Source organism: Periplaneta americana, chromosome 10 (genome assembly GCF_040183065.1).
Source record: "Periplaneta americana isolate PAMFEO1 chromosome 10, P.americana_PAMFEO1_priV1, whole genome shotgun sequence".
Classification (NCBI taxonomy): Eukaryota; Metazoa; Arthropoda; class Insecta; order Blattodea; family Blattidae; genus Periplaneta; species Periplaneta americana.
In genome coordinates this window covers 129,920,366-130,208,723 of record NC_091126.1, presented here as the reverse complement: position 1 = coordinate 130,208,723, position 288,358 = coordinate 129,920,366, and the positions used below count along the sequence as shown (strand labels likewise).

The following is a 288,358-nucleotide window of genomic DNA, read 5'->3' as shown; positions in this document are numbered from 1 at the left end:
GGTAAACATCATTTTCTTCTTAGAAATATTTAGCCTTGAGGTGAACACTAATGGAATGTTGCGGCAAAACTTTTATCGTAACTGGAATATCGTTTCCCCATTTCCTTCTTTTTAAGCACACTTGTGACTAATGGATTCATCATCTTGAACAATTTAATTTAAATCGGTATTTGAACTTTGCTGTGTTCAGAGCTGTCATTTCCGCTTGAGCCAGTTTTTATCTTTTAGGATTTATTGCATCGTAAAAAATGACCTTAATTTAAGAAAATTATTTGACCTGAATCACTTATTATGAAAAAAAAATGACTCCACTTTCTTCACAAAATAAATAATTCAAATTTTTACGTTACGCATCCCAAGACACACTATTTGGATTAAAAAAAGTAAAGACTTTCAATTTTTATACGGAGAAACTATAAAGAAATAATTGTGTTTTACATGAACAATGTAAAGTAGAGTTATGCAGTTTAGCAACTGTTTCAGTTAACGTAGGGAATATGTCATTGCTAATGCACTATCTAATTACACGATGAAGGAGTATCGTCTGTCGTTTCTATCTGATATCAGAAAACTCGCAGCTTCCTCGATGCAAGATCTAATATGTTTATTTGGGACATTCGCGGTTCTTTCATTGTGCTTTGATTTTGACTAATATTTTCGGAAGAAAGAGCTGTGAAATTCAGTGAAGGGATAACTGTTATCTTCAGTCTGTTACTAAACAGAGTATTAAAAATTAACAGTCCTACGACTGATTTGAAACTTTGGTACTCTTTTCCAATTCATTACAACCTATTTTTACTTACCCCTAATGTTTCGATTTATGGATATTGAAGTCCCATAAATAATCCAAAGTGATCTGAGTGTCTACAAAATTGAAGGTTTCCTAAAAATAGACGATCAAAAATTTGAGAAAGTAAATAGATTTGTATACTTAGGATCCTCAATGATTAATACTGATGATAGTAAAGAAAAAATAAATAGATGCCAATAGATGTTACTTTACACTACTAAAGTATTTCAAATCCAAAATATTCACAAAGAAACGAAGGTAAGACTCTATGGGCCGTATTCATATACATTTTTAGCGCGGGCTTCCGGTGGATGATCAGCGTTTTTCGTATTCATAAACCAGTGTTGGCGATAGGATATGATTTGAATTCTGTACTATAGTCCCGATGCTGTTATTTCCGGCGTGACTCCGCCTGTTTGCTTACATCTTAGAAAGTGAAGGCTCTATAAAGTCTAGGTAGGTAGTATCGTTTGCCATTTTCGTTCTTACGTTGCCGAGCTACCATACGAGGAATCTATTTGCCACACCGTTAAACATTATGTCGTAGCTCCTATGATAATAAATCAAACGCAATGTAATTCAGCAAATAATTGAGCGGCAAATAACGTCTTCGTGTGCTTTCTGCGAACGCCAACGAAAGAGCTGAAATGGCGCGCGATTATATTATGTATTTATCGAGCCTTAAGGAATGAATCAGCGAATCACAATACGCACACGTTTATTTGTCCCCTACCAGTAACGCGATTGGCTGCCGGAAATTAGAGCGACGGGACTATAGTAACCAGTGGATAGCCGGGGCTAGCTTAGTACGCTCGTAGCGCGTGCTGCGAAATGTCTATGAATAGCACCCTTAAAGACATTAATAAAACCTGTACTAACATATGGAGCAGAGACATGGGTATTATCTGTGAGAGATATGGCTAGACTTCGGGTGTTTTTGAAAGCAAGATTCTGAGGAAGATCTATGGGCCGACCAATGAAAACTGAGAGTGGCGAATAATATACAACAGAGAACTCTACCAACTATATGATTTCTCAGACATTATCACGGATATTAGAATGGCAAGTCTAAGATGGGCTGGACATGTTCAGAGGAAGGAGAGAGGGGATATGGTGAGGAAGATAATGGAAAGCAGAGTGGAACAGTGGCGATTCCTCCATGAGTGATATTAGGATGATCCTACGGTTTAATTTCGTGCCTCTGAGGTTAGAAAACATTTTAATTACAGATTTTGATTTTCAATGCGTCCCGACGTATTAATTTCCTTTTCACTTTCTGTCGTGAGTTGTCGCCATTGCACAGCTCAGAAATATTTTCCGAGGAACGATCCAATTATCCTACAGCAAACGGTATTTCTGGCAGTGAAGTTAGTGGACAGGGGAGGGTGCAGAGGATGGAGTATTTATTTGTCTATGGGATGGAGTATGGCTTGAGTTTAACCGTGTTTGAGGATGTGTCCATGCATCCTAATACTACGACCCTTCTTTCTGTGTGGTGGAGACCCTGTCAGAAACTACAATAAGATTATTTTTCAAGTACCCTTATAGCCTCCTTAAATGCAGTTCATTGGTCATTTTAAAAGAATAGAATAAACGAAATAATAAATAATTTAAAATGATATAATAAAATGAACAAAAACAAGATTACATACAAATAAATAAAACATGCTATAATAAATACAAGAATTAACAGGACTTTTAGATGAGAGGACAGCCGAAAGAATATCTGAAATTGTATTGGATCATTTAGAAGAATTTAACTGTAGCAAGAAATTAAGTGCGCAAACGTACGACGGAAGATCGGTAAATATCGGGCAGTATAAAGACTTAGGAGCCATATTCCCATATATTATTATTATAATGTACCGAAGTACATATGATATTTCCATGCAGATATTTTTCTCCGTTCCATTACTCTTTCACCATATTCGCAACTAAAAAGGGGAGGAGAATCGAACTTCACTACTAATAAATTGCCAATTCCAGAATGGTGAGCCAAAGACTAACATAGGCCTACTTGTATTTATTTTTCATGCTCTATTATTATTATTATTATTATTATTATTATTATTATTATTATTATTATTATTATTATTATTATTTTCTGTCTTGGTCATCAGTCGTCAATCTCATATTCTACATACAAAAAATATCATTAGTCGCCAATGGAGTGGAGAATAGAAGAAATGTTGGGAGAACGAGACTGAGATAGATGGATTGGGTCGAGGAAGATATGAAACGGTTGGGGATCAGGAATTGGTGGCAGGTCGCCAGAGATAGGGACGCCTGGAAATCAGTTTTGAGGGAGGCTGTGGCCCGCTTTGGGCTGTTGAGCCAATGATGATTATGATGATCTGAATGCCTTCTGTGATTTTTGTACAGATATTCTTTCCCTCTAATTTTAAACGTTTCGTCTATACCCGTTAACAGCGTTTTTAGTTAGTGCTCGCATTTTGCTTATGATATTGTTTATGTTTTATTTCTTAAATAATTTTAGATAAGGACGCAAATAGCGATAGCAGCTGACGCGCCCTATTAAACCTCACTAACTAACGCCTGTCTGCGTTTATTTACCTATATGAGCACGGTACACCTAAAAGACAAAGCAAATAAATGTAGTACCGGTAGTAGTAGTAGTAGTAGTAGTAGTAGTAGTAGTAGTAGTAGTAGTAGTAGCAGTAGTAGTAGTAGTAGTAGTAGTAGTAGTAGTAGTAGTAGTAGTAGTGGTAATCGTCATCAGCATCATCTTGTAACAGAAATGTAATATTCTGCTGGTGTTTACGTGACTACTCCCAATTTCTATCTTTTGGAAATCTGAAGAGAGATCTAGCATATTTTTCTAGGCGTAGATTTCACAAAACACAGAACAAATATTTCCACAGTTAACTGACATTGTGTACAATTATAATGAGAATAATCCTTACGACATCATGCGTTTGTGGAAGAATAAAGCTCATATCACAGTTCATCGCGCTATTCGTCACGTCATTCTCGCTGCCTACAATCCCTGCCGCTAGATAGCACTGGCGAGTCATTCGCCAATTTTGCCGTGAACTTTCCGGTATTATCATTGTATAGTATTTGTTGTGACTGTGTTACTTAAACTATTATACAGTAATAATGTCTAAGTATTTCCTATAGCAGGACATAGCCATCTTCCCTCTAATAGGGTATTTGGGCAAAACGGAAAAAAAATTGTAAGGAAATGATAAACGATTAATAGTCCACGAGTAGGCTTATAAAGATATTGTGGCACCCGTCTGGAACAGTCTAGTCGTGGATGGTTGCCTCGGGAATCTACGCTCGCGTCCGGCGGAGAGGGAGGCGCGGGAAGCGAGACTCGGGCTCGGCAGGCGCTGAAGCGCGGCGAGGGGCGAGAAAAAAAGGCTATGAGCCAGCACGGCGGAGAGAGCAGAGGAAACGTCTGGAAGTAGTATGTTGTGGAAACTCAGAAAGTTCGCGACACAGAAGATTTGAGGACGTGTGATTTAATAAATAAAAGCGCGAGGAGTCTTCGGCGTCAGTCAGTTGAATGAGGGAGCGAGTTAGTCAGCTGCGAGAGAGCTAGTTACCGGAGGCGTATCCAGTGGATCTGAGTTCGAGGTGCAGTAACTGTGGCAGCGTCCAGGCGAAGGCAACGCATCCGGAAGTCTTGGGTTCGAAGTGCAGTGAACTTCATCTGAAAGGTTTGAGGTTCGATGTACCGTGAACTTGAGTGAGTGAGCTAGAAGAACTAGCCAAGGCGAACGAACTGTGATCTGAGAACTGACAGTTTTGCTTTGTACATAGTCCTTTGTAAACATTAGTTGAGATTAGGAGCACATTGTTGTTCTTCTCAGTAATTCACGTAAATTGTTATTGTCGTCTGTGGAGTGTAATAATGACTATTGTGTTGCTGTGTTGAGTGGAATACCTATTGTTAACGGGTAAATAAAAGTCGCATTATTGTTGTAGTTTAAAAGTTACAATATATTCCAGCAATTTGGTACAATAACATAACGTGGTAGAGACTCAGTATTACGACTGGGAAAACATATGCTAAACTTATGAAAATTCCTAGACAGTGATATTTCAAATTCAACGAGGATAAAAGGATGATTCTGACTCGTGAAAATTGGATTCTGAAAATCAGAGGTGAACCATTCTGTAGATCTAGTGAATGATTTGCAAATTCTATTAAAAAAATTATAACATTGACAAGGTCAAACTTAAAATTTTGTCCTTAGGTGTGCCAGTTAAAAAAGAAAAATGTTCTGTTATTGATTCATTACTAAAGCGTCATTTCAGAGATGAATGGAAGGAACAAAGTGACCATGAGTTCTACAGGCGAGGGGTTGATAATGCAGCATTACTAACGGAAGAAGAATGCCTCTGTGAAGCGCAGAATGAAGCGGAGTTATTGAGGATTTGAACTGTGTGCAGTGGCAATTATAAGCATATTTTTTCTAAATAAATATGTTTATAATACTGTATATAAAATATAAACTAACTATGGATATTTTCAAATAAGTTTAAAACATTTTTTCCAAAGAAAAAGTATAAAAAGTAGTGGTAATTATCCGCCACTGAATTAATGTTTTACTTTTGTTTTTCAATAATATTGTATTATTATAAATTAATTTAGTGTCAGATTCATGCAGTTTTGTTAGTAGCAATAATAATGCTATAAATGACATTATAAGAAATTAAGATAATCATTAAAAAGCAAACTCAGGCATTTCCATATTATATTGTCATATTTATAGAAAACAACTAACATTTCTTGCCATTTAAAAGAATAATTATGGTGTTAGAGCTGTCTTTAAACGGTTATTACAGTTTAGACATTTTATGTAACAAAATTTGTTACTAAATAATTTTCTCCATTTCCTGAAAAATTAACATAGATAGAAATGCCTGTGTTTGCAACGAGCACAGAATACATAGAGTAGACACTAGCATCTTAATACCATTGGACAGAGTGAAGCCGGTTTGATGGGCCTGACGCCATCTCGTTGCTACCAAAACATTGCAAAATAGCTATTACGTTATAGAAGATCTTATGATAATAGGAATTCCATATGTCCCTAATTTCCTGGAGGACTCACACTTCCTTGTTTGTTTCGTAATACAGAATCCCTAGGCACGTATTTTTAGCAAAAATTGCAAAACTGTAATCGATAAATCACATGTATACATATTTAAATTGACAGCTCTTCAAATTGCAGTATGGTATTTGATAGGTACTCTGGAAAGTTAAACAAACAATAATGATAAAAAAGGAAGATAACAGTTTGACCTTATTTTGCTACTAGTCCAATAAAAATGCTAGCCTATAATAAGTACTTTCATAGATTGATCCATTTGCTTCGATTTAATAATGCAACTTGCTTCTTAACGCAAATTATCATTCTCTTCCTTTTGCCAGTATTTGGTATAGATGTCCCGATTTTTGTTTAGAGAAAAAGTGGAATGCTCTTAACCATATAATATTTGATAGACTCTTCGTTTATAGTATATAATTAGATTATAACTGCGAACAAAAGTGAAGTTTTATTACCAAGTGGGTCAAGTTAGATCACGATGGAGTTAATGCAGCTACTAAATCTGCAAAGCATAAGTCTGATTTCGTGATTATAAAAATTAATTAACTTATAATAATATTAATACACTATTTCTTTTTCTTCATAAAACGAATACGTGCATTCTGTTGAAGAGAAACCTCGGTACACCTTTTCTATAGCACGCGACACAAACTTCCAACACAGGTTGTTAGGTTAGCTTCGCTCGTAGATGCTAAGTCTGCAAAGCATGTATGATTTCGTGATTATAAAAATTAATTACAATAATATTAATGCAATATTTCTTTTACATCAAACGAATACGTGCATTCGGTTGAAGAGAAATCTTGGTACACCCATTTTCTATAGCACGCGACACAAACTTCCAACTTGGGTTGTTAGGTTAGCTTCGCTCGTAAATGCTAAGTGTACAAAGCGTAAGTCTGATTTAGTGATTATAAAAATTAATTACAATAATATCAATACACTAATCCTTTATCTTAATCAAACTAATACGTAAACAATACGAATCTAACTGACTAACGTAGGCTAAATCATTCATTACCGTAATAAGTACATTTCACACATGCATATTTACCTGTGAAAAGTTATTCCAGGAATTTTTTTTAAAACCTGTTTGTGCAGCCATACGCAGAACATGTAGGCATATTGAAATTAGTTAATTTATTAATTAAAACAACGATGCAACATCACAATCAACTGCCCATGTGCTAACCGGGAGCCCAATATTTTGGTAGCATCATAATGGCGACTGTCCACAAACGCGGCTTCACCTCCAAGCTGTTTATATCTACTCTATGCATTCTGTGCTCGTTGGGTGTTTGCATCTATACGACTCATTTGTTGGTGTAAATCACAGTCTAATAGATACAGTCACGGAACTCATACGTATAAAATATGCGAACATTTGACAGCTGGCGCGACATAACCCTCTAGCGGCAGGCAAGTTAAAAGTGTGCACACGACATGATAGCACATCAGAAAACGGGTTTTGCGTAATTTATTTTATATTTTTATGCTGTACAATAAGTGTATATGGTTCTTATTAATTCTACTTTAGAATCCTAGAAGAATTTCACACGCAGTTAATCTACAAGTTTCAGAAGCTGGGAATAAACGTAATTCTTTTTGCTCCTTACAACTGAATCATGGCCCTGATCACGTATCATGGTTTGAAATAATGTAATTGTTCGTGCGTGGTCGGTTAATTCAATTCATTCCTAAATATATTTATGAATCATTGGAACTTTGTATTTAATGTGAGAAGAGTAAAAATTGGTAGCTTCAAAATTGTAGGGCATATCTCGTAGGGTACATCGTGTGGTGAATTCTTCTCCCTATTTCCTGAGAAATTAACTATTTTCCATACCGCAAATTGGGGTAAACTCGGCCGCTGAGGTAAACTTGAAAATAAAGAAAAGGGGAGGATTTAAACATTAATATGAAGTTCATTATTTTTCCAATTCTTAAGAACCGGTATTTCCTTTATTATTTTGAGTCGCAAATAGTGCTAATGTATGGTTTAAATTTTTATGGAAAGGTTACCGCATTTTACATTACATTTCCAGTTTTCACACATAATGCCTAATTTTAACTTATCATACCTATATAATACGTAATTTACATGCATTTACTGTTAATGACACGTAGGTGAGAACAAATAAATGAACACACAATTTTGTTGAAAAAATTGTAACTTCAATTAACTCGGAAAGTGTAGGCCTAATTTTATTTTCAGAGCAGAAGTGGTGTAAGTCAAAAATGGGCAATGAGGGGTTAAAGTAAACATTCTGTAAAATACAGCGCAAAGTGGCAGTTAATATTGAATGTATTTAAACTATTAATAGTCAGTGAATAGCACGAAGGATATATTAATTGCTACTTTGCGCTGTGTTTTACAGCATTTTTACTTTAAACCTCATTACCTGAGTTTGACTTACACCACTTCTGCACTGAACGGCTCAAATAATCACTGGGAATGTAAAATCAACACCAATAACAGTCATGCAAATTATTACAGAAAATATTGCTTTTTATATTAAATTTAAAAAGGCTCTTTTATTTCTTGAGAACTTAATACGTCTGCCACATGAATCTACACCAACACATCAGAAATGTATCGACACAATCTGGATTTATTCTAGAAGTGAATATTTTACAAAAGGATTACTATACTCCATGAATTCTTTCAAAATTAACACCATAATACCTACTTGAATGCTATATAACATTCAACTTTTGAAAAATATAAAGAAAAAAACACGAATACAAAAATTATGGAATTACTTTCATTAAAAACTGTAGATATATTATCCAAAATCGGAATCGTTACACATTTACACATATTATGATCTCTGCAAAAAATAATATACTGTAACAGGTATTTACTTTGTTTTTATTTAAACTCTCCTTCCTGACATACAAATAGGTAACTGATAAGTAATAAATGTTTTATAGAACACAATAGGTAGGCTACCTACAACGTGGATTATTGGTTATGACTGAGTTATGATTTTCTCTTGGTCTTTAGGGAATCTGAAGAACGACAAATTCGGAGATTTAAACTTGTTGTTACTGCAATTTTTGTCATTGCACACATTGTCTTCCTACGCATGATTAAAACGTTTTTATAACATCTCGCATCCCTTTAAAGCACGTGCTGGCTGTATCAAACCTATGACCAGTGCCTTGCCTGCCGCTTGGGCGCTAGTGTCGCGAATGTTGGCAAAAAAAGTTTTGAAGTTGCGCGACTGTATATATTAGACTGTGGTGTAAATGTAGATTCTTTAGTTATTGCTTCTATGAATAGATGGCGAAGATAATAGTCACTGTTGCCAATTGTAGATAAATATTCCCGCATTGTGGAATTCAATTTTTCATACGTCTAAACTGATTGTAAAACAAGACTGGGTTTAGCTGGAAACCGCTGATATTGTCAATTGTGATAATAATTAATGCTTAATCTACATAATCATTTTTTCTGACATTTTTTTAACTGTTTTGGTCGATCATGATGGCGACTGTCCGCAAGCGCGGCTTCACCTCCGCTGTTTTTGTCTACTCAATGTCTTCTGAGTTCGAATTCGTTGGCTGGGCCACTCTATTCTATTCAGTACTCTTTGCTAGCGACCAATCGAACTGGTGCGAATACTCTGTGTGTGAATTCTGAACTGTGAAGACCGCGAGCGGAAATCATTGTTTTATTCAGCTGACTGTGATGCTTACAAAAGTCAGAAATGTGTAGTGAGTGGCGAGCTCCGTCGATGAGAAATTATTTGTAGTCTCGCTTATCGATGATGTTAAAAATATAATCTTCTATATACATGCCATTCTCTTACTCGTTTTCTTTACAGTAATGATTTCGCATTATTCTGTATGTTTCTTAGCAAAATTTTATAGTAAACAAAGAACAGCTGACTGTCGCAAAAGGTGTAAGAAACAAGCCAGGAAAAAGTAAAATTGCACTCTTTGTGGATTGCGGAGTTCCAAAGGGAGGAAGTGTACCAAGTAAGGAATAAGGATAATATATACTCTTCCTCGAAAAAGTCATGAGTTACCAATCGAGAGGGGCGTCCGAAAACCTAAAACATGAACGCGAGGTCACAGACTTTTGAATTGGTAAGTTTATGGCACGTGAACTAAGGATGACAACTGAGTGACCACTTACACGAATCTTAGAACAAAAATAGATCAGCTCTACTTTCTTTGTGTTTGGATAATCTCACAGAAAGGAAGCAATTGACACGAATTTGCTCCACTTATGGAAACTATGATTATGTTGCTATACTTATTTAGATGCACATTACACACATAATATAAATTCAATCATATTTGTGAAATATTATTTCAACTTCAATACACAGTACTGTACAGATCCGATATAGACTCATCTTATCTGCAATATTTGTTCCGAAAACTTAATTTCTGATTTAGGTTTCGGTTAACTTATTGTTGTTCTATGTAAGTAGATCTTGTCCACTGGTAAATTGTTAAAATTAGATACTTTATATATGTCATAAAAAGTTGTTTATTTTTCTGTACAAGTAGAATGTCATTGCTTGATATGTTGCAACGCTTCTAATATTTGAAAGAAAAAATTAATTAAATGAGAATTATATATATTTACATTAATGCAAACATTTAAATAAAAGCTGCAAGTTGTTGTTCCATATTAATTTGTTTATAATGGCTTGCAGAATTCGCAATATGGGATTCGTGAAAGTTTGAAAACAATTTTATTCACTGCAGCGTAACGTAGTTTGAAGATTTCAGTTTCATTATATCAAGGTAATAAGTTATTTGTGATTTTCATAATAGGTTTTCCATAAATTTTTCCTGTGATATTGAATAGTCGAATTATTGAAAATGGTATAGGACAGGTAACCTTCACAACATTTTCCTGTATGGTATATATTATTTCAACAAAATTTAATATTTACCTAGAATTTGATCTAAAGATTATTGTTGAACAGAATATAAACAGTATATATCCAAGTAGAAAATCTGTGATCATTTGTCAGAGATAAGGTGACCATAATTGCATCAGACAAAAGAATATAAATATATAATAAGCAAGGAGAGAATGATAGAGGATAAGGGAGGGAGGATAAAGAAGAATGGGTGAATAAATGAAACAATAAAAAATAGGTGTAAGTTAAAGATAGAGTGGTCACTAGGAGAAGTATCTACTATAGTAAAATGAGTAGCCGATATAGTTACTGAGTAAGAATGATACGAGGTGGGAGGTAAAATTGTAGTAGAATAGACAATAGAATAGTATATAATATTCTTATTGAATTTGGTATTCCCAAGAAACTAGTTTAATTAAAATGTGCCTCAGTGAAACTTACAGCAGAGTACGTATAGCCCAGTTTCTATCTGATGCTTTTCCAATTCACTGCAGACTAAAGCAAGGAGATGCACTATAACCTTTACTTTTTAACTTTGCTCTAGAATATGCCACTAGGAAAAGCCAAGATAACAGAGAGGGTTTAGAATTGAACGGGTTACATCAGCTTCTTGTCTATGTGGATGACGTGAATATGTTGAGAGAAAATCCACAAACGATTAGGGAAAACACGGAAATTTTACTTGAAGCAAGTAAAGCAATAGGTTTGGAGTAAATTCCGAAAAGACAAAGTATATGATTATGTCTCGTGACCAGAATATTGTACGAAATGGAAACATAAAAATTGGAGATTCATCCTTTGAAGAGATGGAAAAATTCAAATGTCTTGGATCTACAGTAACAAATATAAATGACACTCGGGAGGAAATTAAATGCAGAATAAATATGGGAAATGCCTGTTATTTGGTTGAGAAGCGCTTGTCATCTAGACTGCTGTCAAAAAATGTGAAAGTTCGAATTCATAAAACAGTTATATTACTGGTTGTTCTGTATGGTTGTGAAACTTGGATTCTCACTTTGAGAGAGGAACAGAGATTAAGTGTGTTTGAGAATAAGGTTCTTAGGAAAATATTTGAGGCTAAGAGGGACAAAGTTACAGGAGAATGGAGAAAGTTACACAACGCAGAACTGCATGCATTGTATTCTTCACCTGACATAAATAGGAACATTAAATTCAGACGTTTGAGGTGGGCAGGGCATTTAGCACGTATGGGCGAATCCAGAAATGCGTATAGAGTGTTAGTTGGGAGACCGAAGGGAAAAATACCTTTGGGGAGGCCGAGACGTAGATGGGAACATAATATATAAATTGATTTGAGGGAGGTGGGATATGATGATAGAGAATGGGTTAATCTTGCATAGGGTAGGGACTGATGGCGGACTTATGTGAGGGCGGTAATGAACCTGTGGGTTCCTCAAAAGCCATTTGTAAGTAAGTAAATATTAGGCCAAGAACTAAAATAGAGAATAGAATGTACTGGTAGATAAGAGTATAACTGAGTAATTAGGAAGAAAATAGTAAGGAATATTAGTAAATAAAAATACTAAATTGAAATGGGGGTAAAGGTGAGAACTATTAGGGAAAAGGGTTTAAATGTAGTATGAGTATTACATTAGAAAGTATTAAAATGAAACTAATGTATATGTAATTAATGTTGTGGTGGCACCATATGCAGAAATGTGAGGGTCAGCACTATATGAAGCAGCTATGAATAATAATTATTCATATACATATCTTCATCTGGTAACCATTTAACAGTTTTCAACTGCTGACCAATTTGGCAGTCCTTTTAGCAACATCCATGAAAATATGGAAAAGTTAGTTTGTCATACCAGTAATTTAAACATATCCAATTTCAGCATTATAAAATGAATTATTTTTCAACTTAAATTCATCATTGCAGTGCTATAGTAAAATTATAGAAGTTGACAAATTTTTGTGCCCTCAAAATGGTACAGTTGTGATTAATCAGGATGTATAGTCGTCCTAATCAGAGAATCTTTGAACTTAGAAATATTGTAAGGTAATTGGTCTTGCATGTATCTCTTATATAATCTAACAAGAATACTTACATTTTGGTGTTTGTTGGACATTAAACTGAAAACTTTTGAATGTTTACATCTTATGTAGTTTCATAGAGTATTTCATCATTTGTATGGTTTATATATTGTAACTTGGATATTAATCATTTTCTCAGTTTCGCAAAAATTCTGAACCATAATATTTAATACTGGGTACAATGTCGCCCTGGATAGCATAGTCGGTATAGTGCTGGCAATCTGTGCTTGAGGTTGCGGGTTCGATTGCGACCCAGGTCGATGGGATTTTAGTGTGCTTAAATGCGACAGGCTGATGTCAGTAGATTTACTGGTATGTAAAAGAACTCCTGCAGGACAAAATTCTGGCACAGCGGTGACTCTGATATAACCTCGGCAGTTGCAAGCATCATTAAGTAAACTAGAATTTAATTTTTTGAATTTAATGAGGTACATGCTTCATTCGTGAAAAACACATAAAATATGAGGTAGAACTGTAGACCATCATGACAGTCTTTTTTTTTTTTTAATTTTCTTTTAAAATGATCATATTTCATACTTTTTAAAAAAAGATTGCTGAAAAATGCCGGAACACTTTATTTACATTTCTAAAACCAAAATAATTCACTTCTCACAAATGTAGCACAATTCTACTCTCTTCTTCAAATTTTCACACAAAAAATGTTTACACAAGGCTTTGCAAAAACCTGAAAAAATCGAACCTAAATTGTTATTGATCTTAGGCCTTACGAAAATTCACCTTTTATCTATCAACCTTTCTATTAAAAAGTGTATACGCAAAGCATAACAAAACCCGGTAATATCCAAGATTCAGTCGCTGTTTTTTCAGACCAATAGGAGACCTATGGCGTGATATATGACATCACACACGATGGCAATATTTAAAAATACGAATGTAATCAAGGGCAGTGGGCTACTGCCTCCGACACCCCCGGTTTTCTTTCTCCCATCCTACATCACTCCACTATACTGCATTTTCTCATATTGTTCCTCCACTTCTTTTTTTCTCCCTCTATAATTTATTCTCTTAACTAATTTATATTAAATTGGAATACATGACTTAGGCTACCCTTGTATACTTTGAATGTGCCAGGATTCGATTCTAGGGCTTTCCGTTTAGTGAATTACTTTCATAGCCATTACTCTATGAATTCGTTGATAATCAAACCCTTAAAAATTATATTTATGCACAATTAACATCAAATAACTTCCAAAGAACTGAATTAATAGTACTTCACTATTAACCTTATTACATTTAATATGGAAAATAAATCACTAATTAATTAACTTATATTGTACAAGAAACTAGTCCACACCTGTGGAGTAATGGTTAGGTGGCCCAGGTTCGATTCCCAGTCGGAGCAATTTACCTGGTTGAAGTTTTTTCCGGGGTTTTCCCTCAACCCAATATAAGCAAATGCTGGGTAACTTTCGGTGCTGGACCCCGGATTCATTTCACCGATATTATCACCTTCATCTCATTCAGACCCTAAATAACCTAAGTTGTTGATAAAGCATTGTAAAATAACCTACTAAAAAAAACAGGAAACTATTGTGATACATATCTGAATGATGGCATTAAGGTGCAGCTACATGGTTCAACTCTTCTTTCAACTTTACGCATTCAATCAATGCATGCAAGATTCATATTTAATATTAATTAATATATATGTAGGAAAGATGACATTCAAAACGGCGCACCATGTAGATACAAAATTTTCATGCATCTTAATTGAACGTGCATTTTAAACTTTATTCTTTAAATATTCTTCCCAGATTGCATGTGTAAGCGCATGGAAAAAGGAACCATGTAGATGTACCTTTACTGCACTTATCCAGTATCAATTGGCTTACTGGTACTACACATATATTAAATCAATTCACTACACTTCTCCCTTTAGTATTTTATTAATCTTATTGAGATAAGTTGAATTGCCACATTTTTATTAAAACCGTTTTCGTACTTGCAATGTAATTGCGGACATACATGACGTCATATATGCCTATTACGTCATCCAACTTCAGCGGGAAAACAGCGACTCTTCCTTGTATACTACCCAAAAAAAACTGAACAAACCAAATCTAACTTGTTACTAATCCTCGATTTTACAAAAACTCGCTTATTTCACAATTTCACAATTTGCACAAAGACATTTATTGCATAATATACCGTGTCTTAACAAAAAAAAATCGCACAAGCCCATGATTGTTAACCAAAAGACTTAATGATCTAACTTCGCGAAATATAATCAAATCTACAGAATACTAAAAGTGGAAATCCATACACTAACACACATTATGGGGGGGGGGGAACATTAACACAGTAAATTCACAATCTTAGAAGCATACAGAGAGCCATATTCTGCCATGGAACAGGTAAAGAGACAAAAACCAAATAAATACAGAACAAAGTTTTCATTGCTTGAGTGGTGCCACTTAACTATAAAGAAGTGTGCTCAAACCGATATTAACTTAAAAAATATGACCTTTATATTTTATTAGCACTGTCATGCCGGGTAATAGAATTACCAAATATGAATTTACTCATTTTGTATTAGCTGTGTGTTGTATGAGTGGCGGTTCTGATGTTTCATATGGAAAGTGATTTTCTGCTTTTATTTTATACTGAACAAGCAAGTACGTTTTTATTTATGATATGTTTGAAACAGTCATAGAAATTTAATTTGCATTGTATATAAAGTGAACTAGGACTGCTTTCATTTTCTGGAAAGTGTGTTCTTATTGTGCTAGACTATGTTTTCACATTATAGGAAAAAAAAAATGGAAATGCTTTGAGATGTTTTCCAATCCTTCTATTTACGAAACAGGAAGTCATTGTAGTATTACAAAAGTTACGAAATTGAACACCATGATAACAGCTACGTAAAGATTAATTTTTTGGTCATACAGAATTTATCTGTTAATGGTAACAGTTGTTATTAGAGGAGAAAAATTCGCTTCTGCACTGGGGATCGAACCTGGGTTCTTGGTTCTATGCACCAAGTGCTCTAACCACTGAGCTATGCCAAAGTTCAATCCACAGCACCGGATCGAATCCCTCTCTAGTGTTTTTCCCTTTGTAGCCTTACTCAATGTTCGACATATGTACTATATTAAGTCAATTGCCATTATTGCTGTGGATTGAACTTTGGCGTAACTCAGTGGTTAGAGTGCTTGGTGTGTAGAACCAAGGATCCGGGTTCGATCCCCAGCGCCAGAGTGAATTTTTCTCCTCTAATAGCATTGTTCCCATAACCATAAAAAAAAAGTCAAACCACCACATAGACATTAATATAATTTCTTTTAGTGTAACATTTATGCAGACTTGAACAGTATGAACATAAATTATTAAATTGTATTAAGTTTTTGAAATTATTTTCTTGTTTCGCCAACTTTAAAAAAGGGATTTTTATATTTCGATACAGTACTATGAATATCTGATTCCCTTTTCGTCTCACCTCCACTTGATTAATCATATTATAATATGGTAATGAAAATTGTAGAATAAATGTTGTCAAATGATTGTATTTACATTCAGTTGATCATAAGGCCAAAATTATTTTTATGTTTCAGTCATTGGAAAAGTCATTGGTAGCCTATATATTTCTTTAGGATTTAGTAGCAGAGTTGACTTTGTTTTCATATAAATACATAGCATAAAGGATAAATTACTATTTCTAAGAAACATCATATTTGTTGTCTTGAGCACCTCTGATTTAAAATACTGAAATCTGCATTCAGTAGAGAGACATTGGTAAAGATAAAGTAATCCAATAATGTTTGTAGTCCGTTTTGACTTTACTTAAGATAAACTGGATTTTGAATCAGTATTAAAATTGTCTTATTTTTTTTTTATACTTTATACTTTGTATGTCTCATTTATTTTGACCTGCTGTTCACATTTTATTATGCTTTTTTTCTTTCTTTCTGTATGCTATATATTATGTCTGATTTCTACTTACTTGTTGTTTACTTTTTATTATTATTATCTTATTCAGTTTCGTGTGTAAAATTGTAGTGTACTTTGTAAAATTGTAGTGTTTTTTGTAATGCAGTTTTACTCCTGGTTGAGTGTTAGAGAAGGCCGTATGGCCTTAACTCTGCCAGGTTAAATAAATCATTATTATTATTATTATTATTATTATTATTAAAATTTGTGATAAAATTTATGTCAAGTTATGTACTGGTATCTGTAAATTTTAAGATTTTCTTTTCTAGATGTATGTAAGAAAAAGAACATGTAATTTATAAGATATAATTTTTACAGACTGTTGAAGGCCGTCAAGTTGATGAAGCTGTTGCCAGTATATTTCACACTGTTCTTTTCCATCGTTCCCTTGGAAAATTCAGGTACAAACAAGAAGGTAGCTACTCTGTTGGGACCGTTGGATATGAAGACGTTGACTGTGACTTCATCGATTTTACATATGTAAGAGTTTGACTAAATATCTAATTTCTTTAACACTAATGAAAATGAAGCTTAGAAAATAACCTTGTCTGTATGTGTAAAACTTTGCATGAAAATCTGAAAAATAATTATTCCAATTTGCAACAGCATTATTCAGTAACTATTGTATTTAAGAATGGCGATGGTTGAAAATTATAATTTCTACAATTTTTAAAGTGGAGACTTGATATTTTGTACACCTCATTCCCTTTCTATAAAAATTCTCGCGTGTTATGTTTCATTACGGTCAGATGAATGGCTTTTAAGTTATTCATAATTTTTAAATTAAGATTTGTGTATTTTCAAAATCTATCTCCTCTTGCAAAATGCAAGTTTCATGCATTTTTTACATCAGTGATATGTTTAGAAAAGAACTGAATAGCTGGAAATTTAAAATTAAACATAAAAATATAGTGAAATGTAAAATATATATATATATATATATATATATATATATACAGGGTGAATACTAAATACCGTATTTGCAGACCAGGACATAATAACACACATCAATAAATTCATAAATAAGATAGGAACCAATACTCTATCTTGCAATTTTTCCCAAATGTTTAATGGGGTGTTATTTCCATGGGAAATACTTCTGCATGCACGGGTTTAAGCTCAGACTGTACTTCCACATTTTCTCGTTGAACATCCCTCACTTTTAAATTGCACTTTTGTTACTCCAAGCATCGTGCCTACAGGTTTACTAGGATTTAGTTCAATGTCAGAAAACGAGTGGTTCGCACAGGATGCTTTGAAAACCGGCACCTGTTTGACGTACACAATGTAAACATCACCTGCTTACCTTACTTCACAATGCGAAACAGATACGTATTGTAACATCAGTTTGAACTAGGACATTGCACAGAGAACTCACAGTACAGTACCGGAAAACAAACCAGCTACAGTTATTTTTTTTTGCAGTTCTCTCGCTGAAGCCAAGAAATTCCGACCATTTCAGAGACAGGTATATGTCGTACAGATCACATTATTGTTGCGTTCTTGATATTTAACTCCAATTGTCCACACCTATGGAGTAACAGCACATCTGGTTGCAAAACCAGGTGGCCTGGGTTCGAATCCCGGTCGGGGCAAGTTACCTGGTTGAGGTTTTTTCCGGGGTTTTCCCTCAACCTAATAGGAGCAAATGCTGGGTAACTTTCGGTGCTGGACCCCGGATTCATTTCACCGGCATTATCACCTTCATTTCATTCAGATGCTAAATAACCTGAGATGTTGATACAGCGTAGTAAAATAACCCAACAAAATAAATAAAATAACTCCAATTACTATGCGCTATGGATGAAAAGTAACAATTAGCCCATTTAACTTCTGGGTATTGCCTCTAATATCTCCATAACTAATTATCATACCATGACAGTTCCTATCTCGAATTTCATAGCTACACTATCCTCTATCACGCTTCAGTCTTTGAAGACTGTATTTAATATTCACCCTATATATATATATATATATATATATATATATATATATATATATATATATATATATATAAATTCTGTGGTTCAGTGCAAGAACCTGGTAACTGGCATTTAATAAAAAATGAGAAAAGATGCTTTCAAGTTTTGAATATTTGCTGTGTAGTATTGTAGTAAAATATGTTGTGTATGATTGAACATTTAGTAACAAAGTAGGCCTACATAACAATGGCTTCCCATAGACCAGAATTGTCACTGTCGAATAAATATACTTTTTTAAATTTTGAAAATAGTAGTTACGTGGTTCTTGCATGCTAGGTCAGGATTTTGCAATAACAAGGTATAAGAGCTGTTCACTCATTTATTGAAAGACATTAGTTGATAGTGAATGTAAATCATCACGTTTGCATCTTATGGCAAGGACATTGTGAGAAATATCTATCCTGGGTGTGCAAAATTTGTAAAAGAACTATACAATGAAAGTATTTAAAGAAGTTTGAAGAAAACATCCTTTGTAAATGATAGGGTCATACATAACAGAAACTTAATCTACATCAGAGTCACTGTACTACTCAATGTATCTCTCTACAATCCTGTTAGACTTAGCGACTTTACCATCTCTTAGTTTTTTGACTATGTAGCAGCAGCTTGTAGATTAATATAGAATTCCCGGTAACATTCAAGTAAGAATCTCAACAAAGATCTTAAATGAACAAGTTTAGCTAATTGAGATTCGTTGATCCTTGTCAGCAGGGATCAGGTGACCTACACTCACAACTTCACCACGACATTTCAAGGACACTTTTTGCCACTCTTCAGAGGGATCATGGGTATAGGCTACAAAATAACTACCAGGAGTGCCTTCATAGATTCTAAATCTTGCAGACTTTTGGAACTTCACCTTTTTCCCTTCAGTGTTTACATTGTGAAACGCAAGTTTTTGCTGTACTTCAGCCACAGAAACAAACCCAATTTCTTTAATACGTAGTACAGTGAAAGGTGTTTTGACAGTTTCAATCAGTTTGGACCAGCCGTCTGGATCATAAACACAGGATATTTCCTCTTTTGTTCAATGATACAGAAGTCTGTCATTGTCTAGGAATTAATGAAGAGGAACAGGGAATTTATGTACTATATCTGAAAACATATTTTTCTTGTGAACTGGATGGTACTAGTAAGATAACATTCCTAGATTCTTGTTCTGCCCACCACATGAGTCAAGACTACACGAGCAATTTTTTGTTCTTAGTTTTCACATGTTCGAAATAGGCATTTAAACAGGATATTATCTCAGAAGAACCCCAACTTCATCCTCGGACCACACTATCTTTAGTGTTTCGGATTCCGAAATTATAGGTCCATTAACTAGGGTTGCCAACTCTCCCATATTTCCTGGGATCTCCCATATTTGCCCCTAATTTTTAACAGTCTCCCAGCTCCCTATTTTTCTTCTCTACGAGCATTTTTCTCCCCTGTTTTTGCAATGTAAAAATCATTATTCTAAACATTTGATTTTGCCTTGAATGATGACTGTTTATATGACGAATTTTGTTGTTCAAGAAATGCATTGAAATGTGCAGTCTTTTTGGAAGGTAATACTTGCTGGAAATGGATTTTAGTGCTTACCTGTTTAAAATCATCATCATCAGTGATACAGATTGTATGTATAGTCGACCTGGTTGGTGCAGTTGGTATAGCGCAGAACTTCTATGCCCAAGGTTGCAGAATGGCATTTAAGTGTGCTTAAATACAACAGCTCATGTCAGTAGATTTACTGGCATGTAAAAGAACTCCTGCGGGACGAAATTCCGGCACACCGGCGATGTTGATAAAACCTCAGCAATTGCGAGCATCATTAAATAAAACATAACATTTAACATTTACAAGTTACAGTCCCAAAAGGACCATTATGGTCCACAAAAGTTTTCAGCCCATCTCTTCATTGGACGTCCAGTTGATCTCCTGCCTCTAGGTTGGTAATGCAGGATTGTACTAGGGATTCTAGTCCTAGACATACGCCTCACATGCTGACGCTAGTTATCTTGATAGTGACATATGTCTGCTAGTATAGAGTTCATTTCAAGTTCCTTAAAGGTGTCTTCATTTCTTTTATGGCCCCACTTAGTATAGCCAGCTGTTCGGCGCATGAATCTCATTTCACTAGCAGTAATTCTACTTGCGTCACATTTCCTTAGAGTCCATGCTTCACTTCCATAGTGCAGGACTGGTCGTGCTAAGGTTTTATACAGACGAGTGCGGATATGTTGCTGAAGTAGAGATGGTTTCATGATTCTATTTATGATACCCATTGGTTTATTATAGTGTAAAATTTTGTCATGAATGTCTAAATCTGCTAAGAAAGATAATTTGTAGCCAAGATATTTAGACGAGATTTAAATTCTTTAACTCTCTCCAAAATACTTCCATTTATATAAATCTTGCTAGGAATAGGCTCTTTGCCACAAAAACCCATAATTTTAGTTTAGTCGGTATAAATTTCTGCTATGAGTTTCATATTGTATTTGGACCTTTGTAAATAGTCCTCTGAACAAGCTAACAAAGCTAAATCATCTGCAAATAACAATACGTCCAAATTTAAATTGCGGTTTATTGATATGTGACCATGCCTTGTTTTCCTAAATTCACGTATCATGGCATATATATATATATATATATATATATCTGTGTGTGTGTGTGTTAAATAGAAGGGGGGAGAGTAGGCATCCTTGTCAGACAGTCTCCCTTGGTAGCGTAATTGGTATAGTGCTGGCCTTCTATGCTCGAGGTTGCTGGTTCGGTCCCGGCCGAGGCCGATGGCACTTAAGTGTGTTTAAATGCGACAGGCTCATGTCAATAGATTTACTGGCATGTAAAAGAACTCCTGTGGAACAAAATTCCGGCACACCTGTGATGCTGATATAACCTCAGGAGTTGCGAGCGTCATTAAATAAACCATTATTTTTTTATTTTCCTTGTCAGACAACAGAAGAAACCATCTTCCAGGCTGACAATTTATCTGCAATTTTCATTGAGATTGAAGTACCTTTATATATATTATAAATATTCTGAATAATTTATTGTGGAATCCAATCTTCTACTAATACAGTATATTCAATAAGATGTTACGATTTACATGATCAAAAGCTTTTAATATTAATATTATAATTTTGAAAAACTGGCTAGTTTTGTTCTATGCATACCAAGTAGTAATGCTCATATAAAGAGTATGTTTTATCTCATGAACAATAATTGGACAGATGTTCAAAACAGGAGTACAACACATTTAATCAAATCAGAGCTGCAAACTGCAATTGACTTCAACTGTTACGTGAGACAACATCTGTTTCAAAATACTCTTAATTTAAGCCTAGTTGTCGATGTGTAGAATAAAGTTGCCTTTTAGTAACTGAACTGAATAATTTGCCAATTTTGAAATGTTGTCGATTTCTTAATCTCCCGTATTTGCTTAAAAAATAGTTGGCAACCCTATCCATAACTGCCTATTGTAAAATACTACATTTGTATTGAGGTGCGGCATAGGCAAAGTTTGTTGAAGATCGAAACTCATACATAAAGTTTGCATTGGACTCATTTTTATCATTTTGCGTTTGTTTTCTTGCTAACTCAGGTGGCAATAGATTCATATCTTTTTCTCCTTCAGCTTTCATTTTCTGATCACCAGTCTTGTCTTGAATATAACTATTTCCAGTCTGTCACATACATTACACGTATCTAAAGAGGTGTGACCAAAATTAAGATTGAAACATGTAACATATATATGTCTAAACATTTTAGGCTAAACAGGTACCAATGCACTGCATATCACTTTATCAGTGTGCACCTGATACAGTTTCTCTATTGAGAGCATGGGCGAGAGATTTTATGGGGATTGTACCGCCATGTGTAATGGTATTTCGGAATTGATACAGTAAAAGCTTTTATTTCATTTATGTTTTCTTTGGAAATGCGGTTTGGTCGATTCTTGTGCTTTTCATGTTGATCTGGAGGTGCGGTGCTGTGCTGAGAAATTTTACTGCAAAGATATTCAAGTCTATTGGCTGATACACTAAAAATGTTCATTAAAGTTTGTTTACAGGTCACAATATTGTTTGCTCTTTCAAAAGGTACAGCATACCTGAATTTTTTTTTTTCCTTCAGCTGGAAACAGTAGTCTTTGAGAGCCGCTTTGTGCCAGACTTGGAGATGAAATTGCCTAGGAACATTCGCTGTGTACTGTAATCTTTTAGGCCATGGAAATCAGATCTAAGCTTCTCTCTGACAGCTGAAGGAATTACATCGAAACACTTTGTGCAGCAATTGTATCATGGCCCCTCAGTGACAGCTGGATGAATAGTTTTGTTAGTTCATTTACATTCCCTACCTTGTAGAGTTGTTGTTTCCTTACATTCCTAACCTACATCCTTCTTTGTTTTACTGTCCCTTTCTTGTCCTTCATCTCCTTCCATACGTACAATATCATCTGCTTGGCTGGTAGTAGGTTGTAGATCTTGCAGTATGGTCTTGTCAGGAACACACCATTGTTAAAAATAATAACTGTATTAGTTTTAGGTTATGTTCATTTGTAAGACAAGCATTACCAGTATTGGATCATAAATAGGCTTATCATTAGACTGATGTTCGAAGTACTGTGTTTGTGCTCTCATTACTGCTTGAGGTAGAAAAAAAATTGCTATTTTCAACAGTGATTTTAGCTCATCACCTTTGTTCTCATCTATAAACAATGTGTATTGTGGAATAATTACTCTTAAAATAATGAAGTAAATCCCATGACAGGCCAAATCGGCCCAGAGGGTGGCGAGAGGTTAAGGCTCCCACCTTTGCAGACAATCGGCATTTAACTGCAGTAGGGATGTCAGTTCTACATGTCCGGCATCTTTTACCCCCAAGGATATGCCCTTTGTACTAATTTCTGTTAGAGGCTGAGTAGACCCAGGGCCATAGTGTGTCTGGGAGGATTAGATCAATGGAAAAATCTATTACCCCATCGGGAATCGAACTTGCGACCCTCTGGCTTGCAGCGTTACATCTTAACCATGTTGCTGCCGCATGCCCCTTCTTAAAATAATATGGTATTATTATCGAATTACTGCAATATACAGAATAGAAACAATCACATATACCTTCTATAGTATTTTTATCGTCTGCAAGCAGCAAGTTTCTTACAACTCGTCTGCTTTCGTTTGCTGTCTTCACCATGTTGCTACAATATGGAGTTACAGTATTCTTGCACAACTTTCTTGATATGTTGCAAGAAATATATATCTACTCTTCTATCTCTTGAGGGAATATGGTACCTCTACACTCAGCATGTATGTTCAGGCTAAATAGGTGGTGCCACGTGCTATCATATAAACTTACGTCAACACCTGTGGCGTAATGGTTAGCACGTCTAGCTGCGAAACCAGGTGGCCTGGGTTCGATTCCCGGTCGGGGAAAATTACCTGGTTGAGGTTTTTTCCGGGGTTTTCCCTCAACCCAATATGAGCAAATGCTGGGTAACTTTCAGTGTTGGACCTTGGACTCATTTCACCGGCATTATCACCTTCATTTCATTCAGACGCTAAATAACCCAAGATGTTGATAAAGTGTCGTAAAATAACCTAATAAAATATATATATAAACTTACTATCTCGATTTTTTTAATTTTGTTGGTTACGAGGTTCTTGTACCGAACAACAAAATTGTAAATTTAGATTTTCAGTGCAGACTCATTGTGTTTTATTTTTTAATTTCGGAAGTATTTAGTTTATGAAAGAAATGCTATTGTGGTTTTTAACCACAGTTTATAGAAAGTGCAGTAAAATTTTCAACTTCCTAACATCAGCCTCTTTTCATTTTGTACATGAGGAAATATGCAGAATAAAAGTGTGAGAAAACGACTTTCAAAATTTGCAAGAGTGCCGCTGTTAAATATGACGTAATTTTGTATTTTTCCAAGCGCCCCAAAGCACTGAAATTTCAGCATATAAATAAGAAATTGCTGATTCATTTTTTACAAAAAAAAAAGAAGAAGAAGAAGAGATTTTGTGATTGAAAATTACCAAAATTCATACCTCTGTATTTCAGGGAAATAATTATATGCAGAATTATTTCAACTTTTGGTTGTGAATATTCCAAGTCCAAACATCTTCAAGACTAAGTGAATTAGCAACTGTCATTAGTGAAGTGGGACCCATTGTACGTCAGATAGTAGTATGTTAAGTTGGGTCGAGGTTGGATCCTACAATTTGGTGACTGGGCAAGTGCAGTTTTGACTCTCATGCTTTTGCATTTCCTCACATTTCTCATGCTTTCATCTACCATTCTTTCGCTTTCTTTCCTTTGCCATCTCTTTTTCTCACAACCGACGCCATTGCATGTGGAACACCCACCATATTATCAGTCACAATCACTATCCCCACTGTTAGTTCTTGTCATGCGTGTTTTAAAATTCTGTCTATTTTTAAACTGGCCTTATAGGAGGCATTTACGTATCTCTTCCTCTTCTAGTTCTTTATTATCATTATTAGGTTAAGTTGCTAGTTTTATTAAATCCCATATCACTGGATCTTTCCTGTCTCTGTGGTCCTATACCATGATTTCGAGCATGGCTTCTGAATTGCGTATTCCTTTTTGGATGCCCAGCAATGAAGCAATAGTGGATAATTCTTACTGTTCTGTATGCAAATTGAGGTGCAGAACCCAGACTAGTTATCATGTACACTCATGTAGCACCTCGTACAGGACTTGGCTTGACTTTTCGAAGGCTGGACCCATAATGAGTCTTCGCACTTATGCTTGCTTTAGCAATTGTGCACCCTGTTTATACTATAATTGTCAAAGTACAACAGGTGGTCTGGATGGCAGTCCTGAATTCATCTTTTCTCGGCCCTAACATAGCTATGTCCCATCCTTGGATGAGAAAGTAGTCTGATCAGTAAGGCTAGGATTTTTATATGCCAAAAGTGATGGAAATTTTTATGTTTTTATACGCTATAAATTCGAAAATATGTGCTAAAATCAGTGCTGTAGTGGGCAGGAACACAGTTCCAGTAAAAATAATATTAGGGTGTCAAGTTTCAGTATAAATGAGCCGTTCAGAGCAGAAGTGGTGTAAGTCAAAAATGGGTAATGAGGGTTAAAATAAACATTCTGTAAAATACAGCGCAAAGTATCAATTAATATTCAATTTATTTAAACTATTACTAGTCAGTGGATAGCAAGAAGGACATATTAATTGCTACTTTGCAGAATTTTTACTTTAAACCTCATTACCCAATTTTGACTTACACCTCTTTAGCTCTGAATGGCTCAAATAATACAGGAAATGACTGATAAAACACAATTATTGATTTCTAAAATAACAGAGTTCCAGTAAAAAAAATTTTCAACTACAGCACTGGCTAAAATCATTACATAATTTTTACTTTAAATCTCCTTACCCAATTTTGACTTACACCACTTTTGCTTTGAATGGCTCAATTAATACAGGAAATGACTGATAAAACACAATTATTGATTTCTAAAATAACAGAGTTCCAGTAAAAAAAAAATTTCAACTACTGCACTGGCTAAAATCATTAATAAATGGGAAAATTAGTTCTGTAATGTCAATTTGCGTATGTTACCTTTATATCTGGACATTTCAGTGCATTACAAGAACCATTGTCAAATATTGAAGCTTTGGGCCGAATAATGGTCTGTGTTACAATCTGCTAACTGTGCAGGAAGAACAAAAATGTTACATCGTAATTGTGCTCGTAAATTTACTATTGGACGGGCAACATAGACTGTTATTCCATCAATATGTAGCAAAGTATATAATTATTATTGAAAGTCATATTACACATCATAGAAGTTCGTAACATTTTTAACTCCACAGAAATACTACTGGGGAATACAGGTTTTGTACAATCAGAATATTACGAAATATACAAAATCAATAAAAAGGTTAAATTATGAACAAAATGATGATGACATTTATTTTTAAATGCTATACACTGGTGGCCATAATTCTGGAAACTTTTTGTTTTTGTAATGAATTATTATAACATCTCTATTTATTCACAGATTTATACATTTTAAAATATTACTCATGACTGATTCGTCAATTATGGAGTTTTAATAAAGGTATTTTATTAAATTCTTAATATTTTAGCAATAATTAGTCATTTTGTGGAGAATTATATTCTTGTCGTTTAAGATCTAAATATTAATTTCACATTTCATTATAATTTACGATTATTTACTGTAATAAAAATTTGTCCACTGTTGATTTGAAGATTATTTTTGATCATTATGAGCATTTTCAGCACTGTTAGCATAAAATATGGACATTATTAGTGTGTTTCTATCATTAGTCTGACAAAATTTCGTCCGGTTATCACCTGATTGCTTTACCACAAACTTTATTGATAATAATTTTATCACAATGGCTCCACGAAAGAACTTAACACCTTCTAATCGAAGTAGGGTAGTTACACTTCGAGAAGAAGGCTACACATTCAAGGAAATTGCAAGGAAGCTTGGTAATGGTGCTACAGTGTCAGGTATACAGAAAGTATGAGAGGCTGAGATTCACAAAATCTTGTAAAAAACCACCTAGAACTGGTAGAAAACCTAAAGTAAATCCATGAGATGTGAGGCAGGTTTGTCAATTGGCATTGAAAGATGGAAAGAAATATTCTAAAGAGGTATAGGAAGTTCTACACAGCAGTGGATGTAATATTTCTGCGAGAACTCTTCAAAGGAAGTTATTCCACAATGAACTGAAAGCAAGAGCACTCAGAAAAAGCCATTTCTCAGCAAAAGACAACGAGAAAATCGTGTAAAATGGTGCAAAAATCATCAATCATGGAGCAGTGATGACTGTGCGAGAGTGATATGGAGCGATGAAACAAGGATTTCTATATTTGGAAGTGAAGGAACGAAATACATTCGTCGACGAAATGGAGAAGCTTTGAATCCTGAGTGCCTCATCGCAACCATGAAACATCCTGTTGCTGTCATGATCTGGGGATGCATGTCCAGGAATGGAGTAGGAAGACTTTAGACTTTTCAAGGGAACTTGAACACGTAAAAATGCAGAAAAGATATGCTGGAAGTGAAATTGATATCATCCATTGCTGTCTTACACCCAAATTGTGAGGACTTTGTATTTCAACAAGATGGTGATCCATGCCATACTGCCAAGAGTGTTATGCAATAGTTTCAACAGAAAAACATCAAGGTTTTAAATTGGCCTGGGAATAGTCCTTACCTTAATCCAATTGAAAACTTGTGGTCAAGGTAAAAAATTTTTGTGTCTAAAAAAAATTCTAGCAGCAAAACTCAATTACTTGATGCCACTATCCACAGCTGATTTCGGATCATCAGCAAGGAAGAACTGAAATGTCTTGTGGGCTCAATGTCCCGCAGAATTGTTGCTGTCACTAAAAATAAAGGTTATCCCACAAAGTACCAACTGTTTACAGAGTGAATGAAAAAAATAACACGAAAGTGTTTCTAACTGTTAATGTATAAATATATGTTTTCTCATACATATTGTGATGTAAAGTCACGTATTTTCTATAAAAATAGATTAGACAATGTTTGTTTGATGGTTTCAGTTACGAGTAACATTTTAAATTGTATTAATGTATGAATAAAAACAGATGTAATAACAATTCAATACAAATACAAAAAGTTTCCAGAATTATGGCCACCAGTGTATATTAATATTAATTAACACCATGTAATTTATTAAAGTTACACTCAGTGTCATATTATGAATATACATACAATATTGATCAAATAATAACACTATTATTAGAAAATAACTGCAGTATTGAGATGTAGGGACACCATTAAATTAGTGAAAGTTGCAACAATAATAAATGAATAAAGAAAATTAAATATTACAGTTGAGAAATTGTTGGGGGATGGAATTTTAACCCCTGTCCCCATCATTCAGTACCTATCCATCCCAACAGATGGTTTATCTGTTAAGTATAAATTTTATTAATAATGAAGACAATAACAATCACAGTTTTTAAATGCTGACTGTAAGAGAGTAATACATTTTAAACACCTTCTTTCTGACATCAAAAGCAAGCTGTGAACACATCTCCTTGCAAGAATTTTCACAAATCTCTTCCTGAAACGAAATACCTTGATAAAATTCTAAGATAAACTGTAGTGGCAAAACACAACATAAACCAACTAACACTAGGTAAAGTGTAAATTTATTTATTTAATTTAATGCCCCGACACTTGACACAAAGTCGTTTGTCTAATTCGTCTAAGTGTAAATTAAAATACAACTAATAAAATATTGCAAAAATAACTGACAGGAACTTACATTACTTGTGGGATCTTTTGCACTAACTTGCGACTTCTCTTCCTTATTGTATACTCGAGACCACTCTCTCTCAGTGACTTCTGTTGCCCTGGGTGTCACAGGTGGTATAGCGCTGGCCTCCTGTGCCCGAGGTTGCGGGTTCGATCCTGGCCCAGGTCGATGGCAATTAAGTGTGCTCAAATGTGACAGGCTCATGTCACTAGATTTAGTGGCATGTAAAAGAACTCCTGCGGCACACTGGCAACACTGATATAACCTCGGTAGTTGCGAGCATCATTAAATAAAACATAATTTAAATTTAAATTTCACTAGTTTTAGTGCATAAAAATGCACCCTCTAGTAATAACCAATGATGAGGGAAGTGTTTCTTGGGATCATGTCATGGAGAAGTCCCCATGAGTAGTATAGATTATGAAGACTCTCCAGGTGTCTTTCTCTTCCTCAAGAAAATTTTCAGTTTCATGTTGTGAAGAGGAAGGATTGAAGCACAAGGACATAATAAAACTGTGTCAGCTGGAAGAGTGAGGAAATTCGCTTATGCTTAGACCTTGAAGAAACGCAAACTCTTTTCCTTCCTGTGAATAATGTACTGATTAGAAAAATAATACGAAGATTTTAGTGCATGCATGATTAGATGTCCACTGAGAATCCATCTAGAACAGTTGACTACCAGTACCCAAAGTTATTGTTTAGTTCGGCTTCGTATTTCATAATGGCATTTGTTTCATCTCTTCTCTGTCATAGACACAGAGCTTTGATTATTTGTTTTACCTGGGAGACTGGAATTACTCTTTCTCAAGCTCCTACTGAAGTGATAATCTCTTGAAGCTGTTCCTGACCCTTGTGGTCCTTGGCCTCTGCTTTATCTGCTAGTCTGGCGACAGTAGCAAAACAAATAAGTTTAAGTAGTTCATTTTATTTGTACGCTTATTATTTTTATTCTGTACTAATCTTTTTTAGCTAATCTCGGGTTTCAGATTGGGCTTGGGTGACAATTACAGTATAAGCTAATCTTGGGTTTGGGTCTGGTTCAGTTCTGGCCAGGTCAGGCCAGGCCTAAGAATTTTGGCCCATGCAAACCTCTTAACTGGTAATACCATTTGTATAATTGAATAACTTTTATAAATGGTCACAACTGTGGAATACTGGGTGTTCATTTCAAAGTGTGTCATGATGTCACTGTTGTGAGTCAGCGATTTGAAGCGAGTTTCAGCTTTTATGTCAGAGACGTTGCCTATTAATCAAGGCGTTCAATCTGAACTTGAGAATGTGTACGGTCTAACTTGAACGTCTGTGTGCTACCATAACCTCTTTCGAACTGTGTTTTGCGCGGGCAAGTCGTACACAGGGTATTTGTTATCATCGGTTGCGTACAGCAACATTCCACAATACAAATCAAATGCTCCGTGTCCATGTTTATCGTCGAAGTTAATGTCAACACATACATAAGTAATCGTCTTAATCCTCTCCACATATCCCGACAGTAAGAAAAAAACTCACCTCAGTACATGTTGCCAAACAGTTCACATTCCTGCCACTACAGGTGTTACCGTACATATCAGTAAGTACTCTTCAGAATGAACGCCGTACTTGCTAGGCAACTTCTCTGGCACATAAGTAATATGCCTCTGTGGAAGTGTAGGAAGATTGAATTCTCTAGGCTCAATGACTAGCCACCTGACGGCATACAGCAAGCCATGACACACTTTGAACTGAACACACAGTAGTCAACATTAAACTTGCACTTGAGAAAGTAAATTGAAGGGAATTAAAAGCTTGATTATTAAAAGAACTTTAAAATAGTAATTTATTTTAAGAGGCAAAAAATAGGCATTTTTTTCTTAAAATAGGCAGCATGAGCTTAAACAGATAAAATAGAAATTCTAAACACCTAGAAACGCATAATATATATATATATATATATATATTAATTTGGTAAGTAATTTTACATAAAGGAAGAATAAGAGGACGAGGACAGCCTATGATTTTTTTTTTCTGGAACTTGAAGCCAGGCTAGAAAGGGTGAACATGTAGCCTAACTTCATGAAAAATCATGACTACATCAGTGGGACCTATTGTGTCTGCCGCTTTAATGTTGTAGTTAAGTATTACCAGTTTCTGTTCCTGCATGTCCAGAATTTTGCAAAATTGATAGGAACTGATTTTTCTCTCTTTCTGACTCCAACATTAGAGACCACTGCAATGTCACAAGGTCTGCAGTAATATCTTTCCAATAAGAACTAAACATGTATTATAATGTTACCTGTGCTCCTCTCAATTTAGGGACAGGTTTCTTTTATGTGCAATAAATGTAAGACATGGGACCCTGAGCTTCACTTCACCTATGATGGAAATATTCCCTCCAAGCTTCTAAGAGATCTACAGAGACATATATGTAGATTCAATAAGGAATGCTTGGTCTTCGAAGCTGAAATTCTGGGTGTTAGCGTGGCTGTAGACTGGATACAACACCAGCGGGTGGGAAATATCCTATGCAATAAACATTGCTTCGTAAGCTGCTCTTCTTGCCCTTGTGAAAAGAAGAACAATCGAACTGTTAGCAGCTCAAATCAGAAAGAAGTGATTATACTTACGAAGTAAATTCAGATCATTCTCCATTGAGTTAGAGGTCACACAGAACTCTAACGCAGTGAAAGATGTGACAATCTTGCCAAGATCGCGACATGCTATGAAATCTTCTTATAGCCACGAAGAAGATGGAGACATATGAACTAAGTCGCGTAAAAAGCGTTATAATGCTATGCTACCGCATAGCGTTCATGAAAAATATAAACTTTGAAATGAATTAAAAGTGAGGCACTCTGAAGCCAAACCTGCTAATTCCACTTCCTATCATGACAGATTGAAGTGGATTCATACTCTCAAAAGGGCCCTATATCAGAATAAATACTCATTTCACTACTAACTCAATTTTTCATCGAATGGAGGTTGAACTAATTTATTTCTCTCAATTAAATTCACAAACAAATATCTCAAAAGCATATTATTTTCCATGCCCATAATTAGATTCACTGTAAATAACTAACACTTTTTCTAGATTTTATAATAAGAAACTGCACTACTTGTCTGTTAATGCCAGTTTGTAAGCCGGAAATGAGCATTTCACATCAACTGATGTCACTGGAGCATATTTAAATCTTGGTAATAGATGTGGGGGATTGTAAATTATGTTCTGCCACAGCATGAAGAGTTGATAATCCTGGATTTTTGCGAAGAACTGTATCAAGTTTTTCCCGAATTTTATCCCCAACAGCACCAGGTGTCAGGTTGATTTTTTCTTTCACCTCTCCTATCAAATCCAGTTGCTTTTAGACAGGTTCTCCTGAAGACTCAAGAGCAGTAATAATGGGGATAAGAAATGTGTAATGAATTTGATGTAGACAATGTCATGGGAAATTGCTGAATCCTTTAGTAGAAGTAATGCATGAAGCATTCTCGTCTAGGTTCAGAACAATGTTTTTAATTTCCTCCAATTGCTCATTATACGAGGATTTTCATAAAGTAACTTCCGTTTTTGTACAGAGTGCAGAGTAATCAGCATAGCGACACCGTCTTGACAATGAATGTTGTGTGATTCATTTCGCTTTGAGCAGTGGTGTAGAGAGGATCGTGCAGCTGTTACTCGCAGTGCTATGTTCAAATTGTTTGTTCTAACTGAGAATTCTGTCAGCTGTGAGATATGCTTGGTGATACGATTTCTTGTGACAGAAACTGTAAAGTGACTGAAATCCATCATTTTATGCTCTGGGGTGTTTTTTTGCACAAGCCTGCCTGCATACTGTGCAGCGTACTGTGTCCAGACTGCAACATTTTAGCTGGGAAGTGTTTGGTCATATAGTCCTGATCTGAAACCTAGTAATTGCCATCTTTTCATGCATATGAAGAATTGGCTTGGATTGCAGTGCTTTGACAATGACGAAAAGTTGCAGTCCAGAGTCATAGGTTGGCTTCAGTCACAAGTGGGAGACTTTTATGACTGCAGTATTGAAAATCTCGTTAAACACTTCGATAAGTGTATGGAGTTAGCCGGAGATTATGTAGAAAAATAAATCAAATTTTTTTAGTTTCAGAATGTAAGCAATTAATACTGGTATTCACATTGTCATTTTTGTTACATTGAAATGCAAGTTAAGCCCTCATAATATTCAACATCTTCCCCAGCCAAGTTTACTAGTGGCTAAGAATAGATTCCGGTTAATTTTCGTGAAGACGAAGTAAAATGTGTAAAAATAATTTCTCGCATCAACTTAGGTAATTTTAGGTGCTATAGGGCCACGAATTTTGATAATATATTTCCATAAATCGTGTATATGCAAATTTATTTTTATGGGAACAACTGGATAATAAGCACTGTGGACCAATGTCGATAGTCGACGTTGCTCGCTGACCACTAGTCACTGGGCCGTACCGAGCCGTGTCAAACAAAAGACAATCAAAATGGTGGTAGTAAAATTCGCGACTATATTCTTAAATAATTCACTCCATTAGTCAAGCGTAAGGTTTATGCAGTAGAACGGTGGTGTTTTGAATGCACCAAAAGAAAATGTAGACGTAGTAAGATCTTAAAATAGGTTATTAGCTTATCACAATGAAATGGGGCAGGAGTGGAAGGTATATTTCAGGGAATATTATTCAAATGAAGGAAAGTAAATTTCCGGTTAAAGTTCGCCAAAGCGTCAAGTACGTAATTATGACCGCGTTGCCATTTTATTTGTGGTGTAGAGAAAATACCTCGTCTTTTATGAAGAAAACATTTAGTGACCATGAAATTATTAATCACTTTCATCATATTATCGTTTATCAATATTATGAAACAAAAACTGTCATAAGGGCCATGACCGACAGGATCATCTTGACTGTGCATGCACGGAGTTGGTTAATAAAAACCTAAACTAACCAAACCTAACCTTCGTATAATATGCAAGATGTGTAACCAGAGCGAGAGGGCTCTTCTTGATTTGATCTGGAATATACACATGAAAATAAATTCAAGTAAGGATCTCGCTGCCACTGCATGAAAGGTCTGCGCATATGCCACAGCAAAACTGTTCCTGTAGCGAGGCCCTCATCTAAGCTACGTAATCTACTCGCAATATTACGCAAATGCATCTTGTCGTTAACATTGGTGCTGTCTCTCATTAATGTTTAAAAGTAGGTGATAGAGAGAAAAAAAATTTCTTCTTCTAATGTTGTCATAGATCAAATGTTATGTCCTTATGTTGGCGACATTGTGTATTTAATTCAATTTAGTCGTAACCATAATGGCAAGCTACCGTAGCAAATCCTCCAGTTTAGCGTTTTTATGTATAACATGAGGAACAAAGTAGGTGTTTAAACTTTAGACTCATATAACTATAACACTGAATTCCCACTTTACTTTCTTTCTGAAGGAAAACAGGCTTAGAATTTGTATTAGCCTTAGAAATTCAATGCCCTAGGCCAGGTTTCAGTTAACAAATTTCTCATCTAATAGAACACATAGTAATTATCAAGCCAACAATGCAGACTTGCTGTGTGATTTATTTTATCAGTTTTAACTTGTTTTACAGGTTTGTTGCTCGTCAGAAAACCTGGACAAAGATTTGAAGAAGGAAATATCTGATTTCTCTGAAGCATTACGAGGGAATGATGGGCCTGGATCTGGTCAGATTTCACTTGAGTTCTTCCAGAAGAAAAAAACTAGGTGGCCATTTCAGCCAGAATGTATTCCATGGGAGGTTTGGACTGTTCGACTCGAACTTATAAAACTTAATAATGAGCATGGTAAGGAAAATGTAAAGACATAAGGTACAGTTTCTCATACAAAGAAAATCAATAATGAGAAATAACACATGTGTATGCACACTTGCATGAACACTTATACATAAGTTGTCATGTACAGATGTTTTATTATATCTCTGACCATTGAGTTTCAAGTGACTTATATTGGCTATGGGCATCAGGGTACTAAAAACCAAACAATAGATGTCTGGTTGCCTTCATTCCAGTGTTCTGGTCATGAATTGCCTGAATGTAAGATGAGAGTTTAGATATACTTTTTCTCACAGATTAGTGCGACCTTTCATTGTCTCTCTTCCCCCTCACCACAAACTGTGACATTGCACAGAGGCAGAGTTATAATAAAAAATCAGTAAAATCTGCTTCGTCTCAGAAAATTTAACAATTATGGTAAGCACTGAATCAGTTTGATCAGAATTTAAGACATCATTTCAGATCCATGTGTCTATGCAGTTGTCTTTTAAAGAGGTGTGATAATGACATGGTATTTATTAACAGTTGTATGGTTTGTTTGTAACACAGTATATGGTTGAGTAGAACCTTTATGGTTTCTGCTGGCCTAGTTGTGTGAATTGTTTATTTCGTTATATCGATGAACGAGGTATTCATTAAGGTGATGTTTTGTTCAAAGCACCTTCTTATTTTTTATTACTGGAAGTAGAAAGTGATGTTGATATTTGTTCTACAGTCGCGCTCAAACCTCCTGACATTTGCAGGTGTGTTTGTAGTTATAATGGGGAACACAACTATTAATTACTAAAATCTTCCGAGAAAATAATTCATATACGAGATTTAAAACAGACAAATCGTTCAGAGTGTTTAAACAGTGAATATTGCAACACAAACTCTATATACTGTGTAGCAGGTTCTCAAGTGGAGTATGACCATTGCTCGTTACAATGCCATTCTGACTGCAGTGAAACTCTTAGCGTAGTTTGTAGAGCGATAGCTAACAGTTCGTGAGGTCGCGAGTTCAAATCTTCATGGAGTTACTAAACTTTTTTTTTTGTTGCATTTTAAATGCATCAGTGAAAATATAGTAGGTTTTCGTCATTTTTTTTTATCCTTATAACACTTTTCGCTTTATTTATTTTTTTCGTGTTAATAGAAACTTTTGACGCTAGATAGAAGTAACACTAAAGATGAGAATTAGGGGCTTTCATATTAAAATGCTGCCTTAATTAGTATTAATCCCTGCTGCTTTGCATTCTGTTGCCTAAGTAACATTCAATAAATATGTTAACGGTTAAATAATTGGCAATAATTAATTTGCAAGTTGTGCTACAGGGATTATGATTATTATATTAATCTAAATCCATGATCATCAGGGTCTAAACGTAGTAATTGTAAACAAGAAGAAAAACCATAATTCTGATGACTAAATATATTGTGTTTTCCTGGAATTATAACCACAAATTTTCACCAATTTTGTAATTATCTGTAAGTAACATGAATTAACATAAGCAAAATTATTTGACTATATTACACCAAAAGGAGTTGTAAATAATAAAAGAAAGGACAAAACAAAAAATTCACTATGGAGATTCGAAGCATGGAGTTAACTAAAGCGGCGCACGGAGGTTTATGATAGTGAACTGCGTGCTCACCTGAAGGGACTTAGAAAATTTTCGCTGCTCAAGAGACCGGTCATTTTCATTTTGACCAAGTGTACACTTGGACTTTCATCCACCACTGAAGAAAAAAAAATCGACAGAAATAAGGTCTGGGAACCATAGTGACCAATGCACATGATCACCTCAGCTGATCCATCATTCAGGGAATGTGAGACTTAGATAATGTGTTGCTTGACAGCTAAAATATACAGGAGATCCATCATGATGCAAGAACCTGCCCAACCTTGTAGCTGTGCAAACTACAAACAGTTGTTTCTCTACAACATTATGAACACTGCAGCTCTCAGATGATTTCAGAAGAGTGACACAGACTATTCCTCTGTATGTAGTCAGTACAAAGTCATTTGTCACTTAGGAGAAATACATTTTTTCGGGCTATCAGGCCATGGTCTGTTGGTTACACAACCAACAGACCACGGCCTGATAGACCGAAAAACTTTTCTCCTATTGACGCTGGCCGTGAAAGCCTGCACTCGAACATTTGTCATTTCTTCACATAATTTTTAAGGCTTGTTATGCGAACTTTTTTTTATTTAGAATTGTCTGTACTACTGCCCCCTAAAATATTCACTATTCCTCCTGAATCACTCTATATACAGAGGGTTCCTATGAAAACCAGTCCCAAGTAGTAATGCTCCGCTGGCTTAATGACCATAGTGAGGAGCAAGGGAAGATGAGTGAATTTATTTTTATTTTAGTTGGTTATTTAACGACACTGTATCAACTACTACGTTATTTAGCGTTGATGAGATATAGCGAGATGAGGCCGAGGATTCGCCATAGATTACCTTGCATTCACATTACGGTTGGGGAAAACCTCGGAAAAAACCCAACCAGGTAATCAGCCCAAGTGGGGACTGAACATGTGCCCGAACACAACTTCAGACCGGCAGGCATGCGCCTTAACCGACTGAGCCACACCGGTGGTGAAGATGAGTGAAGGCCGAAATTACTTCCTTCAGAAATCTCCAGTGACACGTGAAACCTGAGGCTTCGATTTGTAATGCATAAATCTGGAAAATTCTACAATATATTATAGTAAAATTATTTGGGTCCATGGCCTAATTCTTGTAGGGTTTATCCCAACATTTTTCTTAGCGTATTAGCAAAACCTCAGAAGACCACAGGCAGGATAAGTTTTCACAATTTAGGAGACACGACATTTGGCTGTATGGCGACTCTAATAAAATATGGGCTGATTGACCCTGAGCGCTTATTGGGAAGGGGGTGGAATGATATTCTAACCAGGGTGGTGTGGAGGTGCATAGAGCGTGAAGGGTGGAACATGTTTGCTGTCCTCAGTCTGAATATACATGATCCAGTCATTAAGAGCAACATCCATCATATTTGATGTCAGACCAGCTAGGTAGCCAATTTCAGTCCTGTAAGCCAGTCTCAGAGTTGAGAGATGGGTACAGATGTATAGTAGGCGAGATATGACGACCATGGCTTTTGGATGCCCTGTAGCAAACTGCACTTGTGTTTAAGTGGGGGTCCCAGCTGTCAAGTGGAAGTTGCTATGAAGTGCACTTTACTAGTTTTCGTATGTTTTAGAAACATCAATATCAATCTGAACATGAAAAAGATAGGAGGAAGGAAGATTTTGCATAGCTAGAGCAGAGAAATTGTTCACAGTGTGTTCAAGTTCATGAAGGGAGAAGCCGAACGTGGTATACCATTGAATTAAAATCAAATTCAAGCACGTATATGTCAAGCAACTCTTATCATATGTGTCGTCAGCAAATATTAGGCAAAATACATTAAAATACTAAAACTTTTCAGAGAAATTTTATTAACCTAAGGTCAATTTTCAATTGCAAGTGTCGTAAATATGATTAATGCTACAAAGACACAAGTTCAACTTGAATAGGGTGACCAGACGTCCTCTTATGTCCGGATGCCCTCCTTTTTAGGCCTTTGTCTGGGTCCAGGTGGATTTAAAAAAAAAAAGCAAGAAATGTCCTCCTTTTCGTAAATTGTATGCCTGATATTTTGAAATTATCTGATTTGACGCCCTTTTCAAGTAATTTGCCTGTAGGTGGTAGCAGCATCGATGGAATATGCTCTTTGCCAATGATCATAAGTCTCTTTGCTCCTCCTTGTTATGGTCGTTGCTCAGAGGTAGCTAGTAAATCGAGAGATTGAGGTGCGAATGTAAATCTAGATATTTTCTGTCCTCTTTAATAATTATTGTTCCCTCGACTTTCATAATATATAGCTAATAATTATTTTGTAATAATAGATCTTAACATACTTTTAAGTATGATATAAACCTAAATCTATACTGTAAATAAGTTTTAATAAAATAAATATTGACGTGATTTAAATTATAATATAGGCCTATGCCTATATCTAAGTACATATTTTCTGTCCTCTTTTTTTCGAACAGTGTCCTCCTTGAAGCTTTGTGTCCTCTTTTTTATCGATGTGAATCTGGTCACCCTAAACTTGAGTATAAATGTGATTATCTTTATTACCTACTGTACAACTTATACATGAATTAATGAGTTACAAGTGGAATGTGGGACAAACCTACGTACATTTTGACCATCCTTATGGCCACTGATAAACTGTTGTTATTTGAATAAATCCTTGTGGGCTATGTACACAGTGTTTCCTATATAATTGAATTTAAATGTAGACGAGATATGACAAGTAAATTTTCCCTGGAGTATTCGAAAGTACATAGGAGATTGATAGGCCTATTTGATCCGGTTTTAATTTATGAGTTCAAATCAGCATAAATAATTTCTTGAAGTTCCGAAGATAAAATCACAAATCATTTGTGGTAGGGTGCTTCATCAATCATGATGACTGATTAGGGGGAAGATTTGGGATTAGTTTCGTTCTCAGCCATTTGTCGTAGTGTAATTTTTATTTTTATGATAATCCACCAATTTCGTGCCAGATTTGGACATCAATAAGGCATTTGGTATGAAACATCCTTACCTCCGGCATGCGCAATTATTGCATGTAGCTGTTCGAAACAGGACCACAGAGACCTTTGTTATCACACCACCATCACTCCATGCATAAAACTTCGTGTGTGACAAGTGAATATAACTCTCATTAGTGTAAACCAAAGGCCATCCTTGCTTCCTGTACGTAGCACTGCTTGAGAGATAGTTCATTCTCTGAAGACGAATGTCACATTTTTCAGTTAATGCACTTAATAAAGAATGCATTTTCAATTGTTCTCCAATTGTTAAATGTTATTCGTTTATTGTACACTTATAGAATTCGCCAATATTTGTTTTTGTTTACTTCTTTGGATATTCTTTCTGGGAGTTGAGAACGAAGTCCCCACAGTGACGTTATGTTGTCCCACTTTCACTATTTGCTTCAAACTGCTGCTCGACATTCCTGTAGCTTCATATCGTACCAATGTATTTCAAATAACTGTTGTCTTGAAATACCCTTAAAATCAGATTACTGTTAGTGAATGTTTTCATGCTAGATAATAGCATAAAAATTGCTCCCGCCTGTCACTACACCTTTCCTCACCCCTAGTGGCTTTCACTCATCTCAGGGTTCTTGTCATACCTGTTCCACTGTAGGGTAGGATTCCTGGTGCGTAATTATTAGCCCGAAATAGAGTTCATCATAGGGTAGGAAAGCAGGGTGATTCTGTTCCAAGATATGCTTGAGGATGGGACCTGATGGAGACACTTGGACAATCCATAGGTACTTGCCGCTACCAAATTCATTCCCGATACTGCATTCTGGGTCATTAGAGACCAAGTTTAACTCGTGTCAGCTAAAATGGAGTGAAGGAAGGTAGTCTGGCTTAGGATGAGTTGGGAGTGAGTCAAGTTTGGAGGTCTCATGCATGTTACTGCCCTCGCCATTCTCATTGCTGTATTCTGGGCTGCTAGAAATTAATTCAGCCATGTCAACTCAAACTGGTAGGGTAGGAATTCAGGGAGGAAGATTCTGCCTTAAGACTATTTAACTACTGTATATATAGATGGCATGGAACAGGCATATGATAAGAGATATTCGTCAAAGACGATCAATATCTGTGATTGAAATTTTGACAGGGTTGCTATATGACTTCTGCAGACACACAGAATCACCTTGGAAAGGTGATGGAGAGTCTGTTAGTGAGAGAAAAATAACAAGAAAACTGGAGAGGCAGATCTCATCTATATAAAATCATTCAAATATCTCTTTCTGACATCAACATAGGGAATTGTGCCTTGCATGTAAACATCAGGTCAGAACAGAAGAGATTTGGTGGACTATTCTCTTCACTGATGAGTTAAGATTCAGTCTAACATGATCTGATGAAAAGGAAAGGGAATGGAGGACTGGAGACAGAATTTAACTTGGTTATAGCATCATCAAAGAGACTAAAGAAATGATTTCAGAATAAACGAGTTTTTTTACTGGGTGCAGCAAAGGAAACGCATGTTTTTTGATTGACTAGTGCTCGGCAAAGAGGAGGGCTTGGAGTTTCGACAGCTTCGATTATGCAGTTTTAGTAGCCATGGCGCCGTGGATCTTGGATCATCGAGTGCTTGTCTTTGAAATTTATATTGAAACAAAGTCCGTAATTGCCTTTCTGTTTTTCGTGATACTCATTGGCCGCCTAACTCACTTGACTTGGCCATATGCGATTATTTTTTTTGGAGTTACCTCAAATCAAAGGCCTACAGAAACAAATCCCGCAACATCCAGAGACTGAAAGATTTAATTCATATGGAAATCGCTATGTGGCAGGAGAAATGTTGGGAAGAGCAATGCAGAATTTCGAAGTGAGATTGCGAGAGTGCATACAGAAGGAAGGACGTTGCTTAACGGATGTTATTTTTCGGAGGTAATTCTGAATTATCAACCAAACTTCATTGTACAAGCTTTATTTCCGTTTAATTAAATTTTGTTTAACTTGCAAATCTACTGAGTTATTGTTATTTGAAAAACATGCATTTCCTGTGCACCTTTTATAAATAAATAAAAATAAAACAAATAAATAAATCATTATAATAAATATAATATAATTAAAAGAAGGAAATACATTCACAATATTATGCAATTTGTACATTACCTTAATTTAATTTCTGATTTTATATAGGTCTACAATACTTACTTACTGTCTTAAGGAACCTGGAGGTTCATTGCCGCCCTCACATAAGCCCGCCATCGGGCAAGATTAATCCAGTCTCTATCATCATATCCCACCTCCCTCAAATCTATTTTAATATTAAATTCCCATCTACGTCTCTGCCTCCCCTAAGGTCTTTTTCTCCTCCAGCCTCCCAACTAACACACTATATGCAGTTCTGGATTTGCCCATACGTGCTACATTCCCTGCCCATCTCAAACGTCTGGATTTAATGTTCCTAATTATGTCAGGTGAAGAACACAATACTAGAACTTTTAAAATACTTTACACTGCTCTTGTTTTTGTTTATTATTTTGAAAAATGAAAATATTCTACTGGGTTATAGAAAAGAGCGAAATGCGAAATAAAACACTACAATATACAGTAATTAAAGTACATATATTACTCAAAATTAAGAACGTGGTTTGAAGAAATCTTCAATTTTTTTCTGCTGTCATGTTGCAAAATACTGCATCTGTAAATCATTCTCAATTCTTTTTAAACAACCAAAAGTCACGGCACATATCAGCTTTCTTTTTACCACTCTCGATTTGTTGTATAACATTCACTTTATCTTCCACACTTAAAACTTTTTTTCATTGCACCTTGTTCCGTTGTACTGCATGTAATGTCCGTTTGCAAACTGAATGTGTAAATTTACAGTCTGAACTGAATGCCTGGATTACAGTATGGTACACAACTTGTTTGTAAAGGGTTGTTGGCATGGCAGAAGAAAGAATTTGATCTATCCCACACTCCACCATTTTTTCTTAGAATTTCAGTCCTCGGCCTGTAAAATTCTATTGTCACAACTGAAAACTGTATTGGATATTATGACATTACTGTTTACCTGCAAATTCCTCTCCAGAACAATCCCTATTTAATGTACAGATACTGAATTAAAATTTGGAGCACGTCTTAATGGGAGTCTGCCTGTATATAGGAAACAATTTCGCAAGATTGTCCACAAGTAGCATATATACAGGGGCTCTTGTTTACTGCACATACGCAGTGTGTTGTAAGTGAAACTTACAATAAGGGAGCTCCAATTTTATTTTCGTATCTGTACATAGAACATGAATTTTTAAAGAATTTACTCTTTTGCTAAATGTCACTATAAACTAGTTGCTTTTTAATTCTGTGCCATTATAAAAATAATGCATATTATTACTGTCTTCGACAGGCTCATGTTAGTAGATTTACTGGCATGTAAGAACTTCTGCAGGACAAAATTCTGGCACACCGGTGATGCTGATATAACCTCAGCAGTTGTGAGCATCGTAAAATAAAACATAATTTAATTTTAATGACTCTCATTGTAGCCGAGGTGTTGCACTATCTGTAATCGCTATAATCAATTTCAACTTTATTCCCCTTGTGCGAACAAATTACACTGATGAAGTTCCTTTCTTCATATGTGATGTTGATTGGACATACTGTTGATCAAAGTGTTGATATATCAATAAGGGATCCTTGTATGGTCTTTGAGAGATGAGATCTGCCTCCTCTACTCATTTTTTCATTTCTTTACATTTTACTATTATAAAATGGCGGCCGGGTAGTTCAGTTGGTAGAGCAGCTGGCTACAGACTGGAAGGTCCGGGGTTCGATCCCAGGTGGTGACAGGATTTTTTCTCGTTGCCAAACTTTCAGAACGGCCCCAAGGTTCATTCAGCCTCCTATAAAATTGAGTACCGGGTCCTTCCCGGGGGTAAAAGGCAGTCAGAGCATGGTGCCGACCACACCACCTCATTCTAGTGCCGAGGTCATGGAAAGCATGGAGCTTTACCTCCATGCCCTCCAAGTGCCTTCATGGCATGTTACGGGGATATCTTTACCTTTTTTTACTATTATAAAATAATATATTACAAAATAACAATGATGATATACGAATGACACAGTTTATACCACAGTAGAGTCTCCATTATCCGATTTTCAATCATAGCATAAAATAATGCATTGTTGATATTATAGAAGAGCTTATTTTGAAATCTGGAAATGTGTAACATGAGTGACGATAGCTTTAGTTGCATACATGTAACGTTAGTTACGACGATATTTAGATGACATTTTCCTTAAATATTGCACTTAATGGGATGTTAAAATTCTTGAAATTAGAAAGCAAAAAACAAAATTACTTCGAATGTGTGTCAGCCGCAAAGTTTTTAGATTTGGCTTAACATTTGCCTTATGTTTGATTGCTTCACTGCAGACACAATTTAAGTACATTGTTTAGAGAAGTACCACAACCACAAAAGGGATATGTCTAACACAAGTGTACTAGATTAAATCTACCATATAAGATGGAAAAGTTATCTTCTTTTTAAACAAGGAGGCCAGATATGATTATCAGATAAGTATCAGCCCTTCGACTGTTTCTAAGAATTCTTTGGTGCATGGTACAGACACTGGTAAGTCAGCAGATAGAGTTTCTTTCAATGAAGGGGGTGAATGTCTACGGATATTGAAGTAGGAACTTTTATATTATTAGTCAAATATGATGATACTACAGTATAACCGAAGATCCAAACATGTTGCAAAGTTCTGTAGATGAAGATAATGTTAAAATAATGTCTCTCATGGTCCCACGCTGTGGTGTCGTGGTCTAAGGCATGCTGCCTAGGACTCGCTTTACAGAATGTGCGCTGGTTCGAGTCCACATGGGGGAAGAAATTTTCTCATGAAATTTCGGCCAGGGTATGGACTGGTGCACACTCAGCATTGTGATGCACTTGAGGAGCTACGATAGGTAGTGAAAATCCGGTTTCGTAAACCAGCTATAATGGCTGGGGGATCATCTTGCTAACCACAAGATATCTCCAGTCTAGTTGGATGATCGCCCACCTCTGCTTCGGCATGTTGATGTGAGGCCAGCAGCCGGCTGGTAGGTCTTGGTCCTTCATGGGCTGTAGCGCCACGGATTTAATTTTTTTTTTTTATGTGTCTCAAGAGTGCTGGCAGTTGTGGATTGCTTTTTAAAATCAATGAAGAAGACATATCATTACGTGAAACTGAACCAAGTTTTATGCAAGTTATCTACACCAGTTGTTGAAATGAAAGGGGACAGAAGGTCTTACAAAATTGATACGAAACTTGATATGAAAGAAGTGTGACTGGGTATATATTATATGTAACACCTTTGAATTTGAAGTTCTTTTGAAATAAGACGTTTATTTGTCATTGTGTATATGCAGTGAAAATTTAAAATGATAGGGTTATCATGCACCATGTAATGAAGTAAGGAAATCAGCAAGGGTGACTACCGTATTTGCTCGCGTAATTTGCGCACTTTGTAATTTATTTTGGCTGTTTGAAAAATTGGGGTGTGTAAAAAATGAGAATTTTGTAAATTAGACTTCTTGATCTGGGTTTTATTCAAGTATAGAGTAATTAAGAATACAGTACTTTGGTCACCTAAGACTGCTGGGAATCTTGAATTATAAATAATAATTAAATTAGGTATGAATCCAAAGTACATAGCAGACGTAGCATTCTCAATAGGTAGTCTTTAATTGAGAACATTGTACGAGATTATAGCCCTATAGGTGTACACAGATCGATGGATTCTTCATGTTGCGGTGACAAACGATACCTGTTAAACAGTAAAACTTGTCACAGTCACTGCCCTTAGGGGTAATTTACAGGGACAAGCATCAGTGTTGAAGTAACGTTATTTAGGGTTTCTTTGTGAAGCAGGTAGTTGAGTTAGATACTGGTCAATGAACAATGCCATGGAATGCAAGTATTGGCAATGGAATTTAGGGAAGGAAAATTCATACTACACTGAAAAAAAATTGTACATAAAATGTGTGCGGAAAATACACGGAGCAAAATTAAAATTTAAAATAATCCTTTAAAAATTAGAGTGCGTAAAATATGCGGTGGCGCAAAGTACACGAGTAAATATGGTATATTATAAAGGACAAGTTTAGGAAAAAGTTTATTTTTCTATATTTTCCACTAAGATTTATGAACCACTGTGTAACAAAACATTATGGTCACAAATTTACACTTATGGACAACATGTAGCTCGAGATACTTATGACTTTTATAGACCCCGGAGGTTCATTGCCGCCCTCACATAAGCCCACCATCGGTCCCTATCCTGAGCAAGATTAATCCAGTCTCTACCATCATATCCCACTCCCTCAAATCCATTTTAATATTATCCTCTCATCTACGTCTCAGTCTCCCCAAAGGTCTTTTTCCCTCTGGCCTCCCAACTAACACTCTATATGCATTTACTAGCACTTTCTAATAAAATTATTTTCTTTTATTCCTCTTTTTGTTATCCATGATTGAAGAAAGTGTTGGCAGTTATGGATTGCCTGGAGCCTGGAAGCTTAACTATCCATGGTTGTATGTTTTAAATATATTAAACAGTAATGCTGATAAAACTAGAAATATCTAAGGCTTTTACTTTCAGAGAGATTTGAAGGAACATTATTGTCTTTGCTAGGAATGTCTTTTTTGTGTAACGTGAGTTACAACAACGATTTCATCAATAAATCACAAATAATTAATTATATTGCCGATTACTGGTTACTGCCATGAAGCATGTTCCTAAATGCAATAAATAAGCCAAAAATAATTTCTTTATTTTTTGTTTTAGTGTAATAAGTTCATAAATGTGTCTGTCTGTAACGTGAGATACTGTGGAATAACCCATCTGCCTTTATTAAAGTAGTTACTTAATTCAGTGTTGAACTTCATTATAAAATCACAACATATATTCAAATACCCATTATTCACTTATAAGCAATTGTTTGAGCGCACTGATAGAAATGGTGTAACTAAAAACACATCAACAATTTCAAGGGAAAAATTGTTCCGGGGCCGGGTATCGATGCTGGAACCTTTCACCCGGGTTAAGTTCCTGAATAGCTTAGTTGGTTAGAGCATTGGTGCATTCAGCCAACGGTCTCAGGATCGATACCCAGATCCGGAACAATTTTTCCCTTGAAATTGTTCAAGTCTGCTTCACAGGGAACTTTACCTGAAAGCTAGATTTGCATAAAAACACATGATTAGTCACCCTTGACTGGTTCCATATTTTTCCCATTACCAGTATCTAAATTTTCTTAAAATTTTATACGTAAAATAACTTCAAAATTGCAATTAAAGGAGAGAAGCATTTATGCTGAATAGATGTTATAAAAGTTCCGTTGATAGATGTTTCACGTGTATCTGCTCTACTTTCAAATTCTGAAAACACACTCATATATAATAAGCATTTCTCTGAACCTTCAATGTTTACTGATGTCAGAGTCAGCCTGGAAGCTTAACTAATCGAATATTTATGAAAGTAATCATCAACTTACATCCTAAAACTTTATTTGCTCATAACCCACTACAGTGATCATATAACTGAAATTAGGGGCGCAAATAGCCAGAGTAGCTGACGTGCCCTTTTTAATCCCCACTAACTACAACTGAAAGAAAGAAAATAACTGATGACATGATTGTGATTGTCATGATTTGGTGATGACTTTGAGCTTTAATTATGCTTTCTTTTCTTCTAGAACGGCAAGTGTGCAGAGAGAAAGTAGGCGATATGTTGACTGAAAAGATCCTTTACATTGCCGAAGTTATGAACAGGCATGATTACGTCCCAAAAATGCCCAATCAGTCGGAGTTAGACCTAATTTTCGACACATCATATCCAGATGTGCAGCCGTATTTATTTAAGGTAACTATATAATAAATTGAAATATATTGGGAATGAGTTTTTGTACTGTCAAAACCAAAAATCTCGTCATTACCATGGAATATATGAGGAGTAAACTGAAAGTTCAAAAGAAAGTTATAGAGAAGGTTATGAACTTCAACTACAGAGTGAGTGAAACATAAGTTATTGGCATTCTTATTGAGCCATGAGGTTGCTTTTTGACTAGGAGTGCATGTTGGGTTTTCCCTGTTATTTGTTTCCTCTAAGCTTGGCATGGCATGAGAGATAATGCGTGAGTTTTACTTGTTAGTCAGCACAAAGTCGACGATACTGTTCTGCTGGCACCTTTTTATTGACGATCTCCGTTTGTGAGTTGTCCGAACTGCATTGAGAAATAGTGCTCTGAACCATAGTTGCATACACAGTACAACAATAAATTTTCCTACTTGAAACATATCTACTGAAGAAGACCATGTGGGTTGAGTTTACACAATTCTTGTTATCGAAAATGGAATCTATTTCTGGTCACTTATTTAATAATTTAAAACACCATCTCATTGGAAGTATAGCCTCTGAAAAACTCTGCCAAAGCTTACGTAAACACAACTCATATGATTTATTATTCAGTACACAAATTTCAATGAGGAAAATGTGTTATACTATGTATTTGACTGTGGTTGAAAATAAGTCTTTCTCAAGATAGTTCAGACAACTCACTAATGGAGATTGGCGATGCAAGATGCCAGCAGAATTGCTTTGCTAGATTAGTGCAAACAGTTGATAAGGAAAATTCATACCTTCTGTCTTCTGTCAGACTTGGAGGACACAAATAATCGGGAAAACTCAAAATGTTGGCTATCAAAAAGTGATCTCATGGCTTAGTAAGAATGGTGATAACTTTGGTTTGACTTGTTCTGTATTTAGGTGTAATGATTTAAATAGTGGACTTCTGACAGAAGAGGTCAATCAACTGGCGATTAAGATGACAAGAATATCAGGGTGCTTTAAACTATTGTATATGGAATAGGGAATACTTAAGGAAAGAAACCATGGTAAGAATATATTATAAAACTGTAATTTGACCAATTAACATATTCAATTAATTAAAACAAGAGCTGATATTGTAAAATCGAAGAAAAAACTTAAAACGTTAAGTGAATATTTTGAGAATGATAGTTAACAAGACAGGACGAGACAGTATGAGAAGTCAACCTGTAAGAGACTTAAGTGAAATACAACCAATAGGAGATTAGATATTTAGAGAACAACTGGATGTAATGTACATGTATCAAAGATATTGGACAAGAGAATCACTCTGTATTTATATACTGTACTACACATCTATATATATATATATATATATATATATATATATATATATAGCCTATAACAATACCTGTGGAGTGAACACAGGTTCTTGCCCAATTTAAAAATGGTGGCTCCTGCTTCACTTCCTACTGCAATGTAACCAACCTAGTTTGCTGTTTCTTTGTTTCGTTTGCGTGGACGTCGATAATATTGGCATCTAAAGGTGATAAGCTTTAGACATCTCATTAAAAAATATAGGTTGCTACTTAACTTTGTAACTTACTTGCAGACTCTACCTCGTATTTTCATTTTTATTCTTTTTATTCAAAAGTGCTGTTGTTTTGAAATTCCTAGTTGTTTGGGTGACAGATACAAGGAATTCCACATGTACATCTAAATTTAAAATTGTTTTACTAATTACACTGGTCATCAATTTTAACTATTTGTGACATTATTGAGCCCCATCTTTATTTATGCATTATATTATAGGTTGCTGAACACGACTATGGCAATGAAAATATTAGTTTGGCTCTAGTTTACACATAATTACAATAGTTATTTTTTTTTACGAAAATGTACATATTTACGTGTATTTTGTTACATATATATAGGCCTAGTTACTTATCTTGGCTATATCTGTATTATCTTTCCTCCCTTCTTGTATTCCAGCTCAGGAGCATCCGTGGTGACCACCCATGACCACCCAACAGTAGTCCACAAGCATGTTTGCAATCCACCTTCTTGGTGACGTTTTTGTAAAGTTGAGATTTTTTGGTGAGAATGCTTGACAAGTTCATCACTCGCCACTACTTAAATTTTCAGGGAAGAAACAAGATTTGTAATTTAGGAGGCATGTTACGACCCATTTCGTAGGAGGATGATAGCAAATCCCTCCAAGGTGCTAATATAGATTTCTTCTTGTTTGTTTCCTAAGAAAATGTAGGTAACTTCTAAGAATGTTTTCCATATCACCTTCTCAACATCAGATGAAATATGTTCAGAGACAATGTTTCGGAATATTTCATGAATCTGTGCACTGACAGAAACTCCCTCCTTGATCTTTGTGTCACTTATTGTAGAGAAATTTGTATGTGGGCTTTTTAATGCCAGTCTACTGTACAGGAGTGGTAACTGTGTCCACGGTCTTGTTGGTGAGGAAAAGTTTTTCTGAGGGAAACAAAGAGGAAGGGAGAGTTGAGCTAATTGGCCAGCATACTATTATGTACGCAAGAAACATTTCCTCTTACCTTGTCTTCGCATAGGGTTTGTGTTACAGTGGGATGCATATGGAGGTGCATCTCACACAGAATCTTCAGATGATGAACTGCCATTTTCACGATTGCTGCCTTCAGCATCACTGTCACTATCACTATTCAAGTTGATTGATATTTGGTCAATTACATCTGGAACTACTCCGTCCTTTTTCCAGTATTCTGCTTCTAAAGTGTCGATGTGGCGGCAGAAATCTGCCCAATCTTGCCATGTTACCTCTTGTATTGCATTCATCATAGTTTCACGTAGTTTTGTTAAAGACAAATCTACTGTAAAATTCGTGTCCCTTACAATTCTCTTGATTTTAGACTATGCAAGTTTGATAGTATTTAAGCCACATGTATATGGAGGAAGACGTATCACAACATGTCCACTACCTGACAACAAATTATCTGTCCTATAAGTCTTCTCTTTTGGTTTTAGTGGAAGAATCAGTTTATAGAGGTCGTTTTTACGCATTGTCTCATTGCACTCGACTTCTTTCTCACCCACTCTTTGGGGTCATAGGGTAATGGCACTCTATCAACCTGAATACAATGTTATGGTTCATTGTTTAAAACGACAACAGAATTTGGTTGAAAATTTGGCATAAGTTGATTAACTATCCACTTTTGAAAATTGACCCTATTCATTTTCCCATTGTAGTCTCCTGTTGTGGAGCCGGCTTTGTATATTAGTTCTGCACTAGCAAGAAAACCATTTGCGCCCCCGGCATGTAGTATTATCAGTCTGCTCCCTGAATTATTATCAGTCTGTTCCCCAAATTCATATTGTCCTGAACTCCCATTATGTCATCACTTCGCCAAAATCTTCGGTGAATTAGATTGCTGTCGAACCATGTCTCATCTACGTATACAATTTCATGTCCCTCTTCTCAATACTTTTTCATTTTACGCAGATAGTTTGCCCTCCAATCAATAATATCTGGTCTTTGTACTAAGATTTTTTGTTTTGACTGGCATTTCCTCCATCTAAACCGCATGCTTTTCACAACTCTGTTCAGTGGTTTTCTGCCCCAAGAAAAATTTATTTTTTCATTAATTACCATCAAAAGTTTAGGTATTGTCGACACACTCTTTTCTTGAATATAGAAATCTTTTATTGCATTTCTTATAACACACTTGTCGAAGTCGTCTACATGCAGTATCTTACTAGACATTATTTGTCTCTTTTCTCCTGATGATTTCAGAAGTCTATCCAGACTGTTTTTTTTCTTATCTTATCTTATGTTCCTTTCTAATCTTTTTAATCCTACTATACTCTACTCCAGTATATTCGGAGTCCACACATGTGGAGTAATGGTTAGCACGTTTGACCGTAAAACTAGGTTCGAATCCTGGTCGGGACAAGTTACCTGGTTGAGGTTTTTTCTGGGATTTTCCCTTAACTCAATATGAGCAAATCTTGGGTAATTATCGGTGCTGGGCTCCAGACTCATTTCACTGGCATTATCACCTTCATTCCATTCAGATGCTAACTAACCTGACATGTTGATACAGCGTCGTAAAATAACTCACTAAAAAAAAGTATATTCGGCTACTCTTTCAGTTGATTTATTTAAGGGAATCCTCAAATGTTTTTGTACTCTTTCCTCATTGCACTTTTCTGTGACGTTAGCTATTATTTCTCTTGCCTCACTATGAATAGTTGTGTTTGCCTTTATATTGGCTATATTAATCGAAAGTGTTGAAAACAATCATTCTTGCTAATATCACTGCTCTATCACTTCGTACTCTTACTCCTATACTATAGCTACACACATCTTACACTATTTTATCACTACACTACACTACTCTATACTATACTTACTATTCTAATCCACACCAAATATATGCACTACACGGAATTGTACAGATATAATTACTGCATAAGAAAGCTCTGAATTGAACAACATAAAGAATAAACTCAAGTTGACTGCACTCTCGCAATATGTATTCAGAATTAGTAGTTGCCTGTCAGTGTCATACCAAGGCCATCCCCCATTCTGAACCATTAGTACCTACTCTCTTCCCTGCGGTTGTGGCACACCACTCAAACACGAACACAGTTACAAGTCCTTCACAGTATTTCACTGCAAAGTCTTCACAAAGTTTCAAACAATACAATGCTTTATATGAAGAAAATAAGAATTTTCTTATATTTTACTAGAGGCTGTCTTTGAATATTTATTTTTCCGCCTTTCATACACTGTTATAAAGACAATGTCTTTTCCTTGAAGTGATAACTTCTATCTCTAATCCCATTTGCAGAGGAAAGAGTAATATTAATGGCTGATTTCATCAATCTTCGTTATCATTATAACATCTCGTTAAATAACTTAATGATACATTAGTCAGTGTTTGTGTTTCACCAAGCATCATTATTGCTAACGCATCTTTAAACTCAGCGTTAATTTATTAGAACCTAATTTGTTGCGTTAAAACAGTAATGATGCGTTAAGAAGTCAACAACATGGCAGATTTATTCCATGCTGAATTTCTTTATTTAGAATTTAAACATTATAGCGAACTTATATGTTGTAATAACACTCGCAATAATGATTTTGAAGTTTTAAGTGATAAACAATTTCACAAAAGCTACACATAAAGGAAATAATTAGTAAGAATGATTTTAGAATAAAATGAATATAGGTTAGAATATGACAGGCAGAAATCATCTACTTAACGCCTCTTCAACAGGTTCTTCTCGCTTTAACATTTTATCTTACGGGAAGTTTTGAAATAGTAATTGGTGATATGAACGGGGTGTCAAAAGGTGTATTGTCTAGATATGTGAATAAGGTATCAGATGTACTATCAACATTACGACCACAATACATTCATTATTTTTATAATAGTCCCATAGCTAAATTTCCTGTCATTGACACGATAGGTTGTGTATGTACATGTTCCAATTGTATCTTCTGACAGTAGTATTGCCGAAAGATTCCATAATAGAAGATATTTTTCATTCAATATTCAAACAATTTCCTATGCAAAGCTCCGCATAGAGAAATTGTGGCAAAATGCACTGAGGTAGTTTCCTCTGTACCATACTCTGCTTAGACACCTTGCACTTACGAATCTGTGACAGGTTGGGTTTGGTTAGTTAAGGTTTTTGTTATGCTTTGTATATACGATCAACTACATTTCCACAAAAAATCCCTTATAAACTCAACGATTCTCACTTCCAAAATCACCAGAACTTCCTCAACGCTAGTTTTACCGGAATTGTAAATAGCTGGCCAGGATCAGTACACAATAGCACAACATTGCAAAGATGTAAGAGGAGAATGCCTTTTGAAATGGGAAGGGTGCAAATAAGTTTATTTTAGGAGACAATGGGTACTCCTTAAAATCCAATTTAATGACACCTCTCCAGGATCCTGCCACAATAGCAAGGCAAAATTGTTACAGGGTACATAAATCTGCATGAAATACAGTGGAAAAGTAGTATGCAATTTATGAAAGAGGCAATTTCCCGTCCTAAATTTAGGCCTAAGAACAACTGCTGAGAATGCAAGAATGTATATAATTGTGGCATCAGTTCTGAAGCTGTCCATCTTATCATCTGCAAAATTCTTCTTAGATTTCTTTTTTAAAGTTACCATTTCACTGCTCAACATTCCTCCTATTTACATTTGAAAAACTGTTTAATTCATTTTCATATCTTACCCAAATCTCTTCTTTCTTTAACGTTATTCCATATGTATTTTTGTTTTTAATTACGGTATAACAACATACTGTATTTAGGAAAAATATCAAGAACTAAGAACTTTGAGATGTTCTTAAAATTACTGCCTCTTATCCGTTTGCCTATCATTGTTTCCTCATGCCAAACAAAACAAAGTCGGCCATGGTCATATGTAACTAATGAAAATCGTGATTTCGAAGCCTTGATCGTATGAGAAATATAACATGCAAGATACAAGTACGAAATCCCCACGTTAGTAAACACATGTAAATTTTGAAGAAACAAGGCTTGGTGAAACAGTCAACTTTTAAAGATCTCGTTAAAATTAAATGACCCGTTTGTTGACAAGCCATTTGTGCTGATTTAAAGAAGCTTGGTGAAACCGGCCATTAGAGTACCTTTGTTGGAGTTCAGTTAATATTGCAGTTACTTTCTGTGTGCTCAGATTTGCTATTTTGAACTAGTGACATGTTTCTTTTTATTATAATATGATTCCTTTATATGCACTCCATAACCATCAGGGATTGCTGATAACTGATTTCTTATGAGGTAACATAACTTTGAGGCTTAACTTTGATGCGTCTATGAAGAGCTTCCACTGCTCAGAGGTATGCTTAATGTTTAGAGCCTCCATTAGATCATGCATATCATTGCAGAATACAAGAAGATTTTCCATAGAGAAATATTTCTCTAAAAATTTTTGACAGTCACAAAAAGTGAACTTTACATTTTCAGAAAATAATTCCCACTGCTGAAACCTGGAAGGTAATAGTTTATAGCTTTCCTTTGGATTTTGGATGCTTCAGATCTCTCACATGATCATTTAATTCATTGTGCGTATCCTTTTCTGGTTCAGAGGATTTAGGTATGAAGTCAGGTGTCTGCAGACGTGGAAGGTTCAGAAATGTTCTGTAGGATTCCTGTACAACAAGATCTCAAGGTTCTTCTTCTGATTTTATGTAATATGACAGGGGATATGGAAGCAGCAAGTTCATCACTATGGGTCACCAGAGGATGAATAGCATTAAATACATTGGGATAGGCAACAGTCTTGTATTTCTTATTCGACATATATTGGATTGTGAACCATACAAAAATAACAATCGTCAAAAGTGCTTCGATGTTCTCCTATGGTTCAGCCAATCCAGAAGACCAGTGTAGCAAATTTTGCAGAGATGTGCAGAGTCTGTCTTGTCTTGTTCCCCTAATTTGCATCAAAGTGAAGCTTGTATGCTCTTCTTATACGTAGTAAATAGCGGTGATATTTCTACTTCAGGACCACAAATCTGACCACAAATATAACAGAAAATTTTATGACTGTTTACATACTTATGTGGCATTAACAGCAACAGATGATTCTGGACAGTTAGTTCTAAGAACTTTACACCATATCGGAAACATATTTAGTAATTCAAGGAGAAAAATTGACAAAAATTGAACTACTGTACTATGAAAATCACGTTTGCTTCTGATACCCACTTCAAGTACAACTAAGTAAATAGACCTTGATATTCGATTGATAATGAAAATAAGACACGCAGTGTTTAGTCAGGATTTGAACAAACCATTTTTCATTACATTTTCAGGACATAAGTTCTTATTATTCATCATCATCATCATCATCATCATCATCATCATCATCATCATCATCCTAACAAGTATTGGGCCTAGTGGCCCATTACGGTTTCAAGCCATCTTTTTAAAGGTCTTCCTAGTGTTTTCTTCCCTCTTGGACAGTACGTAGAAATATGACGAGAAATGTCATTTTATCAAAAGAAGCATGGCATTGATTGTTTCCTCACCACATATATAGTTTTCAAGTTACTGTACTTTGGAAATTTCTTCATCGATAAAATGTAGTTCTTTTCTCTGTTCCATAAACTTTCTCGTCTTTGATGAAGGATTTGCTATTATTCAGCAGCTCTTTTCCCGCATTTTCCTTTTTTTGAGCATTTTGCCATTTTGAAGAGAGACTTCTTATGTCAGAGATCACCAATTTTGTGATGGAGACGTTTCTTAGGTTTCCAGAAGTTGAAACAGCTCCATGTACAAACTGCATGGTGGTTAAAGACTCTTCGTTTAGATTCTCAATGAGACACTATTTACAGAGAATCCCATTTCCACAGCAGCATTGCCGTGGAATAAAATCAATATAATACGACAAAATTTCATAAATTCATAGTCAGGTCTACACCTGTGGAATAACAGCGCATCTGGCCGCGAAACCAGATGGCTTGGGTTCGATTCTTGGTCGGGGCAAGTTACCTGGTTGAGGTTTTTTCCGGGGTTTTCCTTCAACCTAATTTGAGCAAATGCTGGGTAACTTTCGGTGTTGGACCCCGGGCTCATTTCACCGGCATTATCACCTTCACCTCATTCAGACGCTAAATAACCTTAGATGTTGATAAAGCATCGTAAAATAACCTACTAAAATAAAAATTCAGAGATTCATCATCCAGTGTCAAAACCATCAACGAAAATGTATCAAGTTTCTCTTTACGCATATTATATGTTTTTAACTTCTCTTTGGCAGCTAAGTTTTCTTTCAGTTTAAGGTAGTTTTTTTTACCATGTCTGCTTCAAATGGTGGCAATCCTTCTCTCAAGACGAGTTCAAGTGCAATTGTTATATGACCATCTCATAGAGAGCCCGATGCAACTTCAGGGGACTTCCTTTTACAATCTTCTTACACAAGAGTGATTTTAATTTCAGATTTGTGTAGAGTGTAATCAAAAACTCTCTGCAGTCTTTTCTGAAACTAGGCCATCTATTTCCTCGATTCCTTTGCAAGACCTTGCAGCACTAAAGTTGATATCAACTGTCTTGACAGACTGAATGTTTTCCTTCTTTTGGACATCCATTAAACTTACATTATGCACATTCTTCAGAACCTCTTTCTTAACAAATGAAGATGCAATGCTACGCATCATTGAATATAATTCCAAATAGAGAAATAGAAGCAATGGGTTATTTGACTAAAATTTGATTAGGAATATTTCCAGCTCAAATGCTGGGGAATCCAAGAATAAAAACTTTGCATGAAGTAAATTGTCGGAGATGAACTTTGCCACAATGCTATATCGTTTTTAAATTTGGCAGCATTGTCAGAGCCCTTTCAATTACGTACTTTAGAGTTCTCAACCCACATAATAGAGCAAAATTTCAGTAGAAACACGATAAATTTTGTGTGATGCATGTAGTCAGCTCATTGCAGAAGGAAAGAGCATGTAAAAAGTCATTTGGATTCCATTCACAAGCTTTGTGTGCAGCTTCATAGCTACCATGTACAGTTTGTAATGAACACATGCCAACATCAATTAAACGGTGATTGCCAAATCAGAACCCTCCAGCTTTCAAAATCCAAACTCTAGATTTACATTTGGTCCATCACACTGAATCTGGGATATCTTTGCAACTGACACTCCAAGTTGAGATAATGAGCACGTAAATTTATTCAGTAAATCTACAGTGATAGCATATCATACAAATATTGAGGTCAAGTAATTTGTTGATACTTGATTTAAGAATGAGTCCCAGTACCAAACCACTCTATCCATCTGTCCTTTTTGCGCAATTTTGTTGAAGCTTTCGTTCAAACGACATACAAAAAATTCACTCTTGCTTATTTCTTAAGCAAGACTGTTTTGAAAGTGAGACCCTAACCTAAAAGTTATTGTGTAACCCAACTTATCTTTATTCGTTTTAAACTTTTGGCTAAAATGCTGTCTGGAAACATTAACAGAAACAATTAACTAGTATTGCTATAACTGTACTTCTGCTGGAAGAATTGGTCATTACTCTGTTCAGAGCCTAAAGGATTTCAACCAGTAATTTCATCTGGTACGAGATAGCCTGTTAATTTTCCATCACTATGCTGGAGAGAAAAACACGTCTCTTCTAGAAAACAGAATTTTGATGGTGACATTGAAGATCCATGATGTGTGAAAACAATATCAGTACTGCATAATATAATTGCACTTGTAGTTGCAGTTGGAACATTATTTCCAAACTGAGAGTTTGCTCGTATGTAATGCAACACTTCTTAGAAGTTCTTCATGCTTTTTCCCTTTTTCATGTTTTTGCACTGATCCATAACCATTATTGCTAACATCAAACTTAAAGTTACATAGTTAGCAAAACACTTTGCATTTGTCATTAAGTACTGGTATTAACCATACTGCATTTCATTTTTTGTCCAATCAATTTTCCTGAAAGGAACACTTTCCTCACATCTTGCAGAAGATCAGAGTTTCTTCACAAAACTTGAAAAAGAATTGACATGTAAAAGATATGACGGATTTTCCACAAAGCCAAAAATAGAAAATTAAAAATTAAACAGGAAAAAATCATAATTCTTAAGTGACGAAAAAAATATATCCCCTCAGAAGTAGCTTTCCACTAAGTACTCTGTAGTGATTATCATCAATGGGGAACACCTACAGTACATTTACACAACTTAAAATGAAAGTGTATAAAAAAGTGAATAAATTACTCACTGGCGCACCCAGAAATTTTTCTTGGAGGTGGTCCATTAAAAGGATGTTAAGTTACATACACACACCAGTGGCAGCTGATTGACTGAGGCAAGTGAGACAAGGCCTCAGTCACTTGGCTTAACTGAAATCAAATTTTGTATTTTCATATAATGTATTAGTTATTGGAATGAAGCATATATCCCTGTAGAAGCATTTGAAAACTTTGTGATGTATATAGAACTGTTTTGCAGTAAAATTTGTTCCTGAGGCCGGGATCACTCATGCCGGGTCTGGCTTCTGCATTTCATATGTTTCCGCGGACTTTGAGGTTGAGCTTGAAACATTGTAGCTGAGGCACAATTCGTCTGGCCTCGTGGCCTGTTCAGCTTTTACGCCTTCCATCCATGGACTGGTCTCAAGGATAGAGTGGGGTGGGAATAGCAGTGGTGACTTGTCTTCCTAAATAGGCCATAAATAACAAAAATTCCAGCTCTTTGGCAGGCAGAGAAACACACTATTCTCTCCCCTTATGTTTTAGTTCATGATTTAAGCGAGGGTGTTGTACTATTGTACTTCATAGTACAGTAGTGAATCTGGGCCAATGTTGTTATGTATTTCGGGAAAATATAAACAGAAACAAGTGCGAGAAATAATGCTGGTGTAGTTAATTCATTGTTAGAGTGCCCTTTTTGGAGAAGAAATAATATTGAAAGAAAAGACGTTTTAAATAAGGAGAGAGCCTACCGAGATACCTACTAGATCGCTGACAATTTTTCTGTCAGATAATCTTAAAACGCGAGTTTCTATTGTATCCTGGTATGCGCAACATAAATGGTTAAATGGTAATGTGGTGCAAAAGAAACTTTTCTGTTGGCCTTGTTTGTTGCTGTCAAAGGAAAAAAATAAAAAGAAAAGAAAGAAATGGGAATTTCAACACACAATATGGGTTGCTTCATCACACTGAAACAATCACTGAAACTCGCATAACAGCTTATTTGGTGAGTGAAATTATTATTACAATAGGCCATAATAATAATAATAATAATAATAATAATAATAATAGTAATAATACAGTAATAATGATATTAATAATATAATAACAATAATAATTAATATCATGAATAAACATTTCCTATTGGAGGCACTTCAGCTAGTTGCATCTGGCCTCACCGAGGATTTCGATCACTGGCCGCTACTGACACACACACACACTCACACACACACACACACACACACAAGCCCAGATACAAACATACCTTCTTATATATATATTTTTTTTAATACAAAACAAAGTCCAGTCTTCATAGCTTTTTCTTTGGTTTGTGAACAAAATCTTGTGGAGAAACTATGATATCATGATGAATGTCAAATAAAAAGTGTTATGTACATGTACTTGAATTATTTCGGTGAAATTATAGATAACAGAATTATATTAACCTGTAGACACCCTGTTAGTCATGTTTATACCCCTCTCTTACAACTCTGTGCAAAATACTATTGAAAAGAGCTAGTTTAACCATGCTATACTCTCGGAACAAGAACTAAGTGACAATGTTTAACATAATTTTCGTGTTCAGGGGCTTGAAATGAACGAAACATTTTACAATCCACTCGCAAGTTTGTTGTTGATCAGTGTTGTTTTTGTAATAGTATAAACAATTTAACCATACACGTTATTTTCGTTGCCCTTGTTATTCTAATGTTGTTTCCTTTTTATATATATAGATGTCATGTGATTTCATTGAATGCTTCAATGTGACAGAAGTAAAACATTTGATAGAACCATGTTTGCCATGGGCGTATGAATTATATTTTGATATGTTTTGTTGATGGACTTGAGTGAAATCACTATTTTCTCTTAACTTTTCCTGTCGACAGAAATAATATAACGTATTTTTTCTATATCCACAGACCTTAAAGTGTGCAGACAACCGTCAAGCAACCAACATTGAGTGCACACTTACTCTGTGTGACTTAAATTGTGGTTTTCTGTTAATGAACAGTGATGTGTATTATGCAAATCAAGCTTTCAGGTATAACTCCCTGTAAAGTTGATTTGAATAATTTCAAGGGAGAAATTGTTCTGGGGCCGGGTATAGTTTTAGTTGCTATATAGTTTCTGTTTTGCCACAGGATATACATCTGTCATTTTATATATTACCCCTAAAACCTCTCAATTTCCACACTCCCAACCTAATCCATGCAAAACCAATTCTAACATTTCTATCACATATTGTTATGTATGGTTTTTGACTCCATATAGTTTTATCTTAACTGTAATTTTGTAGTGAAGTTTTGTCATTCGTGGAACTAAACATTTGTGGGTTTTCTATATTGTTACACCTTTGTCTTATAATATTCAAAACATTTTCACTTTCATGATTTTCTCTCCATAGTTGTCCCAGTCTAGTCTTGTCAAGTTCATTTTTGTAAAGTGCTAGACCAATTTATTTTATTGCCATTTGTTACCAAATATTTGTAACAACTATTAACATTCTCGTTTTCTTCCATTTTTTTAAATTCTAAACAAAAATTTTGCTGTTACCATAATTTCTCTCATACTGCTACACCTACCACAATCCAACATTGCTGTTCTCCTGGGAGCCAAATTGGGAAGTTGTAAGAGTCGTTTACAATATTTATCTTTTATTATATCAATTTTCTCCTCACTATTATTATAGTGCCCCCATATCTAAAAGGAGTCCACGCCTGTGGAGTAACGGTTAGCACATCTAGCCGTGAAACCAGGTGGCCCGGGTTCGATTCCCAGTTGGGATAAGTTATCTGGTTGAGGTTTTTTCCAGGGTTTTCCCTCAACCCAATACGAGCAAATGCTGGGTAACTTACGGTGTTGGACCCCAGACTCATTTCACCGGCATTATCACCTTCATCTCATTCAGATGCTAAATAACCAAAGCTGTTGATAAAGCGTCGTAAAATAACCTACTAAAATAAAAAAAAAAGTCTAAAAGTCACAAGGACATTATGAGCTATGTTGGTTTGACGCCTGGTGTCTATATTTTTATTGCCCAAATAATACTCTAAAGATGTGGAGAATTTAACACTTTGTCTAGAATGACTGAAATAGGCATCGGTAGAGACAAATATTGATCAGGAATGATGATATGTTTGACTGAAATTTTGATGTAACCACAGTATGACTACTGTAAAAGAACAAGATCACTTTGGAAAAGATGAGGGTCTATGTTAGAGAGGGAACAGTGAGAAGAAGATTGAAGGAGGCAGGTGTGATTTCTAAAATACAGTAGAATTTCTCGTATCTGTCAACCGTGAGACAAAGCCAGTGCCGGATAACTGATTTTGCTGGGTAATTGGAAAATACGTTTATAGGTTATGTAAAGACATACTGTACTGCACAAACATTTTTTTTCCGTGTTGAAATTTAGTAATTTTCGTATAGATATTTAAAAATAAAGTTTTTAAACACGTACAATGTTTATTTTTAGTACTGAATATGGTAATGTACATTCATCAGTTGATATTATTGTAATACATAATAGCGTAAAAAATACTAAACATCTTCGTAACCTTATGACAATTTTAAATAGAGGCCATGTGATGTGAAGAGCAGTGTAGCCACCGTTGCAGTTATGAAGATGAAGTAGCGCTCAGTGATTTGAACCTCTTTAGCATATCTCTAATATCTTCTTGTTTATATATACTATCCATCACTCAAATGAAACTTTTACACGCTGTAGGAACAGAGAATTTCACACTTTCCTATTTAGACTCGTCCAACACCCCTTCGAAATGGTCGAGTTCAAGTGGTAAATTTAAAGATATCGTCTCTGCGCATTGTTTTCAAGGCCCAAGTGACACCTTACTAATGCTACCCAATCTATTCCAGGGACATAACGGGGTTTTCTGTCTATATTTTCATGTGTGAACAATGTAAAGATTAAACAATATGTGGCATGTGCGATTTACGAAAGTCACTCACATCTTTGTCCGACTCTTCCCTTTTGTATGAATGACTTTTCTTTTGGACTAGCCAAAAATGCCGTTGTTTTGGTATTGCCGGTTATTTGGGTGATGGATACGAGGGATTTTACTGTACCAGATAATCCCTTGCTGACATAATCAACATTGGAAGTCTCTTCTCTTCCCACAAAAGAATTACCTGTCTCCAATCCTCTTTTATATCCATTCTTTTCCATCAGTAGATATTAGATTGATTCTCAACATGTTAGCCAAGACAACAGTTCACATGCATTCCTGTGTTGTGAACCAATGTTGACGAGTTTAGCAACTGCCCAATGTTGTTATATGAGCAAGAGAGTCTTGTCATTTCCTCTTACTGACACAGAACCTCCATCTCCTTTCCGAGATTCTTCTGTGATACTACAGCAGTGATATGGTGATCCTGTCAAATTGTCAGTCTCAGATAGTGAGTGTTACTGATGAATATAGTTATTTTGATGCCTGTTCCAGGCCTTCTAGAGAAAATATGAAGTTCTGTGGCCCATTGGAATATTTTCTGGGCAATAAAATCTTTGACATTTTCAAATCTGGAGAGGGGAAGCAGAGTGCTGTTAGTCTAGTGGCTTCCACTAATTGCAGAGGCGATAAATGAGGGACAGTGACTGTACAGTTCTTCAATAAATACAGTTACTATCAGTGGCGTAGCCAGACTAATTATTTTGGGTGCACCAAATATGCGGGGTTTAGAAAGTACTTGACCCATCTCCTGACAATGCCGCTGCCGTCAACTCTCTTGAAACTCGTTCTCGAAAGTCTTATTTAATAACATGCACAATTATGATAAACAATCATGCAAGACGTTCTTGTACAAACACTTCATAAGGTGAATTGAAGCTGTGGAGATTTCCTAGAAACGAATCTCTCGATCACTGGTGATGGGTCCTTCAACAACTCCCAACTTTTCTCCCTCTCAGTGGATAAAATTGCTAGATTACAAAGCCTTATGCTTGACATGGTTGTCCTGGTGAAAGTTTTTATTCGTCATAATGCAGAAGAAGACCTTTTTGCGGTTGCAGTTGTGATGAGACAGACGAGTATAATTTGTAAAACTTGGAGTACAGTATGTCCTGGAATGCCAAGCCCATGCTCATATTCTGTAGTTTAGAATATAAGTCACACATGTTTTGATTGAATATTAATTAATTTCACTAGGGAACACAGTTTTTCTGGAAGTTCCTGTTTTATGTTTAACACACAATTTGAAGATCCATATAAGTCAGCCAGTTCTCGCAGCGTCTTGAAGTTCCTGAAATCAGGAGACTTTGGGTCACAATCGGATACTGCTTCACAGAAAACAGAATTTTCTTCAAACCGTCTTTTCATTTCAGATATGACATTATCAAGTATATTATATAAATTTTCTCTCACCAAAACCTTGTCATGTTGCTCGGAATCAGAACTCTTCAGCATAGCACCACCGTCATCAGTAACGAAATAGTCTGTTACCAGAGATTGAGGGTTCGATGATCTTTTTTCTTGTGCAGAGATTCCGAAAACTTCTGCCATACAGACAACACTGGAATAAAATTCTTCGAATTTTTCTTCATTTCGAAGCTTTTGAAAAGTTTTATATCATTGATTTAATGAGGGACGAACATTTACTAATGAATTTGCAAGAGTAAGAAAATCTTCTAAACATACCAATAATATAAGGTATCCATTTTTTCTAGCTGATGTAACAATCCAGTAGCCTCCACAGCTTCCTTCTTTTTTATTGTTGCAAGACAATATTTTTAGGCTTAACCTAACACATTTAAATCGACTCTTGAAGAAATTAATGCATTTTTTACTTTTTATCTTAAGTCTATCGATTGTAACTATTGCTCTGGATCCATGGTTTATTTTTAATGTTGAGTGTTTTTCCTAAAAAAAACGAAAATAATCGCAAATTTTTTGGGTGGGCCTGGGCCCACCTGGCCCACCCGCTGGCTACATCACTGGTTACTATCCCATCCCAAGGCAGCAAACCATCATACTCATGAGAAAGTAATATAATTAGACAATTAGTTAAAATGTTCTTATGAAACACACTACAGGTGAAATCTCTCTTTATGAGCATCTCTTTAAGGCAGACTCCTTTTATAACGAACAAATTTATAAAGTCCTCAGGTAAAGGGATAGGGAATTCCATACTGAACTACCTCTTTAAAATGAACATTCTGCAAGACAAACATGGACAATATTTTTATTTCTTCTGGACATATTTTCCTTCTGAGTTACTGATATTTTGTTAATATCAATGTAATATCAGAAGTTGAATGGCTAATAATAAAATTCGTGTTATTCTCTTTGCATTTTAACTCCTCAAAAAAAAAAAAAAAAAAAAGAGAACATTCTAACTCTTTCACTCACACACAAGGTTGTTTAAGGCTTCTTAACTTAAAGATAGTCTTGTATTCTGTTTAGACGACCTTAAAGGTACGGTCACACGTCGCTACTTTTGCTGCACAACTTTTGTACTGCAGCTGCAAAAGTTGCGTGTCATGTTCACACGTAAGCCAAAAGTAGCGTGCTGCACACTACTTTTTGTGCTGCGCAACCCGAGTGCTGCAAAAGTTGCAATTGAAGGTTGCGAGTCTGTTCACACACAAGGCGCTACTTTTGCTGCTACAGTCTAGCTGCAGGTTTCCAGCTCCATGTTGACTTCTCAATATACATTTTGTGGTTATGTTCGCATTGTTATGAAATTCTTGTGATAGCTTACTTATCTATTATTTGCTTTTCTGTCCTACCTAGTATTCAGAAATTGGCATTATTTTTACTATAAAGCTCTTAAAAACGCCTATATACTTAAATGATAACAGCATATTCACGTAATCAATGTTGGCAACCCTCTTGTTTCAAACTACGCTACGGAAAATTAAAGAAATGAATTATATCGTCAGCAAATATATTCTGACTATGTTGTGCATTCAGTAACTGTTACAAATAATTTATTTTCATCACATCTAACATTAAAATATTATCCAATCAATAAAAGTATCATTGGCACATTTGCGTGGCAACACTGGTCGCAACTGCAGCAAAAGTTTCAACAAAACCGATATCAAAAATGCTGCGGCTGCAACCCTGAGAACCCTGTTCACATGTCGCTACTTTTAAGCTGTGCACAGCATGAAAAAGTAGCGAGCAGCAGGTTCGGCAGCCGCTACTTTTCGGGTTGCACTGTTGTTCACACTTCGCAGTACGAGAGTTGCGCATTTTTTTGTACTGCAGCGCTACAAAAGTAGCGACGTGTGACCGTACCTTAAGATATATGGATCATATACAGAGATTAAGAGGAAGGCAGAAAATAGGAAAGATTGGAGAAAGCTGGGTTTACAGTGAAAGACCTGATCTTGGGCAGAACACTATGAATGAATGAATGTATTCTGTTTCAGTAGAGGCACAGCTATTGTCCAAGTCATACCTACAAATTTAAAGGAAAAGTCCTTGGTTTTTAGATGTTTTCATGTTTCCTTTTCAATTTGCACATTTTTTTTTAATGTACCGGTATGCCATAATAATAATTTGAATAATTCTGCCGAATTACACACTCTGTAAGTTCAATTCAAGGACAATAGTTTTCTTAGAGCTCGTTTTCTTGGGGACGTAAGCTCTTTTATCATAAATATTTGCTAATCTCGACTCTTTTCTTACTTTACAAATCGTGGATTTAGACTTTCAGTAGAGTGGCGTGTTTTTATAGCATGGCCAATGGGATACTTCAGTTTCCCAGTTGATTTTTCTTCATGAATATATTTTATTGTATTTTTTATTACCGTATTTGCTCGCGTAATTTGCGCACTTGTTAATCTATTTTGGCTGTTTGAAAAATTCTGCTGCATAAAATATGCGAATTTTTAAAATTAGACTTCTTGATCTGGGTTTTATTCAGGTATAGAGTAATTAAGAATACAGTACTTTTGTCACCTAAGACTACTGGTAATCTTGAATTATAAATAATAATTAAATGGGTATATGACAATCATAATGAATGCAAAGTACATAGCAGACGTAGCATTCTCAATAGGTAGTCTTTAATTGAGCAAATTGTACGAGTTTAGGCCTATAGGTGGTTGATCGATGGATTCTTCATGTTGCAGTGACAACTGCACGATACCTGTTAAACAGTAAAACTTGTCACAGTCACTCCCCTTAGGGGTAATTTACAAGGACAAGCATCAGTACTGATGTAACATTATTTGGGTTTCTTTGTGAACCAGGTAGTTGAGTTGGATACTGGTCAATGAACAATGCCATGGAATGCAAGTATTGGCAATGGAATTTAGGGAAGGAAAATTCATACTACATTGAAAAAAAAAAATTGTACATAAAATTTGTGCGGAAAACACACAAAGCAAAATTAAAGTTCAAAATAATCCTCTAAAAATTAGGGTGCGTAAAATACGCAGTGGCACAAAGTATGCGAGCAAATATGCTATTTCACGGCCCTCACTGTCAATTATAGTAGGTCTGATCGTTTATATCACATTCTCTTTTGAAGTTCTCAAAAACTAACAAGCATAAATCACATGCTAGGAGGAAGAATATGTATGCACACTGTATACCATAGCCCAACCCATGCAAGAGACAAGTGTCCAATTCTCAATCTCACCCACGCACCTTGTTGACTGCGGTAGCTAGTTCGCATATTTTCTGCATGTTTTGTTAATATGATCACACAGTAAATTGATTGAAGAGTCTAAATAATTGCAATTCCACAAAACAATGATAATGGACATAGGGTTAAGAAAGAAATTATTATTAAATCATTATCCTTATTGCTGGAAAGACAACATTTATTACAAAGAACAGTTAGGTATGAATACTGCAGGGAAACGAGATCATGACCTATTCTTTGACAAAGTAGTCCCTCAAGAAAGAGAAGAAAACAGTGCTCTCGCCAGAAAAATGTATGGAAACAATGAGAAATTATAATACATTAAATTTTTTATATAATGTTTCACATAATATTGCGTGTTTTTTTAAGAAGGCAAAGTGATATTTCTTGCATGCTCAACTATAATTTGACTTTTAACTTGCTACCTATATAATATATAACATGTGTTTATTTTTCAGGTATCATTTACAACATCTGGTCCCACAAATACATCTGTAGGCACAACAATGAAGAAATTAATCAAAGAAACTTTATCTCTCTGAATAAGAATGTGTGTTTGAGGAAGCAGTTCATAGGTGGAATTTTTCCTAATTCAATTGGGGCCCAGAAAATAATAGTGAACACTAACAGTGTTTTGTGCACAATTTATAATGTGATTCGGGCGTGTTGAGGAATTGTCTGTTATGAAGAATGAGACAGATTTTTTAATTATTTTATTTTATTGTTTCCTAGAATTGTAAATATTGTATGATGAATTTTGTTAGACATATATGTGAGTGTTTTGAAGACAGTTGTAAAATATTGTAGTTAAGGGTGAAAATGGGTGATAGAAGCGTTAGAATTAGTCCAACTATCAAGTTTCTAACACACCTCGATGTGCTTTTTAATATTATGTCCCTAAATGAGGTAACAACTTCTAGTCTGAAAAATAATATTTTATATTGCAGCTTTTTAAATCGTTGTGACCACAGTGATTTTAAGTAGCTATTCTATTTCTTCTACTTTCTTAATACTGTTTAGTATCTTTTGATTTATATTTTAACAATTTGACTTCGGCATATTTGTTTATGTCATTGATCAAAACATATTTTATATGATTTTTATGCACTATCTTTAAAATACAAAATAATAGTTTTAATGCTTCTAAACCACTTTCAGAAATGAACATGGGAAATACACCAATAATTAATAACCACGCAAGAACATTATAGTAAGGAGTGTTACTGTGAGATATACTGAAAGTATAGTGATATAAATTATTTATTTAAATTTAGAAGATTAGCTTTTATTGCATCGATCAAATCTTTGAACATACAGTATATATTAATGTGGAAAAACTTCTATCTTAAAATACTTGTTTGGCCACCAAGGAATGAGTGAAAAGAATATGTATACAGTTCCTGTGATGAGATGATTTCCTTGCAGAATCATATCAAAAATAAGAAAAGCAGTGTATTTCTATAGACTAACGATTAACACTTGGTGAACTAAATGATATCTTACAATTCAACCAACCAAAATGGTTATGCTCATAGGGTGACGCTTTTCCAGTATGTTATATTGGCATTACCAGTGGTTCATAAAGAGATGGGTATTTCTTGCTGTGAGATAGGAGAAGCTAATTTTTGGGGTGTACTATAAAAGTAATAAAAGTGCTGTCATGAATATTTTAATTCTGTTATCTAACAATGGTTCATCAACTACTATGTTATTCAGCGTCAGTGAAATTGGTGATAGTGAGGTGGTATTTGGCGAGATGGGTGAAGGATTCGCAGTTGGGTAAAATCTCGAAAAAAATAAACCCAAGCAGGAATCGAGCCCACGCCTGAATACAACTCTGGAACAGCAGACAAACATGTTACTGCCTGAGCTGTGGCAGTGGCCTGCTGTCATATAATACATTCGAAATATGTATATTCATTTTCTTTAATGGCACATAGTCTGAAACACTGCCAATTGGAGTAGCTTATTTCCAAAACCTGCAATTTTTTTTAAATACTCGATTTTACACTGTATAAGTAACTCTATAGATTTTCACGTCCTGAATACACTGGTGAGGTTATTTTGTGCCAGAATCTACCATGTTATGTTGAAAAATACTGCTAGAAATTCGTTTTGTTTCCGAAATCTACTGTTCTCAATGGTATGAAGTGTAATTTTATTTCCATATCATGCTATTCATTTTTTGTTGCAAAACCTCCTTTATTTCCAAAATCTACTATCGAAGTTAATGAAAAAAAAAAATAATAAATCTGATTTTTATGATAAGCGTTCTCTTTAGTCACATTTGGTATAGTAATAAATACACAAGAAAAATCATTGAACAAGGATACTGTATTCTTCTACAGATGGTTAGAGACAGAGCACAGTAGAGGTTGCAATGAAGTAACTTCCTGTTTGAATCACTTCCTCAACAATATAAAAAGTAAGAAATACTTGAAAAATGTGATGAGACTTAGATTTTTTTCTGATTCCTGTGTTGGCCAAAATAAGAACTACACCGTGTTCACTTCCTTGATTCAGTTCTGCCAACAGAAGAAACTGCAGTTTGAATGGTTCTTCCCTATGTGCGGACATTCCTACATGCCTGCCAATCGTGCATAGGAAGTGGATTGGAAGATAAAGAAGGAAGAAACTATTCTGTATCCATACCAGTATGATGATATACTTTCAAAAGTGGGAACTGTGTTCACAACAGCCGACACTAATTTTGTTGTTTGAAAGAGAGGGTGTGAGAAGCATTTAAAGACAGATAAAGGTTTCATAATCACTGACGTAAAAGTTTTGGGACTTCCAGACTCTTTATCCAGCAGAATAACATTTAGGAGTATATACTGTTCTGATGTTAGAACTACCCATAAGATTGTGAAGCATACATTTCCTCTGAGGAACAGTTTTTATTTATTTATTTTTTTTCTTGAGGACCATCAATTCTTCAAACAAAGCAAGTTTGCCTAAGATATCAGACGTCAAAAAGCTGCTTCAGGCCATGGAACATCAATGGGATCAAATAGATTTCTACAAAGAAGATTTGGGAGTCCAGCCTGCAAAACAAGAAGGTGATGGAATGCCAGGCAACATTGAATTTCTAAATGAAGATTTGATATAACTTTGTATCTAGATATTTGAACTGTCTGATTATTATTTATGTTCCTTTCAGTATACAGTATTTGTGATATGTTTCTTGGTGTTATAAATAAATTATTCTACATTTCAATTTTTACAAATTTCTCAAACATGAGCACATTATTGTTACCAAAGTGTGCCATTTTCAATTTTATTTCCAAAACCATCTATTTCATTTTTTTTACAATGTAAAATTTAGGAAATTAATATTTCGTTTTGGAAATAATTTTGAATGAAAAAAGTAGAGAAATTTTAAAAGATTCAATTTTAAAAAATTAATAAAATCGACTGTCACAAAACAGAATGACCGATTTCCGTCTTTCCTGTAAAATTTGTGAAAAGTGAAGTATTAGGTTTGGAAATAAGCTACTCGATTGAGGAAACCCTGGAGCACTGTTGTGTATGGTTTTATTTATTTAACCATTTGGTTTGGTTGAATTATTCTCTGTAATTAGATAATATGGCAAATAGATCTAGAAATTTGCATAGATATAACAGTGACACATTAAATTTGTTGAGATGGAATTTTTTATTCCAAATGCTGCATTAATGTGAAGCATATTTTGAAAAAAAAAAAATCCAGTCTTTTTTTCATTTACATAGGATAGAACAGGGTAGAGCCATTGTAGTTGTAATAGTTAAGACTTTTTACCCTGTCTGTAGGGAAGTTCATCTCAATGTAGACAATACATCTGAAATATAGGAAAGAAAGCTGTCCATTCAATAAAAATCTCATGTATGATACAATTATACTCACTAACTTAGCAATTTTGTCCAATGATTCTTGGCATGAAGTACCACAATTACACTGGTGTCCAGACAAGTACATTTGTTTAATATTCTCTAAGTTTCTGGTGCTTCTGTTACTGAAGTGGTTAATTTACATTCGTGTAAAATATGTTTTGTCAGATGCCTTCATATATATGATTAATAATGGTTTATGTGAGAAATAGAAGAACATGTACTTTATAGGACAAGTAATAACTGATGCGCCCAGTCTTATGCAATTTTTCTAGCCAGGAAAGACATGTTACTTAGAATTTGCATACATCGAAATAATAAATAAGCAGAGCTGGTCTTAATCATTTCAGCACCGTGAGTAAAATTGATTAGACTCCCTTATAATCAATTTGGATCATTTTTTAACAAGCTTTGTATATCGTGAACATTAAAACCTCAGTAATATGGGACTTTGAACTGAAGCAGTGTCACATTTCGTGGAAATGTGATGAGGAAGTTATAGTTGTTTTCAACCTGCATATTTTCCTATCCACGAAGAAACAATGTCTTAATATGCATTACTCCACGAGACATTCTTTCATAAATGTTTAGCTACAAAACTGGGTCATATGTGTTTATCAGAGCTCTTTGATCAATCAGATTATCATTGGCAACTTGCGAAAAATAAGACTGTTCAGTTCCGCTTTAACATCTATGTGATAATCAAAAATATATTCGCTCAATAAATAAGTTGGAGTTTGTGTGTTGCTCTCAAAACCGTTATCACCATCACCATCACCATCATCAGTGGCACAACAGCCCTCTTTTGAAGTTCCTGCTGTTAGGCGTCTAATCAGTGCTAATGCTCGCCGATTTGTTATCCTTGAATTTAGCCTCCAAAACAAACCTCATTCTCAATATTTCTTAACTAAATATTTTCGTAGAATCGTGGATGTCTTTCACTATTCCGAATTAAGTTCTTCTGCACTTCTTTTTATATTCATCACCCAACGATTCTGAAGTCCGATTAGTGTAATATGTAGCTAATCAGCGATGTATGCAATGGAGGGGGGAAAGGAAATGGCCACCCTACTCCATTATCTCCTGGCCTAGTTGTCTCATGTGGTGCCATGTTGGTGTCACTTGTTAGGTTCAGACCTGTCTTCGGACATTTGACTAAACAACAACCCAACAGTTGCTGTGACTAAATTCTTTAAAAAATAAATGATGGTCTCAATAAATGGAGACACCCGAATTTATGCTGTGTTATCTGAAAGTTAAAAATTGAAAGGTCATATCATTGAACTAACTAATTCTGTGGCCAGGAGGAAAAAGGTCTTAAGTCAATTTTTTGTGAAAATGAGATTTTTATATATTCTGAAAGCAGAAACAATTCTCTACAATCAAGTCAAATAAGACTCCTGACTGGATTTATAGAGCGTTGCCAAATGTCCTAAGTACTTTTTGAATCGAGCATACACAGAATAAAGGACTTGAGAATATTTAATACTTTATTGCTTACAAACCATCACATGTTTACTTTCCATGCTTCCCTATTAAAAATGTCTAACTTGTATTTTAGCCATTTTATCACATACCCTTTCCTTTTAAACGTTTACATAATCCCTTCTACTCAGTTTGAGTTCTAGTCTTAAAAGGGCTTAAGTGTGGCTATTTTTGGAAATAATCAAGAAAATTGTTAAATGAGCAACATTACCTATTTTAGAAGAAATATAAACAAATAATTTCCAGGAAAAACCTCTTGATTAAAAAACTCTATAATTGACACCAATTTCAATCTTTCTACTGCTCTCCTGAAAAGTATAAAATTTTTACTTAAGACCTTTTTTCTCCTGGCCATAGGATTAACTGTTATGTAAAGTCATCTGCTGCACAAACTGTTACGTTCTCTGTCAGTTAATGTTAAGACACACATTAGAGAAGTAAATACCAAATACTGATCTTTCACGACAACTTGGAAAAATCCAGACTTTTACATCTAACAAGCTTTAAATGTTGTAGACTGCATTATTGTGGCAATGTTACTCATGCTATGTGAACTCAGAAGTTGAAATCAGGCTGACAGTGACAGTAACAACATAAACGTCTATTTGACGCAAAAATGCAGAAAGCAAATATCTATAAACAATTTACCAAAATTAATTGTTGACAAAAAAATTTAAATGTTAATAATAACACCAATGAGAGGTGCTCACAAAGGATATCAAATAGAATGTATTTGTTTACCGTTATTTAATTATACTATCTCGGAACTTCCAAGTGTTTGATAACCCTGTCCATTTACTCTGCTTGATCATCCCCAACAAGCCCGACTCTGTAAATGAATATGTAAAACATTTGTGTTGAGAATGACCATCAAAGAACAGGCAGCAGAAAAGTCTGGTGGTTTTAGAAGGCATTTATTTCTTCATTACTTATGATTAAACAATATAATTATTTTCCTTTGTTTTTAAATATTTTCATTCACTGCCAATATTCACTCGTTCCATTGCTTTATCTGAAGAAATTGTGATGAACTAGAATTCATTATCTCAGATTTCGTTTCTGTTGAAAATTCCAGAAATCTGTCTTGTTTATAATATTTTGTACCCTGTAATTCCTGAATGCTATTGTTTGTTAAACCCTACGAATATTCTGTTGTGTAAGCGATATATTTAATTACTCTTGTTCCTAAAGCACTGAAGCTGTATGCAGATATGAAGTGTAACATATTTTTCTGTCATCCCTCTCGTCATGTTCTCATGTCCATCAAATAAATATTTTCATTAACTGCCAATATTCAGTCTTTCCATCACTTTATCTGAAGGAGTCTTTATGAAGCAGGTTTCATCCTCCAGTTTTCGTTTTTGTTGAGTATGATTCCAGAAATTTGTTTTCTTTTATCATATTTTGTACTCTAATTCCTGAATGCTTTCGTTTGTTAAACCATACAAGTGTCCTGTTGTGCAGGTTTATATTTCATTGATCTTGTTCCTAAAGCTCCGAAGCTGTATGCAGATATGAAATATAAAATATTTTTCTGTCATACATCACTCAGCATGTTCTCGTATCCATCAAAGAAATGTTGTTCACATTTCAGAAACACATTCTCCCCTCCCCTATTGAGAATTGTACACCTGAATTTACGTATTTAGATTGTGTTTTTGTGTTCAGTTACAAGTATCAGAATTTACTTCAATGATTGTAATTCTGTACTAGTCTTTGGCATTAGTACCCAACTTTGTAAATCTTGCGGTAATTTGTTTGTCTTAAGAAGTCACTCTTTCTCGTGTTTGGAATGGAGAAATGACATATGCAAAAACTGCTCTGTATTGTTCTATGAAAATACACGCATTGCTGTCTATAGGTTGAATCGGTCATTTTGTAGTCCACAAACTTAACACATTGAGCTTCTTCTCAGTCTCTTGTTGCGTCCACCTAACTGGACGTACTACTCTCTCTCTCTATTTTCATATGATTATAAGTCATAAATAGAGACAGGATTTTCATGCATTATCAAATCGTAAATTATGCATGCATCCATGCACTATCAAATGACCAAATATGCACAATGAAGGAAAAAAACACTGAAAATATGCACTATCAAAATTGTAACTTACGTTGTATTTTCGAATGGCACAATGTACTACTAACAGTCTTTCCAAATTTCTAAGATATTCTTTCCCCTTGATCCACTGTGCCACAAGATCTCTTGTCGAACATTTAATCGGGGGCATTACAACACTTCACAGATCACCACAGAACACACAGTAGCTAATTCACAAAACCCCTGTACATGTAGCCTACTACAGACCTTCTACCTATCTACCTTTCCAAATTAAAGGCATGTTAGGGAAAGTATGTTAGTGCTATTGTTGCCAAACTACGAAGTATGGGAGGGAGCAGAAGAGGCATCCTTCTAATAATAATTTTAGTCTCAGGATAAGACTTGTATAGAACAGGAGTGTGGAATTCCAGTGTGACAATACAACGAGAGGATTAGCTGGTAAGATTCAAAGTCCTCAGGTAGAAACCCTGCAAACCTTTAGCATTTCACTTATATTTTTCAGCACATATACTCAAATATTGTAAGCTCAGAAATACCAAACTCTACAAGGCAACATTTATAAAATGCAGTATCATTCGATTTAATATAAAATATGCAATGAAACTATAAAAATGGACGTAATGTGCAACATAAACCTCAAAATATGCATTATTAAACTTAAAATCTAAAAAACATGCATTATGCATGAATTTACCACTAAAAAGACCAAAACATGCAAATATGCACGGAAAAAGTATATGTATTTCGAATCACTAAGCCATGAAACGGATATTTACAAAGTTTGAGAACTGTAGCAAGCTTACATAAAAACATGCATTTGCATGGAAATCCTGTCTCTACTTATAAACTTTATCTTCCAAATTACAATACATTATTCCCTCTCTTTTATTCTTGATTTCATTCTTTCTTGATCTTTCATATTTCTTAGGCCTGAACTTAGACATTGGCGGAATTTGTTAATAGCCAGTACTTATGTAAAGGAAGAATGACTATATAAGCCTGGTCATTTCTGTGTCATTATGTTCACCTCTCACTTCATTACTTCTCGTAGTTAGACGTGAACAATCCAGCAAAATGTGAGGAGGTGACTCAATCTCCATCCCACATTTCCTACAAGTTGGGTCATCATTAAGGCCCAATATATCGTTTGCTTACTCCTAAAACCCCGTAAGTCCAATTTTTCCCGAATCTAGAAATCTGTGTATATTTTGAAATTGCGTCTGCTGATAAAACCTCGCAAGTCTGCAAATGTTTCTGAATTTTTAAAATAAATACATAGCTGTTGCTAGTTGGAGTATAACAGAAATAAGTTATTTTGCTGTCTTTTACAATTTTCTCAAATGCAGTTAAGAGCTTTTAAAAGTAAGCCAACAATATGTAGGTGCTTATTGAGATAGCAGTGTCCATCAGAAGTCTGGTTACGCATCTTAAAAGTCTTCTTTCCAAAGCCAGGAGTTGTTTAGTTGAATCAGATTTTGGTTCTCCAATATGGAGTTTAGCCTGTCTCATGGCTGGTGTACATTTCCAGGCTCCTAGTAAACATTTCATCATGTTCTCTTTAGAGCCTCATAACCCCACTAAACTTAATACTTTCTACATACATCGTGATTACACAACTTTTAAACACTATATCACTATGGAAAACGTATTATATAAGTTTCACGTGTTAAATTTTGTTACCTTGTTAACATGTTTCGGCCTGCTGTTGGCCATCATCAGAACTGGTTGTTGCTGGTCTTGGCGCCTTTTGTTTCGTTTCCTGTGGGGGTGTTTGTGTAGTGTAATGTGGAGTCAAAGAGAGTGTGTGTTCTGAAATTGAGTTGTGTGTTGAGAATTTCATTTGGATGTGTTTTTGTGTGTTTGTATATTTCGTATTGTTCTAGTGTGTTTAGTTTCTGGCTTTTTGGTTGGATGTGTAGAATTTCCATGTCTGTGTTGATGTTTCTGTATATGTGGTTAGCATTTGTGATGTGTTCTGCATATGTGGAAGTGTTTTGTATGTTTTGTTATGGCTGTGATGTGTTCTTTGTAACGTGTTTGAAATGATCTGCCTGTCTGTCCTATGTAGAAGTTGTTGCAGGTGTTACATTTGTGTGTTTGTATACGCCTGTGTGGTTGTAACATACAAAAACACACACAAAATTGGAACCTCATTCAAGAAATTAAATTACATCGCATACAGAACAAATAATATTCTACAAAAACATCTCAACACACATACAACACAAACAAACAAATACAACCACACAGGCATATACAAACTCAAATGTAACACCTGCAACAACTTTTACATAGGACAGACAGGCAGATCATTTCAAACACGTTACAAAGAACACATCACAAATGCTAACCACACATACAGAGACATCAACACAGATATGGAAATTCTACACATCCAACCAAAAAGCCAAGAAACTAAACACACTAGAACAATACGAAATATACAAACACACAACTCGATTTCAGAACGCACACACTCTTTGACTCCACATTACGCTACACAAACATACCCCCACATAAAACGAAACAAAAGGCGCCAAGACCAGCACCAATCAGTTCTGATGATGGCAAACAGCAGGCCGAAACATGTTAACAAGAAAACATAAAATTTAACATGTGAAAGTTATATAATACGTTTTCCAAACTAATACTTTCCTTTCATGTGAACCTAGTGCCTACTCAAGACTAACAGATATAAGAGCAGTACTTGTTTATTCTTTTTCCAAAGGTAAAGATTCATTTCGTACACTATGGAGATAGAGCTCTATGCTTTCATGCCTCGGCACTAGAATGAGGTAGTGTGGTCAGCACCACCTCTGACCAACTTTTACCCTTGGGAAAAACCTGGTATTCAATTTGACAGGATATTGAGTGGACCCCAGGCTGCTCTGGAAGTTCTGGCAATGGGAAAATTCTCGCCACCATCTGAGATTGAACTCAGGACCTTCACTCTGTAGCTAATTGCTCTACCAACTGAACTCTCTGCCATTCTTCTTCAAAACTAACTAAAAAGTTTTGAATTTATTTTTGTTTACCCATATTCTCACATTGACCAGTATGAAACTCAGAGCAGAGTTATGATGTTTTTAAAGAAGAAATGCCTCCTGTAGCACTATAATAATTAAAAGCAAAACAAATTTCAGAATGTTGTAGTATGTGCTCAAACCTTTACCTTAAGAAGTAGCATTAAAGAGTTTCTGTACTATATTCTTTTGGTCTGTACCTTCAATAAGTACCAAAAAATTACATATGGGAAAAGTAAATCAAAATTTCATGTTATGTGAAGTTAGTTTATTATTAATTAGCCAGTTTTACAATGTTTATTACATCTTTCTGCATCCAGTTAAAATTCTGTTGCTCTTCTCCAACATTATCTGTTATTCCAATCGCCATCTTCCAGTCCTTTTTTCTGCATGCTGCTTAAAATGCCATCCATCCATGTAATTTTAGGTCGTCCATATTTTTTTTTTCCTACCAATTGGAATCCATTTTAGTATTTTCTTAAAATCTATCTTCTATCATTCTTTACACACACACGCGCGTGTACGCACACACACATTTATATTCCATTTTAACGGTTGGTTTTTTTTTTTAATTCATTAATCACATTGTTCCTTACTTTACCTCTTCTAGAAATTTTTGCAGAATACTGCAAGAAATTCATTTCTATCGAAAGTAATTTTGATTTTGCTCTTGAGTTCAACAGCCATGTTTCTGTCCTGTATGTTATTTACTTTTTATAATTGTATTAAAAATCATTTGATTTCTAATAAATTTTCCTCTGATAACATTATATTCAAAATGTCGGACACAGAACTTTGAACAGATATGATGGTAGACATGTTAACTAAATATTTGTAATTGTCTTCATTTTAAAATTAATTCTTGAAGAAATAGGGAAAGTGATATTAAAATGAATTGTAAAATATTAGGGGGATTCTGAAGAATAATTTCGAATTACCAGCTGTGTCCGAATTTTGGAACTATTTACGGGTTTCTAGTTGTATGGGCTAGCCAGTGACAATGTCATTAGCTTTTGCTATAATGACAGCTAATAAATACTATACTACTATACTATACTATACTACTATACTACTATACTATACAGATATAATGGACTCGAGGTTAGACAGTAGAGTTGTGCAAAACAATAGCTAGACTCGGTAAAGATTCACCTATTCTTGGAAATATTCTAATCCTTCAACTGAATCTGAATTCTCTTGCTTGAACTGTAGTATACCTCATTTGACGAGCATGCTGGGTTTGTAGACTTTCCTCACTCAAGCAGCATCTGTTGTGACGACATTTCTCCTATCGCAAACCCAAGCAAGGCCTTCATGAATGACTTAACTATATCGAGTCCATCGCTGTGGAGTAACAGCATGCCTGACTATGAAATGAGTGGGCCTGGGTTGGAACAAGTTTCTGGTTGAGGTTTTTTTCCGAGGTTTTCCCTCAACCCAATAAGACCAAATGCTGGGTAACTTTCGGCATTGGACTCTGGACTCATTTTGCTGACATTATCACCTTCATCTCATTCAGATGCTAGATAGCCATAGCCGTTGATAAAGCATCGTAAAATAACCAATTAAAAAAACTATACCGAAAAGAAAGGTATTTTACAAATATTAAATAATTATTTATTGAATGTTCATCAATATTTTAAGCATCTGTAACTTTTACTTTAGGAGAATTAAATATATTTTCTTTCTTCCCTTTTTGTTGTTTAGTAGACAATGTTAATTCAGAAATATTTAAATGCTTACTTGCTTTATAACCTTAGTTGGAAATGTCGCAAATAATTGTATTTTAACTTATCACTAGGTAACTATACCAATCTTCCATACATACATCTATGGCGAAAGTATAAAAAGATAATTAATTAAATAAATGATAGTGATAATGTTCTAATAACTTGATTCAGTATAATCATCAAACAGAAAGGTCAAAGATGGAAATAAACTTTTCGAATAAATTTAGTGGCTAAAACATGAGCACAACTCTTCACTGCTTTGAAACTGATATAGTTGTACAGATATTGTTGAGCATTAGTAGATTACTAATGTGGTCTGAGTCTAGCTGGCTGCGGCAGTTTATTAATATCATACCAACTTCACTAAAGCATATTCACAAGGTGCACTAGTTGCCTGAATACACAATGTCTTGTAACTTTCAATAACATTGACAAATCTTTCTCATGTTTCTTCCATAATTTTAGGAGATTATTAAAATACAAATACATATTTCATCTACTATAATGGATTTGTTACTGGTAGGGCCACTTAACTTGGCAGGCGAGTTCTCATGCACTGAAGATTCAGTATGGGTTAATCAGCAGAGAGTTCAATGGAACAGTCAAGTAGAGTACATTGCTCCCTCTTAGTTGTTATTCTGGAATTGTAGGTTGCAGAATTGTAATATACAAAATTATAACATGAATTAAATTGTTTTTATGGACTACAGAGATATATGAATAGCCTATTCTATTAATCTATATTCTACATCATACATTTAGTTATAGGTACTTTTTTTTACATACCTGAAAGACTAACAATACAATTGCATTAAATTTCAAGGAAAGAAATGTCGCTTCCAATGTTGCTGTTGTTCTCTTTCCCATCACTTGCTTACATCAACAGATAGTTCATTATTTTCATCTCCAATCTTTGTTATAAATTCATCTGTAACATTCCCCATTATGGAATCTTTCTCCCTGTATCTTTGTTCTAATTCTTCTACATTATTTGGAGTATCCTTTCTTGTCTGTTACCTCTGTTTATTCCTTGTTTGTTTCAAGCAAAACCTACATATGAAGTCATACTCCACCGCTAGTAAATTTTCTGTGTAAATCCCAAATAAGTTTACTCGCTGTTGATACAATTTTTTTCTTCACCTCAATGCATGCCCTTACTTTTCTGTCGAAATAGACTGCAACTTTCCCCGTTTTTCTCCTTCCGTAAAAATAAAAAATATAAATAATAATAAATAAATAAATAAATAAAGCATAAAACAAATCTACATGCTTCCACAGAGGTGAATGTTCATTTAACCTGAGCGCAGGTACGATGTGGTTAGTACAAAGATCCCCCCAGCCGTTATAGCTGGTTGTTGTAACTGAATTTTGCTATCATAACTTCTGAAATCACAATGCTGGATGGGCACAGGTCCCATACACTGACTGAAATTTCATGAGAAAATTTCTTTCCCCATGATGATTTGAACCTGTGTGCTTTCTGTATACAAGTCCTAGGCATGATTCCTTAGACCATGATGCTACGGTACAGGACTAATAATAATAATAATAATAATAATAATAATAATGCGTACATACATTTTATGAAGTTACGTAAGTTGTTATTTTTCGCCTTTCAAAATAACTATTATGGAATGAAATCATCTAATGTGCAAGAATATGTACAAGTAAATATTAATATAAATAAAAACCCTTTTCTTTCTTTTCTGATATCCTTAGTGGTTGTTCGGCTTCTCCTTGATAACTTTCCTAATTCTTGAGATGAATTTGTTCGCTCACAGCCATGTAATGTGTGGTCTTTTTCTGTTGCTTTTGTAGAAGTGCTTTGCAAGTACGCGTTAACTGCTTCTTGATCACAAATATTTATCCCTTTTGGAATAATTTCTCCTGTGCTCTGAATCACTTTGTTAGACTTTTAACACGACCACATTACTCTACTCTATTAAATAAACTGACACTCACAGTAGTCCTCAAAACAGCAACACCTTTGAAATGGATTTTAAACTGTTGAGATGGTCCCCTCTTTCTCTTCTACACTACTCAGAAACTACCAAGTTATTTGGCCCTCACAATACTGTTCCATTTTTTGAAATGATTTCTCTTCCTTAGTGGGGAAAACAGTGTCACTGAAATTTCTATATTAAAGACAAGAACCAAATGATATAAGAAATGAATTTTAGAAAGAAGGTATTATAAAGCAGCTGACTAACTCTTAACAATGGATTCAGACATGAGATTTACACTTGGTCACATTCTACTTTGGAGAGAACAGTTTGTATTGTCCATCCAACCCAAGAGTGAAACCTGATGTCAACAATTGCACGTGCTATGCTGCCTCATGATTGGCCATCTACCATAGTACACTTCTCAGTGTAAAAGAGTAAAATTTGTTAGATTTTAAATTTTACTTACATACTCCACAGTGCTACAACCCTTGAAGAATCTTGGCCTCCTTGACAATTTTGGACCATGCCAGCCTTTCCTCCTCCATCCTCTTACACCAAGCTTTTTAATATTTTCTACATTGCCCAGCTGTCTTGTCCGTGGACGACCCCTAATTCTCCGGCCTCCCGGATGTCCTTCCAATCTCCTAACACGTCTCCTATTGTCCATTCTAAGCACATCACCAACCATTTGAGCCTTTTTGCTTTTATTACTCAGACCAGCTCAGGTTTTTGGTACAGCATCATTAATTTTTTATTAGATCTTGTTCTCCAAAACCCTTGATCGTTTGTAACTCCAACTATTCTCCTTAATATTTTCCTTTCCCATACATTTAGTACATTAATGTCATCACTTATTAGCATCCACATTTCAGAACCATACAAGACAACTGGTTTTATCACAGTTTCATAAATTAATATCTTGGACTTTCTTGATAAGAATGAAGATTTAAAAAGAGGAAGAAGTGCATAGAAACATGTTACCCACAGTCACTCTCTGTTTAATCTTCATATGCAGGGTGATTCAAAACCTCTGCGACAAACTCTGAGGAGTGATAGATATAACAATAAGGAACCCTTTTTGTTAAACAACCTATGTCTTTTGATGTGTCGTTTCGAAGTTATCATTGAAAATGTTCTTGCACGGGTGTACGTCAATGTATGTGAATGTGTGCACCCCCGTTTATTTGTTGAGATGTTTGTAAGAGACGAGAAGGGTTGTTGTTGTTTGTTTACATTTAATGTTCAATACCTCTTCCTTTCAGTTCAGTGTAATCATCAATTAAGAATGGATGTCTATGCGGTCTTCCACCAATGTGCCAGGGATGAAGAGACCCATTGTCTCGAAGGCGGTGTTAAAAGTCGAGCAAACATTGTGTGGTGAGGGTGATTTCTGTTTTGAAACTGTTATTGTTACGTGTGGAGAGCTCTTCTTCCGTTTCCGCAAGCTTCTCCATAACACATTACCATGTCTGCTAACTCGGAAAAGTAGACATCCATTCTCAATTGATGATTAGACTGAACTGATAGGAAAAGGTATTGAACATTAAACGTAAATAAACAACAACAACAACAACCCTTCTCGTCTCTTACAAACATCCCAACAAACAGACAGGGGTGCACATATTCGCATACATTGACGTACGCCTGCGCAAAAACATTTTCAACTGTAACTTCGAAATGACGCGTCAAAAGACATAGGTTGTTTAACAAAAAGGGTTCCTTATTGTTAGATCTATCACCCCTTAGAGTTTGTCACAGAGGTTTTGTATATTTCGTTCCTTTCAGTTAGTTGGAACTCCAAATATTTAAATTGACTCACTTTCTCAAAACTTTCATTTCCAATCCTTAACTTCCTTACCTCTTTAAATCTAGCCTTTCTATTAGTAACCATATATTATTTCAGATTTCAACTTTTTTTCCCCCTGAGTTATAAAATAATGAAATCTATGTTAAATAAATCATTATACTTCAATTTCAAATATATTTATTGTAAGATTACATCATTCATAAGTCACTACTCTTTAACAGATACAATCAATGGCCACCTCTAGAATGACGACATTCAGAAGGGAAGGTAACAAAGCCTGCCCCACAATTGTGACACTATGGCAGAGTGTAAATCAGGTCGAAGTGTTGTAGTTGAGTTTAAGTAATGCAATAGAGAATTCTGTTTTCCAAACCCTCAGTTCACTTTTTTGTGTTTCTTGCTGCCAGCTGGAATACATTGATCTTATCAAGTGAAAATTATTCTTTGTTTACGTATTACGTACTTTCTGTTCCCTTCTTTACCAAATACCCCAAGAACTGTGGAATCTGTTACTACTGAATGAGAGGTGATAACTTGTTCCACGTGTGTTCGCTGTTTGAACAATTGTTGGTGCACTATCAACCATTGATTATGCAAAAAAAAAAAAAAAAAAAAAAAACAGGTTTCCCAAAACAGCCCCTTTAGTTCAGATAACGGGGTTCTAATTTAATATATTTTGACTTAGAATACAGCATTTGTCTAACACCCTGTGATACTCAGAACACATGCTGAGGAAAAGTCACTATGTAGATAGAGAGATGCCGCAAACCAATCAGACTCCTTGAGCACGAATTGATACAAACTGCATTCTGTATATGAGGTTTCTTTCTTGAACTGGATGGATTATAGCCTATTAGCTGGGCTGGACTCTGGTTATCTCTTAATTTGTGCTTTTATACTCAGCCCTGCAGGACTCTTGGTAGACAACCTTTCAGGTCTTGGGTAGTAAAGCCCTAATGATGGAACCTGAAAGTATTTCTGAAACACGAGAGACAGTAAATCTCAAGACAGTTAATAATACCAAACCATTCTTCATAACTATTTCACCATGAAATTCAAATATATTGGGAGGATATTGGAAACGTCACTGTGTTGAGTCATTGCTTTCAATAATGTGATCCAATTATACCGAGTAAGCGCATGCACCATGTCATGGATGAGGAATATTTTTTCTTATGCTGGAAGTTCTTTCATGCTTTGCGAAGTAGAGCTCCACCAAGAGCTTTGCACTGCATGATATGAGCATTAAGTTGAATTATTATGAAAAGTTGTCTCAAGACTTATTATGAAAGTGCTTTTGGTTGAGCCTAAGTAATTTTAATTCCTGCACAAGCTGGAGGTGCACTTAGGACTCTGTTATACCTTATCTCACTGGATGAGAAGAAAATGTTATTTCTATTTATTTATTATTCTGCTGTATCAGCAGAATGTGCTGTTTATCACTGAAATTGTACCGGTAATAAAGTTGGGATTTGGAATGAAATAGGAATGAGACGTGGATATTCTTGATAACTTCATACCACTGACACTCATCTCTGTTCGGTATTAACAATAAAACTGAAATTATATTATATATTATATGTGAACTGAAACAGAGAATGCCTTTATTCTTATAATATTGGACGTAATGGTTGAACTTAGTTTTGTTATTTTTTTCGCATTAACTGCAATAAACATGATTTTTTAGGGGAGATGTAGGTCCAAATTGACCAAAAATCACATTTTCTGAAAACTACTGTAAAAAATATTACATAGTGTTGGGAATCTCTCCACAAAATTTTATGGCCCAAATGTTAGTCTTTTAAAATTTAAAGAGCCATGGCTTGATAAGTGCCACACACCTTCTTTATGTACTAATTAGGCCTACTCAGCTTCTTTGATTTTTTTTAATGATATTTCTTCAGAATTTAGAATAATTGATTTATCTTACGTGTGCTATAACCAGTGCCTGTTGTTGTTCTTGTGGATCACAAGAAGTAAAAAAAAATTAATCATGTGGCATGCATATTCAAACTTAACGACTTGTTATCTGCAATACCTAATTTTCAATAAATAACGAACATTTTCTCAGAAACTATTTGAGATAATGTAATGAAATTTTGCACACACTGTTATTGTTGCATAATGCAAATTTCCCCATAGAAATTTTGTTTTAGGTGAATATTTAAAGAACTTTAATTTGGGAAAGCAAAGATTTTTTTTTTTTTTTCAAAAATACTACTACGTTTTTGAAAATTTATTTAAGAAAAACCAATTGAAGTTTTAAATTTCTGTCTGCAGGTATTTGTTACGTAATTATAATGTAGAGTAAATGTATACAAAATTTCAGAACTATATCTTTAATAGATCATGAGAGAAAATGTGTCTTATATTTTGTGATATCAGGTTAGGTTAGGTGACTTCGTAATTAGGCTTCCTGACATGGTAAGGTATTGTAATTAAGTATCATAATAGAGTCAGTCATTGTAAATACCTGTACCAAATTTCAGATTGATAGCTAAAAAATTGTGGGCTTAGTGATTCATTACATTTAACAGTGTAATTGAGCCTATGTCGCTCCTTAAATTAATGAACCAACCATATTCAAACTGCACGTTGTTAAAGACCATATTTCTGAGAGAGTAGGAATTATTTTATTTTGTATACAACATTCAATTAAAGAGGACAGTTATTTTTTAATTCAGTGAGTTGAGATTATTATAAAGTGTCAAATAATGAATACTGGAGATTAGGGTTTGGTATGAAGTATCGAGAAATTTTGATGTCATCCTAGTTTTAATTTTAAGTTACTTTTAGAGTACCTATTCGTATTAAGGAACTGAATTATTATCCTTTGTTAAGGTTTAGTTTGAAATTGAGTCAAAGTTTATTTTGAAGGAAATATGATAGTGTTAACCAGTCAAGTCATTTACTATGTAAAGAGCTACTAACAGATGAATTTGTCTTCTGCTTCATAAAGTGTTCATAATTGTATTACGTTACATTATGTCAGAACTGATTAAAGTACCAGGTAAAAAAACAGCGTAATATGATTGTAAGCCACATCGCTGTTTAATAATCTCCTTCAAGAAAAGAATATTAGAATATGACCTGAATACAATGCAGAATTGTTGTATAGTTGCGTGAGCAAATGAAATAATAATGCTTGGATTCTAATGTAATAATGATAACTCAGGTGGAATATTTTTGTAGAGTAACTCACAGATACTTCAATAATAAGAGAAGGATCTTTATTGTATGAATCGGTGGTGATTATATCATTCGTCAGCTTACTTTTGAGGTGACCTTTTCCTATCGTTCCCCAAGACTGCAAGAGGCTTCTATCTGTAAAATATAATGGTCAGTTCCTGTAAGTTCATAATTTTATTGCTACATAAACACAAGGTAATTAACCTACGACATTATAAAAGTATTGTGTTTATGCATAACTTACTTGTACAAAATAGATTTGAAATTGAAATACGTAACAGATTTCTCAGAAGTCATTTGTTCCATATATGTGAACTAATAAATGCAGAAATTAAATTTATTTATGTATGTACAGGAATGTGCAGTGTGCAAGTAATAAACTGTGCAGATTTTACCATCTTATTCCTGGGATAGAATGCAACAAAATGTTATGATACCATATTAGTCCCAAATATCCGCCGAGTTAGCTCTGTGGTAGCGTGTCTGCCTCCAGACTAGCCAGCCCGGGTTCGATTCCCGGTGGTGTCAGAAATTTTCATGTAAAATTTCTACCTCGGGACTAGGAGAGATGGCGGTGCACAACTTCTAATCGCTAGATTGTGCACCAATATGCCTGGGTTAAATTCCAAATCTCTCTGCAGTGCATATGAAGAGAAGGCATATGTCACTGTTGATAGTGATTCGTCCGTCAGATGGGGATGTTAAGCCTGGCGGCCCTCTTGGTGCTATTCGACATGAGTAGGCTATGTGCCGGCACCAGGTTTCCCCTTCTCCCTTCCTCATCTTCATCATCATCACTCTTTCCAGACACTACACTTACACGAACACTTACACATACACTCACCCTAGTACACGACATAACTCTCAACAGATACTACACATGTACAGTGTGACCCGCTGAAGTGGTGTACAACTAGAAAATGGATCACAGTTCTGCCATCTATCCGCAATTTGTGGAACCCGAATCACGCAAGTGAAGTGGGTGGGCATTGGATATGCACATGCATACACACATATTAGTCCCAAATGAATACTTTTTTCAGAAAAAAATAATTTTCCCTTAATGTTAACACTGTATTCTGACTTTCTACTCTTATCATTAAGAAATACCTTTGATTGAGGTTCTTGCTGATATGTACATTTATTATAGGCACATAGGCGGAGTTATGGGGGGCATGGGGAGGCACTGCCTCCCTAAACTTGGCCGAACTCTTTTTTTTTTTCTATTAATGTTAAAAAATAATGAATTCAAAAGATTTTTCTTGCTTTTGTTTATCAGTAAGTTTCTGTGCTTAAAATTACGAAATGTCTTCAGACCATGTGTCTGGACTATAATATTTATTTTAAATTTCTAAATGTATAAGAATTTCTATACCTCTTTTGAGGAATGGAAGCACTGTAATGTTTTTTGTAACAGCCTGTACTGATGTATTAGAACTCTGAAAGTGTTCAAGCAGCCACTTGGAGAAATATGAATAACATACTGCACAAGAATGCAGTAAAAAGAAAAGTGATCCCTGTATAATGTGTAAACTTAAAGACGAGATTAAATATAATAATTAGAATTTACATTTCATATGATATCTTGCTTTTTTAAATAAACAGATAAAGTAAATGTAAAATTGGTCCACCACTGTGGAGTAATGATTAGCACGTTTGTCCATGAAATGAGCAGGCTCAGATTCAAATCCTTGTTGAGACAAGTTACTTGGTTGGGGGTTTTCCTCAACCAATTGAAGTATAATTGCTGGGTAATTTTCAGTGTTGGACCTCAGACTCATTTTGTCATCATTAATTCACATATCATCCATACAATAGCCTGGGTTAAGTTCACGGTGCAGCATGATGTACTTGTATAAGGGCACAGCCATTCGGCTACCGAATCATTCACAAAGTAGGAGTGGTAAGCACAATAAGCTTCAGGCTGTAGTGCAAGCCTCCGGATCCCTCAATTCTGTACAAGAGGAAAAAAAAGTAAAATTGTCTGTATACTCGTATTTTGTTACAGTTTTATAATACCTTTATTAAATGATCAATTTCCGATATACTATACCAAGGTCAAGCTATAACGGGTAATCTCGTTATATCGAGATTCTATAGTTTTCGTTTGCTCCCCCCCCCCCCCAAGGAAACGGTTCTCTCCGCTTATGTATGGGCAGTACACCTCAATTAACGGCATGTGTCAGAGGAAAAACAATTGTTTGTATCCATCTGAAGTCTGATTAGTGTAATATGTAGCTTGTCGGCGATGTATGCAATGGAGGGGGAAAGGAAATGACCATCTTACTCCATTATATCTTGGCTTAGTTGTCTCATGAGTGGTTCTTGTTGGTATCACTTGTGAGGTTCAGATCTGTCTTCGGACAGTTGACTAAACAACATTAGAGAAACCGATAAGGAATGATTTATCCTTTTGCAATTTTTCAATAAAATGGACGGATTTCTTGCAAATTTAATAAAAAGATTAACATGTATCGTTATTTCTTGCCATTAGAAAGTCTAGCAACCCTATTAGGGTGACAAGGGACAGAATTTTGCTGTTCAGACCAAGTGCATTTGTGCTTTCATATGTGAGCTGGCAACACATTGTTGCCAAACTACACAGAATATAAGCCTCTAATTAGCATGCACTTTATTATAAATGCCATATCCCCTTCAATCTGCACAGTTATATCACTTGCATCCTTTATTATGTAGGGGAGACTGTTGTACCTTTAACATAGTGTACCTTTGAACATTTTTTGTATTCTAATTTTTGATGCTACCTAGAGGACTCAAAGTGAAGTAGATTGTAGAGAAAGCCGCTAAGTAGCTCTGGTCGTAGTTTCGGTTTGATTTATTGCACACTGTGAGTTCTGTGAACAAAACAATTTTTTTTAGTACAAAAAGTAAACATTTCGTTCATTGATATATGTTTTCTAACAAAAACCAAATTGTATTTGTTACTATCAATCAAGTACAGTGTGTTCCCTATCATCTGGTGAGTAATATATTTTAATTTCCATGATTTATACGAATCTCTAGTTTTGGAAGCCATATTTGTTTAAACGTGCACCCTCTTGTACCTTTGAACACAAAACATCTTGTACCATGGAACATGTTCCAAAGTACACGATACTATTGGTTTTCGTTTTTCTTTTATTTTAAGATCTTGTCACGAAGTAAGTCTGGAAATAAGAGGCCTCCAATTGATCCAGATGCTTTGAAGAATGCTGTTGAAGCAGTTATTGCTCCTCCAGGAAATAAAATCTAAATCAGAGAAGCCTGCTTTGGTTTATGATGGCAAATACAGTTTAAATATGATTGTCAGTTTTTACAGCTATATTCCCACCTATATTCCATGTGTTCCAACTTACAAGAGGGTATGTTCCAAGGTACATGAACCTGTTGTATCTTCGAACACATTACATATCCCTTCATTTTATTTTTTCCATCCTTAATAGATCTTTAAACAAGAAAATACATACAGGAAATTATAGAAGAATCTTCACAATAATTATTTCAAACAGTTTTTCATTTTTCAAAATTAAAAAAAAAAAAATAATCAAATGTTAAAAGCATTTCAAGGTGCAACAGCATCCTCTACTATTGAAAAAGGCCTATTAATAAAAGGTACATAACAGCTTACGCCACATATTTATCCATTTTGTGACAAATTATAGAAGGATATATATGAAATATGAAGTTTACTTGATAAACAAAGATTATTAAATCTGTATTTTATGTTCTCTGGAATAACATATTTTTAACCTTGTTATACCTAAAATTCAAGAACACTAACTTTGAGGTAGGAGTGAAAGTTATGTCACATCTACACGTGACAGCTTTTGGCATTATTTGTGTTAAATAAAATTATTTCTGCAGTACACAGAGACTGTATTCCTTTAATTCCCACATTCCATTAAATGCAGAATATAATAAACTCCTTGCTGAGCATAGTTCTAAATGCTCATATATTCAGATTGCCTAGTTATTTGTGTAGGGCTCGTAGTGAGATTTAGAATGAAATGAAGATATATCAGACAATCTTTTCGTCTTCTACAGTAAAATATTAATAGTGGGAGTCCTGATATGAATATATCAACTTCAACAACACAGGCAAATATTGTTTTCACAGTTGTTACAAGTCATTCCTGCAACTACAGTCTTCTTCCGACTTTCTCGTACATAGTAAAAAGGGGAAATTTCGTGACAAACTAAGAATTTTAAGAGGAGAGATACATTGTGTATTGGACTATGTCTGCAGTTGAAGCTTAAAACTATTTCTACTTCCCTTATATGAATTTTCTGGTAACAAATAAGGATTGTATTTGAGGAAATTAAACTTAGAATGGACTGAATATAAAGTAAAGTTTACTCAACATTCATTTCTGTGATTTTCTTCACATTTCACTGATTAGTTTTGTGTTTCACACATTTTTTGACTGTATTTGAATGAGAACTTTGTTCCGTATAGTGGCATAGCATTTCAGATCAAACAGACCTATCTATGTAAGTTGTTACTCAATAACAGTTTTGATGGAGGTTATATACACTGGTGGACAAAAAATTTGGGATACGAATTTTGCTTTGTATTTAATATAGTGCTGTAGTTGGGCCGGTATGCCATACCGTCTAAAATGAAACTTGCTGTTAGCATACCGGAAAATAATATAGACTCGAAAATATATTATGTTTAAATAAACTTTAACATACTTTGAAATGGAGGATGTTAGCTATTTGAAAAACATTTTGATTTTGATATCTCGCATAAAAGTAACAGCTGGCATCTCGTATCCTTTGCTTAAATGCTAGTCCATTCGTTGTTTTATCGAAAACCATGGTCTGGCACTTCAAGAGTAGTTGTGATTTGTTAATTTCAAGCTTGCATAACACCATGGTATTTCTATAAGTAATTAACACTACCTTTATGGCATGGCATCTCAAGAAATCTGCTGCACTGATCCACTAATATCAAAACTTGTGTAGATGTCTTCGCATAACACTAATTTTATGATATGGCACCTCAAGAATTTTGCTCCAGTGATTCGCTAATTTTAAAACTTGCTCGGGCGTAATACTAGCAGTTTGCTAGAGGAGGGAAATATTGTTACTTTTTGTTCATGCATGAATCTTGAGTCCAGTTACATATTATAGATTCTATTCAAATTTCAACTAAAGAATGTGAATAAGCATTACTGTACTAAGAAAAGAAATACTCTTCTAGACTTTTGTTCCTAAAAAGTGTTGGCCAACAATGCCAGCATTTAATTTCTTATCTTATATGCAATTTTATTGTGGCTGTGATCTCTAAGGAGATCTGCAGATGTGGATATATGACGAAGAAGTAACTTTGGAAAAGAAGTGCAGTACGAGTCCACATAAAGTCTAGTCTGACCAAGGAGATTTCAACAGTACCCCCTAAAATTTGTTTTCAACTACAGCACTGATTTAATATGTCATCAATATGTTTTAAATGGTGATTAATTTAATTATACGATTATAAACGTAACATAGTATGAAAACGAAAATGAGTATGACTTCATACCACCAGCAATTACCAACAATAACATCACAATCTAGATTTGAACAAAATTTTGCTTATGCCGAGTGTGACAACAATGGGTATTATTGTTGGTGTTATGAAGTCATGCTCATTTTCTTTTTTTGTATAGTAAGATTATAATTTTATTAATCACTATTTAAAATGTATTGGTGACCTATTAAATATATTTACAAAGTAAAATTCAAGTGTCCCAAATTTTTTGTCCATCAGTGTATATTTGAGTTAAACATATTTTTCAGATAGATAAATTCTTAAATATCGTGCTTAGATAAAACATGTTCCTAACAGTGTTCGAACATATACACGAGCAAATACTTGCTATGTGGTTGCATTGTTTAACTAGCAGGTCTGCCCAAACACAGATACAAGCCTTGAATTACAGTTTCTTTCATCCTAAAAACTCCTAACTCCCTATCATATATGGACATGTTCCTTTTATCTTTATGTTGGGTAAATTTCTGTAGGTCTCCAGGTATTCCTAAAAGTTTATTATGGAGACCAGGACTGTGACAAGTTTTAAATAGGCTGATCGGCCTTATGCCACATGGCCTTACCTATACACCTTGTTATTATATTTGGATGAATGTTATTTCTGTCTTCTATTCCATTATTTTGTCTTATTTGGTATATGTTCCTTCTATTTCACCTATATCTTGTATATTATCTTAACAGGTTTTTCTTTGATCCGTACTTGACTGCAGAATGCAGGGAGAATCTTGGGTAGGACCAGAACTGTTAATGGCAGCTGCAAATTTGATCATATTTTTGCATTTGGAAATATTGATAAAAGTATGAAAAACTTAACAGCCTAAATACATGACACGAAATCTTACCTAAGATCCTCCTTGTAAAATGCTAAATAGAGGTTAACACGATAATAAGTTGTAAATGAATTTTGTTATGTGATCTATAATGTAGAGAAAATGACTTTTATATGTTTTAATTTTCTATTGCCAATTAGGTGATTATATTTTACTGTGTTACTAAACGTTGTTCCACAGCTTTTCTTTGTTTTAATTTTGAAACTTCTTGATTCTCTGTACCAAGTATGTAACAATTTTTCCTAATTTAATGTCGAGGCTTTTTTATGTGCTTGCATACTTAAGTTATTTTTGTCGAGTCAATTATGTTTGCTTGCAAGCAACAATCGTATGTTTTATAATTTATGTCATTCTTGTATTGTACAGAGTTATGTAGGATAATCAAACTCACGAAACTTTGTAAATAATGAAGCTGTTTGTAAATATATTTCAATGACCTGTCCAATCCATTCTTGCTTGTGTGTTCTTGAAACATTCCCTTCAGTTAAGATAGAGCTGCAGCAACATTGAATTTTATTGTCCTTTGGCAGACACATCGTTCCTTATTGATTAAAAAAAAAAAAAAGAAGTAATAGTTTGTGGCATTTATTATGCAACATAAATATGCATCCATCTTGAATCTTGCGTATACTATTTTTAACACTTAAATATAAATGATTGATTAAATGGCAAACTTACTAGTGTTATCATATAAGCTCGTGTAGCTTACAGCTTGAAAACAACAACTCCATAAATTTTCTAGACATCACCATAACAAAAGTTGACAACAAACACACTTTCAAAATATACAGAAAACCAACCACCACCACCACACACATACACAACACATCTAACCACCCCATACAACACAAACATGCTGCATTCAGGACAATGGTACACAGATTACTCAACATACCCATCAGCCAACAACACTACAATGAAGAAATGAACACAATCAAATACATAGCACAAGAAAATGGTTAAAATCCAAACATAATAGACAATATCATAAGGAAGACAAATCAAAAACTTAACAAACACAAAAAAACAACACAAACACAAGAAATACATCACACTAACATACAAAAAAAAGGCACACATAAGATCGCATCTTCATTCAGAAAGCAGAAATACAACATAGCATACGGAACAGAAAACACACTACAAAGACATCTCAACACACAACACAAACAAATAAATACAACCACACAGGCGTATACAAACTCACATGTAATAGTTGTGACAAGTTCTACATTGGACAGACAGGCAGATCATTCCAAACACGCTACAAAGAAAACATTAAAGCAATAACCAGAGGACACAATACATCTACATATGCCGAACACATAACTAATGCTAACCATACATACAATAACATAAATACAGACATGGAAATCCTACACATAAAACCCAAAAACCAAAAACTCAACACACTAGAACAATATGAAATATACAGAAACACTAAAACACACCCTAATCAAATTCTCAACACACAGATCAATTTCAGAACACACACACTATTTGACTCCACTTTTCAACACGCAAACGCATCACTACAACAGGCAGCGATGTTGAGATGACGCCGAGATCTAATAGGCTCTGATGATGGTGTACAGTATACACCGAAACAGCTGTAAGCCACACGAGCTTATATAATTAACACTAGTAAGTTTGCCATTTAATCAATCATTTATAACGCAGTTCCTTTCCTTTCTGAGGAGAATCTGAAGGCTTATACCACAGCTTGAGGCTTATTATGCCAACTTCCTTATTGTGGAATGATTATGGAAGCCCTGTGAGTATGTGATTCACTGTTTGGTGCCATCTTACTAATTCAGCTATGGCATCAAGGTCTGATGGAGTCTCCCTGTTGATATTCTGAAGCTTCCTCAGATTGATGGTATCTGTTAGCAAATCGCGTATTATGCCCTGCTGCGTCCTATGTTGATCTGAAGATCACAGCACCGTACATATCACGATTCGCCATGGTGCCATCTGTCCGAGGATGCTACACAGAATGGTGGCTCCCTGGTCTGCTGTGAAAGCCCCTATGCCTCATTGGGAGCTATGCAGCTCCCCAGACAGATGACATTTGTAGACGAATCACAACACCATGCCTGCTGCATCTCCTGGTTGACCTGAAGCTATTGAAGATGATGCAGTCATTTCCAATTGTAGCATGGAAGTTCTAAACGAGCTAAGTGCCATTTTTATCAATTTGTAATTCTGTATGTCAAAATATTCTATATGCCAAGGCTAATGCATTGCAAGACCCGCTAAGCTCTAGGTCGTCTATAAGCCATTCCTATGGCTGTTTACAGATAATGTACCACATATAACACAATTACAAAATTAAACAGTTTTTCTTGAATAACTCGAAAACATGATTTTGGCACTTAGCTGGTTTAGAACTTCCATGCTACAATTAATGAAGGCGAAATGAGTCAGAGGCCCAACACCAAAAGTTTCCCAGCAATTCTGCTTAAGTAGTTGAGGGGGGAAAACCTCTGAAAAAACCCAACCAGGTAACTTGTCCCAACCACAATTTGAATATGGACCCACTCATTTCACAGTCAGGCATGTTAACCGTTACTCCACAGCAGTGGACCACATACGCAGTTTGATTTTGATTTCTATTGATTGAGAATATTATATTCTCCCTTCAGAAACGTTTCATGTACAATGTTTCTTAATGTGATTTTAAAATTTTTTATGTTGTCTTGTAAATACGGTATTACATTTAAATTCCTTTTGTTCTATTTCTGATAGTTACTAATGAGAATTATCCATTTATTTTCTAGTTACTTCATTTCCTTATAGGCCATTATTTTAGGGCTGCAACTAGGATCTATGCCACCTGGGGATACGGCACTCCCCTCTTCCACTCTTTCCAATGGGTTGGTGAGGGAGGTGTTAAGACATTATTCTGCTATAAATGAAATTAATAAAACTGATATTAAATCAGTTTGTAACTTTCTTAAATTTAACAACTTTATCTACAGTAATGATTGACTTAAATAGGTCCACACCTGTGGAGTAACAGTGCGTCTTGCCGCGAAACCAGGTGGCCCGGGTTCGATTCCCGGTTGGGGCAAGTTACCTGGTTGAGGTTTTTTCCGAGGTTTTCCCTCAATCCGTTACGAGTAAATGCTGGGTAACTATCGGTGCTGGAACCCGGACTCATTTCACCTGCATTATCACCTTCATCTAATTCAGACGCTAAATAACCTAAGATGTTGATAAAGTGTCGTAAAATAACCTACTAAAATTGACTTAAATGTTTTCAATCTACAATTTCTAATGTTAGTTAAAATTAATTTAATTTAACTTTGTGTATGAATATCCGCCATGGCGGTCTAATGGTTAGAGTGCTGGACTTATAATCCTGTGGACCTGTAGACCTGGATCTGATGTCTGGCATACCCCCAATTTATAACTTGTGTTGTTGCCCGTGGTATAGGTAACACGAGTTTTCTCCAGGAGCTCCGGTTTCCCTGTGGCATCCCAAAGAATCTATTATCTCATCTCATCACAGATGTAGTGTATACGAGCCTCCTATGGCGCACCCTGGGCATTGACCAGAGTTGCTAGATCCTCTCATCAGGAATCCAGAACAGGTGATAATACTGTGTTCTACCTTAACATTGACTACACATTTGATCAATTCAATTTGCAGTACAACTGATTTTATTCGTTTAATGCATTTCAGCTGATTATATAGGGCCTAAACTTTTAATTTTGTTACATTTTTCCTATATTATGAAATTTCCTTTGAATTATTTATAAAGTCTGGAAAAATAATGTCATATTACACCCTGTACTATTCAGAAGAAATGCACGATACAGTGTTAAAATCCTATCTATAATAATTCTACTTCTAAAGAGACTAAAGAATAAAGATACTCTACAGTACCTAATACATATTATAGTACAGTATGTGGCGAAACAACACTGAAATTATCGCCCATCTGCTGTCTATGTTTTCCCAGCAATCAAGTATTTATTTATTTTATACGATAGTTTATATTTAGGATCAGTGGTCACTAGCGATAATAACATGTCCAAAGAAATCTCTAATCGATTAATGAAAGCAAACAGAGCATATTTCGGCTTGAAATATCACTTTAGTTCGCATGCTCTAACCAGGAAAGTAAAAGTTATTCTTTACAAAACATTAGTGAGACCAGTTTTGACATACGCGGCAGAAACGTGGTCAATCTCCAAAAATGATGAAAAAAGACTGGAGATTTTCGAAAGAAAGATTCTTCGAAGGATCTATGGCCCAACATTTGAGGAAGGTCTCTGGAGGAGGAGATGCAACTATGAATTATATAGACTTCTAGGAGAGCCAAATATAATCAATACAGTTAAAACTAGCAGATTGAGGTGGGCAGGACATGTAATACGCATGGACCCAAGTGAACCTTGCAAAAAAATTGTAATAACAAATCCGGGAGGTCAGAGAAGACAAGGTCGACCGCACTTGCGATGGATTGATGGAGTGGAAGAGGATGCCAGAAAGTTGGGGTGCAAGAATTGGAAGGCTGCTACACAAGATAGAGACGGATGGCGACAATTACTAAGGGAGGCCCAGGCCCACCAAGGGCTGTAGCGCCGATGATGATGATGATGATGATGATGATGATATGATAGTTTGACATATTTTATATTCTGTGTTGGGGTTAGTGCTGCAATTATGATTCTCACAACAAAGGAGAAAATGTTTATTGTCGAGCATTATTTCCAGTCATACGGAGTACTAAAATTATAAACATACTCTGAAAATCAAGATAAGTCATAACATGCAAGGTGACATAAGACATCCTGTAGGATGGAACTTATCGATGATAGCTAACATTGTTGTATTATTTGGTGCCACATTGTTAAATCACTCCTGGTACTGCTCTTAAATGTGTGTGCAAACTTGGTCCATTCTGACACACCACTCTATATGACCGGAAATGATGCTCGATAAGAAACACCTCCTCTGTTGTGAGAATCATAATTGTAGCACTAAGCCCAACACAGAATATGTAATATGTCAAACTATCATATAAAATAAATAAATGCTTGGTTGCTCGGTAATTATGGACAGCAGACGATAGATAATTTCAGTGTTGTTTGTTTTGCCACATACTGTATTACCATCATTTCCCATAACTATGGTCCATTCAGATTTTGTACTCCATAACATAGTACCTCGTTTATCTATATTTTTGCTTTAGTGAAGTTGCTGCAGCTGTCTATGAATGGTCAATGTTATTTCTACAATGTTCTTTGAATAGTTGTATCGTGGACCATAGTTGTGTTCCAGGACCATAGTTATGGTAAATGACAGTATCGTTTTTATTTCAGTACAACTGGACAGAAAACGCGAGATGGCATTGATGACAACAATGAACATAGGTTGGACAGGGCCTTGAAAAAAATGAAGAAATTTTAAAAACAATTTATAGAAATGAGCAAACATTTTCAATTTTTTTTTTTTTTTTTACTTTCCGGGACAAATATAACTCAATCCAGGACACAGAACACGCCATTAAAATCCACAATTATTCTGGAGAATTCAGGATGTCTGGCAACCCTGGCAACGACTGTCAGTAAATTGGTCTACACAACTGGCTTCATATGGGTGAATGATGAATAGTTATGTACCCGCCATTAGTAAAAAGAAAATTGTGTATGACAGATTTTTAGGTTTACGAAATGATTGACAAAATAAAAAACATTAGCAATATTTATTAGCAATTAGTAAATTATCTTCCCATTAATATATATATCACAGGGAATATATTTTAACTGTCCCAGAGAGTTGGAATTTCCCTGTTGAGGTTGCAGAGCGCTGTCTCCCACTATGCATGCACCTGCTGTACCCCTGCCGGGCAAGCAGTGTACAGTAATTTGTACTTACCCAGCTCATATTGTATGCTCAAAATACAACCTGTTGACTGCTAAACATTGCTGACACCTTCATATAAAATTATTATTAACTTTCACAAGTTCAGCAGCAATGATTGACTCCATTTCAGCTTTTATGTAGTCTAGTCGATTTCTCCAGAATGTACCCTCTGTAAAATCCAATTACAAAACTGCAATCTTTTATTGCGGTCTTGCTCCCTTAATTGTTGGACTACTGGAATTTTGTAAGGCTTTAATTTAAGTAATTTTACTGCTCTATGAGCAGATGGTTTACTTATCTAACTTCACACAAATAATTAAGCACAGCTCAGAAACTAAAGAGCATTGAAGTATGCATCCACCACCTATGGCAACCAGTCTAGCACTGAGAACGCCAACCGAGAACTGTGTCATCAGCGTGTTAGTCACAAAGTCGCCTGGGAGTGGGAAGCAACAACTCTCCAGGTCAGTTAAAAGATTGTCATATACAGAGTGATTCACGAGGAAAGGTAAAAAATTTAGGATACGATATCTTAGGCCATTTTGAGTGAAAAAGTTCATATGAACATAGGTCTGTTTTCGAACGAACGAACGAGCTAGATGCATTTTTTTGGTAAAATGTCTCGCCCCAATGTGAATCAGACGTTACCATATGCTGCTGACGTGAGACAAGGTCACCGGTCGCAATGAATGACGTAACATTGGAATCTGCATTGTGATCGATGTAGATAAGAGAAAGAAACCAGGTGGTGGGTCATTACAAATGTCCATCACCTGCCCTTGTCTGAGGTACTGACACAGAACCTGCAGATAACACAAATAGCCTACACTATCGCTTATCAATTCACAGCAGTTCAGTCAGCTATTCAGCTACTTAAGTACAGTAGTTATACAGGTACAGTTATCGGAAGTGTTGTGTTTTTCAAGATGCCTTATAAATTATCGACTACAGAATACGCCGATATTGTGTATGTTTATGGTTTGTGTCATATATGAATGACGCTTTCCGAACAGAAGGGTACCATATTGAAGAGTACTTACTGTCTATGGGATTGGATGAAAAACTTGGTATAGCAAAGGAAAGGGGAAACGAGAGAGGCGCTAATCGACCGTATTTTGGATGCAGCATAAAGAACAGCCACTTGCAACTCTCCCGAGCGATGAGCGCGATTCACGCCTGAGAGCAACAGTGCATTGGAGCAACAGTACCTTTTAAAATGTGCGAAAACATCGACCCCGACGTCTAGAATATTAGGTATGTATGCATACGTGAATATAAACTTTAAATTTGCCCGTTGTCTGTCTCTAAATGCGAGTTAGTACAATGGAATCTCAGAAGTTTTTGTGAAATCAAAGAGCCATATCTCAATAACCGTTCAAAAACGGAGCTATATTCATATGAACTTTTTCACTCAGAATGACTTGAGAATTCACATCCTAAATGTATTACCTTTCCTCGTGAATCACCCTGTATATAGTATATAGATATATTTTTTTTCACCCATATATGAACAACAAATTTTTACGTTTTGTCTTGCTCCGAAATAAAAATAGTGATTATTACTAATATGTGTGCACTAAATCTGAATGTAAAATTCAAATTGCCTCACCTTTTATGAAAAACTTTTTTTTTCACTGCTACTGATAAAATTACAACACAGTAGGGATTCAAAATGCTTCATAATACTTGAAGAATGTGCACTGGATACAAAAATGATGTTATATAGTTTAAAAAACAGCAAGAATAAAAATATTACATGTGTATAATGAGAAAAATCTCGGAATTTGAATTTATCATTTAAAATGATTTTCTGGATTACATCCGATTATAACTAGATCCGGAACTGTCTTTTAAAAGGAACCAACAATAGTCTGCAAGTATACTGGATGATGATCTTCCTTTATATTGCCTTTCCATTTTAGATACTTTCCCATGCTTGTTGTTCACTGCTTCAAGGTTAGGAGGAAAGAAATCTAAATGAGAATATAAAAAGTGTACTTTGAGAGATATATTACACCCCATTTTCTCTTATGCACTTAACATGGTTTCCACAAGTTCGATGTAGTTGTCTTCCCTAGAATTTCCAAGGAAATTTGAGCAAACATCTTTAAAAGCGCGCCATGCCATTTTTTCTGTAATGGTAAGTTTTTCCTCAAACAAAGAGTCAGCCATAACTTAGCGAATTTGTGGACCGATGAAAATACCCTCTTTTAATTTACATTCACTCAAACTGGTAATTTTTTTTCTTTTTAAATACTGAAAACCACACCCTTGTTTGTTCATTGCTGTGACAAAGCTTTTCATTCTGATATGGAGTGGTGGTAGGAGAATTTTATTCGATTCTTTGTCCAAGATCAATTTTTCAGGTAGTTTAGGTATCGGAAGAGAATCATCATGCTTAATAGATCTTATGGCTGAGGACAAATTTGGATATACAGTGGAGTGTTTATTTTTTTAGGTAAAGTCTGAAACTTTTGTTAAACAAAAATAACAATCTGTGACATGGTCTTTTTGCTGTCTCCATACCATCGGAATAGAAAATGACATCGAAGGATGAGAGCCATTTAAGCATCCTGTCAATTATCGAGAACATTTACTACCACAATGTTGGGGTGCAAAATTTTTGTCCTGATCACCTAATTTGCATTTAAAATACAGTTCGTATGCTTTCTTAATCACAAGTGAAATAGATTTTCTTTGAGATTTAGTCGTATATTCACCACATACATAACAGAACACGTTCAAAGAATTTATACACTGCTGGCGCGATATTATGGCTATGTTGGAACAGAGACTGATGCTTTAAATTGAAATCTCTGTTATTAATTAATCATTTAAACACTACCACTCTTTATACAGTCTATTTACGCTCGTACATGTAACAGCAACTAACTACACATATCAAAAAAAAGTTTTGTATCACCTGTAGAAGTGGTATTTACACTCCACTTCAAGCAATGTCCATAAAAACATTTTAAAGTTATCTTTAAGTGTCTGAAAAACGTAAACAATGTTGAGAAACAGTAGAAATCTACCCTATAAACAGACTGAAAAAGTAAACAAATGTAAACAAAAGTGCAAGAAATCTCATCTCTCAGCAAATAGCTCAGGGTGAAAGAGTTTTATTTCATTCTAAAGAGGTTGAACAATGGCAAGGCGGTCACTTACGAACTTCAACCGTGTGAGGATTGTTTCTCTATGTTAGGAAGGACTGTCTTCAAGGCAAGTAGCAAGGCGCTTAGGATTGAACCAGAGTAATGTGGTACGAACCTGGAATCGCTTCTGAAACACCGGTAATGCCGACAACATGCCTCGTAGTGGTCGTCCACAGGCAACAACAGAATGTGATGACTGTATCTGTGAATTATTGCCATGAGAAACGCTGAGAATACTGCTGGCATGATTAACAATGACTTTCAAACTGCAACAAGGAGACACATATCCAATCAGACGGTATGCAACCGATTACATGATAGCAGAATGCACTCCAGACGTCCATGGCGAGGCCCAACTCTTACACCTAGGCACCATGGACAACGTTACACCTGGGTAAATAATCATCACCAATGGACTGTATAAAATTGGCACAAAGTTCTATTCACGGACGAATGCCGAATATGCCTTGTGCCAGATAATCATCGACAATGTGTGTGGAGAGAATCAGATAATGCTGCATGATTCAGACACCTCTACAATCGAATGCAGCAAGGTGGTGGATCAGTGATGTTTTGGGGTGGCATTATGTGGGGTCGCCGGACATAATTGGTGTCGATCCAAAGAATGCTGAGGGTTCCACAGTATAGGGATAACATTCTTCAAGCCATAGTAGCACTGTTTAATCAGCACTTCGGAGAAGGATTCATGTTTATGGACAATAACTCCAGAGTCCATCGTGTGGCTGTCATCAATGACTTCCATAATCGTGAAGGAATTATCAGGCTTGAATGGCCGGCATGTTCTCCAGACATGAATACAATTGAGCATGTCTGAGATCAACTAAAGAGAGCCATTCGTGTTTGCACGCAATCTCGAAGACTATGCAGAGTTGCTGTTGAAGAATGGGACAGAATGGATCAACAGTTGATGAAGTGCTAGTAGACAGTATGCCATGAAGAGTCCAAGCATTAATCAATGCAAGAGGAAGCACTACACTCTATTGAAGTTGCTAGGATAGAGATTTGGTACTCCAGCCAATACTCAATTTTCATTTGGCCATCCACACCATTGTTATAATTTTGTCAACAACTGTTACTTTTTGGTCAACAACTGTTAAAAATAAATATATTTTCATTCCTTACCTTTCCTTGGTCTTGTCTTTTATTGAAGGTTTGGTTGACAGGTGATGCAAAACTTTTTTTGATGTTTGTAGTTTACCACAACAGCACTTTGAACTGTTATGAAATTTACTGAATAGAAGGGACCAATATGGTATCTGTTTATTTATTAGAAGTACAAAAGGACATGCCAACAGCCATAAGAAATCGGAAATAGGTAAAAAACTCATAAAATGCATTAGCTTTTGTTTTGGTTTACAACCCCCCAACCAGCGCGAGATGCTTCCTGGGGGGGAGCATTTATCGAAAAGTGAAATCATAGTATATTTAAAAACCTTACATGATACGAAGAAAGAGATACATATTCGGATTCAGCGCACACCAAACCATAAGGGTCACATTGTTTTAAGTCATAGCAAAATACTTGTTCAGTATTATTTATAGCAAATCCATTTTTTTCGCACCTTTTCAAGTTTTTTTTTCAGAACAGGTTATGACAACACTTGAAATAGAACGAATTTCAATAACTCCATTAGTGATAGCTTGTGCATCTATGCTCTAGGTCTCTGAGCATACACAGTGTCTTGTATCTGGGACTTAGAATTTTCGAATGGTCCAGTACATTTTTCTGGTACTGTAGAAGTCCTTTTCCTTTGTCAAAGCTATAGTAAATGTTTTCATATGTATTAGTGTGATTTGTTGACAGCATTTTTTCATACACAGAGTGTTATTTTTAAAAAGAGGGTATGACATGTCATGCAATTAGAGTTACAGTTTACCTGAGTAATTAATTTTCTGCAATATGGATAGTATTTAATGATTTCGAAACCTGAGAGATATGTTCACCAGATGTGACCTACTCACAGTTTCTTTTTGGGGTGAGGGCAAGAAAGCATTTCTAAAGAGTTATCCATATTACGTATCCAGCCTTGATGTGATTAATAGGGGGTGGAGTTTAGCATATTTTCATGTCTTATTTCTTTTTTTTTTTTTTCTTGTTAGGAGGGAGGGAACATTCCACGCACTACGACCTGAGGTCTATTGTACACCCCCCTATATGGGATGAGCTGTGTGTCCACCAATCCTCTATGCGCACCAACCTAACCACTTGACCCCCTTAATGACCAGTCCCTACAGCCAACAGAGTCCATGTACCACTCCTGCTTCGGCAACCCCCGCCCTCCCCAAGGCTCCCTTAACAGTCAGAGGCAGAAATCCTCCCCCGAGAAGGTCTGCCCCGGGATCCGTTACAGAAGCTATCCATCATCACATGAATACAATCCACAGAAGCCGGTCGAGAGAGTCAGCAGCTTCGGAGGGCCGCCTGTAGAGTGATCTGAAAACCAGAAGAAGTAACAGGATGATGAATGAAAGGATGATAGAGGAGGAAATGAAGTGGCGAAGATGAATGGGGTTCCAATCGTCTGATAAAGTTACCTGATATTCACCCATAGGAGTGAGGGAAAAACCCCAAGAAAACCTCACCCAGGCAACTCATCCCGACCAGGAATCGAACCCAGGCCTGCTGGGTTCAGGTAGACTCGCTAACTCCTCAGCTACAACGGTGGACGTTTTATTTCTTAGTTGCAAATCATATGTTACCATTATACAAATGTATTTAAAGTTATATGTAAACAAACGTCAAGATTTTATAGTGCAAATATGTGCATGCTTAAGGGATTAATGCATATTTCCGCTTTTAGCTCGTATAAAAGCATATATTTCTTATTTTTTTAGCAATCAGGTGCTTAAACCAAGATTAAGAGTATGGAATACAGAAGAAATACAGACATTGAAACACATTATATTAATACCGGTACATTACAGTAATTATATTTTATTGATTGCAATCTGACAATATGCACAGTGCACTGTTAGTGAATAATTGTGGACAATTCTGCGGTAATGAACAAAACACTCCGTAATTGAATGCATTGCTGACAGTGCAAATGTATAATATTGGGATGTTATGTTGGATGAAAGTTGAGATTAAAAGAACACATAATCAAAACAAGAAGCCCCCTTATTCTTACATTCACGTGCATAAAATTTTGACTGTTATCATGACAGTGCTGCAATATGATCACCTCTGAATTTACAGGAAGTTTTGATAACTTCTTTGCACTCACTAAATGCGAATTTCGCCATCTGTCAACAATATAATATAGGCACGATAATGCAATTTTCTGTTTTATACTTGCCGATGTGGCATATTACAACATTTCATTTTATTATGGTGACAAGTCAGAGAAATTTCGACAGTGTGCACAGTGCACTGTATTTTAGAACAGCTTAGCAGCAAGAAAATTATTACATATGGATTAGTTTTTTTCTCAACGATGCATAACAAAAATCATGCCAGAAGTATACTGCTTAAGCAATGGGTTGAACACACGCAACTTTAATAACTGATGGTGTCTCAATATGTATAACAGAAAAACCGTCAATAATAGTAAATAGCTTAAATTAAAGCAAGTTTTTTTAACAGTGCATATTTTGTTACTGTTATTTTTAGCGCATGTATCTGGTTTTTAAGTGCATGTATTCCAGTCTTCAGTGCACTGCCTAATTATCTTAAAGCTTTGAAGGATCATGAGAAAAGGTTTAGTAAAGAATTAACCAAATTTCTACATACTCGTAATTTCTGCACAACTGATGAATAATACAATTATTGTTTATGCTTGTAAATTGAATTATTGTACTTAATATGAAATGTACAATTTTGTATGGCTCAACTAAAATATGCATGTAAATTGAATTAATCTGTTTACTATGTACCGGTATTGTATATATTTGTATAGCTTAGCTGATGAATTGTATATGCTGTAAATTAAATAGTAATCTGTATAGCTCAACTGATGAATTGTTTATGCTTGTAAATTGAAGTAATTTGCATGATATGTATCATCAGTTTTTGTATATTTTAACTGATTGATTTGTTTAAGCTTTTAAATTGAATTAACTTACTTACTGTGTATTATATTTTATAGCTCAACTGATGAATAATTTTAAAAAGTCATGTTGAGGTTCAGATAAGTTGAATAATATGTGATCAGAAAAATTATTATATTACAATTTCAGTCAAGTCAACAACTTATCAGATTGGTACAAAAACAAGTTTTGTTACAATGGTCACATTATAATTCTTGGTAATATACACCAAGATATTACCAAGAATTATAATGTGACCATTGTAACAAAACTTGTTTTTGTAATAATCTGATAAGTTGTTGACTGAAATTGTAATATAATAATTTTCCTTATCACATATGATGAATAATTGTTTAGTTGTAAATTGAATCATCTGATTGCTATGTACGGTATATTTTTTGTAGAGCCACCAATGTAGCTTAGTTGGCAGATTCGCTAGCCTGCTGATTCAGAACTGCGCTCAGGCTTGGGTTAGATTCCCGTTCGGTCTGATTACCTGGTTGGTTTTTTTTCGAGGTTTTCCCCAATCGTAAGGCAAATGCTAGGTAATCTATGACGAATCCTCGTTCTCACTTCACTTCATCTCGAAAAAAAATTGTAATCTTGTAAAATTTTGACGTGTTCCACATCTTAAATACCTTCAATGCTAATGTAAGGTCTGTGGAATGCAATAAATGAAATGAAAATATATATATATATATTGTGGATGTATATTTTACCGTTTTTTAGTGCATATGAATCCGCCCCATAGTGATTAGTAAAAATGAGAGAATTAAAAACACAGAAGTTTGTTAGTTGGAAATATCCCAGAGTAGATAGGAAAGCATGAAAAACTCGGACGAGATAGTAGACCTACCTTCTACGTTTTATGGTCGCCATGCTTGTGAGTTCAAAGCCTTAGACATAAAAAAAAACATGAATATGTATTTGCTCAAAGGGCAAGGAAAGTTGTGGATCCCATTTCGTAAGTTTATGGCACATACATACAAGAACCCTATCTCAGAATGAAAGGTCTTGAAGGAAAATTTACCAGTTATTTCTCGTCCAAAATAAATTTCAGTCCTGCTAGTCTTTGTAGTCATTTTTTGTAGGCCTACTATATCTTGTAGAAGTAATGAATTCCACCTTTCAGATATGCTCATCTCAAAATTGGAAACTAAAATTAACAGAACTATGCACATGTCCTATATGGTGATCATATCTGCGATCATTTGAAAAAACCGACATTTTACTTGCATAGTCAACATTTTTGCCCTCAAATTTTGATTTGTATTTATCCTACATTTTAAAACAATTTTTCGGCATTCCTTTGTTGAGAAACACCAAAAATTTCGCGAATTAGAAGCCATTGTACTCATAGCCACTATCCTCATTGGTAGGAATGACAGAATGGAAAACACTGAAAAACTGAAGTATTCGAAATAAAATTGTTATATAGTTTTTATTACAAATACAACCGAATGGTTTGTATCACATTCTAATAAACTAGGATGAACATACAACCCAGTTAATCAGGATTCTTCTATTTTGAGGACACAAAAATTTGTCCGAAGCTATTATTATTATTATTATTATTATTATTATTATTATTATTATTATTATTATTATTATTATTAGCATCATTTATTTTATTTTTATATTTTTTGAAATTGTCTTTAGTCCCGATTTTTTACGGCAAAAAAAATCTGAGAATGTGATTTCTTTTGATGTTAAAATGATAAATACTCGTAGTTGTGACAGTCAATCAGTGAAGAGATTTCAGATAACTGTGTCTGCCTTTATGATGCTGCAGTTGAATATTTAACTTTTTGTTATGTTAGATTACTTAACTAATCCAAATTTTCATGGATGTTGCTAAAAGAACCACACCAAATTAGTCAGTACTGTAGTTCAAAACTCTGTTAAATGGTTGAAAGATATTGTTGTCAATGCTAGTGCATTATATAATGAAATAATTCATATCAATTATTTATGAAAAATAGAATTGAAATTGATAGAGAGCTCTGGATTGAGCTAATGGCTCATGAAAAATTATTATTTTTTTAAATTCTTGTCATATTGAGGAATAATTTAGTGACTCCCTGAACATAACACAATATTTGTTCTCATTTGTAGCACAAAATGTCAATATAGAGTTTTTAGTTTTATGTTTTACAGTGGACGAATGAGAGAAACAGGTTCAGTACCAGGAGCATTAATTGTGTTTTCTTCCCTTCTTTCTGTCAAGAAGTCTCTTTACAGTGATTTTTATATTATAGTTAAACCTGACTTGGCTACTGAATGCAATAGGGACTTCAGACATACTATTTATATGAATTACGTAATAAACGTAAGTAGACCCATTCATGGCATTGGTATAACCTATGTTTTGTCAGAATTTTTTTTCTCATTGTATGATACTGTATATGTAGCCTATTATTAATGTATATTGTACAATAATTATTTGTTTATTACATAATACTGTTTTATTGAAAAATTATTTAATTTCATAATATTGTTCATGTGTTCTAAAATAAACTTCTGCAAGATTTTGTGAAGAGGGTTATGACAGGTGTCCCACTTTTAACTGATGCAATTATGGTCACTCTAATTAAAACACAGCTGGATCTTTGCTGAAAAATTGAAACTGGAAAGTGAAAAATTATCTATCTTTTTCTTTCTGCCTTATACATTCTAACTTTCAGATTTTTTGACAGCAGACTGGATGATAAAAGCTTCTCAACCAAATAATAACAGGCATTTCATAAAACCATAAATGTACGGTTTAATTAACCCATTTATTTTAACGACCCAGTTATTATAATTTGTATAAAATATCCCAGTAGTGTTATATTGTGACTTCTATAAATTAGGTTGCTAACAGTGTGTGTTGTCTTGAATTATAAATATCTGTGTTTGATTAGTGCTGCACCCTTCAAATTTAATTTGAAACTATCTCTCAGCTTGCATAACTGACTAGGATTCTGCAGCACACAGCTAATAATTTCTGTTTGTTGGCATGGAGTGTGAAACATTGTCGAGCTTCTGAATACGAAACTAAAACATCAAAATGTAAGTAAATCAATATATCCTGATAGCATTGCAACAGTAATAATAACATGGCAACAATGACGATAGCTTTTTAGAGTGGGTCGTTAATGACCCAGTGGGAAAATGAGAGGTACCATATTGTCCCTTAGTAATATTTCTGTTTATATGATTCCTTTTCGTTAGTTATGGTTCTTTTTTATATTACTAGGAAGGGACTGAAAACTCGTGAAATACTGTCTGAACTTGAAGCAACAGACACGAGGAGCATACCTGGAGAAATTGATGTTTATATTGCACCACCTGTACATGGAGAAAGCGATGGGGATTCTGGAGATGAGGAGTATAATAATACAGACCGCTTGACGAGGACATTGTTGGAAGCAGAAGCTGAGGTAAGGTTTTCAAATGAAACAAGAGATGATGAAAATGATTCCCCTGAGTCTACATTGGAGGCTACAGTATTGTTAGAAACAGAAGCTGAGGTAGAGACTACAACTAAAACAAGAGGGGATAAAAACTATAATCCAAGATCTGTACTGAATACAAAATATATTCCTCAGTGGAAGAAGGGTCAGATCCCCCCTAAGGTGCCACCAATTTATAATCCTGTCTAGTCGAGTCATCCATTATCACTTTCTGAAGACAGTCATCCAGCTGAATATTTTGAAGTATTTATGAAACACGATATTATGACTCACATTATTAAATCCATGGTAATGTTTGATATTCAGAAAAATGACCCAACATTTCAACTATCTGTCGATGAAATGTATGCATTTGTCTCTATTTTGTTTCTAAGTGGATATGTACCAGTACCACAGCGACGTATGTTATGGGAACAAAGTGAGGATACACACAACATCATGGTTTCAAAAACCATGAGAAGAAATAAGTTCGAGGATATTTTAAAAAATTTGCATATCGTTGACAATCAGAATCTGCCAAAAGGGTGACAAGTATGGAAAATTACGACCAGATATCTGTAGATGAATCCATGATTCCGTATTTCGGTAGGCATGGCTGCAAACAGTTTATACGAGGGAAACCCATTCATTTTGGCTTCAAAGCATGGGTTGCTTGCACTAAGGACGGCTACTGTATGTAGTTTGATTTGTATTAGGGTCGATTGGACGAAGATAGAGATGGTTTGAATTTGGGGGAGAGTGTTGTTATGAATCTAATGAAACCAATTCAAAAGGAATATTCGAATACCAACTTCTTATATTTGACAACTTTTTCTCTTCTGCTAGACTATTAGTACTTTTGTCACAAAATCAAATGAAAGGAACGGGAACGGTAAGAGAAAATCGTCTACCAAACTGTACATTGTCAAGTACAAAGAGTATGAAGAAAGATTGCAGAGGCACATATAACTCTGTTGTTGACGAGAAGAATAACATCATTGCTGTGCGATGGAATGATAATAACACAGTGACAGTTGTTTCAAATGAATTTGGCGTGCATTCTATAGGAACAGTGGATCGGTACTCAGCCAAAGAAAAGAAGAGCATGTTCATTCCACATTCCCACCTCATTAAGAAATACAACAATTTTATGGGAGGTGTTGATCTGATGGATCAAAACATAGCAGCATACAGAATTGGAATAAGAAGGAAAAAATTGTATATTCCAATTCTTTTGTGGATGTTTGATGACGTCATGAATAATGCATGATTAACAGCAAGGTCAAAAGGAATTCCCTTGGATAATTTGTCCTTCAGACGGACAACTGTAATCGCTATGATGCAGAAATATGGAACACCAGTATCTTCACCAGGGCCCAGAAAGCATCTGAATGTGGGAAATATGGTCGCAGGTCCAGCTCGTCGCAATGCTGGACACTTGCTGGTGGTTGGTCAGCCACGTCGCCAATGTGCTGTCTGCAAAAACAAGACTAATAAAGGCTGTTCCAAACCTTCCTGCCTGGCTCCCCTTCATGACAAGTGCTTCAGAGTGTTTCATACATAAGATGGTAATTATGTGTTTGGATAATATTGAGTCATTTAGATTTTACTATAGGCCTACGTATTTTTATGACTGAACTTTATGTGAATATTTACTTGTGCACTGTAAATTTATAAATATTACGTGTAAAATATCAATAATATGTTGATTCAATAACACAAAGAAACAATATTCACAATTACTGTCGCTACATGTAGTAATTTAGATATAAATAAAAAGAGAGAAAAAAAATGTATATCAGATTTTCCCACTGGGTCGTAAAAGACCCACTCTGAAAAAGGGGCCTAAATGTAAAGCTTCATCTGTGTTCGCTCATTTACAATTAAAAATGAATAAAAACGAAAACTATGTGTGACATTCACAACATTTGGACAAAAATAAAGTTGCGGGCATAAATGGGTTAATTAATAGGAGAAATGCGCACGAACATGTATAAAGTTTTGCGATTTAAACCGTAGAGTTGGCAACACAGATCACACACAGAGGGGGTTGGCAACACTAATTATTCAAATGTCATGTCAATGCACGTGCGTACTCTGGTGGTAGAAAATATAACCAAAGCTTCGCTCGTAAAACAGTTTATTATACACTTATCTTAGTTTACGATAACTCGTAATGTTATTTATCTGAATTACTTTCTGATTCATTCTTCTACACTCATGGTTATTGTTACAGCTGAAAGGAAGGGTGCGGTGAAGCGCGAGTGATTTTAAAGATTCAGAATGGCGAGGCAATTAGTTCCTAGTCAACAAAAACTAGCAGAAAAGTTGTCGCTTATCAATGACAGGGGCATTGGCATGCTGACAAGGATTTACAATATTAAGAAGGTAATTTGTCTTCCTTTAATACATTTTAATTGCAATTTTGTTGAAGGAAAATACTGTTTGCTAATACGTCATTCGTTATTTTATTGTATGTAGATGTGAATCATAACCATGAAGTCACAGAGTTGATCAATAAAAAACGAGGTTTTGACTATGTGATGTGTTTTTTCAAAAGTATTTCCTTTACAAAACTGTGGCGTCATTGCAGTAGAGGATAATTTCTACCGGCATTTACACATTTAATGTAACTTAAGAAAAACCGATACTAATAGTCACATTGCAGATCATGGTTACTCGAGCTTTGCTGTGATACTGTTGACATAGGCCTATTAATGTAAAACATCAACAAGCAATTCCCTTTTACGTCAAGAACGTTATTGGAGCTGATGCACATTATAAAATAATTAACTTATAATTTGGGCATCGTTCATCACAGAAAAATATTCATGGTTCTTTCGAAAGAAGGTTAGATCTACCTAAAATTCACTCAAGACTTTCTTGGCTGTGTTGTTTGTTCAGAGTAACCACTGTATTAAACATATATTAGCTATTAATTGCAGAAAGCTGTATTATATGGCTCTGTCTCATATTTGTTAGTATTTATGAAAACTGGAACTAATATTGAATAGGATATGGAATAAGAAAGTCACTTAGCATACAGTAGTAGTATGAGTTACAGCTTGTCAACAAAACACAGCTTTTTATGAAGTAACTGTTTCATAAAAGCCTAGCAAGTCCTAGAGAGCAATAAAAAACCTGTTTCGTGTACATCACAAAATAAATGATCGTTTTTAATTCCAAGCAGCGATTTTGGAGTGAATATCTTGTAATTGCAGTAGGAGGATAACTTATTACATTCTATGATGACAGAAAGGGGCGTAAAAGAATGTGGAATAGTTTTACACTAGATTATCAGATTTTCCTTATTTCTTCCTAAGTCTGCAGGTATATCTTGACATGGATAATCATTCTGAAGTGTAGACTAGCGACAACGGACGTGTCTTGAGTCATAAAAAGCAAAACACGTCATATTGCATTACATATGTATTCATAGCTCAGAGAGAGCTGTGATGTACTTCAATATGACGTTTAACATTACTAAGCCTACGAAGAATTTATTGTATCTTTGATTATAGACCTGCGCAGGAGTACATCTGTTAATGTATTTCAAAATTTGTGGACTTCAGGTTAAAGTTCGCCAAACTGGTACAGATCTTTTATTATGTTCCTGCCAGTGAATGACCGGTATATTTCAAGAGGCTTATCTTCTTTGTGGGCATCAGAGCATAAAAAAAACACAGAACAAGATAATAGAAATGCACGCCGCATATTGCTACAGGAAAGCAGAGAACAATTGATGCGAGCCTCTGGCATAGCTTAGTTGGCTAAGGCACTTGTCTGCCGATCTGGAGTTGCGCTTGGACGTGGATTCGATTTCCGCTCCTCGGCCTCATCTCGTCAAATAACATTTCGCTATTACCAATCCCATAGACGTTAAATAACCTCGTAATTGATACAGCGTTGTTAAATAACCAAGTAAGAACAACTGATGCGCTCCTAGTGCACTAGCTGTGAGGCTTAATATTTGAACATTTGAGCGTGAAGAGCGCAAAATTGGGTTTTATTTATATACTTGATTTCACGAGAAGTTGCAAACTCGTAAAATACCTGCGAGATTAGAATAACAACAATCTTAATAACAATAAACAAATATATTAAAAAATATCAATCTGGTAATATTGATAAAAAAAATTCTTACGTCGTTAATGTACGATACAATTTCATTCTAATTACCAATAAGTTTTATGCTCTGTCATCACTCTCAACTAAACTAGACCTAACTTTTATTATCTTATGTTTCTCCCTTAATGTACAGATGTCATTCTTTATGCCGTTTAATTTTCTTAATTATTTTACTCCCTACTGACGATAAACATATATAACAGTTCCCCTAAATCACACATAGTTAAAGGAATAGGCTAAATTCACTGGTACGAAAGGAGGTAACACAAGTTAAAAAAAAAAAAAGAACCGCTGAATTTAATGATCTCGTGTATCACATTGGGTTTCAGAGAAACAACCTTTAAGTTACTACCCAGTTAAGTCTTACTACAGAGCTGTTCCATGCTTGCGGGTGTGACATTTGAACGACATTTTCAATGCAGTAACAATGTTTAACATGCTAAAATATAACAATTTTTATTCACGTACATGTGTATAAACACTGCTGACATGGACTAGCTTGTTGTACTTTTATTCTGACAAAAATATAAATATACTGTATTTTATAGACCTTTGAAAATATGTTACGGTGTGACAAATTTTGTACATACTAATACACAATTAGCTGCTTATGTTGAATTCTCTGCGAAGTCTTAAAGAAATTCTGCAAAATAAAATGGTGGATGGTGAGTGGAAGGAATGCTTATCTCTTTGCTGGGTGTATATTTTAATGAAGACGTTTCTTTCCTTCACAATAAATTGTTGTGTGTCGTTACGGGTGTGACAGCATAGGCCTATGTTATGGGTGTGACTGCATACAAACTCAAGGCTTAGGAACATATTTTTAAACATATTTATTTAAATTATACTCATAAGCTATGTTAACTTATTAGCCTATAAAAAAAATGCGGGTCACTCTGGGTGGCGCAGTTGGTATAGCACTGGATTTCTGTGCCCGAGGTTGCGGGTTCGAGCCCGGCCCAGGTCGATGGCATTTAAATGTGTTTAAATGCGATAAACTCATGTCACTAGATTTAGTGGCATGTAAAAGAACTCCTGCAGGACAAAATTCTAGCACACCGGCGATGCTGATACAACCTCGGCAGTTGCGAGCTTCGTTAAATAAAACATAATTCAAAATTTAACAAATGCAGTAATAATAAAAACAATAACTTTACAATAATCAATCTAAATACTTCTGGGCAATTCCATGCAAAACAGTATGACGAAAAACATTCATATCTCCAAATTTGTTAAAAATTGTACATTCAACTCTTTATGTCGTATATATTAATCATGTACAAAATTATATTTGTGACAGCTACCGTTTAAATGTAACGGGCAGTCAAAATATTTTTATTTGAGCACACAGCTCTATTTTAAATTTATTTTCTGACCATAAGAATAATTACAGAACTTTTTTTAAAGATATCGTTAGATAGCTTACAAAATAGGTTATTAAGATACTATAATTCAGTGCAGCTCTGAAAATTGTGTTTAAAGAAATTCAAAAATATACTTTAAAAAACGCCATTACTTAAAATCGAATATTTCAATTCACATAAAAAAATATATGACAATTTACTGAGCATTTCCATTAGGCTGTCAAATTTTCATAATGGGGTCTTCAAAAATAAGGAAGTTATAAATTAAAACAACTCTCCATGTAAAGGGTGATCTATCCACTGCGCCATGCGCTATCACTGCTGCTGGTCACTGCGAGAAGCATTTCCGCGTTGACGACCGGTGCTCGTCACACGTCTGATTTCAACTAGTTTCGGTACTAATGATGAAGCAGAATAGGGTTTTATTGCTAACTTTCCATTAACTGGAACAACACAGTGAACACTTCTTGTTCCGGGAACAGTCTTGAGGCCGGAAAATCTTTGAGGATTTAGATTTTGTAACTACTTCTTCATGTTTTTCAATGGATGTGAATGACACAATGATATCCTATATATTGAATTTTAACCAATCATACAGTCCTTTATGAGATGAAGTTAGAGTTCCTGGCTTTTCAGCGAGTCGCTTCATTGTACCCCTTACACTGTCACTGGGCCCTTTACCGTGACTAGTTCCAAAGAAATGCCACTCCGCAGGTATTTGAAAATCATGTTCATGAATGAGTAGATTAACGGAGTTTTTTCGTTCTTGTATTCGCTAGCTGTGCCATCACTGAAATCATATATTTGAGATATTTCGGTATGTATTTGTTTCAGATGTCCTATCATTTTCCTTAAAAAACATGAACTGTTACACTATCGTGAACTAAGCATTCCGAAATTACTGAAAACCAAAGGTTCTCTAAATTACCACCAACTGAATTTCTGTAATATACTGTGAATGGGTGTATTGTTGCTTGAGAAGTACTCCAGTGATGTCCTTGTGTAGCATGCTGAATAATGAAACTGTAATTCTCTGAAAAATCACCAATGATAATGAACTCACTGGGCTTTATTTCATTTTTCAGCTACTTTCAATAATTTCCTTGGGACTTTGCAATGAAGTTGTGTACAGTATCTTGAATTTTTTAAGCCAACCAATGAAGTTATTAATGAAATTTACAGTCACTTTTCACTAAAATCGTATTGGCCCTGTCAGTTGTCGTCCATTCCTTGTACTAAACTTCTCTGTAACAATGACGTCAATATTTCTGATAGATACATTTATAGTTCCTTACATTCAGGAGCATATGCTTCTTCACTTGTTGAATTTCCCGCCTCTGTTTGTAAACCTTCTTCGCTTGTTGATTTGTCGACCTTACTTTGCCCCAGCAACTTCACTAATTATTTCAATTTTTGAAATCTTATGGCAAAAGCATTCTCAAATAGCATCACCTACCACTAAATGCGGGACCTTTTTACACATGCTACTTGTGACTTTTCTTTTACAGACTTGTGACGAATGTTTTTAAAGTCCGAAAGTGTTGCAACACCACAGATGACTCCAACTTTTCGTCTTTAATTTAGGCATATTGAACACTTACAACTTACAATGACAGAACAGATCAAACTCGCCGTCTAAACTGAAGGGAAAAAGTTACAATGATAGAACAGAACAGAATCACCCTCTAAACTGAAGGGAAAAAGTTGCGCTGAGATTATAACAGGAAAAAAACACTCACGTGAAATCTATTAGCGTACCGTTGAGTGGATGTCGCAACATCTGGCATTTGTCATATCGATCACTAAACACACGTGTGGGTGTCTGGTATGAGCGTGTGACGTAATACACTGCACGCGACTTTGATCCTTAATGACAACATTTGCAATTCTGGTTTATTTAATATTTCCCAAAGTATTAGAGTCCCCATCATAAAATTTTTGTAATAGATTAAGAAATTGTTTATCTCACCGTAAAAAATAGAGCATGGTAAAAAAATATTCGATTTGAAAATATTAACATTTCTTTATTTTACTGTAAGTTTTAATACACGCTCGAAGTAAAAATCCATAATAACTCAGAAGTAAGTTTAAATATATAGAGTCATCATTGTATTGGCACAATTTTTACTTTGATACAATGAAGCATGTCATTTTAATAATATTTTTAACAACAGTCTACATATCAACTCCCCGAATATTTCACCCTTCATTACTTTTCAACCATTGGAGATATGAAGTTCATATTAAGCCATTTAACTATTTATTATTATGACATTCATTTACTAGAATATTGAAAAAATCCAGAACTTGACGTTACAAATTTTAAAATTTTGTATTCAATGACCCTTCTTCATTTACTTTAGTGCTGTCTGGTAAACAACTTTTAATTCACAGGGCCTATGAAAACACGTTGAGTAATTACATTACCTGACAATTGTCCAATCCTCAAGCAAACAATTTTGCAGACATTTAAATTTGGATTCAACTAAGTTATGTTATGGCTCCAAGATTTTTAACATTCTTCTGAAATTCATATTACACTCTCTTATCAAGTACCTTCATTGATAGTTCTGGAAGATAGGCCTATTTCAAAATTTGCTTAATAAAGACAAAGCATGTGTCATTTTCATTCATCCTAAATAGTCGTTTATTGTTCTTATCATTAAGTTCCAAAAACATCATCTCATTTTCTTCACCGTCAGGCTTGCTACGTACTTGTACTTGTTTTTCCCCCCTTCATATTCTACTAGTACGCATTGTCCTGGTTTGAGATCATCCTTAGAAACTGAAAGGATGGTTTCGTCATCAATACCCTCACTTGATTGTTTCTGAATAAGTGGTGTTGTGCAATACTTTTGTCTTTGACATGCTGTATTTCTCAAACTTGGAAAAGAAGTGTGGCCTATTAAGAGACAGAATTTGTTACTGTATTTGATGGTTTAAAGCAGTGTTTTGATTGAAGTCCAGAAACAGCCTGTACATTGTTCCACCGTTCTTTGCTATTTTGCTATTGTCTATGTTCATCTGTTAAAAAGTAGTAAATCGTCATTGTTCCTGCAATAACTTCTATGTGCAAAATATAACATTTTTCAGTAGGAAGAAAAACACATTTATTCATTCTATTGCACTGGTTCATAGGAGATTGTAAATTCTTACATTTTCGAAAGAAAGAAATATAATTACATATAGGAGATTTTATTATTTGCTGCATCACTATTTAAGTTATTTAATAGAGCAAAAATCTGAAAATCGATAAATACGTCACATAGGAGTTATTGCAGGAACAATGACGAAATGAAACTTTAAAATCACAGCTAACATACTTGGCTAAAAAATTGTTTTCTATACATATGTTTTAAAAGTATTTTTACTTCTCAAACTATGCTTTACTCTAAGAAACAAGGAATGTGTATATATTGGTGTTACGGATGTGACATAGTTTAATGCAAATTATTGTCTTATAAACCAAATTGTAGCCTATTAAGTTATGGTCACATTGAATGTATGTCAGACTTAATCTTACCGGTACATTCATATGTGCAAATCATGTTAAATTTATTATTTAATTAAGTGAGTAAACTTTTGTCTATTTTTTGTTATGGGTGTGACAGATATGTACATAGTCACAAAATAGCTACATATAGAGAAAACTAAATTACCTGGAGACAAAATTTGTTGAGTTTCCTTTAGTGTAAAGCTTGGTGCTGTGAACACTGCCCTGTAGATGATAAACATCTTTTTAGAGGGAAAGTATAAGTATGTCAACCAAGTACATCCCAACAGAAAACTTTCCTGCTATGTGCATGGTTTCCTTTACCATAGGATCCATCAAACTTAACATATAGAATAGTACATTATCATATAAAAAATGTTAAATTCAATGTTTGAGCAATTTGAAAAAAAGGCAAATAATTGAAGCGTCGGCTGGAACAATGTAAGTTACAAAATTTTCATTCGGCGTGTTTCCATGTAATAATGTTGTATGTCATGTTACTTTGCTATACTCCTTGGCTTGCAACTGTCCATCAATGCAGTATGTGAAATTTGTCCACTCAAAAGTTTGCTACCCTCATAAGAACAACGTTGTATGCGTACACATTTTTGCAGCTCCTGTAAATTTTACCAAATGTAACTTATAACGTTGTTCCAGCCGACGCTTCAATTATATACAACATTTTAAAAAATTTGGACCAAATGTTCACTTCTGCATGAAATGGCCCTACAGCAGAAAATGTTACATCTCTTGTACTACATTATTTTGAATTTCTCGACTTTGTTATCATGGCCTGCACTGAATTTTCTTTCGCACAATTCTTTTCTTTCTCTCACATATTTGTATATGAGGAGTGGAATGGCTTTAGGCCCATGTAAAAGTAAATCGTCTATGGAGTGTTCATCAACAATAAAATGTCTGGCTTACATAATAAACTTTTAAAATTATTATTCATATGGGTGTCTCCAGCTTCCAAGCTGGGGGAGGGGGGAGTTTAAAATTTTATAGAGCTTGCAGGGAAAGAAGCAGATGTAATAAACTAGAAACATCTGTATTGATAAATAAATAATTTATATTTAATGAATTTCTATTTTATAAATAGAATAGAATAGCAAATACAGAGCTATTATTATCATACATCCCAGAAAAGAGCGGGTCGGCCGGTTGGCCGTGCCCTGCGTGGTTTCCGGCGAGCGCATAACCATTTCTCCGGTGCTTCTCTCTAATATATAACAGTACTAACAATAAATGTTCAATAATTTGGACTTACCATGCTCACAATCGTTGCTGAAAATGGCCCCTGTTTGCCGCCACACACAACTGACATCTTCTGATAAACGAATGAACAACACTCTGAAGTTCCACATCATTGATAGCTTGGATTTCTTCTCATATATAGTCTTTTAGTTCATCTATACAATGAGGATTTTTCCTATAAACCCTACCTTTTTGTGTTCCCCATAAATAAAAGTCACAGGGTGTTATATCTGGGTTTAGTGGAGGCCTCAAATTATTACTGATTAGTCTCGTACCGAAAATACTCCTCAATTCCGTCCTTGACACGGCAGCTGTATGAGCAGTGGCGGAATCTTGTTAGAAATAAACTGACAATCATTCCACATAAGGACACTATGTTTTCTGCTTGATTTTCGATTCTTCACTGAGCCTGTTTCTTTAAATCTTTTAGCAAGTCGTCTAATTGTTTTGGCAGATGGCACAGGTCTGTTTGGAAACTTTATTCGAAATTTTAGTTTTGTTTTCGCACACGACCTTCTGCCTTTTATGTATGTATTGTACATATACACGGGTTCACACAGTGAGAATTTGTTGCTAGGCATTACCTAAATACACATAATCACTAAACCTTATATACTAATGTACACTTGAAGAATCGAGAGTTTCATTACATGACTTCTAAGCACACTGAATGTCATATGACTACTGGAGCTCGATTGCGCGAGACAAATGGTTAGCGTGTGGTGGAAACCATGCAGGGGCAGTTGGCTGCTCTTTTCTGGGACATATGATGATAATAGCTCTGTATAATGCAATACAACATGAAACAATGAAAAATTCACAATATGGCAGAGTTGCAAATAATTCATAATTATTGGAAAAGTAATTTTCTTGAGTTCATGGCAAATTTTTCAACTACTGTTTGAATAAAGTAATCATAGTTGTCAAACACAAATTTTCTATGTACACTCATCGTAGCCATTCGTTTAACCAGTCCTCTCCCATAGTGCTAAGTAACTATGTCTTGATCCTTCGCAGACTGCTGAAAGAGCGCACTACTCTATTGGTGGTGCATGGCTGGATGAGCAGTATCAGCAGAGCCTTTTCCGTCACCAGAAAGAAAGGGTCAGTTTCATTTAAGGCTTGGGAGATGACAAAGTGTTTTAGTTACTCACTACTCAATTTCTTGTCCTTTATTTTGTACCAAAGTTCTAACTCTGCTTCTAGGCCCTCCAAATTGTAAACACTATAGAATGATGCTGCCTTTTCCTTTAATTCATCAATTGTCATGAGTAACATATGTGAGGGATGTAGATATATTGATGCAAAGGCAGGTGTATTGTCAGTAGAAAACTGTATTTCTAAATGAGAAATAATAGAATCTGGGTACGGAATTATTAAAGATCTTTTCAGAAATCGAGGTATTTGTTGCTGTGGTGCTGCTGCCTATGAACAATTCGTGGTACGGTGTATTCAGATCCGGTCCCAGTTGCTTGGCGATTTGATTACCTTCTTTTAACACTCCATCGGTGATTTTTTCTTCATCCCTGCAATGGTGCCTAACCATTTCCACAATACGTCGAATGTGTTGCAAGGCTTTGACGATATTCAAGGTCTTTGATTGGAGAGCATTCACTACTTGTTCTAACACTGCAGAGTATTTCGTGATCAAAATGTCAGCCATGATAAATGATGACTTACAAGCCAATGAATGCAACTGAATGGTGTTTTTTCTTGTGGTGGCATTTCCTTCAATGGAAAGGGTTTCTAACGCCTGCATTATTTGTACGAAGTGCTTCTTAAACACTCTGATGCACTTGTGTTTTTCAGATCATATGGTCTCGCATAGGCGTGGGATGTTTGGTGTCAATTTTCTTCTCAAGACCGACTTGCAGAAAAAACGTAATAATGTCCTTTTTGGTTTCTACAGTATTGCGGATTTAGTTATTGTGTTCAAATCGTTTATGACCAGATATAGTTTTGTGTGAAGAGCAATGAAAGAACAATGCATTTTGATACTTTTCCCGCAATATTGCTTGAACCCCACCTTATTTGCCAGACATCGTAGGACAGCCATCAAAACCCAAAGCCACGCATTTCTCGGGATTCAGTTCTTCACTTCCGTCAAAATCGTCAATGACTTTTGCAATGGTTTTTGTGTCGAGAGCTTCCAGTTCAACAAAGCCAACAAATTCCTCTTTGATTTCATCGACCTCTTTGTCGAAATACCGCAACTCTATGGATAACTGCTCCTTTCCCGAAATATCGGCGGTTTCATCTGCTAGTAAGCTATACGTGCACACTTTATTGACTATGCTCTCCTTCATAGTAGTCAGTGGCAATTCCTCCATGAAGGATATGAGGATGATCCTACAGTTTAATTTCGTGTCTCTGAGGAGAGAAAATATGTGTTTACTCCTGAGAAAACATTTTAATTACAGATTTTGGTTTTCACTGCATCCCGACATATTAATTTCCTTTAAGCTTCCACTTTCTGCCGTGAGTTGTCGCCACTGCACAGCTCAGAAATAATTTCTGAGGAACCATCCAAATATCTTACAGCAAATGGTATTTCTAACAGTGAAGTTAGTGGACAGGGGAGGGTGTGGAAGGCGGGATATGGCTTGAGTTTAACCGCGTTTGAGGATATGACCGCTTATCCTAATACTACGACCCTTCATACCACACAGAGGTATGCTTTCATTCTGAATCTGAACTGATTGGTATGTGGTATTTTTCTTCCCATGTTCAACATGTTTTTTCAATGATTGGTCTCCCACATCTTTCAGCACTCCCTGTCATGGTTCTTACTCTGAAGCGGTAAATCGTGCATACCCAAAAATGTCACACATGAAATTATTGAAGATTTTACCCTTATATTTTCTTCTATGATTTTCTTAGAAAACTGGTTAATTTGGAGATTACTGGCACGTCCTGCAGGAACAATCTTGCACTTACAACAACAGTATTATGCCACTGTATGTTTGTATGTTATTTACAAACCTCATGCACATTTTTATATTTCGTGAAAGGTCCAGTGGCAGCCGCTCCATATGGTAGCAGGTTTGCGCTACCACCAAAATTTTCCTCGTGAAATGTTTTAATTTTTGTTTGAGTGTGCTGTTATTTTTAAATCTACATTTTATTAGATAGCCTAAGTTTTAATCCAAATGGCATCTATGGGCTTTCAATTGAATTAGTTATTTGGAAAAGGCCATATAGGCCTAATCCAGATATTCAAATTTTTGTAGGTGACATTGAAAACTGAATAACATAAAACCTGTGAGCTCTACTAGTCTCCTTCTTTCATTATTACTTCTATCTATTTAATGCTCATTTTATTACAAACTTTCCATAAAACAGTGTTAATATTAGTGGGGGAAAAAAAACACCTTTTTAATAAGTGGGGATATTGTCTTTTCCAATTAGACGAAGACAATTAAAAATATTATGTTGTAAAAAATCATATTTGATGCTGAGAAAACATGTTTAAATTAAAGTCAACAATAACGAATCAACAGAGGAGGGGAAATGTCTGTATTCTTCAGAAAATGACAATTATAGCTTAGAAACCCTCTTCTACTGTATCACCGGTCTGGCATAGGCCATTGACACAGATTATTGTAGGTAAAGGTAAAAGTAGCACCTTAGCATGTCATAAAGGCACTTTGGTGGCATGGGGGTAGTACACCATGCTTTCTAGACGTCTGCACTAGAATGAGGTAATGTGGTCGGCTCCACGCTCCTAGACCCAGTACTCAATTTTATAGGAAGCTGAGTGAACCCTGGGGCTATTCTAGTAGTTTGGAATGAATCATGCCAGGTGTGATGGAAGACTGATTTTCTGTGGGGCAATTCCAGTCTGCCTCGCCCGTGGAATATTTGGCGCTTGCATAGTAGCAAATTCTCATGTTGTCCCTGCAGTGACTGAGTGGTCAGAATTTCAGCCTGTCTTGCAGGAGATCCGGGTTCAAATCCCAGCTGAACTCTTGTGGCAGACAATGTCGCAGTTGGAGTTTTTCTCGAGGTTCTCCCATTTCCCCATGTTAGGCATCTACATCAGTTATTCATAGATTTCAAAAAGGCATATGACTCTGTTAAGAGAGGAGTTTTATATATAATATTCTTATTGAATTTGGTGTTCCCAAGAAACTAGTTCAATTAATTAAAATGTTTCTCAGTAAAACTTACAACAGAGTCCGTATAGGCCAATTTCTATCTGACGCTTTTCCATTTCACTGTGGGCTAAAACAAGGAGATGCACTATCACCTTTACTTTTTAACTTCGCTCTAGAATATGCCATTAAGAATGTTCAAGATAACAGACAGGGTTTGGAATTGAATGGGTTACATCAGCTATGTGGATAACGTGAATATGTTAGGAGAAAATCCACAAACGATTAGGGAAAACACGGGAATTTTACTTGAATCAAGTAAAACGATAGGTTTGGAATTAAATCCCGAAAAGACAAAGTGTTTGTCTCATGACCAGAATTTTGTACGAAATGGAAACATAAAAATTGGAGATTTATCCTTCAAAGAGGTTGAAAAATTCAAATATTTTGGAACAACAGTAACAAATATAAATGACATTCGGGAGGAAATTAAACACAGAGTAAATATGGGAAATGCCTGTTATTCAGTTGAGAAGCTTTTTATCATCTAGTCTGCTGTCAAAAAATCTGAAAGTTAGAATTTATAAATTATTTTTATTACCGGTTGTTCTGTATGGTTGTGTAACATGGACTCTCACTTTGAGAGAGGAACATAGATTAAGGGTGTTTGAGAATAAGTTTTCTTAGGAAAATATTTGGGGCTAAGAGGGATGAAGTTACAAGAGAATGGAGAAAGTTATACAACACAGAACCGCACGCATTGTATTCTTCACCTGCAATAATTAGTAACATTAAATCCACATGTTTGAGATGGGCAGGGCATGTAGCATGTGTGGGCGAATCTAAAAATGCATATAGAGCATTAGTTGGGAGACCAGAGGGAAAAAGACGTTTGGGGAGGCCAAGACATAGATTGGAGGATAATATTAAAATGGATTTGAGAGAGGTGGGATATGATGATAGAGACTGGATTAACCTTGCACAGGATAGGGACCAATGTCGGGCTTATGTGAGGGTGGCAATGAACCTTCGGGTTCCTTAAAAGCCATTTGTAAGTAATAAATAACAACATTCCATAAACATCCCTCCATTCTCTCATCATTCCATAGGATTTCGTGAATGCTGACTGGTGATGTATGGAGGGGACTGGCCTATGGGTGAGTGGGGTTTCCTGATAGGAACATGGGTACACAGCGAACCTTAGTGTAGTCAGCTGTTGTGTGTTTGGAAATGGACCTAAGTTGAGGGTTAGCAAAATAGATCTTGAAAGTTCACAAGGCTGGGTCCTAGTGCCCCTTCCCTAAAATTCAATTAAATTCAGTCTCTTTCCACAACACATTCGTGTCGTCTTACGTCTATTCTTTTGTTCAGGGCATAATGGTGAAGTCAGCAACGAAAAAAAATTGTACTCGGCCGAGTTTATTACGTACTTTATAGAGTTATACAAACAACATCTATGTTTATGAAATGTGAAGATTGAGAACTACTGCAACAAATTTAAAAAAGAAGCAGCCTATGAGAAAGTGCTTAAGCTCACCAATACTGTTTACAACTAGGCTGATGTTAATATGTACAATGTAAAATTAACAGTATCAGAGGTGCCTTTCCTTATGTGAGTGGCTTTGGCTATTGCCAGATCAACCAATGCAAAAGCCTTTGGAATAAATCTGAGTTAATACAGGGTTGTTTCCAATCTCTGATAACGAATTTGAATGACATCAAGTGCGTCAGGAGTCACACGACAACTGAACTATGGCGCGAGGTGACAGATCAGTAGTAAGTGATCTCATAGTCAGAGTGCAAAGGGACTCACAGCAGAAATTCCCAAGAAAACGAAGCCTTTTTGGGAAGGGTACATTACGACCCTTTCCAGTGCCAAGTACAGTTAAGGGGACACTCAACTTAAAAATTGGAGAAAAAGTGTCATAGAAATGAAAAATTAAATTTATACACTAATTTACGTGACAGAACTAAATCAATATGCAGAATTCTTCCCCTATTCATTGAGAAGTCACAGTCAAATGCACAAAGCCAAAAAATAAAAAATGATAATTAAAAGTGATATTTCAATTAATGATTGATTAAAAATTGAAATATTTTTTTTATTTTGAAAAGTATTGGATCTAATGAGCTGAGATTTTGCATGTTACTTTCCTTGTGTATATTAAACTTTTTCTCCAAATTTGAAAAAGATTGGCTAAATAGGAAAAAAGTTCCAAAATATAGTTGAGTGTCCCCTTAAGTGAAAATAAAAGAAGCCTGCAATAAACGAGGTTTCGTCATTTCCACGAAAGGCATCTTCTGTGTACTTAATAAGATTGGTGAAGCTCGAATGGAATTAATTTGTATCATCTCGTGGGGTGCGGTAACTTGTGACGGAGCTGGATTTGCTTGCGTTTTCCACTCTGGAATTAATCCCATCCGAGTTTTGCCAGTCTTATTGGGTACACACAAGATGCCTTTCCTGGAAATAACGAAATCATGTTTTTTGCAGGCTCCTATGATTTTCACATAACTGTACTTGGGATCGGAAAGGGTTGTTATGTACCTCTCCCAAAAAGGCTCGATTTTCTTGGGCATTGCTACTGTGATACACCGTGCACTCTGATTATGAAATCACTCACTACTAGTCTGTCACATCTCACTGCAATTCAACTGTCGGTGTGATTCCTGACGCACATGACGTCATTCAAATTCGTTATGAGAGATCGGAAACAACCCTGTATAGACATGCTGTAATTATTTTTTAAGTCATTCTTGGCTGTGACTTCAATCTTACTCACCAGATTGAGGTGGGAAAATTCATCCCTCTTTTGCAACCAATCTTTACTCCATATTCGTCATTTTGTTGGACGATGTTGATCTTGGTCTTTCTCTGCCACAACCACAATAGCAGCATCAACTGCAAGCATTCTCGACACCATAATGAATCACTGTCAACAACCAGATTCATTTCGGTATGACAGTGGAATTACAGTTCTTGATTGAATCTGTGTGTTTAAATCACTTCCTTCCACTGGCAGTCTGGGATTGATGCTCCAGGACTGACGTGTGCTGGAATGTTGCAAAACCAAATGTCTATAGGGGGCCTTAACATAGTACACTAGCGCATTTAAGAGGAAAGCAGTTGTATTATTCTAAGTAAAAAGTTCATATGAACATGTGTCCAATTTTCAATGGAGTTGGATATACATCTGTTTGAATGTTATGCATATGTATTATAAGTAACAAGAAGGAAAGACAAATGACTTAATGAATACACTTATTGTGTAGCTACATGGTATCAATATTTTTTAGCAGTTCAATTCACTTTTCCACTCTATTAACAACAGTAAATGTTTCTCTTCAGAGGTTGTTTTGTTGTTCTTTTAGGCTATGAGGGCACCACTATTCATAATGCGATCAACCAATTCGTTAATTTTTATTTAATTTGTTTATGTACACTTCGTCTTTCTTCCATCCTGGAGACAAATTGACATTAAGGTCTGGGGACCATGGTGGCCAATCCTTAGTTTGGGGAATGTGAGATTTAGATGATGCCACATCTGACGGCTAAAATGTATAAGGACTCCATTATGATGGAAGAATATGTCCATCCTTGTAGCCAAGCAAAATGCAGTAAGTTGTCTACACTCATTTCCATTATAAATGTCGCTGCCTTTAGACGATCTCAGAGAAGTGACAAGTATTTATTTCTCTATAAGTAGTCAGTAGTATAGCCATTTGTCATTCCTTCGCATCATTTGTAGCGATTTTTATGTGTAAAATTCCTACAGCTGTATCTCCACACCCATTACATTTTTTTTTACTTGGTTGTTTAACGACGCTATATCAAGTACGAGGTTATTTAGTGTCGGTGTAATTGGTGATAGCGAGATGATATTTGACGAGGTGAGGCCGGGGATTCGCCATAGATTAACTGACATTTGCCTTATGGTTGGGGAAAACCTCGGAAAAAATCCAACCAGGTAATCATCCCAAGCGGGAAACAAACCCACGCCCAAACGCAACTCCAAGTACCTTAGATGACTGAGCTATGCTGGTGGCTCACAACCATTAAAAATTGGACACATGTTTATAGGATTTTTTTTTACTCAGAATAGTCCTTACAACCACATCCTGAAATATTTACTGTTTCTCCTGATTCACCCTAGAGTTTTTCTATTATAATTATAATCTTGTCCATATTGGACTGATTCACATTGTAGGGAAGTTCATATAGTTCAGGAAGTGGAAGGATGATAAGTTATGGGGCATAGAAGAAAGGGAAAGGAAAACAGCATTGCTCATTATCAGTAGTGGTGAGTGCAAATTGTGATAGGGAATTGTAGTAATCACTTGGATGAATTTAAATTTTAAGTTTTCATTAAGAGCTGTATGTGTATTAATTATGAATGAAAAATGACATAGAAATAGGACTTCAAGTTTATTCTTGTTGTAATGTGTGTATGTCTGGAAGCAGATTTTGCTTAGTACAGCACTGTTCGAGAAGTAAAATGGGCAAGTAACAGTACATTTAGCAGTGTTTCAGCATGTCAGCTTTCGGCAATAAAATCTTGCAGCTTATACATAATACTACAGATGTAGTTTTTTGTATTACTTTATAATATTGTTAATCTTAACTAATATTTACAAAGCACTATTTACAAATCAGAACTACCAGTTCTCAGTTCACAGTTCTTCTATCTCAGTCACTCGAGTTCACAGTATCTCGAACCACAGACCTTCAGAGACAGTTCACTGTACTCGAACTCGGGTCCCTCCAACTGCGGTCCACTGCACTCGAACTCAGGTCCCTCCAACTGCGGTCCACTGCACTCGAACTCAGGCCTTCAGCTGCTGACGCAGTTGCGGACGCACACTCGAGTCGAACTCCGGTACACAAGACTGGCTTCCTTGCTCTGGCTTTCTCACTGACTGGCTGACTAATCAACTGAAAACTGCCCGAATAACTGAAAAACTAATCATGAATGACAGGCCGAGTTCACTGCCGCTTCTTCTTTTATAGCAAAATCATAGTTGCGAGAATTTTCTACAGGTGTGTAGAGAATTATCTGGATATCTCCACTTCGACGCACTTCTGGAAGAGTCGGGAAGTTCCGTTCCCCATTCACTGCGTTAAGTAGCAGCTGCGCGCACAGCCTCCCCTCGCGTATAGGCCCCTTTCCCCACTACTCCGCCGCGCGCCGTCCCTACGTGCTCCGCGCGATCTGCTTTCTTGCGGGACGCTGGTCGTGAGTTCGAATCTCACGTCACTGTCACAATATTGTAATGGGACATCAACGACTTTTAAGTAAATTAAACACAGGTGACTTATCTCCTGTTAAAATGAATGAAACTATTATCCCTTATAGTGATAGTAAAAAATCTAGGAATTTATACGGACAAAAACTTAAGTTAGAATACTCAAATCACGCACATATGTGGAATAATTTTTATGCAAATTCACACACTAAAAAGAATTCGAAATTTCTTTCGTTGATTCTCAAGAAGAATTTAGTGCAGTTGCTCTTGATGCTGCATTTTGATTACTGTGACACTCTCTACACTGACCTTAACATGAGACTGACAGACAGACTACAGCGTGTTCATAATGCATGTGTTCGATTTATTTGCAACATCTGTAGATCTGTCCTGGGTCCGTCTCAAAGAGTGAAGAACTATTCACTCTCTCACTTACTTACTGGCTTTTAAGGAACCCTGAGATTCATTGCCGCCCTTACATAAGCCCGCCATCAGTCCCTATCCTGAGCAAGATTAATCCAGTCTCTACCATCATATCCCACCTCCCTCAAATCCATTTTAATATTATCTTCCCATCTATGTCTCGGCCTCCCCAAAGGTCTTTTTCCCTCTGGCCTCCCAACTAACACTATATATGCATTTCTGGATTCGCCCATACATGCTACATGCCCTGCCCATCTCAAACGTCTGGATTTAATGTTTCTAATTTTGTCAGGTGAAGAATACAATGCATGCAGTTCTGTGTTGTGTAACTGTCTCCATTCTCCTGTAACTTCATCCCTCTTAGCCCCAAATATTTTCCTAAGCACCTTATTCCCAAACACCCTTAACCTATGTTTCTCTCTTAAAGTGAGAGTCCAAGTTTCCAAGTACCAAATCTCATAACCTTATTCCTTTGCTGTGGTTGTGCCAGAGAATCAGTCCCATTCCGAGGCTTATTTTGAGGTTTTGTAACAAGCTGTTTTTTACGGTGATGGGTTGTTAGCCCTTTGCCCAACCCCCAAGCTGGAGGACCACCCCTCATTGGCTGTCCACGATTGCTTATTCAATATATTCACAGCTACCCTCCATATCTGGAGGCCGTCTCCTCAATCCGCAACCTGAGGACGCAGCATGCCGTGGTGATAGGGACCCACAATACATGGACTCTCTCTCTCTCTCACTTTACTCTTCACTATTCTTCAGAACTCTAAACCTAGCTACTTAGCGTCTCGTTTTCAACATTTGTACTCATATCACGAAATAGATACTCACTCATAACACCATATCACACTCTCCATTCCTAAACACAGAACATCTTTTTTACTCTTCATCTTTCACCGTTTATGAGCATATGCTGGGTAACTTACGGTGTTGGACCCCGGACTCATTTCACCGGCATTATCACCTTCATCTCATTCAGACGCTAAATAACCAAAGCTGTTGATAAAGCGTTGTAAAATAACCTACCAAAATTTAAAAAAAAATCTTTCATCATCTCTGCAGCTTATCTCTTTAACTCTCTACCACAACATGTCAGAGACTGTCAGACATTGTCTAGTTTCAAAAATAAACTAAAATTTCACTTTTTCAATTCAGATTCCTTTCAATTATAAGCCCTTTTCTCTGCGATACTTTTGTAAAAAAAAATGAATAGTTCTTTTTTTTTTTCCTTTCTCCTTTTTTGTTTTCTTGATCACCAGATGAATTTATTATCATACCTTTTTATTGTGGATTTTATTTAATTTTCGTATTTCTTTGCTTCTTTTCTATTATTATTTTATTACATTTCATTTTGTTATATTCTTCCTCACGTTTTCCATATAAAATATTTGTATTAAATGAGTTGCTTTTATTATATTCCAATGTATTTTACATTCTTTTTTCTAGTATGGTATTATTTTCATGTTGTTTAGTGTCGATTTTGTTATGCTGTTATTATTATTATTATTATTATTATTATTATTATTATTATTATTATTATTATTTTTGTAATATGTTAGTATTCTGTTCTTTAACTTTTTGTTAAATTTTCACTGCTTGTATACTTTGTGACCTGGTAGAGTGTAAGAGAAGGCCCTATGGTCTTAACTTTACCAGTATAAATAAATTATCAATAATAAATTGGAGACATTTTAGGCTATAGTCTATATTTTGGAGGTTTTCTTCAGCTAGAACCCGATTTATGCACCTTCTCTTATATTTACAAATGAGGCAGTTTCTCATATTCATTAAATTCTGGACTGTTGAATCAGATGGTTTTTGAATGCCAGGGTGTTCCCATAGAAATATAGCAATGACACTTTTATTACGATTTCTTAATAATATATCATAAAAGAAGATTTTATGCTCTAATTTTTACTGCATTGCCATAAACTAAATTGAACTGCACTAAATCGTTGTCAGCAGTATACTAATGCTCTAACCTTGACGTCCCTTTAGCCTGTGTTGTCTGTCCACACTACGAAACATTAAATCTTCCCATGTTTGATCCAGGGGAAATGTGTATTATTTCCTCGAAAGTCATGTTCCATCTGTAACAGTAAAAGGTCGAGAGCATTTACCCTAGCAAAAGTGTTTCCTGGCAAATACTCTACATAATTCTATGCTGCTTTTATAGTGAATTTATGTTGTTAGTTACTATTCTTATCACATGATTGATTTTTTTTGGGGAAAAGAAATATGAATATATGTTGTTAGTGTTAGGGAAGAGAATTTTGTCAACAACATTAATCACTTGCAATTTTTTAAGTTTCTTGTGCTACCAACATTATACCTGGTGTTAAAAAAAAGTATCCAATATTTTAAGAGGTGCTAGTATGCATCAAAATAAGAAAAAAAGTCTAATAAACATGGATCCTACAACACATACTTTCTGAGATCTGAACACTTGTTCATAGGAGGTGCTCAATGTGATGTCCATTCATGGCAATGCATTCTGCCCTTCAGCATAAGGAATCACGCACTCTTTGAAATTGACCTGGTTGTTCTTGATAACCAAAAATGTAGGGGATTTAGATTTGAGGAACGAGCAGGCTAAGGTGTGGGGCCTCCCCAACCAATCCAGCGGTCCTGAAATATCAGCGTCAGGTGTTCACGCTCATTGCAGAAAAAATGTGCTGGTGTGCCATCCTGCATGAACCACATTTCTAGTCTTTGCTGACATGAAACATACTCCAGCAAGGTAGGCAATACGTTAATAAGAAAGTCCTGATAACGAGTCCCAGTTAATCTCTGTGGTAGCACGTATGGCCCTTAATCTATTGCCAAGAATGTCTGCCCATACGTTGATTGAGAATCGGTGTTGATGCCTTGTTTCTTCAACTGCATGGGAATTTTCAGCCCACACATGCTGATTACGAAAATTCACAACACCATCTCTGCTGAACCGTGCTCATATCCGCAACCAAACATTTCTTTTCAGTATTCCTTGGGACATATCAGTATTTCATGCCAGGGGTGTCAACTACAGTATGATTATCTGGTAGCCTGCTGTATTGTAAGGCAGAAAAATGCATTTCCATAAATGGACGTCATATTGAGCACCTTCTATGAACAAGTGTTCAGATCTCAGAAAGTATGTGTTGTAGGACCCATATTTATTAGACATTTTTTTTCTTGTTTTGATGCATACTATCACTGTCTAAAGTAATGGATACTTTTTTTAACACTCTGTATATTGCATAATACTATCATCATTACTGCAGTCTTTGTAGACAAAATGCTCTAGTCTTTGTGTAATCAACATACATCTTGTATTTTCATATACTCATGGCTCTGTTGGCTAAACCCCAAATGTGTCCTGTAGTATCTAATAATAGTAATAATTACCAGCTTACTTTGCTCTATGAAATTTCATTATGTTACATTCAAAATTTAAAATTAAGAGTTTATTAAAGCAACTTGGTAATATTTGTCTTGTATTTTTTCTTTCAGGCATGTGGCGATGCAAAATCAAAACCAGGATTTTTGTCCGACAAGACACTAGAATCATCAATTAAATATATTGTTAGAAGATTTCCTAACATAGACATAAAGGGAGTAAGTTCAACAATATCATGGTAAAAATATTTCTTTGACATATCAGTATACTACTTTCATACAGTGGGCCATTTGACTTCATATCCTACTCTTATGGATTCACTCTGTGGAAATTGATGGTCTCTGGTACTACACTGACAACTAGCTTGCTGAGTTTGGATTTAAATGATCCATCCTATATTTATTATATTGAGACATCTAGTCTTTTATTCAATTTGACTATAGCAAAGAGAAATGTTTTGGAAAAATGATTGTAGCTGTTTGTTTACTTTATGTGAACTTGTAAGAGTTGATACTGTAACACATGCACTGAAATATGGGAGGTGTGGAAGAGAATTCAAGTTGACTGTAGGCATGAACTGTTCACATTCATTGTACAAATATTTATTATAGGATAGTGAAATTTGACAAGTGTATTTCCTGGAAAGACACTAGGGGTGCTATTCATAGACATTTCGCTACCCCGGGCTACGAGCATGCTAAATAGGATTCATATTATATCATATCATATTGCTGACACTGGTTTATGAATACGAAAAACGTTAGTTCGCTGATAATCCACCGAAAGCCCACGCTAAGAATGTCTATGAATACGGCCCTAGAGGTCTGCATGGTCATGAGCCAAGACTATAGACTTAAGCTCAGCCTGGCCTGAGGGTCTGTTTCGGAATTAAATCTTCTGTGAGGGCTTCTTGAATAGAGTAGGACAATAATGTGTATGAGGACTAAAACTCTTCATGGGCCCTTTCATGGACAATGATATCATTTTTTTTCTTAATATACCGTCAACTGGGGTGACTTTGAACTCGAGGGGTGACTTTGATACATGTTAAAAAAAAAAACATTCAGGTGGCTATGGTAAAGTTTTGAAGTGTGCTGAGAAATTTTCAAATGCATGGTTAGGATCACTGATTCTGCTAGTTTTAAATTATATACTTTGTTGCAGTGTAATATGTATTGGTATGTCACAAATCCATTGTTATTGTGAAAGGTGCGTTATTATTTAAAAAAATAGTATAGAAACTTTTGGAACTCCAGCTTCTAATATTAATAATAAAGCTGATTACTTTTTGACACTTCTTTCTGATCATTTTCACTTAAATTACCACATATTTCGAAAGAAATTGGACCATTTATTGATTTTTATTTTATGTGGAGTCACTTTGATTCCATTGCTGGGGTGACTTTGATACAACTGCAGGTAATTAATTTTCATGTTGTATTTGTTTCTTGAGTGACAGAATTGGACGTTTAATGCATGGTTCTGCTTGTTACGATGTTATTAGTCTGTTAAGTTAATAAAGTGAATTCTTGTGATAAGATATGTCATGTACATATGCACCAAAGCCAGGTTCTCGTAGCTATAGAAACTACAGTAAGTTAGTGATGATCTGGAGGATGCTATTAAAAAAATAAGTGAAAATAAATTATCTCTCAAACAAGCATCTAAAAGATACAAAGTACCATATAGCACACTCCATAACAAATTTCATGGCAAGCATATTTGTAAGCCAGGAGGCCAAACAGTACTGTCTGAGACAGAAGAAAAGTGTCTAGTCAGGGCAATACAGTTGTCAAGTGTGGCGATTGGGGTTTCCCTTTGTCGATGGTTGAAGTACAGATGTTCACAAAATCTTACCTGGATAAGAAGGGAGTAAATATATCAAAATTCAGTAAGAATGTACTAGGCTGAACTCGATGCTTCATCAAATGCCACAAGACTCTGATTGCTCAAAGAATTTCATAGAATATTTCGCATGCTAGGGCAGATGTTTTCGAAGATCCTATCAAGGAATATTTCGCCAAATTGACGGAAACACTTGAAAATGTGCTGCCGACACATATTTTTAACTACAGTGAGAGTAACTTAAATGATGATTCTGGAAAGAAGTTAACTCTATAGGAGAGGAATAAAGTACCCAGAGAAAGTGACGAACCACAGCAAATCTTCAAACATCATCATGGTATGTGATTCATTTTGCCGGAACCAAAAGCCGAACAAAGTTGTGATAGATTTAGATGCATATTTGAAAAGAAAATTGATGTGAGAGAAAATTAAATTTCAATCTAAGACTTGGCAGCCTAGACTGAATTTCAAGTGTTAAAATTTATGTTATTGTTAAGGTTCAGAGTGCTAATTCTCCATAAAAAATTCTGTTTATATAAACTTGTTTATATTCACATACAAGTGGCTATCAAATTCATCCCAAAGATCTAATAATTTTAACATGCTATAGTATGAGAATGGCTTGGCATATTTTACTGTGGGGCGAGATTGATATATTGACTATCTCTTCCTTCAATTCTATGCATTTTAAAGTGGGATATCAAAGTCACCCCATAAGGTGGGATGAATTTGATCTACCATAAATTATTTTTTTCTAAGATTTTGTTAAATTTTATTGAAATTTCAATAGGTTATAGAGAATCTAGATAGTCACCTGGTTGTGTAGGAATTTTTATCATTTTTATAACACAATTTTCTTGGAAACTGCATCACATTAAAGAAAAAAAACATATCAAAGTGACCCCAGTTTACGGTGTAAGTTAATATGCTGCTAATTTTTTAACCACAAAAATAAGAAACGTAAAATCTTTGTTGTGTTCTTGCTACCAACATTTACGGATGTTTTATTTCTCTTTGTACTATATATCCAAGTCGCATTTTTTATAATATACCCAAAGCAAGAGTACGTCACAATATCGGATCATAAGTTCGTTAGTAAGACCCAGAAACAAAATAATATATTAAACATAATAATGAAAGGCAACATGAAACAGTGGATACTCATTTTCACAATTCAAAAATTGATTTACTTATTATTTTGTCGATGTTCTTGTTTCTCTGCTTAATCTTACCTTTACATTACTATAACCCGAATAATTTGGGTAAACATGATTCATCTCTTAATTTTAGCCTCCATGGGATTCCTTCGGATGCTCTGAAGTTCTGGGCGGGTTTGGGATAATATATTTAAAAACAATCTTGAGTTTGCATCAAGTTGAGGTTCAGAGGGAAATGAGCTGGACTGGGCCAGGCTTCAAAATTGTAGTCTGTGCAGACCTCTAAAAGACAGTGACAGCAACTCAATAAATATCAGGAGAAAGTTTATGAAAGGTTTACTTTATGCCTTTAGTCATGATATATTGAAAGATAAAAAAGTCATGGCACTCGAAGTTCATTTGTACTAAAAATGTATTAATTATTACATTATTTTCTATTTTTTCTTTTCATTAGAATAATTGAAAATTAGCAACCTTCATAACAAATTAAACTTTTAGTGTACTTGTGAAAAATATAATGTGAAACATTTAAACTTTTATGATAATTTAAGGAGTGTTAGAGTCCTCGAACTCTGATGTATTCGTAATTACTTATATTCATATGATTTTGAATTTAATAAGTATTGCACATGTTGTTTGTTACAGTTGCAGGCAATCACCCAAATCCGCAATGAAATTATAAAGTCACTTTCACTTTATTATTACACGTTTGTTGATCTTCTCGACTTCAAAGACAATGTTTGTGAACTTCTAACTACAATGGATGCGTGTCAAGTTCACCTTGATATTGTAAGTTTCTTTCTTTGCAGTTTTTTTTTTTCACTTTGATAATTATGTACACTGTTTATCCTGTCCAAAATTTGAGGCTTGTAGTTCCTATTGTTTGCGACAAGAGATAAATTTTACATTTCTCAAGAAGAACTTTAAATAAACCAATATCCGGTTTATAGGTATTCTGTAGACCAGAGGTTCTCAACTTTTTTTATTGGTGTACCACTATTTTTAGCTTAGGAAATTTGCTGTGCCACTAAACCAAATTTATTATAGGAAAAGTCATGTGTCGCTCCCAGGGCACAGAATAAACGTTTCTGTTCTTCAATACCAAAAACTGATTACTTCATTTAGAAGTGTTTAATTAAGAAACAGTTACTCTTTGAATTTATTTGATGGAGTGTCCCATAAAATATACAGAAAAAAGCTATATATTTGTATATTTATGATAATTAATTTTTTTTTCAAACTTTAAGTACCATTCAGCAATGGCTTGTGTACCACTAATGGTATGCGTACCATAGGTTGAGAATCGCTGGTGTAGACTGTTCCACTGACAATTTTCCCTGCTGTGTTCAGGTGAAAATCATTAACAATAACAGTTAAGCTTCTGGTAAGAAATTTAGTCATTAAACAGACTAGTTATGCAAAGAATTCTAATTTAATTACAGTGTATAGTTACCATTATTAATGCCATTGGAAATGTCTGTAAACTTGTTACATGTATATCTAATATGACTTAATATATTTTTAGATAGGTACTTGCTAGAGCTCATACATGAAATCAGTCTGTTTGCGAAATATTGCTTTCCAAATTCGAGTATACAAGGGATTATTTCATAGATTATGTCATTAAGATACCTGGACAGGTAAGAGTTACAAGATGTGGAATCCCATTGGCCAAAAATTACGGCTTATTATCCAATCTTTGAATACAGATTGGGTCATACATAGAATAACTGGCAGTGTTGTATTGTTCTGCATAAGATACGTATAGAACTAAAGCCAAAGTGCATAAGATGAGCACAGTGAATAGATGATTCAGTAAGTATTCTGTGATCAAACCTGCTCTACCTTGTGTATTAAGATCATTGCACCTGTCACTCTGTTGACACATCAACAAGAATTAAATTTCTGCCGTGAAGGTAAATACTAGAGTCATTTCTGCATTTCGTCACATATTGAAAGCATGTCTATCTGAGACTGCGGAAATATGTTTCAATCCAGACTAAATCCAACAATACGATAGGAACGAAAATCAACTGTAAAGATCTAATATGCCATGAAATAGGGATATTTTGATGCATGTGCAAATTATTTCGGGACGCAGGATGCAATGATCGAAATCAGGACTGTCCCGGGAAATATGGGACAGTTGGCAAACCTATTTGTGTGTTACTGTCTTAAGATAAAATATGTTCTGCTGCTGTAAGACTGTGTCCAACTGCAGTGAAGACAGACAAAAATTGGAATATGTACTGTTGTTGCAATCAACCTGTTCTGATGTTACTGCAATTTCTGTTTAGTAAACAGAGAGACTGCATTTACAGAGCCTAGTTTAAGGATTGTGATAACCTTGTGGCTTTTGGAAATATGGCTCTCAAAGTAGCAAATTCTGCATTTTACTATGTTGACATACAAGCACTTTTTCTGATTTTGCACAGGTTTATATAAGAAGATTACATTTTGTTTCTAAAGAATGAACTTAAACTTTGTGCAAATAGCTAAGCTGTAGAATTGAAGTTAAAAAATATGGTGCTTTATTTTGAAGTGATTGGTGTAGTAATCAATTAGTTAATTTTGGCATTAGCTTTCATCTGTAAACAGTCTCTGTAAGAGCAACATCATTTATTTCGTAAAGAATAGGTTTAGATGTAAATTTTAAAACCACAAAGCTACAGTAGAATTGAAATGAGTATATCATGCAGTATAAATGAAGATTTTAAATTAATAGGGATCTTCTTGTAAATGACATTTTCAAAGTTCCGAGGAAAATGAGTCATAATAAACATAGAAGGTATTCGAACATGTCCTGTCATCTATGAACACCTAATAAAATGATAAAGAACGAATCAGGACTTTTATTCTTATTTATATTGCAGAAGTAGGTACAAAAATTATTCCAGTAAAAATAAATTTTTCACGAAAATGGCACATAGATTATTATTTACTTCAAGTCTTCAAATATAAATTAGTAGTTGCGTTACTTTTAAATGCTTGTGTTGGAGAATTTTTTTTAACTTCGTTATTTATGTTGAAATTAAATATTTAAAATTAATTAAACAATGGAGATTGTTGAAGCGTTTTGTCTGATGTTTTCTTTTTGTTTGCAGACGTTAAATTTTGAATTAACAAAGGCATATTTGGAATTGGTTGTCACATATGTTACTTTAATGGTACTGCTATCAAGAGTTGAAGATAGAAAAGCTGTACTGGGTTTATTTAATGCTGCTCATGAAATGGTGCATAATCAGAGGTAAAATTAAGATTAAAACTAATTTTGAGATTTGGTAACCTGTTCAGACAAATTGGCTTAATAGCACCATTAAAAATACGCAGTGTGTCTATGCTTAATAGAAATATATCTGAATCTATAATAAAACAGCATCAGTCATAATTTTTGCGAGTTTCAATTTTCCGTTATTTCGCAATATTTATAGTTGGACTTATTGTTTGGTGTTAAAATGACGTGATTTTATATATCCTTAATGGATCGACGAAGAACTAAAATACATGAATTTTGTTTAACCCTCTCAATACCAAGCAAGGTATTCAGGCTACCCCAGCTATAAAATTAGTGAATAAAATATACGTGCGCTACAACACACCTTTGTGGTTTTGTTAAATAAGATTCTCACATTACAACAATGCATTGTATACTTATAGTTTCCTATTTTGGTAGTAATATTGTTTAAAAACCGCCTGGGTAGTCAGATTACCCTGCTTGGTATGGTATGTTTTCTTCTTTTTCTCTAAAATTTGTCTTATTCGTTCATTTTTATGTTGTACTGACAGACGGATGGTCTGTTGGACAGATGGACAGACAGAGGGATGGATGGACAGACAGATGAGCGAACAGACGGATAGACAGAAGGACAGATGGACAGAGGGTGGGTGAATGGACGGACAGATAGACAGAGGGACAGACGTACAGATGGATGGGTGAACAGAAGGACAGACAGAAGGAAACACAGAAGGATGGATAGACAGACAGAGGGACTGAGGGAAAGATGGCCAGGCAAACAGATAAACAGGTAAATATGTAGGTAGACAGCCGGCCATCTAGGCAAGACACAGACAGACATATATACCCAGTAGATAAAGGTACTATTATATCATCACTAAATAATAAAAAATTGCTTTACACATCTGAAAATATCTAAAATGTACTGGAGTATTTCAAGTACCCACTTGGTTTAAAGGAAGGTACTGAAAAGCTTGGAGTCCACACCTGTGGAGTAACGGTCAGCACATCTGGCTGCGAAACCAGGTGGCCCGGGTTCGATTCCCGGTCGGGGCAAGTTACCTGGTTGAGGTTTTTTCTGGGGTTTTCCCTCAACCCAAGATGAGCAAATGCTGGGTAACTTTCGGTGCTGGACCCCGGACTCATTTCACCGGCATTATCACCTTCATCTCATTCAGACGCTAAATAACCTAAGCTGTTGATAAAGTGACGTAAAATAACCTACTAAAAAAAAGTTTGGAACCACGTAGGTTAAGTAACCGTATTTTTAAAGTTTCCCACAAGTTTGGTGTTCATGTCTAACTTGTTTTAACAAATATCAACTCATTTAATCTGTAAATGTTTCTCGAGTTAACTGTATTCTTCATACGGTTGACTTAATTAAAAAGTGCATTATTTACAGTAACATTTAAATTATGTGATTATTAATTTTGTGGCAGTGATCAGAGCTTTCCACGACTGGGGCAGATGATCATGGATTATGATCCACCAATCAAGAAGTTGTCAGAAGAGTTTGTGCCTCATGCAAAACTGCTGGTGACAGCACTTATTTCTTTATGGCCAATTTATGGCAGTAGAAATCTGTCAGCAGAGAAATGGAGGTAAGAATGAATCACTGAAATAACAAATATGAGACTGCACAAAACAAGCAGCATTATAAAATATCTGTACAGCAAATATAATGCCTCATTAAAATATTTTCCCATGTTATACACATACAAGTATGTCTAAAATTTAATGAGACTGATAGTATAAATTTTATTCTGAATTTACGTAGAAATGAACACTATCCCCTTCAAAGTATTTTCCCTGGGAAGCTGCACACCACCAGAGATGTTCCCATTTCCGGTACCTGAACCACAGCAGATGCTTCAAGTATCATGAATAAATGTGTTAATCTTATATCATTTTGTAAACAAGGCCTTTGATATGCCCCAAGAGAAGTAATCAGAAGGCATAACATCAGGAATTTGGGCTGGCCATTCAATTGGACCTCAAATTGCAGTCCAGTGTCTGAGATATCCTAGATGTCTTGTACAGACTCAGAAAACAATTTGGGCCAACTGAATTTTCCTAGTTCCAATTAGCTATAACATACTGCACATGCTCAGTGGGTCTGTACAGAAAGACTAAAGTGTACTGGTGCTCCATCCTGATTCAAACACATCCATTGGCACACAGTAATATGTAGCACGTTTTCTAACAGGTCTGGAAGAGCTTGTTGGAAATGTCGTAAATCTCCCCATTCAAACATGGTTGCAGGACATGTGCAAAGCATAATTACATCTGCAATGTCGATTCTGACATGAGGGGTGGTTTGTACTGACTAAGGAATATTTTGGATACCACAGATTCCTATTCGAAAAATGTTATATTTCGACATCTCTATAACCTCTTCAGTTTGAGCACAACCTTTCAAAACACCCATTAGATATAGTGACACTGTTTTGTTTAGTCGTGCAGTTTTCATTTTCCCATCGCCCACTGCTAGGAGCTTATCTGCGGCCAAGCTGCCACCAGGTCTGCCGGCACTGAAACATTTAGTATAAGAATTTGTACTTACCCAGCTCAAAGTAGGTGTTGAAAATGTCCCCCCACCAACTGCTACACACTGTTGACACCTTCTTATGAAATTGTGAATTACTTTAAGAAGTTCTGCTTCACTGATTGACTCGATTTCAGCTCTTATATAGTATTTAAGCTCATTTATTGTATGTGGATCTTTCGCATAAACCTTATTTTAAGTGCCCCCCATAGATAGAAATCGCATGGTGTTAAATCTAGACTTAGTGGGGCCCACAAATTTTTACTGATGATTCTTCTTCCGAAAATTCGACGCAATTCTCTCGTGGATTCTTCAGTAGTATGAGCAGTGGTGGAATCTTGTTGGAAATATACTGAGGAACGTTCTCCATAAGTCAGTTCATCTAAAAATGGGTCAAGGATCTCATTCACATAACACTTGCTGGTAATTGTGCCCTGAGTGAAAATAGGCCCAATAATTCTGTGTCCGTTCATTGCATACCACATACCTTATTTTTCATAAAGGTGTCTCGAGTACAATATTGGGTATCTCCTGACTGTAATACCGATGATTTTGTGAGGATACATGTCCATTTAAATGAAAATAGGCCTCATCGGAAAAATAAATTAATGTTGGATCAATTTTCTAAGAATTTACTTTCTCTAAAATCCAATTACAAAAATGCGACCTCTTATTGGGATCTTGTTGATTTAACTTTTGAAATACCGGAATTCTGTATGGTTTTAATTTAAGTAATTTTGTTGCTTGACGAGCGGACTCGTAACTTCTCTTTCCTGCACCAAATGCTTAAGAGATATTTTGTGGGATGTGCTCTAGTTTCTGTCCTATCTCGTCGAATTTTTCTTCTGTAATAACATGTCTCCTCCTTTGTATTTTACGATCATTTACTGAACCTGAATAATTTCAAGGAAAAATTGTTCCCGTGCCAGTTATCAATCCTGGGACCCATCGCTTAGCGCGCGAATGCTCTACCGTCTGAGCTACCCCAGGAACCATACACGACACAGTCACCGTATTCAAACCTGTTTACAGGGAGCTATTACCTGAAAGCCAGATTTGCATAATACATTCGTTACTGTGATATGTTAACAGAAAGCCACAATTTAAGTCACGCAAAGTATTGTGTGCACTCATAGTTGAGTTCTGACGTCTTATCAGCTCACTTGTGTTGTGTGGATACAAAGGAAAAATTGTGACGGTGTTGTGTATGGTTCCTGGGGTAGCTCAGTCGGTAGAGCGTTTGCGCGCTAAGCGAAGGGTCCTGGGATCAATATCCAGCTCCAGAACAATTTTTCCATGAAATTATTCAAACCTGCTTTACAGGGAGCTATTACCTGAAAGCCAGATTTGCATTTACTGAACCTGTCTGTCTGAATTTTTTGGCTAACCACCTTATTGTAGTGGCATTAGGCATGGGTCTATTTGGAAATTTGTTACACAAGCTCTGTCGTGTTCTGGCACAAGATTTTCTGTATTTTTTGTAAGTAGTAAGCATATACACACGTTCACATAATGAAAACACTCATTGCAACAGCGCCGAACACACACACAACACAACACTACTAATTCAACCTTCACACACGAGTGCAGATGATAAACTAACACGCAACTGTCACTACTGTATGGCACTGCGTTTGTTAGTGAAAGCAGGTGGAAAACACAGTAGCTGTATGGGCAACGTGGCAAATGAAAACACCACAGCATAACAAAACAGTGTTGCTATAGTAACTAAATTTTATGTTGTGCACATGTCTTAGGCGAGGGTTTGGAGGAATTCAAATTACAGAAGATTTCTCATCAAATTATATGTACTATAAATAAACTTGCCACAGATATGTTTCATATACCTAAATGCAATTACTGCTTATACTGAAAAAGACTACTAAAGAAAATGGTGAAAAGTCAGAGGTTAATTTCATACTGTTTTGAATTTAATTGTATCTGCCTATTTGAGTTTCATGTATGGGCTGTACTGCTTATTGCATTTCTGCAAAGATCATAATTACGAAAAAATGTATTGTGTTACAGGTCAGATCAAAAGCTTAGTCTTGTTGGAAACCCAGGACAATTACTGAAACCTTCACAAACAGCCACGATGTCGTGTGAATACCTCTCCCTCGACACCATGGAAAGATGGATCATATGTGAGTTTTTCCACCCTTTATTTATTTAAAAAAATTGTCTTGTTTCTTATTGTAACAATATTTGCGATTTTGTGATTGTGTTAAGAGATCGAGAATTGGCACAGGAGTCGGATTTAGGTACAGGTTTCAGGAATTATATTATCAAGGTAGAGGAGGAATTGTCTCTGCAGTTGTGAAACATAATTTTGGGTCCACATTCAGGAAAGGAAAGCTTTTCAGAGGGTTAATTGTGATATACACAAATGTGCGAAGAAGTCGCCCTCGGTAGCGTAGTCAATATAGCATTGGCCTTGCCAAGAAAAAATGAAGGGGTGTTAAATCTGGAGACGTGGCCGGCCATTCTACTGGTCCACGTCGACCAATCCAATGTCCAGGGAACTGTTCGTCCAGTCCGCTGCAACATTTCTGTGGCTTAACATACCAAAATGAAGAATGATATCAATTCTTTCCTCTTTCGATAATGTCATCACGAAAATCACGAAATTTTGTTATAGGAAAGCTTCAAATAATCACAACAATACACTGAAACTGTCACAGGTTAACCAAACAGTAAAGCAGGAAAATTTAATTACCAGAATTGCATAAAAACACCTTTTCCAAAGCCTCCTTAGTACCGTAGCATGTTACAAAATATCTGTAGATGCAGTAACTAATGTTTGTGTCATTATTACAATGATCTTTAAATAACTTGAAAACTATTAGAGATATCTCAAAACGGATTGCACCATTGTTTTTCTCAAAAAATTTCACGTGATTTTGAGTACCTACATGACCCCCTTTCCATTTCAAATTTCAAATTTGCATTGAAAATGGTGGCTTTTGAGATAGCTGAGGGCTAGAATCGAATATGTCTCTGGTAAAGCATTTGGTGTTACAAATACTGGTAACACCTACAGTAATCGAAAATCAAGCGTATGGAAGATATTTATATGATTCCAGACTTTTGATTCACTCTGTATTTTGAATACCATTGTTTTTTCAATTTTCTGTTCACATTATCATCCTTCTTACTTATACAGGGTGTCCGGGACAAAATTTACCAATAAGAAAGTTTAATAACTCACCAAATAATTGATGGATGAAAATGCAGTTTGCGGGAATTGACAAAGGGACTTCCAAAGTTTCGAATGACCACTAATAAACTTCTATGTGTGCACCTCTTGTAGCACGACAGATGTCCAGGCGATATTCAAGTTCTTGCCATGTGTTTCGTAACATCTCTGGAGTGACAGTTGCACAAGCAGCGACAATTCTCCGATGTAGATCCTCCAAATCTGCCACTACAGTCTTGTACACAATGTCTTTTATGTATCCCCAAAAAAAGAAGTCCAGTGGGGTTAGGTCTGGGGATCTGGGATGCCATGCTGTAGATCCACCTCGACCAATCCATCGCTGAGGAAAGCATTCATTCAAGTGATCTGTAACATGTAATGCATAATGAGGTGGAGCTCCGTCTTGTTGGAAAACATATCCCTGTGGAATTTGAGGAATGGCGTAATTTTGCAGTATATCAAGATACACATTTCCATTGATAGTGTTTTCCACAAAAAAGAACGGTCCAATCACAATTTCATGTGTAAGTCAGCACCAAACATTAATCTTAGGGCTGTCTCTTTCCAATTCCCTCACTACATGCGGATTTTCTGATCCCCAGATGCGACAATTATGCCTGTTGACGATCCCACTGACGTGGAAGGTGGACTCATCACTAAATACGACCTTCTGCAGATATCCATTTTCAATATCAATTTTCAACAGCATGTCACTAGCGAAATCATATCGTGCAGGCAAGTTGTTTGGTTTCAACTTTTGAACCAATTGAATCTTGTATGCATGCAGACGTAACCTCATGTGCAGAACATCGTGGATAGTTGACTTTGGAATTGCAAGTTCCCTGCTGGCACGGCGAACAGACTTACATGGGCTCCTTTGGAAAGCTTGCTGAATTCTGTCGACTTGCGTTTCTGTCACTTTCTTCCTGCGTAGTGTTTTCTGTACAAGAGAACCGGTCTCAAGAAGCTTTCTATGCCAAGTTGTTATTGTGTGCCTTTCTGATGGTTGCTTCTCAGGCCACTGTTGTCTAAATATTCTCTCCACTATCTTCGGAAACTTGAATTCGGCAAGCCAATAGCAGCATTGAACTTTTTGTTGCACTGTGAACGCCATTTTAATTACAGCTATGTCAACAACACTGACCAAATGTTGCCAACATCACACATAAAACTTAAAATGTCCCTCTTTCATTTGCTGCAAATTTCATTTTCCTATCTCCATTATTACGCGAGTTATTAAACTTTCTTATTGGTAAATTTTGTCCCGGACACAGTGTATTTAAATCGGGAGTATGTTTTCGATTTTTCGTGTCGCAATTTTGTTCATAAGTTGAGGACGAGAAACCTGTATTTAATAAAAAGTAAATTGAATCAGAATTGCTTTGATCACATATTTTATAACATAACTGATAACTAATAATCCACCATAACATTAACACTCAGCGCACTAGAAATTAAGTTTTCATTGGTACACTGTTACCTACCAGTCATGCTAGATATGAGAGAACTGAGACAATATTGGGAATGTCTCACAGCATTTGGAATAGGTTTGATGGCGAGATGTGCTATGCATGTGCCTGTAGAGTCGACCATGGCAGAACCGAAGATCTGAAGAGACAGTGTCAAGTTGTATCTCCTCTCCTTACAACAGCCCAGGCAACACGTCTGATGTTGTGTAAGAGCACGGCACCAGCAAGCAAGCTGGCTTACAATAATGAAGTCATGTTGACTGATCGATGTAACCTGTAATGTCGTTACTCCAAATATTAATGTAGGTTAGAATTTTAATTATTATAAACACAGATAAAGTTGGGTAGACACTGTCTTAAAATCTCGTAGCACGTTTCACCCCTACTCTAAACCATCCTTCCAGATATTAGAAGGTCCACTTATATGTTCTTCGTTTGCAGTCATTCAGTGGAATTTCACTCTGTTATAATTTTGTCCTTCAATTTTAAAATTGAATTTTTAAATTTTTACGCAAATTTTCTTTCAAATAAACTACATTCACTTTCGCGAATCGCTTAGACGTGAATCTCCAATGATAATATTCTTCTCATTTTACTGAACACGTTTCTGCTCGTAGCAACTTTACACAACAACACAAGAAGTGAAACTATTAAACAAGGTAGCAAATACCATACAGGTAACACTGCGTAACAAATTTTAACTTTATTTTTGTGCTGGGCATGTGTTACATGTTTTATATATAATTCGAACCTCCTGAATACGAGTATGACAATAAAAAAAAAAAGTTCGTTACGGTTTTTGAGAAATTTTCGAATTTATATCTATTCAAAATACTGCTTCATATAATAACAGTAAGGTTAAATACTCACTTTTCAAAGGATTACAGCTTTCTTTTTCTTCATTTTCTTTTATACTGGGCATCAGGTACAACACGAGCTAGAGTCCAACAATAGTCTGCTAGCATATTGGTACTCCACTGTCATTGGTATCTCTTTTCCATAGTTGAAATTTCTTTATGAAAGCGTCCACCATGCTCATCACTGAAATCGCCACAATTCTCGGGGAGTGAAGAAATTGAATTTTCAGGGACATGTTACAACCCATAGTTTCATACGCCAACAGTAAATTTTGTACTACTTCTTCATAGTTCTCACTTTTATAGTTACCCAGGGAATTTAATACAATCTCCTTGAATGCAATTCAGGCGGCTCTCTCTTTTCCTTCCAACAAAGATTCGAAGTGATTGTCCTTCATTATTTCCCTAATTTGTGGTCCATTGAAAACTCCCTCTTTTATTTTTGAGTCACTAATAGCAGGAAATTGTTCCTGTATATGTTTAAATGCTTCAGTTTAATGATTCATCCCTTTAACAAAATTCTTCATTAACCCTAACTTAATGTGTAAAGGGAGTAAAATTACTTTACTTTGAGGTACAAGAGGTTGTTGTATAATATTTTTCTTCCCTGGCTCTAGTGATTGTCGTATTGGCCATTCTTTTATTTTATAATGCTTATCTCGAACGTGACTCTCCCATTCGCACAGAAAGCAGCAACATTTTGTATAGCCTAATTGCATTCCAAGAAACAGTGCTACAATCTTCATATCCGCACATATAATATCTTGAATATCATATTAAATCACGCCTTAAAGGAATACACATCTTACACAGAATACTAACACCACGGAAATCTCCTGGTAAACTGAAGCAATTTCAAATGGCGAACCTGTTTCTCACTCTCCAATTGGAACCGAAAAGAGCAATAAAACAATTTCCGCTTCTAGAGGTAGTTTTGATAGGGTAGTCTATTGCAAAATATAAACTACAGTAATGTCATTAAAGCTCACAGTGAAAGAAATACTCATCTCAAGTAAAATCATGTAAACTCAAGTGAATTCATACTGCGAATCTGTTTCACCTTCTCCAAATAGATTCGTAAAAGGGGCAATAAAATAATTTCCATTTCTACAAGTGCTTATATCGTGGAGACCACAGTTAGCGCATCTAGCCGTGAAACCAGGTGGCCCGGGTTCGATTCCCGGTCGGGGCAAGTTACATGATTGAGGTTTTTCCTGGATTTTCCCCTCAACCCAATATGAACAAATGCTGGATAACTTTCGGTGTTGGACCCCGGACTCATTTCACCGGCATTATCATCTTCATCTCATTCAGATGCTAAATAACTTAAGATGTTGATAAAGTGTCGTAAAATAACCTACTAAAATAAATAATAAACCTGGAGACCTATATATCCTAATATTGTTTTCACATAATGGGCTGTCACATTTGTAAAACAAGATAATTACACAAGGAATACGGTGATTTTTAAATAAAATGCGTAGAAAATGAATTACATTATGCAACTCGAAAACCCGAACTGATGGAACATTTTCTTGTTATTTTTTTTAATTCAGGAGGTCGAAATTAGTAAGAATTTGTTAGTTTTATATCTGGCGCAAAATGACCAGTGCAATCCGTGGTTCGAGCCTGAAGGCCATGTGCAGCAGTCGCATTCCTCAAGAACGTTTTCTTTCTCACTAGAAATTTCCACATTCCTTAGAGGATTAAAGGATGGGACATTCAGCATGAATAGTTAAGAAAGTTGCCAAATTTCATTTTAAACTTGCAAAGTACAGTAAAGTACCCTTATCAAGTTCCTAGATTTTTTTTAATGCATTAAACTACTGAATTTTAAAATTATAATACTATACTTTGATGTTGAAATCTGGTCTCTTTAAAGTGGTAAATTTAAAAAAAAAAACTGCTATTCACTATCTGGTTGGTGATCAGGAGGAGGGGTGGTCCTTAAATGAAAGTGAAAATACAAGTGTTTTATACGTTTGTACATTGGTTCTAAAAAAAATCAATCTCTAAGGTGGGTGGTCTCTTAATAGGAGTGGTTTTACAGAGATGTTTCACAGCAGTATCACTTTTCTTTAGTTTATATTTCGTTTTCTTGGATATTAAAATTACTGTGAAGGTAGAATGTAGATTGTTTTGTTTTTGCTGGTCTCCTCAACCAGCCCTAATCAATACAGTATTGACATGTCAAATAATACATATTTAAATTATAAATATTCACACTACATTAACGGTCTTACTAATAAAAACTCTGTATACAGACGTTTAACTGTCGTATACTTATACAATGAGTAGCTCGTTTATAAGTCGCGTGTAAATTCCTTACTAATAATCACTACATACGTCGTGTATAACAGTATAACTGTTACACAGCTATGGCATACGCAAATCAAGCTTTCAGGTATAATTCCCTGTAAAGTTGATTTTGTTGTATTATAATATATACAAATATAGAAACTACAAAAGTACATGTGTATTAAACTTCAATTGATAGTGGCAGAAATATAATGACTTCAGCTGTGATGCTCAAGCGATTTTTCTTAAATTATTATTGTGTACATACGTAATGCATAATCTCGTATTGTTTATTTTAAAATTTCTTCAGCTAATTTTTTTTAATTTTCACGGACTTTACATATCAATTATTGTATTGTGTAACAGAATTTACAAGAATTTTATCTTTTACTTGTGATTTTTAAATAGTTCATTTGTAATTTAACATTGTGAAATGTGTCCCCCCCCCTTCTCTCTCTCTCTTTGTATGTCTGTCTTTCTCCTTTTTGGAGAAAGAAAGAGAGATTATCTTCAACTGTAAAATAAATAAATTATATCACTGACACCACAAATCAGTATTGGATATATTAAACTACAGGAACTTTTTTTTAGTAGGTTATTTTACGACTCTTTATCAACTTCTTAGGTTCTTTATCGTCTGAGTGAGATGAAGGTGATAATCCTGGTGAAATGAGTCCGGGGTCCAGAACCTAAAGTTACCCAGCATTTGCTCATATTGGGTTGAGAGAAAACCCAGAAAAAACCTCAACCAGATAACTTTCCCTGACCGGGAATTGAACCCGGGCCACCTGGTTTCATGGTCAGACATGCTAACTGTTACTCCACAGGTACAGGAACTTAAGTCATTATAATAAAATAAAGTGAATGTTGGGTAAGTCATTGCCAATTCAGTTTATTCTAGATAACTGTGGAATGCATATATCATCAAATTGTTTCCTCTTGTATGGACGAGGGACCTGAAGGCTTACATTGCAGCCTGAGGCTTATTATGCTCACCACTCCTGTTCTGTGAATAATTGGGTAGCCAAACAGCCATGCTCTCGTATAAGTACAGCACGCCACACTGTGAACTTAACCTGAACTGTGGTATAGATGATATATGAATTAATAATGACGAAATGAGTCAGAGGTCCAACACAGAAAGTTACCCAGCAATTCTGCTTTAATTCGTTGAGTGAAAACTTCGGAAAAACCCCAACCAGGATTTGAACCTGGGTCTATCAAAAGCCTTTTCTAGATCCACAAATACTATATTCACTTCTTTATTCTTCTCTAGGTATCTTTCGCCGATTGTCCATAGCAGTCCAATTGCATCTCTCATACCTTTTCCCTTTCTGAAGCCAAACTGCTCTTCTTCCAACTGTTCTTCCAGCTTAGAATATAAACGTTGATTCAGTATTCGCAAGAGAATCTTCGCCAAGTGCGATAGATACATATATATATATATAGTCGGCCTTGGTAGCGTACTTGGTATAGCGCTGGCCTTGTATGCTCGAGGATGTGGGTTCGATCCCGGCCCAGGTCGATAGCATTTAAGTGTGTTTAAATGTGACAGGCTCATGTCATTAGATTTACTGGCATGTAAAAGAACTCCTGTGGGACAAAAATCCCGCACACCGGCGACGCTGATATAACCTCTGCAGTTGTGAGCGTCGTTAAATAAACCATAATTTAAAATTTATATATATAAATATGTATATTAATTGTTAGATTGGAGAACCATATGGAAAAGATACTGATTTTTAAGAATACTATTGAAATTCGGACTAAATTGCAGTGCATACTTGACAAGTTGCAAAAATAAAGTGGGAATGTTTCTAAATGTCACAGAACAACTGTTTTGATTATATAGCTGCAAAAGGGAACTACAGTATGTACACCCTTTGACATGAAAATTGGTCGCTGTTCAGAAATGAGGTCCCAAACATGGAATGGTTCGGGAATCATTGTGTAGGCAATGTTTACATGCATGCTTTTTACATATAGAGATTTGAACACTTGTCTTTGGAACGAGAAGAAAGAGCTCTATCACTAAGCCCCAAGGGCTTCTTTGGGAATTGTCGTTTCGTGGCATACAAATATTTCCCTGCTACTACGACTTCATCCTTGATAGTTAATTTTTTGCCATGTGAATTGTGCATTTGCTTGAACAACGGACAAATTTACGCTACAGGAGAGGACCATTTTCCATGTCAAAGGGTGTACTTTGAAGGAGGCTGGAAGAAATGAACTTTCAATTTCTCATTCTGCTAAAAACTTCTGATTGCTTTTTAATCTTTTAGTGAGATGTAGTCCATTTTGTGGCTGCTAATAACATCTTATGTATAAAATAATAATAAAAAAACTAGGTTAATTACCCTTAGTTTCTGTTCTTGAAATAAAATAAAAAGTAGTAATGCTTTTAACTGCAGTTAAGCAGAGCAGTTCATGTGCCTGTAATTAGAGCATAGCTTTGGAACACACTTTGTGTTGATTGTTTTGTTGTGTATGTTTTCAGTTGGATTCATGCTGTGCCACCAAGTCATAGGTCAGGACAAACCACAGGACTGGCCCAGTAAATTGTGGCTCAGTGCATTAGAATCAAGTTGGGTCGTTGCTCTCTTCCGTGATGAAGTGTTATACGTACATGCATACATACAAAGCTTCTTTGATGGAATCAAAGGATATGGGAAAAGAATATCCGAAGTAAAAGATTGCTACACTCAAGCCATACAGAAAGCGTAAGAGTTGGTGGTGATTTTTTATTACATTAAATTTAAATGTATTTAGCTTATCAGTTCTTTTTCTTTTTAATGATTTATTTCTGTAACAATGCTAACAATTTATGATTCATATTAATTCATGATGTAATTGTATTTAATTAATTTACTTTTAACTGTTGTCATCATGTGTTACTAGCAGCGCTAGTAGTAGTAGTTACGATAGTATTGTTCTGAGCCATTATGTAGGTAGGCTTTATTTTCGGAACAAATAGTAACTGTAACCTGGGTTTAAATGATTAGTTGAGCATTGTTTCGAAAACTGTCTCAGTTTTATAGAATAAGTTAATAATGATAATCAAAACCCCACTGTATTATAACAGAAGGTCAAAGTATACATACAATACTATCCTCAACACTGCCACCTCTGAGACATGAAAGTGTTTTGCTTCTGAATTCTCAATATGATTCCATGCCAGTCGGTCTTGACAAATTATATATACTTTGCACGAAAACATGACGACCTTCCCTCATCCCCTTCACCAATTAACTGCAGGCACGCGCAAGGGATAAACCCTTAGCCGCGTTGCCAATTCTTGAAGTCATTGTGATTTGCGAACGTTTTTCAAACTGTGTTCCGTGAAACCGCGATTTTCAGAAAGACTATATTATCTTTGTAAATATACCTTAATTTATAATTACTAAAACAAAATTGGTATAAAAATGAACAAACTTATTTTAAAAACACTTTATATTTATATTTTCACTAACATGTTTTGCCTAAATAAACAAAAAAAAAATGCAGACTTCTATAATAAGTGTTAAATTCTCATGTTATTGAAGTTCCAGAATTTTAAACTTAATTAAGAATGTTGTGCTGGTAAAATTTTCTGAAACTGTGATCATTGAATAGTTATAGAATTTATAGCACAAAAGAGTAAAGTTAGATTTTATCAGCTTCACCTTGGGTGATAATTTCCACTGACGCGTAAAATCTGTTTACTCTAGTATGCTATACAATATTTTATTCATTACTGGTATGTAAATTTAATTTTAAATTGTAGGGCTTTCCTTTGTACTGTGTTGTTGGCGAAGAAGTTCATATATATTCATTTTACTATTGCTAATATGTTGGTTGTCATGTAGAGTGATTTAAAAACATTTAATTCACTGCTGTAAGTTAGAAAACTTTTAAGCACTGCTGTGAATAATGTCATTATGTAGGTTGCTAAGGACGGTGTTGCTGTTGGCGATATCTCTTTCGCGTACTGTTCACATACTGTTCGGCGAAGTAAATCACTTATAAAATCGTCTATCTTACCGAATTCTGTTTTAATTTGTTTATTTTCTCTTTAGTTGGTGAACCGTAATTCTTAATTTCTATGCCCATATATCCAACTCCGCCGGTTGCGTCCGATGTTAAGTGATTAAGATTTATACTTATTAAACTGCTTGAACTTTCGATTACTTTATGGATAGAATTTCTAACGTTAGACACAATTTTAACACTTTGTTTTCTTAGCTACACTCCTCTGCAAATAAGATATTCTGTTTTCTTCGACGGTGTTATTTGTTGTTCTTGTTGTGATGGTCCTGAATCTTCAGGTGTATCAGGAGGCCTGGCTGCGGATCATCTACTCCAACACTCATTAATCATGGCCGGAATAAATTAGACATATTGAAGCGCACAACGGTATAAAACAACACATCGACAAAGACACTGAGAATGGGTGAAACCCAACAGGTAGAGGCAATGACTACTAGATTTGGCAATGCTGGGATCTATTGTATTTCTGCCACGCGGCTAGGGGTTGAGTAGAGGATGGGGGTTTATGAGAGATTACCAATTCCAAGAAGAGAGGCCGTCATGTTTCCGAGCCAAGTATAACAGGATTTTGGTTATTTTTAAACAGTTATCTTAATTGACTGTACAAATATGTATTTATATAATTGTAATAATGTATGACTCGACATTTGCAATGGCTGACAATGGTCATTTTTGTCATTTTTTAAAATTTGATGTCATTTTGTACTTATGCTTTTAGATTTGTTTCATGTAAATCTGATAATTAGTTATCGAGAAATAAACATTTAGTAAAATTCTGCAGATTTAAAGAGCCCAGGTAGACTAAAACTTTTTCCCATATTTCTTGGAGTATTGATTTTACAATACATTGCTTAATTTAAACAGTGATAGCTCTAAAACTGTTTAACTTATTTGATGGTGATTTGTTTTTTAATTAAACTATTTATCAGACTAGAGCTTGAACTTCTCAGGACATAATTTTAACTTTCTATAAAGTTAATAAGTGAGTATTAATAAAATGCACAACTTTTTTTAAAATTAGTATAATTATAATATATTTATTTTTACGCTAGAAACACTAGTCACAGCAGATATTTTACTACAGACCCTGCTGTAACTTAAATCCAGCAATTTAGAAAAAGAATCATGAATATATCATGGATGCAACAGAAATTAGAGCAGTTTATGTTTAATAGACTTTCAATTGTTACAGGATACATCGTTAACGGAACTGATTTCACTGTAATTAACTTAGTTTTTATGAATGTTCTCTGTGGTAAAATCAAGAAAAATATACAGGTGAAACTTCTAATGCTACCTCCACACTCTCGCCGAGTCGACCCGATTGCCACTCGGCGAGCGTAAACCGTGTTGATGCGAGCAATGTACCCGTCCACACTCTCGCCGAGCCGAGGCGAGGCATTCAGTTGTGACGTGTACACGATGGAAGCTACCGAAATTGCAGCTGCATCAGCTCTGTGTGCTCTTAGTTATTACAACTATTGGTAATATATCACACAAAAAAAGTCGGAAGCCTCGGAAAAAAAAAAGATGGTGGATGAAGCTATACACAAAAATCGGACGAGATGAATTTGCTGATATAACATTATTTCTCATTTAATATATGTAACTTGTCTATGAACATTTCCAACGTGGGAACGATTTTATTATTTCACAATATATCGACTCTAATGTTATTACAATATCTTAATAGGAATTTATAAATGATTAATAAAAATATGACTATTCATTTGTTTGCCAAGTTAATTAAAGCCATTTAAAACTAAATATTAATTTCTATTGCAGAGATATGATAGAAAATATCTTTAACGAGGAATTTTTGTGAACCATCAGGAGAATTTGATAACTTCTGTATCGTCAGTTATTTCGAAGAAAGACACAACTGAGAAAAGCGATACCAGACAAATTGCGGCTCGCCATATTGGCAGCTAGAATAACTGAAATATATTGAACAGACAGTCGCGGAAATTTGATAAGTGGTGGTCCTCCAGCTTGGGGTTTGGGCGAAGGACTAACAACCCATTACCGTAAAAAAGAGCTTGTTACAAAACCTCAATATAAAATTGATCTTTTGAAAAAGTAGAAAAATTCAAGTACATTGGAGCAACAGTAACAAATATAAGTGACACTCGAGGGGAAATTATATGCAGAATAAATATGGGAAATTCCTGTTATTATTCGGTTGAGAAACTTTTGTCATCCAGTTTGCTCCCAAAAATGCTGAAAGTTAGATTAAAAAAAACAGTTACTATATTACCGATTGTTCTGTATGGTTGTGAAACTTGGACTCTCACTTTGAGAAACAGAGGTTAAGGGTCTTCGAGAATAAGGTGCTTAGTAAAATATTTGGGGCTAAGAGGGATGAAGTTACAGGAGAATGGAGAAAGTTAAACAACACAGAATTGCACGCATTGTATTCTTCACCTAACATAATTAGGAATACTAAATCCAGACGTTTGAGATGGGCAGGACATGTAGCAAGTATGGATGAATCCAGAAAAGCATATAGAGTGTTAGTTGGAAGACCTGAGGGGAAAAGATCTTTGGGGAGGCCAAGGTGTAGATAGGAGGATAATATTAAAATGGATTTGACGGAGATGGATATTATGCTAAGGACTGGATTAATTTTGCTCAGGATAGGGACCAATGGCAGGCTTATGTGAGGGCGGCAATGAACTTCCGGATTCCCTAAAAGTAATTTGTAAGTAAGTAAGTAATTGAGTACAAGAGTCTACACCAATGGTATTACTAGAAATTAAAGGAGAGCCGAAAGTGGAAAATAGGAACTTGCCGAGAGCCACAATGCATTTTACAGTATTGAAGCTTAACAAAGTGCGCGGATTTTTAATTATATAATTTGGTCTATTAGTATTATTGCTATTATTATCATCAGCATCATCGTGATCATTATCTAATATGTATACTGTATATTACTGGTATTTTGAAGTTAAAGGGCGGACTCTGCTATCTTCATGCAACTCATACGATACGAGCAGGTTGATTTGACGTTTTATTTCACCTGTAATGTGTTTTGAATGAGTTTCGAAATTTAGAATATAAAGTGTCACATACAGCTAGAAAACACTCCTTAACAATCACCGAATCTATAAATAGCTTAATGTTTGCTACGTGGCACGATCCTTTAGTTGTCAATTAATTTTTATGTACAGGGAATAAATTACTTTCTGTACAGATATTACGGAATTTTTAACATCTTCAGTTTCTCTATCTTTGATTGAGAATCTTTCGAGTACCTGTTACAAAAATTTGAATGCACGCTATGTCTATTAAGATAAAAACATTTATAATCCAGTATTATATGAAGACATAATAACACATGAGACATGACACTGCTGTACCTTTTTAAAATGAAAACAAATACGCGTCGTTGTTGAACACCTTCACTGGCAGTAAGGATGCAGGGTAACCAAAGTTATCTCCAGTTGCATATTATTACAGAAATTAAAAAGAAAAGGTAAAAAATAGTAATAGCAGGCCTAATATTAGTTCAATAGTCGCAATAAATCACATTAAGAGTCGCATGCGACCCGCGGACCGCGTAGTGAGAACCACTGGTCTACACTTTTTGTTATTGTATCTTGGGACGTGGTGACGCTCGGGTTCCTTTGACTCGGACACCAAAAACCGACACGGAGCGGAGCGCAGGCGAGTGCGAGTCTTGGCGAGCGTGAGTCTAGGCGAGACATGGCGAGGCGAGGCGAGCTCACCGTCCACACTCTCGCGCTCGCCTTGGCTCGCCTAGACTCGGCGAGAGTGTGGAGCTAGCATAAGAGTCATTCTTAAGCATGAAGTCATACCTTAATATTCATTTTGTGTCAGTTTATTTCATAAATGTAATTCAGGAAATGCATACAAATAAATTAGTTACACAGTTATTAATATAATTGCTCATTATGAAGTTGATGTTTTAATAGTTCCTTTATTTTTGTCCTTGAATATAGTGCACACCGGCATCGAGAGAGGAGAAAATTTTTAAGGACAACTCTGAAAGAACTAGGCTTAATTCTGACTGATCAACCAGGACTTCTAGGACCGAAAGTATGTTGATATTAGTTATCATATATTGTAAAAATAAAAATACAGTCAAGTTTGTTAGATGTTACTGTTCTTTAGTTCCATCAAACTTGTTACATAAATCTAGTCTATTATGTTATCTCATGTGTAAAATTCTGCCTTGAGAGAATCTAGAGTATAATCCAAAAAGGTTTGAATAGGTGAGCTAAATTTATGTTTGTCTGCTTCTTTCTCTTTCCTTTCTTACAAAGTCTAGATTAAGGACATCTTTTGTTTTTCACATCCTTTGCACTTTAAAGTTCCTTTCCATATTATTTTCATTGATGTAAAACTTCTGCAGTTGAGAATAATAATTTTATTAATGTGTTTATATTTACTGCATATCGTCCAAGATCCGCTATGTGTTTTTAAAAACATTTTGCAGGAGGAAGAAAAAAGCATTGTCATTTTCAATTTCCAAGCTATTTTCGGTATAATTTCAATCATTACATGATAAATGATGAAATTATACCGAAAGTAGCTTTGAAATTCAAGGGAATTGAAAATGACTATGCTTTTTTCTTTCTTCTGGAAAACCTTTTTAAAAACACATAGCGGATTTTGAAGGAGCAGCGACGATATACAATTCTCAAAATACTTATAAATTGCCCTCTATGATTTTGTGAATAAAATTGAAGTTGGGACATAAAAAAGCTGTAAATGCCAATATCTTTCAAAATTTTTTTTTTTTTCCAGAAAAGAGTCTCACTGGCTCAATCGAATAAGAAAAGAGGATAAGTTTCATTGCAGTTTTATTTAGAAGCTCTCCTATAAATATGCAGAATGTATTATATTATATTATTAGTTGGTTTTCAAACAACTATTACAACAAAAAAATCAAATTTAGATAAAATTGAGAGAGTAAAAAATCAACCATTATACATTATTACAGATGCTGTTTCATCCACTCCTGTATCAGTTCTGCAGGCTGTTACAGATAACACTCCATTGCAATCACACAAAAATCAACATCGCCTAATTTTATATTAAAAACTGAAGGGAAACTCTAATGAAGACTACTGGGGAACCTACTCAGATATTCCTAGAATCTTAGAGACCAAACAAGGTCTCACACAGAAAGTTAAATATCTTCAAAACCAATATAGTTTACCATTAGATGAATACAGTATGAAAAAGTTACATCCTCCATCTTATCCTGTCAATTGATTAAAAATACATTATAATATAAATTTGATACTACAAAATAAAAACTGGATGTAAACCCTATTTGTTTGAACAAATTACAGTAAAAACTATCAACACGAGATTCCCAGAAACTGAGTGGGTACACATCTACACCGATTGCTCTAAAATTGGCAGTAACTTTAATAATACAACTGATGCTGGAATATACAGTAAATTATTTAGTTCTTATATAAAGAGTGGCCCAAATTAATGTATATACTGTTTAATTGCCCATAACTTTCAAATTAATTGACGTAAACGTCTCATTTTTGGTAGTTTAATGATCTGTTAGATAGCGGGCACCACATAAGCGTTGTTTTGTTTTGTTGTAGGTTAGATAGCAACTGTCGCCATTGTTGGTTACGTGAGTAAACATGGATGGTGCAAGGGTGACATTTGATGAAATGAAGGCAGTTTTGAAGTGATACATTAAGTATGAAAGCATTAATGAGGTTCAATGCCAATGACAAAATGAGTTTCCAACACAGCCACTGACATGTGTAGCAATTGCGTGTTCTTCTTCTTCTTCTTCTTCTTCTTTCTTGGTGCTACAGTTCATTGTGAACCTTGGCCTCTTCCACGATTTTCTGCCAGTTGTCTCGATCCTGCGAAATTGCTTTCCAATTCCTGTATCCCATCTCACATATGTCTTCCTCAACTCCATCCAACCATCTTATTCTTGGTCGTCCACGGCTTCTTTGGCCCCCAGGATTTCCATTTAATATCCTTTTAGGAATTTCTACGTCATTCATCCGTGCCACGTGCCCAGCCCACCATAATCTTGCTGCTTTTACTATTCTTCTAATAGGTGAATCTTTATAGATGGAATAAAACTCATTATTATATCGCCTCCTCCATCTTCCTCTCTCGAATACTGGACCATTTATTTTACGGAGTATCTTCCTCTCAAAGGCATCCAAATTTCCAGCGTCCTTTTTTGTTAGGGACCACGTCTCAGCAGCATATGCTAGTACAGGTCTTATAAGTGTTTTATAGATAGTTATCTTTGTGGTACGAGATAAAATTCTTGAACAAAGTAATTTTCTTAAGGCGAAGTAAGCTCTATTGGCAGCCATTAACCTCTGCTTTATTTCATATGAAATATAATTAGAATGAGTAACTATTGATCCCAGGTATTTAAATTCTTCCACTCTCTCGAAGTCATATCTGCCTATTGTTATTGAGGATGGCATATTCTTGAGGTTTGCCTTTCCACAAGCCATGTATTTAGTTTTCGACTGATTAATGGTCAATCCCATATTCCTTCCTGCCTTTTCTATATTCAAGAATGCATCTTCCATTGCCCTTCTAGATCTTGCTACTATATCTATATCATCTGCGTATGCGAGTATCTGCACTGATTTATAAAATATGGTCCCTCTGCTAAGTAGGTTTGCATCTCTTACTACCTTTTCCAATGCAACATTAAAAAGGAGACACGCCAGCGTATCTCCTTTTCACACACCATTCTTAATATCTAATGGATCTGATAACATTTCTCTGACCCTTATACTGCTTCGGACATCTGTCATTGTCATTCTTACCAGTCTCACCAACTTTTCAGCAATATCTAGTTCTCTTAGAGCATTATACAAATGTTCTCTATTAATGCTATCATAAGCAGCTCTAAAGTCAATAAATAGATGGTGTGTACCAACTCCAAATTCAATAGTTTTTTCTAGAATTTGCCTTAATGTAAAAATTTGGTCTATGGTTGACTTGCCTGGAAGAAACTCACACTGATATATACCTATTTGTTTCTGCACCATTGGGAGAAGACGATTGAAAAGTATAGCAATTGCGTGTATTCGAGACAAATTTGAACCTGAAGACTATGTTAAAGATGTGGAAAAACATTGTTCTGTACGACACTTTCATCGAAAATGGGACGTTTCTGTCAATTAATTTGAAAGTTATTGGCAATTAAACACTGTATACTTTTTTGGACCACTCTGTATATCTCGGTCAAAATTCAACTCACTTTGAAGAAGAACTTGAAGCAAATAATTGTACATTAAAAAACTTTTCTATCACATTAACCTCTTCAATAAAGTTATTATATTTAGCAATTCTAAATCGATTATACAGGCCATTAATGCACACCTATATAACAAAAAGAATTGCTGAAATTCACCAAAGTATCAAACACAATTTCTTCACAAAACAATAGTCTTGCAATGGGATCCTTCATGCTGTGGAATTCTTGGTAATGAAATAGCACATTCCTTAACAAAAAAAAGGACACAATGTTCTAACAAATTACAAATTCATGTTTATCATTTTAGTCCTCAAAAATAATAATTATTAAAACGAACCATACAACAAGAAATAGTCCACACCTGTGGAGTAATGGTTAGCGCGTCTGGCCGTGAAACCAGGTGGCCCAGGTTCGAATCCCGGTATGGGCAAGTTACCTGGTAGAGGTTTTTTCCAGGGTTTTTCCTCAACCCAATATGAACAAATGCTGGGTGACTATCATCTCATTCAGATGCTAAATAAGCTAATATGTTGATACAGCGTTGTAAAATAACCTATAAAAAAACAAGAAATACATGCAAAATTAATACCTGAGAGTGTTACTAAGGAATGGAATATTTTATTAAATAGTAAAACTTCAATTCCAGATTGTCCATAAATGAAGGCTGTTGCACTTCCTCGGATATATAGAGGACATGATTGTTTGGTTGTCCATCCATATAAAATAAGTATTTTTCCTACTTCTAATTGTTTACTTTGTAAAGAAGATAATACCATAATGGGTATGACACCTCAAAAACTGTAAAAATTTAACAGCTACAGATCTATCATTATGATACTGGAAAGCAAGAGGGCAATTGTAAGAACTCCAATATGCTGAGCATTAGCAACCAACCAACCAACCAACCAACATTACTAGCTGCACAAGAAAGCCCTGTTTTCTAGAATTTTTCTCTTTGGCACTTACAGTCTTCTTTATGTCATCTTCAGTTATATCACACATTGTTTGTGTTTACATTACATCGACTTTCCAATGTTGTAGAAACTATATAAGATTTTCTGAAGTCATTTTGTAATGTTCGTAATATATTTTGGAACATTGTTGGCAGGCATTATTGATATTCATTGGACTTTGCTGTGCAAGAGATGAAGTATATTGGCTTCTACGACACAATGACAACCCACCACAGCAGAAGAGTAAAGGAAAGACTGCAGAAGATTTGGTTGACCGTCAGTTACCTGAATTGCTCTTTCACATGGAGGAATTGCGAGGTAAGAGATAAATTTTCAAAGGAACTTGTCACGAGATTGGCCACAGAATAGCTCATATGGTAGCATGTTTGCCTACTGATCCAAAGTTGCACTCGGGTGTGAATTCAATTTGCAGTTGGGCTGAATACCTGATTAGGATTTTTTTGAAGATTTTCCGCAACTGTGAGGTGAATGTCACATTGTTACGTGGTGAATTCTCTGTCTCATCTCGCCAGATATCATGTTGCTATCATCAATTCTTCCGTTGACAATAAATGAACTTGTATGTGTTACAGCATCATTAAATAACTGAATAAAAAATTCTCATTAGATTGTTGTGTGGATTTGTGTTTATGTGAGCGTTTATTTGTGTCTGCGTGCTACAGTTAATTTGTAATCTGCAGAATGAATAGTTTGCAGTCTTCACAGTGATGATTGAACCTAACTCCCACAAATGGTTTTCTATCTTCACAAGCATCACGTTTTTGAACTTCATTATTGCTGATTTTATGGCAGTGGAGGAGGAGATTGGGTTTGCACGCGCGTTTATATATATATGTGTGTGTGTGTGTGTTTGTTTGTTCTGGGTGTGGAGAGGTGTGCCTTCCCACATTGAAATATGTGCACTAGTATCTGAATGAAATGTTTCATGGTCACTGGATAAATAGAGATGGACCATTTGTTTGGCCTTCATGCTCACGTTCTTAACAAATCTTGTCATTCTCTCTGTGGGATTATTTGGCCTCTGGTTGATGAATTGTGGCAACTTGTGAGACAATATAGTGCATGCCAGAAGCTGAGGAAAGTGTTCAGGGATGGATTGATGGTTGTATATGTACAGAAATTGGACAACATATTAAATAAAAACTGTAAGACTGTATGAAGAGCTGTGTATAATACTAAATCGCGGGCTCAGAATGACAATGTTCTATCTGACAATTTTTAGCAAACTTGAGATTTTTGTTGCATTGAATTCTGCTACTTCACAGCTATCTACCATATAAATTATATGTTGATATCTCAATTATTGTTCGTGATAAAGTTAGTTTGAAATGGTTCTTATCTTCATTGATTTCATTAACAACCAAACTTTTAAAATGCTCTCCTGTAAAATTTACTAAACACTAGATAGACCCTTGTCATTCTGAACCCTCGAAATGACAAACCTAAACTCTGAAAGCAAGAATTTCCATGCTATGTGTATACTGTACTGTATAATATATCGAGAGAGAGATTATTTTTCTTTCTAACCTGTTACAAAATATGATTATTATGATTTTATATGGTCATCCAAACTTTAAATGCTTGCTCCTGAAAAACTGCAAGAAATGTCATGTCACATTTTGCCTTGGAGCCACAAAATTGATATACCACCACAATACACAGACAGTTTTCTGTCTCTAAATGTTATTTTACATATTCGTATCTAACACACTGTCGCACATATTATGTTATTTATGAGCATGCAGCTTTCTGAATAGATTTTCCGAGATAACTAATTCAGTAATACTCACTATGAAGTAATTTATGTTGTGTTAACTACTTCTCACACAAAATATTAAGAAATGGTCAATATTTGGTTTTTCAACAGTGCTCGTCAGAAAGTACAGTCAAGTTATGCAGCGCTACTATGTCCAGTACATGACAGGTTATGATGCCATTTCTCTAAATCAAATGATCCAGAGTCTACAAGTCTGTCCTGAAGACGAAAGCATTATCCTGTCCTCCATCTGCAGCACTATTCAGTCTGTGTCTGTTAAACAAGGTTGGTATTTAGATATATTTTAACTTACTCTTGCTTATTCATTTATTGTGAAGTGGTATTTAAAGAACATGTTGAAAACTAAGTTCAGGATTTTATTAGAATCAATGTAGATATGCTTTTGGATAAATACATAAGTCGTTTAAGCAGCAAAATATTTTGCTTGGATGGTTAAAATGAATTGCTGTGCTGAATCCCCCAGTGTCATTTCGAACTTCTTGTTAAATGCACGCAAGCTACGATACTAGTATCACAATGTTGCGATATAGTGTCAAAGAACGAATATTAATTTTTGTCTTATCTGGAAAGCATGTTTACCAGCCACTAAGGCCAGGGATTACGATCAATGTTAGTTTGCATTACAGTGAAGTTCGTTAAAGTTTGACAAATACAAGCTCCGTGTATTTGATTATGGTTAATGTTAAAATGCAAGACGGTGCTGATTCAACATTACCAAGGTCTAGCTTCCACAAACGCAAAGAAACGTAAGTTGAATGTCATTCAATCACGAATCAGAAGCTTAATTTTATTTTCACCTCGTCTTTCATTATAAATGGGGCCATATTCCTATTGAAATATTATATAAAATAATGTCCACACCTGTGGAGTAATGGTTAGCACGTCTGGCTGCGAAACCAGGTGGCCCGGGTTCGATTCCCAGTCGGGGCAAGTTACCTGGTTGAGGTTTTTTCCGGGGTTTTCCCTCGACCCAATATGAGCAAATGCTGGGTAACTTTCGGTATTGGACCCCGGACTCATTTCACCGGCATTGTCACCTTCATCTCATTCAGACGCTAAATAACCTAAGCTGTTGATAAAGCATCATAAAATAACCCACTAAAATAAAAAATATATATATATATATATAAAATAATATTAATTAAAAATTAAAAGTTACATAAAACAAGGAATGATCTTCGATTGAATATGTCAGATCACATGAATATATTTCCTCTATATGGCATAAAACACATTTTTGTTTAAAATTAAACCATAATAGGCAGCAAACATAAAAGCGTTCATAACACCTAATTTAACAGTTGTACTACATAGTACTTTTTAGTGTATTGGGAAATTGAAAGGCTGTTTTGTAATTGGACCCTGATTCGAACCTGAGGTTAACTTATTCCTTTCTTTTTTATCTTTTTCATAATTTATTTACATTATTTTAGATATGTTATTTTATTTTAACCCAAAATAAAGGAGATTTTACTACATAAATAATATATCCATAATTCGCACTAGTCCAACTGTTCAATAGTAATGGTATTATTATTATTATTATTATTATTATTATTATTATTATTATTATTATTATTATTATTATTATTATTACTACTACTTTATTGTTATAGTCATTCTATATATGAGGGTTGGGGCATAAGTCATGGCAACCATTTTTTTTTTCAAAAGTAAGTGTTGTTATCACAAAATGTCATATGTCACACGAAAGCTGTGCAGTCATAGTGTGTGTCCACAAAACAAAATGGCTCTGTGCTGTCTGTAAGAGCTTTTTTGAAGAGCAGAGTGCACCACATGCAGGTGAAAAGTGGGATTTGGATAGGAAAGTTAAAAAATTAACAGCAAAACCTTTTGCACTCCAATCTCATTTCTTTTAAACTAATTAATTCAATTTAAATCTGTTAAATATCTATTGACAAACAATTTTGAGAGACTTCTGCTCACATCCTAATGAGTTGAGAGAGAATTTGTTATGGATAAGTACATTTGGGGCAGGCTTTCTTGGTGTACTATGTCACCATTCTTCTATTTTTTTTTTTTTCATAATTACGAAAGATGACACCAATCCCATTGTCTACCAGCATGAAATTCAAATATTTAGTGGTGTGAGATGATTATGATGGTTACACATTGAAATATTAATATTTATGATTAAATTCTTGTGTAAAAAGTAGGATTTTAAATTGTTTTTATTTTGAGAATTTCTATGCTGTACTGTACAAATTTAGTTTCAGAAGTGAGGTATTATGATTGTCATTGTGGGGGTTGATACACAGTTGTGTGTGCCATTCAATACTTTTATATAAATATAGGTATTGAAAATTTAAGCTAATGGTATTTTTATACACTACAGCAAATCTCCTACATATGGTAAGAGCCAATAGCAAATCACTGCAGTGTTGTAATATTGCTGTCTCATGCAGGAAAGAGACGGAAATAGACAGGGTGAGAGGGAGAGAGAAACCAGTTCCCCATTGCGTTCTATGACAGCATCTTAAGCAATATATTGAGTCATGCAGTTCATAAGATATATATATATATATATATATATATATATATATATATTTTGGAGGTTATTTTACGACGCTGTATCAACATCTTAGGTTATTTAGCGTCTGAATGAGATGAAGGTGATAATGCCGATGAAATGAGTCTGGGGTTCAGCACCCAGTATTTGCTCAAATTGGGTTGAGGGAAAACCCCAGAAAAAACCTCAACCAGGTAACTTCCACTGACCGTGATTCGAACCCGGGCCACCTGGTTTCATGGCCAGACGCAATAACCATTACTCCACAGGTGTGGACCATAAGATATATTAAACTGTTAATGAGATAATATCAAATAAATTTATCTGACCATGATTATTCAAAAGGGATGGCTAGGGACTCTTTGTCATTCCCATTAATCTCATCATTATAGTCCGTATTGAAGTAGTACTGCGCAAATGAGACTTAAAAAAATTTTGTGGCCTGCACAACTAATTAATGTACATCTTAGATATTTAGCAGTCAAACTGTAAAAAAGAAGTGGCAATAATTTAACATATGCTGCTATCTAAAGCAGACATTGCGAAGTAGAAAAATATAGAAATTTATTTTCAGCTCATTTTTTCTTTCTTCAAAATTTTGCTGCCCCTGCTAATTTCCTACCCTGGCTCCAGGCCCATGTGTCGCATGTGTAAGTATGGGCCTGGCTGTAGTCATTATCATTTATCACTGACTACACTGCTTTCGTCCTTCACAGCACTGGATAACAGATGTATTCTGTAGGACCAAAAAATTAATCTTTACATAGATTCTTCGAGCAACAGTGCATATTACTGTACAGATTACTGTGGATATTACTCTGGAATCCCGGCCACCAAGTCACTCAACTGAGTGCGCTCATTGTATAATGGCAGTTGACATTAATATAAAAAAATGTCAACATACATGTCAGGCCACTAAGAGAAAAACACTGGAGGAGAGGGATTCGATCTGGTGCTGTGGATTGAACTTTGGTATAGTTCAATGGTTAGAGCGCTTGGTATGTAGAACCAAGGACCCGGGTTCGATCCCCGGCACAGGAGCGAATTTTTCTCCTCTAATATCAATTGTTACCATAACAAATGTATTCTGTAGGACCAAAAAATTAATCTTTAGGTAGATAATAACATTCTTGTTTTGGAATGTGATGAGTTCGAACATTGTGCTGTTACCTGTATCTTTATAATAATTACAGTATTACAAAGAAAGTGTTCAACCTAAAATTGTATTTTGGGGGGGGGGTTACTTAGAAATTAATTTTTTTATATCTGACGAGCTACTGAATTTCAAAATCAAATAAACGTCTGAAAGCCAATATGCCACATGATAGTGATACTCTTTGACAAGGCAGTGTTGCACTTCTCTGATTTGCAGGAGCCATGAAGCTGTTGAAGGTCATATGCAGGATGTTTGGTGTGGAGTATATTAAAGTTTCTATTGAGCTGTATGTAATCATAAATGTATTGAATGGCTACAGTCACAGTTACGAAGACAAAATACGTTTAACTAATATAAGCATATTACAAATTACAGTTGAAGAAAATGAGGTGTTTGACTTCCGAGCAATTCGAATTGACTGGATGCGACTTCAAGCATACACTTCAGTGAGCAAGGCACAGCTTCTTCTCTCAGAAAATCGTGAACTTGCATCTCTCCTTGATACTATAGTATTTCATACAAAGATGGTAGATTATTTGGATGAGATAATGGTTGAGACATCTGATCTTTCCATATTCTGGTAAGTTCTTGAAACAATTTTAAATGGCATGTAGCAAGTAATAAAGTTGTAGAGAATTAAATTAGATACCGTATTTTGCTCGCGTACTTTGCGCCACCCCGTATTTTACGCATTCTAATTTTTAAAGGATTATTTTGAACTTTAATTTTGCTCCGTGTATTTTCTGCACACATTTTATGTACAATTTTTTTTCAGTGTAGTATGAATTTTCCTTCCCCAAATTCGACTGCCAATACTTGCATTCCATGGCATTGTTCATTGACCAGTATCCAACTCAATTACCTGCTTCACAAAGAAACCCAAATAACGTTACTTCAACACTGATGCTTGTCCTTGTAAATTACCCCTAAGGGCAGTGACTGTGACAAGGTTTACTGCAACATGAATGCATCGATCAACCACCTTAGGCCTATAAACTCGTACAATGTGCTCAATTAAAGACTACCTATTGAGAATGTTACGTCTGCTATGTACTTTGCATTCATTATGATTGTCATATACCCAATTTAATTATTATTTATAATTCAAGATTACCAGTAGTCTTAGGTGACAAAAGTACTGTATTCTTAATTACTATATACTTGAATAAAACCCAGATCAAGAAGTCTAATTTTAAAAATTTGCATATTTTATGCACCGCAATTTTTCAAACAGCCAAAATAGATTAAAAAGTGCGCAAATTACGCGAGCAAATACGGTATGAGGCTTCAGTACAGAGTCATCCATTTAAGATGTCAGAAATGTAATGAAATATATTTCCTGTTAATGATACATACATTGTAGGGGAGGCAGAAGTTTAGTTCCAACACCTTGGCACTAAATATGACCGCCTTTGTGGATGCAACTCAGATCATACTGCGCAGTCATGTTGCGCCACGTGGTGCGCAGAATTTTTGGCGTGATCTATTGAAAGGCTCCTGTAATCTTCCATTGCAGATCGGCTTCATTCTGTGGTCTTTGTGTGTACACAGATGACTTGATGTACCTCCACACAAAAAAATCTGGAGGCATTATGCCTTGCCTATTCACAGGCCATGAGATGGGTCCACCATGGCCACACCTGCAATTGTTGAATGTTTGCTTTGATGATCCCACACTATGAGAAGCCAGTATGGCAGAGTGCCATCCTTTTGAAAGGTTATGGTGTCCAGTACCCCATCTTTCTATGAGGACTATTCATAAAGAAACTTCCGTTTATTTTTTACAAACCTATGAATGATGTTACAGAATTGGGTTACAATACATTTGAAAGTATACACTCTAGTTTATTTTTCCACATAGTTTCCAGTCACATTGAGACACTTGTCGTAGCATTTGACGAGCTTTGAAATTCCGCAATCATAGAATTCGGCCACCTGTGACTGAAGCCAACCTACGACGCTGGTTTTCAACTCTTCGTCATCGTCAAAATGCTTCGAACCAAGTCACGTCTTCATGTGCATGAAGAGATGGTAATCGCTAGGCGCCAAATCTGGGCTATAGGGAGGGTAATCCAATACTTCCCAGTTGAACTCTTGCAGTTTGGTTGCAGTACAACGTGCTGTATATGCGGCCGGGCATTGTCATGCAGGAAAATCACCTCAGAGCTCAACATGCCATGACGTTTGTTTTGAATGACCCTTTTCAAGTTTGTTAGTGTGTTACAGTAACGTTCAGCATTAAGTGTGGCATTTCTCTCGAACTCCACTAGCAAAATTTCTTTTCTGTCCCAGAAGACAGTTGCCATGAGTTTCCTAGTGGAAAGTGTTTGACGACACTTGTGGGTTTTTTCGGGGAGTGAGTATGGCCCCACTGCATTGATTGAAGCTTTGTTTCTGCATTCACATACCACACCCAAGTCTCATCTCCTGTCACAATCTGATCGAGAAAAGCATCACCTTCTCTTTCGTAACGCTCAAGAAAGGACAGTGCTGCTTCCATCCGCTGAGCCTTTTGTTCCTCAGAAAGGAGTTTTTCCATCAAAGAAGAATTGTCCAGTCAGTCTTGTCATTCCATAGGCCACAGCTTACCATGACATGGTCACTTTCCTACTCCTTACTGTACATACATAAATTTTCTACATTTGAAGGCGAGAATCACAGGAATATCAGGTGACACCCAACATCTTCACGTGTGAAACAGGTCTCAGTTTTTCTTCAATTCTGGACGGAACTATACAGAGGAATTCAGATTCTCATCATCTTTGACTACCACCTTTTTTACAAATCATCATTCACTGTTTCATGCCTCAAGTTGTATGATTATCGAATTCTACTAATCGTCTTTTTTTCCAGGTCATATACCAATACATTTCTCCTCAATGACTAACATTCACATAATCTTGTACATTCAATTATGTGCGTCATTGTTTAGTTATGTCCCTGTTACATAGGCATCTAGTAACATGTAAGCTGTTAATTTCAGTTTCAGAATCAGCAAAGAAACATAGTGTCCCATCAAAACACCTGATTTGATTTATTGGATTTTGCAGAATTTATGAAGCTCTGTTAATGTTCTATAAGAAATGTTATGGATTTAATGATTGTTATTAGTTTAAATTTATGTGATAGTATTGAAAGATATATTTATATTTCTTGTAATTAATTGATATTTTCTTTACTGTATAACAATATAAGAAAATTTGTTTTACAGAATAAATAAAACCTATGCTATATCATAGGTTTAAGTGATTAAAATCGTTGTTTTGATAATCATCACAGTTTTTTTGGAACAAATTAACTGTGCTAATGAAGACTCTGTTGTAATTTATTATTATTATTATTATTATTATTATTATTATTATTATTATTATTATTATTATTATTATTGTTGTTATTCCTTTATTCATTCATAGTTTTCTGCCTTTTAGTCTCTACATATGATCCATATACCTTAATATCGTCTATCATCTGATATTTTCTTCTGCCCCAAAATTTTCTCCCGTTCACCATTCCTTCTGGTGCATCCTTCAGTAGGCAGTTTCTTCTCAGCCAATGACCCAACAGATTCTTTTTTCTCTTTCTGATCAGCTTCAGCATCATTCTTTCTTCACCCACTCTCTCCAACACAGCTTCATTTCTTATTCTGTCTGTCCATTTCACAGGCTCAATTCTTCTCGATATCCACATTTCAAAAGCTTCTAGTCGCTTCTCTTCATTTTGTCATGATGTCCATGTTTCTGCGCCGTACAATGCCACACTCCACACATAGCAATTCACTGCAAAAATTTCTACAAAACCAATATAAAAAATGCTGTGACTGCAACTCTGGGATCCTTGTTCACTCATTGCTAATTCAAAGCTGTTGGTACTTACTTTTTTCTGATTTGTAGTGTTATTCACACATCACAGTTCATTAGTTGAGCAGTATTTTCTGCTGCAGCACTTCAGAAGTAGCGATGTGTGATCATACTCTTATATTAGTGCAAAGAATTAAGAGTGAGAATTCTGTTACATAAGAAAACATTCTTGTAAGCATTAAAACTAAATGCAATTGTTTGATTCAACTTTTTAGAGCAATGTAAACAATTCAAATAAATTATACCATTGTTCTTGTGAGCACTTTGCAATTTCTGCAATGGTTGATTGTTTCTGAGAAATTTAAATTTTTTGTACGTAATTTTTTTCTCTTTTTGTCAGCTTTTACAACAAGATATTCGAAGATCAGTTCCATATGTGTCTGGAGTTTCCCGCTCAGAACCGTTACATTGTGGCCTTTCCTTTGATATGTGGACACTTCCAGAGCTGCACCCATGAGCTGTGTCCAGAAGAGGTTAGTTACTTAGTTACTGAAAGTGTGATTTATACAGTGTGTGTATTACAGTGGTGTTCAGAGAAATTACATTACCTTTACTCGTTTTATTTTTCTACATGTGTAGCTGCCACAGGATCTAGTCTTATAATCCTGTGGACCCCGGTATGATCCCTGGTATATCCCCAATCTATAACTTGTGTCGGGTCGACACCTGTGGAGTAACGGTCAGCGCATCTGGCTGCGAAACCAGGTGGCCTGGGTTCGAATCCCAGTTGGGGCAAGTTACCTGGTTGAGGTTTTTTCCGGGGTTTTACCTCAACCCAATACGAGCAAATGCTGGGTAACTTTCGGTGCTGGACCCCGGACTCATTTCACCGGCATTATCACCTTCATATCATTCAGATTCTAAATAACCTAGATGTTGATACAGCGTCGTAAAATAACCCAATAAAATAAAAAAAAACTTGTGCCGGGCAAGCCTGTGGCCCATGTAACACAGAGGTTTTTCTGGGAGTTTGGGTTCCCCTGCGGCATCCCAACAATCTCCATTATCTCATCTCATCATGGGTGTAGTATAGATCAGCATTGTATAGTGCACTGGGCAGTGACTCTGTCGGTAAATTGGTCTACACAACTGGCTTCATATGGGAGAATGACAGTCAAGTACCTACCATTAGTATAAAAAAAATCTACAAGTCAGTCATATCCTTATTGTTATGGCGGATAAAAATATTTTTTAAGGAAAGTTTCTTAAATGTGAAATTAATATAAAACCAGTTACAGATTTTAGTTAAGTTCATTTAATATTTAATCTAATTATATCAAATTTATAACAATTATGCCAAAAAAGTAATTTTTGGCATGAATATTTCGGAAACAAATTGTTACATAAAAATGAGGTAAATTCTTTAGCTATTGAAGATAGATCATTGTTAGAGATTTTAGTACAATTTTCAATATAAATAAACTGAAATTAAGTAGGTTCGTCCATGCCACTTTTGCCTTAATTACAGCATGTCATTTAGGCACAGAAAGAATATTTTTTTCTTATATAAACCAGTTAAATTCATGGAAGCACACTGTGATGATATAGTAGTTACTGTTGAAGACTCTAATCTTGGAACCTGACAGGAATGCGATGCGACCCTGCAGTTAGCGATAGTGACCTCTATTAGTAATGCTAGGCAGCTACCAGCTGTCTAAAAATTGTGTTCTGTTCCTACCCCATAGTGGAAGCTGTTGAGCAAGTCCCATGTCAGCGTCACATTCAGGTGCAGTGTCACTGTTTTCACTGTTTGGCATATTGAATCACTGGAAGTGAAAGCTACTTACTATTTAACCAGATGGTAGGTAGTTGAATCATCTTGAAAAATACATGCATCAGGAACTCTATAATGGTCATTGATGGTTGGTAATAATCAGGGAAAGGGATTTGGAGTATTATAACGAATGGTGAAACGTAGTATAGATATTCGTAGCTCAGTGACTGTCAACCGAGCTGCATGGACGAGTACAGTCCACTTCATACAAACTTACACGCAATGTGCTGTAAACGTATTTCAGAATAAACAAATGTTATAGTTTAATGACATAATATAGTGGTCTACATACGTAATCTGCATTTCATTTTGAACTACATGTGTTTTTCTTGGCAACGCACAAGACACCAATAAACAACATTACAAATATACATAATTAAATATCAATCTCTACATCCTCACGTGTCAGTGGAAATATTTATGGCTGATAGACAGTTGTCTTCTGTATGGAACTCGCCTCTGAATATGTATGTTTTTCTGTCAGGAGCGTGTTAAATTAAAACCTTTATTTACAATATTATGAAATATGATAATATGTATACAACGTATACTACAGTATTTACATATATACAATATACTACAATATTTACAACATAGCCTAATACAGTATTATTAAATGTTGAACAAAATGTAGAACCAAACAAAATGGCTTTTTCAATTAATGCTATGTTTTGTTGATAAAACAATTATTCCTGCTGTGCCTTGTTATAATAAATTGTAAATATCATTTCTAAATTTTCAAAATACAACTTTGCTCTGTTGCAAGAAAGTAAATTTTTTAACATGGAAAAACTACAGTCTATATCTGCAGAGACAATTGGAGAGTATTTGAAACAAGATACGTCAATTAAATTCACATGTTGAATCATGTCATTAGGACACGTCTTTGTTAGTACATCTGAAATCCGACTAAGAATACTATACCTATCATTTTTAATCAAACTATGTTCATTTTTTCACCAACACGTTTTCCTACTTCACCTTCTACTGCACTCAGTTTGTTTACAATAGTCCTCATAATATTTATTTGCTCAACTAGTTCTGCTCCTGACTTTTCTAACCAAATAATGGCATCCGGTAAATATAAAAAATTGACTTAATATCCATGACTTCTTTTTAGATTGTTCTATCATTTAGCAGTTCCTGGCATATTTGAATCGCAGCCGCGTCATCGGGAATTGTTTCCTGAATTTTGATACTCGATCTGGAGCTTTTACAAATAGCCTATAGTCTTTCAATTTTGTATTGTTAGTTGGTTTCACTTTCGGCATTGTACCTGCACTTCACTACTCTGAACTACAAACCTGCATGTTGACGTTCTTATGCGACAACTGTCCCATTCACCTGTTGTTGACATGCAGAGATCTGCGAGTATGTCATGGAGGGGAGGACTTGGTATAAAGGGTTGTAAACAAATGGCTGTGTAGATGCCAATACTAGCTTTTACTACTCCAAATTCCGTTCCCTAGTAATAATTTTCTTTCCAGAATGTCCAGGCCTTTATTAGCATTCACAGAATGTAGTCCATCCTGTCCTGCCAACACCATGTTATGAAATACACTCCCAAACTATCGGACTTTGAGGGTGCTTCACTGTGGTCATCACGAAGTCTAGATGGAATTCTTTGCCCTTCCTTCTTCTCACATACTATACACGATCTGAGCCATGCAGATTAAAATTAGAGTTATCACAAAAAATTACTTTCTTCCACTGCCCTTCAGACCATTTGATGTTCCTTGGTCCACTGCAACTGCTTCTTCATTTCCTTAGTAAGAAGAAGCTTCTTTCATGAATGGCAGCCTGAAAGTCATTGAAATGGTAGCCTTTGTACTATGACTGCACTAACTTTTACACCAGAGTGCTCTTCCCATTCACATTTTAATTATGTGGATGAAATATGTCGATTCTTCAAGCTTAATCTCTTCAAAATTCGGTCTTCAGCAGAAGTTGACAGCTTTTTTCTTCAGTTTCAACTTTTCTATCAACTGATCCTGTTTTTGATAGTTTGGAAAGTAAATGGGACACTGTGGACTGGTCACAGTACAGTTGAATAGCTATTTCATGCTTGGAATAACCTTTCTTACTCAAAGCAATAGTTACTCTCTTGTTGTTAGAGGAGAAAAATTCGTTCCGGCACCGGGCATCGAACCTGGGTCCTTGGTTCTACACACCAAGTGCTCTAACAATTGAGCTACGCTGAAGTTCAATCCACAGCACTGGATCGAATCTCTCTCTTCTGTACCTGTTTTTTTGAAAGATGGGACATGACAGGAGCGTTACGATCGGAAAAACAACTGAATGTCACATAGCGTGGTAGGCCTGTTGTTATGGTAACAACGGTTGAGTTGCCAAACTTACCGTTCCCACATGGCGAGTGCTTAATAGCTCTCTTGGCGACATTTATTGTACACACAATGTTAGCATTGGTACATTTCGTCTTTGATTCTCTGTCAATTTTTTAATTGTTTTCTTACCTTCGCATCAATTGTCAATGGATGTTTTAACATCAGGCATCTTAACGTCAATTGTTAGCTTCCATCAGCTGGCAGCGTCGTAGTCCATATTGACAACATAGCACTGTAGTTCCAAGTTCGGCCGTTTAACTGTCATGTCCCATCTTTAAAAAAACAGGTATAGTGTTTTTCCCTTTGTGGCCTTACTCCATGTTCGACATATATGTTGACATGTTATATTAAGTCAACTGCCATTATACATTATTCCTTGTATAATAGCAGTTGACTTAATATAACATGTCTACATATTTTGTCAAACATGAAGTAAGACCACAAAGGGAAAAATACTAGATGAGAGAGATTCGATCCAGTGCTGTGGATTGAACTTCAGCGTAGCTCAATGGTTAGAGTGCTTGGTGCGTAGAACCAAGGACCCGGGTTCGATCCCCTGCACCAGAACGAATTTTTCTTCTCTAACAACAATTGTTACCATAGCAGATAAATTCTATAGGACCAAAAAAAAAAATTAATCTTTACATAGTTGTTACACTCGTCTTGTGTGGTATCAACAGCATAAATTTTGCCACATTAACATACTAACTCCAAACTGTTAAATGGAAACATGGGACATGTGGACTGTCTTTTTACTATAGTAAAGTGAATGATGCAATAATCAGTTGTGATAGCTTTATTTACCAACAATTACGATCGCAATGTAGATGCTATGTATTTCTATTGTTAAAAATGACAAGTAAAATGGAGGGAAATATTTAAATTACAGATTTTCTTAATGTGATGCAATTTCTATGAATGCCACTGACTTGTATTCAATAAATAGATGTAAGATATTCTAAAGTTAAGAAATGAGATGTTAGAATACAATTCTAAATGCTGTTCTATGAAAATATGACGAGTAATACATTAAAATCAAGTCCTTGTGGTTCGTGCACTAACCTTGTTAGTAAGTAGATACAGTAATGTTTGATATCTCTCAGTACCAGACACTCTTAGCTTTACAACTTTATATGTGCTCTTCTCAATAGTGTACATTTCCATTGACAGGTGCAAATACACTGTTACACATGTAGAATGTTAAAATTGTATAATTTGTGAAAAATTCCAAACCTGCACTACTCTTTGCCAGAGTTCATTACATCTACTCCTGTTAACCACTATACTGTAGAAGTATGGTGTCAGAATTACGAGTATTGATCATTCTTGATGTAGAAACACATATCAATTCAAGCAGTGTAAAAGTATACAGGGTGTGGCAGCATTCATAGGGCATTTTAAAGTCGCAACATAAGTGAAAAATGCCATTTATTTATTTTTTTCAGTCTCAAATACAAGAAAAAGGAATACAATTTACCTATCAGTGTTAAAAGATAAGCTGTCCATTACTATTTTCGTATATTTTGCTGGGATAGTGTTGACTGCAGCCCTGATACTCTTCTTCAATACCAAGATGGTGGTAGGATATGTTTGGAAGACTTCTTGCTTGAGATATCTGCAACCTCCATAAAACGAAGTCAGCAGTTACCAGATCCGGGAACCAGGATGGCCAAGGGATGTCATCATATCGAGAAATAACGTTCTGTGAAATGATCTTTTGCACTGTCCTTTCCCTCCATCTTGGTTTATGATTACAGGCAGATGCATTGTTTCTAAAGGAACTAACTCACCTTGCAATGGTTCGAGTATCTGGCACTCTTCCATGTTGACCTAAGTTGAAGTATCTCCTGAATATATGCTGTATAGAAATGTAAGAATCGTTCTTGAAGTAGGCCTCTACTGTGAAAGCATGTTGCACTGCAGTCCACACTTTCATGCCGAACAACACAATGGCAGCTCATTAACAACCGAATGCTACCGTCATCTGATGTGAATTGTTGCATTATGTCGCCAAACAACGTGATTTAAAACATACTATGAATACTGTCGCACTTAAATGTAGAAACATTTTGATTTTCTATTTTCTTTGATTTTTTTGCTAATGTTTTTCAGTATGTTCACTAAATTTAATTAAATAATAAACATTAACTTGTAAAAGTCTTGTAATCATTGGCTTTAAAATACTAGGTGATCAACCAGGGCTGGGTCTGTGGTACAGTGTTTTTACTCTCTGTGTGCACACACTAATCTTTTGCTTGCTGACATAATTTATATGGTATTGAGAATGATAAAATAGTTCTGTGTGGCAGATAACAGAGAATCCTTGTTTAACCTGCGCCAATCAATAATACAGTCTAATAATAATCTCTCTTGTGTAGCCTACAACAGCAAATCGAATGAGATAACTTTCAGTCAGTAGTGCATGTTTGTTCCCCTTCAATGCAGGTTAAGATAAGTGAATGTCTCTTTCTGATCGAAAAAAAAAAGTGTTCATATACGATTCATACATGCTGCCAGAATCTGCTCGATAAGTATGAAGGTGATTTGAGCTATAATTTCCTGGTGTTGATGTTCCAAGATGTTCAACTGTTCATTTAGTAGAAAAATTAAGAAAACGAAGTCTTGTAGACAAATAATCCAGATGTATGTTTCGAGTACTCACCAAGGAAACTTTCATGATATTGCATTTCAACTAGAAAATTTTCGTTAAGAAATCTACCCTTGGAAGCTTTCTCAGCAAACAGGAATTCCATATGGTTCAGTTCTGAAAGCAACAAAATTATGGAAACTGAAACAGTAATACAAGAATTAAGACCAGGAGATTGGTTTTTAGGCACAGTTTTAGTAAGTGGGTTTTGAACCGTGTTCTTGATGGACAGAACCATCCCTTTTCGAGACGAGATCTAGTTCCACCTGCATGAATAACGAAATTCTCAGAATAATCTATTATTGGAATGCAGAAAAATCAGACCTCCTCCATGAAGTGCCTCATCACGACCAGAAAATTGGTGTTTGATATACCATTTGTGTCAAAGAAATTACTGGATCAACTTATTTTTGAACAGACATTAAACGATATTTTAATTACTCTGATTTTGCAAAATTTTTCAATGAACTGTGTGAAAGGGAAATTATTAAAACTTCTTTGAAAAGGATACTGCAAAGCACATGTCGCCAATATTTCTTTCCAGGGAAATTGTGATGTGTTCAAAGACAGAGTGATTCACTGAACAACAAGAATTTTGCTCCGACTTAAAACAATGTGTCCCTTATGGTGTTGTGTGTGCTGAATCCAAAAATGCGTCTCTTTTCTTCGTTTTACGTAAGGTGTTTAAGGTATACTATGATTTCACCTTTTGATAAGCGCTCCCCAGGAAACATCTGGCGCGGTTTGGGGCTTATGAACCATAACAAAAGCTAATGCATTTTATGAGTTTATGACCTATTTCCGGTTTCTTATGGTTGTTGGCATGTTCTTTTGTATTTCTAATAAATAAACAGATATTGGTCCCTTCTATTCAGTAAATTTCAGAACAGTTCAAAGTGAGGTCTATGCAATGAACAAACAAGGGCGTGATTTTGAATATTTAAAAGAAAAGTTTATCAGTCTGAGTGAAGGTAAATTAAAAGAGGGCATTTTCACCAGTCCACAAATTCACAAAGTCATGGCTGACTCTTTGTTTGAGGAAAAATTTTCCATTACAAAAAAATGGCATGGTGCGCTTCCAGAGATGTTTTCTCAAATTTCCTTGGAAATTCTAGGGCAGACAACTACATCGAACTTGTGGAAACCATGTTAAGTGCATATGGGAAAATGGGGTGTAAGATGACTCTCAAAATACACTTTTACATTCTCATTTGGATTTATTTCCTCTAAACTTGGAGCAGTAAGTGACCAGCATGAGGAGAGATTTCATCAAGAAATATCTGAAATGCAAAGGCGATATAGTAAAGGAAGATCATCACCCAGCATGCTTGCAGACTATTGTTGATTCCTTGTAAAGACAGTCCCGGTTCTAATTATAAATGGAAGTCATCCAGAAAATTCTTTTAAATGCTATGTTCAAATTCCGAGATTTTCTCATTATACGCATGAAATATTTTTATTGTTGTTATGCTTTTTGTGTTTTAAACTATGTAACATCATTTTTGTATCCAGTACACATTTTTGAAGTATTATGTGGCATTTTAATCCCTACTTTTTTTTTTTCATAAAAAATACAATTCACTTTCTTCGGAAAATGGTACGTGATGGAGCAATTTGGGTTTTATATTCGGATTTAGGACACACATATTAGTAATATTCACCTATTTTTATTTCGGAGCAAGACAAAAAGTGAAAATTTGTTGTTCAGTGTATCAATGTTTGGCCTCCACCATCCCCTAACCTTACACCCTGTGACTATTATCTCTGAGGCACAGTGAAGGAGAAAATGTACAAAACAAACCCACATAATTTAGATGAAGTGAAAATCTATATCTGATGGGAAATATCCTTCATATCATGACACGAACTGAGAAGTGATGAAAAATTTAAGCCAGTGTAAAATAATGTAAGAGGAAGGAATATAATTTCAACACTTTTTTGGGTAAATTAGGCGAGTAAAACACTTTGTAAGACTTTGTCAGCTTCAGTAGCCATGATGGATGTCTACCAGTGTGCAGAATGCACAAGTATATGTGTCGAGAGGAGAAATTCCATACCACTTACCCAGGCTCTGGGTGATTACATAGTATACAGTAGTTCAGAATTATATTATAAGATGAACTTAACTAAAAATCATCTTCTTTAAAGAATGAATAAAAGAAATAAAATAAAGATGTCTCCGTACTCTTTACAGAATTGAACTTACATTATGTATGTCATAAGATTCTTACAACATAGAAAGTATCAAAATGTATGTTATAATTTTTCGAGTAACAGACACATTCAGTTTCTGAGACATGTGCACTAAAGAGAAGTTTTGCTTTAATGGGAAACTGTAAACATACTGTGTGGTACATTTTAATTTTTAACAATAACATAAAAGTTATATATGCTCTAGATGTTGCTGTTGATACATTACTATTCCACAACAGTTCATTTTCATATATTTTGCATACAATGAAACTGATTTTAGACAACACTTCGGGCATTTATAGATGTATTTATGTATTTATTTCCTTTTTGAAATTTCAGAGACACCATATCCGAGAGCGTAGTTTATCTGTTGTAAATATGTTCCTAGACGAAATGGCAAAAGAAGCAAAGAATATTATTACAACAATTTGTGATGAGCAGTGTACAATGAGTGACAAGGTAATACGTATTTTAAATTTAATTCCTATATTGGAATGGATTAGGAGAGTCTTGTAAAATAAAAGAACTTGATATTTACTTTTAATGTTTCTGATTGTGATTCAGCTACTTCCAAAACACTGTGCCATTTTGATTTCTCAAGTGGTAAATAGGAAAAAGAAGGACAAAAACAAGAAGAGTGCTCCAGAAATAGCAAAACCAGGTGTGGAGAGCTACAGGAAAACTAGAGAAGAACTCACAACGTAAGTATATATGGTAAATTTAGTTTGACTCATAGTGAATTTGTCTTTTATCATTGGAAGTATTTTTTTCATTTTATTTATTGTATTATATTCCATAGATCTTACGTTAGCATTGAAGCTTTGAGATGTGGAAGAAGTCAAGATTTATACAATTTTTTGGCGAGATGAAGTGAGGCTGAGGATTCGCCATAGATTACCTGGCATTTGCCTTACTGTTTAATCTTCTTCAGAAAGAATTAGTTACTGTAAGTTTCATTGACTTTTTAGGATGAGCAATACCATTGGTTGAAATATGACTTAACCTACATTTATTTATAATTGTAAAGACAATTAAATACTTAAAAGGTCAAAATACAACAGTGTTCATAAGTGAAGATTAAAAAAATGGAGATAATTATTACAGTTGTCTGAACACTATTTATTGATAAAATAAATAAAATAATAAAACTGGTTAGAAACCATACATGTTTCGGGGGTTATGCTCCTCCATCTTCAGACCTTTTAAGTATTTAATCATGGTTACTAGTGAAGAAGAAAACCTGGTCAACCAAAAAAAAACTGAAGATGGGGGAGCAAAGCCCCCGAAACATGTATGGTTTCTAACCAGTTTTATTATTTTATTTATTTTATCAATAAATAGTGTTCAGACAACTGTAATAATTATCTCCATTATTTTTAATCTTCACTTATGAACACTGTTGTATTTTGACCTTTTAAGTATTTAATCATGGTTACTAGTGAAGAAGAAAACCTGGTCAACCAAAAAAAAAACTGAAGATGGGGGAGCATAGCCCCCGAAACATGTATGGTTTCTAACCAGTTTTATTATTTTATTTATTTTATCAATAAATAGTGTTCAGACAACTGTAATAATTATCTCCATTATTTTTAATCTTGTAAAGATAAAGTATAGGGAATCTAGAAATGCCATGAAGGCACTTGGGGTGGGGTATGGAGGTAGAGCACTTTGTTTTCTTGACATTGACTCTAGAATGAGGTGGTGGTGTTGTTGGCACCATCCTCCAACCACATTTTAGCCACCTGGAAAGACCCAGTACTCAATTTGATAGCATGCTGAGTGAACTTCAGGGCTGTTCTGGAAGTTTGGCAATGAGAAAACACCATATTCACCCAGGATCGAACTATGGACATTCCAGTCTGTAGTCAGTTGCTTATTTGTCATTGTATCTGAAATAAATTGAACTTCGGTTTTCTGAATTATACACGTAAAAGATATTACTTATAATTCCAAAGCTGAGATATTTGACTACAACTCTGAAGGCTATCCAGAAAGTAACTTATGTTAGATCATTTAACAATTTTTCTATCTCTTACTGTAATATATTACGATATTTATATCGTAAATAACTATTATCTTGTACTTCACTTATCTTTCACACTCAATTAAATTTTTACTTCTTGTTAAGAAGTTTCAACTTCATCATGTCTTTCTCTTTATGTTTCATATTACAGTATTTTTGAAAGTGTATTATTAGCATAGAGTATGAGATCCTCACTCTAACTGATCGAGTATAGCGCATGCATTATGTCCAGACACTCCCCCACTCTTCCTACATTGCTGTGCACGAGATCGGATGAGTCAACTTACGAATTATAGGGGAATGGGTTTGTCTTTGCCTAGAACTTGGTAGACACATGCCCAACTTTCCCTTCTATTCTCACGCCCTCCACAGAAACATTGTTCCCGTACTGCACATCGCGAGTGTCTTGACAAAATACATGAACTGTACCGCACCCTTGGTGACTTCACTATGAAAACTTTGAAATTTCACATTTTTCGCTTTTCTTTTCAGACATCAGTCAATGTGATGATAAATATGTTTGAATTGTTGATATTTTAATTTTATTTTCCCAGGATGGATAAACTTCACATGGCTCTAACTGAGCTGTGCTTTGCAATCAACTATTGTTCTACAATCAATGTGTGGGAATACACTTTTGCCCCACGGGAGTACCTAACACAACACCTGGAGAACAGGTTTGCAAGAGCTTTGGTTGGGATGGTGATGTACAACTCTGACACTAGTGAAATTGCCAAGCCATCGGAACTGCTGGCAAGTGTTCGAGCTTACATGAATGTGTTACAAACTGTTGAGAATTATGGTAATTACTTTTTTTCAGTTATCTTGATTTATTAAACTGTAAGTTGAACGAGACTACACATAATGTGGTAAAGTGTATATGAAATACAGGATTTACATTTATATTTAATTGAATTACTGTAAATCAACAAATATAACTATACATTTTCTTTTGCAGGGTAGATATAGTGAAACCGAATCCTCAGACTATAACAGAATTGTATAAACACGTACCATAGGCAGGGATAGAATTATTTCCATGGGGTGGTGGGATGATAAAATAATCTAATTCATAGATATGTACTCTTATCATGAGCATACAAATGCACCTACATGCATAAAGAAGACAAATACATTCCTATGCATAAACAACGAAAAAATAAACGTATATTCAGCTCTCTGAAATCTATACTTTGGTTAACTAAGTACAAAAAAATGTCAATTATATAAAATAAATATTGCCTACTTTAGGTAACCAGATACGAAGATCATTGTGTCATCACTGATTCTGTGGGATGATTCATATTTGTCCACTTGGCCATTTGTTATCACTTGTATGGTCACTATTTGCAGGTTGAATGTCATCACCAGTGATAATAGCGGATGCATCAACACTTATACTATTATCCATAGTATTAGCAGGTACTTTGTACTTCATTATTACTAATAAGTCCAGTTCCATTTCATTCTCTAACTTGAAAAAAGGAATGGATATCTCGCGAACTCATTGTCACATGAAGTGAACTGAATGACCTTTGTCTAGAAAATGTTCTAGGCATATGCGTTCTAAACATGTGCCAATGATTCTTTCTTACCCATACGCTAAATCACATAATGAATACCTGTATTTAGAAACACAATGTTTATATAAACATTGATTTGTATATTAATTTGCACATAAACCTACTATAACTCCTCGGAATGATGCTTTCTTCATACCTAATATTACAGTCCCACCGGCCGTTCTTCAGCTCTGATGTTTCTCGTGACCGAGGGAGACAGTGTTGCCGATACAGACAGATGGAATGTCGTGCACTTGCCAGCTGATTTTGTGCCGCAGAATAAAAAACTAATTCGAACACATAGGCATGCATATAAATCATTTTACACATAACTTAGATCACATCCTTCGTTAATGTACACAGCTAGTGTACATCACAAAAAACTAATGCAAACATGTATGTAAATCATTTTAGACAAACATAGATCACATCTTTCGTTAACCTTCAGACTACCAAGCTCTAAGACCAACACCAACTACCAAGCGGGGTCAGTCTAGACCCCGAGGAGAAATTGCTTTAAAAGGAACAATGAAAACAATATGTAATAAAATAATTAAAGAAAATTATTAATATAGTGCATTTTGAAAATGTAACATATTTAAACAATGAGTTCGGAAACAAACAAGTCCAATTTTACCTTAACCTAACTGAAATTTTCTTCTCTAGTGCACTTTTTCATATTTCGTATTCATGCATTCAATTTTTTCACAATTTCTATTCAAATTAAAAGTTCAAACTAATTTGGGGCAGGTATATTTTTGACAATAAGAGCAAAAATATTCACGAAAAATAAATAGGGGTACAACTGAGCAGAAGAAATTTATGTAACAAATTTCACGCCTGAAGTCCACTTCACAGTTTCACTGCATGGCAGACACACTGTTTTGGTTATTTTCTTTATATGGCTTTCGCACATGCATTTTATTTACACATTTCATAGTATTCACTAGCATTCCTGTCAGTTTTTCTAGGGCACAACTGGCATCAGCTTTTTTATATAGCTTGATTAGAGGTTCACCATCTTCTCTTCCCATAGGCTCTCGCTCAGGAACAGGATATCTCATTGCAGTTATTGCTGGTTTGTGAAATCCTGTGGGATGCTGAAGTCGTCGTTTCACTTTCGGAATGATCGACTCCTTCCCAAATTGGAGCAGAAAGTTCCTTCTTCCATGCGTAGAACTTGACTGAAGATGTGGATTCTTCGCCTTCCATACTATATAAGCATTGAGACACCCAATGTCGACAATGTTCAGGAATAAGACATAAGGTCATCGTCTTGTGATTGTTTTCACAGAATATTCATTTACCATTTTGTCCATAGACTGCACTTGTTTGAGAGCAACGTAAAATCAGTTCTTCTCTATGGCAGTGAGACATGGAAAGTGACAAAACACCTCACTCATGAACTACAAGCATTTGTGAATCGTTGTTTACAAAACATATTGGCCGAACGTCATTTTCAATACATTACTTTGGAAGAAGATGCAACAGAAGCCCAATGATCTGGAGATAAAAAGAAGAAAATGGCGCTGGATTGGACACACCCTGAGACGCTCAGAAGGAAACATTGCTAAAGAAGAACTCTAATGGAATCCTCAGGGGAATAAGAGAAGAGGAAGACCCAAGATAACCTGGCGGAGGTCTGTTCAAGAAGAAGCCCAAAATCTAAAGAAGAACTGGAGAGAAGTGAAGGCCTTGGCCGCAAATAGGTCAAAATGGCGCTTTTCTGTTGTGGCCCTATGCTCCCCATAGGGAGACACAGGACATTGAATGTATGTATGTTTTTTGTCCATAGTATCGACACCCCATTTTAGGGCTAGGCAACAATACCTTGGGTATTCCTTGCCTATTCTTTCTCATTGTTCCACACAGTGTCAAATATTTCTTGTAAAGTTCACTTGCAAGTGGAATAGATGTAAGAAAGAATATCTGTCATAATGCCGTATCCTCCTTGTAGGCAGCTGGTTAGATCAAACACTACTCTTTGACATTGATTTTTTTCAGTAGCAGCCCCTTCTTTTCCAGTGTACACCAGTAAGTTTATAACCAGGACACACATTTTCATTTCATACTTAGCAGCTTTTGACTTCATATAAACAATGAAAGGGCAGCGTCCTCGGAAAGAAACGCGTGGCTTTTGGTGGACTTTTAGACCAAGACATTCCATTTTTACTCGTATAATTTTCATCAATCCGCATATCATCATTTTCATCTTCAACATCAACATCAGTATCACTATTTTCTATTTCATCTGCTACTTCTTCAACCTCTTCTATTATTCTCTTCTAATTCTCACAGATCAACTACTTCTTAATTTTCACTCTCACTCTCACTCTGTATCATACGAGTCACTTCACCAACATGTTCCTGCTTATGTATGTCATATATTTTCCTCTCCCGCTCCGTGGCGTCGTGGTCAAAGGCATCCTGCCTACGACTCACGTTACGGAATGTGCGCTGGTTCAAGTCCTCATGGGGGAAGAAATTATCTCATAAAATTTCGGCCAGTGTATGGGACCGGTGCCCACAGAGCAACGTGATACACTTGGGGAGCTACGATGGGTAGCGAAAATCCGGTTTCGCAAACCAGCTATAACGGCTAGGGGGAACATCGTGCTAACCACACGATACCTTCATTCTGGTTGGATGATCGTCCACCTCTGCTTCGGCATGTGGACGTGAGGCCAGCAGCTGGCTGGTTGGTCTTGGCCCTGCAAAGGGCTGTAGCGCCATGGATTTATATATTTTCCTTCCTGACATTTTTATGTATCAAGAAGAGTAATAGTGTACAACTCAATCTAAACCAGTAATCTACTGAACTAAAAGTGTAGACAGATTCCCAACAACAATGTACAAACAATTTGAGATACCTGAAAGGCTTACCAACAACAACAATGGGCAAAGAAAATAAACTGGTGACAAAAGTTTTGTACAACACAAACTACCAAGAGGGGTCAACAGAGACCCCACTGAACAAAAATTAATATTATCCCCTTAGGGATGGAACACTTACATAACCAACACGACAGACATGACGCGATAAACAAATCTGACAATAACAAGAAGTATCAATGTGCACAGGTACCGTTTTCCCATGAAAATAATTAAAAAATTTGCATTGGGGTCTCTTCTGACCCCGCTTGGTAGTCTGAAGGTTAATGTACACAGCTAAATAATTATGACAGAATAAAAACTAATGTGAACATGTATGTAAATCATATATAGAGTATATTACCACAGATTATGGAAATATCATTAATATTACAATAAAAGTGTATCAAATGAAACAGACTCTACTTTACTTACATTCTGTTAATACTCAAAGGGGAAGATGCCACACTCCTTGTAAATGTTGATTTCTTCGGCCTCATCACTGGAATCAGAGATTGTTTTGGTATTGCCGGTTATTTGGGTGCCAGTTACGAAGAATTTTACTATATAATTTTTTCGTTACTTAATCTGTATTATTCACAAGAGCTACTGGCATAGCTCAGTTGGCTGAGGTGCTTGCCTGCTGATCCAGAGTTGCGCTGGGGTGTGGGTTCAATTCCTGCTTGGGTTGATTACCTGGTTGGGTTTTTTCCTAAGTTTTTCCCAACCATAAGACAAATGTCAGGCAATCTATGGCGAATCTTCAGCCTCATCTCGCCAAATACCATCTTGCTGTCACCAATCTCATCGGCGCTAAATAACCTAGTAGTTGATACAGTGTTGTCAAATAACCAACTAAAAAAATTATTCACAAAATCAATTTAATGAATGTGAACTACACTGAAAAATCATGAACTCTTATTGTATTTGATATGTCTAAAAAGGTGGAAGGAATTTTATTTCTCCTCTCTTCCTTTACAAGAGGGTAATGAAGTTCAAAAGTTATTTTTTATTTTCACATGGCTATATGCTTCCGGTTACCTCATCCTAACTGTTTATTTTAATTAAAGTCTGAACATGAAAGACTGTCTCAATTATTTTTAGATATTGGTACGTCACAATTCTGAACTGGCTCTAAAATGCTCTTAGTACATTGGAGCTTAGACTACACTCATTTTACAACTATCGTCGTTTCATATTCAATATCATTCAATTCAATTGTAGTAATTCTACTAAACCTCATTTTATATTCGATAGACTAGTAATTAAATTCGTTTGTTGAAATAGTTGTTGTTGTTCTAATGTGAGGGATTATGATTACATCAATATTTTCCTAGCCAGCCAATATAGTTTATGTATCTTCTTGTCATGAACACACTTTTTTTGGCTCCATATATTCCGGATAATATTCTGAGTTTAATATTTTGTCAGTGGAATAGAATTTGTATAAATTGTCCTCTATAAATCCGAATCTTTGCAGATGTTCTCCAAAGCAATCATGTCTTGTAGCTAGTGTAAAGTGAAATACTGCTTTCTTTCTCTAATTTTAGTGTAATATCTTAAAATTTAACTGTTTTCCTTATATTAGAAGAGTAGCGTTTGTTTTGTTTAGAAAATCGTAATTTTTTGTTTTATATTGATTTTAATGGTATTTAGTTTCTCATTGAGTGTTGCTGTATCTCTCTGGATGTCTGTAGAGCTTCTTTTTAGGTAACTGGTGAGATTTCTCATTTCCTGCTAGTTTTACATGGGCAGGGACCCACTGCAGAATTATCTGTTGAAATTTTGTTTAGAATAGTTAATAATTATGTCTTACTTCTTCGATGAAGATAGACTCAAGTGGACTGTAAACCTTTTCTATTGGTTAAATTTCAGAAATAGTATCAGTGAGTACTTTTCTTCAAGGTCTGTTCTGTTTAGAATCTGTTGCAGGGCTGTTTGGATTGCAGCTATTTCTCCATCAAAACTTGTAGATGCTTTTGACAGTGGAAAATAATGAGAGAAATATTTACAATGATATCACGCACAACATTATCCTTCAGTTTATCTACTGAGCCATCAGTATAAATTCAGAGCCATTTTGTCTCGGAGTTGTTTGCATTTTTATACTCTGTGGCTGTGCTTCTTGATGTGCCTGGGGGATGATCTTGTTTATTAATTTTGACTGTTATATCTATGTTGCTATTTGTCAGAGACTCAGCCATCTATACTAAAAAAAAAAATATATATATATATATATATATATATATATATATATAATCACAATAGTGATCCAGAACTTTATTTTTGTTTAGTAATTCGAGATGGCAGCACTTACTGTATCTGCCATCGGGAACCTTTCGTTCTTTTATTTCTCTAACCTCTCAGTTTGTCATAATTGACAAGTGTTAAGCTAGTGTTTTCTTGGTGCGTAATTATGTTTTTGCACTCTTGGATTATGATTGTGATCCATGCAAACATTCTCAGTGTCTAAATTTATGTTTTTACAGAATTTATTATAATACATAATTGAAAAAACAATTGCTTTGTGAATGTTGAAAAAATGACTCTGTTAACATGTAATCATTAATAATTAACCAGGAAGAGTAATAAAAATAAAAATTGCATATAAAAATAACTTAAAATATCAATCATAACTGTGGTTTCAAGGTTTTTCCCAACTGTAAGAAGAATGTCAGGTAATATATGGCGAATCTTAGGTCTCGTCTTGCTAAATACCATCACGCTATCTTCACCAATTCCATCGACACTAAATATCCAGTAGTTGATAAAGCATCATTAAATAACCAAGTATAAAAATTACTAGTGGCTTGAGCAGCCACATTCCACACAGTTGCAGGATTCAATAAACCCCCTAGCTTCTCTTTTAATTCAGAGTTTGCTGTCCTCTTCTAAGATGCCTAATATATGTGACATCAAATTTATACAATTTAATTTAGGTATATAATTTTAACTGTCTGCATTTTAATTCTAACATTGCTGTCCCCTTCTAAGGTGACTATAATGAAATCAAATTTGCATTTATTACATAATTAGTCTTCCATATCTTAATTCTGACATTGCTGCCCTCTTCTGATCTGGCCTATAAAATGCCTAAAATAATATTTTAGAGCCTATTTTAATATTTTAAAATATGTTTTAGGGGCCTAATCATGCTTTTTTTAGAGTTAAAATATCTTAGGTCTGTTCATCATGTGACTAACATCATTTGAATAACTTCGGTGCTATGAACATGGACAGGTGGACAGACAGAATCACGAAAACCACTTATTCGTGTTTAGTGATTATATACTACTACTACTATTATTATTATTATTATTATTATTATTATTATTATTATTATTATTTACTAGTAAGTCTAATGTTATAGGGCATGTAATATGTATGGGTGAATTCATAAATGCATATAGAGTGTTAGTTGGGAGGCCGGGGGGAAAAAGACTTTTGGGAAGGTCGAGACATAGATGAGAGGATAATGTTAAAATTGATTTGAGGGAGGTGAGATGTGATGGTAAAGACAGGTTTAATCTTGCTCAGAATAGAGACATTTGGTGGGCTTATGTGAGGGCGGCAGTGAACCTCTGGGTTCTCTAAAAGCCATAAGTAAGACCTAATGTTATATTTTATAGTTGTAATATTAACATATCGATGGCCCAGAACCAGACTGTTCCAAGTCCATTTTACAATTTTTTTTTTCAGGAGAGCTATTTAAACTCCTGACATTCAAAGCTTCATGAAACAATTTGGAATAGCTTCTTAGCAACCTTATGGAAAGGAATATTTACAATTTTGTTCGATTCATATTTGCAGACAAGAAATGAAACACAGATTTCTTTCTGATAAAAAGTTGGACTTAGAACAGTCTGGTTCTCAGCCATCGAATGTTAAATGTTATGTTTTATTTAACGACGCTCGCAACTGCAGAGGTTATATCAGTGTCGCCGGATGTGTCGAAATTTTGTCCTGCAGGAGTTCTTTTACATGCCAGTAAATCTGCTGACATGAGCCTGTCACATTTAAGCACACTTAAATGCCATCGACCTGGCCCGGGATCGAACCCGTAACCTTGGGCATAGAAGGCCAGCGCTATACCAACTTGCCAACCAGGTTGACTCAGCCATCGATATGTGATTACTAATAATATAGTAATTTAATAGTATCACATTGTGAACAGTACCACATGCTGTTTGTTGTCAGTATAGCTGAGAAGCATCGGAAATAGGCTAGAAGCTATTCTTATCTTACATATTTCACAGGTTTAAAGAGAAGGAAAGCATTATGCTTCTCTCTCACTGTCTCCCTTTTTCTTCCCAACAATTCATTTTCACAAGCAGGTAGTTGGAAGCTAACATCTCAGATCGCCTGCACATTCGAATTCATTGATTCAAAACATTGTGTGAGCATGAAATAATGGAATAAAAAAATAATAATAATTTAATTTATCCATATGCATATAAAAAAGCATTCCTTCAAAAATTAAAAGGGAAGCAATGTTTCCACTACATTCACGGATGCAATGCCCCTGGTCAACTGCTGATTTCAGTGTTGAAGTCTGAAAACAAATACATCATTCTATGGGAACACAGTATTTGTTGTTTATTGAGTTTTACAACATTTTGTTGAATTTTATAAGAAATGTAATTGATTTAATAATAATTCAGTAAACTAAATCATTGTGTTAGTGTTGTAGGATGGTATTTCTCGTAGTAGGATACATAGTTTTATTCAAAGTTGACACCTAAAATATAGTTGTTCATGTGTGAGTAGGTTTTATTTTCGGAAGGAATTGTCAATATAACATGAGATAACAAGATTCTGTTATCGTCATTTTTAATCATCGATGATCATTGAATCTTTCTCCTGTAGTAAAACTGAATCTGAATATATATATAGACACACACACACAGGGTGGACGGTAAGGTAGTACATTGACAGGAGCCATAGATCTCATTATTTAGAGTAAGTTTTGTCAAATAAAATAAATCATAGGCCTTACAAAATAATTACAAGTGTTTTGAAAGTGCTGATGGCAATTGCAAGATGTCTCAACGCCGCATAACTAGTACCCCACACCCCATGCTGTCAGCGACTTGAAGGGGGTGGGTTAAGTTGAACTACCTTTCACTGTGTACCTTGCAGCAGGTGAGGGGGAAGGCATCAGCAAACAAATGTACTGAGCTTTGGTGCAATACTTCGCGAGCTAACCTGGGGATAAATCTTCGCACAAAAATGACCTACGTAAACTCCGGATAGGGATGTAACTGTTATTTGTTTAGTTTGTGAATTTAGTGTCAGAAAATGTAAATTAATAACCTGAATGAACAAAATAGCTCGTGTTCACGTGCAGTTCAACAATGACTACAGAATTATCAACTTACAATGCAATACACTAACAATTTAACGTGAAAGTCAGGAAATTATGTCCAAATTAGTGAAAAGACAGCATGGAAGTTTCAATTACAATTAATGAAAAAAGAAAACTGATGTAACTTTGTGAACAAGATGTAATTAACATTACAGTTTGCTGTTTTACGAATCACTAATTCTGGACGTCAATAATGAAATAAAGAATAATAAACCACATTCCACTCACATCTTACAGGTACTGTTCAAAATGTCCACCATCAGCTTGCGTGCAGCTTTCACATCTTCTAGTCTTCTGGCCAGTAATCCTTCACTGTTCCGAATTTCTTCTCCGGCCGTGATCATGTCTAAGTAGTCATGATTTGTGAACTCTGACATCACGTAGTTTTGAAATAAATTAAACTGTATCGCTGTACGTCCAACTGCACACTAAACAATGTAAACATCACAACAGCTGATCAGTTGCGAGTACTAGGCGAACTGTCTGCTGTCCGGATAGCGATGCCAGATCGTTAGACCTTGTGTAGGTGACCCAACAATCAATGTTTCCAATGTTTCTTTAATTGATTAATTCGAAATCTGTGAATTTTCTAATTAAAATACTGCTGCAACGTGAACATAATAAACATTCTCTTCACTGTTATACAAGAAATTAAATCATATTTTAAACAGTATTCGTAAAATTCACGATAAAAATGTCGGTATAAAAGTATTATTTCTTAAAAAACCTCGCAAAAACGAGCAAATTGGTATTAGACTTCTTTGTTAGTTATATTTTAAGGAATCACATCCTACAATTAACGTACTACCTTACCTTCCATCCTGTATGTATGTATGTATGTATGTATGTATATATATTGTGTAATGGAAAATAAAATCTTCCTCAGATGATAGAATGAAATATTACAAGATGAAAATCAATCACACCAGGGTAATTTTTTGCCAAATTTGATGTATATGTTATGATTTTCAGTCCACATTGACATCACGAGGGTGTTTAACAATGCTTTGCTTCAACAAACGCAGTCAATGGATAGTCATGGAGAGAAGACTGTAGCAGCTTTATACACCCAGTGGTAAGTCAAGATTATGAATTTTCCTCATCTGACTGATTTTTAATGCACATTATACTATAAATAAACTCGCATTTTTAATGATGTATATATTTCTGTCTTCGTCATATTACAAGGCCCATCCATACTTAAATTAGCTGAGAGCTTTTCAAGTTCAATTTCCTAGTAATTCCAATGGAATTTGTGGTGGAAAGAGCAACTGCAAGGCAGGAGTTTTTGGTATTTTGATTTTGCTTGCCAGCCTAATTTCTATAGTCTCAATATCATAGTTATCTCACTGATTTAAATAATAATAATGAGAGTTCAAGAACATATGATGGTGATGGTGATGACAAAAATGACGATGACGATGATACAATTCATCAGAAAATACCTGTCCAACATTAATCGTGGTATACTGTAAATATACCACTGATGTAATAGTGGAACACAGTCTATTTTTCTTAGTGTTGTAATAACAGATAATTAAGTACTTCACTGTAGACGAATTTTGATATTACATTTGATTGACAATCAAAATCAGTGTCCGTACTTACAATTGCTATAGCAGTATCCAACACAAAATTTTATCAACATAATGGAAAACAACCCGTAAATAGAGAGTGGCGCAAAAGTCACTTTACACTCTTACAAATAAATTTAAGGCAGCTTCCAGACGATCAACTCCTTGCAACAGCACACAACTACATACAACTCGCCTTTACACAACGTGCAACTACAAGCAACTACTGTACAACTCATTGAGTAATGATGCCTTTTGTACTTTGTTTATTGAACTTATTGAGGACTAGAAAATTTTAAATTATTTTAGAATTTCTGTCAAATCATTACAGATCTCAGAGTTTATTACTCATCTAAAAATTCCGATGGTTTTCATCATATAAATTACACTTAATCATTGTTTCTTCCACAATTTCCACTGGCATCTTTTACTTTTATTTCATTTTATTTTATTGTTTGCCGAACTTCTTATATTATTGTGATAATAGATAGTGTCTTTGTACATAATACTGACTTCATTTATTTTCCTTTATCCACTGATTACAGAAGTCGTCCTGTTCACAAAGAACAATATTAAAAGAAAGAAACACAAAATTTGTTGTTCTTTTGAAAAACGCTTTGTGGTCACTTTCCCAAAGTCGACACCTTTGGCTTTTACTACATACTTGTAGAATGTTCATGTTCATATTGGTATCTGATAGTCTAGAAATTTTAAAAGGATGGAATAATATAATCATATTCAGTTCACAGCACAGTCCCAAAGCATTCAGTAAGAGTTTATAATCAGTGATTTTTGAGTTAGTAAGCTCCTGTATTAAAAATAAATATTACATATTTAACACGAGTAAGTCCACTAGTTCATCAATTAATTATATTCAAGTGTTAAAAGTGGTGTACGCAAGATTCAAAAATGGATTAAAAATAAAAGTTGAAGACGACATCGACATGTCGTATGCAGAAAGGCCTTTCTGTAGGAAGTATGAAGAACTTGGTTTTATTTCCCCAAAACTTGAAATTAAAAACTGCGCAATTAATTAAAAGCACAGCAACAAACTTCTTCAAGCACACAGAAGAAAATTTAACTTTCTTATTTCCATGAAAAGAATTTATTATGTTGCGTAGAAAATCATGTAAAATTTAGTTTTCTACCCAATGTAAATTATGCATAATTTGCGTAAAATATCGATAATGGAATCTACGAATTAAATCAATGGCTTTCCCAAAACACACTATGAAATGTTTTATATTGGTGTTCAGGTAAAAGGGCTTATTCCACAAAAGAAAAATTTTCCAGAAATGGCTACAATTACATTTTAACACATTATTATTAGTTACTTTATATGAAGGAATGTAAACATAATTGTAAAAAAAACCATATCTTCACGTTTTGTGATATTAAATTTTAACTGTTTACACTAATTACAGCAAATAAAGTCACATTCAAAAAATGAGGGTTAAGCCCTTTTACCTAAACACCGTCGATATGAAACAATTTTTATCTTGAAAAGGAAGCAAAAACAAACAAAATTATGTTAAACTTTTTTGTTCGAAATATCTCAAAGAACAATCTCTTAAAATTAATTACATTACTTACAGTTCACTTTGTATATTCCATTGAAAGGGATAAGTAGGTAATGCAACATGGTCAGTTATTCCAGTCGACATACTTGTTTCTGGAGAACAGAATTTAAAAATAAGGAAGAAAATAGTTCAAAGCTTTTGAAGTTGTCAGTCTCAAAGACAATCCATTCATTGAGTTGTGAAACTGTCCCCTTGGAACCTGTAATTTATAATTTAAGATTTCAACATTGTTAAGTGCAGTGTGAGATTTTTATTTTGTCCTCAAAAAGGCTGTTATCCATGCTTCAAGAATTTCGTCATGTAATAATCTAGTACTCCTTATTCTTCCACATTTCCACATAAAAATTTCTTGGCTCTAGTTGAAAATATTTCTGATCACTATGGTCCTTGATTAATAGTGATAATTTATCTCTTTGTGTAAGTAATACCGCAGTTTTCCTGGTCCTTAGAACTTGTGCCAGGCATTGACTATGGTGCTACTGTCCATCCAGCCAGACTGTGCCCCTTCGGTGCTGTGGTTGTTACTGGAAAGGTTAATGTTTTCATTCACTAAATCCATTTGCTGATTTCATACCCTCTTGATTACCTGTCTTTGCTTATACCTTCAAATGATATACCACACGAACTGAACAGGACTAAGTGTTGTCAAATTTCCCGAAGCTACTGTGTCATGTGTATAGAATATTGCGTAATTCTTTGTAAGTATGAAGTTAATCATTACTTATTCATAATAATTTAAGTAATGGTAGTGATTAATGCAGCTTCATCTGCATTGTTATTAAAATTAATTTTATTGGCAGGAGGAAACTTGTTTTGTTTGGCTTGCTAAACTAAATGGTTGCGCTGAATTCTTATGTTTATTTGTCTTTGTATGGTCAACCAAATCATTAAATTTTGCTTTTAAATTGCATCAACAAAAGTTAGGCTACACCTTACTATAAGTAGTATTTGGAAACTTTTAAAAGCCAATCTTTTATATTAACTTTTCCAGCCATTCTTTTGTAAATTTCTGAATGAATTTCTGTTTTCCTAAGGTTAATGATACCATAATCTCAATCTCAACACAGGCACTACCAAAGTGAATAATAGTCAATTCAAACAACTTTCAATTTATTATTCCTTTCTTGTTATTGAATAATTGAAGGGCTCAGAGCCATAGTGGGCCAAGCGCCATTTATTGAAAACTGAGAAAGCAAGGGTTAAAGTTAAGTGAATACCATAGTTTAATGAAGATTGACATATCATTTAGTTTGAATGTGTACACTTTATATAACTTGCTATATGTTTGAATTGAATTATTGTAATAACTTCATTTTAACCCTTGTTTTCTACAGTTTTAGTAAATGGCGCTTGGCCCACTATGGTTCTGAACCCTTCATTTCAAGAAAAGTCCAAAACAGAGTAAACGAAAATTTTCAAATGGACGTATTGTTTTTAACTCTTGAGATCAATTTACTGGTATTTTCTCCAGCTTTGCCACATTTCTGACGATGCAAACTGTGGTACATTGTAAAAATAGCAATAATTCTGTACAAAATTCGTAAAAGCCCTCTGATCACCGATGGCAGTATTCCCTCTAAAAACCATCAGATTCAATGTGAAGACACCAAAGTTGGCAGCACTTAAAGTGGAAGTTATGTGTAACAACAGATTCTAAATTAATGTATCTTAACAATGGTTATGTAACCTCTTAAATGAGGTTTTTCAAAGTTGAAACCTAGCTAAATTGCTTTCTCGCAACTGAAAATGGTAGATTCACTCCATGTCATCAGAATCCTTATTCCTGTTTTCAAGATAAAATTTACAAATATACAAGAATAATTCGTTTAATTGTATTGGATATCATAGAACTTAAAAGGCCTTTGACTACGATTTTGAAAAATAACAATGAGAATTCTTCTTTCCATAATACTGCCACTTCTTAGCATACTGTATGCAATGCATTCGATTTCCAGTTCTGGAAAGCAAGAAAATAGGTCTTGATAATGGGTCCAACAGACGAGTTTCCCTTCCCTTCCCTTATGTTGGAGCCAACACATTGCTAAGAAACATTGGCTATTTCCGCATCTATGACATGGTGCAGAAGCCCAAAATCTCGCAATACAAAATAGTATGTCATTTTTTATAGAAGGAGTGTGTTTGTTAATCTACCTAATATTTCTTGTACGTGAAGTATCAATGCAATGAGACATAATTTGTTCATCAGGTATTCAGAAGTGCTACTTCGCCGTGTGAGTGCAGGAAATATCTGCTTCTCCATCAATCAGAGGGCTTTTGTGAGTCTCACAGCAGAGGGAGCCATACCTTTTAATGCTGAAGAGTTTTCAGACATCAATGAGTTGAGAGCACTTGCAGAACTGATAGGACCATATGGAATGAAACTCCTGAATGAGACTCTCATGTGGCATATTGCTAGCCAAGTACAAGAGCTGAAGGTAAGTTTCAACTTTCACATTGTCTGTAATATACTGGGTGTCCAGCAGAATTACTACCAATAAAAATTCGTATATGTATATATTCTAAATCATTTATGATAAAATAAAGATTAATTCACCCATAAATACATAGACATTCAACATTTCAATAGACCTCCACATCTGTATTACCTAATAAAGTTAATAAGAGATGTGTTGCTTTCAATGTTATTAAGTTCTGTAATTAAGAGAAGAAAGAAGGTCTCAAGATACCTATTTAGTCCTGCAATAGGCGCATGATTATTTTTGTTATAGGAACGTACCTATTGTCATAGTATAGGCCTAAATATTGATCAGAAAGTTGATGTATGTATGTATAAAATGAGAAAATAAAAATGAGCATTCTAATAGGCACATGGTTGACTGCTGTCACCCAGTTCAGTTTGCAGGTCGTTTTTACAATGCACAAATATTGAACACAGCCACTGGACTGAAATCACATTATAGAATCTAATAAGCAGCTAGTGAGAATGGTGAATGCATTACACCAAAATGGAACCACCTAGCAATAGATTAAAATTCACTGAGTGACAAGTAACTCCACACGTCTACTCTAGGGTTAATTATTTTGACACTTTGTGAATGTAGTAGATAGTATGGGACTTTAAAATATACAATAATAGGAGAAAAAAATTAAATTGCCATAATGTTGAGTCAATTTACCATAATGGCAATGCTTATGGACGTGCATGCAAGATGTTGTGTGCTTCAGTTGTTCTCCCCAGCTGACTGTACCACAAGATGGTAACATTCGTATGTTATCAGTGCAAGTGGCATTCCGGTTGCAGGACTTAACTCGCCTTGGTAGACTAATACATGCCAAATTGGAAACATTGCAAGTGCTATATATAGGCCTAGTAATTGTCAGTAATATTCACTAGCTGGTTGAGTGTATGCATACAGTGTGTTTTTTTAAAGCTCTTCAGTAAAGTGCTTCATGACTTTGCTGCAGCAAAAAGAGGGTCGAAAAAAACGCAATTCGGCCAGCTGACTGCAAAATGGTGGACAGTTAATATTGGTTTTTATTACTGTAGTAATAAAGTTAACCTTAAAAGAATCGAACATGTTAAATATTTTCGACTTGCATGATAATGACATGAAATTGTTATTACTACACGATTTTAACAATAATAAATGTTGCAAAAGACCAAAACATGCATTCCGCCATGATGGATCATGCAGCAAACTTGTAAAGCAGTGTTAGCACTGCAGTGAAGGTAAAGCAAATGTAATAGAAGAACAGTCTTGCTGCAGCAATTCAAGTTTCGCTTTAAAAAATGGCTGGTTAATATGTATTACAGTAGAATCAGAAATGTATCTTTGTTTGTGCTGGAAACTGTACATACATGAAAAACCTTTTACAGAGAATTTATGCTTAGTATCACATTTTATTTAGAATAACATTATAGTAGGTAATGATGTTTGTAGTTTTTCAGTGACATTAAGTGTGTAGTCTTAAATTATAAGCAGATTGTCCATCAAAGTAGATGTTTAAAGTGGCAGATGCATTTTCACAGCTTGAGATCTAATAACTGATACCGAGAATAGTAATCCTTCACTTTGTTTTGTGAAAAAGCACCCCAATAAAGCTTACAAGTTTATGTACTTTCATTCATTTTCTAATTGTTCCTTCTAAGATGCAGTACTTGCGATAAACTTGCTTTTGTTTCCCCGTTCTTCACATTATCAATCACTTTGAGTTTATAACTCTCTGAATATGTTTTGCATTTCTGCAACATTACTCCACGTTTATTGAACTCAAGACTCAACACTCGGGATGTGTGATACAGAATAAAAAATTTTACAACTTCAGAAGCTTCTCATGACCTCTGAAAATGAAGGCCATATCTCAGGCAATTCTATTGAATACTTGTTGAGACATGGTTTATATTCTGTTAGTTCTGCGAAATCCCTTGGAATGCAGTTTTACCCTGAAACAAGTTATTTTCCACTGAGGGTTGTGTCATACCTGACTACTGGATGATAAATTGTACTACAATAATGCTCTGTGCAGGCTGCTGTATTTCATTACATTTTTCAAAGTAAAAATTGCACTAAAATTTACATATTTTTTTTTATTGGGAGACATATTTTCCCTTGCATTAAATATGAATTGACAGTATATTGGACCACGTTAAATGGGGCTTCACTGTATTTGTTATATGCTCTAATTTGGGCAGTAACTTCGGGCATCTTAGTGTGCTACTTACCAGACAGATGGCTGATCTGTTGCAGAAGATGACTGATGACATACAGAGCATTAAGATTAAGGGTTATAGGATTTGGTAAGAAGCAGATCATGTGTCTTGTAAATAATACCATGCTGGTATTTGCCTGGAGAAATCACGAAAAACCCAAGTCAGGAAACCATTGCATACAAGGCAGGTATGCTAATCACAACACTACCGTGCTCTGAGATATGCTAGTTAATTTTTTATCATACTTTTTATGGCGCAGTTTACAATTTCTTGACTCACATAGGAGTTGCTGTAGGTTTGGATACATTTCAAAACCATAATTTGACACATTTTGCATTATATACTTGTTTCTTTTTTTATATATGTCTGCAACAAAATTTAGTTAGGTTTATATGAGTAGAAACATTTGTTTTCTACATTTTGTGGGTGTAAATTCTGGCAGATTTTAATACATAAACAATCACTTTAATAGAGTCAAGTAGGGTTAATATGATAGAGTAAAAAAAAAAGTCAGGCTAATATGATACAGTAAAAAAAAAAGTCGGGCTAATATAATACAGATTTTAAAATGTACCAAAATCTCAGTTTAAAAAAAATTTTAAACTGTGATTATTGAGTATATCTTGTGCTCTTTAAGGAGTAATATTGAAGAAAGTTTGAAAATAATCATTATTAGCCTCATAAATGCATTAAAACAATTGTATGTTGAAAAAACTTTAACATAATGCTAAGTTTCTTTTGTTATTGCTCTTGAATGAATAAAGATAGAATAATTTTTTAATTTTTCTTTCACTCAGAAGTGTCAGCTTAATTTTTTTTCTTTTTTTAAGCTGTGAATGTTGATCAGTCTAATAGTAATTAGTGTGTGAATAAGGAGGACTATTGTGATACACCTTTTAGGGCTATTATGTTACTCTAGAAGGACTATTATGATATTATGTTTACTCTATGAAAGAAAGTGAACAAGTTTATTAATTTTCTAACTAAAAATAATGTATCGCTTCTTGAGGGATATTTCATAATATCTTAGCTCTTGAGGGATATTAGAATTGACATGTTGTCACCTACAGTGCTGTATAAGTTAAAAAAAAGAAATACACATATAAACTTCTTTCTACATGTTTACGTAACAATTTATAGGCCAGCCAAGTTCTGATTACTGACGACAGGAGTCTGAACTACTGAGCTCATTGCATGTTTTTTGGCCGATCTCTCTGTCTCCTCCAGATATTAATTTTTCTGTAAGGTGCTTCGAAACTTCTTTTGTATTCGAATGTGTGAGAGCTTTTTTTTCGTAACTGGAAATTGCTTTGCATCATTTCACACTACCTTTGCTTCATTATAATCAATATTGCAGTTTTTATCCCTCTTGGATAAAAGTAACTTCAAGTCACGAAAATCATGTCTGCATATCTGTTACTTCATAGGACTTTCCATTTTTCTGCTCAGCTTCACTATTACTACTTCTTCTTCTTCTTCTTCTTCTTCTTCTTCTTCTTCTTCTTCTTTTGGCATACAGCTTTTATAGTTTAGCTAAAGCCTCCTTTAAAACAATAGCCCAATCACTTCTGTCTTCTGCCCTCTTCCTCCATCTCCTTATTCCCACTTTCCTCAAATCTTCCTCAATACAGTCTAACAATCTCAATCTGGGACGACCCCTATCTCTCTTTCCCTCCAGTGTTCCAGTGAAGATCATCTTCGCCATTCTTTCATCCTCCATTCTAATTAAGTGACCTGTCCATTCAAGTCTTCTAATTTTTATCGAAGTTACTATATTAGGTTTCTTATATACTTGTTATAATTCCAAGTTACTACAGATTCTCCAATTATTTTGTTCACTATTACTAGGAATGTAAATTGATCCGCTTTTTGTGGCCCGGGACTTCTGCTTTTCTATAAGTGAATGCATTCCATCCCCTTCATTCTGCATGTGGCCAGTTGTTAGATATTTATGAATGTTTCTTATACTGGGTGTTCATTTCAAAGTGTGTCATGACGTCATTGTTGTGAGTCAGCGATTTGAAGCGAGTTTCAGCTTTTATGTCAGAGAAGTTGCCTATTATTCAAGGCGTTCAATCTGAACTTGAGAACGTGTACGGTATAACTTGAATGTCGTAGCAACAGATGGCGGTCTGTAAAGTCTGTGTGCTACCATAACCTCTTTCGAACTGTGTTTTGCGCGGGCAAGTCGTACGCAGGGTATTTGTTATCATCGATTGCGTACGGCAACATTCCACAACACAAATCAAATGCTCCGTGCCATGTTGACCGTCGAAGTTAATGTCAACAAATACGTAAGTAATCGTCTTAACCCTCTCCCCATATCCCGACAGTAAGAAAAAAAACTCACTTCAGTACGTGTTTTCAAACAGTTCACATTCTTGCCACTATTGGCATTACCGTACGTATCGGTAAGTAATCTTCAGAAAGAACGCCGTACTTGCTAGGCAACTTCTCTTGCATTTAGGTAATGCGCCTCTGCGGAAGTGTAGGAAGATTGAATTCTCTAGGATCATCGGATAGCCACATGACAACATACAGCGAGCCATGACACATTTTGAACTGAACACCCAGTACTTTACATACAGAAATAGGATATGTTGAGGATCGAATATCAATTGCAGTAAATTGTTTTGAAATAATAATTTATTGATCGATCATTGCATTTAGTGCTATACAAACCACTTATAAATAAATGAAGTAAACAAATAGAAACACAATGTCTGACATTGAATGAGGGCAGCCTTGATATATATTAGGTTCCTTATATACTTGTTCTAATTCCAAGTTACTACAGATTCTCCAATTATTTTGTTCACTATTACTAGGAATGTAAATTGATCCGCTTTTTGTGGCCCGGGACTTCTGCTTTTCTATAAGTGAATGCATTCCATCCCCTTCATTCTGCATGTGGCCAGTTGTTAGATATTTATGAACGTTTCTTATACTTTACATACAGAAATAGGATATGTTGAGGATTGAATATCAAGTTGCAGTAAATTGTTTTGAAATAATAATTTATTGATCAATCATTGCATTTAGTGCTATACAAACCACTTATAAATAAATGAAGTAAACAAATAGAAACACAATGTCTGACATTGAATGAGGGCAGCCTTGATAGAGCTTCTTAATGAACAAAAAATTGTTAATAAGTAAGTTAGGGTACATAGAAGGTTGGTGTGATAATAAATTTTGATTACAATGTTAGGTCCATGGGAAGTTGGCTCTTGATTCTGGGCAGTAAATTTGAAACACACTAGCTTCTGATAGTTTCTTTCTTTTTAAACTTTTAACTGCCAGATCACATAACAACTTCTCTCTATTCATTTTAATACAGAATATTGTGAAACTGTTAACTAGAAAACGCCACCATATTATTATATTGTCACCTACTTAGGATCAGAGAGATGTATCTACAATTTCCCCATTTTTTAACTGACACAACTGTAAGGAACCAGTAATTTAGGTCTATCTGAGGATCAGACAAACGTAAGAGCTTATCCGTCTTTGGATTGTAAAAAGCAATGCCAATTAATGTAATATTTGAAACGTAACCGCTTACGTTTCTTTGATCCTTGATAAATAGTTATGGTTCACGCCATTCCTCTTAAACCTATTGACTATTACCCATGTTCTTTCTCAGCAATGCATTAATTTAATGATGATTTTTTATCAGGAAGAGTGTCATGCAGAAGGGAGGGTAGCAGAGAAATTATGATTCTATCAGCAAATATTCAAAACACAATTCAATCTGAAATTTCATAGGCCTCGAAACGATATGTGTGATAAGTGTATAAAATTTGCATATTTTTCTCCAGAAGATAAAAAGGACGACGTTTTGGAAAGGGAATAGGGATATCACATTAAAAAAAAAGAAATGGAAAGAGACTTCAAAATGTTCAGAAGGAAAAGACAAAAAAGGTAAAAGTGTGTTAGTCGAATTCGACTGACTTGGAAGCTGTGCTTTCCTGTCCAAAAATAAATTCAAAGGCAATATTCTGCAAGAGGAGATTATCTGTTTACAATCTTACTGTTCTAATGTAGAGGTAAACAAAGCATATTGCTATGTATGAGATGAAACGATCGGAAAAAGAGACTCGATAGATGTGGCTTCATGTGTATGGAATTTCCTGAAAATCAAGGAGGTGGGAAAGAAATAACCTTCTTTTCCATCACAAGTGGGGCCAGTACTATGTGTTTACATGCAGTGAATGTAATGGATATTCCTATAATTAACCAGTGTTTCTTCGAGCCCTGACATTCACGTATGGAAGTGGATACTAACATAGAAAGAAGAAGTAAACATGTGGATGTATTCGATTCTACTGGATGGTATACTATTGTGAGAATGAGATGAGATAAGCATATGGTAATAAAGATGGATAACACTCACTTTTTAGATTTCAGCCAACTCCATAAGAAGATGATAAACAATAAGAAAACTGCAGAAAATGGTGATACTGTAACCTGGTTGAAGATGGTTTAGATGAAATAACGGAAAAAAAGTTCCTTGCACGATATTCTACTAATATTCCTACAATGACGAATTCCAGGGTCTACGAACCAAGAAAAGAGCTGGTCTACGAAGGTCATCAGAGTCTGAAAACAATATTATTCTTTGCCCCACTTATGACGGCCCCCTCTGCATAAATAGAGAAAAGAAAAAAGAGTTCCTAGATTTGTGTCATAAGGGTATAAACCCCTTAGGTACCATGCATTAGTGATGGGCGAAGTTGTTCTTTTCCCGGAACAGTTCCGACGGTTCCGGTTCCGAAAAAATACTATGTTCCAAATAACAGTTCCGAAATAACAGTCACCAGTGGTGATGAGTCGGAGTCGTTGAGTCGTTCAAACGAACGGTACAGTACCCTCCCTCTTCACCATAGACAAATAACACCATGCAGCTCACACTGGAGCACTCATAGGCATGACATAGTACACATTCTTATCTATAGATGGCACTGCAATGCACATTCGAATCGATTTTGGAAAATTGCTGTGCATGCGGACAGAACTCAAAAGCTTAATGTTAGTAATTACACAGCTGTTGACTACAAGGACAGAATACAACACTTTGTTTTCGTACATAAAGTTATAAAGACATGGTAGCCAACTAAAAAAAAATAACATAACATTTAAAACATATGGTATGTAATTTCTGTTCTCTCTATTACATAATAAAAAAAACCAAATCATTAATTCTTATTTTTACTTTTCTTAATGCACAGTTATAATAATAATAATAATAATAATAATAATAATAATAATAATAATAATAATAATAATAATAAATATTACAATTTCATAAATAAAAAAGATATATATTGGCAGTACTGAAACCTGGAAACCCCGCAGTGGGTTAGTAAAATGTTGGAATCGCATCTTTACCAAATTGTAATTTAAACTTCGCATTAAACCTCGCTCTCCAAATCAGTACTTATATGGGTAGTTTCCAACAAATAATGCTACAACATTTTTGTCGTTCTTTGATAACAGAGAAGATAGCACAAAAACTTGTGCTTGTCAGACTTAACCTCAACAAACGACATACAGACATTGTAACTAAACCACTCATTACCATTTACGACTTTAACCTTTGTATAGAATCAGCTGATCAATTAATTAATAATAGTATGCGTACTTTATGACTTTGTAGAATGTTTATAAAACAGAATTAGTCAACTAATGGTGAAATAAACCATAAAGCGGGAATCAATATTACAGATTATTGAATACTTACTATAACATTACAGATGATTGGCCAGTCTTACAAATGTTGATATTAAAGTTCGCGCCACCGCAAGGATTTCAATGTCCATGCGCCCCCCTCCAACCACGTGAGAGTTTCAAGTACATTGTAACTGCAGCTGTCGTTGGTTCATCGGAACAAGCTCCGACGTTCCGACTGTTATCTCGGAGTCGGAACATACCTTGTGCAACGCGGTACTGCGAGCCCGCAACAGCTGGGCAAGTGAGCAGCTCGGAGTCGGAACACTGTTATTTCGGAACAGGAGGTTCCGACCTACTGTTCATTTTTGCAACAGTTCCGAGGGAGTCAGAACATACCTTGTGCCACGCGGTACTGCGAGCCCGCAACAGTTGGCAAGTGAGCAGCTCGGAGTCGGAACACTGTTATTTCGGAACAGGAGGTTCCGACCTACTGTTCATTTTTGCAACAGTTCCGAGACCGGAACAGTTCCAAAATAACTGTTGTGTTATTTTTTACCCATCTCTACCATGCATTCTACCAGGGTCTTAATACTTCTGACCTCGTGGGGAATGAGGCTGTGGAGGATAACTAGGAGTAAAATACACAGGCAGTTTTATTTTAGTTTTCATTACAGATTTATTAAATTAATTGGAAGTATTATTATTATTCTGGTATTAATTTATTAGTTTGTAATATTCATTTAACTACTTCTGTACTTTATTAATGCTTATTTTTTAAGTATGAGTGAGGTATAAATGAATGAACAATGTAGTAGGGTTAAATAATATCATTAACAAATAATTTTGTTTAGCTGAACATTCTGTACTATGTTAGATAAAAAACCTGTAATGCCATTTACCTTATAATTTATTATCTCAAGTTCAAAGTCCTGTAAATATTATTAACGTTAAGAAAAAAATTCAAGGACTTTCATTATTGTATTGCACTGGTCTATATAAAAACCAACTATATTTGATAGAAAAGTCTTTATTACTGTGTTTCAGTCTCTGAATCCCACAGACTCATGTTTATACAATTCATGACCAGCAGCTGCAGTGAAATTAGATCTCTACACTGCATTCCATAATGTCTGACAGGAGACGTAAACATTGTCGGCAGAGTTAGGGAGCCGCATAATTGCTACTCAACCAATGGCAGACGTCACAGTCCAAGGCTTATCTTGACATTGGGCGGACAGAATGCTTCAGACCGCCCAACTTCAAGATAAGCATGGGATGTGATCTCTGCCATTGGTTGTTAAGCAATTATCTGCCTTCCTACCTGTGCCGACAATGTTTACGTCTGCTGTCAGACATTATAGAACGCAGTATAATGTTACTTAATACTGTAATGTCCTTGTTTGATTGCCGTAAGTTGAACTGCAATTTTGAATTTGTTAAGAATCAGACAAACGTATCTACATACATAAATTAAAATAATAGTTTATTACAACTTATTAAGTGGCATAGGAATAAGACTATCAAGTCGTAACATCATAACATTAACACGTTGACTGCCACTTGACGCGTATATACGTCTCACAGCACTTATATGGACGTATATATGCGTCAAGTGGCAGTCAACGTGTTAAGTGTAATAAAGATTTAGATGGAAAAATATTACAAAGTGTCAAATTTGTAAGAGCAAACCTTTAATTCCGTTTATCTCAAAACTATGATTTTGTAGATATGTCTCTTTGATCCTAAGTAGGCGTTGTAGATATTATTTCATGGAGAGAAACATTCACTGTTGTCATCACAAGCAATGAAAAGAAGCTAGGCCATAATTCAAGTATAACAGCTGCCTGAACTTTTTGTCAACAGTAAGAAGTATATAGTTTTACGTCTTCTTTGATTGGTTAGTAAAAAATACATAAGAAGTACAAAATTGATTCTATTGCTATTTCGAAAAAGCTAGATTTAGCTATAGGATTTGGCAAGAGTGTTAGATTGCAACTATTATTAAAGTATGTCAGGTTGAATAATCCAATAAAAATGTAAAAATCTCAGTCAAAACTGTAGGAATTGTCATACGACCGTATTCTACTAGGTTGGCTGCAAAGTATTAAAGCTTCTTACTAGAAGATTATTGTCGTAAGTAACTTGCTACACTGTTTTACTGGTTCGAGGTATGAATTATAATAATAAAATAGTGAAGTATTTAAGATTTTGATATCTGTTTATTAAAATATTATTAAGACAATATTTTACCAAGAAACCGAATATTTTTACAATACTTTGGTTTATGTAACTCAACATAATTCTCAAGTTATGACACTATTTTACTGGGAGTGCGATATATACTGTTTTAAGAAGAATTGATTTGTTTACCGTATATTTCCGAATAAAAAGCGCACCTTTTTTCCAATTATTGGCTGCTCAAATTCGGGATGCACCTTATAATCACGTGCAACTTATATTCACATAAAAATGTGGGCATTCTCAAAATCATGTATATACAATAAAACTGCCTTTAATCAAACCTCTGTCAACAGAAAACCTGTTTAACTGAAACGTGTAAGTTGTGTAACTGAATTTTTATGAAGAAATTTGAAAGTTACACTATGTACTGTATATATGAAATAAATACGAAATTTATGTGTGGTGTATCGTACACTAATATATTTATTTTAAATTTAAACACTTTGTGAACAAAAATATAAGGACAAAATAGAAACAGTTCCGAAGACAATTAGCTAGTCAGAGGAATGCATATGAGGGCAGTAACATGTCCTAATGTTTATGTGAGGCAGTTAAAGCAACCCCTAGCACCAAGAAGGAATGACATTGCTGCTAGAAAGAGATGCGAACAAAAAACCCAAAGGAAAACTTCGGACTTCTTCAGAAATGGTGAAGAATCAGCATTTAGATTTGGTAACACTGTACCTACTGTATGCGTTGTGTCAATTCTTTTAATTAATGTGATGCTTTCATGTACACAACTTATGAGTCAGTTTTTAAACTATTAACCCTTAAGCAGCCATGCTTAACTATATAACATTTAGAGTTGCACGTGGTGTTGCTGACACCCCAAATATTATGGGTTCTTATGGACTTTTTTTTAGTGAACAATTAAAATATCGCTCTTTTCTTATTTATACAACTATATGAAATACTTTAATACCTATCACAATCTTATAATTAATGTACAGTAATGATAATATTTCAATATTGGTTCACATGTAATATTCGAGCGTGTATTTTCTCCTAATCATAATTTACTTTTTATCTTCCTTCACATCAATTTCTTGATTTTTCTGTGTGACAGTCGCTACTTAACATCCATTGTTATTATTTCTTACACAATTATTGTCAGTTTAGTCACTGCCACTATTTACAATAGAAGAGCACCAACACCCCACACCACTTAAACCGTTATCTCGAGTATGCAAATTCCAATTTCAAACATGTTTACTGTTATTGTTGCCTTACCAATTCTAAGAAAGGTACTGAAAGTTTCAGAAGTACAGGCTTGCTGAATAGCTCCGTGGGGTGTTGACAACACCCCACATGACTACTTAAGGGTTAATTCTAAAAACCTTTAAGTTATATATGTATTATTCGAAATTTTGCTTATCCAAAATGGGGTCAGCCCCTTTTATTTCAGTCAACAAAAATTTTATTTTATTCGCATATATATATGGTAATTATTTAATAAATTTAATTTCACATTTACAACACTAATTGAACACTACTGTTAATTATAGAAATATTATTGGTACGTCTGCTCATATATATATATATATATATATTGTTTCATATGTTCACTTTAACACTTGATTAAAACTTTTTATAGTTAAAAACATTAAAAGTGTTACAATTTTAAAAAAAGGTAATGTACCTTCATGACAGATGGGCCCCGGTTCAACACCGGTGTGGTGTCATTTTCAGTGTCCTTCGAAGTACTGCTGCTCCAGCTGGTCTTGATTTCCAGCATTTGCTTTCGTCATTGGTGGGGATGGGGGTGTGTTGCTCTTATGGTAAGGGTTGGTTGTTTATGTCTCATGTATTATGATATCGAATAATGTGTGTATTGAATTGCATATACTTAATATACATTATTCAATATCATTTTACATGACACACAAACATCCAATCCCTACCATAAAGGCACCAATGACAAAAGGAAACACCGGAAATCAAGACCAGCTGAAGCAGCAGTAGTTCGAAGTACACTGAAGTTGACATCACACTAATGTTGAAACGGGGCCTATGTATCATAAAGGTACATTACCTTTTTTTAAAATTGTAACACTTTTAATGTTTTTAACTATAGAAAGTTTAATATATATATATATATATATATATATATATATATATATATATATATATATATTTTATTTACTTTCAACTTCTTTGATTTTGGGGTACACCTTATATTCGTAAATATACGATAATTTAGTTTATTATTTAATAATGGAATCCTGACTTATAATTTTCTTTTGTGCTTTCCAGTATGGCCTGTCTGCTTGATGTTTGTTCTTCTCTGTTTCTTCCTGTGCATGTTAGCGATGGTCTGCATTTATTGTGGAAGTATGATCTTTATATATCACACAGTTGTTGAAATTTAATGCATTGATGTGATGTAGATAGATGCTGTGGCAGACAATAGTGGCTTTTATGTAGCCTAAGTTTTGCAGCTACTACTCTCCTTTATGAGCCATTCCATCTCTGTCTATGTAGAACTGACGTGTTTGTTTTCCTTTTGTCTACAGAAATTGGTTGCTGGAAATAAGGATGTTTTGGTTGCACTGAGAACGAACTTCGATAAACCAGAGATCATGAAAGAGCAGTTCAAAAAACTGCAGCGTAAGTTTTGATACATTATTGTATTGCCTTAGCCAGTGCATGGTGCGAGTTGTAGGAGAACTTGAGGAAAATTAGTTGAATCTTGTTAAATTTTTTATTTGTTGTTTGTGTGTGGGTGGCATTTGAGTGAATGATTCTTTAGAGAAGTTTGTTTCTTTTCCATTGCAACCACAGGACCAAAAGTGGCTCTGAGTAAGCAACTGGATTTCTTGTTCTGCATGCATATTCACTGTACTGCTGCTGCCGCTGCTGCTGTCAAAATTGTTTCACTTGTTTTCCCTTGTATACCAAACTTACTCATGTGACAACTCTTACAGTTTGCATGATCACATCTTGTAGACTTGTCTTGCGTTTGTAGCGACAAAGTGTAAAGCTCCACACTCTATTTCATAATTGAGGATTGGTAAGTGGTACAGATACCCAGTTAAGTTAATTGGTTGTGTAGTTAGCTCAACACTTGACCCTACTTCTTGGGAGATCATGTGGCAGGGTGGTCAACTATCCTTTCTCGAAACTATGGATAATTATTCCTCTGTCTTAGAATATACTCAAATACTCATTTATATGTTTGTTTTTAGGTCATCATTTTAATATACAATAAAACTTGGATTTTACATTCTTTGATTTTATGTTTTCCTTGTTTCTACATGCGATTTTAAAAGTTCCACCGAGACTAACATAAGAACAATGTTAAATTTTTCTTGTTTTTACGTTCAGACTAGGGTCTGGTTACAGAAACGCAAATCAAATCAGTCCCTGATCGCCAATCAGTTGATGTCTGATTTATTTGATTGTTCATTGCATTGCACAAATGTGAATCTCCAATCAACTTATCTCGATTTACTAATTGCTGATTTGAGAAAGAAATGTATTTGACAACAGCACTATTTAGCAACCACAGCCAATTTGATGCTCTTTATAAGTCGTGAAACGAATGCATCAAGTGGGTGGTGACTAGGAAAACAAGTGAATGCTCTGCTGTTTTGTTGCTTTTTGTAGAAAGGAAAGAGGTGAATTTTATTTTTAAATAGACTACAATATAGTGAAAAAAAATGAAGCAAACAAAAAACGTGAGGGGGCTTCTGTTTGGGATTTGCTAGAAGAATAAACAAGAACAAGCATAGCCTCCAAAGCCCAAAAGAATTTCATTTCCCATCTCTCTGTTTACAAATTGAGCTCGTAACACAATCATTAAAAATATTGTGCTATCATGTGTAGAACCCTGCCAACGGGATACAACATTCCAGAATTTCAATGATGGTGCACATATTGCCTGTACATTCACAGAAAATAAACCTTATCTATTTCGATAAAGTTCAGTATCATTTCAACCAGGTGATTGGATGGGGATGTGAGCAGTCTATACAACCTCCTGATATGGCTGAAAATTCTCTCTGGATTTCAAATCGTTCCCTGTCTGAGGTTGGGGAATTTATGAGACCCTGCGATAAGAAAGTAATTTCATGCATAACATTCCCAACTACTCGGCAAAGAGTTGATTTGTGGATCCTAACAAGATCACCCAAGACCGCCTGAAAAATTCCAATAGTATAAAATCTCAGCGTTATTAGAACTTGGTTCATAGGAGAAAGTGGTAGGTTTCGATTTGTCTGTCTGCATATATTAGTTTCAATTTTTGAAAGTAACAAAACACACGAATCCTTACTTAACCTAAATCTTTACTCAAAATCTCAGTCATTATATATAAAAACAATTCTTGTCTATCACGAAAATTCCTTCTTAATAATATTTCCTTCATTCTAAAATTTCTTCGTGAGAAGAATCCATTATGTCGAAAACAATATTATCACGCTATAACTATTTACTATATAAATTGCAGTAACTGCACTATAAAGAGAACAACATAAATACTTGATCAATGAACAGTCACTTAATCAGCAAAAATCTGTTGATCATATCTGATGGAAGATTGATCTCTGATCAAATACTGATTGTTCTTTATGCAACAAAAATAGAACTGATGGCCAACCAAACCCTCTTGATCGCCAATCATATTTGATCGGTGTTTCTGCAACTGGACCTAAAGCCTTTAATGGTCAGTTATTGATTATTCTACATCGATTAAGATATAATGAGGTCATTTAAATATTATTTCCGCAAGAATCTTGTGAGGGAAATAGTATGTGTATTTGACAAGTTCTTTCACGATGCAGCTCTAATTAAGGCAAATGTTCTGAAAGCTCTGCATTTCATTGCAGGGGTTTGGAAAGCAAAATACGGATTTAACATTATCTGTTCTCATAAATTTGAATTTACTCCGGATGAAATTGAGTCTCTCAGGATTTCCTCATTACATCCGATTGTGTGTGCTAGTGTGCCACCATAAGTATCGATAGTACTACTGGGCCTGATCGATTACTACGCTATACTGTATTTTGGTCAAAGAGTACATCTACAGCAATATTATTCTAATTATTTTGTACTCATTTGTTCTTCTGTGGTTACAAGGCAACCATAATCATAAAATGACAATCAATACTAACAGCTTTTAGAGGGGCAGTCATCTTTTTTCTCTATATACAATGCTTAAACAAGGAGTTTTGTGTATATAACTACTGCAAAGCAATTCCCGTGTATAGTTATAGGCTGTTTATATATCCATTTCTTACGCATGGTTATTAGTAATGTTTTCTGTCCCAACTATTCATTAGTCTCATACAAAAACTGTACATGATTTATTAGTAAGACTGAAAGTCTATGCCTTTTGTTTTCGCACTCTCAAAAATACATGATATGGTATTTCACCATTACTGTCAGGGATTCATGTTTAATGCTGCTGCCATTTTTTATTTTATTCTCTAGATAAAAATTTAACAACTATTGAAAGCATGAAATAGCTTATTCATAAGATATCCTCCAAATAACACACTATTCCAAGTTTGTATAACATATTTTTCGCATAACTATGGAATTAAATTTAACAGGACTTTATTCTGTGTTCATACAACTGGGCCTTAATTAGCTGTTAGTCTTCAAACTGATTTGTTTTCGATTTAACACATGCCATCGTTGACAACTAACAATCGAATGTGAAAGGCACCAGCCAGTCAGGAAGACAGTGGCAGGAACCATAAAGGCAAATCCTGTTAAGGGTTATACGCCCTTGAAACAGGTAGAGTTCTGTTGTAACACACTCTTTGCACAGAATGCCAAGATCAGTCAACAGAAGTATGAAAGATGGTAAACGAAATAACAGGAGAAAATTTTTAAGAGTGTAATACTATGTGAAAAGTGAAATATTGAATGTGAAAACCAAATAAATTAGGAAAAATAATTATTAGGGCCTGTGTCTTTTTCGTTCCATTATAATAATAATAATAATAATGATTTATTTTAGATTTATTTGGGGTTTCACTAAAGTTTGACTGCTGTTGTAATGATGGATAAAACGTTTAAAATATAACAAATATGCTGGGACTGATAAAATTTATCATTGCTAGAGGATTTATCATTATATCTGTTTCTGTTCTATTACTCCTGCAACCATTGATATAAATGACAACAGTTTACATCCATGTTCATTGCATTTTAGTTTTATTAGTTAGTTTAAATTGCCATGTTGCTATGAACTGGGTTAGTAAGCCAGCAGACCCAGGTTCAAATCCTGGTTGATCCTTTCTGAATTTATAATTTGTGTTGGACAAGCCTGTAGTTTCAGCAACACAGAAGTTTTCAATAATACTCCAGCTTCCCTGTAACATCCCAACAATTCATCATCATAACTATTCATTGCGATTGTGATGTAGACCCACCATCTGTGATGCACTTATGTCTACACTTCTGGACACTAGTGACATCTATGAGCCATGCTCGTAGGATCGGAGCAAATAATGGCAAGTTAAGGGCCCTGCTATTGCAAAAATAAAGTTTTATTGCTTGCAGTTACTTTAATGTTAATATTCTGTTCAGTTCAGTGGCGACTGATTAACTGAGGCAAGTGAGGGCAGGCCTCAGTCACTTGACTTAATGGAAATCAAATTTTGTGTTTTTATATAATATATTAGTCATTTGAATGAAGCCTATATCGCTGCAGAAGTATTTGAAAACTATGTGATGTATATAGACCTGTTTTGCAGTAAAATTTGTTCCTGAGGCCAGGATCGCTCATGCCGGTTCTAGCTTCTGCATTTTGTATGTTTTCGCGGGCTTTGAGGTTGCACTTGAAAAGCTGTAATTGAGGCACAATTCGTCTGGCCTCGTGGCCTGGTCAGCTTTCACTCCTCCCATCCATGGACCGATCTCAAGGGTGGAATGGGGTGGGTATAGCAGTGGTGACTTGTCTTCCTAAATAGGTCATAAATAACATAAAAATTCCCGCTGTTTAGCTGGCACAGACCCACACTGTTCTCTCCCTTTATGACTTAAGCAAGGGTGTTGTACTATTGTACTTTGTAGTACAGTAATGAGTATGGTTCAATATTGTTGTGTGTTTCGGGAAAATATAAACAGAAATAGATGCCAGAAATAATGATGTAGTTAATCCACTGTTAGTGTCTTTTTCGAGAAGAAATGATATTGAAAGAAGGGATATTTTAAATAAAAATACAGCCTACCGAGATACATATGCCATAGGTGACAACTTTTCTGACAGATAATCTTAAAACGCGAGTTTTTATTGCATCCTGATAAGGGCAACATAAATGATTAAGTAGTAATGTGGTGCAAAACAAACTTAAATAAAAATAAACCTTTTTTGTTACTGTCAAAGGAAAAAAATAAAAAGGAAAGAAAGAGAAAGAAAGAAAGAAAGGAAGGAAGAACAGTGTGTCTACTGAGAGCTTCAGCGGTCTGAAAAATATTTCCAGGGGAATTTCAACATATACTTCTTCTGCTGAGCATAATATGGGTTGCTTCTTCACACTCAAACAATCACTGAAACAAACTCACAACATAACTTATTTGATGAGTGACATTATTATTTTTCATTAATAATAATAATAATAATAATAATAATAATAATAATAATAAACATAATAATACAGTAATAATGATATTAATAATATACTAACAATACTAATTAATATAATGAATAAACAAGTCCTATTGGAGGCACTTAAACTAGTTGCATCTGGCCTCGTCGAGGATTTCTGTCACCAGCCGTTATTGGTTCATTTACGTAATTTTCATAATCACGGTACTTCGTAGGCCCATTGTCCCTGTGACATAAGCTTCTAAGAGTGTATGAACTGTTAATTTTGGTGCCAAATTATTTAAATATACAAGATGTCACTTCAGTATACACAAACTGAATTTCACAGCATTTATTTAGTTTTCTGGTTAAGTACTGTGAGAAATGAATTGGATTTAATCATGGTTTATTAAATAAATCAATATGATAATGTTAAGGAAGGATATTTCTTGTAATAATTTTTTGAAAGTTATGGTTTAAACATTAATTGTGTATTTCAAACTAGGTTTTATTTCAGAAGAAATAGTTTACTATAACATGAGTTTAAATGCTTCGATTATTATCGTTTTGATAATGTCGTCGTATTTTCAACTTAATAACGACAATAGCCAAAGCTTTGCTGTATGCATGAGAAAATCGTGCCTTGGAAATCATTGAAGTAGATCTGTTAATTTTATATTGGAAACATTGTTTTAGTAAAATTTTATCATTTGTTTCATTGAAAACTTGTTTATTTCATTATTAGATATTAATGGTTTCAGAATATTGTATACCTATACCACACAATAAGTAATACACAGAAAGGAAAGTAGATGTCGGTTCTCTTGATCATTATGAAGCCAAGAAGTAGTACTGACCACGATGTTGAAACCTAGTAGACGAATCGAAATCAGTTTCACTGTGAAGGAAGTTTTATGTAAAAAAATGTTCTTGAAATAATATTAAATTAATATAATATTCAAATCCAACTTACAGTACCCATTAAATTCTGTGAGGTTGTCTACTATGCCTATAATGAAACAAAAAATGTTCGATTGGAAAAATAAATAGACAAAAAATAATAAAATATTCTATGAAGTTTATTTATTTTATATAATAATAATCCGTGGCGCTACAGCCCGTGAAGGGCTAGACCGACCAGCCGGCTGCTGGCCTCACACCCACATGTCGAAGCAGAGGTGGACGATCATCCAACCAGAATGGAGGTATCGTGTGGTTAGCACGATGATCCTCCCAACCGTTACAGCTGGCATTCGCAAATGGATTTCGCTGCCTATCGTAGCTCCCCAAATGCATCATGATGCTGGGTGGGCACTGGTCCCATACATTGACCGAAATTTCATGAGAAAATTTCTTCTCCCATGAGGACTCGAACCAGCATGCATTCCGTAACGCGAGTGCTAGGCAAGATGCCTTAGACCGCGATGTCACGGCGCGGGACATTTATTTTATATGATGAAATTAAATTTTTGATCCTACAGAATTCTCTACTGTTAATATTTATTAATAATGGAGAAAAATTCCTCTGGCACTGGGGATCGAACCCAGGATCCCCAGTTCTGCACACTGGTCGCTCTATTATTGAGCTACACTGAGGCTCAATCCACAGTACCAGATCGAACTCTTCTCCATTTTGGTTTTTTTCCCCTTTTTGGCTTACTTCATGTTCAGCAAGTGTTCCATCAGCATATGACCAGCATGAGTGACTTGTATAGAGGACTCTGTATTTAATTGGTTCTTCAGTGTAACTGGATAATCTTATTTTTAAATAGGGAAATTATTAGTACTGACCATGAATTCATGATAAACCAAACTGTGCCATTGTGGATTTTACTTATTTTTTAGTTAGGAAATATTCCTGGTTAATTCTAGCTTACAATATCATAGTTAATTAACATATACGTCAATAATAGATTTTATTTCAGCCGGTTTCTGAGAAATTAGATAATTATTGTACAGTAAAACATGGAAGGTGCTAGAATAACTACAATAACAATCACCATACTATCATTTTATCACCATTATAATCATAGTCGTCTTTATCTTCATCTCATGATATCTTAAATTTGTGTAAAACTCACAAAAATAAATGTACTTTTCCTAACTTGAATTTGCACATGTGCACATCTGCACATGCACTTAAATTCCTCAATACTTTCCTCTACTTTTTATCTTTTTTTTTTTCAGAATAGTCTCCTGTAATTTAAAAAAGTAATTACCTAGCACCTTGATTCACCCTGTACACATAGAGATTATTGTATACTCAATAGGCACATTGAGTAAATAAAAATAGAAACACTTAGTGAACTCCCATTGTATCAGAAAATGACTAAAATTTATGTGAAAATTGGGGTGATAATTGATGTGGTTCTTACAGAGATAAATTGTGATGATGCAGACTGGATCAGGGTACAGAAGTACTCTTTGGTATTGATGTTAACCCTTGGATGCTTATAACTATATATATAATGTATATGTTAAGGTAAACTATAAAAACCGTGGATTCTATGAAGTGAAATGATATGGATTGATATAGGCTACTGTATTATTATTGGCATTGACAATTACTAGACAAGATGGGATGTCCCTACACACAGCAGCTCAAATAGTCTTTTGTGTACCTAATATGGAATGAGTTGCGTGCTGATAGGGCTTGGTTAAGCTGGACCTACTCCTTGCCAAACCACGCATTCCTCTCCAGCCATCAAATCCGAATACTGTACCTCAGAGATGCTCCTGAGTCTACTAGTTTCCCACCCTATAGATTTAGGGTTTCCATTCTTCTGTAAGTTTCTAAATCCTCTAGAACCTACCATTACTGCCATCTACCAAAATTTGGAGTGTGGAGTGTGTTGGTAGAATCGAGAGTTGGGTTACCATGAGAAGAAATTCTATAGGAGGACATGGCATCTAAAATAAGACGACATTGTTGGAAAAAAGGAGGACGTTTTAAAAATTGGTATGAACAAAATTAAAGATAAAAACAATGGCTCACCTTGGTCAGTTTTCTCACTAGTTGCTGAATCAGTATTACATCTGTACCCTACTTATCTGTGGAGCCCACTTTGTGCACAAGAGCCTGAACAGACAAACTTATATCTTGTAACAAATAACTATGGAACTGTTCACAGGACATGTTCTTGATATTATATTTCGCCATGATGATACCTCTGACTGTCTCCGTTAGCATGTGATTTCATTTGTTTGTCCATTGAGCAGATATTAGGGTAAATACTCTCTCAGCACTTCCACTGTGACTTGGGATAAAGAAATAGAATTGACATATTTTTAAGAGTTGTGAGAAAGTTTCAGTGCTCGCAGAACTATTGGAATTGATGAATTTGCACCATTGTTTATCTAAAGTTAAATCTTTGTCCAAATTAACTTGATTGACATATCTTTGTATTTTGTATAATAAAATTGATAAAATAGCTTAGAATCATGAATAGTGACATTTTTATAGTGTAAGAATTCAGTACATGTCAATAGGTCATCAGTGATAATAGATGTACCTATCATCCAGAACCTCAATCAGAGGTGGAATTTTCAACCACGTACACTCATTTCTTCTATCAGTTTCTTCTAGACCTTCTATCTAACTATTTCAAATTATGACGTAGATCTCTGTTTCATATATCTTCTTGTGTCCACACCTGTGGAGTAACGGTTAACGCGTCTAGCCGTGAAACCAGGTGGCCTGGGTTCGATTCTCGGTCGGGAAAAGTTACCTGGTTGAGGGGTTTTCCCTCAACCCAATATGAGCAAATGCTGAGTAACTTTTGGTGCTGGACCCCAGATTCATTTCACTGGCATTATCACCTTCATCTCATTCAGATGCTAAATAACCCAAGATGTTGATAAAGCATCGTAAAATAACCTACTAGCTTCTTGCTGTCTTCATAATTCTATCCATGGATTGCAACTTTCGAGAGACTGAAAACATAATAATCAGAGTGTGCTCGATGTGTTGTGTAATATGGATGAGACAGGACAGTCCACTGATTCTGTGATAGCCTCAGAAATACACAGAATCGTGCAATGGCCTTTTATTGTAATGCAGTGGCGAAGCTAAGGTGTAAATACTGGGTAGGCTGAAAAAATCTGCTTACCTTGTATCTTTTTATAGAGCAGATGTTTATCAGTTTTTCTGTCAACTTTTTTTGTGATACAGACCTCACAAGAAGATGATGACCACTCATTTTCACTCCCCACCCCCCTCACCACACATAATATAGGTAAAACAATGTAACTTATTGTCTCAGAGCACCCTGTTAGCCAAGGATATTTCTTATACTATGAAAATTGAAAATTTCCATTTTGTCTTCCTCCATTCACTATTTTAAGTACATTTTATTTCGTATGTCCTACTTAAAACAGTTCCTCTTTTAATCCTACAAATAATGACCTGAATGTTCTCTGAGTATGAACCATTTTACGCAAAATTAATATGTTACACACACATGCATGCACTTTTGATTAAACTAAACTCAGCAATGCAACACTTTCAGAGAATACCAATATAGCGCGATGTAGTATTGTGACTGAAGGTTACACTCATTTCATACAGAGATGTAGTGAATCGTACCCCCTCCCTGGTACTCCCTCAAACTTTGATAGTCGAGGTCGTAACCATGCCATTAGAGGCTTTTGCCACAAGCCTCACTTCTCTCTCCATACTAGAATGGCTGCCAACAGTGAACTTAATATATTGAAGAATCAGAGTGCAACCAAGTGTTACAATACGTTGTTATTACGAACTTATAGGCCTGCTGTTACTAGGAATGATAAATCAAATTTTTCTGGTAAGCCAAGTCTCAAAATCCTCTTAAACGCTTCACCATTGTTGTAATGGTGATGCTCATTTGTCACATCTTTGAGGACGAATCCTCCATATCAAAGGCAGGAGTTAATCATTTGGCCGTGGAAGAAAATTTTATTAGAATGACACCTTCACAATCCTAAGCCTGTCATCACGATCCTGTAAGAAAATTTTAAGTGCAGCTGATAATGGTTAAATGAAGTCAACATATTCTAATAAGAACATGTCAGGTACCTCATATTGCTAAGTATACAACTGTCTACCAACAGGTTAGATCACTCATCCAATTACACATTTGCTACTTAGTGCAGCATGTAGATGCCTGCTGAAAATGCCCACATGATAACCCCTGCTATACAGGTAGCCTCATTTCAGATATGAATTGAAATATGCTAGATTAGCTGTCAACCATATCTGGACAGAAAAAAAACAAAAGCAATATATCTCTGTGTGAAGTTTACAAAACTCTGATTGCAATTGAAATTATTTTGAAAAATACTTAAAAAAGTGAATTTGTGTAGTTTACATTGTCTACACAGATCATAGAATTCTTGTTTTTATAGCTTGCCTGTAACATTGAAGGTACTCCTCTATTCTGCATATGCAAATCTGTGTTAACCAGCTGAGCTTCAAAGTTCATTTAGATTAAGAAAAATTACAATTCATTTTCTTTCCTAGCAAACTCATTCTACATTTCTGATGTATGTAAAAGTACTATTTCTCAGGTTGTATTACAGTGATTTGTAATATAAGTGTATACATTAATGATGTTAATATTATTTTATTTATGGAGTAATTAGATTCACTTATTCAAATACAAATGTTTACTTGTGTGTAGGATATTTCATTACATATGCAGGGTCTTCAATAAGTAACGAGTCTATCGAAAAATGAACTGTTTTGGATAATTTTTTGAAATGATGTTCATCTTCACGAGAAAGAACACTTCCCGGTGCCATACAGTCGATTTTGAAACAAACACCCCCTCCCCTCGCCACCAGAGCTATTAAACGAAAGAATGGTTAGTGTTTTAAACCTTTATTAAAACACATAAATGTAAAAACAGTTTCAATTGTTGACAAATTATGGTGTACAATTTTCAAAATGTTTTCCATTCTGCTGAATGCACAAATGTAAGCAATGTGTCAACTCTTCATGGACTCTGGTGAGCATGTCAGGTGTAAGCATTTGTATTGTGTTCAATTCATTCCACTAATTCAGGAATGGTGTGTGGCTTAGTTGCATAGAACGATACTTGATGAATCCCCAGAAAAAGAAGTCCAGGGAAGTCAAATCAGGTGATCGTGAAGGCCAACAAATTGGGCCTGTGCGACTGATCTACCTGCCTGGAAACACTTCGTCTATAGAATAAACGCTTAATTTCAGCGACACTGTTTCCAAGTTCAAACCAGGCAGAAATTTTTCTCTTCTGCAATAACATCAAGTGGCTACATGGCATTTCATCATTTGAGTCTATCACGACAATGTGTATAGGCATGGCCGTGTGCCATTATCCTTGGCGTGTAGAAGGCCATGCTCCAGGTCATTTTAAGTTGGCATCAAATGCACATTACACATGGATAAGTAACTTCCTCTGGCGGCAGAGGGAGGGGTGTTTGTTTCTAAATCGACTGTACGGCACTGGGAAGGGTTGTTTCTCGTGGGGATGAACATCATTTCAAAAAATTATCCAAAATAGTTGATTTTTCGAGAAACTCGTTACTTATGAAAGACTCTGTATATTTATTTGTTATCTAATTAAGATCATATAATGTCATAATTTCGTCTTGAAAAAAAAAAAAAACTTTATTAAGTAGGATAGGAGGGACATTGAATATGTTATTGTATTTCAAAAAGAATAGGGGACTGAAAACAATTCCCCTAATGCTCCTGTCCTGTCCAGCTTGCTTTGCATGTTACCAATAAACGTTAGCTATTTAAGCAAGAAATGAGTTGGTTGGTACATGACTACAGAAAATTAAAAAAAGAGAAGAAGAAAAGAAAGAAAAACATAGTTATTGTATCTACTTTGAATTATCGATACTAGAGAGTTGTGAGAAAAATTCATAAATGTAATAAATGTATTGAAATTGATACATAGTGAATGTTTCATAATGTATAAGAGATTTCTTTGTAACTGTCTGTTCTAATACGAAAATGTCCCTTATTTAGATGTGGACAATGTGCTGCAGAGAATGACAATTGTTGGTGTGATTTTGAGCTTCCGTCAGCTAGCACAGAGTGCCTTGGTTGATGTCCTGGAAGAACGTATTCCATTTCTCCTCAGCTCTATTCTGGACTTCCGTCATCACTTACCAAGTGGAGATCCAATGGTAAGAATAAAGTATTAATTTTTGGTACTCTTAAAATTAGAACTAGACTGCACGTGCACAATCTTACTCTAAAACAAATTTTTCTTCACCAGAGTGTTAACAATTTCAGCATTGTTGTGTTAATGGAGTACATCTTAATTAACAGAGATAAAATCTCTGAGATTTTTAACATTTGTGATGGACAAAGTAGATGTTTGGTAGGTTTCTGCAAAGTACTTCATTTCCTCTCCAAAATAGCACAATTTCTCAATTTGTGGTCATCATTGTCATTGTTATTATCATCCTCACTCTCCGTCACTGTTACTATCATTGTTACTCTTATCATCGCCACTATTATTACTAGGGATCGGAAGTTAAGGCACTAAAATAATGGTGTTTTAGGCTCCTAAAAAGGTACTAAAAATTGTATTCTAGGCACCTAAAAGGCACAAAAAATAAAAATTTAGGGAAAATTAACCACTGAAAATTTATTCCACACACAATAATTAATTTGGGCTATTTCCTTACATGATGTTTTAATTAAATGGCACTATTCGTCTTTTTGTTCATTATGTATACACAGCAAATTAACATAACACTACATGACCATTTTAAAAAATTAGATAAATGGTATTTGTCCTACAGAATGTTTAATTTAGTGGGCACTTATTCGTCTCCATGTTCATAATTTGAATGACAGTACACAACAAGCAACTTTTCAAGATTAAAACACTCGCTCTTGTGATGTCTATTGGACAAAATCTGTTTATATGCCGAAAAGAATCTCTCAACATGCACTGAAGTGACTAGAACATGCTTATATAGTACCATCCTGGCTACATTAAACCCCTCAGGAAGCTCACCACCAGTCCCACTTAGAACTTTATACACAGAATAAATGGTTTCATATCCAGGATTTCTTGAAATAACACTTCTTAGTTTCTCATATATTTGAGCAGCATACTTGCCAGGAGCTACACATAATCTGTTCTTTGTATTCAAAAATAAAGACCTGGATTCACAAAATGACATACTGCTGGATTCCAGTTGTTGAATGTTATCTGCTACAAAAGTGAAATGTACATCGATATATGCTAAGTCTTCTTTAAGTCCTTTTTCATGAAACACACACTGAGCTTCTTTGATTGACAGTGAATCATTCTCTGAGAATTCCTTAACAATTAGTGCTATTTGTTCAAAGTTATTCGTATAGTATTTTACTGGTCTCAACCATGTCCCCCACCCCGTAACAGGCTCAGGGGGTAGGGGAGTGTCAGGTAATTTCTCTCTAAATAAAAAGGTAATCCTAGACTGTGTGCTTCAAGCAGATACATCGTCTGTGTTATGCAGGAGAAGGGTAGATAATAAAGTAAACCGTTATCTGAACTCAAGACAGTGACTGGTCGATATGAACGATGGGATGAAATAACACAAATACAGAAAATGGTTTGACTACCAAAAGCCAGAGTTTTACTGAGGAGAAATTTTCAAGTTTGTGCAAAAGTGGAAGGGATGTGTAAACGTTCTCAGGGATTATGTAAAACAAGCAGGCATATAAGTATTTAGTTTAGCATGGTACAGTTCGTGTGTAATTTTTAAATGAAAGTCTGTATGGAATAGAAAATCATAGTTTCTTTTTATGAACCCTCTTATCTTAATTTAGTATTTTAGCAAAATGGAAAGCTAAATTTTGAAACATGTTAAACCTTGTAATCACTTTGTATGATCAACCACTTTTCTTACCAAATTCATTCTTTTGCAGTGAATGTAATTCTCCAGTCAATTTATTGATGTTACATGAAAAGATATCATTTCTCTTTGTTGTATAAAGTTTTACTGCATTTCAGGTGGTGAGTGAGATGGCATCAGCAGCAGGTCTTGGTTGTAAAGTAGATCCTACACTTGTAGCTGCATTGCGCAACCAGAAGAATGGTAACAAAATGTTCAGTCATATTTACATGTTACATAAATATTCGGAATTGTACAATACAGTATATAGAATGATAGGACTTAGTATAACCTCTGTATTATAAACACTAAGAATAGGAAATGGTTGGTGTCAGAATTCCTAATAATCTTCATTTTGTCTCCAATCTGTTAGCAAAGACTAACCAAAATGAATTTTTGGAATGATATTTGTGTCATTCCACATCAATTCGCACACTGACTAAACACGACCATTTTCGTAAATGGTTGATTTTTTAACGAATTCCAGGCATCAAATGAGGAGACACGATTTCTTTTTTTTTTCCACAATTAATTATTATTTGTATAGTTATGACTGTTTGATATTACGCAAATTATGCATGCATGTAACATAAGATCACTTTGTACTCTGATTCTGTATTGTTGACATTTGGGGTTTGTCGCATTTGAAAGTTTATATACAATAATTTTTGCTACTTTAGGTCTATCGAAAGTTTAAAATTTGGCCTGATTTTTTAATTATTTTTCTCTCAAATCAAAATTACTACATTAAATAGCACAGTTAAAAATCTGGAAAAAGAAAAAACTTAGTGTGGGATCTGCATATATGTACATTTGCAACAATTTATTTTCTGGATGCATTCATGTTCTCGTGATTCATAGTTAAGGAACCATTTTTGTACATGTGTGTACGAGAAGTTTGACAACGGAAAGTTTTACGAAATTCCTTTGCATATAATGACTGTTTGCGGGTCTATAGAAGAAATTTGTGTTCTTCAAATCACTCTCTATCATCTCTTAATGATTTCTGTTTGAGCTCATACAGGTCGTTATTTTGTCAACAGTGTGATGTTGAAACGTGTGTTCAGGTTTTTGCCCAGTGACAGTTATGGTACGTATATACTATTTTATTTGAAACTTTTTAATTAATAACCTGGCATTCTCGCAATCTCTCACACATTCATACGAATTTTCAAACTCCATACACCGAGAAACTTTTTTTTTTTTTCAAGAAAAATTTCCTGGCAGCCGAGCCTAGAAATCGAAACTGGGACCTCCAGATCTAGAAGGCAGCATGCTGACCACCAGGGCATGAAGTCAGTCAAAACGTGCTCTGTAGCAGATGAAAACAAAGATCAATAATGCGCATGCACAGTTCACGGTATGCCAGACTTGACTAAAACAATGTTCTGGCTATGTCCTGAAGAACGAAACAAATCTGAAAAAGTTACTCAAATTTAAATTTAAAAAAGATTACGCAGTCTTCAAAATTGCTTACATTTCGCTGAAAATACAATTTATCATGGTGATGTCTATTTACAGCAATAATTTGCAATAATAATGAAATTGGCTTCAAAGGTTGCAATTGTGATGAATGTAAAGAAAACTAAAAAGGGAGCAAAAAAGCACACCCTTATTGTCGTGTTTAATTGCTACTCATCATTACATCAGATGATCGAAGTGTTCACCCTCTTCTCTTAAAAATGCGTCAGTTCTGTTGAAAAGATTGCAGGAAACTGCATGAAGTTCATTTCGCTGTATTAAAAAAAAAATCTTTTAAATCTTCAGCTTACGTTGATTGTGTGCCATTTTTCTTTAAGGGTAGCCCACAAATAAAAGTGGCAGGGGTTACCATGTATTCACACTTTTTTCACCAACTTAAAGATTGTTTGTGATGATGGAACGTGTATCCCAGGATAATTACAATATTTCCTCTTACAGGATTTATATATTTGACGAAATATTACTATTACTCCATAAGCAATAAATTAAAGAATGTTGTGCTGTTCTTATATCTGCTGAAAGGCTGAATGCTGGCCAGTAAAGGTGACTCATACTCCCCTGTTCCTAAGCCTCAGTCCTAGTCAGTGACTCTCACTCACCCCTTTGCTGCTGGTATACAAGGTGTTTCATAATTCCTATTACAAATTTCTAGGGGTTGTAGAGGGAACTAAGGAGATAAAGTTTTGATTAGGAACCCATGTTCGGAAAAGTATCGTTTTGATGCAAAATAAGTTTGAAGTTCGAATCGATTTCACATCTCCCACTTCACTAGAGACAATGAAGATCTTCCTCCGACTCTGCAGGAGTCTCATAAACAAGGTTCTTCATGTGGCCCCAAAGGAAAAAGTCGACAGGAGTTAAATCTGGCGACCATGGTGGCAAGGAGTTGGACTAACGTCGCGAGGGGTGACTTTGTGCCATTCGCGCATTTTGTAAGAAAAACATAAGGAAGTAGTCTTTAAAACAGTCACAAGGTTTTAGAGACTACTAAACGTAAGGAAGTAGTCTTAAAACGTTGTGACGGTTTTAAAGACTACTTCCTTAAGTTTTTCTTATGAAATGCACGAATGGCGCAAAGTCACCCTCCTGGCACAAAGTCACTCCTCGCGACGGTACTTCGACCTATCCACCTTTCCCCAAAAGTTTGGTGGAGATGTTCGCAAATGGCAAGTGAAAAGTGCGTGGGTGCGCCATCATGTTGGAACCACATTTGCTGACGTAGTGCCAGTGGCAAATCTTCACATAGCTCTACCAGCACCTCTTGCAGGAAGGTCAAGTACCTGGGACCCGTTAGGCGATATGTGGAACCACTCTTGTAGTGTTCATTGTCTCTGGTGAAGTGGGAGATGTGAAATCGATTCGATCTTCAAACTTATTTTGCATCGAAACGATACATTTCCGTACATGGGTTGCTAATCATATATACTTAGTCCCCTCTACAATCCCTAGATGTTTGTAATAGGAATTATGAAACACTCTGTATATTATAGCCTATAATTGTTTTTTAATACCTTGCAATATATTATTGAGGATGTTATATGTTTATCGATTATTTTATATTTTGACTCCCCACTACTTTTTCAGGTATGCGCATATAGGCCATTCCTCAATCTTTTGGTTTTGAAAATCAGAAAAAAAAGTGGGAGGTCTTATCTCGAGTAATTACAGTAACCGTCATAAATGAATATTCTTTGTTCTAAATTATATCAAATTCTGACCATATTACACAATACTACACAACGTATGATGCACAAAGCAATAAACATATCAAACTAGCACTGCACTCAGCAACTCAGTGTGTATATAACTGGTAGTCAGCTGGAATGATTTGTGGCAGTCAACCTTGTATATGCCGGGAACACTGTTCGACCAGTTTTGGCTGTTTCTGATCAACCAAACCAGCAGCAGACAGTGATACAATGCGTTCTGAAGCAAGCATTTTGGAAATGTCAAAGAAAATATCGTAGAAAATATTCATATTTCACAATACCACATACCACACATTCTACTACTGAGGTCTTGTGAAAGTAGAGAGCCAGTTACAAGCTGTTTGGAATGCCATATAAAATTGTAGGTCTGATTTAAGAGAAGTGAATACAGACATTGATTAAAAAAAAAAAAATCGAGAGAGGAAGATTTGAGATAGTATTGAGTGTGGTTAAAAAGAAAAATCACTGTTGGTACTTAGTTCAAAAATTTCGTTGAAGTATATCTTAACTTTTAAAGAATGAACCTTTTCTTTGCACCACAGACATCAATATGAGGTTTCGCTATGAAACTCAATTATTGGTAGTATTGAATATCATTATGTGTGTGGGGGGGGGGGGGGAGACTGGTTCAAAATCTGTTTAATGCACTTTTTGATGAAATTGAGTTATATACCAAATCAGATATTCAGGGACATACTCTACTAAATGTAGTAACTAAGGATATCAAATTTTACTATACAGTAGAGCATTGATTATCTGAAACAATTGGGGACAGGGGGTGTTCGGATAATTGATTTTTCGGATAACCAATCATTTATAAAAACAAATTGTGCTGGTGATATAGGAGCAGTATGAAACAAAGAAACACTGATATTAAACACAAAACTGTACATTGAGTATATATTTTGTATCACACATCTTATAATACAGAAAACTATCTAACCTAGTTTGACAAGTTCAAAACGGCCATTAAAGTAGGTCTACAGTTTAGGAAAAGAAGTCCAAACTTTTTTTTTTTTTTTTGCTTCAGTGCTGAGAGACTTTTTGCTCCTAAATCTCGCAAACAGTGCTAGCGAAACTTCTACATGGTGCGCGCGCAAATTCAAATTTTCTGACTGGAACGCTTTCGGTTAACTGATGTTTCGGTTGATAGGTATTCGGATATAATCTATGCTCTACTGTATTCCCATATAAAAACTTATATTAAATAATAATTGCATCACTTGTGGTTATTGAGATATATACATTTTCTCAATATCTAAAATTACGCATTTAGCAGATTTTGAATGGGACCCCCTCATGTGCTGTTCGACTTGGAACAATACAGGGTAGAAATAATGTAACTGTGCAGATTTTAACAGCTTATTCCTTGAATAAAATTTCTAATACCATACGTCCCAAATACTTTTCTCAGAAAAAATAATTTTTCCTTCAATATTAGTACTTTTACTCAAAAAGTACTATTTGTACAATTCTGATTTTTACTATTATGAATAAAGACTGATAAGGAATGATTTATCTCTTTACGGTTTTTCAACAAAATGGACTGTTTTTTTGCAAATTAAATACGATTATCATGTATCATTATTTCCTGCTTTTAGGAAGTCTGGAAACCCTGCTGGAGTGACTAAGGAATGAAACTCTGCTGTTCAGACTGAGTGCGTGTGTGCTTTCATACATGAGCCGGAGATGCACTCTTGCCAAACTGTGCAGATTTTCAGCCTAATTTTCTAATTAACCATGTACTTCATTACAAAACGCATGATAGTCTTTTTATTTATTTTAATATATTATATTGCCCCCTTCAATCTGCACAGTTGTATTACTTCCACTGTGTATTTTCCATATCACTGATAATGTTGGATACTACTGAGTCTAGTATATACAGTCACGAAGCTTGAGTTGTGAGGGTGCTAGGAACAATAGACTGTGCCGGTACTATTTCGCATTGTCTGTAATGAGGTGATATTAGCGATCCTAGTGGTTAGCAACTATCTATGGATGCATATTTACTACGTATTGAAGTTCATGATTGTATATACTAGACTGTGGTTAAACCTCGTCTCCACTGATACACATTTAACAACAACATGTTAAATATAAGACATTTCAAGTCTCAATTGACTTAACATTTTGACTGAGTATGTTCCGATTTTGTGGCGCATAACTAGGAACACCTCTTGATCATTTTTATACAATTCTTGGTGTTGGCTGTAAGTTGTTCGAAGTAATGGAGTGGATGAAAGAAAAAATACGTTAGAATAAAATTGGTTAATGCACCGATGGAAAGGCCTTGTTTCCTGGATGTGTCTGCAAAAGAATGCAGAGTCAAAACAAAGAAGGCTGACTGTTTGAGAGAACTGAAATTATTATTTAACTGTTCTCGAGAATACAACAGAGTTTTTGCACCCTCGTTGTATGCTAAATATTAATGCTATGTTGATGTCAGTAATGGTAGAATATGGTGACGTATGTAAACTTTCGTAAAACTTCAGAAAGAAATATTATATGATATTTCCCAGGCCTTTAATACATATCATGTCTAGCTCCTATGATGTATGTATGTATGATTTCACACTGCAAATGGGTATATACCCGGTGGCAGTGGTAACTAATTACACTCAATAATGACAATTAATAATAAACACAATTAACAAAAATACAATTAATAATAATAATAATAATAATAATAATAATAATAAAAGCAGGGAGCATCCTAAATTAAATGAAGTACGATCACTTAAAATAACATTTGAAGTAAATCTAATTTGTATCTTCACCCTAAGTTCGAACTAAAACCCACGCATATGATACCTGCACAAGTACCTTTCAGAACTACACTCATTTCGCTGATAAGTCACTCATTGCACTGGAACTATGACATATTTCACTGATACTATCTGATTTCACTAACACTTCAAAAACATTTCACTGATCAAATACTTTGCACTGCCACTATAAACTATGAAACTTCACTGACAGAAACACACTTCACTTACACAACACACTTCACTTACAGAATGCACTTCTTCACTGATATAACACTTCAAATAACAAAATATCGATTACACCCTTTAAATAGTGTGTATAATATACTACTGTCTATTAGTGAAGTCCTTAAGCCTATTTTTAAATACATTTTTGGTTACTGTTAAAGCCTTTAGTAAGTCTGCAGGTAAAGCATTCCAGTCCCTGATAGTACGATTGAAAAAAAGAAAAGTTTTCAGTGTCCGTCCTCTGTCTTTCCCTCAATTTTATATGAGTGGTCGTTCCTTGAAGAGTAATTTGGCAGCTGCAACATATTTTTTATTTCTCTACAGGCAGGCTCACCTTTGTATAGTGTTTGTGTAGGCTTCCGCTGCTGGTGTACATGGTGTGTGGATAAGCTTCAGGGCTTCTACCGCCAAGACAACGCGGTAGAAGCCCTGAAGCTTATCCACACATCACCTTTGTATGTTTTGAACATTGCGCATAATCGAATTCGCGTTCTCCTGAGTGTGTCCCATTTTAATGGTGAATTATTACAGTGCTTGAGAGCCCGTTTTTGAACCTTTTCCAATGTCTTAATATGTTCTAATCTGTAAGTATCCCAACATGCAATACCATATTCCATTTCTGGACGAACTAGTGATTTATATGCAATCTCTTTGGATTTATCAGAGCCTTTTCTTAGTACCCTCATCACAAAGTGTAACACTCTCCATGCTTTTCCTGCTGTGTCAGTAATGTGTTCCCCCCAGCCGAGATCGCTGCTAAATGTTATTCCTAGGTATAGGTATTTACATTTGTTAACTTCCGGAATGATAGTCACTCAATCACGCTGTAATTTTTTTAATTGAGCTGAAATGATTGCTCTTAATTGTGCGTCTTCCTTTGATATAACAGGAAGTATTTTTTGCAGCACTATATTAAAATCGTGTTCTGACATTCTCAGCAAGTTTTTGAATCCAAATCGATCTTCAACTTCAAGCTTGTTTAGAATGTCTTCTGCATAATGTCTTTGACTGAGATATTGCCGCACCCACATTCTCATTTTCTTCCTTTTCAAGGCCTTGTAACAAGCAATGAGGCAATTGCAAAAGCCAAATCATCATCTGAGTCCATTGTCCAGCATTTGAAAATAAGACACTACCTACATTAAAATCTCATTGACTGTTCATGGTGGACTACACAAAGAAAGTCAAGTGTAACATGTTTAACAGTGTGGACAAAGTGGTAAATGAAATTAGCATTAACATGTTCAATCAACATGTTGGGATGTTAACAGTAAACAGTTTCATTTAACATGTTGTTGTTAAATGTTTATCAGTGGAGACGAGGCTTTACAGTTTTTCCCTACTGAGAGCCATACAGTTCAAATCTTCAGGCATCATATTGAAATGGTCTGTGAATTAATTACACTTCGGATGTTTTTTGACTGCACAGAATGTTGAGAACATGCAGATTTATCATGTACATCATAGAACAGTTGATGATATTGCAGATGATGAAATGTGTTACTGACTGTATATGTATACTGTTTTTTTTCCCCCCTTCAGAAACTGACGAGGATGAGCATTTGCTAGCATGTTTGCTTATGGTGTTTGTGGCTGTCTCCATACCGAAACTTGCCAGAAATGAAAATTCCTTCTATCGAGCTTCACTAGAAGGCCATGCTAATAATATTCACTGCATGGCAGCAGCTGTAAATAATATTTTTGGAGCTTTATTTACAATTTGTGGACAAGGAGACATTGAAGACAGAATGAAGGAATTTCTGGCAGTAAGTATTGTATATCAGTTTTTTTTTTCTGTTGCTTATAGGTATATAATTCTAGGTTGAGTGTGTACTGCGCTGCCACTGGATCTGAGGTTGCTGGATTCAAACTGGGCCAAGAGTAATGGATTCTTAAATTCTATAAAAATTCTTTGCTTGACTTTCTTCAAAAGGGAAGTGAAGCTAGGAAACTTGTGTCGTAGATTGTCTTGGATGTCTTTGAATGGGAGAGCTCCAAGCAAAATTTACAGGTCGTATCTCAACAAAGTCTGTTTTTTGGACTTTCCTAATGGCATATTCTAGAACGAAGTTAAAAAGTAAAGGTGATAGTGCATCTCCTTGCTTTAGCCTGCAGTGAATTGGAAAAGCATCAGACAGAAACTGGTCTATATGGACTCTGCTGAGACATTTTAATTAATCGAACTAGCTTCTTCGGAATACCAAATTCAATAAGAATATTATATAAAACTTTATCTTAGCCGATATGCCTTTTTGAAATCTTGAATAACTGATGTACTGTACCCTTATACTCCCATTTTTTCTCTCCAATATCTGTCGAATACAAAAAAATCTGACCAATAGTCAGTCTATTACTCCTAGAACCATATTGATGATCCCCAATAATTTCATCTACATATGGAGTTAATCTTCTCAAAAGAATATTGAACAAAATTTTGTACGACATCAATAAAAGTGATATTCCTCGAAAGTTACTACAGTTAGTCTTTTCCCCCTTCTTAAAGATAGATACGATTATGGACTCCTTCCATTGTTTTGGTACAACTTCCTTTTCCCAAATACAGTAGAATTCCTCGTATCTGGCAACTGTAGGACAAAGCCTGTGCTGGATAACTGATTTTTCCGGATAATTGGAAAATACGTTTATAGGTTGTGTAAAGACGCACTGTACTGTACAAACATTTTTTTCCATGTTGAAATTTAGTAATTTTCATATAGATATTTAAAAATAAAGTTTTGAAATACGTACAGTGTTTATTTTCAGTACTGAATAAGATAATGTACATTAATCAGTTCATTTAGTTGTTTTTTTTTTTATTTTAGTAGGTTATTTTACGACGCTTTATCAACAGCTTAGGTTATTTAGCGTCTGAATGAGATGAAGGTGATAATGCCGGTGAAGTGAGTCCAGGGTCCAACACCGAAAATTACCCAGCATTTGCTCATATTGGGTTGAGGGAAAACCCCGGAAAAAACCTCAACCAGGTAACTTGCCCCAACCGGGAATCGAACCCGGGCCACCTGGTTTCACGGCTAGATGCTCTAACCGTTACTCCACAGGTGTGGACTTAATCAGTTCATAACTATTGTAATACAGTAATACATAATAGCGTAAAAAAAGACAAAAAGTTTTCGTAAACTTATGACAATTTTAAATGGCGATCATGTGAGTCATGTGATGTGAAGAGCAGTGTAGCCAACATCGCAAATATGAAGATGAAGTAATGCTCAATGGTTTGAATGTAAGAATATTTCACTTGTGTTTCGCAGAATCCATTGTGCAACAACAGCGCTTAGTTGTAATAACCATGATACTATCTATCACATGAATGAAATTTTTGCGCTCTTAGGAACAGAGAATTTCACACTTTCCTATTTAGACTCATCTAACACCCCTTCGAAACAGGCGAGTTCAAGTGGTAAATTTAAAGATATCGTCTCTGTGCATTGTTTGCAAGGTCCTAGTGACAGCTTACCAATGGTACCCGATATACTCCAGGGACATAACAGGATTTTTTGCCTATGTTTTCACACGTGAACAATGTAAAGAGTAAACATGATATGCGGCATGTGCGATCCATGAAAACCACTCACATTTTTGTCTGACTCTTCCCTTTTGCATGAATGACTTTTTTTTTTTGGCCTAGTCAAAAGTGTCGTTGTTTTGGTATTGCCGGTTATTTGGGTGCCGGATAGGAGGAATCTTACTGTAGCAAGTACATGCTTATAAATTTCACTAGATAATGTGTTTCCAATTTTTAACTGCTGCAGATGATATTAAATAGGAGAAATGTGGGGAGTGTTTTTGGAATAGAGGAAAGTGGGAGTACCACGAGAAACTATCTGCAGCCTCTGCTTTGTCTGCCATAAATTCCATCACGGACTCTCTGGGGATTGAACCTGGGCTGCATGGATAAAGTCTGGCATGTTAGCACTTGAGCCACAGAATAACAAAACGTTCGGCTTCTGCTATCTGTTAGTAAATCAATGAAATATTTGTATATGAGTCCCACTGGCACGTTAAAAGTCTCTTTCCTTTCAGAGGTTGACTTTGTTCACTTATATTATAGGTGTATTGGAACCTTAATTTTTAATACCTACAAGTTGGTGTGGGTTTGATTAAAATATTACACTTCTCGTTTGTGAACTTTCAAAGGCACTCAATTTTTGTGAATGATAAATACTAAGCATAACTTCCTTTGAGAAGAAAATAAAGATTGAGACTTATGTTTACGACACACAAGAAACTTTTTCTGAATGTGAGGGCTCCATAAACTTGTATGACCTATTTCTGTCCATGTCAAAATTCTGTTCTGCTTGTTATCAATCTCTCCTGTCATCTATGTGTTGGTGGTAGTCAATCCCATCTTCTAGGTACTCTCACTCTCTTATCACAGGAATGGGATTGAACATTATCAGAATAGCAGAAGCCAAAAGATTCAGTTGACTATATATGGAGACAGTAGTAACTATCAACCAATCAGCGACCAATTTATTTTCCTATCTTTGTATGAATAATTAAATTATGGTTTATTTAATGACGCTCGCAACTACCGAGGTTATATCAGCATCACCGGTGTGCCGGAATTTTGTCCTGCAGGAGTTCTTTTATATGCCACTAAATCTAGTGACAGGAGCCTGTTGCATTTAAGCACACTTGAATGCCATCGACCTGGGCCGGGATTGAACCCACAACCTCAGGCACAGAAGGCCAGTGCTATAACAACTGCGCCACTCAGAGAGATATATCTCTGTATGATATGATATGATATTATATAATATAATATATATGATATGATGTGATGTGATGTGATGTGATGTGATGTGATATGATATGATATGATATGATATGATATGATATGATATGATATGATATGATATGATATGATATGATATGATATGATATGATATATATTTATTCATCTGTCATAGCCTATATCTGTAAGACAGACCTGTTACAATTTTAAATTACCCCAGATCTGCCTTTCTTTACAATTTTAATCACCTATGCCAAGTCTCACAACTAAAAAAAAAAATGAACAAAAACAAAACAAAAAACACAGACATACACACTACAAGATCAATGTAATACACTATTAATTTTAACTTTCTCTTCCCATTTCATCTTCACTATCATTAAAAATTTTCCCAATTTATTTAAACTCTCTTATATTAGTTATATATTTTCTTACACGTTACATATCTATTCATACTCAACAATTTTTTTATGTATCCAATTTTTCCTTATATTGTCTGTTTCTTGACATTCTAATAATATATGGAACGCATCTTCTCCCATGCTGCAAAGGGGGCAGATATCCTTCTCTGCGATACCCCTCCTGTTTTTCAATTTCCATATTCCTAGCCTCCATCAAGCTAAGCCCATCCTCACTTCCCTCTTATTTATTCTGACATATTCTTCTTCCTATCTCTGTAAATAATATGACCTCGTTTGTTTGCAAGGCATGAATAGAGTGAAAGAGGCTGTAGGATTTATTGCTACTCTTTCTAAGGATAAATGTAGTTTATATTTATGTTTACTTACAATGCCAGTAAATTTGGCAAAAAAAAAATTTGTATACTTGACTAGTCTGAAAAGAGTAATAGCAATGATAGATGTCATATCATGATTTAAAATATAATTTTTGGGCTAACAAGTATAAGTTTGCATCTAGATACTGGGTATATGCATAGCCACAATTAAATGCTACTTCGTGTTTGTTGATGTAAGAGAAGTAATGTATTTGTGGTTTTCTCTAGCTGGCATCATCTAGTCTCTTGCGACTTGGCCAGGAAGCAGACAAGGAAGCCATTAGGAACAGAGAATCTGTGTACCTTCTTCTGGATCAGGTAATGAATCATTCTTAACATTACTTAAAAAGTGTAGGTATGCTTTCACAAAATTCTTGAATTTAGTTATAAATGTGAGAGTTGATATTGAATTTTTTATTGTAGTAGAGAAAATGTATATCAGAAATTACTTTTATATTTCATACATATTTATAAATAGATTTGAGTTGAATACGAAGTAAAATAAATTAATTTTAACTTTCAAATTCGCATTGGAGCATTTTTACATTACGTCTATTTAAAAAAGATGGTGATTTTTATTGATTACAAAACGTCTAGACCTGTGAAATGGAAATGGAAAGAACTGTTTGAAGTGATAGAAAATTAAAGGTATGTTCTTATAGTTTTAATCCACTTATGCCCACAACTATTTTTTCTTCAAATATTGTTGAAATATAGGACTATTATGTTAGTCTAGAAATGTCTGACAATAATTTCTAACAATGATAGAGATTTGTCACACCCAGAAACCGAAAAGTTCATGTTGCGAAAATGCATCACCAGACATTAAAAGTTGCATTAAAATGGTCTCTTAATAATGCATGGAAATCAATTGTATGTGCACTTTGTATACCATTTTATTACAGTAGAATTAACGTTACTTTAGACTTCTGACAGTTTACTAACAGCATGGCTTACGGTTGCTAACCACGTGGGTTACAGGTTGTTGTCATGGTAACCAAGGTTAACTTTGGAAGTAGCCAATCACTGTTTGAAGCTCCCTGTTCTCTTTGTCCTAGCTTGTGGGCAATGCTGCCACATTATCGAACATATTGCATTTGACTGACCGGCTACTGGCAGTAGCAGCAAGTTGGCAATGTTGCCATGACAGCAGACCCATAAGCCACATGGCTAGCAGGCTGTTACAAGTCGAAAGGAACATTAATTCTACTATATAATTTTTATATATATTGTTACAATTTACATTACATTTCATATGGTCCAGTGTTCAATTTAAATTATGCAGCAAGAAGAGTAAATGAGTAAAAAAAGTTTGTTACTGTTTTCAAAAGGTTAATATTGATACTGAAAAAGAAAGTACATAGAAATGCTTGTCATAATGTGCACAATATTTGACACATCTCGTGTGCAATTAAATGGACACATCTTGCTCTTTATTGTTTTCTCACAACAGTGTGACTTAGTTCATCAAACCTTGTCTGTTTTTAACTTACAAGCAAACTTTCTGATGGGGCAGATAAAAAAGTTATTTTTTTTTCTTCTACGACTTTAATGATGTCAAGACAAGTGCTTATAAAAATTTTGGCCACTCGACCGCAATTACGAGGCCGTCCAGAAAGTTATTTTCCCTGGGATCGTTTACAGAAAAAATGCACAATTGCATGGAAAAATTAATTGAAATAGATACAGCAATTGTTGCGCTATTTGTCGACATATCCCCCACTGGAATTGAGACATTTGTCATACCGTGGGATCGATTTTTGTATCCTTGTGTCGTAGAAGTCGGCCACCATGGATCGGAACCAGTGTTTGACAGCCTTTGCACCTCACTGTCGATCTCATGATATGACAAGTGTCTCAATTCCGGTGGGGCTATGTTGAAAAATAGCTCAACAATTGCTGTGTCTGTTCCAATAAACTTTTCCAATGAAATTGTTTTCTTTCTGTTAACAGACCTTGGCAAATTTATTTTTTACGGCCCTTGTAATTGTGGTCAAGTGGCCAAAATTTGTATAAGCACATCTTTTGACATTATTAACATGGTGAAAGAAAAAAAATCTTTTTTATCTGCCCCCATCAGAATGTTTGCTTGTTAGTTGTTTATATTTTCCGTAAGATTGAGTACTACATTTCTGCGAGTTTTCTACATTAATAACAACTGCAGAGTTCATGTATAGAAGTCGTGCATTCTTTAATGCTACATCTAAGCCTCAGACTAAGATAACTATTAGATTATTATTCCATAGATAAACTACTCTCTTTGTTGATTCATAAAACTGTACATCAAAAACTCGTCTTTTTTTTTTCTTTCTTTTAATGCATTTTCATCTTATAGCAGGCAGTTGTCAATCCTGTTGCTTTGCAGGATTCCTGTTAGCCCATAACTAATCTGTGAATGTATTCACTACATCTGGAATTAGGAAGTAGTTGTCAGGAAATAAGTGATGAAACTCTTTTCCATGGCAAATTTTCAGATACTTTCTGTAATATTCCTTCTGATGCAGCATGGTCCTGTTTGTCATGGTCATTTTTTTAGGAAATGTTCTACTTTTTGTTGCATATTTGTCCTTTTCTGCTCATGAACAGACTTTTTTACGGTGTAGTCATAGTCTATATTTGAGAGCCTACTGCTGATTGCTTATGCAATTCGATTGTGTCATATGGTTGCAGTAGCCTTGACCTCTGAGCATGTGTGTTACATGCTTCCTTTAATTCAATGCAACAGAGCAAATACTGCAGCCTCAGTGCCCGCAGTCAGCATACTGTATCACACAAGTGAAAATGTAAAAATACCTAAACAAAGCAGATAAAGTTTTTTGCGACATTTGGTGACTGAGTTTGATGACAATGTATTTTCCACAGATGGAAATATACTATTATTTTGCTGGTATTTTACTATTAAAATCATTGTCTTTTTAAAATTTTAATGTCATATTTTCATAAATTTAAGGTCAATTTATAGGTAATTTTTCTGTGATTTTTAGGTCATCAACTTCCGAGCCCTACACATGACAATATATAACAAACCAACATATAGCTTTAAAACTGTTACGTATTATTTACATTTGTTGTTATTGAGGCACCTCCATTTTCACGATTCATCTGTACTTAAAGTCAAATAGACTCTGCTGCAAAGGTCATCCTCCAGAAGTGGTGGGAACACTTTCAGTGTCTTGACACAGTTACACATTAACAATGTGTGTAACAATGATAGCTTCATGAAGAATTTGTCAGTGTTATTCAACAAAAGTTAAACCGATGTAAAATGTGAAAGTGCACTACTGGGCATAAATGGGTTAAGAGAAAGCAGTGAGTAAGTGTATATGATTTATCATATCTGTTAGGTAATTATTATCTATTTGTTTATTTGTTTATTCATTTATTTAATTTTATTTTTACTTATTTATTTTATATTTAGTTCTTATTTATTATTTAATTATGCATTCATTCATTCTGGTGGGGTTAAGGCCCTCAGGCCTTCTCTTGCACACCACCGAAAGTGTAAAGAAGAAGAAGAAATGTAAATCAAAAATGGTCATCTTTCTTTAATGTATATAAGTCTTAAAGAATCATGTCTTTCTTGAGATGATTAAAATTGTTTCTTCTTTGAGTAAAATGCCATAAACAGTGGACTGTTTCCAAAAAATTAATAATTCTGTACATGACGAGGATATTAAGAATTATGCGAGATAACAATGCATTAACATCAAAGTGAACACAGAAACGAGATGTTTGTTATATATTTACCTATTTATATGTTACATTACTTTCCATTGTTCCTACTATAAAAACTGTTTCTATTAAGCTTGTATTTTTTTATTTTGGTATTTCTGTTACTTCTAAAAATTAACTCGATTTTTTTTTGTTCCACAAATGTTTTCCTCAGTTTTCTTCAGTTTTCTCCCAAACTTCAGCAGCATATCTGCAGATCCTTTACAGCATGTTGGTAGGAAATGGCTGTTGTAGTGGTTAAATGTTTACCAGTTTTGCAGTTCATTTTATCTTCGACTTCCTCCTGACACAGCCAAATTCTTAGCCTTAATGAAAGTTGTTTCAAGTTGATGCTGTATATTTGGATCAAGTCCAGGAAGCATCACAACCATGGATGGGCAACTTGTGCTCGCAAAGTGCTAAAAAACCTTGAAAGAGGGGAAGACAGACAGAGCCAGCCGCAGCAGTTACAAGTTGTTTGTAGTTTAGCTGCAAAAGGAGTTCACTGCCACGATGCACTCTGGCGGCTCATGCAGGTGGTCGTGATATCTACTCCATCATTTGAATTTCAGAATGATGCATGGTACAATAATTAGGCCTATAGTAATTTTAGACGGACTGCACCTAAACACACATAACAATTATATTATTTTTTAGTTTTGTAAATTAGTTCAGTACTGGAAACACAAACTGAATACAACCTTTTCAAGATACAGCATATATAGCTGCAACACTTATTTATTATTTTACACTATTTGTTAATATCTCTTATTATATGTCTTATTTGAAACAGAGAACGCAAGATTTTACAAGTCTTTATACATTAAAGAGTATTACTCTGTTTTCAGAAAGGTAATAGTCAGTATTCGCAACAATCACAAATTCAAGGAACTAAATTTTACATGTCATGGCTGATGAAATAAACTTACTTCTAAGCTCTTTATGTACATTGAGAGCTTTTGCACTTCTTTCTTGTATTAAACTCTATATACATATACATTATATATGGAAGCAAAGAGTATGTTTGGAAATTCTGACTTAGGCAGCATTATGAACAGTACGATTCCTGATTTCGCTGGAATATGAGTGGCGTGCTGTTCTGTATATTTATCAATTCAAGCTATAAACTTTCAGGATCTTCTATTGGCTGTAAGCCAAAAGGATTTCAGAAAAATCTCTATTACTTATCAATTGTTACTATTTCTCCAAACTTACTAGTGAATTCTGCTGTAAGGCTTCAAGTAGGGTCTTAATATTTGATAAGAAGATTTTCTTATCACTCTTCAAGATAGTTTACAGTCAAAGAAAGTGAAGTTGGCTATGTTCTATATGATACTGCCACATTTCAAATTTATTCATAAATGCTCTTAGCTAGTCGATCATTTGTCGTGCAATTCTGCAACTCGCATGCACAGTGTGCTAACGATATTTGATATCAATCTCACTTTGTTCATATCCCACTTTTAGCTTTACTTACTTACTGACTTTTAAGGAACCCAGAGGTTCATTGCCACCCTCACATAAGCCCGCCATATGTACCTATCCTGAGCAAGATCAATCCAGTCTCTATCATCATATCCCACCTCCCTCAAATCCATTTTAATATCTTCCCATCTACGTCTTGGCCTCGCCAAAGGTCTTTTTCCCTCCGGCCTCCCAACTAACACTCTATGTGCATTTCTGGAATTGCCCATACGTGCAACATGCCCTGCCCATCTCAAACGTCTGGATTTAATATTCCTAATTATGTCAGGTGAAGAATACAATGCGTGCAGTTCTGTGTTGTGTAACTTTCACCATTCTCTTGTAACTTCATCCCTCTTAGCCCCAAATATTTTCCTAAGCACCTTATTCTCAAACACCCTTAACCTATGTTCCTCTCTCAAAGTGAGAGTCCAAGTTTCACAACCATAAAGAACAACCGGTAATATAACTGTTTTATAAATTCTAACTTTCAGATTTTTTGACAGCAGACTGGATGATAAAAGCTTCTCAACTGAATAATAACAGGCATTTCCCATATTTATTCTGTGTTTAATTTCCTCCCGAGTATCATTTATATTTGTTACTGTTGCTCCCAGGTATTTGAATTTTTCCACCTCTTCATAGGATAAATTTCCTATTTTTATATTTCTATTTCGTACATTATTCTCGTCACGAGACATAGTCATATACTTTGTCTTTTCGGGATTTACTTCCAAACCTATCTCTTTACTTGCTTCCAGTAAAATTCCCGTGTTTTCCCTAATCGTTTGTGGATTTTCTCCTAACATATTCACATCATCCGCATAGACAAGCAGCTGATGTAACCTGTTCAATTCCAAACCCTCTCTGTTATCCTGGACTTTCCTAATGGCATACTCTAGACTCTCTAGAGCAAAGTTAAAAAGTAAAGGTGATAGTGCATCTCCTTGCTTTAGCCCACAGTGAATTGGAAACGCATCTGACAGAAACTGACCTATACAGACTCTGCTGTACGTTTCACTGAGACACATTTTAATTAATTGAACTAGTTTCTTGGGGATACCAAATTCAATAAGGATATCCCACTTTTACCTTTAGCTGTTCTAAAGCAGATCTAGACAGTATTTCTTTGCTAAAACCTTCACTGTGTTTATTTGTAACATAAAATGTCATGCGTAAGAAAGCGTAATAGAACATAATACAAGATTTACCTCCCTTCTTAATAAAAAACTTTATCTTTCTACTCATCACTCATCAATGATCTGGTGATTATATTATTTTTCACTTAAAATGAGTCACCACTTACTGCAGACGCGAACAAACTTGAGTCTTGCAAGAACTGCATACAGACACTACAGCTAGTACAGAGTCCGTTCTACCTGCACTGAGGTTGTGTTGACACTTTGAGAGCACGAGTTACCCACCCATGATCACAACTATTCTACATATAAGTGGTTACTTGAATAACTGAGTTAATTTTTCAGATTGTTCAAGAGTCTCCGTTCTTAACAATGGATCTTCTGGAATCGTGTTTTCCATATGCTCTTATCCGAAATGCCTACCATGCTGTGAACAAGCAAGAGCACACTCAGGCATAATGGGAGAGTAGCCTCGGAGCAGGCAGGACACCTGGAAAGCTTGCTGTCTGGACCACCACATGTTGGAAGCCTCCCTGCAGCAGCTGCCTGTAATGTGCCCCTGGGATGCTTACCCTTAACATTGCCCGAATTGTAAAGAAGTGTTTGTGCATATGTAGAAGTGTAATATGTATGAATAACATAACTAAGTGGGGAAAAAATTGTAGAGTTGGCAACATTAATTTAGTTGGACATGATTTGAATTGCATGATCAACGCACATTATTGAATGATTGCAGTGAAAGAACTTCAGGAGAACCTATCTCCTGCGTAATTCACTAATGTATGATGCCAAGTCTTATTATGAACTGCAGTATTTATAGGTCCATAATAGTGACCCTTAAGAGGCCATTTCTGCAAAATATTTCAAAGTTACTCCACACTTCATACAAAGTAAATTTGTCATTTTATTCAGGAAATTCACATCTCCACAAAATCATAAATTTTATTACAGCACCCAGTTGAAACATAAAATTATAATCTTGGCATAATACTTGACTCCAAATTGTCTTGGCAAGATCGTAATTATTAACATAACAATAGAAAAAACCACTTGGAGATTAGCAACAATTCTTAGAGAGACTGGTTGACAGTAAATATGGATCATAAGTTAACACCCTCAACAACAACTTTATTAAGCTAGTATTTAAAGAGTGGAGTAGGCAGAAAGTAAAACACTAATGTTATCTGTAGGTAAAACTTTATTCCATTGTATGGGACTTTAAAGTCGCTAAATTGTATTGCAGTGGTCGAATTGAGCTGGTATGGCATACCAGAAGTCTGGTATGGCATACTGAAAATAAAATAAGATACCAAAAAGCATACCAGCAGTAAAAATTTAAAATTGACTGTTATTTAGTGAAGCTGATCACACAATCAATTATGCTAACCAATAGTGTCGTCATCTCTGTATCTTCTCTTATACATTCCTGCAGTAGAGTGTGATGTCTTATATAGTACATTATTTAGTTCGCATGCGGGAGCAATGACTTGTTTTTAAAATCCCCAAAATAGTATCACAAGACAAGTCTGTGCATATTGGCAGTAATTTATTTCCAATTCGACCACTGATTTAAACAATTTACAATACAGAAGTCCTATTAATTTTGTCGCTGGAAAATTGTTAAAAGTATCTAGATCCTACTTACTTACAAATGGCTTTTAAGGAACCTGGAGGTTCATTGCCATTCTCACATAAGCCCGCCTCGGTTCCTATCCTGAGCAAGATTAATCCAGCTCCTACGATCATATCCCACCTCCTTCAAATCTATTTTAATATTAGCCTTCCATCTATGCCTTGGCCTCATCAAAGGTCTTTTTCCCTCAGGTTTTCCAACTAATACTCTATATGCATTTCTAGATTCACCCATACATGCTATATGCCCTGCCCATCTCAAATGTCTGGATTTAATGTTCCTAATTATGTTAGGTGAAGAATACAATGCGTGCAGTTTTGCATTGTGTAACTTTCTTAATTCTCCTGTAACTTCATCCCTCTTAGCTCCAAATATTTTCATAAGCACCTTATTCTCGACCACTCTTAAGCTCTGTTCCTCTGTCAAAGTGAGAGTCCAAGTTTCACAACCATACAGAACAACTGGTAATATAACTGTTTTATAAATTCTAACTTTCAGATTTTTCGAGAGTAGACTGGATGACAAAAGCTTCTCAACTGAATAATAACAAGCATTTCCCATATTTATTCTGCGTTTCATTTTCACTTGGTCCTAGAGAAAAAATGACCATTTATTGAGGTGGCCATTGAGTGGAGGTGGCCATTTCGTCTGATTTCACTGTATTCTGATTTTTGTTAATAGATTAGTGTCATACCCATAAATTTTTATTTTAATTCAAATTGTCTTTGAGCAGTTTTAGTGTTATGAACAGAAGAAACTGTTGAATTCTTGCTGTTTGCAGGTAGATTGAATCATAAGAAATATATGCTTCATGGGTGAATTCAGAAACCATAGGAATACAGTTATTTTGCAAGATTCTCAGTCTACCTGTCTGGGAATGCAGGTCTCCTGCAAGATTTATTGAATATCTGACATACTGAACCCTATTTTACCTTGAGGTATATTAAGATTATAATTAGTAATTACAATATTAGATACAAATACATAACTGTTACCTACAGATACATATTACAAATACATGTTATTACATATAGAAATCTATACATATAATGGACAATCAATAATTTAGATTTAATATAGTTTAAAAGAAATTGACAGAACTTCTTGTGGGTTGTGACAGTGTTAAAAATAAAATGCAGGGGTTGATTGACTATTCTCTTGCTTCAGACAAAGGGAGAGAGAGAGAGAGGATTCGTCTTCTCTTTTCAAAGAGGGGACAGTTGAATAGCTGATGGAGAACAGTCTCGTTTCTTCATCATATGCCCTCTTTACACAGTTTGGATGATTCAAAACATTAAATCTGACTAAATATGGCTTGAATTTTCCATGATCAAAAATAAATTGAGTAACAGTGAAGCTGAGTTGAAAGAATTTACATAGGAAGGAATTGGCCTCTTGTATACTTCCAATCAAACTATTGACCCATCTGTCATTCTATTTATCCAGCATCTACTGATGAATCTTCGACTTTATATGCGACAGGGAGCACAGATGGAATTCTTGTGGTTGTTTTTACAGGACAACTCTGCTAGCTCACTAGTTTTGAAAGTGGGAGAGTAGGTTTATTCTGCTCCCATATGCATCACAAAAGCGCATCCAGTCTTCTCCAAGATATGACAGCTTAATGATTATTTATGATACAAGTTCGTAAAGGTTCTCTTTTTGGCACAAGTGTAAAATTTGTGAAATGAGGCAAAGCCGAATTTCACAAACACCTCATGAAAGATGCAGGTAATGCACTAATTTCGTATTGAATGAAATTTGAACATTGAATATTACATTTTCTTTGGCAGTGCATAAAGTGATTACTTACTTTTTTACGCACTAGTGCTTTAAATGCTCGCTTTACGCACTGATAACATTGGGTAAAATACAACATTACGCAGTATCAGGGAAAAAATATTTTGTAGATATGGCCTCAATATCAAGTTATTTTCATGTACATATTGTATTTTGATACCATTCCCAGTGATTTCAAGGTTTATAAACTTAACCAAGTCCTGTGTTCATTCCACTTTATATTTGGCAAATGTTTCATATTCTCAGAGAATATTATTAATACATGGTTTCTTTTTAATTGAAGCAATAGAAAAGTACTGGTGTCATATATCTGTGGCTGTTCTTCTTAAGTTCTGTTAAAATTACGTTAGGAATTTATTCCTATTAATTTTTCTTCTGTTAGAAATTAAATATATTCTGTTCTTCAGGATGCATTATATTTAACTTTTATAAAATGTTTCAGGAAATAATCCTGAACTATTGAATTTGTATGTTAGGAATAAAATCTGTTTGTAAAAGTTCTTCCAGTTAGAAATAATGTCTCAGAATATGTGAAGAATGTTTACATAGATTTTTTCATATTATTTCACTCTTTATGTGAATTATTATAGAAATATTAATTTTAAACTTTGGCAGTTAGAAATTCATTTCTGTACCAAATCTTTTTATTTGTCAGTACATAATGGAGGGAAAAAAATCAAGATTTCAAAAATATCAAAATATTTCAACAAACGGTGGAAGGTGTTCAGTGAGAGTTCTATTAAGGAAAGAATCCATAGCATAGTATGAATGGAAAAGTTCTCTGCCACTTTGTTACTTTGCACCTAGGTTCCTCAGAAATATGTAATTTTTTTTCACGTTAAGTTTTGATCCCATTATCTTTTTAAACATTCAGAAATCACATTTTTTAAACAGTTCTCAGTTCCAACAAAAATTTGCATATTATACCTGTTGTGTTATAGAAAAAAAGTAGTACTTTCATTATTAATAAACCAGTTTTAAGTAATGGATGTTCAGCAACACTGTTACCTAAATGTTGTTAACTAATGCAAAGTTCTTGGCAATAAAGCTATCAACTGTGTGGCAGAAAGTATAACTGTTTTAAGGTAGGCACTATATGGTGGTTATATCACCTACATGCAACCCTCAAACTGTTTGGTTAGCGGGTCCATAATGTCTAGCCAGGAGGACTGTCAGATAGTCCACCAAACATATCCCCTCTTCACCACTTAGGGGACACTTGTGTATGCCATGGCTGTCAGCATGCTGAAATGACATTTCCTCCATTCTTGATGGAGCAGTTATACCACTGTGACTTGGTCCCCAGAATCTCGTTTGTTAAAAAACAGGTTGCACAACGGGAAGGTGAGAATGGAATTTGAGTAGGAGAGGTTATGGAATTCACTTCACTAATTCTTGCAACCCTGTTACTAAAATATAGACGCCTGATTTATGTCATTTCTGCCCCAGGGCAGTGACCTCATTGTGTTTACAGTAGTTCCTTCAGCAGGTATGAATTTCTTATGAAACAGATTTTGGATTTTTTTTTTTTTTTGTAAAATTATCTTGTGTTTGTTGTATTTATTTCTTTAATTTATTAATTTAAATGTAGTTTTCAACAGCTGACGAGTTTAGTAAAGTAACCATTAATGTTGTTAATTAATATTTGAGGAGAAAAATTCGCTCCGGTGCCGGGGATCGAACCCGGGTCCTTGGTTCTACGTACCAAGCGCTCTGACCACTGAACTACACCGAATTCAATCCACAGCACTGGATCGAACCTTACTCCTTCAGTGTTTCCCTTTGTGGCCTAGCTCGTGGTCAGAGCACTTGGTACGTAGAACCAAGGACCTGGGTTCGATCCCTGGCACCGGAGCGAATTTTTCTCCTCAAATATTAATTGTCAACATTACAGAGATTATTCTGTAGGACAAATTAATAAATCCATAATATTAATGTTGTTGTTTAGCCAACTGTCCAAAAACAGGTCTGAACCTCACAAGTGATGCCAACAGAGCATCACTTATGAGGGAAGTAGGCCAGGAGATAATGGGGGTAGGGTGGCAGTTTCTTTCCCTCTTCATTGCATACATCGCCTGTTAGCTACATATTATATTAATCAGACTTCAGATGCATACAAACAATTGTTCTTCATCTGATACATATTGTCATTAATGTAAAGAATTTAATAAATGATAATTAGCGTATATTTCCACAGATAAGACAATACAGTAGAACCTCTATTATCCGTGTTAATGAAGGGGGTGGGTTGAACGGTTAATCGAAGAAATCGGATAATCCATATCACAAAAGATTTTTCGTAAATTTAGTGAATATGCTTACACGCTCGTAAGCTCCTCTATGGTCTTGTATTGAATACGCTAGGCAGTGGGTCAGAACTTCACTGATTTAAGTCTGGTTGTTAACAACGGGTTGTTAAGTTGCAAGGAAACTCCTTATAATGGCTGTCTGTCGGAAGATAGAAAGAGTGGATGTTTCTTGTTGTAGATTTACATATCGGTACTTTATACACTTTATCCTTGATTTTTATTAAATTGCATACATTTGTGATTCCACTCTCGTATTCTGAGATGTGCCACAGTTTCTCATTCCCCAAACTACTCTATTTATACTTTTTCATACTTAGCACAACACAATTTCTTTTGATACCTGTGGAAGAAATTTTATATAGAAATTATACAGTATGACAACTTGAACAGTAGACCATACTGTGTAAGGGCAAAGTCTTGTAATAATCCTCTCTCGAAAAAATAACGTGCTAATATAATGTACCGGTACAGAATTTCATATATTTCTGTGGAAAAAAGAAGCAAGAGGAAGATAGTCGGATAATCCGACAATCGGTTAATAGGGTGCTGGATAATCAGGGTTCTACTGTAGTTGAATCATAAAAAATATTCACAAAACCCTGGATTTACATGGCAGATATAAAAAAAAAGAGTGAAAGGTCTTAAAATTCTACACTAAAACCACAGTCTAGTATATACAGTCACGAAGCTTGAGTTGTTGAGAGTACTAGGAACAATAGACTGTGCCAGTACTATTTCACATTGTCTGTAATGAGGCAATAGTAGCGATCCTAGTGGTTAGCAACTATCTATGGATGCATATTCCCTACGTATTGAGCTTCGTGACTGTATATACTAGACTGTGCTAAAACCATTATAAAATACAACAAATCACATTCGTCATTTGAGGCACAGAGCTCGTCAAGTATGTCCTGACTTTCACTGTTGACAGCTTCATCATATGGCTCCCATTCTGAATGTTGCAAGTCTGTTTCTACGTCGTCATTAGTATTCCATAACAACTCGTCCTCTGTTCCATCCACAGCATTAGAAATTCTGTACTTTCTGAAGGATTTTTATCACTTTTCACTTTCACTATTTCCGATGGCTGTTGTTAGTTTGGGGGTTGTCTTAAAGGACAGATATAAGCTAAAACCATAATATTGTGGTCGAAGTCTGTACCTCGTCTTATCTGCGGAAATACATGGTAATACTCTAAAAAATAGAAATGGAAAAGTGGTACAAATTTTGAACTTAATCCGATGTTAGTTTACAATTTAACAAGCTTTTTATAACAGTAAATGTATTTTAAAATTCTAAAAACACAACACATATCTTAAGAATCTCTCAGTTTACTGATATGGTGCATCATGTTTAGACTTGCCAACCATCCTGTTTTTTCCGGGACAATTCCGATTGCATCTCACATCACGAAAAAATTTGCACATGTATAAAAATGTCCCGATTTCATGGCATATTAGGCATTTACAGCTGATTTTCGTTCCCATCAAATTGTTGAATTTAGTCTGGCTTGGAAGATAATTCTGCACAGTCTCATACAGACATGCTTACGAAATGGAGAAATGACTCTAGTACGCATGTTCAAGGCAGAAATTTAATTCTCGATGTGTCAACAGAGTGACGAGTGCCATGATCATAATACACACATTAGGGCAAGTGTGATCACAGCTTTCTGGATACTTAATGAATCATCTATTTGCTGTGCTCATCTTATGCACTTTGACTTTTGTTTGGTGCCATTCAGTATTATGTCCACTTTTTTTCCACTTGATGCGTTATTCATTGGTTTCAACGGAAAAGTGGAAAAAAAAAAAAAAAGATTTATACGACCACTTCTATGACAGACAGCCTATAGATATAAACGAGGACAACAACAAAGACTTGTAAAATACCGCAGCCTCTCACGTGTGATAAGATCTGATAGCTCTGGTGATAAATCACGTAAACATCTCTGTGTTCTCCGAGAAGAATGGCTGAAATCTTTTGTGTAGGTAGGTTAGGTTAATTCCAGTTAATTCAGATTACGTTAAGTTAGATTAGTTCACATTAGGTTAGTAATTACATCAGTAAGATGGTTCCAAATTTCCAAAGAGTTAGCATTTCTTTTATAAGGGATTTATACTGTTTTTCGACTTGTTTTGTGGTCATTTTGGCAAGTTTTTGTAATTTTTTTTACATATGAAATGAGGTGATTCTGATAAAAAATACATATACTAAGAATAGTACTGTTGAATAAGTGGATTGATAGGTGGAAATAATTAGTGCAATAAAATTATCAGTCACGTTTGTGTCTCTAATTTTTACTTACGAAAGTTGGCAAGCCTAATCATGTTACAAAAATACTTAATCACATTAATGAGCTGAGTAAGTTTGAAGTAAATTATTACATTAAAGGTTGCAGTTCTTAATCCAGTTCGAGAAGCCCGATAGAAGGAACAAATTATAGGTTCAGCTGTTTAATTCTTCAGAAATACGATGTTAGCTCCATATTTGGCCTAAATCTTACTCCTGTTACTCTTGAAATAGTTGTATGTTTTGTTTGAATTCACTGCAGCATGAGTTTGACTTCAGACAAGTTTTGAAATTAACTTCAATTTTTTATTTAAATCTTACTTCTGATTTGCCTACACAATCACGCTATTAATGCATCTTACTCGCTGTTAGAATTTAACTCCATCGATCATGGATGGAGATATGGGAGGGCATAGGAAGACAATACTACCCTGGTCAAAGTGATATAGGCTACTGTCTCTCTCTCTACCATTAAACAATATGTCACACAAGTTGAAAGGATGCAAAGGCATTTCTTTCCCCTTCTTATCCCGAGTTCGTCAGTGACCGAGCATTAGCTGTTACTCTTATACCTGCACACTCCAAACAGTACACACAAGAAAATACATAAGGAAATATATGAATATGAGTATTTGTCAACAGCTGTTACATCTATCTACATGTAGTGATGGCTCTCACATTTCTGTATATGATGCCATCACCACACTTATTTACATTTACATTACTATCATTTTAACACTTCATTTGTATTTCTCCTGTTACATTTATATCCTCTTCGCTTATTGTTTCTCAACTTTAACCCCTACTATCACCTCAGATTTTATACTAAACCTTATCTACACTCTACTCTCTAATCTTTGTTCTAATACTATTGTATATTTTCTACTTTATTACAAATTGCCTACTACTTTCTATCATTCCTATTCAGTATCTAATATACTAATTTTCCTATTGTCACTATTTCTCTTAGCAACCACTTTTATTACGTTCTCCATCCTAAGCTTTTATCTATTTTTATTGATTTTTTTATTCTCCCGTTCATTTTTATATTTCATCATTTATCCACTGTCATTCCTTCCTTGCCTACTATTATATCTTATCTATTTTAGTTCTTTGTTTCCATATTCATCTCACTCCACTGACTTTCTTCTCTCCTTGTCACTATCTCCATGCTTATTCTATCACTTTTTTCATCTCGGACTTGTTTGTACTCTCTTTTTCTCACTTTACATAAGAAATTATAAAATACAACCACACAGATATTACTAATGTTTTACTTATGTTTTGTTCTATACTTAAAACAAAAGGAACATATATCTCGCAAACTCATTGTTACATGAAGTGATCTGAATGAATTCTCTCAAGAAAATATTCCAGGTTTGTCCCAATTCTTTCTTATCCATACTATATTCAACTGATTACTAATTTAAATAAGAAATGTGTTTGTATTGAGAAGTGAAGGTTAGCGACACATTGGAGATTGTTCCTTTGTAGGGTTACACAACCAGTTGTTGATCAATTAACATTTTCTTTTTTTTAATTTTGTTATTGGAATAATTATTCAAATCAATTAGTCGAACATTTGTGAGATGGACAGTAGCATCTTCCCCTTCACTGATGGTAGATAATGTGAGTAGAGGGGAAAGCCCTGTCAACCAAACTGAAATGGGGAATAGTATGAAGAAAGCATAATCCTGAGGAGTTATAATAGATTTATTTGCAAATTAATATTCATATTATCATTTACTTAAACATTATGTTTCTAAATATAGGTATTATTTATGCAATTTAGCTTTTTATACAGAGTCTTTCATAAGTAATGAGTCTCTCAAAAAATCAACTATTTTGGATAATTTTTTGAAATGATGTTCATCCTCACGAGAAAGAACCCTTCCTGGTGCAATAGAGTCGATTTGGAAACAAACACCCCTTTTCCCCCAGCTGCCAGATGAAGCTACTTATCCATGTGTAATGTGCATTTGATGCCACTTAAAATGACCTGCAGCATGGCCTTCTATAAGCCAAGGACTTAAAATGACCTTGAGCATGGCCTTCTATACACCAAGGATAATGGCACACGGCCATGCCTATACACATTGTTGTGATGAACTGGAATGATAAAATGCCACGCAACCGTTTAACTTTATTGCAGAAGAGAAAAATTGCTGCCTGGTTTGAACTTGGAAACAGTGTCCCTCAAGCTTTTATTCCATCAGCATTTGGGTGGTCGCTGGCAGATACCAACAAAAACAAATATTCTTGCAGTTGGCCAAAGATTTCAAGAAACCGGGTCCGTCGGAGACAAGAACGGACCTGGGAGGCATCGGTCTGCAACATGCGAGGAAAACATTGCAACAGTCCACGGAGCATTTCTTGATAGTTCAAAAAAGTCAATAGCTAAAGCTGCTCAGGAATTAAACGATTCACCAACATCTGTGTGGTGCATTTTAAGGAAGATACTCAATTTCGTTTAATAACTCTGGCAGTGAGGGGAGGGGGTGTTTGTTTCCAAATCGACTGTATGGCACTGGGAAGGGTTCTTTCTCGTGAGGATGAACATCATTTCAAAAAATTATTCAAAATAGTTGGTTTTTCGATAGACTCGTTATTTATGAAACCTGTAGTATGGATAAAAAAGAATGGGGACAAACCTGAAATATTTTCTTGGGAGAGTTCTTTCAGATCACTTCATGTGACAATGAGTTCACGAGATATCTGTTCCTTTTCTTTTAAATAGAGAATAAAGCCGAAGTAAACATATTAGTAATAATGAAGAATAATACTACAGATAATAGTATAAGTGTTGGTGCAACTGCTGTTACTGTGGGTGATGACATTTAACCTACAAATACTGTACTATAGTGGCCATACTATTGATAACAAATGGCAAAGTGGACAAATATGGAGCATTCTACTGAATGAGTGATGCCACATCTCTCTAGTTCACATAAAAATCTTGAGATCTTGTTAACAAAAATCGTGAGTATTTATTTGATATAATTGACATTTTTCTGTACTTAGCTAAGCAAAGTATGGATTTCAGAGAGCATAATTAATGTTTATTTTTACATTGTGTATGTACATCTGTTTGTCATTTTATGCACGTGATAAGAGTATGTATTTGTGAATTAGGTTATGTTATCATCCTATTGTGTCCCTCAAGGACGTCATTCTATCTCCGCCTATGCCATTGATATTATTAACTCTCATTATTTCAGTGGGTCACAGGTTCGTAAATTATTTAATATGCAAATATAAAATAAGTTAATAAAATGTGTTTAGTGGGTCGTAATGGTTATTTATTGAGGGCAGTCACTCTGTGAAACAGGTGTGATATTGACAGTGGCTATACGACCATCCCTCAGTGCTACAGACAGGGATGTTTCCATGCATTAGCAAGTGCTACTAAATTGACTGTACTGTTACAATTTTTGTCCAGAAAAAAGTTTATTTTCCGTTAAATAAAAAGAAATAACACAAAATGGCAAAGGAAATTTCTGTTCCTTATATTTGAAGGATTTTTATTAGATACTGCCATTGAACACCTTCCAACTTATATAAATACAGTAAAACCCCCTCCCTTATCCGTGGAATCTGTATCTGCAGTTAACCTCGGCGACTTTTTTTTTTACGTAATTTAGCACCTAGTCTCTTAATTTGAAGTTTTTTCTAGAAAATCTAGAAAACAAGTGAGCATGTTCACAAGTGTAATAATGTATGACGTATTTATTATTATTATTATTATTATTATTATTATTATTATTATTATCTTTTTATAATGTTTTACTGTTTGAAATTTGTCAAACTATATCATACCTATGTATGTTATTGGAAAAAGTCTTATTTATAGGTTTTGCTATTATCCACAGTAGGGTACCGAACATATTCCCCATGGATTCAGGGGGATTACTCTAATATAGGGCTCGAAATGGACATTTTCACGAACTGGAATGCTCTGTTATTTTAGTGGACATGGTGGTGTTGATGACTACAATGAAGGAATTAATGATCAGTAAGATGATGCTGAGTATTGCTGTGCTATATGTATAATAATTAACATTGAAATATTTATTTACACATCAATTAATATTTAAATTTAAATCCCTTTATCAAATTCACTCAGTCAGAAACCAAGAACAGTAGTCACTTCATTCAATCGAAAAATCAATCGAGTAAAATACACACATTCTGAATAATTCGCTTTGACTGTTCTCTCAAAATAAAGTATGCAAGTGAAAAATATTGTTATATAGTTATTTTGCATAATGATTAACGGCCATATCTATCTAATTAATACCAAATTAAAATGAACCAGAATAGACCATAGCCACTTCTTATAAGACAGGATGAAAATATTCTTGAAATTCATGAACTGAAAACACTGTTCTGGTCCACTCTGGTCTATTTCGAGCCCTGTTGTAATGCAGAACTAATTCCAGGACAGCACAGTACACTTTTCTTTAACAATTCACATCTTTTTTTTTTCCGAAGTATTTTAATAGATGTAAATTTTTAAATAAACATCGTATGAGCTTATCATGGGCTTACTGCAAAATGTCCGTAACTACATAGGAAAGCAATGAGACTTACAGGAAAAAGTAAGTCCACGTGTTGTTTTGTATATTATGAGAAACCAGTTTTGACTGAATCATTGTTGTATTTTTTTTCTTCTGAGAAAATTATATTTTGTTATAGGAAGTTTTATGGGTGGTACCTATGTCTTTTAAATAGAGTTTCATTACATTGCTGTTATCATTTATTTAATAGTGTCCAATATTTGCATCTACTCATGACGATGATTATGTGCTGTGTAGAGAAGACATCTTACATATTGTCTAGTCTAAGAAATAGTCCTAATTTTTCTGGTTTTACTTGTGTTCAGTATTACCCTCAATTGCACAGTGAAGAATAAATACGTATATATTTAATGTAAGTGAACTGAAATTTGAAGTTGAAGCATACAACAGATTGTCACAGTATGCATATGCATTTATGGAAACTGCTTGCATATCCAATGTGATATTAAGTGCCCAGGTTATCAAATTGAGAAAATGACAGTATACAGTATCCATTCTCTTATTCGTTAGAGTGCATGATCCATCGATCCAACTTATTTGTGGATGTCTTTTGTTTTGGTTTATGTTTTACTATATTCAGCAGCATTTCTGTATGTTTATATTATTCAAGTGAATTTTAATCAGTAAAACAGTACACATGCAAGTTGATTTTTTTTGCCCTCTGTGTATGTATTGGTGTACTGTTAAAGTGACGAGGACAAGATGATAATTATTTTGTGGTTAGATTCTTTTAGTACAATTATGGAACATGAGATACCACAAATCTATGTTTATATTTGGATTCGGTTTGTTGTAATCGAATATGTTGTTCAGTATGTGTAAATTCGAAAGACTTGTGTACTTTTTCACGCAAGTAAAGTCAGACCTCGTATTCTAGCATGTACTTTTTTTTTTTTTTTTTTTTTTTTTTTTTTTTTTTTTTTTTTTTTTTTTTTTTTTAAGGAGGACCATATTGTAGAATCAAAATTTTGGTATCAATAGCTGGTAAAGGAACATATTAATAATTTGTAATTGTTACATGGTTACAGTTTGTATTGTACAGTAAGGTTCAGTTTTAGGAAGTGTAATTTTTTTCTCCCACTAATTTATTTTAAATATTCGTCATAATTCTCATGTTAAGATTTTAATATCTGAATTCATTTAGCACTCTTTGTACATTCTTGTTTGGAGTTTGCATCATATTCATGGAGTATAAGTACTATTGTGATTTAGTAACACATAACTGGTTGCTTTTCAGTAGTACTTCATTGTGACGTGATTATAGGGTTTATTTCTTTCCTTAATTTGAGAGCATAATTACGCAGATAAAGTAGGATTTTTTATTTGCTTTTATATGAACATGTGATTTTATTACGGAAAAATTGTATCAAAGAGGTTTTACTTTACTTTAAAATGATGTATTGAAATGTAATTTGTAAAGTGTGAATTATTTTAAACAAATTGTGCTACTCAGTCAAGTTGGTAAGTTACAAATTGAAGAAGCGACCTACATTTTTCAATGAGGCACATGAAGCTAACACCACTAGATGGTATGACAGTATCAATTCAAATTTCGAATTGCTCGATGTGCGCACAAGCAAAACAAAGAAGCAGCAGTTGCAAGATGGTGGCACTTCTACACGTGTGTACCATTGTCGAGCAGCACTTCGTCGTGTGATTTTTCTACGCAAAAGTTTTGGCATCAGAGGATATTCATAAATAAATTCTGCCCGTGTATGGTGAGCCTTGCTTGTCATGTCAAGCAGAATTTGGTGCAGAAGTTCTCTGAAGGGTGGATAAGTAACGAACACCAAATTGATTGGCCAGTGGAGATTGTCATGGAGGCAACATTCCCAGCATGAGACAAAGTATTAATCAGTGCTCAATGCTTGGATCAAGTCACCAATTTTACACTCGTGAATAGGTGCTGGCATCATGCATCTGCTGCTGTCTTTCACTTGTGTGCATCTCATTAAAAATTGTATGTCACTACTTCAATTTGTAACTTGCTTACTGACCTCTCTCGTATTAGTAAAGACGAAATGAAACAATATTTCAGGGCCACGGTTAAAGTGTGATTGTGGTAGTCTGAGAAGTTAACTTGATCATTTTATACCTATTGACTCTCCAAGTCTTTATCTGATAGCATAATATTTGATTTAACTTGTCCATCATGGGTATTAGTAAATCAGTATATTGTCGCTGTGCCTGTAAAAACGACTATGTGATCCAAAGCCATTTGTACAGGAAAGTGGAAAACTTCACAAACAATTTGTGTTTATATCACTGTGCTGGAACATTGTAACTTTCTTTTTTACTTTAGCAACAATGCAAATATATCAACTTTCAATTCTGAGGAACAGTTCTAGAGACCATTCTGCTCATTTCATGCACATAACTCATTTTTTTAAAAAGTGGACATAGCTGGTTTTGCAGGCACGGCAACAATATACATTTAAGTCATAATAACGTAATTATTGCTTACTTATTCTAGTTAAGTTTTTATCGTATTTTAATTAAAACTGCGATAATTTTGTTCCAAAGAATTGGGCATAAAATATTTTGTTGTTTATTTTATATGTATTGTATGTATGACCCGAATTACGTAATTATTTGTATTGTGAAAAATATAGAATGTTCAAATAGCAGTCATGTAAACCAATAGTAACGCCCTAATATGGAGATTCACAATAAAGGAAATTTGCATGACTCAGAAAATATAGAAAATACAATAAAAACCGAGTATGTCTAAATATATTTTGGATCTATATATTTATACCACATTATTTTGCAGTAATATTCAGTGAATGCATGCATATTCTTGAGAGAGAGAATTTTGTAATGATCATAAAGATCATTTGAAATATAAAAGATGAAATTTTTGTGGAGAAAACACACTTATCAAATTATATTTGATATAAAGTTTAGAATGAGTGGTTCAGTTTCAGTGACTTTGTTGTTAGCATACTACATATAATCGATATAAAATAATTAAATATATATTTCAGAAACGTATTCACAAGGGAACTGTTAATGAGCCTATCTACCATCAAACCATGCACACAGAGCAGGTAGACAAATGTATATTAAAAAAAAAAAAGGAAGAAAAAAAAAGTTGTTCAAAATAAATGTAAGGGTATGAAAACTTCGAAAGTTGCATTAAGACACATGGCGAGAGTAGTCGAATTGTCAACGTCTGTGAATTGCTGTCCTGTCATATGGCATGTGAAATAAGGCTTGCAGTACTCAGTTTTTCGACAGTCTTTTATTCATGATTTAATTTCACAATCTGACTTGGTATGGGTATGGACAGCTAACTTTTTATGTGAAAACATCTTATGCTGTATCTGTAGGGTAAATTTTTAAGATACACAATGAAAATCTGTTGGAGAAGAGAAACGTTGCAGACCACACAGTCAACATCTGCCATGGAGATTAAGAATGTGGGGTTTAACACATGCAGTACCGGTATCAATATTTCCGAAGGTTATGGAGACACTAACAAATTAGTCACAGAAAAAAATCAATACGAAAGTTTGAACTATAACATGGCTCTATTCAAAATTTTGTTTTGCAGTTATAAGAAATTCAAGACGAAAAAATTGCGTGAAATGTTTATGCTCTCTTTGGGTGTTATTGTGATATTTAGATTTTTAAGGAATTGATTCTCATATATAAGGATTGTGAATGTGTTTGAGAATGAAGTAAACTTAATACAATTTTTTGTGTTGTATTAATAATGATTTTTTTTCTTTATTCAATATGCAGACTGGTCCCAGGTTTCATATTCCATCAGCTTACATCATTGTAGTGGTGAGTGCCGATCCTGAAGAATCTGAAACAGCCATCATTGACATTGCCAGTTTTCAGTGTAGGTATTGACAAGCCATGTTTGTGGCTCAAGTGGCTGACCTTCCATTCAGTTGGCCAGGTTCGATCCCTGTCCAGGTCGTTATGGAATTTGTGGTGGAAAAAGCAGACGTTGCAAGGGGGGGGTTTCTCAGGGTACTCCAGTTTCCATCATTCCACCAACACACTCCACCTCCCCCTCATTTCATCTATCGTCTGCAATAGTAAGAATAGGCTGGAGTGAATTATTGTTGGGGATAGTACGAGTTTCCGATGTTAATATAAGAAGGGCTTGGAGTTCCAGGTCCCTGGAGCTTAACAGGCTACTCGTGTGCAGATGGTGCACCTGGCTCTATCAGGGGCTGAGGCAGGATGGCCCACCTGTCAGTATCAGCTGATCAGGAAGGGCTTGGGACATCAGGCTCCTGGGGCTTATTGAGCTACTCTTCCACGAAATGGGACCTGACCCTATCAGGAGTCTGAAGCAGAATGATCCACCTGTCAGCGTCGGATTCACGAATGCAACCCAGGCCACCTGTTAGGCTTGGCCAATTATCACTAGACTTCGGATTTTAGGTAAAAACCTATTTTAATCCTTAAAAGATAAGTTCATAAAAACTTGCAAGTACACGTTTCATATAAAACTACGCCTAAAATTGGTATTTTAATAACATATAAAAATGCCTATTTTGACCTTTTAAGTATGTTTTATCTCTAATAGGTCAAAACACCCATTCATATTTCGAAAATTTGTATTTTAAATTCCAAATGTGTTCCTGGTTCTGTTGGATATAAAGTACAGGATAAACTGGAGAAAGTTCTGCAGAGAAATGTAGGGCTGAAGGACCTGCGTACTGCTTCAGATATCCTAGCAGGGAAGAACATGGTTTACAATGTAACATTCCTCACCAACTAATGTCAAAATTTAAATATGCTCCTATTACTTCAGTGGATCTGGAGCGTTCATTTTAAGCATACAAATTTGTGTTGAGTGACAGACGGCATTGCTTTTTGTTGAAAATTTAGAAAAAGTATTAGTAATTTATTGTGAAGCTAATTATGGACTTTAACAGACAAGGCTTGGTAAAAATTTATTATATTTGACTTGTCTGTGTACTGAATTTATGTCTAAAACTTATTTTTCACATTTAATTGTTTAGTTTATGTATAACTAGTTAGATATTTGTTGTTCTTGTACTTATAGTAGTAGTGGTGGTAACGGTGCATAAGCATTTAAAATTATTAAATTGTGGAAGTGAATTCCTGATGATTTGGAACATGTTTTTAAAGAAAACATTTTTTGTTAGAACCTTTTTTCAATTCTTTGGAGACTATTTCGTACACTTTTAAGCCTATTTTAGGCACCTAAAATTACATTTTAACGACCTAAAAATTCGTACCTTAATTATTACATATATAGAATACATAATGGGCCAAAGTGTGCCTAAGTTTAGAGACCATCCTGGATCCAGCCCTTGTAAAGCCAAGCCAAGTGAGTAGGTACCACCATCATTCTTGAAGAATGACCTTTAACCCACTGTCCAACTAGGGAGTCTCTTATTTTTATCTCCTCCCTGTGTCATCCAGCTGGTTTGTTAACATAAGTAATCAAATCTCATCATAAAATTTCATTTTTCTACAATGCCAGTGATACTTGTAATATTTGAATTAGTGTTTCAGTCGCACGTGTTGTTATATCAGTCCTCAGTAATATCTGAACCTGTGTTTCAGTCACACATGTTTTCATTTAAACTTTTCAGCATTAAAAGACCTGTCATATGATCTGCAAACAGATTTTGTTAGGTAGAGAGTGGAGGGGGACCTGTCTGTAGAGGAATCTATATACCATATATCTATAAAAGTATTTACAATGTAATTAGTTTGTTTCATTTGAATTAGAGGGTTGGATGGCCTTCTGTACGGATCTATTGGTAAGAGGAATGAGAAATATAATTCATGCAAGAAAGTAAGTCTATTCCTCTAGCAAACACCATATCAACGCAAGAGTCTGATCCATTTCTAAGCAAGTGATGTCAGAATAGAGTGACATAACTCATTGTTAAGCAAGTGACGTCAAATGTTGAAACGTCTGTGACATTTTATCCATTTGACCCTTGAGCATAAAAGTTTCATGTTAAAAGGTTAGTTTGCAAATTCAGAATGGAGCAAACAATATATCCACAACTGAATATGGAAATTATGTTAAGTACTGTAATTTATAAAATTAAAGGACTATTTATTACACTATTTCGAATTTTTAAAAGCCATATTGGAAATCTGATAAGCTGCTTTATTAAGTTAAACACAAGGTCCGTCTATGCTTATCTGTTTGGAAGAAATAACCAGAAGTTATTTGTACACATTTTGTTTAATGAATAAATTGGTATTCATTAAACAAAATTTGTACAAATAACTTCTAGTTAATTGTTTCAAACAGATAAGCATAGACGGACATTCATTAAACAAAATGTGTACAAATAACTTATAGTTAATTGTTCCAAACAGATAAGCATAGACGGACATTCATTAAACAAAATGTGTACAAATAATAAATTTATTGCAGCCAAATAGCCAAAAGAAAAAAAAATTAGAATACATTGATATTTACATGTTTGCATATTCACAAATTGTCGTTGTTCTTTTTGTACATAATTCAATGTGGTACCGATCACATGCCTTTTTGCATAGCAAACATTCACAGTCTATATTTGGTTCATGAAAACTTGTGTTTTTGCATATTAGGTGGTGGAATCCGTGGACCGCCAGCCTCGTGATGACATGTCCCATTTCGAAGTTTTCTTTTGTCCACACTCGGTCTACCATGGCCCCGGTGCTGTAGAACTCTGGATGTATATCTTCTCTTTTCCTGTTCCTGCAATAGAACTCTTATTAAAGCATATCTGGGAAGCCTTAGAGGAAAAGGAGAAAATGTGTACAAATAACTTCTAGTTAATTGTTCCAAACAGATAAGCATAGACGGACCTTGTGTTTAACTTAACACTATTTTGAATTAGGACAATATAAGTAAATAAGTTGTCAGAAGCGTGCACGCAGTGAATGTATGTAGGTAGTGCTATGGATGCTGTGTTCCAAAAACAATTAGAATTTTTAGAATCAAATATATTCTGTCGTACTTCAGTTATGATAGATCTATTGTATCTGGTTTACCACAAACTGAAAATGTTATGGAAACTTAATGCAGTGAAATTTTGTCGAAAAATATACGAAGTTTTAATATTTGAAGTTTCCATACCTTATGCGACAAAGGGATTCTTGCGATATATACGTATATATTTTTTTCTGTTTGTCTGCTGTCGAGGTCTAACAATGTGCGCAGTTTGAGGGCATATTTTGACATGAGGTCATTAAAAGTTATCTTGTCAGTCGTGTATGATACTTGAACTACTACCGGTAGGAATTTTTAATATTTTTTTCAACTACTCCAGGAATCTGCTTCATTCAACTTTTTGTGTGATTGTTTTCTGGACATTCCATATTTCTAGGGAAAAGTAATTGTTGGATGATGCTGTGTCTTAAGGATGGTTTATATCATCTTATTGCATGTTTTATGTAAAATAAAAAGAAAGGAAACTTGCAAATGATACCCCCATGAAGTACAAACTTCATGATCTTCGTCTGCAAATTCATGTAGTCATAAAATTACTTCCTATAATGTATCCTGACGTTACTGCCTGGTATAAAAATGTGATATGTGATCTTATAGTTAAAATATAACACTTGTTAGCTTACAAACGTACCATGTAAGTAATGGTTTAAAATGTTAAATCATTGTTTACAATTTACGTTCAATATTAAAACTATACACATGAGAAAGGAAGTGATTTTAGAATCATTATCAGCTCAAATGATAAGGGAATTGTTGGTAATATATGGGTTGCATTAATAAATTTTTTTGTAACATATTCAGTGAAAGCAGTAGGAAAAATCGCTGAAATTATCTCAGTGACAACAATTTAAGACAGGATATTATCAATAAGTGCATTATTCAGTATCATTACAATTACAAGAGGAAATCTTTCCTAAACATTAATCTCAAAGTAATTAATATATACTTTTACATTAGAAATCATGAACTCATGAAGGGGAAGTGGAAATTGTATATACTAGGAAAATACTGTAACTGACTAGAATATGTATTTTATTTCAGGATTTCCGGGCTACAAGTGATGTATCACTTTAGAGACTCATTGTATTATGATATTTGTCAATTGACAAGGAATGTGTGCATTTTGTTAGATGGTATAATTGATTCCAAGTTTCTGTATAAATATAGAATACATTCTTAATCGTTTGTATCGTATTTAGAAAATGACGTTAAATAATTTATACAGGGTGGATTGAGATCTGCATTTATTTATAAGAAAATAAAGTGCGTGATTACGAATAAAATAGTGTAATTAAAATCGTACTAACATACAGGATGATTCACGAAAATCGTGCAATATTCTAGGAACTAATTTCTGCTAAAATTGTGATGTAAAAACTTCATGTAAATGTATATAATAATTTTAGAATTGACTTATGTCACAGTCTCCTGAATGTTGAAAATGAACATGGAAATTATGACGATATAAGTTTTCAAATATCTAGGAAAATGATAATGGATGAATTATAAATTTATTGAAGTACATTCACATTATTATTGACCAGAAAAATTTGTATTAAAGCTGGTTTTCAAAGACCCCCTACCTTCTACAGCAATGCATGTAGTCTCCCGAGAATGAACTGAGAGCATCAACATAGTATGTATACTAGTAATATATAAAAAAAATTGTCAACAATGGATCCAATTCGCAGTTGGTTGTGAATTTTTGTGGAATGTATGTATGTATGTATGTATGTACAGTATGTACGTATGTATGTATGTATGTATGTATTAACACTACAATTGGGTATACACATGGTGGCAGTGATATATAATATACAATAATAACATTACAATAATTACAGTAATAAAAATTAAAATATACGTAAATTTAAATCTAACTATAAATAAATAAATGCAATAAACCTAGGACTATAAATAAGAACTATGTTATAATAACGCCTCCTATAAGCAAAAGTAAACCTAACTTACACTCTGTCCATTGTTCCAAGCATTGAGAGTTACTGTAATGTTCGATATTATGGTCATATCTCATCTTCTTTCGAGAAGTTATCATGGCTTAGGTTACATGCAAGGAGAAATTTGCACTCGATTTTTCTCCTATATCGAATTATGGACACTTTAAACCCCTCTTATTTATTCGACTGTTTACATACTCTGTCTCTCTCACTATCATAACATCAATATTCAATCACAATACTGATAACATGCTAGAAATTCCACTCCACACATCATCTCTGAAATCCTCATTCTTCACTGTTGCTACTTCTCGTCATTGAAACTCTCTGCCGCCTGAAGTCAAGGGCTGCTAAATCTTTTAAATCCAAGTTAAGAAATTATCTTATGACGAGTTGCCAAATTAACTTAATGTTATGAGAAGTATTGCATGTTTACATGTATTCTCTAATTTAGATATTCTAGTGATATTTTATTTTAATTGTTTTTTGTTTCATCATTTTCTCCTCTAATACCTATTATGTTATGTGTATCATGTGAGAACTCGTGCTGCTTATCATAATTTTCCTTTTTGTGTATGTATATGTGTCTCTAAAAATTGTTTATTGTATCGTCTGTAGTACTTCAGTACCTTATAATTATTGTTGTTTCATACATATATTATATATGTCTCACTCATTTTGACTTACTGTTGACATTTCATTATATATACTTTTATTTTCTTTCTATAATTATGTTCTCTAATATGTCGTATTCCCATTGACTTTTGTTTACATTATATTATGATTAGAAGGCCCTGTGGCTTTTACTCTGCCACGTTAAATAAAACCATTATAATTACTGTATTATTATTATTATTATTATTATTATTATTATTATTATTCACAGTACTGTAAAATAACTTATAAACTAACTAAATAACCATAACGAAACTTCAACGTGCTCATAATTTGTGTGTACATTTTGTAAGCAATGTTCGCAAATATGAGCATATAACCCCATCCATGGAAGCAATAGGTTGGCTTAAACTAGATAAGAAAAGAAATTTACATTTACTTCTCCTTCTCTACGAAATATTGAACTCTTCTATTCCTTCATACCTATCATCTCACTTCACTTACCTTTCTTCTCACCATAATCAACAGATGCTCTCACCATGAAACAATACTAACAATACCATCCCATCGCACTTCCTCATATTCATCCTCTTTCACAATACCTCTGCCAAGATTCTGGAATTCGCTACCTGCTAGCATCAGGGACTGTCAAAATAAAATTGAATTCAAACGCCAACTTACTAGGCACTTGGTCAGTAATTGAGACTTGTTCAGACATGGCTTCTTGTAAATAGTTCTCTTGTTCTAGCACAAAATATTTCAATATCCGGTAATTTCATCACTATATAATTTTATTATCCTAGGTTTAATTTTTATTTAAGTAAAAAAATCTTTCTTTGTTCTTAACTTCTACAATAAACTATCTAGCCTTTATTAATCAGTTAGTCTTTTAGTACTTTGATTTTTACTGTATTTGTAAATTTAATATTAATTGTAATTATAATTGTAATTGTATTCTTAATGTTGTAGTTGTAATCCCCTGGTAGAGGGGAAGAGAAGGCCTGATGGTTTTATCTCTACCAGGTTAAATAAATATATATACTACTACTACTACTACTACTACCACTACCACTACCACTATTACTACTATACTAAAATTCTAAATGCTTGAGCGAAATTCACAAGAGTCTGTGTTATGAAAGCAAGAACAGTGATTATTTCCAAAGTTATTCAAAATTGTACACATGTATATATGAACTTTTTTCTTCACTATTATATAGGAATCAGTTCCTAGAATATTGCACAATCTTCTTTGCACTTTATTAATGAAAATAAAGTTTTAGAAAATTTAAATGCATGACCTTTCATCTTCTCCCCACCTTTGATAACATATATAGATATAGTGCTTCATTTTATATTTCCAGTATGCACAAGTAAAGCGTGTGTTATAGTGTTAATCTTATTTAAGTTTCAGTACATTTTTTGCATAATTGTATATGTTACGAGTGTACAATTGGACGTTACATGGTTCACATTTGACAACGCAGATATAGAGATACAGTGCTGCACTGTATACTTCCAGTAAGTAAATGAGTGTTATAATGCTAATTTTATTTAAGTTTTAGTACTTTTATGCATAATTGTATTTGGTATGAGTGTACAATTGGACATTATATGGTTATATATTAATATATACACCATGTCCGAAATGAAACCTACTGATAAAGATACTAAATAATTTATTCCTTAATTATGACACACAAAAACAAATTAGGGGAAAATATTAATCAACTCAACAAGTTTATATCACCATCAGTATATCTCAACATGTCCTCCTCTAGTAGCACGACACAATCTAACTTGTATTCATTCTCTCTCCAGGCATTGTGTAACATCTGCGGAGTTACAGATCTTACTGTGTCGATAATCCTTTGACATAACACTTGAAGGTTATCCACTCTGGTGTTGTAGACACAGTCTTTCATGAATTCCCCTCCAAAAAAGTCCAATAGTGTAAGATCAGGAGATTGTGGGGGCTATGCAGTAGGACCACCATGACCAATCCATAGTCCAAGGAAATGATTGTGTAAAGTTTCAACAGCTGGTCCCCAATAATGAGGGGGAGCTCCGTCTTGCTGGAAGGTGAACCTCTCTGGAATCTGGGGTAGCGCAAAATTTTCAAGCATACCGAGATATATTGCACCATTCACTGTGTTCTCAATTAAGAAAAAAGGTCCGATCACTTCTGAACTGATTAATCCGCACCAAACATTTAACTTTGGAGAGTTACGTTCATATTAACAAATAACACGAGGATTCTCAGAACCCCAGATCCTGCAGTTGTGGCGATTAACATAGCCACACACGTGAAATGTTGCTGCCACCATGTCGCTGAAAGTCTCCATTTTCTAGCATATGTTTGTGCCACTGAACAATGGTGTGCCTATCAGGATTTGCACTGCCGTATTTTTCACGAAATCTCCGCTGAACTGTAACTGGAAACTTAAACTCTGCTAACCACTGCACTTTTTCTTGTAATGTGAATGGAGCCATTTTGGAAAAAAAAAATCTGTGTGTACACAACAATAGGAATAACAGGTTCGCCAATTTCACGACATAAAAACTTGTCGAGTTTCTCTATAATTTAGTGCAAGCTGGCCATATGTAACTTTTATGGATGTCTAGTTAGTTCATTTCTTTATCGTTAGGTTTCATTTCGGACACGCTGTATATTTATATTTAATTACTCGCACTTGCCCGGATGCAATAAGTAGCTCCCTTACAAGCTCACATGAGTCTGATTGAGAGGTGCACATACAGGACTTTATCAATAAGTAATATAAATGACTGTGGATATTTTAACGAACTATGCAAATGGAAGGTAACTGTCTCCAAGTTTCCTTTCAGTTGGTCTGATATTCTCTATGCATGCATACATTAATCATACAGACATGCTCTATCATGCTGCAGCCAAAACAGAGAAAATATTTTATATTGTATTTGCATACCATCAAAATATGAGGTAACTTGTTAATGCCTTCCTTATTAATTTATATTTAAATGTATATCTTGCTGTATAATTGAGCAAGTTTAGTTTTGAATGTATTTCCTATATATGTAAATGTATTTTGAACATTAAAAAGAAGCTTCGTAAGTTATGGTTGCAGAATGATTTTTCTTCTTATTATTTATGATTGAGAAGTACAGTAAGATATATTAAATTTCTGTAGTCATATACACCATTATCACATTTACTACCAAGTATTAATAAAACATGTTTTTATACTTTGCTCGTTGTCTTTGTTCATATACAAATGCATCGAAATGTTCTAAACCAGGCTGAATTTTGGGCATGAAATCCTTCTCCCTTTTGTGTATGTAACAGCACAGTCGAAAATTATACATCTTGATTACACAAATTTTAAAACTATATCACTTCGGAAAACGTATTACGTATCTTTCTCATGTTAAATTTATATTACCTCGTTAACATGTTTCAGCCTGTTATCGGCCATCTTCAGAACTGGTTGTTGCTGGTCTTGGTGCCTTTTGTTTGTGTTTCCTGTGGGAGTGTGTTTTTGACTCCACATTACACCACACAAACACACCCCCTCAGGAAACACAACAAAAGGCGCCAAGACCAGCAACAACCAGTTCTGAAGATGGCCGATAACAGGATGAAACATGTTAACGAAGTAATGTAAATTTAACTCGAGAAAGACACATAATACGTTTTCCGATAGTCGAAAAGTATTTCAAATATGACAATAGGCATGTTTTCACTAGTTCTCCCATACCAGTAAGCAGTGAGGACAAAATGAGTTTAAAATTACCGATCAAATGAACCAGCTGAAAGTTCCTGCGTGATACAGATTGGGTATTTTGAGATTTTTTATGGATAGGGGCAATACCGTCGATAATCTTGCATAATTTTATGTGCATAACACGAAATGAGGGCTTGTTTTAAAGGGGGAGGTGCATCTTTCGCTAGTATAATTATATACCTAGTATATGTCAACACTTCTTTCCTTTGGAAATAAATATTGGCGTGCTTAATATACACTATGTGTACATCTCTAAACAAATTTAATGTTTTTGAAAACCTAGCAGTTATTATTTTTAATTATGAAAATTTGTGGAATATTTTGTTCAACAGGGTAGCATTTACATAACTAAAAAATAAGTAAGATATTTTAATGTCCACCATTGTGGGTGAGGGGTTAGCAAGTCTAACTCCAAACTCAGCGGGCCCGGGTTCGATTCCTGGTTGGGACGAGTTGCCTGGGTGAGGTTTTTCGGAGTTTTTCCCTCACTCCTATGGATGAATATCTGGTAACTTTATCAGGCGATTGGAACTCCACTCATCTTCTCCATTTCCTTTCCTCCCCTATCATCCTTTCATTCATCATCCTGTTACTTTTTCTGGTTTTCAGATTGCTCTACAGGCAGCCCTCCAAAGCTGCTGGCTCTCTCGACCATCCTCCGTGGATTGTATTCAAGTGATGATGGACAGCTTCTGCAATGGAACCCGGGGCAGACCTTCTCGGGGGAGGACTTCCGCCTCGGACCGTTAAGGGAGCCTTGGGGGGGTTGCCGAAGCAGGAGTGGTATATGGACTGTTGGCTGCAGGATCGGTCATTAAGGGAGTCAAGTGGTTAGGTTGGTGCGCATAGAGGATTGGTGGGCATGCAACTCATCCCATATGGGGGGTGTACAATAGACCTCAAGGTCGTAGTGGGTGGGATGTTCCCTTCCTCCCTCCTAAGAAGAAAAAAAATATATTTTAATGGAACTTTACATGAATGTATAGTTCTCCTATGTGAACAACATAATTTAGGATCTTTAATGTAGAATGAATTAGTGAATTGTTTTCAGAACATGAAGAGTAATAGTAGGAGGAAGAAGAATAAAGTGCATAAGATTTGCTGATGATATGGCGTTGTTAGCAGAAGAGGAGATGATACTAAGGGATATGCTACTGGAGCTAAATGACAGCTGTGAGCAGTATGGGATGAAGATAAATGCAAATAAGACGAAGACCATGGTCATAGGAAGAAAAATTGACGGTAAACTTGCGAATTCTAAATGAGGCAGTAGAGCAAGTGGACAGCTTGGTGTACTATAAGCAGTAACATGAGCTGCTGCCAGGAAGTCAAAAGGAGGATAGCAATGGCCAAGGAAGTTTTTAATAGTAAAAGTAGCATCTTCTGCGGACCTCTGGAAAAAGAACTAAGGAAGAGACGTGAAGTGCTTTGTATGGAGTGTGACATTGTATGGAGCAGAAACATGGACATTACGACGAAGTGAAGAGAAGAAAATAGAAGCATTTGAAATGTGGATATGGAGAAGACTGGAACGTGTGAAGTGGACAGAATAAGAAGTGAAGCTGTGTTGGAAAGAGTGGGTGAAGAAAGAATGAAGCTGAAATTGATTGGGAAGAGGAAAAGCAATTGGTTGGGTCAATGGCTGAGAACATGGCAACATTTTAACAGAAATTTCCGCCAATTTGGCACTAAAGTTCTGCTTAAAATCCAAGTAGTAACCTTCTCACTAGTGTAGTTTGTTGTTTCTTGTGGTGGTTTTCATATGCTTAGTAGTGACAGTTCTGGGTATTGATCTGTCTATGTGAAAGTCAAGTTCATCTGTCATGGATAGGTGGCTAATGATCTCACAAGTACCTCACAATAAAGCACTGTAAATACTACATCTATGCTGACGACTTACAGATTTACAACCACTTCCATCCCTATGAAACGATTGACTCGATAAGAAAAGTTAATGACGATTTGAATTCTGTTTCTATGTGGAGCCATAAGTTTGGATTAAAGTTAAACCTAGAAAAATCTCAGTCTATTGTGATGGGACATCAATATCTGCTTGGGACACTTAACCATGATAACCTAATGCAGGGCTTGCCAAACTATGGCCCATGGGCTGGATCAGGCCCGCGATCTACTTCTGTTCAGCCCATTTACTAACTTGAAAAAAAAAAATTAAAAATCAATAAAAGAAGAAAAAGAAGATTAATTTATTCACGAATTTCGATCGATGAAATCAAATCAGAGGCCCAGATTCTTAAACAAATTGCTCATATACTGTGGTAACAATGATGCTGCTACAATATAGGCTACTGGTTACAAGCGTTCAGCTGCCAGGCGACAGTGGGTTGTCTGGTCCAAGCGCGAAGTGTGGCAACAGAGCAACCAGACATTGCACCGCAGTAAGCTGACAACAGCGACTTCTTTTGATACACGCTCACACATAATAGAGCAGTGAAAATGTGAAGTGGTAAATATTATCCAGTTAAGAATAGTATTAGCACTCTGAGTTAATCTGCAAGCCTTTACTAGTAGTTCTTACAGCGTAACTTTAATTATGGCAGAGAAAGAAAAAAAAGAGAAAATGGGCAGTGAATGTTCTGTGTTTAAACAACAATGGAGTTGGAACTATTTTATGATTCAAATTGGAAATAAAGTAATTATGCCTGATTTGTAACGAATCAGTTGCTGTCTTTAAAGAATATAATATTCGCAGGCACTATGAAATCAAACATTTTTCAAAATTTTCACAATTTATGGGGAAGTTACAGGATGATAAATTTGAAGCAATGAAGCATGGACTATCATCTTAACAGAATATTTTCAAGAAGCAGAGATCAGACAATGAAGCAGCAAAAGTGGCTAGTTTCGCATGAACTGGCAAAAAGGGCAAAAGCTTTTAGTGATGGTGAATTTATTAAATCTTGCATGATAATGGCGACAAAGGAGATTTGTCCTGAGAAAGTAGATTCATTTAATAACATTAGCCTTTCAGTACATAAAGTTGCACGCAGAGTGGAAGATATTGCCAAATACATAACTTGCCAGTTGGATGAAAAAAGAAAACAGTTTGATCAATAAAACACAAGTTTGAATACCAATGTTGTTTATGAGCTTTGTTTATTAAACTTAATTTAAACTTATGTAACTTGGCCCGCGATTCTTTCTCAGATGGTTATTGTGGCCCTCACTATGAAAAGTTCGGCAAGCCCTGACCTAATGCATACAAAACTAAATGATAAATCAATAGAATATTCTGAAACTGTTAAGAATCTTGGCTTCTTTATGGACAATGATCTAAACTGGAATAGTCAGGTAACATATAAGAAAACATTTTCGTTGCTCTATTCTTTAAACCACATAAGAAAATTTCTACCATTTACTCTAGAAGATTCTTATCCAGACACTTGTGATAACCCATTTTGATTATTGTGATGCCTTGGTGACAAGTGTAACTCATAATCTAGCTGAGAGATTGCAGCATGCAAATTTGATTGAATAACACCATCCCTCGAGATTCTATCACGGGTTTGTCTGAAGGAACAAATCGTGCATTCATTGACACTACTATATTTTAAACTCTTGCATATCTGCACTCCCACTTAGCTGGCAGCTGTTTTTGGTTTCTCATAACAGTACGGAATCAGAATCAAGCACTTCTTTCTATCCCTCATCATAGAACGTCATACTTATCCTCCTATATAATATTATTACCTCGTCTTTGGAATTCTCTACCTATTGACATCAAGGATTGCCGAACGCATTTGAAATTAAAAATTAAAAACATGTTATTTTCTAATGGAATTCATTATTAATAACAATAAGTAACTATAGGTTAACTGGGAAAACTCTGTTGTAGGAGGTTACTGAACCTTACCGTTGCACTGGAGGCGGAGTTTCCATCCATTAATCTGAACCATTGTTGCTACTGATGACAAGTCATCTGATGCATCACTGCTATCAGCTAAACATTCTCCTAACGAAATTATTCTGTCAGTTTCACTATTTATTACATTAGCATTAAAAAAATATTGTTCTTTGTTATTTTTAACGTGCTCAACACATTTCTTCCACTTGTCTTTTCCATATTCCACGAAAAGGCGGTGACACAATCGTTCCTTTATGTTAAGTGGGGACCCAATTTCTGTTACAAAAATCCAATTGAAAATACTGGAGACAACTGACTAAACATTATAGTCTGTCCCTGTAAGTAAATGAAACCAATCAAAACAATAAATGCTTATTTTTAAAGCATGGTTGGATTTTGAAGATAAATAATATTTATGTACGCACTACTTGATGGAGCACAGTCAGACACAAACTTAACAAGTGGTGATATCTTGTTGACTCATTTTATTAACATGGCTTTTTTCAACATAAAGTAGAATCTAGATGATTTCATACACTGCAACTAACCACTTATCTCTTCAAGAAAAGAAGTTTATCACTAATTGTTTTTCTACTTCAAAAACATATTTTCCCACATTACAGTAGTATAAAACAAACTTCAATTAAGAAGTCTTACATTTGTTATATTGCGGTGACTCAAACATCTTAATCTGCAAACAATACTCAACATGCTTTGTTTCGTTATTAGAATCTGACTACTACTTTTTGAGTTATTATTAAGTATAAAAGATGCAAAAATATTCTACTTCATTGAAAGTCTACGTAAGTAACGCCTTCTCCCGTTATTGGCTAACAATTAGGAAGGAGGAGATGAATACTGTATTGTGTCACTCTTTAAGATTGACGCATGTGCAAACCAACGGAGTTTTCTAAGTTCCCTTATAGATGTGTAATCATCTACCTATATAATTGTATTTCTTCTTTGCATTATTAGTTGCCTATTCTCGTTTAATTATTTACGTTAATAACACTAGTCTGCGATGAAATTATTGCCTCCAAAGTTTGAATGTTTTTAGGGTACTTTTAGGATGCTGAAGTCAAATTCAAAGCCAGAAAGTTCCTATAACGTACCATTTTTTTGTTATTTTAATTTTCTTACAATATATCATGACAATTTATAGCGTAATTATTTAAACTGTAATACTTTAACATATATGCCATTCAGAGCAGAATTGGTGTAAGTCAAAATTGGGTAATGAGGTTTAAAGTAAAAATTCTGTAAAATGCAGCGCAAAGTAGCAATTAATATGTCCTTCGTGCTATCCACCCACTATTAACAGTTTAAATAAATTGAATATTAATTGCTACTTTGCGCTGTATTTTACAGGATGCTTACTTCAACTCTCATTATCCATTTTTGACTTACACCACTTCTGCTCTGAATGGCTCATAAGTAGGTTTAGTATGTTAGGATATGAAAACCAAATGTATTCAAAATATTTTTATGGTGTTTATATTGAAAACCAAGGACACCGGATGTTTCATAGCAGATAGGGGGTGCAAGCGCTTAAGGAAGTTAGGGCGAAATAACGTGCAGCCTTGCCATTATCTTTATTTGTGGGAGATAGAAATGTAAGCCACTCCTTGGTGAGAGACTCAACTGAACTCATCTAGTTCCTCTCACATTTCATTAGTCTGTGTTTCATCTGGAAACGAAAAGAAATCAGTTTGAAGCTTCATAGTGGAGTAGAATGTTGAGAGTTTTTAGTTAAGTAAGAAAGTATTTATCATGTCGCATCGAGGATGTATAAATAATCCAGACCACTTTTGTTATATAAATTATGTGGGATATACATATTGCCTAAGCAGAGGTGTAATATTAGAGATTTTGTGAAAAAGTCATTTCATACCTATTTTGGAATCAAACTTGGAGACCAAAGTAAAGCTTGGACACCACACAAAGTACAGTAGTGTGCAAATTAATCCGAACAACGTAATTACTTGTGCAAAAACACTCAAATGGGATAAAAAAAAAAGGATCTAAGACATACCTCAGTAATCTATGTGGCCTCCCTTGTTCCTAATAACAGCTCTGAGACGATTTGGCATGGATTCCACTAATTTCCCACAAATATTCTTCATTTCTTCATCGCGAAACCATACACCAATGAGGGCAGAAATCATCTTCTCCTTTGTAGAACAATCCATTTTTTGCATCCTTCTTTTGCAAATTGACCACAAGTTCTCAATGGGATTGATGTCGGGTGAGTTGCCTGCCCAGGGGAGTACCTGAATATTCTTCTTGTTGAAGAATTCTGTAGTTTTTCGAGACGTATGGCATGGTGCCAGGTCTTGTTGGAACACCCCTCTGCCATCCAGAAATGATTTTTGCAGCTGGGGTACGATTCTGGTTTCCAATAAGTGAATATATTTGTCAGAATTCATCATTCCCTTGATAGGTATTAATGCTCCAGGCCCTTCATGTGTAAAACAACCCCAAAAACATTACTTTAGGGGGGGGGGGGTATTTGGGTGCTTGTTGGAGATGAGCTGCTGTTACTTTTTCGGATCCTTTTCGTACATAAGAAACACGGTGGCCGTGGACCTCAAAATGAGACTCATCAGAAAAAAGTACATTCTTCCAGTCATTCACTGTCCAGTGTTGATGTAATTTTGCCCACATTAAGCGTTTTTTGCACATAACAGGGGTTAGCAGTTGCTTCTTAATAGGCTTACGAGCCCTTCGCCCAGCTTCCAAAAGCCTACGCCGCACTGTTGTGACGTGAATATTCGCCCCAGTGGTAGCCATTAACTCGCGGGTTAAGTCGACAGCAGTTAGTCTAGGATTTAATTTACTTTTCCTGACAATTAAACGATCATCTGGAGGTGGTCTTCCTTTTCCGGCCACAGTTTCCTTTTATCTGGGGTGTGATGGATCCAATCTCCCTGTATCGTTTTATGATCGAATTAACATTAGCCAAACCAATGTGATATTCTGCAGCAATTTGCCTCTGTGTCATAGAAGAATGCTCTGCTAATGTTATAATTTTAGACCGTTTTCGTGGAGTTGTATCCATTTGTGAAGACAGAATGTACACAGGATTGCAGTATTAAGTCTTCAACACAACTGAAATGCTTATAAGTACAAAACGACAAGCAAAATGTCACATATTATAAAAAAATAATGACAGACCTTCAACAATGGAATTACACGTACTACAGATGTCAATTAAAGCGGTATGAGCAGCTGTGAGGCCAACAATGACAGAAAATGTAAAAATATGTCGTGTTCGGATTAATTTGCATGCTACTGTATGTAGAGTATGCATTGAAGTACTTCGTCATTGAATCAACGGCAGAAGACCATTCTATCTTTTGGAGTAGCTATGGTTTGGAGAGAGCATTCGAACCATAGTAATGACTGCTACTTCTATTCATGTAATGTGAAGGGGTACAATTCTAAAAATAAAAAGCTAATCGTGTATCCGTTGTTCGGTCAGCCATTTTACCTGTGCCCCATGGGTCTGATGTACCAATCTCTGTGCAACCAGAAAATCTTGAACAGTTTTCATCCAAGTGTGATATAGACATGAGGGAAATTGTGACAAGTGACAGTGACTGTCTACCAGAATCGGGTGCTGCAGAATGTGGGTGTTTTAACTAGAGTGAATTAAATGGCTTAGTGAGGGATCTTGCCTTCCCTAAAGAGTTAGCTGAGTTGTGAGGTTCTAGACTCCAAGAAAAAATTCTGCTGTGGCCAGAAATATCATTCTATTGGTACCGACAACGCGAAATAGGTTTTCAATCCTTTTTCTCCGAAGATGATCATCTTGTATATTGCAGTAATGTGAAAGAATTTATGCTAAAACTTGGACTTCCAAACTATGACCTAAGTGAATGGAGACTGTTCATTGATACTTCCAAGCAAAGTTTAAAAGGTGTCCTCCTTCATAACGGAAACATTTTTGGTTCAGTGATCCTCAAAGAATCATACACAAATTTGCAACTGTTGTTATTGCGGCTGAACTACAGGAACACAACTGGCAAGTTTTCTAAGTTCTTACTATCCTGCTGGGTCAACAATCTGGTTTTACCAAATTTCCACGCTTTCTTTGAATGTGGAATGTATGGCATGAGTTGATCACTGGACTGTGAAAGCCTGGCCACCTCGACAAAATTTGGAAGTCGGTTCTAAGAATGTTGTGTGCCAAAGCCTTGTGAGTCCTTCTAAAGTTGTGCTGCCACCTCTCCACGTTAAGCTTGGCTTAATGAAACAGTTTGTAAAGGCTTTAAATAAGGAAGGAGACTGTTTCAAGTACATATGTGAGAAATTTTCACTAGGCCTACTATCTGAATCAAATTAAAAGAGAGCTATTTAATGGCCCTGACATAAGAAAACATGTCTGATGCAGCATTTAAAAACACTATGGATGAAAAAGAGAAAGCAGCATGGATATCTTTCTGTGAAGTTGTTTTAAAATTTCTTGGAAACAAAGATCCTAATTACCGAAACATTGTGGCCAACATCAGGGGCGGTTATTCAGGTGAAGTGCGACTTCACCTTTTTTTTACGGCGAACCGCTACTTGCCAACATGCTTGAAGCATACAAGGAACTTGGTTGTAACATGAGTATCAAAATTCATTTTCTGTTTTCTCACATAGATTATTTCCCTGAAAATCTAGGATTTTTGAGGAAAGGACAAGGTGAACGATTTTACAAGGATCTGCAGGAGTTCAAAAGGAGGTACCAGGGACGCTGGAGCATCAGTATGCTTGTTGATTATTGTTGGATGGTAAAGCGTGAAATACCTGAAGATAAACATAAAAAAAGAGGAGCAGGAGGACTTTCTCAACTAAGAAGCGAGTGGTGTAATTTTTTGTGTGATACATTGTGCTAATTTATATACATATATTTCAACAATGGTCAGATCTGTAGTTAATTTTACAAGGAAATTATTTAGACTTTTCTTTTTAAATACAGTAAAATCCCTCGTATCCGGCACCCAAATAACTGGCATTACCAAAACAACGGCAATTTTTGTTAGGCAAAAAATAGTCATTCATGCGAAAAGGAAGAGTCGGAGGAAGATGAGAGAGGTTTTTGTGGACCGCACATACCACATATTGTTTACTCTGTACATTGTTCACGTGTGAAAATATAGATAGAAAATCCCGTTATGTCCTTGGAATAAATCAAGTAGGATCGGTAAGCTATTACTTGGGCCTTGCAAACAATGCGCGGAGGCGATATCTTTAAATTTACCACTTGAACTCGCCCATTTCGAAGGGGTGTTGGATGAGTCTAAGTAGGAAAGTGTGAAATTCTCTGTTCCTACAGCGCATAAAAGTTTAATTAGAGTGATAGATTGTATACAGCGTGTTTAAAAAATACGGGGCATAATTTCAGGTATCTATTTCCCACATGTAGACAATCAAAATAGTTCATTACAACATGTGTCCGGAAATGCTTTATTTCCGAGTTATGGCCTTCACAACATTGAAATTCACCGCAACGTTTTTCTTTCCGCAGGTCGTTGCCGTCAAAGGAGACATTAAGAGGGCACTCTGACAGTTCATTCCGAGGCGAAGGTTACATTCAGTGTTATGTAGGCGTAAGACTGTGCAACATGTATTCAAATCAAGAGCTGGCAGAGATACACTTCATGTATGGTAAGGTGGATGGCAATGCTGCGCTGGCTCGTCGTTTGTACCAGGAGAGGTACCCACAGCGACAATGTCCAGATCGGAAGACATTTGTACGTCTCCATTACCGTCTGTGCGAGTGTGGAAAATTTAACTCTCCTGGTTTGGGAAGGGGACGACCAAGATCTACAACTCCAGAAGTACAGGAGGAGATTCTGGAGGCTGTGAACATGACTCCTTCTATCAGCACACGAAGGGTAGCGTTGCAAGTCAATGTTCCTCATACGACTGCCTGGAGACTGTTAAAAGAGTATCAATTGTATCCTTATCATTTGCAACGTGTACAGGCCCTGTCACCAGCAGATTACCCTGCACGAGTTAGGTTCTGTCAGTGGTTCTTGCAGCAGTGTGGTGTAAATCCGAACTTTCCTGCCTTAGTATTATTTACAGATGAAGCACAGTTCACACGAGATGGCATAACAAATTTCCACAATCAGCACGTATGGGCGTATAAAAACCCACGTGCAACTGTTCCATCTCATCAACAGGTGCGGTTCTCCCTCAACATGTGGGCCGGTATCATTGGTGATCGATTACTTGGACCCCATGTACTTGTAAACAGACTTACGGGGCAGGCGTACACAAACTTCCTGGAAAACACCATACCTCATGTTTTAGAAGACACTCCACTGATCAATCGTCAACACATTCACTTCTTGCATGATGGCGCTCCTGCACACTTCAGTCGTACGGCTCGCCAGTACTTGGATCGAAGGTTTCCTGATCGATGGATAGGTAGAGGTGGCCCAATTGCTTGGCCTCCACGCTTACGCTCACCTGATCTGAACCCTTTCGATTTCTACTTGTGGGGCCATTTAAAATCATTGGTTTATTCGTCTCCGGTGCCTGATTTGGAATCGCTTTGGAATCGAATTGTGGCATGTTCTGAGGACATACGCAATACTCCTGGAGTTTGGGATCGTGTTCGCAGGTCAATGAGACATCGATGTGAGGTCTGTATTCAAGCAGGAGGTGGACATTTTGAACATCTGTAATGACGACGACCTGCGGAAAGAAAAACGTTCCGGTGAATTTCAATGTTGTGAAGGCCATAACTCGGAAATGAAGCATTTCCGGACACATGTTGTAATGAACTATTTTGATTGTCTACATGTGGGAAATACATACCTGAAATTATGCCCCGTATTTTTGAAACACTCTGTATATAAACAAGCAGACATTAGAGGTATGTTAAAGGGGTTCAAATCATCGTCTTCATAGTTGCGACGTTGGCTATACTGCTCTTCACGTCACATGGCCATTATTTAAAATTCTGATAAGGTTACGAAAACATTTAGTATTTTTACGCTATTGTGTATTACAATAATTATGAACTGATGAATGTACATTGCCATATTCAGTACTAAAAATAAATATTGTATGTATTTCAAAACTATATTTTTAAATATCTATATGAAAATTACTAAATTTCAACATGGAAAAAAACGTTTGTGCAGTACAGTATGTCTTCACGTAACCTATAAACGTATTTTCCAATTATCCGGCAAAATCAGTTATCCAGCACTGGCTTTGTCCCAAAGTTGCCGAATACGAGGAATTCTACTGTATTGTATTTTCAAGTGAGAAATAATGTGAAATGTAGAAGCATATAAAAAAGACTGAGTTCACAATATAATTTGCTTGTAATAAATAATTATAATTAATAATGTATAAATCATGGCCACACCTGTGGAGTAACGGTTAGCGTGTCTTGCCGCGAAATCAGGTGGACCGGGTTCGAATCCTGGTCAGGGCAAGTTACCTGGTTGAGGTTTTTTCGGGGTTTTCCCTCAACCCAATATGAGCAAATGCTGGGAAATTGTCGGTGCTGGGCCCCGGACTCATTTCACCAGCATTATCACCTTCATCTCATTCAGATGCTAAATAACCTAAGATGCTGATACAGCGTCGTAAAATAACCTACTCAAAAATAAATCACCATTATCAAGGTTTAAACCATATTCATTTGCTCCGGTTTCAAGTACTGGTAAAACTGATCAATCAATTGCTTCTTCAGACATTCCACATTTCTCAGTCCTGTTGGCTGGTAGAGGAGTATCTTTACCAGGATACGGTACTCATCCATTCTATTTAAATTTTCTAGCCAATTTGCTCTATATTTACTTACATGGTCTAATATGCTAATCAGTCCACACCTGTGGAGTAACGGTTAGCGCATCTGGCCGCAAAAGTAGGTGGCCCAGGTTCGATTCCTGGTCAGGGAAGGTTACCTGGTTGAGGTTATTTCCGGAGTTTTCCCTCAACCCAATATGAGCAAATGCTGGGTAACTATTGGCGCTGGACCCTGGACTCATTTCACCGACATATCATCATTTCATTCAGACGCTGAATAACCTGAGATGTTGATACAGCGTCGTAAAATAACCTACTAAAAAATATGCGTCATTTTTAGCTCTTTCCTTGTATCTTAACTTCTTTTTCGATCATAAAGGGTGTAGTCCATCACACTTCGGAGAAACCTTATCTCAGCAGCTTCAATTCGTCTGGACTGGTCTTCCATTAAGGTCCAGTTTTCAGATCCATAAAGAAGTGTGGGAATAGTCATCACTTTATAGAATTTAAAGAGAGTTCCTCTTTTTGTTAATTTCAAATTTCGCCTAATGGTCAGATCTGAACCTCACAAGTGATACCAAAAAGGCACAACTTATGAGGCAACTAAGCCAGGAGATAATGTGGTAGGATGGCCAGTTCCTTTCCCCCTCCATTGCATACAATGCCGACTATCTAGATATTACTTTAATCAGACTTCAGATGTACAGTTTCCCTGAAAAGGAATGAGACTATTGAATATTCCTAAGTCTCAGATGTAAAACACTGCGCATGATCAGAGACCAGAGCACTGATACACAAGATAACGAATATTCAGTTACTTAGATTCAAGCTATTTGGTTTGTTACTAGCATCGTTCCGGAATTCACTTCAAAAACTGCAAAAAATATGATAATATTACGTAAATAAGAGATAAATATATACGTAAATCATGTAGTTAAATCGACAATGGACCTTCATGACTAGATCGACACTCCGCACAGAAAGTAAAGCTTTCGTGTCGTTTCAATAGCTCAGACGCTAAGATCTCTGCGTGTTGTGTAGAAGAGAGCGAGTTCGATTCTTAGTCTATATCAACGATTTTTTTTTCTAAATAATGTTGAAATAGAGTTTTACAAAGTCCTCAGATTAAGTGTTAATGATCACAGAAATTACAAAATTACAAGTTATAATATTATAAACGTTAATCTAATGAATGCATTTATACACACACACACACATACAATGTAAATGCATATATATATATATATATATATATATATATATATATATATATATATATATATATATATTAAAAACTAACAATTAAAATGAAATTAAAAATATATTCCTAAGCCACACAGACAAACGGTTACAAAGGTTTAGAGTCCTTAGGCCATGTCATTTGTTGAGTAATTATTACAATATTTTATTAGTAGCTTTCCCATATGTGTAATAAATGCACTCGCACAAAACAATTTTTGTTAAAGGTGTGGCTTTGGATTATTTCATTCTCACCCCTTCAGTTGATTTTAACTACTATTTTATCTACGTGTTTAATTTAATGTGCATTCAATTTAATTCATGTTATGATTGAATGTATAAGCACTGTTGCAGTTATTGATTAATTACATATATTGATACTAACTATTAAATGCATGTGTTAAGTAACTAATTGCAGTATCTTTTGCAAAATCTTGAATGTTTAAGTTGTCAATAATATTTCTGTACTATATACTATAAGACGTTAAAAGAATTTGCAATAGATTTGGGATCCTCTACTTTATAATCACTAATTTTAATGAAAAAATATTTTCTTTCTTAGGATATCTACAAGTTTAACTTTAATAATATTCCGAATAGCTTTAATTACATTATCTGGATTTTGTGCTTTTCTATTCAAATGTGTTCTATTTCCCTCTTTCATAAATTTTGATAAATTACACTGTACTCTTTGTAGTATTTAAGAATATGAGGATAGTTACATTGCAGCTCATTACATATAGATTCTTCTTTTTAATACATGAGATATGTAAGTCCCTGCATTATCTACATGATTTTACTTTTGAATTTTTTCACAACATTGAGTGGAGAACATCCACTGAAGTGTCCATACCTATGGAGTAACGGTTAGCACGTCTGGCCGCGAAACCAGGTGGCCAGGGTTCGATTCCCGGTCGGGGCAAGTTACCTGGTTGAAGTTTTTTCCGGGGTTTTCCCTCAACCCAACACGAGCAAATGCTGGGTAACTTTCGGTGCTGGACCCCGGACTCATTTCACCAGCATTATCACCTTCATTTCATTCAGATGCTAAATAACCTAGATGTTGACAAAGCGTCGTAAAATAACCCAATAAAATAAAAAAAAATAAATAAATCCACTAAGTGATTCTGAAATGAAGTGAAAAATACAATACATTTACTCTTAATATTAGTAGTACCAGTAATATATACGTTTTTCCAAGATTCATTTTGTAGACATAAATGTAAACAATCACTAGATACAGCATTTACGACCCTTTTTTAGTTTTTAAATTAAAATTTTGAAATTGTTCAGTAACATTGGAAACAGGATTTGTTTATCATGTTCATACAAGCCATTGATTATAGATGCGGCCGAATAGGAATTCAGTCTAATTCAGTGTACAAAACTTTTATCAATGGCTGTGCTACTTCAGCTTGTATGCTGGGGGGAAATGAGTCTATGACTAAGATTTCCAGTTTCAAGGAGTGAATTTAATTTACTTTTGCGGAAAAGTTCCGAGAGATAATCTATGTCTATGTCACTACAGATCACAAATTCCATATGAGATTTCTAAAGTCTTTTCTTTACAAATTCAATGTTGGCTATAAATATTAATAAATATTAAGAAATAGCAATGTCGTGTCATAACTTGGGGTTTGTTTACTTAATGTAATTAGATTTAATTTGATTAGCTTCGCAACAATTGGACTTCCTGTTATTTAAATATTTAAGTTAGAGTTGATTTATTAACTCTTACTGTGCAAGATGACCCTTATTTCAATAATTCTATATCACGTTACATAGTCATTGTCTACACTAAAGTATTATCATCATCCCTCATTTCTCATCTTAATGGCGAACCGACGTGACATGAGACAGCGAGTTATAGCTCTAGTTGAGGCTGGATATGGGGCTAGATCTGCTGGCCATTTGGTCGGTGTTTCTGGAAGTACAGTCGAGAGGTGGGTTCATCATTACCAAAATTCAGGGGAGGTCGAAAATCGCCCTATTCCTGGGCATCCCCGGATTTCTACATTGGAAGAGGACGCTCTCTTATTCGAGGAAGTTCGACAGGACCCCTTTCGGACTGCTAACGAAATAAGAGCAGCATCTAACTTTCCCGGTTCTTCACAGACTGTGATCAGCAGGTTGAGGAACCGCGGTATTAGGAGCCGGAGGGCTGCGCAAATGGAAATATTGGGGGAAGCACAAGCTGTCGACCATCTTGCCTTCATTACCAATCGAGTGGATTTCGATTGGAGAAATGTAATTTTCTCCGGCGAAACAACCATCTCGAGTGATTACGAAAGTCCTGTCCGTGTCTATCGTGAGGATGGTCTCCCACATGATCAGCGCTATGTGCACCGACGTGAAAGATCGGGGCGCTTTAGCATATTGTCACAGTCTAGTATATACAGTCGCGAAGCTCAATACGTAGTAAATATGCAAACATTAGATTGTTGCTCACCACTAGGATCGCTATTATCGCCTCATTACAAGCAATGCAAAATAGTACCGTCACAGTCTATTGTTTCTAGCACCCTCAAAACTCAAGCTTCGTGACTGTATATAGTAGACTGTGATATCGTGTTGGGGTGGATGTCTTACGATGGACCTGGCGTTATAGAACGCATCGATGGCCGGTTTAATACGGGAACTTACGAGCACATTCTGGAAAATATATTCCTTCCTTCTGCCCCTAGAACTTTTTCCCGAAGGAACATTGCTGTTCCAACAGGATAACCATCCCGTGCACTATACCGCAAGCATTCAAAGATGGTTCCAAAGGAGACCCGAGATCGAAATCATTAATTGGCCTCCGAAGTCACCTGATTTGAATGTCATCAAAAATTTATGGGCAGAATTGAAAAAGAGAAGGATAGCCACCTATGCCCACTGACGCCCTCGAAATCGAGACGAATTGTGGGATCAAGTTGTTGAAACCTGGGAAGATCTCGCCGGGGATTAGAATTTATTCCACAATCTCGTGACATCCATGCCGGACCGACTTAGAGCTGTAACAGAAGCTGATGGCATGTGGACAAGATTTTAAGTTGACAGGTCTCTTTTTGTTTCTTGTGATTTTTGTTTGAGGAAAAAATACTCTTAACTTTCAAGTAAGATTTATTTTTTTGACGAGGTTCAGCCCACTTGTAAGACCCAGAAATTGGGCATAAATTATTAATATTTTTCGACAAATTAGATAGTCTAGGAAGTCTGAAGAAATTAATTACACCTCAATAAAAAAAAGTTTCACCTGGGATCGAACACGAGACGTTTCGGTTAAGCAGTGGAACCGACACGCTACTATATGAGCTACCGAGACAAGACAGTGACAAAGCAGTCTAGAATGTAGATCCCATAGCAGGCATTTGCCATTCGGTACAGAGAAGCAATGATAGCTTGTGACCCTAGCTATGTTGTGAAATCGTGGCCTTAAATGGCTGTCTTCTTCGTGATTCTTATTTTGGTCCTTGTAATTGTTGTGGTCCTCGTAACAATTCTTGCTGTATTTCTCATGTTATGTATCGTTACGTCGATATCGAGTGAACCGCGCTGTAGAACTTTAACTTCCGACGACCAAGAGTCGTCTCATTCCTTTTAAGGGTAACTGTATATATATGGTTAAACTTGTTTATTTTATTTGACATGCCATCATTCTTATTATAAGAGACTTCATAGCCCAAATAGTTGAATATACTAACTTGCTCTATAATTCTGTTATTTACAACTATTTGAGTTTTATGGGCTTACTTTATTTGAATGCAATTACTTTTGTTTTCATTGTCGATATAATATATCGCTCTCTGTAATAATTTATTTTCCGAATTTACAATAATCGTCAGCAAACAATAGTATGTCGATTATGGAGTTATTAATTACAAAATTCTCCATAAAGTTTATCTGCCAATTTTGTATGGCTTCGTCAATGTTTAAATCATAATGTGATTAATTTTAATACTTAATATTGTAATACCCCGTACATTCTCCTCTTATACACTCAATAAAAGATTTTTATTTTTCATAAGATACTTAATGTCAATGTAAAGTGTTCCTTATTTCCCATCTCAAAATTTGGCAACCCTATTTGTAAAGCAAATGTTATTTACTTAATTTCGAACATTGTCTATGTCTGACATGTTGTTCTCCAATAAGCTATAATCTCTGCTCTGTAGTGTGGAAGGAATTTCCCAGTAAACGTCGTAGAATATTTGTAGTTCATTGTGAAATTAAATCTTTCAGCTCCTCAAAAGTACTGGTAGTAGGGTACCTAAAAATGTTAAGAAAGCCCTATAGCAAAAATTTTCCACATTGATACTGGTATCAGGTGAATACATGGCAAGAGTTGGTAAGAAAAAAATGTCTGTTTCCAATACAATTGCCAAATATGTTGATTAGAAGTTGAATTATTGCAGTATAAAGATTGGTAAAATATCATATTTCATAAAGATTGTTTTCAACATAAGGAATAAAACCTATATGAACTTACAAACACAAACCATTTTTAAATGGTAAAAAAATGTATACAGATGCATGTAAAATTCAATATGAATTAAATATTTTAAAATGCACAACGATAACATACACTAAAACTATGATAAAAGAATGGAGGAAAACAAATTGCTCTATGAATAAAATACTTTATTATTTTGATGAAACTTGAATTTTCTGTGAAAGTTTGGAATTTGAATATGTAATCATACAGGAGATTATTTAGAAGAGCTTGGTCGTGGCTGTTACATGGTACTATTCTCCTCTCGGTTTGCTGGAATAAAGAAAAATAAAGAAAACCTAAATAAATCAAAAGTGGCTTTTTATAAGTCGAACCACGAATACAAAGAACAAAAATGTAGTCCACATTTGGCCCATTTAGTTAAAGTGTGTTGTCTGTGTTAAGAATATTTGCCACGACTTGGGGAAATTAATAAGGTCCGTTCCAAACAGTATTAAGTCCACTGATGTAAGTTTTTCAGGAGAGAAGAAAAACTGTCTGTGCCAACTAAGGGAGGTAAATTAAAATACTAAAATTATTAATTACTGGAAGAACTTAATTTATCAGAATCACTTTTATATCAGACTGTCCTGAAATTCAGAAAGTATCATGGACATATGGTTTGACGGGAACATAAAAAAGAAAAAAAAAAATTCTTCCTCAATATTTGTCAAAATTCAACCTAAGTAATTGTGTTAGTGATAAGTAACACTCCTTGATTTACTTCTATGTAATATTGAATCACAAAGGTATGATGTTAATTAATGCTAACGATCTTGATCAGAATAATTTCAAGGAAAAATTGTTCTGGAGACGGGTATCGATCCCGGGACCCTTCGCTTAGCGCGCGAATGCTCTACCGACTGAGCTACCCCAAGAACTATACACGACACCGTCACAATTTTTCCTTGTACGACGTTACTACCTGAAAGCCAGATTTGTATGATCTTGATCAGCTTTCTTTTTTGTTGAGAAAACCCTTTCCTTGGCCCTGCGTATATCATGTTCGGGAATTGGACAACAGTGGAACCGACCTTCCCTATGTTAGCATGGTGGTTCGAACAGTGTTAAATCTGGATCCTTATCAATGTTTCTGCAGATTGAAACAAGAATAACCTTTTGTACGTTATACGATTATTGTAGAAAACAGTTTTTAATGAAAAAAGTCTCCTATAATACCTATTAATTATTATTAGAAAATAGAGTAAACATATTATACAGAAGTTCACTTTGTTGCTGTCGTGCTGTTTTCTTCTTCACTCTTTTCCTGCTTCCTCTGCTATTGTCACTTGTAGGCACTTCTCCCTCCATTTTCACGGATATCACATGCACAACTGAACTGCAGCGGCACTGAACTGATACAAAGGTCGACAATAAGTCAATACTGTAAATTGGCACTAGTTTTTCTCAGTGCAGAAAACTTGACATGCAACCTTACAATGAAAAATATTAATTGGTTTTGGACAGAATACGGTTTGACACAGATAAAGATGTGGACATAATATGGTTTGCCACAAACACCCAGTTTCATGCATTCTCTTCAAGGGGATTTAATACAATTAGACCCAAACAGACTTCACAGCATGATAGAGCATGATGAAAGAGAGATGGAACGGAGAAAAATTCTCTCCGGCGCCGGGATTTGAACCCGGGTTTTCAGCTGAAAACCCGGGTTCAAATCCCGGCGCCGGAGAGAATTTTTCTCCGTTCCATCTCTCTTTCATCATGTGATGATGCAGAATATCTGCGTGGAAATATCATATGTACTTCGGTACATCAAAAAAAATATATATATGATAGAGCATGTTCAGAACTATATGAAATCATATAAAACTCAATTTCGTCAGTCGGTGGAATTAATATGGTTTGGAACGGACCTCCTCATATGCTCCATTCTTCATTAGAATATCATACTGTACTTCAACTGGGAGAAAGGTTTTACAGAGGTCACTGGCATTAGCTCGGGTGTAACGCATTTGCCACCTCATCTGAAGCTGCATTCGGGGGTTTAATGTTCTGTTCAATTCCTACTTTGATTAGTTGGTTGAGTTTTTTTCAGAGATTCTTCCCAACTCTAACACGAATGTCAGGTAAACTCATGGCTAATTGTCTGCCTCCTCTCGAATACCATCTCATTATTACCAATTACATCGACACTATGTAAATAGCCTAACCATAAAAAGTTTGTTGTTTTTTTTAGTGGGTTATTTTACGATGCTGTATCAACATCTCAGGTTATTTAGCGTCTGAATGAAGTGAAGGTGATAATGCCGGTGAAATGAGTCCAGAGTCCAACACCAGTAGTTACCCAGCATTTGCTCATAATGGGTTCAGGGAAAACCCCAGAAAACACCTCAACCAAGTAACTTGCCCCGACTGGGATTCGAACCGAGGCCACCTGGTTTCGCAGCCAGACGCGCTAGCCGTTACTCCACAGGTGTGGACAAGTTTGTTGTTGCTTAGTGAACTGTCCAAAGACAGGTCTGAACCTCACAAGTGATACCAAGAAGAAGAAGAAAAAGTTTAGCAAGGTATTTAATCGTCTTTGGTGGGATTTGGGGTATGGGTTCCATCAGCACTTGGGTTCTACAGCTATAATTTGTGAACGATGACAGCAGTGGCGATTTCCATTCTTGCTCCATTTCTTGATTTCTACTTCTTATTTTTGTGTTTCCTTTCTTTCCAGAATTCTTGTCTGCCCTATTTCTTTTCTCTTTTCCTTTCTTTCCCGATGTATTAATTGCTCTTTTTCTTCTTTTCTCTTTCCAGTTTTCCCTTCTTTCTTCATTTCTTGATTTCCTTGTTTCTTCTTTACCTTTTATTTAATTGTTTTTTTTTTTCTTTATTTCCTGATTTCTCTGTTTCTTTTCTTCTCTTTGGTGTTTCCCCGTTTCCTCGATTTCTTTATTTATTCTTTTCTTATTTGGCGTTTCCTTTTTCTCCATTTCTTGATTGCCTATTTCTTCTTCTCTTTTCATTTTTGCTTTCTTTCAACATTTCTTGATTTACTGTATATATTCCTTACATATATACAGGGTGATTCACGAAGATCTACTGTCCCTTATGAAGCTTATTTCCGAAAACATTCTGAGCAAAAAATGTCTAATCTCAGTATTTTCAGAATTACACTAATTTGAAGTTGTTTGTAAAATACCATTATACTTGAGTTTTAAGGGTAAAAGAATATTACAAATAAAGAATGGACTATTCAGGAGTATCATTTCCTTAATTAGCTAACATTCTTAAGCTAAAAATGTGTTGTGAATTCCATAATTGCTTCATATAGATTTTTTTTTCGATTTTTAACTACAAAATTACATTTTCTTACGCATTTATCACAACAATTGTTACAAATCACGCCACTCTTGTAAATTCTTTAAGACTGTACTTTAGGATGCATAATTAAACTGTAAAGAATCAAGTTTCTAAAGTTGTATGATTTGTAAAAATTTTTGTCATGAGTGCGTAAGAATGATGTTATTTTTAGTTAAAAATTGAAAAATAAAATCTGTACAAAGCAATTAACAGTACACTTTTAACTTCAGAACACTAGCCAATTAAAGAAATGACACTTCTGAATAGTTCATTCTCTATTTGTAATATTTTTTTTTACCTGTAAAACTAAAGAAAAAAACGTTTTTACTAACACCTTCAAATTAATGTAACTTTGAAAATATTGCAATTAGGACAAATGTTTATATGACATTATTTGCTGAGAATGTCTTCGGAAATCAGCTCCGTAAGTGACGGTAAATCCTCGTGAATCACCCTGTATGTGTATTTTTTTTTTCATTTTTTAATTTCTTAACTTCTCTACTTACAGGGTAGTTTGAAAGACAGAGTGTTTTGCACGAGTAGAACTCCTGACTAATATTGAGCATGAAATAAGAATTTCAATTGATGAGCTTAAACAGGTGAGTAACAACATATTCTCGCGATATGAAGCGTGTATACAAACAGGACGATAATTTTCAACATCTTCTGTAAAGTAGGTTTCATAATCCATTTCTGCTTCCACCGTTGTAGGCAGCATTTTACCGGCTGATGCTGGACTTGTTG

At 35.2% G+C, this 288,358-nt stretch overlaps 2 protein-coding genes across 4 annotated transcripts; both read left to right on the top strand.

Annotated features, from left to right (window-relative positions):
* The first annotated feature begins 9,490 nt into the window (after positions 1 to 9,490).
* Positions 9,491 to 92,506, top strand: LOC138708027 (autophagy-related protein 101-like). Of its 2 annotated transcripts, XR_011334539.1 has the most exons (6): positions 9,491 to 9,969; positions 17,085 to 17,246; positions 34,616 to 34,829; positions 47,105 to 47,271; positions 49,228 to 49,332; positions 67,041 to 92,506. XR_011334539.1 is itself a non-coding variant. In XM_069838144.1 (5 exons), exons 1-5 carry the CDS (start codon positions 9,940 to 9,942, stop codon positions 67,122 to 67,124), a joined length of 657 nt encoding a protein of 218 aa, XP_069694245.1. In that variant the 5' UTR covers positions 9,491 to 9,939; the 3' UTR covers positions 67,125 to 92,506. The 2 variants fall into 2 exon arrangements, 1 of the variants encoding a protein (XP_069694245.1); XM_069838144.1 differs by lacking the exon at positions 49,228 to 49,332.
* An 18,201-nt stretch (positions 92,507 to 110,707) lies between these two features.
* On the top strand, positions 110,708 to 266,431 carry Hem (Nck associated protein 1 Hem). 2 transcript variants are annotated; one of them, XM_069838141.1, is made up of 24 exons: positions 110,708 to 110,962; positions 119,834 to 119,920; positions 132,070 to 132,174; positions 135,604 to 135,747; positions 138,063 to 138,205; positions 139,633 to 139,794; positions 142,767 to 142,882; positions 151,056 to 151,278; positions 156,547 to 156,643; positions 160,930 to 161,092; positions 162,663 to 162,836; positions 166,634 to 166,838; positions 170,456 to 170,588; positions 179,414 to 179,533; positions 179,639 to 179,775; positions 181,652 to 181,899; positions 191,868 to 191,970; positions 196,256 to 196,484; positions 209,149 to 209,242; positions 221,164 to 221,324; positions 223,151 to 223,235; positions 230,761 to 230,984; positions 234,978 to 235,067; positions 241,409 to 266,431. In XM_069838141.1, the coding sequence occupies exons 1-24, from the start codon at positions 110,858 to 110,860 to the stop codon at positions 241,520 to 241,522; spliced, it is 3,462 nt and encodes a 1,153-aa protein (XP_069694242.1). In that variant the 5' UTR covers positions 110,708 to 110,857; the 3' UTR covers positions 241,523 to 266,431. The 2 variants fall into 2 exon arrangements, with proteins under 2 accessions (XP_069694242.1, XP_069694244.1); XM_069838143.1 differs by lacking the exon at positions 119,834 to 119,920.
* The last annotated feature ends 21,927 nt before the right edge of the window (positions 266,432 to 288,358 follow it).

Excerpts from the sequence above, each read along its gene's own strand:
- LOC138708027 (XM_069838144.1), top strand. The coding sequence starts at position 9,940 with ATGAACGCGAGGTCACAGACTTTTGAATTG. Across the intron at positions 17,247-34,615 it reads ACTTCATCGATTTTACATAT|GTTTGTTGCTCGTCAGAAAA; the intron begins GTAAGAGTTTGA and ends CTTGTTTTACAG. Across the intron at positions 47,272-67,040 it reads TGCAGCCGTATTTATTTAAG|GTATCATTTACAACATCTGG; the intron begins GTAACTATATAA and ends TTTATTTTTCAG.
- Hem (XM_069838141.1), top strand. The coding sequence starts at position 110,858 with ATGGCGAGGCAATTAGTTCCTAGTCAACAAAAACTAGCAGAAAAGTTG. Across the intron at positions 221,325-223,150 it reads TACCAAGTGGAGATCCAATG|GTGGTGAGTGAGATGGCATC; the intron begins GTAAGAATAAAG and ends ACTGCATTTCAG. Across the intron at positions 223,236-230,760 it reads ATTGCGCAACCAGAAGAATG|AAACTGACGAGGATGAGCAT; the intron begins GTAACAAAATGT and ends TCCCCCCTTCAG.